Source organism: Delphinus delphis, chromosome 15, assembly GCF_949987515.2.
Source record: "Delphinus delphis chromosome 15, mDelDel1.2, whole genome shotgun sequence".
NCBI classification, from domain to species: Eukaryota; Metazoa; Chordata; class Mammalia; order Artiodactyla; family Delphinidae; genus Delphinus; species Delphinus delphis.
In genome coordinates, this window is record NC_082697.1 from 21,119,328 (window position 1) to 21,337,105 (window position 217,778).

Sequence of the window (217,778 nt, forward strand, 5' to 3'; positions counted from 1 at the left end):
GAAGTCAAACTATGTTTATTTGTAGATGACATAATCTTATATAGAGAAAATCCTAAGGAACAAACTGGAAAATTATTAGAATTAATAAATGATTTTAGCAAGGTTCCAGTATACAAGATCGATATACAAAAATCTATTGTATTTTTATACACTAGCAATGAACAAATGAAATGCAATTAGGAAAACAATTCCACTTACAATAGTATCAAAAAGAATCAAATATTTTGGAGTACACTTAACAGAAGATGTGCAAGACTTGTATACTGAAAACTACAAAACATTGTTGAAAGAAATGAAAGATCTAAATAAATGGAGAGACATTCCACGTTTATGGACCAGAAGGCTTAATATTGTTAAAATGGCAATACTCTCCAAATTGATCTAAAGATTCAGTGCAATCTCTATCTAAATTCTGGCTGGCTTTTTAAATTTTTTTTTTTGCAGAAATTGACAAGACTATCCTAAAATTCATGTGGTATTTCAAGCGACACCAAATATTAAAAACAATCTTGAGAAAGAAGAACTAAGTTGGAGGATCCACTCTTCCCAATTTCAAAACTAACTACAAATCTACAGCAATCAAGACAATGTTTGCTGGCATTAAAGACAGACATATAGATCAAGAGAATAGAATTGAGAGTCTAGAAGTAAACCCTTACATTTGTGGTCAACTGATTTTCAACAAGGATGCCAAGACTACTCAATAGGTGAAAGAAATCTTTCAGCAAATGATGCTGAGAAACTGGATATCCACATGCACACCATACCAAAAAAATCAACTCAAAATGGATCATAGATCTGAATGCAAGAGTTAAAACTATAGGGACTTCCCTGGTGGCACAGTGGTTAAGAATCTGCCTGCCAATGCAAGGGACACGGGTTTGAGCCCTGGTCCGGAAGGATCCCACATGCCACAGAACAACTAAGCCTGTGTGCCACAGCTACTGTGCCTGCATGCCACAACTACTGAAGCCCGTGCGCCTAGAGCCCATGCTCCACAACAAGAGAAGCCACTGCAGTGAGAAGTCCACGCACCACAGCAAAGAGTAGCCCCCACTCCCCACAACTAGAGAAAGCCCTCACACAGCAACAAAGATCCGACGCAGCCAAAAATAAAAAATATAAATATAAATAAATAAATATATTTATTAAAAAAACCCAAGAGTTAAAACTATAAAACTGTTAGAAGAAAATACAGGAGTAAACCTTCATGACCTTAGGTTAGGCAAAGCCTTCTTAGATACAACACCAAAAACACAAATGGCAAAAAAAAAGATAGGACTTCATCACAATTAAAAACTTTTGTGCTGCAAAAAATATCATCAAGAAAGTGAAAAGACAAGCCAAGAATGGGAGCAAATATTTACAAATCACATATATTATAGGGAATTTGTATGTAGAATATATAAATAACACTAAGAACTATATAAGTAATGAAAAGATAACAATTTAAAAATGGGCTAAGGATCTGAATGGACATTTCTCCAAAGAAGGTATACAAGTGACCAATAAGCACATGAAAAGATGTTTAACATAGTTAGTCACTAGGGAAATGTAAACCAAAACCATGACAGCCTCTAATGGCTATAATAAACAAAGAGAAAATATTAAGTGCCAGGGAGAATGTGGAGAAAATAGAAATTCAACCATTGCTAATAGGAATGTACAATAGTGAAACAACTTTGGTAAGAAGTTTGGCAGTCTGTCAAAAAATTAGAGTTACCATGTAATTCGACCATTCCACTTCTAAGTATATACCCAAGAGAAATTAAAATATACATCCACACAAAAACATGTACACAAATGTTCACAGATGCATTATTCACAATAGCTTAAAACTAGAAACAACCCAACTGTCCATCAACTGATGAATGATATATACACTGATGGAATATGATCTGGCAATAAGAAGCAATGAAATTCTGATATATGCTACAACATGGACAAACTTTGAAATCATTATGCCAAGTGAAAGAAGCCCGTCAAAAAGACCACGTACTGTATGATTCTATTTATATGAAATGTTCAGAATAGGAAAATCCATAGAGACAGAAAGTAGATTAGTAGTTGCCTAGGATGAAAAGGAGTGTAGAGAATGACTGCTAATGGGTATGGAGTTTCTTTTAGGAGGTGAAGAAAATGCTCTAATATTAGATTCTGGTGATGAATCCACAACTTTGAATATATTAAAAGCCATGAAACTGTGCACTTTAAATGATGAATTTTATGGTACATTAATTATATCTCAATAAAACTGTTTAAACAAAGATTGAATCCTTGATTCCATGATTAGAAATTTATCCTGAGGCAATCATTGTCAACAGGCTCAAAAGCATAGTTTATATCATTCAGAGTTCAGTTGCAGGAAGCAGAAACCACATTTTCTGCTTTAAACAGAAAGAGACAATACTGGAAGTTGGGTTCTTGAAAAATTATTGAAAGACCTGGTGAGTGGGCTGTGTCTCTGGGAATGACTCTCGTAAGTCATCACCGTACTGTCTACCTATGGGAGCTGCTGCCTCTACCACATCCTGGAAGCTTGGTAACTGCTGTCTTCAGAAATTTGTCACTTCAGAGAATTCTCTGGCAGTCTACTGGTTAGAACTCTGCACTTCCACTGCAGGAGACATGGCTTTGATCTCTGGCTGGGGAACGAAGAACCTGCAAGCCATGCAGCATGGCCAAAAATTCTTTAAAAATTAAAAAAAAAAAGGAATTTGTCACTTCAGCTTTAATCTAGGGATCAGATGTTGCTGTTGCCCCCATCACCATCTCTGGACACCTATGAGCTGGTGACGACACTGAGACCACAGTTGCAGAAAGTCTTAATGCCTTCACAACCAGCAGGAAACAGCCAAAGCAGAAAGAGAGTCTCCACCTTGCTTTGCCTTTAAAATCTCAAACATGTGCGTTTAATGGGTATGACTGAATTGGTCTCCAAACCCTAGCTGTAAGGGAGTCTGGGAGATGCAATCTTCACCCTTCCAGCCCCTGCAATACAGGAAGGCACATCAAAAGAAGTTGAAATGGATGTAAAATGAGCCAACCCACCATAACCAATAGCTTCAGGGATGACCACTGTTTGCAATAGTGAAAACATGGGGAAAAAAACTAAATGTGCAACAATAGGGATTTGATAAATTAGGCTTCATCTATTTGATGAAATTCTAGACAACTGAAAAATGTGTTTAGAAATACATGTTGTGATCTGAAACATGTTAGACAAAAATGAAAAAAGGCAGGTTAGTAGTACTAAATAGGCAACTTTTATGACATTAGGAACCACATCTGTCTTGTCCTCCTGGGCATCCCACTGACTGGCACATAGTTGGCACAGAGTAGGTGCTCAATAAACCTTTGTTGGATGATTAAAAGTAATTCCATTTTTAGAAGTTAAATACATATTTATATGCATTCATATATACACACATATTTAAATATGGTATAGTAAGCCTGAAAGAAATACAGCAAAATGTTAACAGTTGTTCTCTCTGGTGATAATATTTGAAGTGACTTCTGCTTTCTTCTTTTAGCTTTTCTGTATTTTACAGATTTTGAACAGTGAACATGCATTAATATCAATTAAGGAAAAAATGTAGATGTTCTGGTAAAGCCACAGAAAGAAAACATGCCTGCTTCATTTTTCTGTCTCCCACAGGGCCTGGCACAGGGGTGGGCCCAAATCTATGGGTGGTGACCAAGTGACTGCACCTCTATTTGATGCCTGAGTGACTTCTGGGTATTTCTCCAGCAGCCTGAGGGAAGAATTGGGCTTTTAGGAAAAACCTGACTCTAACACAGTATGCTTCCTTCAGCTAAAACTGGACAAGTGCCAAAGCCATGGCACTCTACCTAAGTGCTACTCTTGAGTGTTGCAGAGGCTGTGCCAGAGTGAGGTCTTATTCAAGGGTCTTAAAGGGCTAGATCAATGACTCAGTCCTGCCCTTCCCACGCACCTGTCAGGCCCTGGAGCCATTGATGCTCTGGCTTGCCAAGCCCGCATCACTGTTACCAGCTGGGCTCAGGCAGGAAAGCCCTGGGGGAAATGGAAGTGGGGTGTCTGTCCTGCTCCAGGACTGTCCCTCAGTTTTGTGAGGAGTCCATCAGAGAATGGGTTTTACCACTTTCACTTACACAGCTACTGAGGTCGTAGGTCACATTAAGAGAAGTATAGGAACCAGAATGAGAAAACTGAGAATTCAGTTGGCTCTGTGCAGCCCGGAGCCATGCTTGGGCTAATCATATAAATTATCAACCTTGTTTTCCCCATCTCACTAACAGCAACCTTCTGCCTCACACATTTTGCCAGTGGTCAGGAAACCTGGTCATGGCTGGCCTTCTTCCTCCTTGGGGCCTTAGTGAGGGTTGGCTTGGGGAGGCCCCAGAATGTTTGATAGTTAGCACCAGCCATCACTCCATTTATTATACCCATTAGCCAGATGGAAAAACTGAAGCTTCTGAGGGGAAAGGACATAGTCAGGGTCACACAAACAGAAAAGGAACATGTAAGCAGAAGCTCCCATATCCACCATGGTCTTTGAAGAATACAGGGCAGGACCAAAGAAGAGAAACAGAGAGAGAGATATGTCACAGAAGGATGGGAACTGGTCCTGTTTGGGAACAGTTTATCTCATAGGACATGCAAACATATCCCAGCCTCAGGCTCAGCTCACCTACAGCTGGGAGAAAATGCTCTGCCCCCGACCAGCTGTGGGTACCATATTTTGGCTTCAATTTGCTCATCTTTAAAATAGGGCCCAGGGGAGAGGGCAGACAGCAGAAGAAGAGCAACAATTCTGCAACCTGTGGAAGGAAAACCACATTCACAAAAAGATAGACAAAATGGAAAAGCAGAGGACTTTGTACCAGATGAAGGAACAAGATAAAACCCCAGAAAAACAACTAAATGAAGTGGAGATAGGCAACCTTCCAGAAAAAAAATTCAGAATAATGATAGTGAAGATGATACAGGACCTCAGAAAAAGAATGGAGGCAAAGATCGAGAAGATGCAAGAAATGTATAACATAGATGTAGAAGAATTAAAGAACAAAGACCTAGAAGAGTAAAAGAACAAAGAAACAGAGATGAACAATACAATAACTGAAATGAAAAATACACTAGAAGGAATCAATAGCAGAATAACTGAGGCAGAAAAACAGATAAGTGACCTGGAAGACAAAATGGTGGAATTCACTGCCGTGGAACAGAATAAAGAAAAAATAAAGAAAAAAAATGAAGACAGCCTAAGAGACCTCTGGGACAGCATTAAATGCAACAACATTCGCATTATAGGGGTCCCAGAAGGAGGAGAGAGAGAGAAAGGACCCGAGAAAATAATTGAAGAGATTATAGTCAAAAACTTCCCTAACAGGGGAAAGAAGATAGCCACCCAAGTCCAGGAAGTGCAGAGAGTCCATACAGGATAAACCGAAGGAGAAACACACTGAGACACATAGCAATCAAATTAGCAAAAATTAAAGACAAAGAAAAATTATTGAAAGCAGCAAGGGAAAAACAACAAATAACATTCAAGAGAACTCCCATAACATTAACAGCTGATTTCTCAGCAGAAACTCTACAAGCCAGAAGGGAGTGGCATGATATACTTAAAGTGATGAAAGGGAAGAACCTACAGCCAAGAGTACTCTACCCGGCAAGGATCTCATTCAGATTCGACAGAGAAATCAAAAGCTTTACAGAGAAGCAAAAGCTAAGAGAATTCAGCACCACCAAACCAGCTCTACAACAAATGCTAAAGGAACTTCTCTAAGTGGGAGACACAAGAGAAGAAAAGGACCTACAAAAACAAACCCAAAACAATTAAGAAAATGGTAATAAGAACATATATATCGATAATTACCTTAAACGTGAATGGATTAAATGCTCCAACCAAAAGACACAGGCTCGGCTTCACCGGTGGCGCAGTGGTTGAGAGTCTGCCTGCTGATGTAGGGGACACGGGTTCGTGCCCCGGTCCGGGAAGAGCCCACATGCCACGGAGCGGCTGGGCCCGTGAGCCATGGCTGCTGAGCCTGCGTGTCCGGAGCCTGTGCTCTGCAACAGGAGAGGCCACAACAGTGAGAGGCCCGCGTACCGCCAAAAACAAAAGACACAGGCTCACTGAATGGATACAAAAGCAAGACCCATATATATGCTGGCTACAAGAGACACACTTCAGACCTAGGGACACATTCAGACTGAAAATGAAGAGATGGAAAAAGATATTCCATGCAAATGGAAATCAAAAGAAAGCTAGAGTAGCAATAAAATACTCTCAGATAGCATAGACTTAAAAATAAAGAATGTTACAAGAGACAAGGGAGGACACTACATAATGATCAAGGGATCAATCCAAGAAGAATATATAACAATTATAAATATATATGCACCCAACATAGGAGCACCTCAATACATAAGACAACAGCTAATAGCGATAAAAGAGGAAATAGTAGCACAATAATAGTGGGGAACTTTAACACCTCACTTATACCAATGGACAGATCATCCAAACAGAAAAGTAATAAGGAAAGACAAGCTTTAAATGACAAATAGGCCAGATAGATTTAATTGATATTTATAGGACATTCCATCCAAAAACAGCAGATTACACTTTCTTCTCAAGTGCACACAGAACATTCTCCAGGATGGATCATATCTTGGGTCACAAATCAAGCCTCAGTAAATTTAAGAAAACTGAAATCATATCAAGCATCTATTCTGACCACAACAGTATGAGATTAGAAATCAATTACAGGGAAAAAAATGTAAAAACCACAAACACATGGAGGCTAAACAATACGTTACTGAATAACAAAGAGATGACTAAAGAAATCAAAGAGGAAATCAAAACATACCTAGAGACAAATTACAATGAAAACACGATGATCCAAAACCTATGGGATGCAGCAAAAGCAGCTGTAATAGGGAAGTTTTTAGCAATACAAGCCTACCTCAAGAAACAAGAAAAATCTCAAACAATCTAACTTTACACCTAAAGGAACTAGAGAAAGAAGAGCAAACAAAACCCAAAGTTAGAAGAAGGAAAGAGATCATAAATATCAGAGCAGAAATAAATGCAATAGAAACAAAGAAAACAATAACAAAGATCAATAAAACTAAAAGCTGGTTCTTTGAGAAGATAAACAAAATTGATAAACCATTAGGCAGACTCATCAAGAAAAAGAGGGAGAAGACTCAAATCAAGAAAATTAGAAATGAAAAAGAAGTTACAACAGACACCGCAGAGATACAAAGCATCCTAAGAGACTACCACAAGCAACTCCATGCCAAAAAATGGACAACCTGGAAGAAATGGACACATTCTTAGAAAGGTATAACCTTCCAAGGCTGAACCAGGAAGAAATAGAAAATATGAACAGACCAATCACAAGTAATGAAATTGAAACTCTGATTAAAAATCTTCCAACAAACAAAAGTCTAGGACCAGATGGCTTCACAGGTAGATTCTATCAAACATCTAGAGAAGGACTAACACCTATCCTTCTCAAACTCTTCCAAAAAATTGCAGAGGAAGGAACACTGCCAAACTCATTCTATGAGGTCACTATCACCCTGATACCAATCCAGACAAAGATACTACAAAAAAACAAAATTACGGGCCAATATCACAGATGAATATAGATGGAAAAAACCTCAACAAGATATTAGGAAACAAAATCAAACAATAGATTAAAAGGATCGGGCTTCCCTGGTGGCGCAGTGGTTGAGAGTCCGCCTGCCGATGCAGGGGACACAGGTTCGTGCGCCGGTTAGGGAAGGTCCCACATGCCGCGGAGCGGCTGGGCCCGAGAGCCATGGCCGCTGAGCCTGCGCGTCCGGAGCCTGTTCTCCGCAATGGGAGAGGCCACAGCAGTGAGAGGCCCGCGTACCGCAAAAAAAAAAAAAAAAAAAAAAAATAAAAGGATCATACACCATGATCAAGTGGGATTTATCCCAGGGATGCAAGCATTCTTCAATATACACAAATCAATCAATGTGATACACCATATGAACAAATTGAAGAAGAAAAAACATATGATCATCTCAATAGATGCAGAAAATACTTTTGACATAATTCAACACCCATTTATGATAACTCTCCAGAAAGCGGGTATAGAGGGAACCTACCTCAACATAATAAAGGCCATATACGACAAACCCACAGCAAACATCATTCTCAGTGGTGAAAAACTAAAAGCATTTCCTCTAAGATCAGGAACAAGACAAGATGTCCACTCTCGCCACTCTTATTCAACATAGTTTTGGAAGTCCTAGCCATGGCAATCAGAGAAGAAAAAGAAATAAAAGGAATACAAATTGGAAAAGAAGAAGTAAAACTGTCACTCTTTGCAGATGACATGATACTATACATAGAGAATCCTAAAGATGCCACCAGAAAACGACTAGAGCTAATCAATGAATTTGGTAAAGTTGCAGGATACAAAATTAATGCATAGAAATCTCTTGCATTCCTATACACTAATGATGAAAAATCTGAAAGAGGAATTAAGGAAACACTCCCATTTACCACTGCAACCAAAAGAATAAAATACCTAGGAATAAACCTGCCTAGGGAGACAAAAGACCTGTATGCAGAAAACTATAAGACACTGATGAAAAAAAAAAAAAAAAGACACTGATGAAAGAAATTAAAGATGATACCAACAGATGGAGATATATACCATGTTCTTGGATTGGAAGAATCAATATTGTGAAAACGACTATACTACCCAAAGCAATCTACAGATTCAATGCAATCCCTATCAAATTACCAGTGGCATTTTTCACAGAACTAGAACAAAAAATCTTACATTTTGTATGGAGACACAAAAAACCCCAAATAGCCAAAGCAGTATTGAGGGAAAAAACGGAGCTGGAGGAATCAGACTCCCTGACTTCAGACTATACTACAAAGCTACAGTAATCAAGACAGTATGGTACTGGCACAAAAACAGAAATATAGACAATGCAACAGGATAGCCCAGAGATAAACTCATGCACCTATGGTCAACTAATCTATGACTAAGGATGCAAGGATATACAATGGAGAAAAGACAGTCTCTTCAATAGGTGGTACTGGGGAAACTGGACCGTTACATGTAAAAGAATGAATTTAGAGCACTCCGTAACACCATACACAAAAATAAACTCAAAATGGATTAGAGACCTAAATGTAAGACTGGACACTATAAAACTCTTTGGGGAAAACATCGGAAGAACACTCTTTGACATAAATCACAGCAAGATCTTTTTTGATCCACCTCCTAGAGTAACGGAAATAAAAACAAATGGGACCTAATGAAACTTAAAAGCTTTTGCAAAGCAAAGGAAACTACAAACAGGACAAAAAGATAGCCCTCAGAATGGGAGAAAATATTTGCAAACAAATCAACAGGCAAAGGATTAATCTCCAAAATATATAAACAGCTCTTGCAGCTCAATATTAAAAAAACAAACAACCCAATCCAAAAATGGGCAGAAGACCTAAATAGACATTTCTCCAAAGAACACATACAGATGGCCAAGAAGCACATGAAAAGCTGCTCAACATCACTAATTATTAGAGAAATGCAAATCAAAACTACAATGAGGTATCACCTCACACCTGTTAGAATGGCCATCATCAGAAAATCTACAAACAACAAATGCTGGAGAGGGTGTGGAGAAAAGGGAACCCTCTTGCACTGTTGGTGGGAATGTAAATTGATACAGCCACTATGGAGAACAGTATGGAGATTCCTTAGAAAACTAAAAACTGAGTTACCATATAACCCAGTAATCCCACTATTGGGCATATACCCAGAGAAAACCATAATTCAAAAAGACACATGCACCCCAATGTTCATTGCAGCACTGTTTACAATAGCCAGGTCATGGAAGCAACCTAAATGCCCATTGACAGGCGAATGGATAAAGAAGATGTGGTACATATATTACAATGGAATACTACTCAGCCATAAAAAGGAACAAAATTGGGTCATTTGTAGAGATGTGGTTGGATCTAGAGACTGTCATAGAGAGTGAAGTAAGTCAGAAAGGGAAAAACAAATATCGTATATTAATGGATATATGTGGAACCTAGAAAAATGGTACAGATGAACCGGTTTGCAGGGTAGAAATTGAGACACAGATGTAGAGAACAAACGTAAGAACACCAAGGGGGGAAAGTGGTGGGGGCATGGTGGTGGTTGTGGGATGAATTGGGAGATTGGGATTGACATATACACACTAATATGTATAAAATGGATGACTAATAAGAACCTTCTGTGTAAAAATAAAATAAAAATCCAAAATTCCAAAAAATAAATAAATAAGTAAAATAGGGCCCAGGGATCATGATAATCACTCAATTCAAGCTCTAAAATTCCACGATTAATGATTACCTCATTATCTTCCCCAAACTCAGCCCTAACCACACCACTCCCCCATTTAAAAGCTTTCCCATGGCTCCCTTTGGCCTAAACTGAGCCTGGAATTCAAGGCCCTTCCATGTGGCCTGGGCCCTCCCATGCTTTTCAGCCTTAACATTCCTTCCAAGTACCCCTAAACTCCAGCCACTCTGTTTGACATCCCCTTCCCATGAATTCTCCACACTCTTCCTCACCCCTATGACTTTGCCCCAGTATGCACAGATAGGTCCCTTTGCATGAAATGCTCCTCTTTACGGTATCTGCCTGACAAACTCCTATTCATACTGCAAAACCCAGATTAAGTGTTACCTCTTCCATGAAGCCTGCCCTGATCTGCCACACGGAGAGACTCTCTCTCCCATCTGGGTTCCCTGAGGCCCCAAGCTTTCCTCCACCACAGCCTTGAACACAGTACATGGGAATGAATGTTTACAGAGTGAGTGTCTTCTAACCTGTTTCCCTCACTGACCTGAGAGTTCCTTGACAGCAGGAACTGTGTCTTATTCATGATTCACCCCATAGTAGGTGCTCAATAAATGTTCAATAAATAAAGTATCCCATAAGTAAAGTAATCACTTTAAAAAAAAAAAACCCACAGCTTTGTCTCTGATGGTTTATTGGTCTCAAGACAAAGAGAGCCCTCTCTGGGCCTCAGTGTCCTTAGCTATAAAATGACAAGGCTGAACTGGTTGGCTTCTGAGGACACGACCTTTTCTCTCCCCACAAGCTGTAATAAGCCAGAGACCGCAGTGATGCTGTCAGCTCACTTAAGAACCAAAGAGGAATTGAGACAGAAGAGAGTTAAGCAATCTCCAGGGTCTTACAGCATCTAATGTAGGGTTGGGGTTGGGGTTAGGGTTAGGGTTAGGGTTAGGGTTAGGGCCAACTCTTCACCCCTTCTTTCATTGAGTTTCCTCCAAGCTTATCACCGCCCCCCATTCAGATACAGCACACCCGTCTCGGCACCCACATTGTCACCACACCAGGGAAGAGCACCTCAGACAGAGGGAACAGCCAGTGCAAAAGCTCTTAGTTGGGTGCATGCCTGGCAAGCTGAAGGAGTGGCAGGGAGCCAGCATGACGGGAGCTGAGTGAGCAGGAAGGGAATGGAAATGGTGGATGGAAAGCGCAGGTCCCTACACACAGCGAGCGCTTAGCGAATGATGGCCATGCAGATGTTGTGGCAGCCATTTTTGGGACATGTGACCCTGGGGCAGATGTGAAGGATAGACAAGCACAAAGAACAGAGGGCAAAAGCACCAAGGCGTGAACAGGGCCCCATCACCTCGCTAGCCTGGGCCTCCATCCTCTCCTGCCTGGACTGTAACACCAGCCTCTTCTCTGCTCTCCCCACGTCCTTGCTCCCACCCCAGTGAGCAATTGGCCCCTTGACAGGGGAAAGGTATTTTGCAAAAAGCATGGGTTTCAGAGCTGGGCAGACCTGGTCCTGGGCAAGTGCATCAGTTTCCCCATCGGTAAAAGGTGCGGGAGGGGTGAGGGGTTGGCACTGAAAGGCTTTAACAAAAGCCATTGGAGGTGGCTGAGCGGCTGAGCTGGTGCTGGCTGCTTTCTGTGAACCTGGGAGGGAGGGTTAATGAAGGCCAAAGTCCTGCTGGCTTCTGGGTCCTCAGGGTACCGCAGTGAATGCCCTGTCTGAGCTCCAGCAAGGCAGTCCCAGTGGGTCTTGGAGCTGCTGGTCTGGAAAGATGCACTTTTTCCAGGGCTGCCAGATGGCAGCTGAGAAAGGGTGGGAGTCGGGGGTGGCACGTGGAAGTGGTCCATTGTGTTCAGCTGGCGGGATGTGTCAGAACACAGGGCTGGGGGACTTCCCTGGTGGTCCAGTGGTTAAGACTCTGCGCTCCGCACTCCTAATGCAGGGGGCGCGAGTTCGATCCCTGGTCAGGGAACTAAGATCCCACATGCTGTGCGCCGTGGCAAAAAACAAAACATGGGGCTGGGATCCTGGGATCCACAGGGAATGGGCAGACCAAGTGTGAAACTGCCCGACAGACCCCAGGGTCCAGCCCACCTCCAGAATTTCCATCCAGTGACAACAGGCAACCTTGCTGCTGTCTCTCAACCACACTCTTCTCATTGGAAATTGGCGGGTGGAGCCATTCATCATGCAGACAGAGAATTACCGGAGAGAATGACAACTTAGGGTCTTTGTAGGGCCAGATGGGACTGCAAACAAATCAACGAAAAGCAAGAACATGCATAAGTCTTCTTCACACAGAGCTGGCACACAGTAGGTGCACAAGATGCTAGCATCCCCTCTCACCCACACCCCAGAGCTGACTTGCAGGAACAGATGGAATTGAGGCACCTGAAGCCCTTGAAAATAATGAGTCATTAAAACAGCCAACACTTGTGTAGCTCTCGCTGTGACCTATGCTATCCCATGCAATAGCACATTTATTCTCAAGTCTGGGAGGCTGGAACTGTCATTATACCCATTATCTGGGTGAGAAAATTGAGGTGCAGAGACATGAAGTTACTTGCATGAGGTTGGGCAGCTATCGCACCCGGAAGCTCTCCATCACTCTGCCTCTGGGTTTCCTGATAAGCCTGGGTACCGCCCAGGTAGAATGGGGACCTGGGAAGAAGGTGGGTCTTCATGCAGGACTTGATCTGAGATGAGGCATCAGCCACTTCCCTCCTCCCACCTCTCCATCACCCCAGCAAGGCCAACGGCCTGACTGTTGCTTAGGAAAGGACAGGGTTAATCTAATTGGAGCCTCCAGACCATGCACAAGGTGATTCATTTTATTTTTAAAGCTTAAAAAAAAAAAAAGAACTCAACCTGTCAGGTCTTATTTAGAAACCTGAACATTCCGAAAATATTGACGAAGAGAGGGGACTGCATCCATGAGAAGATCCTCAGCGAGAGGGGTGATGCTAATCCAGTGTGACAGGGGTGTTTTTTTTCTCAGGCCAGAAAGGCAGAGAGTGCAAATTGCTCTTCTGCGGGTCAGCTAGCTGGGGTGCAAGATCAGGAAGCCATCTGGGGTGGCTGTTGTGGGGTGAGCGCTGGGCTCCGCTCCCTTACCAGCTCCATTTCCCAGGAATCGTTTATCAGACGACTCCATTTTAGTCACAGCATGTCAAAATCACAGAATCTAGAGCATCAGAAATTCATTATTGGTCCAACCTTGTCATTTCTCAAATGGGCAAACTGAGGCCAGAGAAAAGGAGTAAAGCATTTATTCTACCAACCATCAGTCAATCAACAGGTGTTAGAACCTGCATTATGAAGCTGCTCCCCTCCCACCAAGGTGACCAGGGATTTAGAAAGGCAGCTATGGCTCCCTTCATGACTTTGATTTGGATTCAAGTCTCTGCTCCGTGGTCCAGGGCAGGTTATTTAGGCTCTCTGAGCCTCGATTTCCTCCGTAAAATGAGGAAAACAACCCCTAAACCCCGTAGAGTCGTTGGGAGAATTAAATAAGAGAAATGTCCGTTCCAGTCTTTGGTTACATGAACAGGCACAGACTCAGGGCAGCTTAACAATTTCCCAAAAAATCACTTGGAAGGACATGGGAATGGCTTACAGGTATTTACACGAAATAAATGAAAATATATGTCCACACAAAGAGCTGTACCTCTATGTTTATAGTAGCTCTATCTATAACCACCCAGAACAACCCAAATGTCCTTCAGCTGGTTAATGTAGAAATAAACTGTGATGTATTCATTCAATGGAATATTTACTAGTTGGCAACACAAAGGAAGGTACGGCCAATACTTGCAACAGCTGGATGAATCTCAAATGCATTATGCTAAGTGAGAGAAGCCAAACTCAAAAGGGTGTCTATCGTATGATTCCACTCATACGGCAATCGGAAAAGACAAGAGTAGGAACAGTAATCAGTCAGTGGTTGCCGGGGACAGAGGAAGTGGGGAGAGAATTGCCAGGAAAAGGGCAGGAGGGAAATTTTGGGGGTAATGGAAATGTTCTATATCACGATTGTGATATAGTAACAGGACAGTATATGTTTGTCAGCTCATTGAACTGTACACTCAAAAAGGTGAAACGGATTGCATGTAAATTATAACTCAATAAATCTGACTTAAAAAAAAGTCAAACAAAAGTAAAAAAGCCTAGTTTCAGAAAAGACAAAAAGTGAAGTAAAAAAAAAAAAAAAAGTGAAGTAGTTTTAGGAATGAACCAGCGAACTCTAACCATCATTTAGAACTTGTGTCAGAGCCAGAAGATTCTAAGTCCCAGGAGAGCATCTGATTGGCTGAGTTTGGGTCTCAGGCCCACCTTAACTAGGGTTGGGCAGGGCCATTTGATTGACAGCCCCATCAAGGCTGTAGAAAAGGGCAGTTTACCCAGAGGCAAATGAGCTGTGTCTACAAAGAGGACTCCATCCACTGCAGAGGCCTGTAGCCTTGGGGTTTATTATCCTGGATACTGAGCTCTGCCTTTGCAGGAATGAGACTAAAACTTGCATCTTCTGTGACGATGGGACATGGTGATGGCAGACTCCCCTCAGATGTGAAAGCTGGGTTTCAGACTAATGGGGTCGAGCTGAGTGCTTCTTCAGACCTACAAACACTGGGTTCGGGCAATCTCTTGAGTGGCTCATCAAACAGGCAGGAGAAACAATGATTAGTTCAGCCACACAAGTGTTCAATTTAGCTGGACAAGCTCAGTCACTGCCCTAGACAGTCATTTATTTCCAAGAAAGAAAGTGTGTTTGATCCTTATTGACTGAGCGGAGTGTGTCAAGCAGACACAACCAATGACCTAGCCTCAGTGGGGGAGATGCAGGGTAATGCTACAGAATCCAGTGGTTCATCCCCCATGTCTTCACAGACCCAAACGGCCAGGGGGGCTTAACCGGGCCCCCATGCCAAGGCTTAACTCACCTGGCATGAAGTTCCAGCAGTATGGATTACAGGTATGGACTTCAGAGCAATCGCTCTGCCCGTTCTAAACTGTGTGACCTTGGGCTAGTCACTTCACCTCTCTGACCCTCCTTTTAACACAGTAAAAATTTTTCAAGCACTTTCTTGGATTTCACTGGGATTAAGTGCTCCAGAAGCATTTAAAGACATAAACAGGATTGTGACGTAAGCAGAAACTCAGTGTACCATTCTCAAAGTTCCGAATTTCAGATGTGGGAACACTTGTGAATTTCTCCTTTACTCATGTGCTGTGATCCTGGGTTTGGTTTTGTAAGATTGTACCAGTACTAACAAAGGGGTTTTTTTATGGGCTGATTGTGGATTTTGTTTGGTTCTTTTTTGGAGGAGGGCGGCGGGCAGATTTCCTTTCTTTTTTTTTTTCTCAGTCTATATTTTTTCTACCTTCTTTGCCAGAATATCTTTATTTTGGAGTATTTCTATTTTTATAAAAGCTCAATTCTAAATGTAAACAGGTTATTCTTTTTCTCTTGAAAAATTAATCTTTAATTACCAAAGGGATACATAAAAACACTTACCCTCTTAAAAATTTTCCACCTTCCAGGAAATACTGAAACCACCTTAAATCACCACGACCTACCCCCTAATTATGGCCCCAGTACTCCTCCCATCACCGTCAGCAATTTGGAGAGAATTTTTCCAAACCTCCTTTTGTATACTTGTTTACATATTTTACATATATTTACTTATTTGTTCTCATGGGAAATGAACAGTTTTGTGGAATCATAACCTACGTAATGTCCTACAATTTACTTTCTTTGCTCAACATTATGACTTGGAATTGTTTTCATTGTCCATACACAGAGGACTACTTCTTCTGGTTTTTAACTGCCATATAATATTCCCAGGCATGGCTTATTAATTCATCCCCCTTTGCTGGGCACTTAGGTTGTGGCCAGTTTTCACCAGAAGGAATAATGATGTAAAGACCCTCCCTTTACAGACACTTTGGACACATGTGCAAGTATTTCTCTTCGGTTTAATTTGAAAATGGGACAATATTTGCAGGGCTTTCAGAGCTTTATTCTTGTGTTTTGTTTTTTAAATCCACTTTCATTTTAAAAAACCATGTTGTTGAGATATAACTTACACCCCATAAAATTCATCCATTTATAATGTTCAATTCAATGGTGTTTAGTATATTCACATATTTGTGCAACCACCACCACAATCTAATGGTAGAACATTTTCCTCACCCTCCCAAAGAAACCCCAAGCCCATTAGCAGTCACTCTCCATCCCCCCTCCCTTCAGTCCCTGACAACCACTCCTTCACTTTCTGTCTCTGTGGAGTTGCCTGTTCTGGGCATTTCATATAAATGGAATCACAGAATATGTGGTCTTCTGAGATTGGCTTCTTTTCCTGAGCGTAATGGTTTGGAAGTTCCTCCATGTTGTAGATGCATGGCTACTTCATTTTTTTTAATTGTCAAATAACCCTTTTTTGAGTGTTTATTCTCTACCAGGCATGGTGTTAATCCTCACAAAAAGCCTGAGAAGTAGGCATGATTATTATCATACCCATTTTACAGATGAGGAAACTGGGGCTTGGAAATGCTGTGACTTAGCCAAGATCACACACAGGATAGTAAATGGCAGAGCTGGCTTTGAACCCAGGTGTGTTGAGCCCCCATACCTGTGTCCTTGCAGCTGAACTGCACTGCTGCTAAAAGAAGCAGGGAGGGAGTGAAAAGTGTCTCAGGGGCTCCGTGGGCAGAGCACAAAGTCCCTTCTACTCTTTGGATGCCTCTGGGTCACTATCATGACCGCTGATGATTGCCCCATGAGGCTGGACTATTTACCCAACTCCAGACGGCCCTAGACCTTACCAATGTCAGAGCTCCTGCACCTGCTTGTGCAGCTTTTCTGCCATCTCCCTCTCTCTTGGCACTTCCCACCTCTAGTGTTTCTTCTCTCCAGTCCTAATGTCTTAACGTCTAACCTTTAGGGGCTGTTACTTCCGTGACAGTGTTACGCCTTTGCTAGGATTGTATGCCAAGTAAGTGATAATTGGTTGTGAGTAAGGGTCTGAAGTGGGTTTTCCTATGATTAAAGCAAATCTTGCTGCCTGAAATGGTCAGGACTCCACTCCCCCAAAATCCTAAAACTCTCCATTCCCCGGAGTGTCTGGAGAGTTAAGAACTGTAACCACATAATGGTGACAACAATAATAGAATCACGTTACTCTCCTTGGGAGGGGCTTTCACGTCTTTGGGTCTCCTCCTCTGAGCCCAGTGAGCTGGGGGTGGAGGAGAGTTGTCCCTTTTTATGGGAGATTAAGACTTGAAGCCAGGGGCTTCCCTGGTGGCGCAGTGGTTGAGAGTCTGCCTGCCGATGCAGGGGACACGGGTTCATGCCCCGGTCCGGGAGGATCCCACATGCCGCGGAGCGGCTGGGCCCATAAGCCATGGCCACTGAGCCTGCGCGTCCGGAGCCTGTGCTCCGCAACGGGAGAGGCCACAACGGTGAGAGGCCCGCGTACCGCCAAAAAAAAAAGACTTGAAGCCACACAGCCAGTGAGAGGGAGAGCAGGGTTGCAGCCTAGTGCTCTCGGACCCCATGTCAACCCCTGCCACACCAACTCAACCTGGTTCCATTGTATGAGTCTCACATTTCACCCCATTCCCAGTTACAACGCAATGCCCTGTTGCCAAGTTAAATAAAAGCACCTTTCTACCTTTTCAAAATTGAGAGTAGAGGTACAGGCCAGGACTTGTTTTTCTATTGTGTTTGGAGGCCCCACCCTGACTCTGCCCTAACTTGCTGTGTGATCTGGAGAAAGCTATTTGCCCTCTCTGAGGCTCAGCAGTGAGTCTGCCTACTCCTGGGATTGTAGGAGATATGACTGGAGAGTAAGTTGGGCCCAGACCTCTCATCTCTGGTGGAGGCAACAAGAATTGAAAGATGCCCCAGCACCATGCCCTGGCTCCTGGTCCTGCCCCAGGCACCACAAATCCTGCCAACCAAGGCTCTGGGGTAACCCCCTGAGTCTGGCCCAAGCTTGAATAAGTCTCTCTCTCTCTGTCTCTCTCTCTTTCTCTCTCTCTGCCACAGGTCACTTATTCATTTAACAGACATTTATTGAGCAGCCACTAAGAGCCAGGCGGGCAGTGGGAGACAGAAAGACAGACAGACACACAGACAGACAGACAGACAGACACACACACACGCATGCACGCACGCACACATTGGTCCTTATACAACGTAGACTGTGACTGTGTCCTGCAGGTACTGGGCATGAGGGAAGGGAAATCCTGCTCTAGGAGGAGGTGGCCTTTGGAGGGGCATGAAGCCTGGGTGAAATTTTGATAGGTGACGAGGGGAGGGCATCTCTGACGGCACACCTTGAGCAAAGGCTTGGAGGTAGATAATTGCAGGGTGCATTTGGGGGCCGGTAGTGTGTCTGGTGAGGCTGGAGGATACAAATGTGGGAGATGCGATTGGAGGGTAAGCTGGGCCAGAGCTGCAGGGCCTTGAATGCCAGGCTGAAGAGCTCATACCTTGCCCCAGGGGTTTCAGAAGGAGAGGAACAAGCTCAGATCACTTCTCAGAAGACTCTCTTTGGCCATACCTCCTCTCTTTCTCACATCAGCCCCAGGAGGGCTGGGTTGTGATTCCTGCTTTTACAGAAACAGAAACTGAAGTTTCAGAGAAATGAACTAAAGTACGCATGGTCCCTAGAGCTTAAGTGGCAGAGTTGGGGCTGAGACCCTATGCTGGGGGCAGGGAGTTGGGAGGGGGGCACATTGTAAGGGTGGAGCTGAGGACACCATGGCCAGGTCAGTTTTTCCATCTGCAAAATGGACACATTGGGAGGGCCCTCCCAAGTCAGGTGCCCTGCTCTCTGCTCCCCACAGCCTGGGACACCCAGGTCCTGCCTCGGAGAGGCCACCCACCATACTCCCTCTCAAAGGGCCTAAAAGGTCATGCCTGCCCCTTGACATTTTCCCTAAGTCCCCTGTCCTAACACCCCTACTTCAGCCCCTCCCACCTCAGGGGATTCTGCTAGACGCTGCTCATTTGCCATTAGTCACCAGCTGGTAGAAAAGCTGAGACCATTTCCTTATTACGGTCCCACCCGCTACCGCCCAGCCCTCCCTCCCCTCCCAGCTCAGCCATCCAGGGCCATCTCTGGTCTGCGGGTCCGTTGTCCTTAGGGAATAGCTGAGCCCAGCCAGGGCTTGGGAGCCCAGCTAGGGCTTGGGAGCCCAGCTGCGCTGTAACCTCAGGCAGTTTCCCCAACCTCTCTGAACCTTAATCCTTTTCCTCTTCTTCCCTTCCTTCCTTCTTTCCATTCTTCCTTTTACTCTGACTCATCCCTCCCTCTCTCATGCCATAGACATTTATTGAACATCTACAGTACACCAGACACCCATGGGTCACAAGCATGGACCACTGCTCTTGGAGGCCTCACTTGCCAAGAGCTGTAAGATTAGACAGGACCCAGGCCCCTGAGACCCCATCCCTGGGTGGGCAGGAATGGGGTTGGGGGGTGTGGGATAGGACTGACCTCTGAACCCTGGAAGAGCCAGCCCAGGCTTTTGAACCAAGCCCAAGTTCCATGCCCCGACTTACTGACTGTGTGACCTCGGGCAAGTCACTTCACCCCTCTGAGCCCCAGTTTCCCCATTTAATAAATGACTAGGGCTTCCCTGGTGGCGCAGTGGTTGAGAGTCTGCCTGCCGATGCAGGGGACACGGGTTCATGCCCCGGTCCAGGAAGATCCCACATGCCGCGGAGCGGCTAGGCCCGTAAGCCATGGCCGCTGTGCCTGCGCGTCCGGAGCCTATGCTCCGCAACGGGAGAGGCCACAACAGTGAGAGGCCCGCGTACCGCAAAAAAAAAAAAAAAAAAAAAAAAATAAATAAATAAATAAATGACTAAAATCATATTGTGAGATTTAAACGGAATATCTGACTGGTAATGGGTTATTCCAAAGTTCTAAAAATTCACCTTTGCCTCCACCTCAAGGCCTGGAAATCCTTATGGAATGAAGGACTGATCCCTCGAATGGGGGAGTTCAGGCATCAATCAGTGACCCTGGGTCCAAGACTTACTTACGAGGCAGGGAGTTCTTCTAAGAAACCCCCAAATATTATAGAATATACAAATATTCTACCTTGTTTGCAACCTGCTTCACCTACGCACGTCAGAATCTCCCTTTTGTGGGGGAAGGGGAGCCTTGACTCTTGATGACATCATCATAAAAAGTTTTAGGTGGCATTTACTGAGCACTTACTATGTGTCCCCCACTGCACAGACATTATCTCTAAATCCCAGAAGTGGTGATTCTTATTGTACCTGCTTTATAGATAAGGAGATTGAGGTTTGGTCAGGTCTAGTAATTTACCCAGGATCACACAGTCAGGAATGACCTCAGCTGTGCCCTGCCCTGCACTTCCCCTGTAAGGGATGATGAAGGGTCACCTCCTGCACTGTCTGGGGACCTTGAGCTCACAACCACCCTCCCTGGGCCTCAGTTTCCCCCTCAGTAAAATGGTTTTGAATTTTTACTTGCACAGTGAGGTAAGACAAGGCAGGGTTTCCCAACCCTCCTGAGCAGATGGGAAAACTGTGGCCCAGAGTGAGGCAAGGGACCCCTGGTCACCAGGCCTGGAATCCAGGTCTTTGGGCTCAGCCTGTGGTCTGGTCTTTATCGATTGTCACTCCTAGGAAGCCAGTTCTGACTCAGACAGCCCTGGGATTGCTTAAGAGCCTGAATCACTTAGGTGGTCATAGCTCTATAGAAACAGGGAGAGGAAAGAAGAGGCGGCAGCTGGCGTGGTCAGGGACGGGTCTCGGGCTCTGTACCAAGCCCCATGCAGGGCACCAGGAACAACCTGATGGGTAAAAAGCTTCCAGTGTATTCCTGCCCTCCAGGGAGCTCCCAAGTGGGGGTCATAAAGGGAGATTAGTACCAAGTGGAGAAGAAATGTCATTTCCAAACGGAAAAGAATGGACAAAGGCAAAACCCATCCTTTCATGTGGGGCAGGTCTGACTCTTGTAGAAACGCTGAGACTGCAACCTTCCTTCTGCAGAGCCTGACCGTCTCCGGGCCTCCTGTTTCTCTTTGAGGTCCCTACTCTCAGAGCCAGGTTCTGGGACACATGGCACACATTTTTGCTCCAAAACTCAGAGGCCCCAGTTATTGAGTGATCACTATGTACTAGGTGCCCAAACTCAGTTATTATGGTTGAGTCTTACTCCAGGCCTGTGAGGGAGGAATTCTTTTCCTCATTTTGCAGAGGGGGAGACTGAGGCCTGGAGAGCCAAAATACCTGCCCATGGCTACATAGTGTGATCTCAAACCCTGGCTTCTTGACTGACGTTCACGCACACCACTCCTTCCTTTCAGCTCTCGCTAGCTGTAGGGAACAGTTTCTACAACAATCTATAAGATGGGGCAATGACAAGGTTCACCCATTGGGCAATTTTATGGGTCAGCAGGGCCCCAAACTGTTGTAAGTTTGTTCACTAAGACCTCAGGCAGGGTCCATTTGACTCAGGGACACACATCTACTAAAACAACACAGGTTTGTTCCCTGCGCTGTGTCACACAGGAATGGAAACTGGGGCCAATTTTGTAGCCTAATCCATCCATAAATATGGAACTTACTCTGGAAAAAGGGCTGGAGGAGGCTCACAGGCCCCTGCCTCTCCAAGGACCCTCCCTGTTCAGGACTTGTGGTGGCTAAGAACCATAGGAGGCTGGGGGACCAGAGGGAGAAGAATGGGTGATCCCCCCATCCCCTAGGGTGCTAGGAGTGAGAGGTCAGAGGTTGAGTCCCTGGGACGTTGGCTTTGTTTCCTTCTGGCACAGGCTGGACCTGAAGGAACATCATCAGTAGAGGGAGGGAGTGGGGGAGGGGTAAGTGGATGGATGGATGGATGGATGGATGGATGGATGGATGGATGGATGGGTGAGTAGATGGATGATTGAATGATTAGATGGATGGACGATTAGATGGATAGAGGGATGGATGAGATAGAGGGATGTCTCTGGATTTTGCGACAGAGACAGGTGTGTTGAGTCTGTCTTTGTGGGTGTGTCTGCATGTTTGTACATGAGGCCATGTCTGTCTGTGTGTCCGTCTCCCAGTATCTGCACCTTTGTGTGTCTGTAAGTGCCCCAATCTGATTTTGTGTCCACCTCTGGTGGTGTGTGGTCTGTGTGTCTATGAGCTGGGTGCATCCGGACACCTGCTTATTTGTGTGTAGTTCTTGGTGGGTACCTGTCCGTGTGTGTCTGGCTGTGGCTATGTACAGGCATGTCTCTGATTTTAATCTGATTTTCTGTCTACGTCACCGTGTCTGTGTGTCCAGGTTTATTTGTCGTATCTGTCACAGTGTGTCTGTGTCTCTGTGCGTCCACAACCCTACGTCCCTGATTGTGTGTCTGTGTCTGCTCCATGTGTATCTTTATCTGACGGTGTATGTGTCTTCTTGATCCCGGGTCTGACCTGACTGCGGGTCCATGTCTGTGTATCCAAGTATGCCTGTGTGTCCTGGTGCAATTGTGTGTCTGTATCTGTGTGTGTTTCTGTATCCAGGGGTCTCTGTTACCCAAGATCTGACTCTATGTATCCAGGTGTGTCTGGGTGTCCTGGTCTGTGTGTCCCCGTGGCTGCCGTCCCAGCCCTGCTCTGTTTCCCCAGGGGGCGCCCTTGCCCAACCTTCACTTCCTTCCTCGTCTCCTGACCCCCGGGTGCGCCCCAGCCGGCTGGTGGAGAGGAGCGTGGACCCAGACAGGACACCGCCTCCCCGCCAGGTCCCCGCCTTCCCGCAAGGCCCCGCCCCTAGCCCGCCCCTAAGCGGGCTATAAGTTCACCGTCGGTCTCAGCCTCTGCATTGCCCGTTGCTAGTGGTCTGCACTTGGAGAGTCCTGCCACGGGTCTGAAGAGCACAGCCACCACCCGACCATGGCCGAGGGTGAGTATCAGGGTCAGTGCAGTATCAGGGTCAGCGCCGCTGCGACCGCTCAGGGGCCCCGGGTCCAGCCATCCTTACCTGATCTCTGTGGTCCCACCGGTGCAGTGGGGGTCAGGACCGGGCTGGGCTCAATCCCTAAGTCCCCGATTTGGAGCGCAACAGGTGGGCTGGGCTGGGTGAGAGGTGCCGGGCTCCCAGTCCTGGCTCTGCTTGGGGCCTCAGCTTCCCCATCCCCAGGGCATAGTCATTAACCTCTGCCTTCCTGGATCAGATGAGGCAATGGAACACGAAGGCATGTTATGAACGGTAAAGTACTGTGTTAGCAGACCATTGTCACTTGTCCTCCGTCAGTTAGTGGGAGCTGGCTCCCTGCTGCATGCCAGGCGTGAAGCTGTACAGAGGGTGCTGGCCTGGGCTCAAGTACTTAGTTTTGGTTAGTCCGTGGTGGTGTGTAACCCAAGCCTGGCTGTCTCCTTGGCCTTGGGGGCCAGAGAGGAGCTCCCAGCATCCTATGGGGGAGAGGCCTGAGAGCAGACTTGCTTTCCTAGGTCCCTCCCTGCCCTCAAGTTCTGCAACCCTTGTCCTTGGCCACCGGTTGAGTCTCAGTTTCCCCTCCTGTAAAACATGGACAGTAATGCCAGTCCTCAGTACATCTGTGAAAGGACTGGAGAAGGAGCTCAATTCATTTCCTACACACACACACACACACACACACACACACACGGGCAGGGCTACCATTTCAGAGGAGGGATTTCTACGATGGGAGGTGCGCCTGTACTAATGCTGCTGGACTCAGCATCCTGGCTGACTCTTGGGTCAAGTCCATTTGGAGGTGGCCTCTGCACCACCGCAGCCCCCAGGAAGGAGGGTGGGCAGAGCGAACATGGAGAGGGACCCGGGGCGCGTGGAGCAGGAACAAGCAGGGGGAACCACCGACGTGCCCGACCTGCTGTGTGATCTCGGGCCACCTTTGTCCCTCTCTGGGATCCGGCTCCCCAACACATGCCATGGAAAGCCAGCTCAGGGCTGGGTGTGACGCGTCACCTAGGCGGCCACTTGTGCCCCATGCAGTTTCCCACCCTGTCCCCAAGAGTGGGGTTCCGTAGACCTGGGGGACTCTGGAGATGCCAATTATGATGAGCCCCCTGACCCACTGCCAGAGTGGCCACTTCCTACAGGGGTCCCGGTGGCCTGGAAGACCTCGGGTCCTTTCTCAGTGCAGAAATCCTAAGATCCTGGACCCCAGTGTTTCTGCACCTCTAGAGCTGGGCATGATTTCTGGAAATCTTTCTTCAGACAATAGAGTGAGAAAGCGCTGCATCTGCCCCAGACCAGGGACTGACCATCTCCCTAAGGTCTCCTAGGGGGACAACAGTGGCCTCTTTCTTGCTTAAGCTCTCTGGAGTTGAAGTTTCCCAAAACAGTGTTTCTTCACCCCAACAGGCCAGCAGGAAGTTCTTCCCTGTGGCTAGCGGAGGTCTCTCTTGCTGTGATTGCAGGGGCCTCAACTTCCTCCAGGTCTCCTCCTAGGCTTGAAACAACACGGGAAGTGGGCGGGGGATGGGAGGGGTGGAGGGGGTCAGGGGGATGGACAACAAATCCTGAGCTGTGAGTGAGGTTGTTACCAGTGCGGGCTCCCGAACCTACAGCCCTGGATTCAAACCCCAAAGCTTCAGCTTGTGCTTGCCGTGAGACCTGGGGCCGCGTAATGTCTCTGTCTACAAAGTGAAGGTAGTGGTAGTAGCTGTGTAGGTGGGTAGTTGTGAGGTTTAAGTGGAGATAATCCATGTCAAAGCCCTCGGCAGTTACTGGGCAATTCGCGCCTCATTTGGGGGCTATTCCATGGCGGAAGGGAGGAGACCTGCATGTATGTCCCTGTGGAAGGACCCACTTGCTGGGTGACTTTGGCAAATCCCTGCCCCTGGGCCTCAGTGGGACCACATACTCTTAAGGGCCCCATAATTCTGAGCATCTCCCTTGCCCACTCCTCTCACCCTACGGTCCCCCTAATCTTGACCTTGATTAGGTCAGATTGAACTTGCCAAGGTTTATGAGATTTGACCCCCACTCTCCCATCACCCCAGTCCCTCCCCTGGTCTTCAGCTCCCTCTGAAAATATGGGAAAAGAGAACTTTCACATATCAAACTTTTGCCCTGGGCTCGGCCCCGGGGAAAGGGTGTCCTCTGCTAGACCTCACAGCAGCCCTTTGATGCTTCAGTAAAGGAGGCACAGAGAGGGAGAGACACCTTCCCCAGGATCACACAGCGGCACAGCAGAACTGAAACTCAGGTCCAGAAGACTCCAAAACCTCTGTCATTGAAAAAAATTTATATTATGGAGAATAATGAACATACATAAAAGTAGAGAGAACAGTAGAATAAATGCCTATGTTCTCGTCACCTGGTCCCAGCTACCACCAACTTATGGCTACTGTTGCCTCCTGCCCTCACACCCCACAACCTATTATTTGGAAACAAATCCCAGGCATCACATCATTTCATCCGTAAATATTTCAATATATCTCTCCAAAGAATAAGGACTCCTTTTTAGACATAAACAAATTAAAAATTCCTTAATATCACCATTATACATCAGTATTCAAATTTCTAATTGCCTCATGCATGTAATAAATAGTTTTTAAAATCAAAATCCAAATAAGCGTCACACAGCACAGTGGGTTGTAATGTGTTTTAGGTTTCTCTTAGTCTATAGGTTATCCCTTCAACTTTTTTTTCTTGTCTTTTCTGGGTTTTTTTTTTTTTTGTAATTTATTGGTTAAAGAAACCAAATACTTTACCTATAGTTTCCCAGAGTATGAATTTTGTGGATTGCTTCCTGGTTCTGTGTTTACATCTTCCTCAGTCTTCTGTATTTTCTGGAAATCGGAAATTGAACCTAAAAGGCAAAGCCTGTGTAGTTAATCGATACCGAACACCACCCCCCTTTTTACCAAAAGAGCCCTCCAATCACAATAGACTAGCTCGTGTTCAGTAGGCATTTATTATGAGCCGAGCACCGGGCTAAATGGCTCACCACAGCCCTGTTAGGTGGGTCCTGCTGTCCCCACCTGTGGACACATGGGGAAAAGTGAGGCCCAGAAAAGCTGAGTTGCCTGAGGGTCCACGGCTGGGAGGTGCAAAGCTTCCCCACTTGCCGCAGTGCACGCAACCTGTGATTAAGAGCTGGGGAGGGAATTCCCCATCGGTCCAGTGGTTAGGACTCTGGGCTTCCACTGCAGTGGGCCCAGGTTCAATCCCTGGTCTGGGAACTAAGATCCTGCAAGCCGCGCAGCATGGCCAAAAAAAAAAAAAAGAGTCGGGGAGATTCAGGCCCAGTTAGCCCCTGGGGGACAGGGCGGGTGGGGATTGGGAAGACTGGCTCCCGGGGGGCGCCCTGAACCCCTCACGTCCAGGGAGCTCAGGGCTCACAGCTGGCTGAGGGATGGAACCACGGCTCAAGATCTGTCTCCACAGATCTTGTTCTGGAGAGATGTGACCTGGAGCTGGAGGCCAATGGCCGTGACCACCACACGGCTGACCTGTGCAGGGAGAAGCTGGTGGTGCGACGGGGCCAGCCCTTCTGGCTGACGCTGCACTTCGAGGGCCGAAACTACGAGGCCGGCGTGGACAGCCTCACCTTCTGTGCCGTGACTGGTGAGTCCCACGCCCGCACCTCCCTGTTCTGTGGTTTTGTTGTCCTCTGACAGACCATGGGACAGGTGACGCCGTTCCTCTTCACCCCCTGAGAAATTCCCAGCAGTCATAACCCATTTTACAGATGAGGGAACTGAGGCCAGAGAGTGCAGAGATGTCTCCGCAGGCCCTCAGTCTTGTAGATAAGTCTGTGCTTCTGGACGCCTGGGTTCCTGACAACCTGTTGTCACCAGGGTTGAGCGGGAGGTTTGCCGCCACACGGGTCCATCAAGGTCCTGCCTGCCTTTTCCCACATGAGAACAACTTCCCAGTTCTTATCAACAGTCACCCCCGCAAACCCACGCAACCTGATGAAGCCTCTGGGATCAGGCCCAAAGAGGGTCTGGTTGGTGGAGAGAACCCCAGCTGCTCCAGCCCTCTGAGTGGGCAGTTTTATGTTCCCCTGGTTCTTTCTCTAAGCCTTGGGAGGCTGCCTCAGGCTCAGGAGCTGGACAGACAGACCTGGGTTCTGGTGTGGACCAGACTGCCTACCCGCTGTGTGACCCTGGGCAAGTTGCTTAGCCTCTCTGAGGTAAAGCGCTCCTGGTGGAAGGTAGTTAGGTGAGAAGGGCCTGACATGAGGGAGTGCTCTGCAGATGTTAGCAGCTGTTTGCTGGTCTTGCTCCAGGGACTCCAGTGATGGATGAAGGGACATTGAGGCCCCAACCACCCCATCCCCAGATGCCCAGTGTCCAGTCTTCTTTGCTATTCCCAGGAAAGTGGCCTTAAATGTCAAATCCCTGGGTTTGGCTTCTGATGGGAACCACTCCCTTGAGGTCAGAGAGGGGCCGCCTGGCTGGGACTCTGGCCCAAGTGTGGGAAAGGTGAGCTCTAGCTCTTTCTGAGGTCTCTGAGGCCAGAGAGCAAGCAGGCTGAGGCCCGTACTACCTGGGAGGCCGTTTGATAAAGCTTATCACAGTGCCTGCAGACCGGCCACGGATATCCCCTTCATCCCTTTCCTTCCTCCCCCTTCCCTTCTGGCAGGAACACACCTACTAGCCAGGGTACCCCCCCACACACATACCCAGCATCCTTGGGGTTCTTCCAATAAATCTGAGGGGCCTCCTGCAAGTCTCTGATCTTTCCAGCCTCAGTTTCCCCCTCTGTAAAGTGGAAGGCTGAATCCATGGCAGTTAAGGGCTGGGTGTGGTGCCCTGAGAAGTGTCAGACTTGGCTTGATGAAAATCACATCTATGGTGTATGCATACTCATCCTGAATCCTTCTGTTCTGGAAGCATAACTAACACCCATTTTACAGATGAGAACTCTGAGACTCAGAAAGGTCAAGTTACTTGCCCAGGTCACACAGTAAGTTAGGGACACAGCAGGATTGAAACCCTGACCCTAGAGTTGAGGCTTTTCATTGATGTGATCTGAGAGCAGGGACATTTACTTGTTCACCACAAGTGCCTGCCGGCCTCAGTTTATTCCTCTGTGAAATGGATGGTCGATGAACTGCCAACTTGGGTATTTCCCATCTCTTTTTCCTTCTTTCACTTTCAAGGTGTCCGAATTTCTTTCTCCTTCTTCTCCATTTGTCTAGGTAGCCTGACACTAGGTCACGAGGCCCCAAGTTCAGGGTTGGGGCCACGGGGGAGGCAGGCAGCTGACCTTCTTACCCCAGCAACTAATCTCTGTTCTCCAGTCTCTGCCAACTTATCTCAAATCATAGCCAACCTGCCCTGGTAACGTCCACAGCCCCCGGGGCAGCCACAGAAGGCACTGTATCTCTGGGTGCACTCGGCCTCCCTGTCTGAGCTACCGAGACCCTCCTGTGGGCTGGGGAAGCTGAGAAACAATACCAGGAAGCGGAGCTTTCTGCCTTGAGGCCTGGCTTTGGTCAGCCCCCGACCCTGGGCCTGGCCTGGGCACCCTGCCCTAGTGTTGGAACATTCTAGCTTATGATCAGCCTGTCCTACCTCTTCAGGGAAACTGAGGCCCAGAGAGGGGAGAGAGCTGGCGAAGGTCATTCAGCAAATGGGGTGTGTGACCTGACCCCACCCATGCCCAGATGCCATGCATTTCACCCTGACAATTCGAGGCCAGACAGGCTCTGCTGTGGGGTACAGACCACAGCAGACAAGCACCACCCTTGTTAAGGAATAAAGCTCTGCTTCCCCCCAAGGCGGGCCAGGGTTGGGAAGGTGGGTCGGGTGAGAGTGAGGTCATCCTGAAGCAGTGAAAAGAAGCCTTCTGCAGCTAATAGGAGGCTTGACTCTGGAAGGTTCCCCTCATCCACCCCACCCAGGCCCTCACTGCCGTGGTCGGGGTAGTGGCCAGGACCCCTCAGGTCTCCAGGGCCATTTACCCAGGGGGGTCTCTGCGGCGCCTCTAGCCCCACAAAGAGTACCGCGTGGAACCGCAGCCAAGGAGTTTTCTAAGCCAGTTTATGTGAGCAGCAGTGGGGCCGGGGGCAGCCCGTCCGCATCCCATCCACCAGGACCCCTCAGAAGAAAAGGGTGTGTAAGTGCGTGTATGTACACGGTTTCCGCGGGACAGAGAGAAAGGGAAATGTGTTTCCTGGCCTGTCCCTGAGGGTGATGTATCAATAGTGATGGTGGCTATGGTACCTGGCCCAGGCCGTTACCATGGAGACCAGATCATTGATCATCCAAACAGAGTCTTTTCTGAGAATGAAAGGGGTGCCATTAAGAATTATGCTGGATAAACAAATGGGACCTAATGAAGCTTCCAGGCTTTTGCACAGCAAAGGAAACCATAAACAAGACCAAAAGACAACCCTCAGAATGGGAGAAAATATTTGCAAACGAAGCAACTGACAAAGGATTTATCTCCAAAATTTACAAGCAGCTCATGCAGCTCAATAACAAAAAAACAAACAACCCAATCCAAAAATGGGCAGGAGACCTAAATAGACATTTCTCCAAAGAAGATATACAGATTGTCAACAAACACATGAAAGAATGCTCAACATCACTAATCATTAGAGAAATGCAAATCAAAACTACAGTGAGGTATCACCTCACACCGGTCAGAATGGCCATCATCAAAATATCTACAAACAATAAATTCTGGAGAGGGTGTGGAGAAAAGGGAACCCTCTTGCACTGTTGGTGGGAATGTAAATTGATACAGCCATTATGGAGAACAGTATGGAGGTTCCTTAAAAAACTACAAATAGAACTACCATATGACCCAGCAATCCCACTACTGGGCATATACCCTGAGAAAACCATAATTCAAAAAGAGTCATGTACCAAAATGTTCATTGCAGCTCTATTTACAATAGCCCGGAGATGGAAACAACCTAAGTGTCCATCATCGGATGAATGGATAAAGAAGATGTGGCACATATATACAATGGAATATTACTCAGCCATAAAAAGGAATGAAATTGAGCTATTTGTAATGAGGTGAATAGACCTAGAGTCTGTCATACAGAGTGAAGTAAGTCAGAAAGGGAAGGACAAATACCGTATGCTAACACATATATATGGAATTTAAGAAAAAAATATGTCATGAAGAACCTAGGGGTAAGACAGGAATAAAGACACAGACCTACTAGAGAATGGACTTGAGGATATGGGGAGAGGGAAGGGTAAGCTGTGACAAAGCGAGAGAGAGTCATGGACATATATACACTACCAAATGTAAGGTAGATAGCTAGTGGGAAGCAGCCGCATAGCACAGGGAGATCAGCTTGGTGCTTTGTGACCTCCTGGAGGGGTAGGATAGGGAGGGTGGGAGGGAGGGAGATGCAAGAGGGAAGAGACATAGGAACATATGTATATGTATAACTGATTCACTTTGTTATAAAGCAGAAACTAACACACCATTGTAAAGCAATTATACTCCAATAAAGATGTTAAAAAAAAAAAAGAATTATGCTGGGACCACAGGCATAAAATGAAACTATCCTGGGAAAACTGGGATGTATAGTCACCCCAACTTTACCCCTTTCGGTCTCAGTTTCTGTATCTGTGAAGTGATTCAATTGAGCTAGACAATTACCGCATTCCACTCCAGTCTCAAAATCTGTTATTTGGCCTGAGAATTCTGATTTGTAATATGGTCTCTTTGGATGACGCTGGGGGTAGTTCATATTTACTGCATAATTACTATGTGCTAGTCACTACTTTAAACTCTCACTGATTCTTCTAAACAGCGTTAGAAGGTGGTAGTGACAATAATTAATAATAACTATCATGTATTGAGCACTTACTATGTGCCAGGCACCTTGCAATGTGCTTAACAAGCATCACCTTCTTTGAGCCTCACAATGACCTTATGAGGAGGTATTGCAATTGACCCCATTTTACAGGTAAGGAAACTGAGGCACAGAGAAGCTAAATAGCTTGTCCAAGGCCACAGAGCCAGTTTCAGACCTGGAGTCGAACCTTTCCAGGCGTGTAGTCTAAGCCTGTTTTCTTCTTTGATGAGAAAATCGCAGATCAGAGAGGCCTGGTGACTTAGCCCAGGTCACACAGCACTCAGGGTCTAAGTGGTGGAACCAGACCTAGGCTGGCTCTCGGGCCCCAGTGCTGCCCCACTTCTCCCCTAAATACTGGCTCTGGAAGACAGGGAGCATTTAAAGGCTTACAGCTGGCTCCTGGCACTCAGACAGGGCCCCAGAGGCCTGTGTCATGCCAGTTAGTTCATAGTTATATTTGGGCCTGGGAGTGGGTGGGGCTGGCAGGTAGCCCCTCAGTGAGCAGGGCCCCATATTGTCAGTAGTGAGGGGGGGCAGAGCTGCAGGGAGGGAGATGCAAGAATAAACAGAAAGCCTCCCGAGCAGCCGCCCAACCAGGCAGAGAAGGTTTTGTTTCTTCTCTCTGCCGCCCAAGTCCAGAAAGAGTGACCAGCACCCCTCACCCTCCCCATGACTCAGACCCGCCTACATGGGCTAGGCCCTGCCCTCCAACTGAAAAAGAGCTAGTTCAAGACAGGCTGTCACCACACTGAGCCCTGAAACCCCCCCACTAGGGAGCATCCCTTTTGGGAATGAGAGGCACCTTGTGGGCAGCCCAGGGCCTAGAGATGTGGGCTCAGATGTTAGCTTTGCTGCAGACCCCTGGGATGTTCTTGGGAGAGCCCTTCTCTCTGAGCCTCAGTTTTCCCTCCTGTACAAGGGGTCTTGGGAGAAGCAGGAAGTGCCAAGGTGCTTTGTAAAGTGTAAAAGGCTGTAGGGAGGCGAGGGGTAGTTCTGGCTCTTCGTGGCTGCCTATGGAGGTACAGAGGCAAAGCTGGAGGGGCCCTTAGGAGACAGACACCTAGGCCTGCATTGGCCAGCACCTCTGCTAGCCAAGAGCAGGCAGGCTTTCAGACAGGCCCCACTGGGGACATCAGAGGACCAAGGTCCCATTCTACTCAGAGTCTCGGCTTCTTTTTCTGAAAGTTAAAGGATTTAGGCAGGAGAGGAGGACCTTCGGAGAGTATCTTGCCTAATTCCTGTCCATGTGACAGATGGGCAAACTGAGCCCAGAGAAGAGAATGGTCTTCCCCAAAGTCACGCCAGTCCAGAGCAGTGTGACTGTGACCCTGTCCCAGGCCACACTGTCCCCTCTCCCAGGAGGAACCTCCTAGGAGACTGAGGGCGTGCTGTGCGCCTGCACGTTTTCACGTATTCCCCCAAAACCATCCTGCACATTTTGGGGTCTGATCCCCACTTTACAGATGAAGAAGCTGAGGCTCAGAGAGATGAAACCTGTCCCCAAAGTTCCCTCAATGGTTAGTGACAGAACTAGGCCTCAAACCCAGGCCCAGGGGACCCCAGACATGTGCTCTGCTCCTGCCAGCCCTGGCGCTCACCCCCCCTCACCACCCCTGGCTCACGGCCCCTGCTTTCTCCCTCTGCAGGCCCAGCCCCCAGCGAGGATGCCGGGACCAAGGCCCGCTTCGGGCTGTCCGATGCTGTGGAGGAGGGTGCCTGGGCGGCCACAGTGGTGGACCAGCAGGACAGTGCCCTCTCGCTGCAGCTCCGCACCCCAGCCAGCTCCCCCATTGGCCTGTACCGCCTCAGCCTGGAGGCCTCCACTGGCTACCAGGGCTCCAGCTTCGTGCTGGGTCACTTCACCCTGCTCTTCAATGCCTGGTGCCCAGGTGAGCTGCGCTTCATCCGCGGGGCAGGGTGTGGAGATGGGCAGGGCTGGACCCACCCATGGGAACCACTGAGGGTGGGGGGATGGGGCGGAAGAGACGTGCAGTTGAACTGAGTGAGGCCTGCTCTATACAGTTCCGTGCTCCAGCCTCCCAAAGACCTCGTGATGTCAGAACTCATTATTATTCCCATTTACAAAGGAGGAGACAGACTTGCGGAAGCAAAATGACTTGCCCCAGCCTACGTAGCTACGAAGGGATCTCACCCCGTGTCTGAGGCCCTGGCACTGTGAGCTGGGCCTGGAGGTGGCCCGGGTTCAGGAGCCCCGTTCAGGAAAGGGCTGCCCAATGGATGCCCAGGGCCGCGGCTTTACGCCTGGTTCTGTTCCGTGGGGCTCTGTTTTAAATCCCACCAGACTGGCTTGGGGAAGGGAAACAGGGAGGTGGAGGGGCGGGGTACCCAGGAGAGGTGGGCAGGAGCAGTTTGGTCACCTAAGTGCCTCCTTATGCACTCTTTCAGTGATGGCTCTCAACAATCCCCAGGGGGAGAGGTTAGCATCGTTTTACAGACGGTAAACTGAGGCTCAGAGATAAGTGGTTTTAGGCAGGTCCTTCAAGAAGCAAGTGGGCGATGCTGGACAAAACTAGAGAGTCCGGGAGAGGGCTGAGTCTATCTCGAGCAGATGGGAGGAGACAGGGGCGCGCCACAGGCCTTCCTCAGTTTCCGCATGTGACTTACAAGACAGTGGGCTCTCTTTCCTTCCTGCTGCTACGGAGCCCAGCAGGGAGAGAGGCCTTGTGGGTGGGGCCAGCTGGGAATGGGCTGTCCCTCCTCAAAGCCTGGGGCCCAGGGCAGAAATTCTGGCCTCTCCAGCATCAAGACAACCAGCTTCTTACTAGGCCACTGCTTTCTTTCTTTCTTTCTTTTTTCTCCATTTTGGGGCATTTTATTTGAACAGAAAGATTTTTAAATTTTCTCTTTTACATACTTTCGCTTTTATTTCTAATTATAACAGTAAGACATGAGAACACCCTCTCTATAAAAGCTTCAAGCACTACAGAGAGACAAGCCCCCCTTGACTCTCTTCCTTGGGAAACACCATTATTAGATGTCTTTGGGGGGGTTATCTCCTTAGATTCCAATGTATGTGCCTGGAGAAGTCACTGTATTTTTTCTTCCTTCCGGTTTTATTGAGATATAATTGACGTACAGCACTGTATAAGCTTAAGGTGTACAGCATAATGACTGTACACGATGACTTATGTACATCGTGAAATGATTATCACAAGTTTAATGAACATCCATCATCTCATATAGATACAAAATTAAATAGAAAAATTTTTTTCCTTGTGTTGAGAACTTTTAGGATTTATTCTCTTAAGAACTTTCACATGTAACATACAGCAGTGTTAATTACATTCATCATGTTGTACAAGACCTCACTGCATTATGGGTTTCCCTGTCTTTCTTAAACATAAAAGAATCTTACCATATCCATCAGCCCACAACTTGGGTTGGTTTTTTTCTCCCTCTACTGTACATCTTGAGGCTCTTTCTGCATCAGTCTGCAGACATCTGCTCATCTTTCTTAAGAGCTGGGAGTGCCCTGGATCTTGCCGGGTGGATGGTTCATTAGTCTGGCTCCCACCCACAGGCATGAGTTGATCCCCTGTGGCTTATCAGAGGGAGGAACACCCTTGATCACATGCCCTGTGGCCACACGGAATGGTTTCTCAGGACAGAAGTGGCCTTGCTGGACCCACTGTCCACTCATTTTGATTTCAGTCAATGTGAACTTACAGCTAGTTGGCAACCCTGCCCGCAGGGCAGGAACGTGGCAGTGCCCCTCCCCGACCCCAACACCGTGGGGTTTCAGAGTTCAGGGAATGGGGAGTGAGGGTCTGGGGTATGTCCCCTTCCTGTGTCCTGGCCTCCTCCCTGACAGTCAGCCAAGCAGCACAGTGACTAAAGGGACCCACATCCTAGGCCGGGAACCGGTGATGAGGAGGCAGGAAGTTGGGCTCAGTGGTGCTGGGCACACTAGGGGAGGAAACTGCTCTCCCTCTGGGGGGAGGGGGGATCTGCCCGTGACCTGGGGGCCTCCCATCCCTGAGCTCCAACATGGTTGGGGTCGGGATCTAGCGGCCCCAAGGCCTCCACCTTTACCAGCTAGAGACCTGAGCGGGGACATCATAGTCCCAGCTTCCTGGGCTGCGGTGGGGACAATTCAACATGTGCTGACACCTTCACTGGATGAGAAAGTACCGTGGGCTTTGCCTTCTTTAAATTCTTCCTCCCGTGCTGCCACTGATTTACAGCCACATAGTTTATTTATCTGAAGGCTGATGTTTATTGCAAAATCTTCAGAGCCACAGGCCAGGACGCAGAAGACACCCAGCCACTTTCACGTTTGCTTCCTCCAAGCTGTAAAGTTGCTGGTCGCTGTAGGGAGCCCAGGGGTCTGAGGGGCCGGGCAGCTTCATCCCAGGCACTGGGCATGTTTCCCCAAGCTGATTTCAGTAGGCACGCTGCCTGGGCCCGCCATACTTTTAGGGACCCATGAAAATGTGTTAATTTCTTTTAAAATCAGAAGAAACAAAATGAATGTTCAGGCCAGAGAATGTGTTTTAACATATAATATTAATATGTTCATCATTATACCAATGCAGTCATAAAATATATTTTTGTTTTTTTATTTTTTTGTGGAGGAAGGAGCCCACGGAGGCAAAAATGCCCAGAGCCGACCAAAGTCATACCATGGCTCTGGAATTCCCCTTCCCAGCCTCAATTTCTTCACTTGTGAAGTGAGGATTAGAAAGGCCAGGCTAACCTTTGCCTTCCAGTCATCTGGCCCCACCGCCCCAGGCCCTTTTCTGTCGTCACTAGCCACAGGGAACTAAGTGCCCTGCGTCTTCCAGCAGGCGCACCTCTGCTCTCTCTGGTCCTCTGCTTAGAATGTCATCCAGGCAACCTTCAGATGCCAGCGGACCCCCCAAGCTGGACAAGGACCCTCCTCCCCTGAGCTGCAGTGACACTTTCTCGGCTTTCTCTCCACCTGAATGATGCTCCTTCCTCGCACTGGCTCAGGGCTTTAGCTCGCAAAGCACCTTTCAGATCTGGGATCACATTTTACTCTTAGGGAACACAGTCAGGTGGCAGGAGAAGAAGTGACCTGCCCAGGGTCACACAGCAAAGGAGACTCAGAGCTAGGGGGTTCCTGACTCGTGGCCCAGCGAGTGTGCCTGTCCCTTGTTTTGGCATCAGTTTTCCCATCTGTAATATATTCTTGAGCCTCAGTTTTGCCATCTGTAAAATGGGGCTTCCAAGGATCCCTTCCACATGGGGCTTTTGTAGAGATTAAACAAGTTAATATATGTCATACATTTATCATGGGTCCTGGCACATGCCAAGTGTCGGATAAAAGACAGACATTGTTGTCACTGATAATACCTTATCTCACTGATATGGGATTATTAATTAATGACTAGTTTTTCTGATTAAAAGAGAGAAAGGCCTCTGAGAAACTGACCTGGCCCTGGGGAGTTGGCACCCCAGCTGCCATGTCTGTGGGGAACCTGGGCCTTGCCAGACCTCGAGTTGAGGCCCTTTCCTTTTCACCCACAGCGGACGCTGTGTACCTGGACTCAGAAGAGGAGCGGCGGGAGTACGTCCTCACCCAACAGGGCTTCATCTACCAGGGCTCAGCCAAGTTCATCAATAGAATACCTTGGAATTTTGGGCAGGTAAGGCCACACCCTGCCCCTCCCAGCCATCTTAGGCCCACCGTGTACTAGGTCCTGGGTCTGAGACAGTCAAAATCAAAGTCAGAAGTGTGAGCAGGTCTGAGTCACCCACACCATGCTGTCAAAGATTCAAGGGCCCTGAAATGGCTAGAGGCTTAGAGAGGGCCCAGGCCAAGCCTGAGGTCACACAGCAAAGGGTGGCCCTTTCCACTGTGGGAGCAGCAGCTCTGGATTCAAGGTGGAAAAGAATAGGAGGGCCTTTGAGAGTTGTGGGGCTGGCAGGTGCTCCATGAGGGAGAAGGGGAACATTCAAGGCCATATATCAAAATAATGGGCAGCACTGGAGGAAGCTTACGATATGCTAGGCATGTGCTGAGAGGGGCTTTAAACCATTATCTAGATCAGTGGTTCACAAACTCGAATATATGTCAGAATCACCTAAAAAAATGGGTTAAAACACAAGTTCCTGGGTCCCAGCCCTAGTTTCTGATACAGTAGGTCTGGGTGTGGGCTGAGATTTGCATTTTTAACAAGTTCTCAGGTGATGCTGATGCTATTGATCCAGTGATACTTTGAGAATCACTGTTGTATCAGCTAGCTACTGCTGACTAACAAACAAGTCCAAAACTTGGAGGCTTGAAAAAACAATCATTCATTATTTCTCATAAATCTATGGGCCAACCAGGACATGGCTGTCTAGGCTGAGCTGGTTGGCTCATCACTGTACCATGTGATTCCTCCTCTTTCAGCAGGCCAGCCCAGGCTGGTTCTCCAAATCAATACTCTTATTTCCTCTACTATCCAGCATCCCATAAAAATTATTGAGATATTGCTGAGAAAACTCATGAAGCAAGAACCATCACACCCCTCGCCCTTCAACCTCCTGGTGTATTAATGGGTGTTGGCCTCCTGGGGTAGGGTTCACCTTGAGATTTCTCTTAGCAGCCCCTGGATCAGGCTCCATGTTCAGGACTAGAGAGTCCTGCCCTGGGATCATAGGATGATCCCTGAGATCTGGGGCTCTGGCCTCAGTTTCCTCTTCTGAATATTGGGGATAATAATCGTAAAACTGTCTGCCTCCAAATAACTGCAGAAACCCTGTAGCCCTCTGTGGGATGTAAATGAAATGGTCATATGACTGTGATGCATAAAATACATCAAAAAATGAATTGGCTCTTATTTCCCAGGGCTCTGTATTCTCCCCTGAGAGACAGAACAAAGCTAACTCCTCCCTTTCATTTTCTGAGTTGCTGGTCTGTGTCCAGGTTGTGCGGAGCCGTGGGACATGGCCTTGCAAACTTTCGGAAGTCATCACTAGCCAGGATGATAAGACCTAAAGGAAGGAAGGGAATCAGGCAGTTCCTGAAGTAGGCAGAATTTGAGCTGAGCTTTGGAAGAGGTGGGTGCCTGGTATTCCAAGCCAAAGGAACAGCATGAGCCGAAGCTCAGAGGTGGGAAAGTTTATGTACCTAAGAAGTATGTTACAGTTTGGGGAGCACTTATATGAGAAGGGGCCCCAGGAGATGACGTGGGAGAAGTCAGCAGTGTTCAGGTTGTGAACAGCCCTGAATGTCAGGCAGATGGCAATAGGGAGCCACAAAATGAATGGTTCAAGCCAGGGAGGGCTATTCTGTGTCATGGAGGGAGACCTGCGATAAGGCCTGGTTTGGGACAAGACCACAGAGACGGGGAGCAGGGGGCAGACAGGAGAGTTCTTGAACGTGACGGATGGGTCGTCCAATGAAAGGTGACAAGGAGAGATTTTGAAAAACATAACATCTGAGTTGCAAGGATGAGAAGGTGTGCGTCACACAGAGAGAGGCAGGAAGAGCATTCCAAGCAAAGGAAATAGCAAGTACAAAGGTCCTGAGGCAGTGAGCCTGGAGCAGAATGAGTATGGGTGAGAGCGGTGAGAGATGAGGTCAAAGATGGGGTGGGACACAGATCGGTTTTTTTTTTAATTTTATTTATTTTTTATACAGCAGGTTCTTATTAGTTATCGATTTTATACACATTAGTGTATATATGTCAATCCCAATCTCCCAAGTCATCCCACCACCACCTCCCTTCCTCCGCGTCCATACGTTTGTTCTCTATGGGACACAGATCTTAATGGGCCTTGCAGGCCACAGGGAAAAGTCTAGATTTTACTCTGGGTGCAGTGGAAACAGGAGTGATGAGATTAGATTTACTTCTTTACAGTCTATACTTTGGTTCCAATCCGAACGGTGTGTGGCGATAGGATGGGGAAGGAGGGGAGGCTCATCAGCTCTGCAGGGTGAGTCAGGCTTGAGGGAAGTGAAGACGTGGTGGTGGGGGAGTGCAGTGGCTGGGCCTGAGGTGAGTCGGAGGGGAGGGAAGCTCCAGGGACGCTGGGCTTTTCACTCTGGGCTCTACTCCAAGTTCCCAGGACCCCCCAGCCTGGATGCAGTCACACCCCCTCCCCCTTTCTCACACACTCAGTCATTGTCCCACCTGACCCCCCCCTTTCCTGGGCCAGGAAAAGCTGGCACTACAGAGATGTGACAGACCCAGCCCGAGCCTCCGATCTGAGAGGTGAGACAGCAGAGGGGTCCCACAACTGCTGGACTTCAAGGCAGGCTTCCCAGAGGAGGTGACTTCTCAGCTCCCTCATCCTCCCCTTGTTTCCTCTGACACAGTTTGAAGACGGGATTCTGGACATCTGCCTGATGCTCTTGGACGTCAACCCCAAGTTCCTGAGGAACGCTGGCCGCGACTGCTCCCGCCGCAGCAGTCCAGTCTACGTGGGCCGGGTGGTGAGCGCCATGGTGAGTGAGTAGCAGGCCTGCCCCAGGGGCCCTCCCTTACTGTGATGATGGAGGCCAGGCCCCGCGCTGGGCACGGTGGGGAAACCCAGGAGATGGGTGAGTTCCAGCTAGGAGACCTTGTATTTGGAGAGACAAGGTACAAATGCGAGTAATGCCATGTGGTCCCTCAAAGCAATCCATTCATTCATTCATTCACTCACCCATCCAGCAAGCATTCGTCAAGTGCCACCCACATCCTAGGCACCGGGGAAAAGCAGGTGTAAGACATGAATGGTCTCTAACTTCATAGAGCTTCCGTTCTAGGGTGTGTGTGGGAGGAGACAGGCGGAACCACAGTATCACATGAGTGCACAGTCATAAATTACGATGCACTCGCCAAAGGGGCCAGATGTGTGACAGTGTCTGACACAGGGCCTAACCCCAGCAAGGGGCTGGGGGACCTCCCTGAGTGATGAGTCCCGAGTTGACGTAGTAACTGGGAGGATAAGAGCATCCCAGGCAGAGGGGACAGCTTGTGCAAAGGCTCCCTGAGGAGGGGCGGCTGTGGCAGGTTTGAGGAGCAAAAGGGGGGCTGGTTTGGCTGGAGCAGAGCACAAGCAGGAGGGTCGGATGCAGGTGGGCTGCAGAGAGGGCAGGGCCAGACAGTGCAGGCCTCAGGGCCACGGTCAGGAGGCTGCATTTTATTCTCGAGGTTCTGGGAGTCTGGGGGCAAATGACACAATCTGGGCAGGGGCCAGAAGGGGTCTTTGTAAAACTCAGGTCACGCCGTGTCACTCCCCTTCCACTCCACGGACAAATTCACATCTCCAGCATCACCCTCACGACCTTGACCCCTCTCTACCTCCTCCCTCCCGCTTCTCTCTCCAGCACCAACCATCTCTAACCTCCTGGTCTGTCACACCTTGGGATCTTTGCACCTGCTCTTCCTTCAACCTGGAATGCCCTTCCCTGCCTTTCACCATGTGCTGAATTCATGCCCACCCTAGTGCAGCTGTCACCCTTTCCCCAGGCTTGGTCCCTCTGATGCTCTCGCTGGTTGCAGGTCAACTGCAATGATGACCAGGGCGTGCTGCTGGGACGCTGGGACAACAACTACAGGGATGGCATCAGCCCCATGTTCTGGATCGGCAGCGTGGACATCCTGCGTCGCTGGAAGAATGACAGCTGCCAGCGTGTCAAGTATGGCCAGTGCTGGGTCTTTGCTGCTGTGGCCTGCACTGGTGAGCGGCACACGGGATGTGAGAGGGCCTGGAACTGCCCTTGGCTTCTGTGAGCCCGGGTCCCTGCAGCCTTCTCCCAGGCCTGATGTGTAACGGAGTCAGGGAGATTTGGTCAAATAAGGGGGCATCTGACCCCCGTGGTCACGGGGTTTCTGCAGGGATCCGAATGGTGGATTGGCCCAGGGACTCGAGATGGACTGCCCGGGTTGAATTCCAGCTCTGCCTCTGACCCCTGGGAGGACTTGGGCAAGAGAACTGGTGTCTCCAAGCCTGTTTCCTCATGTGTAAAATGGAGACAGCAGTCACTGACCCAAGTGCCAGGGAGCTCTTAGGACCCGGGGAGATGTCACTTAGCACAGTCACTGGTTCAAGTTAGGTGGGGTTTGGGGGTTTCCGGGGCAGCTGGGATTCCTCAGCTGGATCTTGGGGCATTTTCTCTGTGTCCATAAGTCGGCTGACCGTGATCGGATGGACGTTTGCAGTGATGGGCACCGTGACACACTTTTCTGTTCGGCCAGGCTGCCCATACCCATTACCCTCTGAATCATTACAAGCTGCTATTATTAGCTCCTCTTAGAGGAGGAAACGGAGGCTCAGAGAAGAGAAGTGGCTTGGCCAAGGTTGCACAGCTGGTGAGCGGCACAGCCAGGCTTGGAACGAGGTGGGCCCGCCCCTCTAAGGCCAGCCTCCTGGCCTTAGACTGTGATGATGAGGCCTCCCGGGACACCATCCCTGGGACAGGAGTGGAGCCTTGCTCCCTGGGCAGCGGCGACAGGTCTCCCCAAGCCTCAGGTCTGTACTCTGAAACCTGTCACATGGTGGGGCAAGGCCTGGGGTTGGGACATCAGCCCTCGCCACGGGCAGCAGAGCATCCAGACTCTACCCAAGTTAAAGGGCACAGGAACCAGGTAAGAGGTGAAGGGTCACAGCTGCTCCTTCCTTCCTCCTCCCAGTGCCCTCCTGTCTCCCGGCCAGAATCCAGGGCCATCGGGGAAGCTCTTGCTCTGGTTGATGGTGGGCACAGGGCAAAGGTCACATCCCTGTCCCTCCCCCGTCTCAGAGACTCAACCTCAATCAAAACTAAAAGTAAACCAAAGGTCCTACAGATTATATTTAGTAGGCCTTTCTGTTGCCTTTCTTTTTTTAGATGTTACTTTCTTTACCTTACCCTGAGAATATGTTACTTTTACATTTTACATAAAAAGTAACATAAAAAAATGAAGGAGGAAAAACACCCATAATTCCCTCTGTCAGGAGCACCTAGCCATCACCATTCGGGCAGGATTGGTGCCCGGGGTCTTCGTCCCTCCTCTGTGGTCTATAGTTGCCACTTGATATCCTGCCTCTTTGTCACCTATCATTCCAACACCAGTCCCTTTCCCAGTTACTCTGGGCTCTCTGTAAACTGTGCTGAGGCCCAAATGCAGGCCCTCCTCGTCCACGATGGAGTCCCAGTGCACCTGAAGCCCGGGCTAGAGAGGAGGAAACAAGGCCCAGAGAGGCGAAGGGACTGGCCTCAGGCCACACAGCCTGAAGCAGCTGGGGCTGGAACGGAAGGGCTCCTGACCTTTGTTCCCTCTTCTGCTTGCCCCGCTGTTCACTCCTCACTCTGAATCTCTGTCATTCCTTTCCTTCCTCCTTTTCTTTTTACTTCACCCACTCCTTCATCCCATTTGACAAATTAGCCTGTGCCAGGCCTGTGCTGGGCTCTGGGGATATAAAATAAGACAGCTCGCTCACTGCCCTCAGAGGACAAATTAAAGAATCCCTCACACACCTGTATATTGAGAATGGTGATGACTCGCCAGTTTTGCTATGAATGCAAATGATGGGGTAATCTACACCCGGCCGGGTGGCCTTCCTGGCCCAGGGTACAGCATATGCCAATGTCCTGGGGCTGTTGGCAGCATGGAGTGCTGGAGGAGCAGCAAGGCCAGTGTGGCTGGAGCAAAGTGTGCAGGAGGTGGTCAGGGGCCAGACCCTCCAGGGTAAGGGCCACGGTGGAGGTCTGGCCTTGACCTCGAGGGCTGTGGGGAGCCATTGAGGGTTTAGCAGAGGACCGTTAATGTCAGATTTGCATTTAGAGTCTTTTGTTATCTGTGATGTGAAAGGGAAAGAGTGGACATGGGCCAACCAGCGAGGTGGGTGCCATTGTCCGGGTGGGTGCACCCTTACCAGTGTGCAGTGCTCCCTGGGGTACAGATGGGCACGTGGAGGCCCAAGCAGAGCAGATGTGTCTAGGGCCTCAGCTCATCCCCTAAGCTCTCTCCACTGTGTCCCCCGACCCAGTGCTGCGGTGCCTCGGCGTCCCCACCCGCGTCGTGACCAACTATAACTCGGCCCACGACCAGAACAGCAACCTGCTCATCGAGTACTTCCGCAACGAGTTTGGGGAGATCCAGAGTGACAAGAGCGAGATGATCTGGTGAGGGGGGCGCTCAGTGGGAAGGATCCCCTGGAGAGGAAACTTGGGGCGATTTCTCAGAGGAGGTCACATTTGAACTGGGTTTAAAAGTTGAACAGTATTTGGACAAAAGGAAGCGGGCCTTGGAGAGGCTCCAGGACGGGGACAGCAGGAGCAAAGGCCAAGAGGAAGGAAAGTCAATGCAGGGAGCATGAAAGGGCGTCCTGGAGAACACACCGTCCGGGGTTTGCACTGCCAGGCTGGGGGTCTGGTCTTGATTCCAGAGGCTTCAGACTGGAGAGAGGTGTGCTGATGACCGGGGGGACAGATCGGAAGCAGGGGGCGGGGCTGTGGTCCAGGTGGGTGGTGGTGGGGTCTGAATCCAGGCAGAGCCTGTGAGCTGAAAAAGAAGGAAGAGTCGGGGCTTCCCTGGTGGCGCAGTGTTTGAGAGTCCGCCTGCCGATGCAGGGGACACGGGTTCGTGCCCCGGTCCGGGAAGATCCCACATGCCGCGGAGCGGCTGGGCCCTTGAGCCATGGCCGCTGAGCCTGCGCGTCCGGAGCCTGTGCTTCGCAACAGGGAGAGGCCACAGCAGTGAGAGGACCGCGTACCGCAAAAAAAAAAAAAAAAAAAAAAAAACAACAGCAGCAAAAAAAAAAAAAGAAGGAAGAGTCGAGAAATTAGGAGGTCTGGTCAGCTGGGCATGCAGAGCCACTGAGAGGGGAAAGGAGTTGGGGAGAGGGGTTGAGGACTCCCAGTGTAGTTGGGAGCACCCGACTGGGGCCCCCAGAGGAAGAGCAAAGTGTGGTGGGGGACGTTCTGGGGTCAGCTTAGGACAAGGCGAGTGTGGACAGCCCGCAGGAGGTGACCGTGAACGTTTGCATGAGAGTCCTGGTCCACGTTCTGCTTTGTTTCCCCAACAGGAACTTCCACTGCTGGGTGGAGTCGTGGATGACCAGGCCTGACTTGCAGCCGGGATACGAGGGGTGGCAGGCCCTGGACCCCACGCCCCAGGAGAAGAGCGAAGGTGGGTTGGCAGGTGTGGCCCCATTACCGAGATGAAGTAACAGAGGCTGGAGGGGACCCACCCAGCAGAGGGGCTCCTCAGCTGGAGAGGGGCAGAGCTGGGATGCTAACCCAGGTCTGGCTGACTCCAAAGAACATTGAGTGTTGGGGGACCTCACTGATATTTTATAAAACACCTCTTTTATAATTTGAAAAGTAATTCATGCACATTGTGGAAAACAGAAAATACGGAGAAGCACAGAGAAAAAAAGTCAAATAGCATCTTTGTCCTCTTCCCCCCAAGAAATTTCATTAACATTCACACACAGCTTCCAATAATTTCAAATGAATCCTTCCTCAGAATAATATTTTAAATACACACAATATAACACCTAGGGTTCAATTAGATTGCAATATAGTTATCAAAAATTTTTAAATAAATTTGTGATATAGTAATATATGCTCTATATAACAAGATTTATTAGTAGAATCAATAAGTTCCAGAATTTTGTGGTAGAGATGAATGCAATCTATATTTCCGGTTATCTGTAACAACTATAAAGAGAGATAAAAATATCTGTGGTTCTTATGAGTGACAAGTCATAAGTGCACCTAAGACTGGCTTGTGGTCTTTCACAGTCGAAGGAAGTGAAAATAATGATGTAATTTTTTCCCATCCAAGTTTATGAACTCCTGAATTCTATTTGCTGCACCTTGGGGGTTCCATGGACCCCAGGTTAAGAACTCTTCCTGCACATGGTCTTTCATCCTGGCCCTGTCACTTCTCCATATATCATTAGCATTTCTCTATCAGACAGTTTTCTGTGATTTTAATTTTAATTTAATGTCACCACATTCCATCAAATGGACGCACTGTAATATAGCTACCAAGCCTCTAGTCCTCAACATTTAAATTTGTGACCAGTTTGAGGCAGTGGTACACCACACCCAGATAAACATCTAGCTCTCTTGTTCATTTCGTTAGCACACACTCCCTGAGTCAGTGTCAGACACTGACTGCTACTCTCAGTCTCGGCAGGAAACCAGACAGACACACACCCTTGTAAAGTATTGCCTACAGTTGGCTTCCTCGTTTCCTTAAGTGCCTTGGGATACATTTCTGTTTATCAAACACATAGAAATAAGTGTTTGCCAATCCTCCTTAGGTAGGTACAAATATCCCCACGTGAAGCCAGGACTCAGAGAAGTTAAGTGGCTTCTCCAAGGTCACACAGCTAATAAGAGACTGAGCTTTGAACCCCAGAAGCTGGGTTCCAGGGTCCCCTGGAATTCTTTTTTTTTTTTTTTGTCTTGTTGCATGCCTTGTAAGATCTCAGTTTCCCAACCAGGGGTTGAACCCCAGGGCCCCGGCAGTGAAAGCGCAGAGTCCTAACCACTAGACCACCAAGGAACTCCCTCCCCTGGAATTCTTAATTCTTACCTGATGCTGCCTTCTTAGAAATGGAATCCCTGAGTCAAAGGCTATATGGTCTCTAGGTTTTCGGCTACGTGTGGTTGAATTGTGGAAGATTCTGGAGGTACCACCCTCCCCTCAGCCCAGGCTCGTCTTACCCTTCTCCTCCTCCCAACCAGGGACATACTGCTGTGGCCCGGTTCCCGTTCGTGCCATCAAGGTGGGCGACCTGAGCCCCAAGTACGACGCCCCTTTTGTCTTTGCCGAGGTCAACGCCGACGTGGTGGACTGGATCCGGCAGGATGATGGGTCCATGCACAAGTCCATCAACCACTCCCTGGTCGTGGGGCAGAAGATCAGCACAAAGAGCGTGGGCAGAGACGAGCGGGAGGACATTACCCACACCTACAAGTACCCGGAGGGTAGGGGCCCTCGGCTCATCACTGCCTTGTGGATAAGCAGCTTGTTTACCAGCCCAGAGGGCATGTGTGTGTGTGTGGTGTGGTGTGTTTTCTGGCAGCTTGCAAACAACAATGATCTGTAGGTTACTCTCCATTTCAAGAAATTCCTTAGAATCAGATGCAAACTTGACAAACACCCTGGGGGCAGGGGGACAGTGGTAAAGGATCATTCATTTAGGAAAAGAATTCTATATTCCACAAAAAGATTTCATTGGGTTTTTAAGCCTCACTTTCTTTGTTGGTTTGACTCAGTAAAACTGAAAGGGATGGCTGTTATACAAGAGAGGCTTTCATCTTCACAGAAAAATCATGATGTCCATGTTGTTTAACAGAGCTTATTAGTGGTGGGAGCTCCAACAATAGATGGTCAATTCCATGCTTTTTTTTTTAATCTTTATTTTATTTATTTGGCTGCACTGGGTCTTAGCTGCGGCATGCGTGATCTTTAGTTGTGGCATGCGGGATCTTTAGTTGCAGCATGAGGGATCTAGTTCCCCGACCAGGGATCAAAGCCGGGCCCCTTGCATTGGGAGCACGGAGTCTTACCCACTGGACCACCAGGGAGGTCCCTCCATGCTTTTTTTTTTTCCGGTACGCGGGCCTCTCACTGTTGTGGCCTCTCCCATTGTGGGGCAGAGGCTCCGGACGCACAGGCTCAGTGGGCATGGCTCACGGGCCTAGCCGCTCCGCGGCATGTGGGATCTTCCTGGACCGGGGCACGAACCCGCGTCCCCTGCATCAGCAGGCGGACTCTCAACCACTGCGCCACTAGGGAAGCCCCCTCCATGCTTTTTTATTGCAACGTATTTGTGCTGAAGAGGTTTGGAAGTCCAGAGGGGCCAGGAAGAGAAGTTCTTGGAACTCTGTAGTATTAATTGTTTTAGCATTTCACACACAGGTGGGGAAGTGGGCATGAAGGTAGATTGGAAAGGTTTAAAGAGAAATGGACCAAAAGAAACTTAATAAGATGGGCTCAATCAGACACAAAGATGAAGCTTCTTTCTGCTACTAATATTAAATCAATAGTGGGGAAAAGATGTGGTTTATTTTAAAAATTGAATTTGAGCACATCCAATGGCCAGTTCAATAGACAGATATTTTCTAAGCATCTACGGTGTGCCAAGCACAGTAGGGTTCACAGAAGTGACTAAGAAACCACAGGCTTTATCTGACCCCCGTTGACTCTCCAGGGCTGACTTGGGATTGGGTATTAAGTGGCCGTGCTCCAGTGGGAAGGGCTAAAACAGAAGGAAAAGATGCTTTCCCCGGCCTCTGAAAGGTCTAGAGCTGATGATTTGATAGAAGAAATAAATATGTACCCAACAACACTGGGGACAAAAATAAAAGGCACATGGGGAGAAGTAAATGGAATATAAAGCAGGGGGCAGTCATTCCTGCTGGAAAGCTCAACAGGTAGAGAAGGAGGGAAAGGATTTCAGGTAGAAGTGGTCCCTGTGCAAAATGCTTAGAGGTGAGAAAGTTCTCATTGTATCAGTGCCTACTAGGCACCAAACACTGTTGTAGGCATTGGGTATGACTTCAGATTAAGTAAAACACAGTCTTAGTCCTCAAGAGGCTTGAGAGTGTAAGCATATGAACAGAAAAAAAACCTGGTGGGCCAAAACACCGTGACAGGCAATAGGCAGCTATGAAACTCCAAAAGACATTGTGACTCTTTCATCCTGGGAAAGGAGGAGTCAGAGAAGGTGTCCTGGAAGAGGGGTCATTTGGGGATGGGTCTTGAGGGATGTATAGGAGCTCACTTGTGGAAAGTAAATAAAATACTCTTTCCTCCTCCTGGCACAGTAATGTAAAGAAGGGGCTCCCTCCGGGGGTGCTCTGAGTCACCAGAACTCTGAGAAGCCAGCTTGCCCTGCTCCCAGCCTCCTTCTCATTGATCCCCCTTCCAGCTGTGATGAAGCTCTCTTCCCTGTCCCCACAGGGTCCGCAGAGGAGAGGGAAGCCTTCACAAGGGCCAACCGCCAGAACAAACTGGCTGATAAAGAGGAGACAGGGGTGGCCATGAGGATCCGTGCGGGCCAGGGCATGAACAGGGGCAGCGACTTCGACGTCTTTGCCCACATCACCAACAACACTGCCGAGGACCACGCTGGCTGCCTCCTGCTCTGTGCCCGCACCGTCAGCTACAACGGGATCCTGGGACCCAAGTGTGGCACCAAGGACCTGCTCAACTTTTCCCTGGAGCCTTTCTCTGGTAAGGCCCTGTGTTCCTGGAGCAGCTGTTGACCACCCTGACGACATGCTAGGTCGTGCCCTGAGAGCTGAACGTGTGCCATCTACCTCACAGACACTCCCATTGCCCTCACTGTGGGTCAGGCCCTGTCCTCGGCACTTTATAAATAGCAACCCAGTTCCTTCTTATAACAAAAGTAGGAGGATTCTTTTATGGTCCCATTTTCCAGATGAGAAGACTGAGCACAGAGAGGTTAAGTAACTTTCCCAAGGCCACACAGGAAGTGACAGGACGGAGACTTGAACCTGTACTCGTAGCAACTATTCTATTTCATTCCATCTCATCTTCGCAGGACCCCTGACTGCTTTCCCAGACTCTCTGCTGCCCCTTCCAGCAAATTCCTTTCCTCCGTCTCCAGCAACTCACACTACAGCTGCCTCTCCCCAGAGCCCCTTTGAGAACCTCTCCTATTTCTCTGGAGGTTCTCAGGCTCAGAGAGAAGAGATTCAAGACCAGCACTACCCAGAGAACTTTCTGTGATATAAGGATGTCCTGTATCTGCGTTGTCCAGTATGGTGGCCACTAGCTCCATGTGGCTATTGTGCACTTGCAGTGTGGCTGGTGTAATTATGGGACTAAAGTTTTAATTTCACTTAAACAGCCGCATGTGGCCGGAAGCTGCCATACTGGACAGTGTGGCTCTAACAGTGATAGGAAAGGAAAAGCCCTGATCTTCTCCTCTTCCATGGCTCCAGTGCCTGGCCCGACCTCCCTGGGAGCAGATCCCCTTCCCCATTTGGGGCTGAAATGATGTCAGTAGCTCACCCAGCCCTCAACCCTGGGCAGAGCCTCTGTCGCTCTGGCTTCTTGGTCGGATGCCTGCACAGTCATCGTCCCCTTGATCCCTTTTTTCACTGCTGGCTTTGTCACCACTACTGGTTATCTCCCTAAAATTAAGCTGGAGACCCTGAGAGGGGTTGCGGCAGCCGAGGTCACTTAGGGAGGCAGCACGGAGCCCAGTCTCCTATCCCCCCCAACAGCCCATTCTCTGTTCCTGCACTTGGAGCTTGTGGGCATGGGGAGGGCAGGGGGGTCTTCGAGTTGGGAGAGGACCCGGGGTCAGCATGATCTGAGTAGAACATCAGTCAACCCTGGGGCCTCTATCTCAGGGCCACCTCAGGCACCCTGGAGCCACACGCCGGGACAGAGCAGACCCTCTGTCAGGGTCCCTGAGCAGCGGCAAACTCTAGGGGCAGAGCCACGTGGCACCAGGGCTGGGGCCCCAACACTTATGCTGCTAAAAGGCGTGTTCGGAGGCCAGACTTGGCTTTGAATCTGGCCTCTCCCACCTTCTATTATTAATATTAATTTTGGCCGCGCCATGTGGCGTGTGGGATCTCAGTTCTCTGACCAGGGATCCAACCTGTGCCCCCTGCATTGGGAGCTTGGAGTCTTAACCACTGGACCACCAGGGAAGAACCTCTCCCGCCTTCTAGATGTATAACCTTGGGGCTTGAATCACACCCATCCATCACATGGGGCATTAGCATGCCCCTCATGGGCTGCAAAGGAGATGTGTGTTCAGGAAAGATCTGGAAAGTGTATGATGGTGCCTGGACACGGCGGGGCTCTTCACTGTTCGCTGAGCAAGTGCCAACAGGTGTGGGGAGGCCGAAAAGCATCTTTCCTGAACCCTGCTGTGCCAGGCAATGGTCTCAGGGCCGGGCTCAGTGCTTCCTGAGTCACTGCCAGCCTTGCTGGTGTGCAGAGGACTCAGCTCTCATCTCCACATCCAGGCCCCGAGTCAGGGGCAGGGCTCCATCCCTACAGGTGTGTGGGGTGGTCGGGATACCGAGATCCTAGTTCCTGCAATTCTGCCCACAGGATGTGGGCTCCTGGGTATTTCTCTTCTCCATTCCAGGCCCCGGGTTCCCCATTTGTACAAAGGCTGGCTCATCTTTGAAGAGCCCTTCCAGCCCCTTTGTGTGAATGCACACGTGTCAGTTCTTCCTCACGCTCAGAATCGCTTCAAAGGGAGGAAGTGCCTTTCCTGGAATGTGTATCATCAGGTGAACTCCAGCCTGAGCCAGGGATGCCAGAACAACTTCCACCCAGGCTGCTGTTGAGTTACCCTTTGCCTCCCAGATACCCTCAGGCCCTTCGCAGCATTCTTCTGCTTCAGCCACAGCCGCCAGGGTTTCTCCCTGGGGATGTGTTCACAGCGGAGGGGTCCCTCCTGCTACGGAGACCTCTGAGGGGCACAGCCTGTCGGGAGAGGGCAGAGAAGGGCAGTGGTACTGCATGTTGCCCTCAGGTGGGGCTAGGCCAGGATGCTCTATTGAGGCTTCCAAGGCCAAAGTCAACCTGAAAGTGATTCTCCCACCCTGTGAGACCCTGAACTTTGGCTGAGTTGCGGTTATTCTTTGATGATAAGATCTGGGGGATTTCCATGTGCTAGCGGACAGGAAGCCAGGCCTAGGACAGCTGAACTGAATCTAGCTGACCCCACCCCGCCTCCTTGCTCTCTTCCTTCCTGCCACCCACCCCTTCTCTCTCTCTGGATACCCTCACCCCTCCAGGTGGGTCATGAGGAATGCAGGCAGCGTGATCTCTGTGATGATCAAAGGAATCATCTAAGGAATGAATAGACACTAACCGCAAATGTTTCCCTCTTTCAGCCAGCATCTGGCCCGAAGCCAAGGCCCCTGGCCTGTGGACAGCAGTTCTCAAAGGTCCAGCCCCACCCTGGCCTAAGCCTCCTGGAAAAGTTAACAGCTGGGGCCACCTCCTCCAGGCTCCTGGAGGACAATGGTTTCCTTCTTTCCTGTGGAGCTGGTCAGAGTTTCTACTCTGCTCCACCAGGTCCTGACCCAGGAATTTTCACTCCTTTTTCGCAGAAGCTTTGGTTTTTTTTTCCCCCCACGCCATCTGAGCAGAGGTTGGGGCAGATCCACCCCAGGAATGAGTGACTAGAGGGCTGGGCACACATTTTCCAGAGAGTGGGACGGGGAACACCAATGTGCCCAGCCAGGACCTGGACCTTGACTCATGCAGAGAGAAGGTGACCATCTGTTCGGGCCTTCACGGCCCTAGAGATGACCTCCCAACGGGTGCTTACTGGCCCGGGCACCCCAGACCCTTGCTAACCTCCCTCTTTAACAGTAAGCTCAGGTCTCAAACTCAGAGCCCTCAGCAGATGAGAATATCGGCCCGAATTGAATAAACATGACTTTGTTTGCTGGTGTTTGTTTTTACCAGCTTCCTTCTACTTATGGTAAATGAGACAGGTTTTCTGCAAATAATGATGAAAAGGTTCCCTAAGCAAAAAAGGTTAAAAAGTGTAAAGTGAGGGGACTGAAAGAAAAATTATTTACTGAGGAGTTACTCAGACATGTGAAAAATCACATGAATGGCTGGAGTTTGGGAAACGCTGGTCTAGTGCAGGGACGGAGGGGACAGATGGCAGAAAAAGAAGAAACAGCATCTCCCATCATGGCACTGGGATAGTGAGGAGAGGTTGGCTGGGCTCCATGGAGCCCCAAGACCATCCCTCCAACATTGTTGTTTGATGGGGGGAAGCCCGAGGAGCAGAAGGGATTTTTCCCAAGGTTCCCTGCGACCGAGTGAACAAGCAGGGTCTGTGGAGAATCAGTCCTGTGCCCGTTTCACTGCTCCTTCCTGCCTCCTGTAAGCTGACCCCTGGTGCCCTAAGGCTTCAGTGTTCTTGTCAGAGAAATGGGGCTGCAATCCACACTTTGCTTCTCTGCAGCGGGAGGGGTTGGCCCTGCCGGCTTTTTTCTCACCCCTATCACTTGTGTGGCTTTTGCTCTGAAATGACCTCTGGTCTTAGCTCTGCCCAGCGGGTGCCAGATGTCCCAGGGAACAGAGAGGGAACAGAGAGGGGAGGTCATCTTCCCAGGCTCACACAGTCAGACAGTGGCCAAGCAGGGCCAGCTCTCCTGATCTGAACACTTACTGGCAGAAGTGTCTCTTCATCTGTAAATGGGTACAGTTCTACCGACCTCATGGGGGGGAAATGAGGTCCTGAGAGGTGGAGTGACTTGCCCAGCATCCCCAGTCAGCGAAGGGCAGAGGCAGGATTAATGCCCAAGCCTCTCCTCCCCACTTCCTCCCTGGGAGCCTTGGAGCCAGGGCAGGTGAGGGAAAGTGCTGGGACATGCCCCTCCATTCACCAGCTGTGTGACCTCGAGTTCATTCCTTGCCCTCTCTGTGCCTTGTGGAGATGCCATAGGAGAGGTGGGGGCCACGATTCAGATGTCATGAGTGCTCTCCCCTCTCCCCTCCTGCAGAGAAGAGCATTCCCCTTCGAATCCTCTACGAAAGGTATTGTGACTACCTGACCGAGTCGAACCTCATCAAGGTGCGGGGCCTGTTCGTCGAGCCAGCTGCCAACAGCTACCTGCTGGCTGAGAGGGACATCTATCTGGAGAATCCAGAAATCAAGATCCGGGTAAGGGCTGGCTGGGTCCCTGGACAGGTCCCCACACGTGCATGCACCTCCCTCCCTGCAACCTCAAGGTCTCCGATGCCCCAGGTTCCTCAGATCCTAGGTTTATCAAAGAAAAGCATCATGAAGCAGAATTTGGGACTCACAGCCTCTAGGAATGAATCCTAAAATCCCAGAGTAGTAGGATCATGGCACTTAGGGATCTCAGACTCGTGGACCCTTAAAAGCTAAACTACTAATGCTAGATTCCCAGGTCCTCGGGCCCTGGTGGGGCAGGAAGGGATGTGTTGTTAAGGGCACAGACGCTGGAGTCCATTTATTCATCTATACAATGGGTGTTGTAAAGATTAAATGTGAGTCTACAGGAAGCACATAGAACCACATCCAGCACGTTATGAGGGCTCAGTAAAAACTGACTATTCTTATCACCAACTTCATGGTCATCATAGTGATTCACCTGGAGGAGTCACAGCCCCAGATCCCCAAATGCTGCAGTTACAAATAAATGGTAAAGAGCAGAGCAGGAGGGAGTGAGCACTGTGTGCCAGACAGTCTGCTAGGAGCTTGCACATATTAGCTCAGTTAATCCTCATGAGAACCCTGCAGTCAGGCATTTCTGTTCTATGAAGAAACCAAGGCTCAGAGAGGGTAGTAACTTTGCCAAGGTCACACAGTGAGAAAGGGTCAGAGATCAGCCTGGCTCCAAAGACTCTGATCTTTCCACCCTAGACCCTAGAATGAGGGAGGCATTTTACACATCCTGTGGGTTGCGTGGAGCCTCACTTCAGCTCCACGAAGGAGGCCTGGGCAGGTGTCATCATCTGTGTTTTCCAGATGAGGCGAGGAATGTTAGCGGCGGAGCTGGGCAGACATTGGGCCAAACTGCAGCAAAGATGGAGATGGCCCAGTTGGGACCCTGCATGCCCTTGAGGGGCTGTGGGCTGCTCTCCCTCCGTGCTGCCCCTGACATCTGCCCCATGCCTCCTCTAGATCCTGGGAGAGCCCAAGCAGAATCGCAAGCTGGTGGCTGAGGTGTCCCTGTGGAACCCGCTCACCGTGCCGCTGTCAGGCTGCACCTTCACCGTGGAGGGGGCGGGCCTGACCAAGGAGCAGAAGACCGTGGAAATGTAAGTGCTGGTCCCTCCAGCTTGGGGGCCTGGGAGCAGAGGGCAGATGCTGCGGGGGGAAGGGCACCCTCCGGCACTGAACCCAGGCCCGTAACCCCCTCTTCTCCCTTTCCACACACCTGCCTAATATTCCCCCGTGTCTACGCCCAAATACCCACACGTTAGCTGCGTTCTGTGCACATGTGTTCACAAACCTAAACAGGTACATATTCGCTAAGCACCCACCTCGGGACACCCGAGTCCCCACATGCACACAGGTGTACATGCGTGCCTGTGTGGAGTACCCTCATGGATACATATTTATATATACGTACACTTACAAGCATACACACTTCTTGTTTTTCACTTTTTCATTGTAATTTATATAGAGTAAAGCATACGAGTCACGTATGTACAGCTCAATGCATTTTCATGCATGTGGTCACGTGAGCATCCGCACTCTTACCCCCAAGCACACCATCCACTTCCATGTACACACACACACACACACACAAACACACCAGCCCCTCTACACATAGGAGGGCAGATGGCCCAGGCCTTCGGAGAGTGGTGAGCGGGACCCATTGTATTCTGTCGGCACAAAGCTATACATCCATGGAGTTTCTAGGCTAAGATCTCAGTAGTCACGTGTCATCCTGGCCTGTCCCCATTGTGGGGACCAGGCCAGGGCCCTGATCTCACCCTCTTTCTCTCTCTCTCCCAGCCCACACCCCGTGGAGGCGGGGGAGGAAGTCAAGGCGAGGGTGGACCTGCTGCCCCTGAACGCGGGCCGCCACAAGCTGGTGGTGAACTTCGAGAGCGACAGGCTGAAGGCCGTGAAGGGCTTCAGGAACGTCATTGTTAACACCTCCTAAGGGCCCCCGTGCCAGCCGAGGGCCCCCAACTTGACCCCAATCTTTATCCCAAGGTAATGAGCAAAATTTGCCCCTTATTGGGCCCCAGACCCCAGGGCACGGTGGACTGCCTATGGGGCCTCTTTGGAATCAAATGTACTTCCGGCCCATATGGTCCCCCTGAGCCTGGCTCCCCACCTCCCTCACCTGTGAGGAATGTTTTGTGCCTCCACAGTAGGAGCCCTGATCTTGGCTGACTGGGCCTGGGGGGTGGGCCGGGGAGGAGGGACTCCAGCCTCCCTTCCCAGCCCAGATGCCATTTGGAAAGCCACTGACCACCTGCCATATTGTTTGATCAACTCCAGAGCCCCTTCCCTGGGAGCAGGCGAAAAACAGTGTGCCCAGTGACCAGATCAAGGAACTCAGCTCCCTGGGGTGTCCTGAACCCCTTCCCCAGATTGTGCCCAGGCCCCAGGGGCCGTTGGCAGAGCCTGAGCAGGTGCAGATCGAGAGGGTCCCAGGAATAGTCCAGACCCAAGCTCCCCCCACATCCCGGCAGCCCTGGCCCAACAGTACCCCCGCACGCCGCAATTGTGAGGCACCTACTAAGTGCTTCCTGGGCTCACACGGCCACCAACCTATTTAATTGCCATGGAAAACTGCAGAGTGGGAGCCACTTTCTCAGTGAGGAGACTGCAGCTTGGAGAAGGGAGGTGGCCCGCCCTGCACCGCTGGATAGTTGCAAGGCTGCTTAATATGAAGGTGCAGGAATGGAGCCAGGCCTTCTGACTCTGAGTCCAGGGCCCCGTTCACCACACCAGCCCTGACCTGACTGTCAGAGAGGCCATCTGGGGCCTGATCAAAAAGGATCCAGTTCGGATGAGGAGGTGGGGAGGAAATTGGAGGGGTTAGAGCCCTGGGTTTGAGCCCCAAGTCTGGCCAGCCACTGCCTTCCCCTCTGTGGGCCTCAGTCTGCTCATCGGTCACAGAGTGGTTGAACCAGCTCATCTCCAAGGCCCCTTCAGCTCTGCACTTCTGGTGCCTTATATGACTCAGCCTTGCCAATGACATTGAGTCTTACTCCCTGGCTTCACAGAGCCTTAGGTCACAGGCCAGGATGTTTTGGAGAATGAGACCATGACCATGACCACCCTCCTGCCCCCAGCCCTGTCTGAGTCCCCCACCTGTGCCCAGGCATCTTCCTTCAGAGCCCAGTTCTAGGGGAAAAGAGCCCCGGAGGCCCCTGACCTACCCATGACCCCACCCACCACAATGTGTAGACTTCACAGGAGCCTTAGTTGCCTGTGCTGGTCACTCACCAACAAGGCTGGCATCTCAGCCAACCCCTCTTTGAAGAGCCAGGGCCCTAGAACACAGCCTTTGCCCCTGACTAAGCTCGGGGACCCCACAAGTTGCCATCTCTGACTTTACCACTCATTCTCTCCATGTGACTGGGCCTCCCTCAGCCTGGAAGAGGGAAGTGGGGAGAATTCTGTATCTGGAGTGGGGTCAAAGACTCCAGAGTCCCCCAAATCCCAGAGAGGGATTTGGGGAAAGTCACGCTGATGCACTTAGAACTTTCTGCTTTGCACAGGAAGAAGCACTTGAGCCGAAATATAAATGTTCTATTCTGTATACATATTGCTTGATTTCTCTATGGTTTTATAAATACTTCTGGGTTCCAAGCAAGCAGTAGATGTGCTTTTGAGCCACAAAGAGCAAGTACTGAAATAAAAGAGTTTATTTTTCACATTCAAACCAGGTCTGGTCTGTTCGCTGCATGCTTTTGAGGAGAGTGGGTGGGTGAGCTCACTTAACATCTGGACCAGCCACTTCCTGCCTAAGAGCCTTTCCCTAGCCTCAGCGCCGCCCTCAGATCTAAACTTTATTGGCATTCAATGCTCTACAACTGTCCAGCTCCACCTCCAGCCTCTTCTCCAAACAAACCATGTTCAGACCAGAATGAACTGCCTGTATCTCTTCTAACATCCTGTGTACTTGTCAACCTCTTAGCTTGGAGTGCCCCTCTTTTTCCTTACCCAGCTTGTGAACTCCTATTCATCTTATAATGCTTAACACTAAAGTCATCCCTTCTGTGAAGCCTACCCAGATTTCTTCTCAGAACCCTGGAACATGGACAACTCAAACATTTATCACAGTGACTTTTAGTTCCATGTTGATATACCTGTCCCGCTCCCCATCCTGTCTGAAGTCCCAAGGGCAGAGACCAAGAATCTCTTAAACAGACACTAATAAATGCTGGATCAATGTGTTTCAACTCAGCTCCCATAAGACCAGTACTGTCCAGTAGAAATATAACGTGAGCCACAAATGCAAGCCATATATGTAATTTAAATTTTCTAGTGGCCATATTAAAAAGAGAAAAAGAAACAGGTAAAATACATTTTAATAATGCATTTAATTTAAACTAATATGTCTGAAATATTGTATTGCAACACATAATCAACATAAAAATTATGAGTGAGATATTTTACATTCTTAATTTTCATACAAAGTCTTTTAATGTGGTGTGTATTTTACACTGACAGCCTGTTTCAATTCGAACTAGCTGCATGTCAAGTGCTCCATGGCTGCAGGTGGCTACTGGCTACTACATTGTGTTACCAAGCAAGGGCTCGTATGCCTGCCACACAGAAAGCCAAACTCTGACAGTGGGTGTTTGCAGCAAAGTAAGGTTTTATTTGCAGGGCGCCAAGCAAGGAGAATGGGCAGCTCATGCTCAAAAGACCTGAACACCCCGATGGCTTTCAGGGGAAAGACAGTGTGAGGGGATATGGTCTCAGGATGCGTGATCAGCTTGTGGACCTTCTTCTGATTGGCTGGTGGTGAGGTAACAGGTGATGTTTCAGGAATCTCAACCTTCTGGTTCCAACCAGTCTGGGGTACGTGCTTGTGGTCAGCATGTAGCCACCATCCTCCACCTGGGCGGGGCAGGGGTTCTTAGTTTCTACAGAGCAACTCAAAGATATGCATCAGATTGTTATCTATATCCTTTCAGGAGGAACTGGGAGCCCTGTGACTCTATGGTCTTCATCATTAACTGCTTGAATCTGCTCTTTGGAACTCAGGGAAGGCCTAGGAGACTAAAGCCTTTTTTTTTTACAAACAAGAAACAGGGGACACAGAGGGACTTTTGTACCTGGGAAGACCCCACAAGGTCCTGCTTGGTTTCAATCCCCTCTTTTCGTTGATACTCTTCAATCCTTAGGGGAACAGGGGTGGCACAAGAATGTGAATAAAGTTTTGGACAGAGAAAGATGAATCATAAACTCAGCAGGGGAACTCAGTTTCAGGGGACTCAGTTTCAATTGAATGGTTCCAAGTCTAGACTGATTCCAGGAGCGTGGGGATTTGGTCATTCATCTCATTCCCCACCAACGAAGCACTAATCAATGTTTGTTGATTAAATAGATGATGGAAGACAGTCTCTGCCTTCAGGGAACCCATGTTGAAACATCTGACATGCACGCAAAAAATAAATCAAACTCAAAGTGTGACATCACATTTTCGGGGTGCTAAATCCTTCTGTTCCTTAAAAACTACACCTGGGTCTGGCCTTGATGGCCTGAGCATTTTATCAATTAGTGACCAGCAAGAAAATAGAAAACACTCGGCTATTTCAGGTGGAGAGGGAGTTTACAAGGGAAACTGACTCCAAAAACATCTGAGATGCTGGAAGAGCAGAGGGAGAAGGAGTGGTACCCGGAAATAGGGAAGCAGCTGCCACCCAGGATGCGCAGGAGCCCAGGAGCCGGTCCCCGCCACCCAGCTGCTGGAGGCACTGTCACTCCAGCTCTGGAACCAACAGAGCTGCCGAATCTACAAATCCTGCCGAAGTCAGCCCTGGTAGGAGCCAGAGGCAGGCTGGTATCTCTCATCCTCCTGCCTTCTCCCCACTGGCAGATCCTCACCAGAAATAGCTAGCGAGGGGCTCTGGCAAATATATTTCCAGGCTTCCAGCCCCTGAAAAACAGAGATGGCGAGGCAAGGTCTTGGGGGCATGGAGTTGAGTAGCCGATACCTATGGCTGCTCCCTTTGTAAGAACACCCTTCCAATCATCTCCACCTAAGGAGCTCAGCTTTCAAAACCCTGCTCCAGGGAGACCTGCTCTGTGAAGCCTTCCTGGACTGCAGCCGACTGCTTCAAGCTCTGTTCCCCTTGGCATATGGTAGAGAGCCCTTTACAACGCTCAGGTTAGCCTGGCTTAGGACCAGCTGCTGATGTGCCTGGCCCATGCTCTGGAGCACCCCAGGAGCAGAGTCAGGGCACACCTCACACAAGGGGGTCACCAAGTGGACGCGGTACTGCCGACTCTAGCTCCCAGGCCTGACTGCCTCGCCTCCTAAAGAGAGACAGGGCTGCCCCGGCCAGGTCTGCCAATGCTGGACAGATTGGGGGGCCCCTCCTGACCACCCCCTAGGCCTGCCCCACCCCTGAGAGCTCACTAGCCAGGAACCCAGGAAGGAGGAAGGTTTTGCTGGTCACGTGGGCCCATTAGAGACAGGGGAAAAGAGCCTGAGCTCCTTCTGCACAAACCAGAGGCAAGGGTTGAGTCTGGGGCCCTACACAACAGTGCTGGGCACAGCTCCGCGGCAGCTCAGAGCTACTGGGCCCACACCAAAAGCTCGGCTCATAGCCCAGGTGGCAGGGGCCTGGATTCTGGAGCCAAACAGACCTGGGATCAAATCCTGGCTCTGCCACGGGTTCACAATGTGGCTTCAGGCAGGTTCTCAACCTCTCTGTGCCTCTGCTTCCTCATCTGTCGAATGGGGATGATTTGGTGTCTACTTGCATGACTGGTGTGTAAGTTCAATATAACAGTGTCCATAAAATATTCAGCTGGCTCCTGGCACATTCTAACCATAACAGCCAACTTTCCTCCAGGTCAGCAACATTTATATGCACTGAGTTCTTCACTTCTGAAACAATCCTATCCAGTTTTTCCCCCCATTTTACAGCTGGTAAGGTGCAGAGTGGGGAGACTTGAACCCAGGCAGCCTGCCTTCCCCAGGGCATGGGCTAGCCTAGAGGAGGCCCGATTTCTACTGGAACCCTCCCTTCCCACCAAGTGCTAGGGTGCACGGGACACAGGCCTCCAAAAAAGCCCCCGTGGAATGGAGGTCTGATCCGGTCTATCTTTCCACCCCCAAAAGTCCCTCTCCTTTCCAGCTGCTCTTGTTTACCTGGGATGCCTGCCAGCTCCGCCCCTTGGTCTCAAGTCAAACCCAGAATAACAGAACTTTGACAGAGTCCAAGAGGAGAGGCTTAAGTGGGAGGGCCAGGTAGGGGCCTCCTAGAGGCACATGTGCCTTGGGGCCAGGACTAGGTCATCACATACACTTTCCCAGCCTCCCCACTTCCCTCCCGGACAGGCCTGAGAACACACACAGAGACGCACACCCACGAGACCGTGAAGCCCTGTGTCTTTTTTTTTTTTTTTTTTTTTTTTAACATCTTTATTGGGGTATAATTACTTTACAATGGTGTGTTAGTTTCTGCTTTATAACAAAGTGAATCAGTTATACATATACATATGTTCCCATATCTCTTCCCTCTTGCGTCTCCCTCAAGCCCTGTGTCTTGTTTCAAGATGCAAAGTCCGAAGTGTTCCATTAAAAGCAGAAGGAATGACAAAAAAGGTGGTGCATACAGCCTTGAGAACGCAGGAACTCTAACAACCTGAAGTTGAGCAAGAGAGGCAGACATGAAAGACCACGATCCACATAATTCCACTCGGACAAAGTTCATGAACTCATCTGTGGTGTTAGAAGTTGGGGTCGTGTTTTCCATGGCAGGGGAAAGACTGGACAGAAGCACGAGGGGGCTTTTGGGGCACTGGGATGGCTTTGATTTTTTTCCATCTGGGTGCTAGGTAAACAAGTACATTCAGCCTGTGAAAATGTGTCAAGTTCAGAAAACATAGTACTTGAAGTTTCTAAAATTAAGTCCAAAGTGGGGTGGAGACTTGATCCACAGACCCTGGCCACTGGGAGTAACAAGTCTTCCATCAGCAGCCCCCAAGGTCTGAGAAAGCCAGAGCTAAAAGGCTCATAAACATAGTTACCATATGACCCAGCACTTCCATTCCTAGGTATAAACCCAAGAGAACTGAGAACATATAACCACACAAAAAGTTGTATGTAAATGTTCATAGCAGCATTATTGATAATAGCCAAAAAGTGGAAACAAACCAAATGTCCATTTGGTTTGGATAAATGGATAAATAAATGGATAACGAATGGATAAATAAATGAATTTATCCACGAATGGATAAATAAAATGTGGCATATCCATACAATGGAATATTATTTGGCAAGAAAAAGGAACCATGTACTTATACATGCTCCACCATAGATGGACCTTGAAAACATTATAATCAGTGAAAAGAAGCCCGTCACAAAAGACCACATTTGTATGAGTTCATTTATATGAAATGTCCGGAAGAGGCAAATGTATGGAGATTCAAAGTAGATTAGTGACTGTCTGGGGCTGGGGGGCTGGAGGGACTGGGAGGGGGTGACAGCTAAAAAGCATGGGGTTACTTTCTGGGGTAATGAAAATGTTCTAAAATTAATCGTAATGATAGATGCACAATTTTATACTAAAAGCCATTGAATCATACACTTTAAAAGGGTAAGTTGCAAGGTATATGTACTATATCTCAATAAAGCTGTTTAAAAATAAATAATGAACAGGGGGGAAAAAGGAGAAGGCTGAGCCCCAGAATCTGACTTGATTCAGATTCAGGAGGTCTGCCTGGGTGTGCTGGTGACCTTGGGTAAAACTCTTCCCTTCTCTGGGCCTTAGTTGGCCCTGCTGCCACAGGGGAGAGGAGAGAGTAGCAGCAGAGGAGTGCTGAAACACCACTGATGTGGGCATCATATCCATGACCACATAGGCTCCTGGCCCAGCCTGTGGAGTCTGGGGGTCCCCCAGGGCTAGTAAACCCCTAATCGTTCATGAGATCTTTGCACTCTGGTCACAAGCGCAACGTTTCCTCAATAGCCTTTAAAAATGGGAGAAGAGATGCTTTTCCAAACATTGCTTTCAGCCACTGCTCCATGTCAAGGATACCAGAGGCGCAGTGGAAATCCCAGTTTCTCTCTAGGCCCTTAGTCAGTTCCCAACTCCACGTCAGCTCATTCCAAAGTCATCTGGAGTAAACATACAGAGAGACCAAGGAGAAATGCCAGCCAGACCTGGTGAGACAGGGATCTGCCTTCACTTGGTAAGTGAAGCCCATTTACAGATGGGGAAACAGGCACAGATGGGGCAGGGGCGGGTCCATGGTCCCAGATCCAAGGCTGAACCCAAGGACTTTCTCTTTCCACTTGTCTTGAACAAGCCTAAGAGCCTACTGTGTGCTCAGCCTGAGGTGCTCTCCAGAAGGGATGAGAGAGGGCCTCCGACCAAGTGTGGGCAGCCCCTCCCCAGGAGTCCTGGGCCTGTGTCCCATCTCCCCTCTCTCTCTTGCTGTGTGACTCTGAGGAAGCCACTTTCCCTCTCCAGGCCTTTGTCGCACTGGAGCTCCCAATTACTGCCCTGTCACCCAACCCAGGGATGTGATTATGATGGGAACAGGCCTTATAAACTGTAAAGGGCTGTAGAGATGGAAGCCAACAGGAACTCCAGCCGTGAATGAGAAAGGCAAGATCAAGGCGAGCGACTGAGGCTCATGTATTTAACCAGTAGTAGCTATGGGGTCAGCAGAGGTGGCTGCTGCCTGAAGGGAAAGGATGAGGTGGCCTGGACCGGGGTGTGGCTGTCTTGGAGTCATCGGAATGGATTTGAGGTACACAGAGGAGATCCATTCGTTCAACAACATCTTTTTTTGCCCCAGCTGTGGACCAGGTGCTGCATTAGGCCCTGGGGATACAGTGGTCACCATGGCAGGCCTGTCCTACAGAGTATTCAAGCAGATCACCAGTGTGAAGTGAGATGTGTCAGAAAAAAAGACTAAGGCTCAGGATAATGGGGCCGTCAGCACAATCGTAAGAGCAAGGGTGCCACGCAGCCTTTTAAATGCATCACATGCGTGAACTTGCTGGGTCCTCATAACACCCTGTGAGGCGGGAGCTAGTATTACCCTCTCCACTCTGTGGGCGAGGAAACTGAGGCCCAGAGGGGTTACGTGACATGTCCAAGATCACACAGCTAGAAAACAAGGAAGCTAGGATGCCAACCAGGCAGGCTGGGTTCACAGCAACTGCTCCTAACCTCCTGCTCTGTTGTCATCTGTCTTGTGATGTGGACTTACAAAACAAGAGGGTCTTCGACAAGGAGGTCAGGGAAAGCCTTCTGAGAAGGTGATGTGGAAGCTGAAACCCTAGGGAGGAGGAGCCAGCCCAGGGAAGGGTTGGGGGCAGGTTCGGGGTGGGGGAGGTGGGGGCAGAGGCCATTTCCCAGAAAGCTGATGCTCTAGGTTCTGGGACCCTCACTTGTGTGGGGCCTTGTTCACACAAAGATCACAGGCAGCTGTGGAGTACTGCAGGCAGGGAGGGGAGCCAGATTGCTATCAGGAAGCATTTCAATGTAAGCATTTCTGGGAAATAGCTTGAAAAATGCCCAGAAGAAGGCAATCTGAAACTAGCAACTCTCCAGCAATTTATTATGATTTCTTTTCACATTCTTCATAAATAATCACGTTTGTACTCAATTTTATATTTGTAATTTTATCTTATATTCTTTTTATTAAAGGTGGTCCCCCCGCCCCAAATTAAAACTAAATTCATGATGTGATACCACAGCCTTCTCACCAGAATGGTTAAAATGCAAAGCAAAAGAAAAAAAAAATTTGAATTGTTGGTGAAAATATGGAACAATAAGAACTTTCCTATGTGACTGTGAGGGGAATGTAAATAGTTATGACCAGTTTGGAAAACTATTTGCCATATCTTCTAAATGTACAATCATTTATCTTTATGAGGCAGCAATTCCACTCATGGATGTTTACCCAACAGAAATGAGCCCATATATTTTCTGAAAGACATGTGCAAGAATGTTCCTAGCAGTCTTTTTTTTTTTTCTTCATAATACCCCAAAGCTGAAAACAGCCTAAAAGTCCTACACTAGCAGAACAGATATATAAATTGGTATAGTCATTCAAAGTGACACTACAAGAAAGAATGAGAAAAAAATAAATGACACCTACATGCAACAACTTAGTTGAATCTCACAAGCATGTTAAGGAAAGATGCCAGATGCACGGTACACTGAATGATTTTATTCATGTGAAGTTCAACCCCAGGCAAACTCATCTATGATGTGAGAAGTCAGACAGTGGTTGCCTTTAGGGAATGGTTAGTAACTGGAAAGGGGCATCAGGGAGGCATCTGGGGTGTTGATGCTGGGCTGATTGTTGAGCTGGGGGCCGGTTTACATGGGTGTGTTCAATTTGGGGGAATTCATCCAGCCATATGCTTATGACGTATGTTTTTCTATATGCATGTTGTACTTTAATGAATGCTTCCCTCTCCAATGGTATAAGCTTCAAGCCCCTTGAAACCTTGACTTGACCTTGAGACCAGAGAAGGGTTTGGTATTACCATGCAGTGGTTCCCACTGGACGGTTGTGAGCAGGAGGTGATATGATCTCCCTGATGCTTTAGGAAGCTCCCTCCAGCCACCCCAGGGAGGGAGTGATAATGCCAGGGTAGCAGAGGGGAGGCTTGGGAGGGGCTGCAGAGATGCCCAGTGAGGGAGGAAGGGCAGAGAATTCTTCCTGGGCGGGACCTCAAAGGCAAGACAGGGGCGGAGGAGGTGGAGGTGGCTGGGAGGATATTTTGGGCAAAGACAGGGAGACTGAAATAGAACAGGGGCAGCCAGTGTGGGGGGCTGAGGAGGAGAGGGAGGGCTGGTCTTGATCATTCCAGAATGAGCTTCCTTGCCCCCTGCCCGGCCAGGCTCAAGCTCCAGCCCTGCCCAAGCCTGGTACACCCAGCTCCACATGGAAGCCAACTCTCTGTCAGCCAACTCCCCCTTCATTCCTTCCCAGGCCTGGTCAGCTCTGCTCATGGAAACTCTGAACGGCCCACAGCCGCTCTTGGCAGTCACCCAGATGCTCACAGCGCTGCCAGTTTGTCTCTCCTCAGTCATGACTGGTTTTTTTCCCCCTCTTCCCTGTTTTATTGACTCAAACCTTCGTGATGGTGTCCTTGGGGCAGATCTGAAGCTCGATGATGTTGTATCTTGTATCATTGAGGCACCTGGTGGTCCTGGTGAAGTGGGTAGTACTAACCCATTTCACAGATGAGGAAAGTGAGGTCTGACGAGGTGAAGTGACTTGGGGCCAAGATCACCCACTCAATCAGGGGCAGAGCTAGATTTTAACAATAAAAGAACAATAACAGTTGCTGTGTATTGGCACTGAGGGGAGCCAGATGCTGTGCCGAGCACTGTGCAGGCATTTGCCCATTCGGTCCCCACAATGACCCAGGGGAAGAAGCTGCAATTATTATTATCACCCCTTAACAAAAAGCCTTAAGTACATGTGCAGAAAAGTCCACAAATCATAAACTGGACCCAGCCATGAAACCAGCATCCAGGTTAAAAAATAGAACAACTGACACACCACTAAAAGCACAAGTGATAAAAGAGAAGATTGATAAATTGGACTTTATAAACATTTAAAACTTTTGTTTCAAAGGATACCATCCAGAAGTGAAAAGGCAACACACAGGATGGGGAAGATATTTGAAATCATCTATCTGATAAGAGTCTAGTACCCAGAATATATAGAGAACTCTTACAACTCATTAATAAAAAGTCAAATAACCACATTTTAAAATAGGGAAAGGACTTGGAGACATTTCTCCAAAAAAGATATACAGATGCTAATAAACAAAAGAAAAGATGTTCAACATTATTAGACATTAAGAAATGAAGGTTAAAACCAAAAAGAGATGCCACTTCAGAGCAACCAGATGGCTATAATCAGTAAACAGATAATAAGTGTGGGCGAGGATGTGGAGAAGTTGGCACACTCATACACTGCTGCTGGAAACATAAAATGGTGCAGCTGCTTTGGAAAGCTGTTTGATGGTTCCTCAAAAGGTTAAACACAGAGTTACCATTTCATTCAATTCCATTCCTAGTGGAATTAAAGAAAAAAACCATATGTCCACCCAAAAAGCTGAACATGAATACTCATAGCAGCATTATTCATAGTAGCTTAAAAGTAGAAACAACCCCCGCACCCCCACACACAAAGTAGAAACAACCTAAATGTCCACCAACTCATGAGTGGGTAAATAAAATGTGGTATATCCATACAATGGAATATTATCCAGCAGTAAAAAGGAATAGAGTACTGATACATGCTACAACATGATGAAACCTGAAAACACTACCTTAAATGAAAAGACCACATATTCTATGATTCCATTCTATATGACACGTCCAGAATAGACAAACAGACAGAAAATAGATGAGTGGTTGCCTAGAGTCACGGGATGGGGAAGGGTGGGGTCAAGAGGATAGGGAGTGACTGCTAATATTTTCTTCTGGGGATGATGAAAATTGTTATAAAATTATATTATGATGTTGGTTGCACAACTCAAATATACTTAGAACTACTGAATTGTACACTTTAAATAGATGAACTTTATGGTATGTAAATTATATCTCAATAAATTATATCTCAATAATTATATCTTTTTAAAAATAAAAAGATACTCCATGCCTTTTTTCATGCAATACCTGGATTGCCCCTACCTTCTCCTTGCTATCTGAATGCCCTCAAAATAGCTGACTGCTAAGGCCCAACTCAAATGTCATTACAAAGATTTCCTTGATCCATTCCCATCAGAAGTAATCTCTTTCTCCTCTGAATTGCCACATTAACTTACATCATTCACTCAGAGATAATTTACAAGGCACCATCATGTGTCTGGCACTTATTACATTTCACATGATTATTTAAGTCCTCATTTCATCTCTGCTACTACACTGTAACCTTTTGGAGGGAGGAGATTGTATCTTGTTCCCTTCTGTGTACTCAGAACCCGCCAAGTGACTGGCACACAAAAGGCATTCAAGAAAGGTATACAGATTTCATTCTACATTTCCTTTTTCTCATATCAGCTTCCTCCCAGGACACAGCTTCTCAATGGCAGGTTCCAGGCCTGATGCATCATTGTATCCCCCATAGAAACTGCCTAGCACTTAGTAGGTTTTTTTTGTTGAGTAAACACAAAATGATTAAATGATGAATGTGGCTTTAATTTCCATCGTAACTGTCGGCCAAAGTTTTTGAAAGGAGGTGAGACTTACATCCAGGTGTGGAGGATGGGTAGGGACAAGTGAGGATTTGCAATCCAGATAGGGAACAGCAAGAAGGAAGGACTACGATCTTGCAAATATCTGCATGGTACAGGAAAGCACAAATGGTGCCTAGAACAATTAAAAGAGAACCAAACAGAACTTCTAGAAATGAAAACTATTAATAACTGAAACTTAATACTCAATGATTGAGCTTGATAGCAGATTAGACAGAACTGAAGAGAGAATTAGAGAAGCAGAAGATAAATGATCCAGAATATACCACAGAGAAATAGACAGATGTAAAACATGAAAGAGAATTGGGAAGGCATTGAAGACAGGGCGAGAAAGTCTAAAATATGTTTATTAAGAGTTTCAGAAGGATGTAAGAGAGAAGAGGCAGACACAATAATTGAAGAGATAATGACTGAGAACTTTCCAAAACTGATGAGAGCTAATCCACAAATTCAAGAATCCCAACAAACCCCCAGCTAAATAATAAGAATAAATCCATGTCTAAATACATGACAGAAAAGCTGAAGAACATTAAACACAAAGAGAAGAATCTAAGGAGCATCTAGAGAATACAATAAATTACCTTCAAAAGAATGACAGGTGATGCTGACTTCTAAATAGCAGCAATGGAAGCCAGGTAATGGTGAAATGCTATCTTTGATGGGCCAAAAGAAAACAGCTACCCAAATAAAATTCTATACCCACCAAAATGTACTTCAAGAACAAAGTTTAAATAAAGACATTTTCAGACAAACAAAATCAGAACTTTCTGCTCATAGAACCTCATTAAATTCTAAAGGATATACTCTGTGTAAAAGGAATATTAACCCTGATGGAAGGCTTGAGATAAAAGTAGAAATGAAGAGCAAAGAAACTGATAAATACATCTGCAGGTCTATCTGAACATTAACTATATATAAACAATAATATTAATGTCCAGTAGAATTTCTTTCTCTCTTTAGTATTTGATAGAATTATAATACATGAAAACTACGGCATATATGTCAAAGTAGCATTGCAGTGGCTGGGAAAAGATAAAAGGTACTGATTATATAAATTTAAATATTCATGTTGTAATTTCAAGGACAACATTTAAAAAACAGAAAAGATGTATAATCTCCAAGCTGGTCGAGAAGGGAAATAGAATTAAAAAATAATCAATTCAGAATAGCCAAAAAGAATAGAAAAAAAACATAGAAAGGGTGAGATGAAAAGAAAACACAAAATAAGCGAGTGGATTTACACCCATATACATCAATAATTATATTAAATATCAAAAGACTAAATGCTTCAGTTAAAATATAAAGATCGTTGTATAGCTTGGATTTGAAAAATACAACTATACGTGGTTTACAAGCAGCATACAGGAAACATAAGGATATATAAAGACTGAAAGTAAAAGGATGTAATAAAATATAGCTTACAAAAGAATGGTGGTGTGACTATATTAACATAAAATAAAAGAGACTTTATCATTAAAAGTATTACTAGAGATAAGAAGGCTGTTGTATAATGGTAAATGTTTTAATTTATAAGAATATATAACTATCTTAATTTTATATACACCTAATGACATAGTTTCAAAACAAAAATTGATAGAATGATAATTCAATACATCTCTCTCAGTATTTGACAGAACATGGAGACAAGTCAGTATGGATATAAAAGATGTATTTATCAGATAGGGATAGGTTATGCCTCAGTAACAAAAAACTCCGAAGTCTCAGTGGCTTGGTTCAACAAAGGTTTATTTGTCAGTCACACAAAGTCCAGTGAAGTCAGGCAATTCTCAGGACAGTTCTCCTCCAAGGAGTGACCCAGAGATCCAGTCTGCTCTCATCACATGCCTCTGCCATCTCACTCTGTAGTTCCCACAGATGCTTCTAAAGAAGAGAAAGTGTGGAGGAAGCACACTGGCTCTTAATTGCCTTGGCTCAGAAGTTACACATATCATTTTCATTCACATCTCTTTAGCTAGAACTGGTCACACATTCTCTCCCATCTCTAAGTATACTGAGAAGTGCAGTCTGCCTATGTCTCCAGAAAAGAGAGGAAACCCAGGCCGGAGTGGGAACCTATAGTCTCTACTCAGAGGATTTGAACAAAACAGTGAAAAAACTTGACCTAACAGACATACATAGATAACTCTGTGTCCAACACCTTATTTTCAGACACATAAAACAATTTACAAAATTTGACTATAACCTGGGCTATAAAGCCAGTCTCACCAAATTTCAAAGAACCAAAATCATATAGAGCATATTAGCTAACCAGCTATTTCTTATAACTAAGGTATAAATCAATAATAAGAGATAATTAGAAATTTCCATATGCTAGGAAAATTTTAAATACACTTCTAAATAATCTATGGGTTAAAGAAGAACTGATAAAGGAAGCTAAAAAATATTTTGAATGAACTGATAGCAAATTAATTCATATAAAGATTTGTGAGTGTAGGTAAATCAGTACATAGAGGGAAATTTATAGTCTTAGATACATATGTCAGAGAAGAAAAGAAGCTGAAAATTGATAAAATAAACATCGACTCCAAGAAGTTGTAAAAAGAATGTCAAGGCATGGGACTTCCCTGGTAGTGCAATGGTTGGGAATCTGCCTGCCAATGCAGGGGACACGGGTTCGATCCCTGGTCTGGGAAGATCCCACGTGCCACAGAGCAACTAAGCCCATGCACCACAACTCCTAAGCCTGTGCTCTAGAGCCCACGAGGCACAACTACTAAAGCCCCCACAGCTAGAGCCCGTGCTCCACAATGGGCAAAGCCACCATAATGAGAAGCCCGCGAGCTGCAATGAAGAGTAGCCCCCCACTTGCTCCAACTAGAGAAAAGCCTGCGCGCAGCAATTAAGACAGAACGCAGCCAAAAAAAAAAGGAATGTCAAGACAAATTCAATAAATGTAGGAAGAAGTAAATAATAAAGGCATGAACAGAAAATAATAAAATAAGAAAGCAAAGATTAAAACAGAGCCAAAAGACAGTTCTTTGAAAAGGTAGTAAAATTGATAGACCCCTGAAGGAAACTGGTCTAGAGAAAAACAGAACTGGCACCAAGAAAACAATATTAGGAATAAAAAGTGGGACATCACTACAGAGGCTGCCAGCATTAAAGAAAAATGAGGGTATTCTGAACAACTTTGAGTCAATACATTTGAAAGTTTAAATGAAACGGACAACCTGGAAAGGTGTAATATACCAATTTTGACTCAAGACAAAATAGAAAACCTAGAGAGTCCTCTAATAATTAAGAACACTGAAAATCCCTTTCATTAAGAAAACTTTAAGTCTAGATGGTTTCACTGGCCAGTTCTATCCAACATTCAAAGAAGAAACAATTTTAGCTTCTAGAGAACAGAGAAACAGTAAATAATCCCCAATTCATTTATGAGAGTAACATAACCTGCCTACCAAAACAGCAAAAGGATACAGCAAGAAAAGAAAGTTACAGGCCAACTTTACTCATAAATATAAATGAAAACTCCTTAATAAAGTGTTAGCCACATAAATCACTATATAAAAGGATACCACAAAAGTGGGCTAATCCCAGGAAAACAAGGTTGATTTAACAATAGAAAATCTATTCATACAATTCAGCACATAAACTGATTAAAGGACAAAAACTACACGCAGAGAACCATTTGATAAAAAATTTATATTTAGTCATGATTTTAAAACTAAAAAAAATGACAATCTACAACATTATGAACAGAAGGGAATTACCATAACTTGATAAAGATTATGTCTGTGGCTACCATAATTAATGGTAAAATATTGCAAGCTTTTCCTTTTGAGATCAGGACGTCAAGGATGCCCACTGCACCCATTTTATTCAACATTTTACTGGCAGTCTTATCCAGTGCAGTGAGGCGAGAAAAAGAAATAAAAGATGTAAGAGTTGGAAAAGAAATAAAAGTCATCTTTCAAAGGTGCTATAATTAGTATATATAGAGAAACCCCAAATGATCTACAACTATGTTATCTAAATTAACAAGAAAATTTAGCATTTTTATTGGATTCAAAATAAACATATTAAAAATATGTTTCCATATAATCACCCACTGAATTATTGAAAGAAGCTACTGGGGGGAAGATCTGCACTTGGGGGACAAGAAGGTCTTCTGAACGTTCAGAGATAAACCTGTCGGAACAGGCTACCCTGTGTGTGAGTGAGCTTCCCGTCACTGGAAGGGTTCAAGCAGGGACAGGATGGCCTGTGTCCAGGGGTGTTGGAGAAAGAAACTGGGCTCAGAGTGAGAGGCTGGTTCTCCCCAGGCTGGACCTCAGCTCTTCTCACACTTGTCCCTGGGAGGCAGCCTCTCTCCTTTCTTCTGGTTCCTCTCAGAATCAACTTAATCCTTCGGTAAAGTGGGTAAAATAAACCAGGATTTATGGCTCCAGAACATGTTGTAACAATCCCTAATCTTATCGCTGTCCACTTCCTTCTCCTAGGCTTTCCTTTCAGAGAAAACCCACAACGGCATTTCTCTTGCCCTGTCTCCTGCCCCCGCCCCCGGCCCCACCAGACTTATCTACCAAGTTCAAGTTCTGTGGCAAACGGAACAGCTCCCCCGATGGCTGTAGGTGCCGGTCTAGGGGCTTCTCCACAAGCACAAACTTGAGTGGGTTCACCCTGTTCAAAGCCTTCAAAGTCTCCCCGCTGCCTAGAGTCATGGTTTTTTTCCAACAACAGACCCCTTTGATAAAGGCAAATCTTTCCTTGCAAATAGCACCCCACTGAGTATTTACTCGGTTCCCAGCACCGTGCTAAGGCTTTACGGGCTTGATTCATGGAATCCCCCATGAGTCCCCATGAGGTAGGACCTATTATTAGCTCCCCAGGTCACTAAGTGGGGACTTGGGACTGGGACTTTCTCAGTTCAGGCCACACACTCTGAAACACCATGCCATCTGGTTTGGTTTGGTTTGGTTTGGTTTTTGTAACTGTTTTTCCAGTGAAATTTAACATAGTCCCTTAAAGGCACAACACAAAGGCACAACACGGAACAGTGCAGCTGCTTTCACTGGAGCAGGGATGGAGGGCCTGGACTTCTCAGCTTTGCCACCTTATCCCCCAAAGCAGCTCCCCCATACCACCCAGCCACCATCCATAATCCTCACCAGAGGGGCCCAGGAGGTAGAGCACATAAGCATGCAGACCTGGGTCAGTCCTGTGCTCTCTAGCTACCTGACCTTGAGCCTTGGTTTTCTCACCTGCAAAATGGGGCTAATAGGCCTTCCTACTTTCGTAGGGTTATTGTGAGGATTAAACGAGATGGTGAATGTAAGGGTTCATCATCCAGAAGGTGCTGCATACATGTTGTCTGCGATTATTGGTGGTCTCTGTGGATTGGGGTAGCCCCTCGGCACCTCCCTCTGGACTCTCAACATGGCAAACCGGGGGCCATGAGCTCTGGAAGATGCCGCAACCCAGGTTCACGTCACCTGTTGAAAATTCATCCTCTGGTCATAGCACTTTGCCGGGCCCACTGTGCCTTTACCTGATTGGTCGCTGTCTGTCTCCCCCCAAGACTCTAAGTGCCATGAGGACAGGGATTGTTTCTGGTTTTGCTAGCTGCATCCATAGTGCCTATCACCAGGGGGTGCTTAAGAAACACCTGTTGAATTAAAAAAAAATTAAAGTCCTTGGGAAGATGATAAAACTATAACTCTGAAACATAATTTGTTAGAATCACAGAACTCCAGGGCTCAAAGGGGGCTCAGAAACCAGCCAGACAATTTCCTCAGAGGAAACTGAAACACAGGGACAGAGAAGGACTTCCCGGGATGCAGAGTGAGTGAGAACAGGACAAGAAGCCAGGCCTCTGTGTGACCCCCTCACCTGCCATTTCCCATCTGTCATAAGCCCCACTTACCTTCACCATTGGCACTTGACGAATGCTAACTGATCACCTCCATCAGCCCTAAGATCTTGGCACAAAAACTCCAGAAGCTGCTGGCAAAGCCTCCTTTCCGGTAAATTCTTTTCTTAGCTCTGGAACTACTGGTTCCAAAGATGCACAACCGGTTCTGAAAATAGCCATTTCACCCCAAATTAAGAACAAGCCCTGTTTTTGAGGATTCTCAATTTGGGGTTCCTCTCAGGCAGAGTTCTAGACCATCTGAGTTGGCAGGGACCTGAGATATTCTGGGCCAATTCCAGAAGGGGAAACCGAGGCCAGAGAAGGACAGAGACTTTCCCAAGGTCACACAGGGAATCAGTGACAGGGCTGGGACGAGAACCTGGGCTCTCCACTCTCTGGCCAGTGCTCCTGTCTCTACAGCAGGCTGTAAGTAGTCGGACTGGATTAACTTGAAGGTACTTGCAGGCTCTGATCTGAGGCTAATAGAGTCTTCTTTGAACAGGGGTGTGGTCTTCTTCAGACTGTGGTCAGCTGTGCAAACTCCTGTCACAGGTCCTCAGCACAGAGTAACTTTCTACGTGCAAAAATGACAATATGGCATTCCAAAACAAATTGGCATTCCAAGGACAAACTGATATTCCAAAAAAACAAAATTCCAAACTGGTATTCAAATTAGTTGCCAACATTAAAAAACTATTTTTACATGCAAATCCAGGATTCCACATTCTCTTAGAAAAATCAGACAATCTGGTAATACTGATCTTCCCTTCCGGCGTGCGACACTTGGCTGAACTACACAGCGGTTGTCACACATTTGCCTGTCCACAGCTGGCCAAATTGCCTCCTTCCTATTGCCTCCCCAGGTCCTGAAGGCATCTGAGTTTGCAGCCCCTGTTCTATTGAGATTTGCGAATCCCCTCTGTAACTATTCCCCAGATAAGGGGTCACGTAGGCACTGTTTGTTGCCTCCAGGGAGTTTGCTTCCAGTCTGTTCCATGGTTGGCCACGTAGATGGTGGTGGGGAGAGAGAGCTTGATTTGAACCATGGCCGATCTGAATTCATGTATAACAGGTCATGCTGTAATGTACTTCCAAAGCCTAATGAACTTTAATTACCTCAGAACCAGGACTGAACATGCTTGTTTTGGTTGAGGCAGATAAGAAGGCCCCTCTTGGAAATGACTTCATAGACTGTCAAGCCATTGAAATGAAATCCAGATGCCATTGCATTCTGGGCAAACTAGGGGTCAAGTCTGGATGGCCCTTTGGAAGTTTTGAAGGCAACCAGTGCCGATATCAAGAGGGTCTGGAGGTCTGTCTTCAGGTTCTTGAGCAATGACAGCACTCAGATAAATAATGCCTTTCTATGACCTTGCCAGGGGCTGTCACCACCAACCCGTGTTTCATAATCCATGGAGGTGGGGGAGGTTTAGAGTAAAGACAGGCCGCTGAGCAATCCATCAGGAGGTGGCCCAGGAAATCTGGGCAGACACTCTTAGAGAGTTCTTGGCAAGCTTCAAATTTTGGAACTTTAAAAGCAATGGCTTCGTTCCTACCACACGTATCAGCAGTCAAATCTCAAAGCCAACAGCAATATTAGAGTCCAGGAGTATTCGATATGGGAGAGCCCTTGTATGTTTCATCTCGTCTAACTCTCTACCTTAATTGAGAAGTACCCTACAGCACCCCGGACAAGAAGGGTCAGCCAGCCTTGGTGGGGCAATGTCTTCCTGATAGTGGGTCAGAAGCTGTCCCCACTGAAACGTCCAACTCCTGTCCCCACTTTTATCCTCAAAATAAGAACCATTTTTATGCCTGCCTTTATCTATGTACATTGAGCACCACCATACTTGCCCTCTCATCTGCAGGCTAAACTGTTCCAAGTCATCCTTCCTGGGAGGCCTTGATTTTGAGGCCTAGCTACTGTCCTGCAATTGGCCAGTGCCCCTTTTCAGCATCTTTTCACAACAGCTGTGACTTTAAAAGGACACAGTTCTTGCTCTATGGCCTCCAGAGAAGAACGGCTGAGTCCAGCTGTACCACATCCCAGGCTCACATGCCCAGTTTGCACTGATTGTTCCATAACAGTAAACAGCTTTTAGTTATTTAACAAACACTCATGTAGCTCAGCTTACTTTAGCAATATTCATTAAATCCCCATAACCCTCGGAGTTACGAGTCTATTATTGTCATCCCTGGTGTACAGATGATGAAACCAAGACACAGGGGAGTAAAGTCACTCGGCCAAAGTACCAGTTAAGTGGGGAGGCTGGGGGGCTTCCCTGGTGGCGCAGTGGCTAAGAATCCACCTGCCAATGCAGGCGACACGGGTTCGAGCCCTGATCTAGGAAGATCCCACATGCCGAGGAGCAACTAAGCCGGTGCACGCCACAACTACTGAGCCTGTGCTCTAGAGCCCACGACCCACAACTACAGAGCCCGCACGCCTCGAGCCCGTGCTCCACAACGAGAAGCCACCGCAATGAGAAGCCTGCGCACCGCAACGAAGAGTGGCCCCCACTCGCCGCAACTAGAGAAAGCCCTCGCGCAGCAATGAAGACCCAACGCAGCCATAAATAAAATAAAATAGAATACAATTTAAAAAGTGGGGAGACTGGGACTCAAACTCAGATCATTGGAGTCTGGAGCTGGTGCCCGTAACCTCCCTGTGCTGCCTCTCTGTGCAGTTGTTCATGTTAAGCACAGCGATGAAGATCTCTAGGGAGATCTGGAAATACTTTGTCTCCTGGGTAAGTCAGCCTCAACCTGAGATGTGAAGTGACTTGCCTTAAGTCACTCCATTCTGCAGTGATGGAGTTGGGACTTCACCTGGGTTCCAAGTTCAGGGCTCTTTGCTCTAGCCTAGAGCATGCCGAGTGGACTCATCAGATTTAATTGAAGGGGAATCCTCCAGGGGAGCAACATCACAAAGATCCTACCCAGGGAAGTGAAATGCATTCTAACCTGGCTTTGAGCCCACATGCATATCTAACAGTCCACAATTACCCAGTGGGTTCCCGGTCCAGGGAGACAAAAACTAATTAACCTAAGCATCTGATATTTTGAAAGTGCACGTTAGGAAATACATGGAGACCTCATTAATTCATACCCCAATAATTCAGCAGTCATCATGGTCTCTTGTTGGGCTGAAGTACATATTACATTAACCCAGAGATGGGCAGACTTTTGTAAAGGGTCAGATAGTAAATATGTTGGGAAATGTGGTCATACACAGCCTGTTGACTCCTGCACAGCTGCATGAACGTGTTCCTGGGGCCTGAAACATTTCCTAACAGGAAGGTAAGGAGCCCTCACAGCTAGTGCTGGGCATATCACCTTGTTTGCAAATATCTTTCCCCTGTTAACAGGTTTGATGTATATGTCTTTGTTCTGCTTAAGTGGCATCTGGCCAACCCCACTGCTTATATCTGTTCCTGGGGAGAGGGAACAGGGTCCTCCTCCTGCAGCACAATGAAGGGCACATGCAGACCATCTTCCTGTGTCAGCTGCAGGACAGGACCCGCTGACCATGGGGAACCAGTGCTATTAAAGCAGGTCTTGCTTTCTTCTGTGAGTAAAGCATCATTCCATCTAGTGCCTATGTGAGCTGTGTCTTACTTGGTGACTCCGACACCTGAAACCATGCACCTTAAATTTCTTACTATCTCTGCCTTTTAATTGAGGTATTTAGACATTTAATGTGATTATTGATATGATCAGATTTTAGCATATCACCTTGCTATTTGTTTTCTACATGTCTCATCTATTCTTTGCTTCATTTTTTCCTTTTTCTGCCTTCTTCTGGAATATTTGAAAATAATTTTTATGATTTCATTGCATCTCCTCTGTTCACTTATTAGCTACAGCTGTTTGTTATTTTCATGGTTGTTTTAGACTTTGCAGTGTATATTTTTACCTTATCACATTCTACTCTCAAGTGACATTATAACACATCACGAATACTATAAGATCCTTATAATAATACTTCCATTTCTCCCTCTTCTGACTTTATGCTTTTGTTGTCATATATTTTGCTTTCTTGTATGTTATAAAACTCGAAGTACATTATTATTTTTGTTTAAACAATTATCTTTCTTTTAAGATTTTCTTTTTGATGTGTAATATTTTTAAAGACTATTGAAATTGTTACAATATTGCTTCTGTTTTATGTTTTGGTTTTTTGGCCACAAGGCATGTGGGATCTTAGCTCCCTGACCAGGGATTGAACCCACACCCATGCATTGGAAGGCGAACTCTTAACCACTTGACCACCAGGGAAGTCCCTCGATTATCTTTTAAAGACATTTAAATTATAAGAAAAAAAATTATATACTTCCCCATGGAGTTATTTTCAGTGCTCTCCATTCCTTTGTGTAGATCCAGATTTCTATCTTGGTATCATTCTTCTTCAGATACCATTTCTTATTGTTCAGGTCTACTGGTGATGAATTATTTCAGCTTTTGTTGCTTTGAAAACATTTTTCTTTCATTTCCATTTTTTTCTCTCTTTTTAAAAATTAAAGTAAAATTGACTTACAATATTAAATTAGTTTCAGGGATCAAAACAATATTAAATTAGTTTCAGGGGTACAATATAGTGATTCAATATTTTTATACATTACAAAGTGATCACGAGAAGTCTAGTTAACATCTGTCACCATACAAAGTTATTCCAATATTATATTCCCCATGCTAAACATTACATCCCATGACTTATTTTATAATTGGAAGTTTATATCTCTTAATCTCCCTCACCTATTTCATTCCACACTATCCCCTCTGGCAACCACCAGTTTGACCTCTGTATCTATGAGTCTGTTTCTGTTTTGTTTGTTCAGTTTGTTTTTTAGATTCCACGTATAGTGAAATCATATGGTATTTGTCTTTCTCTGACTTATTTCACTTAGCATAATACCCTCTAGGTCCACCCATGTTGTCACAAATGGCAAGATTTCATTCGTTTTTATAGCTGAGTAATATTCCATTGTGTATATATACACCACATCTTCTTTATCCATTCATCTGTTGATGGGCATTTCGGTTGCTTCCATATCTTGGCTATTGTAAATAATGCTGCAATGAACATAGGGGCACATGTTTCTTTTAGAATTAGTGTTTTTGTTTTCTTCACAAAAATACCCAGAAGTGGAACTGCTGGATCATATGGCAGTTCTATTTTTAATTTTTTAAAGACTCTCCATACTGTTTTCCACAGCAGCTGTACCAATTTACATCCCCACCAACAGTGCACGAGGGTTCCCTTTTTCTCCACATCCTCACCAGTACTTGTTATTTCTTGTATTTTTGCTGATAGCCATTCTGACAGGTATGAGGTAACATCTCATCGTGGTTTGATTTGCATTTTCCTGATGATTAGTGATGTTGAGCATCTTTTCATGTGTCTGTTGGCCACCTGTCTTTGGAAAAAAAGATCTATTCAGGTTCTCTGCTCTTTATTTTCCTCTGCCCATTTAAAAAAAAAATAGGGTTGTTTTTTTGATGAGTTATATATTTTGGGTATTAACCTCTTTTTGCCAAATTGTTCACACACACCTTCTCCCACTCAGGTTTTTGAAAAATTTCCTGATTTAACAATCCATTGCTTGTTTAGTAGCATATTGTTTAGCCTCCATGTGTTTGTGTTTTATGTAGTTTCTTTTTTCCTTGTATTTTATTTCTCATCTCATACCATCATGGTCAACAAAGATGCTTGATATGATTTCAATCTTCTTAAATTTATTGAGACTTGTTTTGTGGTCCAGGACGTGATCTATCCTGAAGAATGTTCTATGTGCACTTGAAAAGAATGTGTACTTTGCTGCTTCTGGATAAAATGTTCTATAAGATATCTACTAAATTAATCTGGTCTAATGTGTTGGTCAAGGCCAGTGTTTTCTTACTGATTTTCTATCTGGGTGATCTGTCCATTGATGTAAGTGGGGTGTTAAAAGTCCCCTACTATTATTGTGTTACTATAAATTTCTCCCTTTATAGTCATTATCTGCCATATGTATTTAGGTGCTCCTCTGTTGGGTGAATATATATTTTAAATTGTTATATCCTTTTGTTGGATTGATCCCTTTATCATTATGTAATGTCCTTCCTTGTCTCTTGTTACAGTCTTTGTTTTGAAGTCTATTTTATCTAATCATTGCTACCCCAGCTTTCTTTTAGTTTCCATTTGAATGGAATTCATTTTACCATCCCCTCACTTTCAGTCTGTGTGTGTCTTTAGATCTAAAGTGAGTCTTTGTAGGCAGCATATACATGGGTCTTGTTTTTTTATCCATTCAGCCACTCTGTCTTTCATGGAGCACTTAGTCCATTTACATTTAAAGTAATTATTGATAGGTATGTACTTATTACCGTTTTGTTTGTTTTACGGTTGTTTTTGTAGTTCCTTTTTTCTTCTTTTGTTGTCTTCCCTTGTGATTTGATGACTATCTTTAGTGTTGTGTTTGAATTCCTTTCTCTTTTTTTGGTGTGTGTATTATAGATTTTTGGTTTGTGGTTACCATGAGACTCATATATAACTATGTAAATATGATTATTTTAAGTTGATGATCTCTTAAGTTCAACACATTCTAACAACCAAGCATTTTTATTCCTCCTATCCATATTTAATGTTTTTGACATCATATTTTACATCTTTATGTTTTCTTTATCCCTTATTTATTGTGGATATAGATGATTTTATTACTTTTGACTTTTAACCTTCCTGCTAGCTTTATAAGTGATTGATCTACTATCTTTACTATATGTTTGCCTTTACCAATAAGATTTTTCCTTTTATAATTTTCATATATCTAGTTGTAGTCTTTTCTGCCTAGAGAAGTCCCTTTAACATTTCTTGTAAAGCTAGTGCTGAACTATTTTAGCTTTTGCTTAACTGTGAAACTTTTAAAAAATATTTATTTATTTTCTTTATTTTTTTGGCTGCATCAGGTCTTAGTTGCAGCACTTTCATTTTGGCATGCAGTCTCTTCGCTGCAGCGCTCAGGCTTCTAAATGTGGCGCGCGGGCTTCGCTCTAGTTGTGGCGTGTGGTTTTCTCTCTCTAGTTGTGGCGTGCAGACTCCAGGGCACATGGGCTCTGTAGTTGTAGCTCACGGGCTCCACAGAGTGTGGTCTCTGTAGTTTGCAGCACATGCGCTCTCTCATTGAGGTGCGTGAGCTCAACAGTTGTGGTGCGTGGGCTTAGTTGCCCTGTGGCGTGTGGGATCTTAGTTCCCCAACCAGGGATCAAACCCACGTCCCTTGCATTGGAAGGCATATTCTTTACCACTGGACCACCAGGGAAGTCCCTGTGAAACTCCTGATCTCTCTTTCAAATCTAAATAATCGTCTTGCTGGGTAGAGTATTCTTGGTTGTAGGTTTTTTCCTTTCATCACTTTAAATTTATCATGCTATTCCCTTTTGACCTGCAAAGTTTCTGACGAAAAGTCAGTTGATAGTCTAATGGGAGTTCCCTTCTATGTAACTGGTTGCTTTTCTCTTGCTGCTTTTAAGATTCTCTCTTTATCTTTTTTTGCCAGTTTAATTATAATGTGTCTTGGTGTGGACCTTTTTGGGCTCATCTAGTTGGGACTTTCTGTGCTTCCTGGACCTAGATGTCTGTTACCTCTCCTAGGTTACAAAAATTTTCAGCTATTATCTCTTCAAATAGCAACCCCCCCTTCTCCTTCTGGGTCCCCTGTAACGGAAATGTTAATATGCTTGATGTTGACCCAGAAGTCTCTTAAACTACCTTCATTGTTTCAAATTATGTTTTTCTTTGTTCTGTTCAGCTTGGGTAATTTCACTGTGTCTTCCAGTTCACTGCTCTGTATCATCTAATCTACTGTTGCTTCCTTCTAGTGTATTTTTAAATTTCAGTTATTGTATTCTTCAGCCCTATTTAGTTCTTTATATTTTCGCCCTCTTCATTAATCTTCTCACATGTTCATTCATTCTTCTCCTGAGTTTGCTGAGTGTTGTTATGATCATTACTTTGAACTCTTTAGGGCGTAGACTGATTATCTCCACTTCACTTAGTTCTTCTGGAGTTTTGTCTTGCTCCTTCGTCTGGAACATATTCCTATGTCTTCTCATTTTGCCTGTGTTTATTTCTGTATATTAGATAGGTTGGTTATGTTTCCTTATCTTAAAGAAGCGGCCTTATGTAGATGTCCTATGGGGCCCAGCATCACACTACCCTCTGGTCACGAGAGCTGTATGCTCTAGGGGTGTCCCCTATGTGGGTGGCATGGGCCCTTTTGTTGTAACAGGGCCTACTACTATGGGTGTGCTAGTAAGGGGGTGCTGGGCCCTGGTCTGGTTGGCTGCCAGGCCTTGCCTTGTGCAGTGGTGGGCTGGGTTGGGTCCTGGGGCAGCTGACTGCTTGGTCTGGGGGGTCCTGGGACTGGTGCTGGTCTGCTGGCAGGTGGGTAAAACCCTGGCACTAATGGGTCAGAGAGAAGACTGCAAAGTGATGCTTGCCACCACCAGTGTCCTCATGGTAGAACAAGCTGCCCCAGATGGCTGCCTCCAGTGTCTGTGTCCCCAAGGAGAATCCCAATTGCCTCCTGCCTTTCCAGGAGGCTCTCTAAAGTTAGCATGAGGGTCTGATCCAGGATCCTTTCAAATTACTGCCTCTGCACGGGGACCTGGAATATGTCAGATTTTGTGAGTGCCATTTAAGAGCAAACTCTCTATTTCCCACAGCTCTCCAGCTCTCCTGTATGCAAGCCTGCTGGCCTTCAAAGTCAATGTTCTAGGGCTTATCTTCTCAGTGCAGGACCCCTAGGCTGGGTAGCCTGATGTGGGGCTCAGATATCTCACTCCTTGGGAAGAACCTCTGCAATTGTGATTATGCTCTCAACTGTGTGTCACCTACCTGGGTGTGTGGGTCCTGGATTTACTGTATCTTCACCTCTCCTACCCACCTTGTTGTAGTTCTTTATGTCGTTAGTTGTGGAAAATCTTTTCTGCTAGCCTCCAAGTTGTTCTCATAGATAGTTGCTCTCTAAACAGTTATAATTTTGGCATGCCTGTGGGAGGAGGTGAGTTCAGGGTCTTCCTACTCTGCCATCTTGGCCACACCCCCACCCATTTTTTAAGGACATTTTTGCTAAATACAGAATTCTACATTTCCCCCCCCCCTTTCAACACTTTAAAGGTGTCATGCCATTCCTTTCTGGTTTGCATAGTTTATGATGAGAAGTCTGCTGCTACTCTGATCTTTGTTCCTTGGTATATGTTTCTTCTTATTCATTATCAGTGGTTTAGCAATTTCACTATGATGTGTCTTAGGATGTTAAGTTTTTTTCATGTTTGTTCTTCTTGAGGACTACTGAGTTTCTTGGACCTATGCCCCTTTAACATTTTTATCATATTTGGGGAATGGCCATTATTTCTTCAAATATGTTTTCTGTCTCTTTCTCTCTTTCCTCTCCTTCTGGTATGTATTTCTGACAGTTGGTATTGTTTCACAGGCTACTCTTTTCATTCCCTTTCCAGTATTTTCTCTTTGTGCTTCATTTTGAATAATATCTATTTCTGTGCCTTTAACTTCACTGATCTTTTCTTCTGCAGGGTCTAATTTCTTCTGCTGTTAATCCCATTCAGTTTATTTTAATTTCAGATAGTCTATGTATCATCTCCAAAAATTTGATTTGGATTTTTAAAAAATACATTCTATGTCTTTCCTCATTATGTTCATGTTTTCCTTTATATCTCCTTGAGCATTTATAATGTTAATAATATCTGTTTAAAATCTTTGTCAGCTAATTCTATCATCTGTGTTGTTTTGGATCTGTTGAATTATTTTTCTCCTGGTTCTGATCATATTTTTCTGCTACTCTGGTGATTTTTTTTTGTGCCAAATATAATAAACTTTACATTGTTGAGTGTTGGGTTTTGTTGTATTTCTTTAAACAGTGCTGGACTTCGTTCTGCCAAGCAGTTACTTGCAGATCAGTTTGAGGATTAATACTGAGCTTGTTTTATGGCAGGCTAAAAGCAACCTTTACTCTAGGACTACTTTAGCCCCACCACAAAGGCATGACCTTTTCAGGATTCTATCCAACACTGTGTATTACAATGTCTCTTCTCTGGCTAGCAGAAACTTCAACTATTCCCAGATCTCTGTGAGCCCTGGGAATTACTGCTTTCTGTTTTTTCTTTCTCTGGTGGCATGGAGTTTCGTCCCACATATGTCCTGATCAGAACTTACCTAAGGGTCAAGGGAGCCCTCTGTGGATCTTCTGAGCTCTGCCTCTATGAAGCTACCTTCTCTCTGTTATTTCTCCATGTAAATTTTAGATGCCTCAGCTTTCCTGAACTCTGACCCCTGTCTCCCAGTTCAGTGATACAGTGGGCGTCTGGTTCCCCATCTCTGTGAAGACTGGAAAAACCTAAATGAGTAAGATGGGCAACTCCCCTCTTCCTGTGTGTTTTCCTTCTCTCAGGGAGTCACAGCCCTGAGATGTCCCAATGCTTCCTGATGTCCAATGTCTGAAAACGTTTGTCTCATATATTTTGTCTGCTTTTCTAGTTGTTTATGGCGGAAGGCAGTTCCCACAGCACTTAATCCTTCATGGGTGGAACTGAAAATCTCTATCCTAGTTGTTTTCACCATTGGTTTATACTTTAAAATATCATTTAACTAATAGATGGTGACTTCATTAAAAGTTGTTAGAGACAATTTAAGAAAATTGTGTTGGGAGTTAGTTCATGAATATTTTTGAGTTTCACAATTCTACCAGGAAGTTAGGCTCTGTCAAGATTTTATGAAAAGTTGAACTAGGAAAAGATCTTCAAGGTTAACTCGAATTGATCAAGACACAACCCATTACTTAACCTTTAAATTCACTTTTTAAAGTGTTCAAGATTTTGACAAGGGTGCCAAGACCACTCAAGGGGAAAAAATAATCTCTTCAACAAATGGTACTGGGTGAGATAACTGAATATCCATAAGCAAGAATGAAGTTGAACTCTTACCTCACACTGTACACAAAAACTAACTAAAAAATGCACCAATGACCTAAATATAAGAGCTGAAAGTGTAAAATCCTAGAAGAAAACATAGGAGTAAACTTTCATGACCTTGGATCTGCAGTGTTTACTTAGATATAACACCAAAAGCACAAACAGCACAAGAAAAAATAGATCATAGACTTCATCAAAATTTAAAACTTATATACATCAAAGGACACTATCAAGAGAGTGAAAAGACACCTGCAAGATAGGAGAAAATATCTGCAAACCATGTATCTGGTAACAGTCTAGTATCCAAAATATATAAAGAACTCTTACAACTCAACAACAGAGACAACCCAATTCAAAAATGGGCAAAGGACCTGAATAGACATTTCTCCAAAGATATACAAAGAACATTAAGCACATGAAAAGAAGCACAATGTCATTAGGAAAATGCAAATCAAGCCCACAATGAGAGAGCACTTCAATACCCACTAGGATAGCTATTGTTATGGGTTGAATTGTGTCCCCTCCCCTGCAAAATATGTTGAAGTACTAACCCCTGGTATCTGAGACTTTGACCTTATTGGGAAATAAGGACTTTATAGATGTAATCAAGTTAAGATGAGGTGATTAAGGTGGGCCTCAATCTAATATGACTGGTTTACTTATAAAAGGGGGAAATTCGGACAAAGGCACAGAGGGAAGATGGCCATGTGAAGATGGAGTCAGAGATTAGAGTCATGCTACCACAAGCCAAGGAATGCCTGGGGCTACCAGAAACTGGAGGAGGCAAGGAAGGATCCTCCCCTAGTGACCTGGAGGGAGCATGGCCCTGTGAACACCTTGATTTTGGATTTCTAGCCTCCAGAACTGTGAGACAATGAATTTGCTGTTTTAAGCTACCCAGTTTGTGGTACTTTCTTATGGAGCCCTAGGACACCAACACAGCTATAATTTTAGAAATGGAAAATAACAAGTGTTGGCAAATGTGATGGTTAATTTTATGTGGCTGGGCCACGGTGCCCCTATATTTGGTTGAACATTATTTTGGATGTTTCTGTGGTGTTTTTAGGATGAGATTAACATTTAAATGGATGGACTTTTGAGAAAATCAGATTACCTTCCACAATATGAGTAACCCATCAAAGGTCTTAATAAAACAAAGACTGACATCTCCCCTTGAGCAAGAAAGAATTATGCCGGCAGACTGTCTTTGGACTAAAACTGCACCTATTTCTTGGGTCTCCAGGTGCTGGCCTACCCTGCAGATTTTGGACTTACTAAGCCTCCACAACTGTGTGAGCAAATTCCTTAAAATAAATCCCTATCTATCTACCTACCTATATCAATATCCTATTGATTCTATTTCTCTGGAAAATCCTAACACAGCAAAGATGTGGAGAAATTGGAACCCTCATCCATTGCTGATGGAAATGTAAATGGTGCAGCCATTGTGGAAAATCATTTGGTGGTTCCTCAATTAGTTAAACACAGAGTTATCATATGACCCAGGATTTCCACTCCAAGGTATATATCTAAAAGAATTGAAAACAGGTGTTCAAACAAAAATTTGTACAAGAATATTCATAGCAACACTATTGACAATAGAAGATAAAAACAACTCAAATGTCCATCAACTGACTGATAAATATTGATGGATATCCATACAATGGAATATTGTTCAACCATTAAAAAAATAAAATTCTGATACATGCTATAACATGAATGAATGTTGACAACACTATGGTGAGTGGACAAAGTCAGATGCAAAGATCACACGTTGTAAAATTCCATTTATATTAAATATCCAGAATAGGCAATTTCATAAAGACAAAAAGCAAATTAGTGGTTGCCAGGGTGTTGGGAGTAGGAGTGACTGCTTAATGACTATGGGGTTGCCTTTTGAGGGGATGAAGATATTCTAAAACTAGGTTGTGATGGTTGCACAACATCGTGAATGTATTAAATACCAATGAATCATACACTTTTAAAATGGCTAAAATGGTTAATTTATATTGCGCATTTTACTACAATTTTAAAAGGTGTTCAAATATACAGAGAAGGATAATTCTTGAACTTACTAATTAAGAAACAAATTGAAGATGTGGAAACGGAACTTTTTAAGTTAACAAAAATAAAACAACAAATCAAGAATTAAAGGTTGGGCTTCCCTGGTGGTGCAGGGGTTAGGAATCCGCCTGCCAATGCAGGGGACATGGGTTCGAGCCCTGGTCCGGGAAGATCCCACATGCCACAGAGCAACTAAGCCTGTGTGCCACAACTACTAAGCCTGTGCTCTAGAGCCCGCGAGCCACAACTACTGAGCCCGTGTGCCACAACTACTGAAGCCTGCACGCCTAGAGCCCGTGCACCACAAAAAGAGAAGCCATCGCAATGAGAAGCCTGAGCACCACAACAAAGAGTAGCACCCGCTCACCGCAACTAGAGAAAGCCCGTGCGCATCAATGAAGACCCAACGCAGCCAAAAATAAAATAAATAAAATTTAAAAATTAAAAAAAAAAAAAGAATTAAAGGTCATAAAATATGTGTAACCATTGCGATAAACAAGTAGTCTTGTGGAACTACAATCACAAAGCAAGTTTTGTCTCCTACCATCTCCTGAAATCCAACTTGTGGGACTAGCGTATCCCTTAGTTCTAGAAGAAAATCAGGCCTTGACAACTTCTCTAGTCAATCTTACATCATCATCATCATATCATCCTGTAGTCACACTTAAGATGCAAAACAGTCTCAGTTCAGAAGTTTAAACGTCCAATTCCATTATAATAAAAATGGCTTATCATTTGAAGTTGAGGCCTTCTCTGGGCCTGCTGCAGACCATAAGCCAGCATCAGGGAAGTGAGGCCTTCTTTGTGTATTAAGGCTTCTGACCCTCCTGGGGTAGGGCTGTGGGAGTGAGGAAATGAAGGCAAAGCAAGAAAACAGCCTTAGTTGAGGCTTTGTGCTGACTGGGCACTGACTTGGCAAGAGTTTAACTGTCTTTCTCATGTGGGCTCCTCCAACGCTCCTCAGGGTGGCTCATCCGTCCTCTCCTCTCTCCCTGTCATGCCATCTTCATGCCCCAGGGAGCCCTCAAGGGTGACGACTTCCCCATGACTCTGCTTTTTGATCCTTCATCAGCACCGCGAGTTGGAAGTTCATCTCCTGGAGTAAACCCTCGGCTCTTGCTCAGGCTCTGAGATGACTGCGTGCCAGTTCTATTGCACGCAGCCCACATCTGGTGCTTGGGAGGCAGAGACACATCCCTGGCCCAACAAGCTCTGGGAGTGGAGGCTGCACCCACCTCTGCCACCTCTCCTTTGCTCCATCATCAAAGCACCCAGCCAGCCACTGGTATCTCATCCTTTAGATTTTTCCAGGCCAGGGTCTGTACAGTCTATCAGATTGTCACCCTACAGGGGATGCACATATTAAGCTCCAGTGAGGCCCTTTTCCCTAGCCTTGAGGTGAGCACAACTGGCACCCATTACTCTTGCTGAGGAGACTCCAAACACACAAATGGCTCTCTTCAAAGAAATCCCCACCAAAAATTCTCCTTCTTCAACTCTTTTTTTTTTTTTTTTTTTGTGGTACGCGGGCCTCTCACTGCTGTGGCCTCTCTCGTTGCGGAGCACAGGCTCTGGACGCGCAGGCTCAGCGGCCATGGCTCACAGGCCTAGCCGCTCCGCGGCATGTGGGATCTTCCCGGACCGGGGCACGAACCCATGTCCCCTGCACCAGCAGGCGGACTCTCAACCACTGCGCCACCAGGGAAGCACTCCTTCTTCAACTCTTAACTCTTCTTTTATATCCTTGATGTGGGTGAGGGAGTTTAAGATGACTACAGGTTTTCGACCACCTCCATTATAAATACAGCATATGGTATACTTATGTGGTATCTATTGCTGCCTTGCAAAAAACATCTATTTTAACCTCTTGTTGCATGTGCATTTAAATAACTACAATCATCTGAATATAGTAACAGCTACTATTGAGCCCCTACTTTGTCCCAGACATGGTACTAGGTCCTTTTTACAAACATCTCATTTAAAGTTATTAACAGGTATGCTTATAACTACCTTATCGATTTCACGAGTTCATACAGATAACTGGCATTTAAAAATCTACAGAGTGAGGTATTATTAATAAGATTCTCAATAGGAAGAAATATTCTGAAAGCCTAGTCACAGAACTTTAGATCTGGAAAGGACTTCATAGGTTAGTCAACCACACTCATTTCCTTTAAGAAGCAGCTGAGGTCCTGAAAGGCTGAGGGACTTGCCGAAGGTCATCACAGTGAGAGGAGATCAGAAGATGGGGGTTATCATTTGCTACAGCTGCCTCTTATTTTAAAAAGTATTAGGTAAATTCTAATGCATACTGCTAATTTTAAGATTTATCAAACCAGGGGTAGAAGTGAATTCTTAATGTAAAATAACTGTCTCAGAGTCTTAAAAAATTGAACAAACTGGGCTTCCAACACTAGGTAAAGCTGTGCGAATCCTAATATACTGTACAGGAGAATAAAGGATTCTTAATTGAATCTGTGCCTCAGAGTGGAAAAATGATTTTTAAATGGAAAATCCCACAGAGGTGGCGATGAGAAATGAGTTTAGCTAGATGAATGATCTTAAGAGAAAGCAAGAGAGCAAACCAGGTTGGAGGGTGGCTTTTTCTTAAAGATCTCAAATAAACCAAGCGCAGACTGTTTGTCCCCAGACAGTGAGCTACTGTGCTTACTCTCATCTTCCTAGTCTTGGCACTGTCTCGTGTTTTGATCCTCACAGGCTCCAAGATTTCATGTAAACTTTTTAAAAAATAAGCGTTTACAGCACGATGATGATATTATTACTCTATCTATCAAATACTATGGAGAACCCAGAAAATGCCATCCAGCATTCTCAGACTTCAGTCCTGCATTCTCCTGCAAGACAACAATCATATGCTTTAGGGCTGGCAGGTGTCCAGAAACAATTTAGTCCAATACACTTCAAAGATAAGAAAACTGAGGCCCAGAGAGGAAAGCACCTTGCCTAGGAAGGTCACACTGTTAATGGCTCTAATCACAGAGGTTAAGCATTTTGACAGATTCATGAACTCTTGGGTAGTTAGTTCCATCCTCAGCTCTGAGGACCTCAGAGTCACATTTTGTAGCCTGAAGTGCTAATTAAACCAGAGGAATTATGGACTTACTATTTATAGGCAGGAGTGAAGACATTAACTAGGCCATGAAACCTGGGGACACAGAAGGAGATCTTGTCTCCTGAGATTCACATATTACATTCAACCTTTATATTTTAAGACAGAACTTGGTTAATGCATAGCCTCAACTTTCCAAATCTGATCTTCATCTTGGGTTGCATTTAGCCTTGAAGGACCAGGGCGACAGCAGTTTTTTTGCGTCATGAGATAAACGGGATAAACTGGTAACTGTACTTCTTTTGGTAAATGCTGCCCTCACCCAGTAAGAAAGGTTAAAATCATCCTTCTAAACATATCAATTGCTTCAAAGGAAAGTATTTCAAACCATTTTTTGTTATTTTGAGTTTTAACCAGTAATAGTCAATATGCTCTCACCGAATTTAAAAGTGAAAAGAAACCTACAAAAAATGTTTTTAAAAGACATATCACTTGGGTTTGCAATTATCTCATGTTTATTTTACTGTTCAGAGTGGTTTTCACTGTACTGCCAAAATCAAATCTCTCTTACGAGGCCTAGTGGTACGAACAGAAGTGCTGAAATCAAAGAACCTGCAAGTTTTAATCTGTCGGAGACCGTGTGGTACTAGGCAAAGAGTCATTTAACCTCTCTCCATCAATCCCACTTCTGTACAATGAAGATAAAACTATGAAGGTATCTCTCCTGTGTACTGTGTGAATTGGCTAATTAAAGCTAATTAACCCCCTGGAAAGAACCAAAAAATACTATCTAAGTGCTGAGTATTTATGGGCTACTAAACAGTCACAAAAACTCCTAAGAGACAAGACTCTGCAGAGACAGCACAATCTCTATTGATGATTACTAATTACCCACTGATTACAAACAAAGCTTTGGGTGCTCCCTAACAGGGGAGGGAAAAGAAACATTACACAATGTCATTCAACAACACCATCTTTATTCAAAAATATATATCTATGAGACATTTCAGAATATACTGCTACCGCCAATGGCAGCCTATACTTCTAAATAAAGTCCTAAATTAATATACAAATTTAAGCTTTAAAAATACTCTTTAAGAAAAAAAACAGAACAAAAAACAAGGGAAGATTGAAGACTTTCTGAGAATGAAGACCTGAAGGAAAGGTCCTAGAGGCCAATGGATGCCCTAAGTATAGGAGAACACAGAACAAAATCCACCCACCCCGCCCTGCCGGACCACCTCACACATACAAGGAGAAAGGTTCATTTAAATTAAACAAATGAAGTAGAGAATTAAGAGTTAAAAAACAAAACAGAACTAACTTCCTTACAGGAAGTCCACTAGTAACAGGTGTTAAGAGGCCAACACATTCATTTACATAACTGCTAAAGTTTCATTTCTTGCTCTTGCTGTAATAATTATGCACCAGTTTCTAGTCAAAGACTCAATCAGATAAAACACAGCAGTGGGCAAAATCCATTATGTTATAATATTTTCATCTAGCTGATGACAGCAGATATCTACTACACCTTTTTGGCTGGTTTGTGGCTGGTAAGACTTTGCTTCCTTGGTGAAAGAAAGCACAGAGTTTGTGCAAGATGGGTCTGTTCAGAAGCAAGCTCATCTGCGGGACTAAAGCAGCACACCACGCGGGGAGGGGGCTTATATGCAGAAACAGCAAAGACTGGAATTTATTCTGCAATTTTAGTAAAAGTCATTTACTGCCCTATGGCCTCTGGGAGAAAAGCTTTATATATAGACTCATTAATTTAATGATGACAGGACAACAGGCAGTGTCAATATGCAAACAACACACAGACCGTATTCAATCTGAAAAATAGCTTAAATGCTACTAGGTTCTACACAGAGTTAAACTGCACACCTGCTATGACTTTTTATCATTTTCACTTCACGGCAGAGTTAAACTGCACACCTGCTATGACTTTTTATCATTTTCACTTCACGGCAGGCAGGAAAGCTTCTTGAAGGGAAGCCTGTTACACTTTTAAAAACAGACGTTATGTTCTAACACGCTGAACATGTAAAATTACATGTAATTGGCTTGTTGGTAATCCTGAAAAGAGCAACTCAAAATAATGGAGATTCTGAAGCCCCCTCCACTGAATTCCTTTTTATATAGCTTTTGGATTTCAGCCTCTGGGCTATAATTCCTGTTACACTATTTGGGCAAATTGTTTTCTGCCCTTTCCAATGTCAAAAATAAGCCTGCCAAATTAGCATGATTTACAGTCAGCAGGCCTAACCTTTACTAAAAGCAAGGTAATAATCCTCCCTAACTACATTATATAGTCATAATGTCAGCTGGCATGATAATGGAATTAAGACCCCCAATTAATATCCCTCACTTTCCCCCTTCCCGAGATGAGCTATTCAGTAACATCTGACACAAAGTACTCCTCCTCCTAGGGGCACAAGGACACGTGCAGTGGTGTGAAGTGAAGGACAGACAAGCATGCACAGAGTGTCATATTTGCAGGGGAGATTTTCAAGTTTAGTCACCATGCTGTGGACACGTGCCCACGCAGTGAATTAAATGTTAGTGTGTGCCCGACTCCCCAAAAGAAAGGGTCAAAGCAACACCCACGCAGAGCCCGGACTCCCAGAATGCCTTTAGCTTTGGAGGCCCACAGTGCCATTTCTAACAACCGCCTTCACAACCAACTGGGGCAAAGATCATGTTTCGAGGAACGCGCTCTCTGACAGTGGGTGGCACCCTTGATAAGTGCAGCCTGGGAAGGTTGTTGGATAGGAACCTAAAGCAAATAACTTATGTTTAATTCATGCTTGTGATCTGTTAGTCGTTCTCTGAACTATGACTTGATGTCCCAGATCAGCTTTATTGCTAGATCCTCTAGTCTGCTCACACACGCACCTAACCTTTGACTAGGCATTGCTAGAAGTCACAGTAAGGGAGGATCCGAGATTTGGCAAACTCTGTACGGCAAAGTTGCTCAACAGCCGTGCCTCCAACCTCTGGGGTGGATGGCGGCCAGGAAAGCCAACTACTCCAGAAGTGAGTCCCTCAGCAGAAGTTCAAGTGAACTTGAACAAGCCCAACTCAGAAAGGAGAAGCTGCTTTCATGACACAATGCTGTCGGGAGAGACAAGATTCTTCTACACATGATTTTCATAACTTCTTGGGTGTAAAGAGAGAGCTAAGAATGGAAAACCAACAGGGGCGTGGAAACATGAAGTGAGTCTGTATGCTTTCCAAATATAAATCTAAACTGGATTCCATTCGCCACTGTCCTCAATTGTGCTCAACAGGAGAGGCTGGAGAGGAGAATCAGACCCTGCGGTTCTTTCTTGAGGCTGGGGGGGCTGAGCAGAAAGAGGGATAGAACCAGGGGCTACTAGGTTATTTCCAACCATGACTTGCCCTCTTCTTTCTGCTGGTACAGATGGGAGTCTGGGGCATGACACCTGCCTTAGTCAGTTGAAAACAGGTCACCAGCAGAGGGCAGGGGGGCCAAGCCCCCTGTGACGTTGGGCAGCAACGAGAGGTCTGGCAAGCTCTGAATATGGGACTTGAGTTCCTTGCGGACCTGGGTTACCCGAGCAAGCTTCTGTTTATATTCCTAAGGAGACAAAGAGAACACAATGCAGTTAAGTCTGTGTGTGCTGATGGTCAGGTTTAAAGAGGAGATACAGATACTCTCACCTTCTTGCTCTGTGTGCTCCTCACCAGAGAGCCCCTCCCCCATTCAGCTAAACATTCATTCAAACTCTCAAAAGGCAAAACTTTAAATAAAAAAAGGAAAGCTCAAGAGCTCAATACTGGCAACAGTGAATGAAATGGTATTCAGCTAAGCACTTGAGATTTGGAAGTAAAAAGTGATGTTCTGTATTTGCGGTGTCTTTGGTTCTTATCTATTTCAGAATACTTTATAAAATAAAATAAAGCCTAAGCTTTAAAATCATTTTGAAAACTCCACCTAGACATGGCTAGAAAAACCACTATAAAGCTGTATTTTGTGTGTTAAACTTAGATTAACCCAGAGTTATTATCTTCGTAGACAAGGACTACAGAAGCTTAAAATTCCCACTGCCACTGCCTGTGTCCAGGACTTCCTTGTTCCACACCTGAGAAGTGCAGCAAGGCCCAGCTGACGCCTTCTAGTAGACTCCCCTGAACAGACTTATCTTCCAGAAGCCCAGCTTTCAAGTCACTCCTCTGAGAAAGGGAAGCATAACACGGCACTATCTCCATGACTGCTCCCAGCAGCAAGGTCTTCTTACAACTTCCCAACGCCCCATGCATATGCCAGAGCTTGCACAGGCCGTTTGTTCAGATTCCCCTCAAGCCTGAAGGGATCTCTTTCTTCTCCTGGTCCTGGCAAAGTCCTGACTCCACTCCTTCGCCTACTTGCTGAGTCCCACTCCTCTAGAAAAATCTTTCCTCCTTATCCAAGACGTTGGTCCCCATCTCCACTGGCCTTCCTGTGCACTGCGCCCCTAACAGACTGCTCTTAGGTACTCTCTCCATACATACAAGACTTCTATGTTCCCCTAAAATATGACTCCCCTGATGACAGGAACTGAATATACTATTTTCTTTCCTCAGCTCCCAGCTAAAAGGTCTTCTTGGTAAATCTGTATGGAGTAACAACTCTGGGCCATGTGAGATCTGTGGTTTACAACCCCTTTGGGGCTTGACTTTTTCCCTCTAACTGTGTCACCCTCCTTGGTGTTTCTGCAAAGATAAGGAGGTTCCTGAGACTGGGCCCTTGGTGACTAAAGCGTCTCCTGCAGGAAGGTAACAGAAAGCACTGGGCTAAGATGCAAAGCCCTGGGTTTAATTCTGGCTCTTTTAGTTTCTGTGTGACTGTGGATGTGTTCCCTCCTTTCCTTCATCCTTCTTTATCTGAAAACTGAAGGAACTGAACCACCCGTAAGGTTTTTCTTCAAGTTCCACATTCCTTCATGCCAGACACCTGAGAGGCAAAGGGTTTGAGGGCATAAGCTTAAGCGCTCCTAGGAAGAGTGGTAAGACAGGAAAAAGGTTAAATGAAGAACACTTACTTTGAGTTGTAAAGACAAATTCCAAGCAAGGAGTGGAAGAGGGGAATGGGGAAATGGGCAGGGAGGCTCCACCCCTACATGACTGGTGGCGGTCAGCCTTCCACCTGAAATGAGAGCTGCTCACACAAGTCATCAAACGAACAGACAAGTGACAGGTTAAGAAAGTAAGCTCTCCTGGCACCCCATGTTTTACCTTCATAGACTTAATACAACTAAAATAATGACTTACGTTAATTATTGATAGTGACTCCTCCATCAAACTAGTAAGCGTCGGGAGGCTAGGACCAGACCTATATGCTTCACCCAGCATCCACCATGCCCAGCAGTGCCCTGTAAACAGTAGGTGTCTACACAGCTGCCCAATGAATTAACAATATATAAAAGATAATATCATGCACAAGCACACCACATAAAGTAATCACCTTTCATTCTTGAAACTGAAAACTACTTTCAAATCTGAGGACCTAAAACGTGAAGGTTCTCTGTCCTTCCCTCCACAAACAGTTTTCTTCTTTGGTTTCACAGACTTCACAGGAAATTAATAGAGAAGACCAATTCTCTATTACTGGACATGGATTCATTTATTTAACTTCTCCTGAATTCTAGGTACAAAAAAGGTAAAATAGTTACTGAATAGTTACCCCTTGCTCCCTGCCCAAATCCTCTGACCAAAGCTGACAAATGAAAGCCACCTCAACTCAGAGCCATCCAGTCTTGGTAGCTACAGAGCACTTCAGTTGAAGGAATTCCTCAAGAACAGTTTGAAAATCACCAAGTCTCTAGTGAGCTGACCTGAGATCAGAATCCAAGGGTCCTCACTCTTGGGTAATCCTTAGACTAATTTAATTTAGCAAGTCCACCTGAAGTCAAAAGGAAAGGTGGCTGGGACTTCCCTGGTGGTCCAGTGGGAAGACTCTTGCACTCCCAATGCAGGAGGCCGGGGTTTGATCCCTGGTTGGGGAACTAGATCCCGCATGCATGCCGCAACTAAGAAGTCCACATGCTGCAACGAAGACCTGGTGCAGCCTAAATAAATAAATAATAAATAAATAAATTTTTTTTAAAGAAGAAAGGTGATTGATCTGATAACACCCCCACACTACCTTAAGTTCAAATAACTCTCTTCAAAGGCAATCTTAAAAAAAAAAATCCCATTTATTCCTGTTTAGGAGAGTGGAGAGGTATCTCATCATGCTTAGGCTGCAATTATATTCTAGATATCACCACAGAAACTTCATTTTAATAAAAGGAAATATGTTCCATATTAAAGTCCTCTCTTCAGGCCACTCTGAAAGTGGATGGATCATGCCCATACCTCCTTGTGCCATGGGCATTTCTTCTCATTCTCTTCCCATAGGGATTTCTATTTTAAGAGCAGTTGCATGAGCCTAGGAGGAGGGCATCACGAGAGAAAGGATGAAAGTGGGATTCACTGAAAAGGATTAAAAAACACAGAGTTGCAAGACACAAGGTTAATATATAAAAGTCAATTGCTTTCCTATATATACCAGCGATGAACTAGTGGAATTTGAAATTAAAACCCAATACCTTTATATTAGCCCCAAAACAATGAAATACTTAAGTATAAATCTAACAAAATATGTATAAGATCTATAGGAGGAAAATTACAAAATTCTGATGACTGAACACAGAAGTAAATAAATGGAGGATATTCCATGTTCAGGGATAGGAATATTCAATTCTATTAGGATGTCTGTTCTTCCCAACTTGATCTACAGATCCAAGGCAATCCCAACAAAACCACAGCAAGTTATTTTGTAGATACAGACAAACTAATTCTAAAGTTTATATGGCGAGGCAAAAGATTCTGAAGAGCCAACACAATGTTAAAAAAGAAGAACAAAGTTAGAAACTACCTGACTCTAAGACTTACTTTAAGCTATGGTAATCCAGACAACGCCAATACTGGCAAAAGAATACACAAACAGATCAATGCAACAGAATACAGAGCCCAGAAATAGACCCATATAATCAACTGATCTTTGACAAAGGAGCAAAGGCAATACAGTGGAGAAAAGATAGTATTTTCAACAACTGGACAACCACATGCAAAAAACCAGATTTACACACAAATCTTACATCCTTTACAAAAATTAACTCAAAATGAATCAGAGACCTAAAGGTAAAACACAAAACTATAAAACTCCTAGAAGATAACACAGAAGAAAATCTAAATGGTCTTTGGTTTGGTGATGGCTTTTTACATATGACACCAATGGCATGATCCATGAAAGAACTGACAAGCTGGACTTCATTAAAATGAAAAATTTCAACCCTGCAATAGACTGTCAAGAGAATGAAAAGACAAGCCAGAGACTGGGAGAAAATGTTTGTGAAAGACATCACACGTGATCAGGGACATGCAAATTAAAACACTGTTGAGGGGCTTCCCTGGTGGTGCAGTGGTTGAGAGACCGCCTGCCGATGCAGGGGACACGGGTTTGTGCCCCGGTCTGGGAGGATCCCACATGCCGCGGAGCAGCTGGGCCCGTGAGCCACGGCCACTGAGCCTGCGCATCCGGAGCCTGTGCTCCGCAACGGGAGAGGCCACAGCAGTGAGAGGCCCGTGTACCGCAAAAACAAAAACAAAAACAAAAAAACACTGTTGAGATACCACCCCACACCTATTAGAATAGCCAAAGCACAGAACACCGACAACACCACACGTTGGTTAGGATGTGGAGCAAGAGGAACTCTCAAATACATTGCTGGTGGGAATGCAAAATGGTACAGCCACTTTGGAAGACAATTTGGTGGCTTCTTACAAAACTAAACATACTCCTACCATATGATCCAGCAATCATGCTTGTTGGTGTTTACCCAAAGGAGATGAATATCTATGCCCACACAAATACCTGCACGCGAATGTTCATAACAGCCTTATTCCTAACTTCTAAAAGCTGGAATCAACCAAGATGTCCTTAAGTAGGTGAATGGGTAAATAAACTTTGGTACATCCAAACAACAGCATATTATCCAGCACTAAAAAGAAACGAGCTATCAAGCCATGAAAAGACATGGAGAAACCTTAAATGCATATCATTTAGTGAAAGAAGCCAATCTGAAAAGGCTAACTATAATCCAACTATATGACATTCTGGAAAAGGCAAAATCATGGAGACAAAGGTTGGAGGGAAGTAGGGAGGGATGAACAGGTGGAGCAGAGATGATTTTTAGGGTAGTGAAAATACTGTAATGATACATTATACATTTGTCCAAACCCACAGAATGTACAACACCAATGTGAACCCTAATGTAAACTACTGACTTTAGGTGATTATAGTGTGTCAGTGTAGGTTCATCAACAGTAACAAATGTACCACACCTGGAGAATGTTGATAGTTGGGAGACTATACATATTTGGGGATAGGGAGTATGTGGGAAATCTTTGTACCTTCGTCTTAATTTTGCTGTGAACCTAAAACTGTTCTAAAAAATAGCCTTCGAAAAAAGTGACCAATGCGACAAGAGGTTAAAATGTATCAGCAAGAGTGACTAGATATATATTCTAAATATCTAAATACAGGTAAAGACTGCTTTTAAACCTGTTAAAACAGGGACTTCCTCGGTGGTCCCTGTGAAGAATCTGCCAGTCAGGTCACGGCACTCCCTTGACAGCTAGCTGCCTTTCCAGTTATTCTCTTAGGTTCTGGATGGGCAGAGGAAACAGACCTCAGGAGAATCCAAGAAGCTTTTTTCTCAAACTATTAGCCTGCCTTCTGACAACTGTGGTCCACAAGCTCTGCTGCTACAAGGTTCCAAACCATGCCCTCAGCAACTCCTGTGCTCAGCAGAAATCCAGGCTTCCTTTCATGATACCATGAAAACCAACTTCAAAGTGATGAGACCTATTCAAGTTCTGTTGACTCATTTAAGTGTGCTGCATCCCACAGTCTCTTTAGCACACCAAGTACCATTCAGACAAATGATGTGGCAAGGTGGTCACATGCTCCTTGCTTAAAATACCTTACACTTGTAACAGAGGACTTAGCCTTTAATCTAAGGCTCATGCTCCCCTGCCTGGTACAGGAATTCGAGAGATCAAGCCCTGTACCATTTACACCAGCAGATGACGCCGCTGCACCGCTCCCGCTCATCAGTCTTCTCTCCCTGCCAGCTAATTCACCTCACCCACACTTCACACGGCTCTTTTTCGTACTCTTATCTTCAGACACTTGCCTCTTCCTCCACTACCTACCTTAAGCAGGAAAAGACAAGGCAAACCCAGGCAGCTGTTGCTTTTCCTTCCCTGCTCATGAATAATTTATACTGGGGTGGTGGCAGAGGTGATGGGTTGAGCTGAATCCTCCATTCTGCTACAGGCACCTACTGCAGCAAACCCCACACCACCCTAGAGAGGCCATGGGGAGCCATGAAACAGGCAGGAGTTCCACCAGATTTGCTGCTACGGCTGCCCTGTTTCAGGATCCTTGAGGAGAGGAGGTGGAGGGGAAAGCAGGCACCTGTGAGGAATTGCCTGGGTTTATCTGACTGCCAAGAAATGTTCAAAACATAGAAGGTAAAGGCCCAACACGTAGTTCTAAGATAATGCCGAGGATTTATGGTCCTGACAAAGCTCTGGAATCTTGCCTCATAGACTCTTCAAACCAGAGGGAGAAAATGTGTCCAACATCCCCCTGCTGACTTTGTGGGAACACAGTCCAGCATGGAGTACGAAGACAACTGGCTGAAGGAAGCAAGGCTGACACATTCTTTGCCTTTCTTGGTTACAGCGGTAAGCCAAATCTGACACGCTGCAGATGAGCTTGGGGATAAGATGGTTAGAAATGACAGGGTCCGACATCACAGTGACCTTTAGACAGGAATTTCACTTTCAAAACAAACAAAATTAGAAGCATACCCTCTAGCAACTCATGTAAATGTAATCACTGATCAAAATGTAAACACTGTCAAACCTACTTTCTTCTTGCTAAGAAGTATTTACATAAGAAATATTATGTTAGAAATAACACCACAGGCAGGGGCTTGATTTGATAAGATTTCCAGTAACAAGACTCATGTGTTCCTTTATCTTGCCCTGTTGTGCTATAGGACATACGGTATATAAAAATCACCCACTGCTTGGCTACTCCCAATTAAGAATCATAAAGGGTTATTACGCATGAAGAAGTTTATGAAGGGCCCTGTTCAGAGAACGGCTTCAGAGTCAAAGAACGGCTTCATTGCATGAAGGGTAAAGAGAGCCAGGAAGAAAGGGGAAGCTGATCCTCGCCCTAACATTACTTAACGTGCCCACTCAGCCCCCTCGTCCTGCCAGGAGGCTCACCTCTTGCCACTAAGGCTCACAGGATCTACATGTAGAAGTCACAGCTTCTACTTAAACCCCAATTAGTTAATTAATTTCTCTTTCTTTCATTCATTTTTCTTAAGGGAAAATACAACCTATAGATCCTTGGACTGAAAATCAGAATGCTGTTTTTAATTTTCCTTCAAGGATCTACACGGGAACGCTGAAAACCCATCACTGACTTGCACCTCTCTCTCACCCAGCTCCATGCTCCATATGACTTAGTGGCAGCGGAGACATCGCAAAATGACACATTCTGGGATGTCACAGCAGGGCTGGAGCTGCTGAGTAAGATGCAAGATACAGGGAAAAGAGGAAGTCGTGGCTCCGATCCCAGTATTCAGGGCCTTGCGGCTCCATTACTAAAATAAGTAATAAAGGCATTGTTGAGGCTCAGAGTGGGCTGCCCCAAAATATGCCACCGTGGCATATTGATTATTTTGAATTGAAGCTGCCTAAGAAGCCGCTTATATAAGGAAGAAAAAAAAAGACTCTGACCCTCCTCTGTCTCCCTGAAAAGCAGGAAATAAATCTCTCATGTGAAAGGTTCACTCTGCATCTGGAGGTAGAAGGAAACATTTACTGTCAGAGACAAGGAGTTCAGAGCCAAGAAGCCTATATAAACAAACCTTGTTACTTTACTTCTTTAATTTACTACCCCAAGCTTAAACTCTGTTTAGAGTCTTTTCTAATTCAGCACCCAAAGCCTAAGTTTTTTTGTGCTGTCAATTCCTCACAAATTTATTGTTTGTCTAAAAAGTATAAAAGCTGCCTTCTCTGGCTACTTCTTAGGTCCCATTTTTATGAGATTTCCATGCACATGATTAAAATTTGTTTCTTTTTCTCCTCTTAATCTGCCTTCTGTCAATTTTATTCTTAGTCCAGCCACAAAAGCTCAAGAGGGGCAGAGGAAGAAATCCCTCACCCCCACCCGCTTCCAACAGAACACACAAAGTACTTCCCAGAAGGGAAAATGACAAAATGACCACAATTAGGAGTATTCTCAGAGCAATCCAACCAGCCACTGGAGGGATCAACTGGGAACAGCCTTCTTAAACCTGAAATCGTACCACAAAGTGTTTTCAGGGTATTTCCTTCTCCCCAGAGGACCCTCTACACAAAAGGTTTAAGGGAGCTTCTACTATCACAAGAAAAACCCCCTTATGATAGGGAATTGCAAAAGCAAGGGAAGAAGAATGAAAAGTCACTGTATACACATAACTAAACTAATAAAAATGAAACTAACAAAAATAAAATCAATTTTAGGACTGGGCAAATTTTCAAACCTTAACATAACCATAAAGCTAAAATTTACAATTTAACAGATGTCCATAAAAGTGCTCTAAAAAGAGACATTTAAAAATGACCTGGGTCCTTCAAAAATGCTTACACCATTTACGCAATGGACCCCTCATACAAAACCAGATAAAACCAAAATACTAATGTACAGGAAGAATTATTTATAATTAATTCTTTTTTAAAAAGTTAACCTTCAAAAATGCAAGTTTTATGCAAGTAAAGCCCCCACAAACTGACTTCCTTAATGACTATTTTAATAAAGACCCAGGTTATTGCTGTGCAAGCATCGAAGGTGCCAACTTTTCACCTGTTTCTCCTTTTGAGCCTAATACTGGGGGAGTCAAGCATTCCTAGAAGGCAGATAAGAAGCAAAGGGTAGAAAGGAAAAGGATATTTTTCACAAAAAATAATTTTAAGCAATGTTTACTATAATTTTAAGTGCTATATGGTCTGCCTGAAGCAGGCTAGCCTGTAGGTTACTGCACAGTATTTGGATACAGCTCTCTCTATAAGCAATAAAAAAACATCAATTCCTTCCCATTAGCGAAAAAAGGAAGAAAATGCACTTCCTAGCTCCTCCAAAAGACTGAAGGTATATCACCCTCCCACTGGAGGGAGGTAGGTCTCTGTGGTAGAACAGAAAAAACTCAGAGTCAGAAAATCCAAGGTTCAGATCCTACTCTACCTCTTGTCTGTGGTATGACATGTGACTTTACCTTGCTGGGCTTAGCATCCTCCTAAGATGGGAATGGAAATAATGCCTATATCCTGGGGTGATGGTGAGTTCTGAATGAGACCAAGCACTTGTTAAACTGTTCAATGTCAATGAGCAGATCTGAGAGGGGAAAAGAACAATCACCCTTCCCATGTTTATTATTTTATAATATTTAATCTTCCTGATTTATATGTTAAAGATGTACAGAATTGAAGAAAAAGAGAATTATTAATGGGATACAAAATCCTTCCTCCCACAAACCATTTGAGTATGACCTGAAAATTTAGCACATTTACTAGAAGCTGGCTTGAGAAAATGAAAAGGCCCATGACCTCCAAGACGAGGGGAAAAAAGTCACAGAATTTTTAATTAGGTGGCACCATAGTCCAACCCTATCAATCTAAAAGCTGAGTGAGAAAAAGAATTTGTCTCAGGAGTAAAGCCTAGATCTCGCAGGAACGTCCTCAACCAGAAGGAGTCCCCGTTGAAGATATCCTCTGACCGCACCTGGAGATAAACCGAACTGCAACCGTAAGTGCCACCTGAGGTCAGACGCTGAGCCAAGCATCAGGATTAGGGTTGGGGATGAAAGAATGACAATACAGCCAGGATTTTATGATCTGGTCAGAGAATCACCAAATAATCCCTAAAGAGAATGACAAACTATGTGGTGCTCTAAAGGAAAATGATGGGGAGCTACGACAGTATATATGGGGGGTGGCAGCGGGGAGAGACCTGGCTTTATGGGGTGGAGATGGGGTTTCCGGGAAATACTGTTTGACTTAGGATATAAACGATGAATGGGGATCAACCAGGTAAGGGTAACCAGTGGGAAGTAAAGGAGGGAGAGTGTTCTATGCAGAGGGAACAGCACATATGAAGCCAGAGACAAAAGAAGGTCAGCACAGACAAAATGCAATGGAACACGGCAAGAGATATGGCTGATGAGGTCAGCAGGGGCCAAGTCCCGGGGTGGGGTAGGGGGACGGCCACATGCGAGGATTTGGGCCTATATTCTAGGAGCAATGGGAAGCCATTTAAATGTTTGAGCAGAGAATGACATGCCCAGAGCTGCATGCTGAAAACATCACAGGGTGCCATGCAAAGAATGGATCACAGGGCATAAGAACAAATGCAGATGGATCAGTAACCAGGCTACTGCAGGCGACCAGGTGAGACACAGTGACAGCCTGAACTAAGGTGGTGGAGGTGGACACAGAGATGAAGAGAAGGGGGACAAATTCAAGAAAACCTGAGGAGACAAAGATCACAATGGCTTGGTGACTACTCCAATGTGGAAGACAGGCGACGGGAGGTTGTTTGGCAGAGGTGCAGCAGAGGAGCTGAGGGAGAGACTGGGACATGAGAAGGGTGAAATGACTGGCGTGGGAGGTGGGAAAAATAGGGGGAGAAACACTGGATGAGGTCCAGTGTCTGGTTTTGATGAATGGCAATGCTCTTCTCCAAGAGAGGGGAAGGGCAGGAAAGGAAAGGTTGGAAGGGAAGAGATGGTGTGTTTTGACCATATTAAGTAAGAAGTATCTGTGGAAATAAGATAAATGGGTCTTAAGTACAAGGAAGTGTCTAGGTAAAGATTTAGATTTAAGCCATCAGCACAAAGGTGGTAGCTGAAGCCACTTTATGTCACTCAAGGAAAAGGTCTGGAATAAGAAAAAAGCTAAAGGAAAACCCATATTTACAGGGCAAGGATGGAGAAAAGCTGATTAAAGGACAAAAGTCCTAGAACCAGCAGAAGGTGGGATACAGAAACCAGAGAAGGAAAACACATAAAAATTATTAAACAGTATAAAATGCTATAGAGAGGGCCAAAAAGAGAAAAGGAGATGAGAGACAGAGACTGAAAAGTATCTTTTGCCTTTTGAGATTAGACCACTGGTGGAAGATTCTAAAGACAGTAATGGAGATACGCCTGCTAAACTGCAATGGGGTAAGCAGAGGCAGCAAGGAGAAACACGAAGTTACAAAGGCATAGTGGTAGTGGTGCAGGGGTGTGCTTGTGTGAATGTGATTTAAAAAAATATTAGAGAGGCAAAGTATGCTACACGTGCTGAGAAGGACGCTTTCAGCCAGCCTACTGGAGAGTTCTTCCACAGAAAGGAAAATAACTTGGCCCTAAAGATCCTGTGAGATAAAGAAAGGCGAACACTAACAACTTAGGTTAGACAAGTATTGGAACCTGTTTGCCCCAGGTGAGGGTAAAATTATTATTTTATAAATGAAAAACCACACCAAAGACAAGAGGCTGCAAAGACCACTGGCCTCAGTAGAGAAAGTCAGAAAGAGCCTGGAATGGGCACTTTAGGTCCTCATCACTAAATCCTAACTGGGGCAAACAGTATCTTTCTGGGAATAACTCCCAGTGAGTTTATGTCCCACGGAGCAGAAACACTATGGGCAAAATAAAAGGACTCGGAAAAGCACCAAATACATCATACCAGACATCATGAAGAAAAAGTGGGCTGTGTCTATATATAATCACTATCCAAACCCCAATAATGCTTAAAAGGCTGCTGGCAAATTTTTGCTGAGTTGAAATTCGCAAAGTTACTCTGCTTAAAATTCTCAAAGTACCTAACGACCGGAAGAAGCAAGAGAGTGGTCCCCACTTTTTCCTAAAGATGCTGAAAGAAGCTGAATAAGGAAGAGAACAAATAAGGAGGCTGGCAGAGTCATAATGACATTTGGCTGGTACCATCACTTCTTTACATGAAGCAGGCTGTAGGCACCTCAGGGACTTTGTAAAGGTTTCAGGTTGACATTATAAGCATGCACATTTTTGCCCTAATCATGGAAAAAGACTCTTTCTGACCTTATTTCAGGCCCTACATTTTATAAGGAAAAACAAAGTCAGAGATATAACTTAGAAGATTGCAGAGTATGCCACAATCCAATTTTACTTTCTTCAAAAATCACAACTTGAAGTGGGAGTAGAAGGCCCACCTTAACAGGAGTAGGAACATTCATAAAGACTAAAATAGATCTTCGCTCAAAATAACATGTACCCATTGGGTCAAACAGACACCTAGACACAAGAGCTCAAATTTCTGTAATCTGAACTCTGCTCTCAAAGTTATGATCACTCGGGCTTCCCTGGTGGCACAGTGGTTGAGAGTCCGCCTGCCGATGCAGGGGACACGGGTTCGTGCCCCAGTCCGGGAAGATCCCACATGCCACGGAGCGGCTGGGCCCGTGAGCCATGGCCGCTGAGCCTGCGCGTCCGGAGCCTGTGCTCCGCAGCGGGAGAGGCCACAACAGTGAGAGGCCCGCATACCGCAAAAAACAAAAAACAAAACAAAAAAAGCTATGCTCACTCAAGTCAATACTATAATAAGAATTGCTATTTTCCCACATCTGTTTCAAATGTAAACAGATAAAACCTAGAAGAGAGCCCTATTTGTCTGATTAAACTATTCAATGTTCATTCCTTCATAAAACGAAGATTAATCCTTAACTTGTGGATATATATACACATATTAAAGATACATATCTTCTATCTGTCTGTCTATAAAGCTCAATAAAGTTCTAGACTGCCTAAGATGCTTTGAAAAAGATCAAGAACGCTTAAGACAGAAATGCCTACTGGTGGCAAACACTTTGAAATGCATATGACCTCCAGGGTACTTAGAGACAAGCAGACATCTGCACACATACAGAATCAATTTTTAGAAATTTATAGGAAGGAAATAATCCAGACTAAAAGTTAGTCCAAAGTGGGGGGCGGGGGGAGAAAAAAGAAACAGTACAATAAAAATAATCATTGAATATCCAACCACAGATATTCAAGCATCCATTTAAAATGTTTATAAAGTTTTTGTCAATAAGGGAAAATGATCACATAAAAGTTTTAAAAAGCATGACATTATGATTATTTTAATTTTAAAATAGGAGGAAAAAAATAAAAGAAATATACTAAAAGTAGTTATCTCTGGGTCGTGAGATTACAATTTTTTTCTTTATACTTAATTTTTCTACGTTTCCTATGATGTGCTTCTTTTATAATCAGAAAAAAAGAAAAGAGAAAAAACTGAATATTAGTTGAATAAGAATGGATGTTTTCAGACAAGCAGTGACATGGGGCCCAGAGGCTGTTTTGACTCAATATGTATATGCACTTTATAAATAAATATGAAAAATTAGTGCTACATACACCAGCTAAAACTCAGTGGAGCTGTTTCAGGAAGGAGGAGGATTAATCAAAAGTTGAACTATAAATACAAAAACAACACTGTGGCTAAAAGTATGGAATTCCAGGGACTTCCCTGGTGGTTCAATGGTTAAAACTTCCCCTTCCAATGCAGGGGGTGCAGGTTTGATCCCTGGTCAGGGAGCTAAGATCCCACATGCCTCGCGGCAAAAAAACCCAAAACATAAAAACAGAAGCAATATTGTAACAAATTCAATAAAGACTTTAAAATTGGTCCACACCAAAAGAAATTCTTTAAAAAAAAAAAGTATGGAATTCCAGCTGGGAGAGCTTTGAAATCACATCACTTTTTTCAGTGTAAAGTCTCAAATGTCAGTGAACCATGCCCTTAGGTCACCAAGTAAGTGAAGTACATTATATGGGGCATTTTCCCCCCTGGAGTGACAAGAGATTAATATAGAAAGAACACACACACACACCTAAGCACACACACCGACAGATAAAAGTTCCAGCTGCAAATCTGGCCTGAGCTATAATCAGCACCTAAAATGAATGGAAGGAATCCAAGGACTAAACACTGCCTCCAAACTCCAAATTACTCACAGAAGCACACAACTCAAGAAAAGTCCCCACCTACTGGAGGGAAACCTATTTTAAAAAAAAAAAAAAAAAGGGTCCTACATCAAAGGGATGAAAAAGCAGTAAGCACGCCAAGGCCTGCTGTGTGGGGAAGGACACGAGTACAAACCCCCCGATCACTTGACCCATGTGAGCAGACTGACCTGCCTCAATGACTATTCTACAGCCCGTGGTGCTGACAGCACTGCTGGTCTAGGGAGGAAAGAATGACATGCTGAGGAAGGGCAGTGACTACTGCTTAGCAGGGGACCAGGCAGGGCCTCTCAGTTCCCAGGGGAACACAGTAGATGATCACTGGAGTCAGGTTTCAGGAGACTGGGGCTCTGGTCCTCACTGACTTCCTCTGTGACCTTGAACTGCTCATATAAATGCTGATCTTTGTCTTCTCATCTAAAGTGAGGATTAGGGAATTCCCTGGTGGTCCAGTGGTTAGGACTGCGAGCTTCCACTGCAGGGGGCACAGGTTCAATCCCTGGTCAGGGAACTAAGATTCTGCATGCCATGCAGTGTGGCCAGAATTTTTTTAAAAACCAAAAAAACAAACAAAAAACCCCTCCGATTATAAAATGAGGATTAGATCACCTGCTCCCATCTGCCCTCACTATAATGGACGATGAGATACTGGCTTTCATCACCACGGGGAAAGGGGAGAATTTACTCCAAAGCTGACAAAAAAGGAGCTCTCTATCTCCACCTACTGCCTATCCCATTACAGGAATGAACACTTCTAACCACCTGCTCCCTGCAGGGAGGTGGGGGATGCTGCCAAAAACAACAGACGGCCAGCAGTTTGGTTTAGCGCCCCTCAGCTACAGTCAAAGACTTGCTCAAGTCTGTTATAACCAAATTACAAGCAGATACATGAAGAATCACAAGACAGCGCTGGATTCCGGGCTGTCTCCCCCTTCCCAGCCGTGTTGCCTGAAGTAGAAAGCTGTGCTCCCAAGTATTCATCACAGCTGAGGGGGAGGAGCCACGCTGGGGAAAGAACAGCAGGCCCAAGTTCCATGAACTAGTTCTCCCTTCCTCGCAGAGCAAGAGCATGCACAGTTATAGCAGAGGGTACTCGGAACGTTTGTGGCAAAATGGGCTCTCTCAAATTCAGAAAGGTTTTTTCGAGGGCCACTTTAGAATGCTTTCATGCAACCATTTTAATCCCCCTACATAAGATGTCATGTCTCTGAAACAAGATTCTTGGGATTGCTGAAATGATCAACTCTGGCTACTCTTCTGTGTAGAGTGTCTTTCTGCTGTGACCTGACCTTATGAAATAAATAAACTAATTTTAAAAATCCACAATAAACAAACACAAACTCAATAAAAATCACAAGATGTCTGCTTTGAATTGTATTCCTGGTCTGGGCTAACTCTGGGTCTGAGTTTCTTTACCAATTCAGAAGCTGGACTATACAATCTCTAAGGTTCTGTCCAGCTCAGTAATCCTGTTAACGACCTTACCTAGACATCCAGGCCTTTACTTTGCAGAGTGAAGCTGGCTGTCACTGACCATGCCCTGGTGACTTTGTTGAGCGCACACGCATACATACGCGTGCCTTCTAGAGGTGTGTAAGACACTGCCTACTGAAAGGAGGCGCACGCTGTCTTCTACTGTGGTCCCTGATACCGAGGGCACCTAAACAGGGCCTTTGTAATATCAAATGCATCAGTAAGTGATAATCTAGCATCTCTTTTAAAATCTTGCAGCAGAAATTAAAGCACACCTAAATAATTGGGAAGACATCTCATGTTTATGGATTAGAAGGCTTAAGATTGTTAAAATGGCAATAGTGCCGAAAGCAATCTCCAGATTCAATACAATTCCTATTAAAACTCCAACAGCCTTTCTTGTAGAAATGGAAAAGCTGATCCTCAAATTCACACAGAATTGCAACAGGCCCCAAATAGCCAAACAATATTGAAAAACAACAACAAAGTTGAGGACTCACATTCTCTGATCTTAAAACTTACTATGAAGCTACAGTGATCAAAATAGTTGTGATACCAGCATAGGACAGACACACAGATCAGTGGAATAGAACAGACAGTCCAGAAATAAACCCATACATCTATGGCCAACTGATTTTTTACAAAAGTGCCAAGTATTCAGTGGGGGACAACAAATGGTGCTGGGGCAACTAGATATCTATATGCAGACAATGAAGTTGCACGCACGTCCCCCTGCCCCACCTCACGTCATACCAAAATTAACTCAATGACCCAAATGTAAAAGCTAAAACTACAAAACTCCTAGAAGAAAACACAGGAGTAAATCTTCATGATCCGGGATTTGCCAACAGATTCTTAAATGTGATACCAAAACACAAGCAACACAAGAAAAAACACAGTAGAACTCACCAAAATTAAAAACTTACTACATCCAAGGGCATTATGAAGAAATGAAAAGACAACTTATAAAATGGGAGAAAATATCTGCAAAGCATTTATCTGGTAAGAGTTTAATATCCAGAACATACAAAGAACTCTTACAATTCAAGAACAAACAACCCAATTCAAAAATGGGCACAGGTCTTGAATAAACACTGCTCAAAAAAATGATACACAGGGCTTCCCTGGTGGCGCAGTGGTTGAGAGTCCACCTGCCGATGCAGGGGACGCGGGTTCGTGCCTCGGTTCAGGAAGGTCCCACATGCCGTGGAGAGGCTGGGCCCGTGAGCCATGGCCGCTAAGCCTGTGCGTCCGGAGCCTGTGCTCTGCAATGGGAAGGGCCACAACAGTGAGAGGCCCGCGTACCGCAAAAAAAAAAAAAAAAAAAAAAGATAAACAAATGGCCAACAAGCACATGCTAAGATGCTCATCCCCGTTAGTCGTCAGGGAAATGCAAGTCAAAACCACAAGATATCGCTTCACATCCACTAGGATGGCTAGAATTTAAAAAGGACAGACAGTTATCACGTGCTGAGGAGGATGTGGAGAAACTGGAACCCTCCTCATACACTGCTAATGGGAATGTAAAATGGTACAGCTGCTATGGGAAACAGTTTTGGTGGTTCCTCAAAAAGTTAAACATAGCATTCACCTTATGACCCAGCAATTCTATTCCTAGTTATACATATACCCAAGAGAAATAAAACGTATGTCCCCACAAAAACTTGTACACAACTGTTTACAGCACCATTATTCATAATGGCCAAAATGCAGAAACAATCCAACTGTCCATCAACAAATTAATGGGTAGACATTTTTTCATATCTATACAATGGACAATTCAGCCATAAAGAGAAATGAAGTACTGATACATGCTACAACGTGGATGAACCTAAAAAACATGTTAAGCGAAAGAAGCCAGACACAATTATATGAAATATCCAGCACTGGCAAATCCATGGGGATAGAAAGCAGGCTGGCAGTTGCAAGGGGCTGGGAGGAGGGAGCGCATAGGGAATGACTCGTTAATGGGTACAGGGTTTTCTTTTGGTATGACGGAATGTGAAATGTTTTGGAACTTGATATAGGTGGTGGTTGCATAATACTATGAATGTACTGAACGCCACTGAAATGCATACACTTTTTTTTTTTTTTTTTTTTTTGCGGTACGTGGGCCTCTCACTGTTGTGGCCTCTCCCGTTGCGGAGCACAGGCTCCGGACACGCAGGCCCAGCGGCCATGGCTCACGGGCCTAGCCACTCCGCGGCATGTGAGATCTTCGTGGACCGGGGCACGAACCCGTATTCCCTGCATCGGCAGGCGGACTCTCAACCACTGCGCCACCAGGGAAGCCCATGAAATGCATACACTTTAAAATGGTTATTACTTTTATGTTCTATACATTTCACCTCAATTAAAAAAAAATCTGCAGATAGGAACACATCTCCCCAGAGCTCTTCCCTGTGTGGCATATAGTCTGTGTGTGTACCAAGTGGCATGTATATCACAGAACTGTCTCCTCTCAGTTCTAGAGCACTGCTAGTCAAACACCACGATGTAAAAGAAACCAACTGATGTGTTAAGGTGGTAAAATTTTGGGTACCTTCCCCCTTTTGATTTTTTTTCTTCAATGCTTGTACAAATAGATTTCCTTCTCTCTCTCTGCTTTTCACATGCCCTGATCAGTCAGACGGAACATACCACATCATACTTTCTCCAAACAAGACGGGAACTTTGTCTGTCCTACTCTATGGCTTGTAAGCTTCTAGCAGTCACTTGGGGTAATGGTCACCTCTGTCACCCAGAAACAAACCTTCCTTTTGCTCCAAGAACTGAAGTTTAGAGGCTTTTCTGGTACCTTTGGCCTTTTCCTTTTTGAATTCACCTTCTTCTGTATCCTCCACATTCCTTATCCTCACTTCGGGGCTGCTGTTTGTGCTTCCTTCTACATGCCTTCTTTCCCATTTCTGTGTTTCCTCATGTTCATGACAAATATTAAGCAACTCTCCTTCTAACCCTGCCTGGAGTTTAAGGCCAATGTCTACCATAACACCCAAAAGGAAAAGCAGAAATAAAAGAAAAGGTAAAAAAAAAATCATCTCAAAATGAATCATGATTCTACTTCAAGGAAAAAAAAAGAAAAGCAACACAAAGGAGGAAACCCCCAGTTTCCATCAAATACTCACCTTTCTTTACTGATATATTCTTTACAACCAAGAATTAATTTTTTAATTCAACCTAGAAAATCCTCTTCTTTATGAAATAAGGTTTCATCAGGTGATAAATTTCACTCACAGAACAAATATTTACTGAGGAACAATTATGTTCCTGACGCTGTAAGAGCAGCCAAAGAGCACATACTCGAATGAACTTTGGAAGACCTGCTGAAGGCAGTATGTTGTTCAAAAACTGCCCGTGCATTTTATAAATCTCTTAAATTTTAAATAAACTTCGGATCAAATTAATGTTAAACATTAACATATTCATTTTTCCTTGGTCTATTTTAACTTAGACACAGTGAGTTAGGACAGTTCCCTTACTTAGAACATGTCTCACATTCTACTTTAACTCCCTTTTCGCTGTTTTTCTCACACTAGAGTGGAAGCTCATTGACGGGAGAGCGTACATCATGCTCCTCTCCGATTACCTCCTGCCTGGCATGGGCTTTGTTGACTTCATGGCTGAGTAAGCAGCCCTTGAAAGAGTATGGAGCCTAATTCCCACAGGAGGGCTCCGGCACCCCGCTTCCATACCTTCTGTCTTTGCCTCCTTTCATAAATCTGTCTGCTCCAGCCTGGCTGTTCTCCATTTATAAATATACTTCCCTTCTTCAACTGCTACTTCCTTTTAAGAAAAGGCTTTAGTGCCTGCGAGGAAGTTTGGACTTAACCTTAAACCACAATCACAATTGCCAGTTGTCTCCTTGATCTATATTATATACAATCCCTCAGTTTGGTTTTATGTTCACCGATGCTGTTTACTCAAGAATATGATTTCCTTGAGGGCAGAAACACAATCTCTCTGTGAGCCATAACTCTGTCTTCTACATCCCAGGGTCTGAATCATCCTAGGCTCTGAATCATTATATTCCCTATCCCAAACTTTAGAAGCCACTGAGAAATCTAACATAAAATTCTCAAGTGAAAGAATAAAAAGGTATGATTATTACGTAAGGAAGATATAAACTTGAAGGAAAAAAAAAACCTTACGTGTTAACAAATTAGAACTTTGGGAAGAAAAGACCCTCAAGCAAATAATTACATTTCTAGAGTTCTAAGAATTCCATATTCTACACCGACAGCAATGAAAAGATTAAAAAATAAAAGCAGGGCTTCCCTGGTGGCGCAGTGGTTGAGAGTCCACCTGCCGATGCAGGGGACATGGGTTCGTGCCCCGGTCCGGGAAGATCCCACATGTTGCAGAGCGGCTGGGCCCATGAGCCATGGCCGCTGAGCCTGCGCGCCCGGAGCCTGTGCTCCGCAATGGGAGAGGCCACAACAGTGAGAGGCCCGCGTACCGCAAAAACAAAACAAAACAAAACAAAAGAAAAAAATAAAAGCAGACTTCATCATGTGGCAGTTTTAAAACAAGTATTGGCAGTATTAAAAAAAAAAATGTTGAAAAGGTAGGTAACTTTATTTACTGTCCTCATCAGTAAGAGACTTTTGGAAGATTTATAAGAATTCATAGTAATAATGCATCTTTCAAGTGGCACATACTTAGCAAGTTTTATCATCACTGTAAGGATATAATGGAATTAAGACCAGTCTATTATGGGATATGAGAGAAAAATCTCAGATTCTAGGGAGTAAACTGTTCATATTTTTAGCAAACATGGATAAAGAAAGAACTAAAACCATCTTTCAACATCTTATGTTATACCTAGTAGTTTGTTTTTTTAAATGTAGCAAATTTAGCTCCACTTTTATGATGAATAGTTTTGCTCATGTGGCTGAGAGACATGGTTTGGAATAAGAACTGGCAGTTCAGAATCTGTACTTTCCAGTGGTGGGACATACCTGTTCTGATTCTTAAAGCAATGGAATTCCAATGCCCAGATGAGTAAAGAAATTTGGGCTGGAAAGCAACAAAACACACTCAAATCTCTGATCCGTCTCTCTGCCTTAATGACCTCTTGTGGCATCTAGCAAACCACTGGTTCTACAGAAACCAGAATGATCCCCCAAGAAATATAGGGAGGAAAGTGCAACTATGAGGAAGGGAGACGTACAAAGAGTTAATTCACGCTACCAACCCAATCTCCTTCTCAAAGACTCTGTCCTCTATGGTAGCGTGCCATGTTCCACCCAACAGCAGCTGCTCATGATAATCAATGTCTGACAGATCAGAGAAAGCCCTTAATGTGTTGCCAAGGGGCAGTTCAACAGATGGCATGGTGACTTACAACCAGAATCATTAATTACACTCTCTTATTAGTCCCAGGGCACAGCGCTGAAAATGCTTCCTCAGTGAAAGATGAGCATTTCAGATAAATGACCGTCTGGTACTGCCTGTCAAACTCCCTTTAGGATTTCTGGTCAGTGTTGATTTCTAAATCTAAGCCATACTATTTTTATAGCCGTTTCCCATCTTCCACTTTCAAGCTGGCTAGGAATATGAAATTTCCACCACTACTACCCATCACAGCTCCTGTAGTCATTGCAGGTAACAACATGGTAAACAGCGTCCATCCTTCGTTTCCCCGCACAAGTCAGGTGACTGTGTTGAAAGGCAAACACAACCATGTCAGCCACAGGGCTAGCTCACTTTTCCCTCCCTCTGTGCCAGAGAATGTGTTTCTTTAAGTACAGGGCTGGGGGAGGGGGACCATCCCCTCCCTCCCCAATCTACTCTGTTTCTTGTAGTAAGCGACTGATTCTCCAACTCAAAACTGTCTTCCCTTCCCAAACCACTGGCTGCAACTCTTCTCCACGTCTCTTTGAGAAAAAGAAGGGCAGACACTCCTGAAAAGGAAGCGTAGCAGCTGGAAGCAAGCCAAAGTTCCCAAATGTCCACACTGCCGGTTCAGTTATCTCAAAGGACTGAGGATAAGCCACCATGTATTTAATTAAGAAGCCAGACAAACGCAAACTAGAGAAACTAGTTCTGAAGGCCCTCCCCAAGGGCACTCAGACAATGTCAGCTCAGGGTAGAAATTAGTTCCTTCTCAACAGTACGAGAACTGGGCTCCATAAACATCACTATGTTTACGTGGAATTTTAGAACAGACTGCAGACAGAGCTTAGAGGCACACTACTTATTGGCCTCAGCAAGGATACAAGTTGGAAATAAATCTCAGTATAACCCAAAAGAAAAAAATTTCAACTATTTCCCAAATATTACCAAACAAACATTCTTTGGTTTTGCTGAATGCCTATTCTTCCTGTACCTCAATATACGTTTTGGGCTTTTTTTGGCTGCGTTGGACCTTTGTTGCTGAGTACGGGCTTTCTCTAGTTGTGGCGAGCGGGGGCTACTCTTCGTTGCGGTGCGTGGGCTTCTCATTGCGGTGGCTTCCCTTGTCGCAGAGCACCTGCTCTTACGTGCGCAAGCTTCGGTAGTTGTGGCTCGCGGGCTCTAGAGTACAGGCTCAGTAGTTTTGGAGCACAGGCTTAGTTGCTCTGCGGCATGTGGTATCTTTCTGGACCAGGGCTCGAACCCGTGTCCCCTGCACTGGCAGGCAGATTCTTAACCACTGCACCACCGGGGAAGCCCTACAGTTGTGTTTTTTTAATATGAGTTCAAACTAAAGCAACAGTAGTACCCTAAATGCTGTTATTTAAGGCTTCATTGTTTGTTTTCTGCATTTCCATTTGTTCTTTCCTGGACATATAAAAACATGACTTTGATTTTTAACTAGGTTCAGATAATTACAATATCTGATAAGGAGCAGCTAAGCCCGTGTGCCACAACTACTGAGCCTGCGCTCTAGAGCCCGTGAGCCACAACTACTGAAGCCCGCGTGCCTAAAGCCTGTGCTCCACAACAAGAGAAGCCACCGCAATGAGAAGTCCGCGCACTACAATGAAGAGTGGCCCCCACTCGCCGCCAACTAGAGAAAGCCAGCGCGCAGCAGTGAAGATGCAACGCAGTCAAAAATAAATAAATTAATTAATTAAAAAAAAAATCTGATGGACGTTCTCATCTCATGAATTTTTTTAAAAAGAAAAAAAAACGTGTTATTTAAGGCATAATAAAAACCTCCTAATGTGGGTTGCAGGAAGGGAAACTTGGGAAGTTTGGATCTGCCTTGCAATGTACTCACTTCTAGTTTTTTCTCCTTTTCTGACAAAACATCTTTCTGGTTCTGGGTGTACTCCACCAACATCCGAGCCAGCTGGCGTCGGTCTTCCAGTTCTGCCGCCAGGCGCCCGTTATATTCGGCTAGTAACAGACATGCTTCATCTACTGTTTTTGAAAGACGTTCAGCTGCCTCTTTGTCTAAGTACAAATGAGACCAAAAAAAAAAGAGAGACAATATACAATGACACAGGCATAATTGCAAACATTTCTGGGGGAGGTTAGTTTCTCCCCTAACATTGAAGTCCAAGAACAGGCCAGAACCTGTAGACAAACAATGGACTGGCTGACAGAGAAATCCAAAGGTACTCACTCCTGTCAACAAGATGGGACATTTCTGAATTACCTGAAGTGAGGCAATTGTACAAAGAGGGGAATCTGGTAAATGATTTCTAAATGCTTCTACCAAAAAATGAATAAATATAAATATCTATAGCAACAAAAGCTCTACAAATAAACAGAAAGAGATATTTAAGGTCATTTGTGAAACAATATTTCCCTGCCTCTGAGAATTTCAAAGGTGCTTTCATTCATATTATTTCATTAAATATTCTTTGCATATCCCTCTGAAATACAAAAGCAAGCACTCATTTCTTGGGTGTGGAAACTAAGACTTAACAAAAGTGACAGGTTCAGTAGCAGGTTCTTTGCTGAGGAGCTGAGACTCAAAACCACATCTATAAAATGGACCTATAGGATTCTACTTCTTAAACTATGTAAGCCTTAAACCTTTTCTTCTATTTAACAAAATATAGGGTCTGATAAGAAGCTTTCAAATGAGACCCACGCTGAGAAATACTTTATATAAATACACAAAAATAAAAGATACAGAAGTTTCATAAAACAATACTTTCCTTAGTGTGTGCAGGGTGTTCTATCTTCTAACCCATAAAAAAAAAAAAAAAATGTTGGTCATTATCTACCAGACTGATTTCAGGTCCAATTAATGGGTTGCAACTCATTGTTTGGGGAAAAAACTGTGCGGAAGAATCAAAGAAAGGGTATCCTTGGAAAGAAGGGGTGAACAAGGCTCAACATTAGGAAATAAGAAAAGACAAAGGACTATTTGTATTTCAAAGAAGTGATGTAATTAATTACGTGTGGTTATGGTGAGATTAAAATTTTTAAGCAGGTATACCTCATTTTAAAAAGGCCTTAAAGGATCGAGAGAGATCGGTGCTTTGAAACAAAGCACTAGAGACTCCAGTAGTTCCATGGGACAAACTCAAAGTGAGTTACACAGTGATACAGATCCAGTGCTTCCTATGAATACAGGTCGACAAGATGAGAGACCTCAGCACTGTCATACGTTAACCGGGATTTAAGAATTCCAACACAGTTTCTCTGGCAAACAGTCTGCCTGACTTTTAGATGCCTTCTCTACGTGAATACTGGAAGATGGACTGTTGAGGGATTCCAAATTAGGCCTGATGTCAAAGATCAGGTACTTCTATGCTCCTTGGGGGCAGGGAAACAACAGGATGTTCTTGGTGGAGGAGCACTGAGCCAAAGAGAACACAAAGGAAAGAGACATCGTCAGCCGTGGAGGGTGGAGCAGACGGGACACTTACTCTTCTAGACTGGCGGTGCGGCCTGGGACTGAGCTGCTGGGGGGCTGCTTTAGCTTTGTCACTGCTTAGCTATTGTTTGTAATGGTTAATTCATTAAAATGTGTAAGTGCCTGTGGCAGAAAATGGCAAGGAAAACACTAATTTTTGAGATTAAAATAAATAAACAAAACCAATTCTTTTACACTCCAAGAAGTGTACAAAGGAAATAATTCATTCACACAAATAATTACAAACCAGAAAAAGAAGCTGCAATAGTTTTATGAGCTATAGAAGAATATGCAGCCAAAACGTAGCAGTGAGATGCTCACTTCGAAGAACTTACCTGTGGCTGTCCTCACATGCTCTGTCTACCCTCCCAGCCACACAGACGAGGGCTGTGTCCTCTTTTGGCCAGCCCTTCACTTGCGCGTGGGCATCCCACCCCCTCCTGCTTACTCCAAGACTCAAGTTTCTGGGTCTGTCCCCTGCGTTTCCCCATGCCTCATCAACTTCTCTCCCTCCGGAAGCACCCCACCAGCACACACACACACGCTGCTCTATCTTCTGTGTGTCACTCTCTAGCTATTGCTCCACATCCCTGATCCTCTTAAAGCAGAACTTCTCAAGAGAGCTGTCTATCCTCCTGGTACCCACCTCCTCCCCTACTGCTGTCACTAAACTCACTCCAATCAAATTTTACACTCCAAATCTTCCAATTAGCCTCACGAACATGTGGGCTCCTATTGTGTGTCCAACACTGTTCTAGGCTCTGAGTCAAAAGGTAACACAAAGGACAAAAACCCTCTGCCTGCAAATTTACAATCTCAGGGAGGAAGAGAAATAAGTAATACACTATAGTTTAGTTATTTACCAGCTGAAGATAAGAACTCTACAGAAAAATAAGGCAAAGGAGGAAAAATGGGGCATTCAGAGGGAGGAAGGCAATTTTAAATAAGGTAGCCAGGGACTTCCCTGGTGGCGCAGTGGTTAAGAATCCGCCTGCCACGTGGGTTCGTGCCCCGGTCCAGGAAGATCCCACATGCTGCGGAGCGGCTGGGCCCGTGAGCCATGGCCGCTGAGCCTGTGTGTCTGGAGCCTGTGCTCCGCGGCGGGAGAGGCCACAACGGTGAGAGGCCCACGTACCACAAAAAAAAAAAAAAAAAAAGAATCCGCCTGCCAATGCAGGGGACACGGGTTCGACCCCTGGTCCGGGACGATCCCACATGCCACGGAGCAACTAAGCCCGGGCACGGCAACTACTGAGCCTGAGCTCTAGAGCCTGTGAGCCACAACTACTGAAGCCCGTACACTGCAACTACTGAACCCACCCACTGCAACTACTGAAGCCCGTGTGCTCTAGGGCTCATGTGCCACAAATACTGAGCCCTCATGCTGCAACTACTGAAGACTGCGCGCCTAGAGCCTGAGCTCCGCAACAAGAGAAGCCACTGCAACAGAAGCCCGCACACTACAACGAAGAGTAGCCCCAACTTGCTGCAACTAGAGAAAGCCTGTGCACAGCAACAAAGACCCAATGCAGCCAAAGGAAAAAAAAAGAAAAAAGGTAGCCAGGGTAGGCTTCACTGAGGTGATACAGAAACCAAGGGCTGGAGGTAGTGAGAGAACAAGCCATGTGACTATCTGGGGAAGATCATTCCAGGCAGAGGAAACAGCCAAGTACAAAGGCCTTTGGAGGGGAAAGTGCCTAGCAAGGAACCCATATGACTAGAGTGTTCTGAGCAGAGGGGGGACATGATCCAACTTCCATTTTAGCAGATCACTCTGGTTACTATGTTGATGACAGAAAGATGACTGGGGGACAAGCAGGCAGCAGGGAGAGCAGATAGGAGGGTACTGTGATAATTCTAGTGAAGGTGGTGACTTGCACCAGGTGGCAGCAGCGGAGATGGTAACAAGGTGTCAGATACAAGTTGTAGCCCAGATCAACAGGAATTATGAGGGGGTCATCTACTGAGATGGAAAAGACCGTGAGAGAAATTTTGGAGGGAAGATGAGAAGTTTGGTTTCGGACAGGTCAAATCTGAAATGTCTTTCGAGCTATCCAAATAGTAACACTGAGCAGGAGGCTGGATATATGGGTCTCAAATTCAAGGGACAGGTCAACACTAGAGATATAAATTAGGGGATCATTAACAGAAAAATTGTTATTTAAAGTCATCGAACAGAATGAGAGGAACTGTCAGTGAAACTAACTAGGAAAGAGGGCTAATTACTCAAAATTAAGAGGTGAAGGAGAAGGGGAGAAACCAGCAAAGGAGACTGAAAAGACACAATCAGAGAGAGGGGAGGAATGCTAGGAGAATATGCAGTCCCAGCTTCCTCCTGCTGCTCTAACATATCACCACAAACCTGGTGGCTTAAAACAACATAAATGGATTGTCTTAATATTCATTATCATGGCCCCTTCCTCCATCTTCAAAATGCATCTCTCTAACTTCTGCTTCCACAGTCACAGCTCCTCTGACTCTTGCCCTCCTACCTCCCTCTTATAAGGACCGGGCCCACTTGACTAAGCCAGGATAATCTCTCCACCTCAAGATCCTTAACTCAGTCACATCCACAAAGTCCCTTTTCCTATATAAGATAATATATTCACAGGTTCTGAGGATTAGGACATGGACATTTTGGCGGATCATTATTCTGTCTACCACACCAAGTGAGAAAGTACTTTCAGGAAGAAGAAATGATCAACTGGGCCAAATGTTACTGAGATCAAGTTAAGATTGGGCAAAAAATTCACCACTGAATTTCAGCAATATGGAAGTCACCAGCAACACTAATAAGAGCAGAGTCAGTGATGTGGAACCAAAAGAAAACGGGCAGGCGGGCGGGGTACAGGGCACGGATGGAGACAGGTGAGCACTGGCGATCTATATTAGAATGTTTTGCTATAAAGAACAGAGAAATGAGATGGTAGCTGGAGGAAGATATGGGTCAAGAAAAAAATTTTTCCCAAATGGGGAAAAAATACACGTTTTTATGCTATGGAGAATGATCCAGTAAAGGGGAAAAAAAAACTGGATATGCAGGAGAAAAGGGGAGAATTGTTGGAGCAGTGTTCTTGAGTAGGTGAGAAGGAATAGGTCTAACAGGCAGAGGGGCTGCTTTAGAAAACAGCATGCTCATCCACAGAAATAGGAAGAGAAGTGAGCCAGTGTTTATTTGTTTTGCCCAGCCACATTCAGTTGTGAACGGTGACCGCCAGGAGCTGGGGTGGGGGAAATGAGTTGTTATTTAATGGTATAGAGCTTCAGTTCTGCAAGATGAAGAGAGTTCTTGAAATTGGTTGCACAACGTGAATGTACTTAACACTTCTGAGTGGCACACTTAAGAATGGTTAAGACGGTGAATTTTGTTAGATGTAGTTCACCATAATTAAAAATCAAAATAAATAAATAATTTTTAAAAGCCATATAAATCCTTTAAGTCAGTGAAAACAAATGAAATTATATACACTGCTAGTTTTATATTAATTTGCTTCCAATTTTGCAGATTGTGATTCTGACAGTAAGAATAAATGAGGTGGTCCTTATAACAACAACAAAGTTGGATTTAACCAGGAGAAAAGTTGGGGTTTTGCCACGAGACTAGAGTGAAGGGAAAAAAGAGCAAAAGGGACTGAGGGTGTGTGTGAGAGAGTGATTATAAAGACTCTAAGTGTAACAACTCCAAGCTGAGTAATGAAGAAAACGAGGCCATAAGGGGAGTAAAGGCTGGGAAAAGGTGGAAAGATTGACAGACTGTGGCATCAACAGGCTGTTAAATCCAGTGGGTTTAATTGTTGGGGTGAGGGATGGTGGCAGTAGAGAGAGCAAGCCCAAGAGGCCTCCGTGTCGTCTTCTCCAACTAAGCACACTCCTGCCTGAAGGTCTTGCTGGGTACCGCTCCCTCCACCTGGGGGGCACTGCCTTCCCTTAGGTCTCCTCACAGCTTGCTTCTTCATGGGGCGGGGGGGGGGCTCTGATCAAAGCCCATCTCATCAGGAAGACCTCCCTGGGCACTTTTGGAACAGCGCCTCCACCCCCACACCTCTGGCTTTCCTTTCCTTTGGGGCACTTAACCTGTGATGGGATGTGGGTGCGGCCCCTAGAGCAGATGCCACATGGGGTGCCTCAAATGTCTGTTGAGTGAAGGAGTATTTCATGAGTAACCTTGATTTCCTTTAAATGGATATGGAGGAAATGAGTGAAGCAGCCAAGGTAAGGGACTGGAAGGAGAAAATGGTGGCCCTCGGACGAGAGTGGAACAAAAGGTTCGAGCTTTTGTAACGGGAAGAACACAGGCTCTGCAGCCTAGGCTGGCAGAAGCACCTGGCGCAGAGCATACTCTACATGAGTTCGCACTTCACTCCTTCCTCTCAACAGCCCACGCATAACGCGGGAAAATGCCAACTGCCCCTCCCTGTTTAATTGGGGGTGATCATCAAGAGGGCAAAATGACATGACTAACAATACAAACCTGGAGTTCTTGGCACTGAAGGCACTATCACCTATGGGGTATGTCAGTGGACAATGTAGAAGTCACAGCACTGAATCACAATTTTTTTTTTTTGGAAAGGGTCATGAGTTTAATGCCTTCCCCCCGTCTGCCCCCCGCACACATAATTTGCACTGTGGTTTCAAAAGACCTTACTTGTACTGAGTACCACAGGCTGTAGCATGCTAGCATTTCTGAAATAATTCCTAGAGTCACTATTCAAGCTCGGACTATTCCAGCAGCTTCTTTGTTCAGCATGTGAGTTATGTTTGCAAATCCCAAGATGACAGAGAACCCAACACCATGTGGAAGGTCTGTATTTGCAGACATAAGCATGTCCTGGGGTTTGATGCATTGGAGATATGTCTCTCTCCCCTCATCTTTCACCCAAACTACCTTCTCACCTGTTATTTTTTCCAAAAGAGAAACATCTTGCACTTCCTGGGGTAAAGAAGCAATTTTCTGTCGGACAGTAGCATCCCCTGATGCAGCATTTTCCAGGTCCTGCAAAGCTTTGATTAGTTCCTCAGTCTGTACAATGAAAACACAAACAACACTATCCATTAAGACATATGGGGATATGGGGTGTAAAGAAACTTAGCTGGAGTTAAACAAGGTGGAGGCAAATTCTAAATATGATCATCCCTGACGTTTAAAAAAATCATTGCTCTTATCCCAGAGTGTATACTGAAGTCAATGATACAAATTCTAAGAGAATGTACATAATTTTTCTAAGTCCATGGTAGAACACAAAAGAAATTCTACATAACTGTGAAAAAGAATTTTTTTAAAGAACATGTTTTTGGCAACTTAAGAAAATGGAGTCTGGTTCATACTGTTTAGTTTCAAAGGATGCATGATCGCTGGTACAGTATGGCCTCCAGTTTAGAATAAAAGTATACATGTCAAATGCTTAGCAATTTGTGTGTTGACTGATTAAATGAAATGACACTACCAACTTCAATTCTTTCTTGAATTTGCACTACAAAATGAATATCACAAAGATGACATTTTTGATTTGGGCAGTCACTCCCAAAATTAACTGTGTCAAGCTCATTAGTTACAAACAAAGAGGGAAGAAAAGCAAGAAGAGCAAACCAAGAATGCATCTTCTGTAAATACCAGAAAGGGTTTTTTTTAATTGTCAGGAAACACACAGTGCTGACAGGTTAGCTAGTCCATAATGACCCTAAGGCTACCATGTAGATGGTAGTCAGGTTATCCTGAAAGTTGGTAATTCAGGCTGTTCTCTTGAAAGTTTTTAAATGCAAAGATATATGGCCTAACACTGCTTTCATTTGACCCCCCGGACTAATTCAACATTTTAACGTAACACAGATCAGACATGCTTCCTATTTACACAAGCCTTAAACACTCCCACGTGTAATAAAATAAAGCTGTTTTAGGCAAAATGAGAGGCAGTGCAACTCAGTGAAAAGAGCATGGGCTCTGCAGTCAGTCAGACCCAGATTCAATTAGAACACTGGGTAAGTTACTTAATCTGTCTCCTTGAGCCTCACTTCCTTTGACTGTAAATGAATAACTACATAAACAAACAGCTAAAACCAACCACACAGAGTTCATGAACTAACTTACACAAAGGGTCAAACAATGCAGATACACGGCTAAAAACTCAATAAGTGCTAGCTCCCTGTTTTAATATTTAAATAGGTTATAGTGTAGTAAATTTGCTACTGCTACACAGACTGTCCTTAGAAACTAATATGTTGTTTACTTATAAGAAACAGCCATGCTATTGGAGACAAGCGATGGTAGAGGACTTTTGAATGCCTTTGTAACATTACCCCTTTACAAAAGTCTATTTTTTTAAAGAATAGTTTCAATTTCTAGGAGTGAAAAAACCCAAATCCAAGTACTCTTACAAGTCCATCCCAGATTCAGGGCGTGCAGAGACAAAATCAAGCCTGCTGTCTGGCAAGCTTCATTAGGTGGATCTTGCACCCAGTGCCAAGAGCTGCCCTCTGGTGATTCCATACTATTGGTCACTGGCGCCACCCTGTGGCCAGAATCTTCAACTAGCGGTCACTTCAAGCCACTCTGCCCTACTCTCTGGGGGTCAAGACATACCAAGAGGGGTCCTGCAGAAGGATCTTGGGGAGAGTAGCTTCCAGGGTAGTCGTCATCCTCCTCCTCTTGTATTTGCTGAAAAGTTCGCTTTAGAGATTTCTTCTCCTCTGTTGCTAGAGGAAAGAAAAAAGTGACAAATTTGCATCACCACAGCCTGTACAGGTAAGAGTCAAATGCTATGCACAATGGGTTGCAAGTAAGAAAGGGTAGAAGGGGTGTACACTTCCAGAGATGGCTTAACATTAACCTTTAAGCCACTTATTTTCAATTGGTGGTCATTCTCTACATTACTGAAAAGAGTCAAAATGGCCTGAGTCTGTCATCTCAGATTGACTCACTGGAAAAATACTACTGAAAAAAAGCATCTAAAAGTGAAATTTACCAAACTAACACATTTCATTAAAAACGTCATTATCTTAAAAAAAAAAAAAAAGTTAATAGGAGAAGTAAAAAGGTAAGAAACCTCATCAGAAAATGTAACGTGTAATGAAGCAAGCTGTTGTGTGCAAGGGTCTGTAGGGAATATACCGTGTACAAAATGAGATACTTTACGCTTTCCAGGGTCACTTCAGAAAATAAGTAGTAGAGAGACCCAGCAATAAAATTGTGTCAAAAGCTCTAAAAACAAACATCCTTTAAACTATCCCTTTAAGAACAAAACAAACCTAGTTATACCTTAAAATTTAAAATAACCATTCCTGAGCATTATGACATATTACTGAGAGAAATTACATAAGTCACCATTTTAAAATTAACCACTTCTGAGGCTAGCAGGTTACATTTTTTTATTATCCGTACCACGTGCTTTTAAATTGTTACGACAGATGTGTTAACTCCAAAATCATTCCTTTTGCATTAAATTGGACAATACAAAATAAATGCCAAACAACTGAGGGACATAAATCTAAATGAGAAATTCAGGTTTGGAAAGTAAAGAAACTATTGGATGCCTGACATGTGCCAGGCACTGCAATAGCTTCTTTACATTTGATCCCTCCAACAATTCTAAGATGTACAATAGTATCTCCACTTTAGAGATGAGAAAATGAAGACCCAGAGAGGCTAAATAACTCATGTAATGGTATGATTTCAAAATCTGCGCTCTTTCCACTGAATTCAACTTACTTAGCATCACACAATTTCCCCCTCATCTGTCAAATGAGGGTCACCATGCACCTGCCTCAGAACTCTGTGAGATATAAACAGAATCATGTACACTTCCTGCTTGATTCAACATTTTCTTCTGGAACCCAGGATGTAGTTCCTGTTCTCTACCTTACATATTAACTGACCAGGCTATGTTTGACGTGAAAGTCAAGTCAATATTGTGGATTTTATTTTTTCTTAATGTTTTTGTTTGTTCTACTAACGAAGAGAAACAGCAGCATTTGCATTACCGGCAGTCCTGTCTTTGCACTGTTCTATTATGCACAGATTTATTACCACAGTTTGGTTAAATGACACTATTCCCCCAACAACAGAGTTCAAATTTCAGTTACCATGGCATATTTACTCTGTGTAATTGCATAAACAACAAATCCTCGCTGCTAACTTTAGTCCACAAATCATCACATAAATAATAGAAATGCATCATGATTAGTGACTGCATCACTTCTCCCAAGGTCAGTAATTGGTTACTGCACCTCCGTTATTCAGTTCACACACAGACAACAAAGTGTTTAGTTGTGTTGTTAGTCTCCCAGTGGCAAAATCCACGTGACATTTTATAAAAATAAATAATCAAAACAGGGAACTGACTGACAAAGATGAAAGAGCAGCAAAGAAACTAAGACGAAAGTTAACGCTGGAAATGAAGTTTGCGTGGAACACAAATGGGGCTGTAGAAGAAACAGCTGGCTGTGGGGATGCCGGCACTGCCGTGCTCTTCTGGAGACGCTGGATTCGCAGCCAGAGGAATTTAGTGAAGGTCAACTCATCAACATAACTGAAGAATGTGGCTGTGATGAAAAGGATGACAATGTCCCAGAGGAAGTGATGCTGACAAAAAACTTCACTTTAAAGGAACTCTGATACACTTCACAACACTGAAAGCACAAAGGATAGAATGTTGGAAGCTGATCCACATTTAGGAAGGAGTATGACAAAGATGGAAAAGATGCAACAAGCTTTGTTCAAACCGCTCTTAGTAAGTTTGTTACAGAGAAATAAACACTTTAACTCACAGTGTTTCTAATTTATGTTACAGCGTGCTAAATAAGTCTTAATTTTACTATTTTTTTGTTTTCCTATACAATTGTAATCAACAGTGAGTTTTTAATTCTTTGATAAAAAATTTTAAGTCACAGAATAATTGTAATTTTTCCCATTGATTATTAAGATCACTCTGTACGGTTTCAGCTTGAATGGTCATTTTTACAGTCCTGCACTCCTATGCAAAGCAAGGATGGCTGTTATTTTTCAAACAGAAAATCTATAGGGATATAATCTGCATATAAAATATCTAACAGTACTTTGCACACAGTGGCTGCCTAATTAATGTGTAGTGTGTGGTATGACTTGTGTAAACATTTAGCCATTACAGCATCAAAGTGGCCATGTTTGATGAGTAGCCACTAGAGAATGTAAGCATAAGAGCAAAAAAAAAAAATTTACAGTATTGTTCTGTTCACTTCCAAACACCTAGAAGAATGCTCAATAAATAATTGTTAAACACTAAAGAAGGTAGAAAAAAATATAAAACTTGAATCCTTCAGTTTTCCAACTCTCATCCAGAAATTATTGTATATAAAAACCACACATCACTGAACATCTCAGGACACTCAGAATCACTGAATTTTGGCACTGGAAGGCCTTAGGCAGACCTATGTATTTGCTTTCCCCACTGCTCCCCACCTCATTTTTCTTGAGAATATCAAGGCCCACCGGCTGTGGTGTGTCCAAAGCCAGAGAGCTCATTAGTCTAAGTCTGGGTCCTACAGCAAAAAGCTTCTGTCTCCTAATCTGGAGTTCTTTTTACCACTTCATGCTGCCACTCACTTCTAGCAATGCAAAACCAAAATCAAACTGATGACAATTTTAGGGCCATTTCTGTCCTTCGCCATCCTGATGGAAGAGGGTATAACAGGAGGTAACCGTTATCATCCTACTTTTCCAGTTCTCTCGTATCTCCACTAGAGGACCTACTGGAAATAAATTATTCATCATTTCCCCCACAAGGCTCCTTTCCTGAGCTAACTACTACCATTATGAACACTGCCACTGGCCCCATCTTCCAGGTACAATGCCTTGGAGAACAGTGGAATCTTTCCCAAAGTCCCAACTTCTGGCAGATTCCACAATTGTGAGGAATTCTTCCTTACATCCTCTTTCTGCTCCTTCCCAAAGCCTCTTATCAGCCACCTGTCCTTTCGCAAGCCTTGTCCAGACGGCTGTCCTATCTGGGCTCTCTGCCTCTTCTAGTCACTCTTGCAACTTAGACTACACCATCTTCCTAGAGCTGAGCTCTCACCCCATCATGCCTCTACTCAAAACCCTGAAAAGGCCACCTAAGTTCAAAGTCTCCTTGGTGATGGTAACGGCAGAACCACATTGAGCACTCCCTTCAGACTGTCATCCTCTCCCTCCAGCCCCCACAGCATCGGGGCCTCTCTTTGAAAGCGCTGGGCCCTTGCCACTTTCGAGGCAACTGGCAGGCACAGGCCTTACCTCTCTGATCGAAACAGCAAGTGTCTTATTCCTTTACATCGCTATTATACCCAGGAAAGTGTCAACACACCTGAGTCTGAAACTTCTTGAAGGCAGAGGAAGCATAGCGACTGCAAGGTCCTAGTGCTGTGCCGGAAATGACTATCCCTGCTTCCCTTTACACAAACCAGACTCTCCCCTGCTCATGTGTACAGAATTAGCAGCGAGAAGGCCCAGAATTCTCAATCAAGTCGGACAACCATTAAAATGACCCGGGAAATCTGCCAGTCCTGTTCCTGTGTCTGAACTTCACATCAGGTACCTTCCACTATCAATTCGGCTCTGACCACAGGTGTTACACTCACTCCTTTTTTCACTTCCTCAACCACTCTGTTTATAGGCAGGGCAAACACTACAGGGACCGAAAACCTTCTGTCCTTATTGCACACCTTCTGTTCTATCCTTCAACACATCCCTGTGTCTTCACTGGGCCTTGTACTAGCTAACCTTCAAGTAATCTGGTTACCTAAGGGTTTATGGTATGCCTCTTAGAGACCTGTGATAGAATTTCAGACACTATGGCAGACTGTGAAACTAATTTTAAGGCAAAAAGTTAGCCTGAAGGATCCCAAATCACATTACAAAATGCAGTCATCTACCCGTAAAGCTGGATCTTCTAAATAATCCACTTGAAATTTCTAGGATTGAAAAAAGAAAATAAGGAAACTCCCCCCACAGATTTTATATTACTTTTTTTTATAACATCTTTATTGGAGTATAATTGCTTTACAATGGTGTGTTAGTTTCTGCTTTATAACAAAATGAATCAGCCATACATATACATATATCCCCATATCCCCTCCCTCTTGTTTCTCCCTCCCACCCTCCTTATCCCACCCCTCTAGGTGGTCACAAAGCACCGAGCTGATCTCCCTGTGCTGTGCAGCTGCTTCCCACTAGCTATCTATTTTACATTTGGTAGTATATATAAGTCCACGCCACTCTCTCACTTCGTCCTAGCTTACCCTCCCCCTTCCCTGTGTCCTCAAGTCCATTCTCTATGTCTGCGTCTTTATTCCTGTCCTGCCCCTAGGTTCTTCAAAAATTTTTTTTTTTTAAGATTCCATATATATGTGTTAGCATACGGTATTTGTTTTTCTCCTCCTGACTTATTTCACTCTGTATAAGTCTCTAGGTCCATCCACCTCACTACAAATAACTCAGTTTCGGGCTTCCCTAGTGGCGCAGTGGTTGAGAGACTGCCTGCCAATGCAGGGGACACGGGTTCGAGCCCTGGTCTGGGAAGACCCCACATGCCGCAGAGAAACTAGGCCCGTGAGCCACAATTACTGAGCCTGCGCGTCTGGAGCCTGTGCTCTGCAACAAGAGAGGCCGAGACAGTGAGAGGCCCGCGCACCACGATGAAGAGTGGCCCCTGCTTGCTGCAGCTAGAGAAAGCCTTAGCACAGAAACGAAGACACAACACAGTCAAAAATAAATAAATTAATTTAAAAAAAAAAAAGAAAATCTTAAAAAAAACAACAACAACTCAGTTTCATTTCTTTTTATGGCTGAGTAATATTCCATTGTATATATGTGCCACATCTTCTTTTATCCATTCATCTGTTGATGGACACTTAGGTGCTTCCATGTCCTGGCTATTGTCAACAGAGCTGCAAGGAACATTGTGGTACATGACTCTTTTTGAATTATGGCTTTCTCAGGGTATATGCCCAGGAGTGGGATTGCTGGGTCGTATGGTAGTTCTATTTTTAGTTTTTTAAGGAACCTCCACACTGTTCTCCATAGTGGCTGTATCAATTTACATTCCCACCAACAGTGCAAGAGGGTTCCCTTTTCTCCACACCCTCTCCAGCATTTATTGTTTGTAGATTTTTTGATGATGGCCATTCTGACCGGTGTGAGGTGATACCGCATTGTAGTTTTGATCTGCATTTCTCTAATGATTAGTGATGTTGAGCATCTTTTCATGTGTTTGTTGGCAATCTGTATATCTTCTTTGGAGAAATGTCTGTTTAGGTCTTCTGCCCATTTTTGGATTGGGTTGTTTGTTTTTTTGATATTGAGCTGCTTGTAAATTTTGGAGATTAATCCTTTTATCAGTTGCTTCATTTGCAAATATTTTCTCCCATTCTGAGGTTGTCTTTTCATCTTGTTTATGTTTTCCTTTGCTGTGCAAAAGCTTTTAAGTTTCATTAGGTCCCATTTGTTTACTTTTGTTTTTATTCCCATTTCTATATTACTTTTATAATGAAAAAAGAATCAGGAAATACTGTTTCCAAGAGCTCCCTCATTCTTTGTCCCCTCCCTGCAAAATAAGGGAGTTTTCTTTAAAAAGCACATTTACCTTTACTTGTAGAGAGAAAAAGATATGCAACAAAGGGCTGACACTTGAGGCACAGTTCTGAAAGCACTCTACCCATATCATCTCACTGAACTGAATGGCCAGGTCCAGACCTGAACCTGGTAAGCTGAGCCTAGAGCTTGTGCTCTTAACCACCATGCTCGCCAGCCTTGCACAAAATCTGGGGGACTGAACATACTAACATGACTCCTCCTACTTTTGCTATTGGTTTGTATTTAGAAACTCAGAATATTAGATATTAGAACTGGGAGGGGGTACCAAATAGAAGTCATATGATCACATTAATAACATCTTACCTTCATTATCTCAAGTAATCCTCACACAACCCTATGAGGTATTATTACTAGCCATAATAATAGCCATACTGTACAGTGAGAACCTGAGGCTCAGAGAGGTCAAATGCCATGCCCAAGGTCACACAGCTTGGAAATGACAGAGCTGGGATTCATACTCTGGAAGTCTGATTTCAAACCGTTGCTCTGAATAGCTAAACTAACTATACTAAGGTCCAGGAAAGTTGTGTGACCTACTCATGAATTCATACCCTCATTCAAGTCTACTGAATCCATGTGCTTTCCAGGAAAAATTATGGTGTGAAGAACATAGGCTTTTAAGTTATATAGACCTGGGTTTGAATTCTCTACTTATCAATTATATCTACTTGGACAAAATTACTGTACCCTTGCGAGTCTTAATATCTTCATCTGAAATACGAAAATAATACCTAGTACATAGAGTAGTTGTAAGGATCTAAAATAAATTAACATGAAAAGCAGCCAGCAGAGGGGCTGGTGCTGAATAGGTGCTCAATAAATGCTATTTCCTTTGTATCTACCTTTCCTTTCTAAAGCCTGCAACTATAGGATACCGTGTGATTTACGTGGGACTGAAGTAAATAATGAAGTTCCACTCAGTCAAGCAACAGCATGAGTATTCCCAAGAATACAGAGACAACTTTAGAATCACTGGGTCTTGTACCTGGGATTGAAAAAACAAAGAAAAAACCCCACAGATTTTAAATTACAGGTACACAAACTCAAGAAAACTCCAGTTCTAAAACAAAATTCCTAAACTCACACATTCTCCAACATTAGAAATGTCAGCTCCACAGGAAATTTTTTATTCCAAAAGTAAACTCTGTAAAGTTGTCTGAAGACAAAGAATTAGCCTTGAATTAAGGTTGTAATATAAAAGGACTATTTAAATTTGGAAATAAGCTTCTGGAAAACTCATCAATATTTTGAAAGGATTGTGTAAAATATTCTGATAACTCAGGTCCAAAAAAGACAGTGAGAAGACAGAGTGAGTTAGTTGAGACAAACACATTGGAACCTTTTGATATGTGTTTTCATCTTTACAAACTAGAGAAAGAGAAATTATCTTTATATCAGCATTATCCTCTACATAAGAGGAATACTGCCTCTATTGCTGTTAATGTCTAGACACTCAAAAAAAAAAAAATCAGAAACCCAATGGAGCTATTTTCAAATCTAGCACTGCCACAAATCCCCCAATTTGTCTGACTGCTCCCTGAGTGCAAAACTATTTCTCACTCCTCTCCTGCTCTTTCCTATACTGTCTAGCATAGCTGTTTACTCAAAGCATATGTTTGGCAAATGCTCGTTTAATTGAAATTCAACACTTAGCTTCAAACATCATCTTTCAGAGCTCTCCTACTTGCCCAAAGGTGTTTTTAAAAAATCAGCACTGTTTACCAATGGACTTCAAGTCAGAGGAGAGAAAAGAATGCTGGATAATTCCCCAACACTGTGTAGAATACTTCCAAAGGACACAACACGAACACTGCCAGAATCCAATCCAATCCCAAAATTGTTTTCTATCAATTCCAAGTAAAACAGCAATGACCTGCAGACTGAAAGCACTTATGTCATTCTTAGAAAGCCTCTAACCTCTAGTTTCACAGGAAAGTTACTCCACCTTAAAACGCATATAAACTCAGACCTGGAAGAGATCATGAAAGGTATACAATAAAAAGAGTTGCTGAATGAATGATATTATCACATATGCTAATTGTGGTTAAGTTCTATTGCAGAGGCATGTACAAAGTCCCAGAGGAAGATAGAGGAAATTGGTTACATGTGCCCAAACAAGCTAGCAAAGATGTCAGAATGTGAGTAGCATTCTTAAAGAATAAGTTCACCACACAAAAGGGGCAGAAGGACATTTTAGGCAGAGGTAACAGCAGATGCAAAGGAAGGGGTACCAACAGAGCATCCAGAGGGGAAATTGCTAGGTATGGCCAAAGAATATGGTATATGTGAGAAAATGGGAGAAGAATCTGGAAAAGTAGAGTAGTTCACATTATAAAGGGTCCTAAATACTATGTTGGTATTTGGACTTGATCCTCCAGGCAATGAGCATGTGTACAGTCAGATCAGATCTGTAGCTTAGAAACATGTCATGCCAGCTAGAATTAAGCCACAACTAACTGGAAGCCAAAGAATCAAATAACGTTTGATCTTACTCCTCTTTAAAAGAAAAAAATAACATAGCTTTTAAGAAGGACTTGGTAAAATTCACACACATACATGAACACACTACCTCAGAATATTCTGGGTTCAATAAGGACCAAAACCAATTTTAGACAGCAGCTGACAACCATCAAAAGTATGTCCCCAAACCACATCAATATTTAATGAAACCAAGTTCCATAAGGGCTGAAGGACTTGTCCAAGATCCTATAACAGTTAGCGGCAAGGCTCGGACAAAATCTTAGCCCAGGGTACTTCCTAGTTCGCTATAACTCTGAACAATTTTGTTGTTCCTTTCCCTTGTGCAAGGAAAGTCTCTGAAAGGCATAAGCGTGCCAAGGAGAATACAGATCAAAAGGTAGGATATGAGATGATGAATAGCATGAATACTAGAACCAGGCTTACACACTGCAAGCACTACATAAATTCTCACCATCGTTTATGATCATCTCTCTCTGAAGAATCATATAATCGCTGGTGGTTCACAGCAACCCCCACTGCAGCTTTTCATATGTGATTCGAAAGTAGGCAAAGACCAAGAGCTGTAAACATGTGGTGATGTTTCTACCTTTGGGGGGAGGGCTCTTGGAGTCCTCCATAGACAGCTTCAGCTGCTGTATGAACTCGCCGCCATACACACTTCTTTCTTGCCAGATGTTCAGCAATCTTTCTAAAGGTTTTTTACAGCCTTCATCTGCCTCTCTGCCCAGAAAAGACGAAAAGATATATATAAGCTTAAGATTTTTTGCTTTTAATTAGGACAGATTTACTTTAAAAAAAAAAAAACAACCAACAACTGACTAAATGATTTACATATTTAAAAACAGAAGGAAGAGTAAGGTACATACTGTACTTAATGGATATTCAAAACTTGACCAGAAACTACATTCTTCCTGTGGTGTGTAGGGAAGAGAGAGGGATTATGTTACAGAATTAATCTGTGTCTTTTATCCTCTTTGAAAGATGGGGTAAATAGGGCAAAAAGCCAAAGGCTGATATTTACTGACAGAGAATTATCAAAAATCAATCATATCAATTGTGACGGCTTGCTTTTCACAAGGCATTAACTGAAATCTAGTGCCAGACATGCTGCTGGAAATTAAAGCGGGCCAAAATGTTTAAGGACAGGAAAAAAATGATTAAAACCAAATGTTTAAAGTGGGGAAGAAATTCATAATAACTCATCAATGCTAACACACCATCACCTCTAATATGTATAAATACAATCATACACACATACATGTCAAGACTCTCAACTTTAAACTACTTCATAATTATTTTAATTCCAGGCTAGGTCTGTATTCCAGATTCATACAAAGATGTCTAGCAGATAATCTTAGAACACACCGAGCATAGTACAGTCCTTTGTAATTTATATCTGAATGAAAGAAGCTAGTTTTTTTCCTGACGTATTACTCTCTTAAAACATATCACTCTCTTATTTTTCAGTGAGATGACCATAACTCGCACTCAGGGTGAAGCAGTTGTTTACCATAAAGTGTCAGATGGCAAGTGGAAGCATGCGGAAGATTTTCCGAAAGGAAAACAAATTCCCTCACCATGTACTGTGTTACTATGAATTGTTCTGTTCTGTGAGACTGTCTAGATGTCAATGACCTTACACTGAGGAACTATAAACAAGAAGGGTTACCCTGACACCTTAGTATCTAAGTCAATATCTTTAGTAGGAACCTCAAGAAGAAACCATATAAAATTCAACTCAGATGGAATTTCACCCACCCCCAGCCCTAACAGCACTTTTCTAAAACTTATATTAACACTCAAGATGAGCTGAGTTTTCGGCCTAAGCTGGTCAGATTATATTACTTATGAATTATTAGCAGCAAATTTCACTAAATTGGGGGTTAAAGTACTAACTAAATCAGGATACATACAAACTAATTATTAATTATTGGTAAAGCTTTTTTTTTTTAAGTCAGAGGTCAGGGTGAGGGGGAAAAGGGGGAAAATATTTCCACTGATATTTATAAAACTTAAAGATATGACCTTGATATTTATAATAAAAACATCTCTACTCCATCTTCAAAATATATCTAGAAACAAATTACTTCTCACCTCTTTCTCTGCTCTCAGCCTGATCCAAGCCACTATCATCTCTTGTCTGATTACTGCAACAGCCTCATGACTAGTCTCCCTGCTTCCACCCTGTCCTCCAACCATCTATTCTCAAGTTTTAAAAATCCATCCTAACTGTTGTGTTAAGGTAGATCATGTTGCTCCTTTGCTAAAAACTTCCAATGGTTCTTCCTGGTCTCCCTCAGAATAAAAGTGAAAGTCCTAATGAAGCCTACAACAAAGCCCTTCTCAGCCCAGCCCATTATTTCTCTGACCTCACCTATCCTCACTCTCCCCTCCCTCCTCAACAGCTCCCTGGCCCTCCTGCCATTAAAGTGTAGGACCTTTGCACTTAGCTTGGAACCAAGGCTCAGGCCAGGCAAGGCTCCTTTGCTCTCCTCCTTCAGGTGCGTATACTCACACAGCACCTTTTCAGTGAATCCTCTCATCTCCTGACTTAAAATTACACTCCCTACTCCTACTTAATTTTTCTCCACACAATTTATCTTCTGATGTGCTATATATACGGTTTCCCTGTTGTTTAGACTCTCTTTCCATTTGAATGGGATTTCCACAAGGGCAGGGATTTGTCTTTTTCCCCCACTGCTATATGCCCCAGAACAAGAACAGTAAATATTTAATTGCAATGTTTTTTCCGAAAAATGTTAGAAAGGTTTCAGTAGGCCATACAATTAGTTAACTTTCAACGACCATTTTACCACATCAAGGTCATTCATGTCAGACATCAATTAAGCATTCATCTGCGCATTAAGGTTTCTGAAATACTGTGCTTGGAATACAAAGAACAAGGCCTAGGTCCTGACCTCTAGATTCTTGACCCAGCAGCCCCTCACCTCTCCACACCCTACCTGAGGCTTCATGTTCTAGCAACACTCAACGGTAAGTATTTTCTACTCAGCACTTGCTGCCACTGTTACGTGTGCCTATGCTCATGCTTTCTCCTCTCGCTTGAATGGAATCCCCAAAACAGAACAAGGTGAAGAGCAAAAGGTTCTGAGTAATTCTGGTGGCTGAAGTACTATATGGGGTGGGGTGGGGGGGTGGAAACAGCAGAAGAATCTGGAGGGATACAGTGGAATTAGATTATAGAGGACCTTAAATTCCATACTAAACATGTGGCCTTTATCCTGAAGGCAATGGGAAGTCCCTAATGTGATGAAATGCAGGCTTTAGAAAAATAAAGTCATTATAACTACTGTAACAAAATCACAACTAATCAGAACTTAACTGGTCGGTACTTTTAACATAAAATCTGTTCTCTGCAAATTCTCTTAAAAGAGAAACTAATCATGAAAACAAATTCTTATCAAGGATTTAGTTGAAAGGGTTGGGAGGGGCACAACACCCATCCAACCACCATCCACCATTCCTGGGGCTATTTGGGGCTTGATTAAGACTGATAGTCTTAATCAGCTGCAGTCACACTACTGTATAGTGGATAATGATGCTCAAACCTGTTGTAACCAAAAGATTTTCAAAAGGCCTTCACCACTAAAGGCTACAGCCAAAAGGGTGCTCTACTTTAATTAGTGAACATAATTAACCATGATAGGTTAATTCTTTGAGCACTACAGTAAATCAAAGTTTTGCCAACTAAGGTCTAAAGATATAAACACAACAGTCAAGAAATCTTTTTACTGATGTGGTTTTGCCCTAAGTAGCTCCAATGAAGTGGAAGTCACTTTAGCACCTGAAATTGGATACAACCAAAGCAAAAGAGTCATTTTATGACACAAGGAGCTATCTTTTCAAGTTGTATTAACTCCATTCTAACTTGAGAAATCTTTAAGTGAAAAAACACAAAAAATCTTTGCCACTTATCAATGAATAAACTGAAAGATGATAAATAAGTACATATGTAACTTATTTTGCAGAACACAACTTAGTATCTTAATTCTAAATATTTATAAATTCAACCACTGAAAACGTGATCTAAAAAGTGAAAAGTATGTGTTATACACACGTAGGACTACTGCTTGAAGTGTCAGCTGGATACCAAAGGGCTTGCCAAGCCAGCATGGGGGCCTTTTCTTCCTCTGCAGCTCTAATGGCACTGCCTTGGTACACCCGCTATAATTTGTGTACTTCTCTCTTATCCCATGCACAGTAGGCCTATGGCAGGCCTACTCAGGGCATAAATTCTTTCTAAGTATCCTCAGCACTTCCAACAGCACCTCATGTAAAGGTAGAGCAGAGACAGTCCTTTGCAATTGTGTAGAAAAGAGTTAACATAGCAGGCCTGAGACTGCTGCCCTTAGCAGGCCTGCTCACGAGGTTGGCCCTTGACTGGCATCTCGGAACCTGGATTTCAGAAGTGCTCCTATCATTTCCTAACTGATAAGGGTGGTTTACTGTGCTTAAACTGTTTATACAAACAGTATGGTTTATGCTGAACACCTGCTTTCCTTCTGGGAGCCTAGAATTTTGGCAGAGTGCCTGTGACCAACCCTAACAAAATCCCTAGGTACTACATCTCTAATGGGCTTCTCAGGTAGAAAACACTTCACATTTGTTGCCACAGTTCAAAGGGGGAGGAATTAAGTGTGTCTTATGTGACTCCACTATGAAAGGACTCGTGGAAGCTTATGCCTCGTCTCCTCTGGACTTCATCCCTTGCACCTTTTCCCTTCTGCTAATTTTGCTCTATATCCTTTCACTGTAATAAATCATAGCCAGGAACACAACTATACCCAACTCCTGTGAGTCCTCCTAGCAAGTCACCGGACCTGGAAGTGGTCTTGGGGGCCCACGACTGTTATAACAGGAAATAAATATGTATATGGTGATAATTCCAAATTTATGTCTCCAGAAATCAATTTCCTACTGAGCTTCAAGACTGTTTCATCCATCTGCCTATATGGCATCACCCTTTGGAATATCTATTAGCCATCTCAAACTTAACATGGCCAAAACAAAACTCTTGATTTCCTCTACCATATCTTTACCTCAAACTCCACCTCGGTAAACAGCACCATCAGCCATCCACATACTCACGTCAAAAACCTAGAAATAATCTTTGATTTCTCTTTTCCCTCACTACCAAGCTCCCACTAATCCTATCAGTTTTACATGGGGTGGGGCACAAATCTACCCATGAAGTAAACAAAGTAAACATTCAACAAGTGGAAGCTATTATCTCCTCAATGTTCCTGAATCCTAGCCAATGTCATCTCTAGCCTACACTAGAGCAACACCCTCTACCTCATGTCCCTGCCTCTCCCTTGGCCTTTATAATCCATTCTCCACCCCAGGATGGAGGGATCTTTGAACAAGGCATTTGGAATATATCATTCCCCTGCTTAAAACTCCTCACTGACATCCCATCAGAACAAAATCCTAACTCTCTCCCAAGGCTTACAAGACATGTGTGACTGTCACCTTCCTGCCTCTCTGATCTCACCTGGATATGACTTCCCCTCTGTTCCTTGTGTTCTAACCACAATGGCCTTCATTCTGATCCTCTTAACATGCCAAGATTATTTGTACCTTAGGTTCTTTTTAATAGCTATTCCTATTTTGCATGATTACCTCAAATGTCACTTCCTTAGAGAGGCCTTCCTTCACCACACTAGAAGAGATCCCACTCAAGAACGTCATTCTATTTTATTATGTCCATATTATCACTCTCTGAAAGTATCTTACTCATTTTGTCCTTGCCTGCCTTGTTCACTGCTTGCCCCCCTAGTGTCTGGATCAGTACTTTGCACAAAGGCACCTAAATACATCTTGAAGGAAAGATTAAGTGCACAACTATCTCCCAACTGAGAAGAAAACAAGAAGGCATTTGTATGGAAAATAAGTTTAAAGTCTGGTTACTTAAACTGCTATTCAAATTAAAACCACCCCATGAGCTTGGCAGCTTTCTCTGACTTGAGAGGTTTGTTGTTTCTTTCCTAGGGGGTAGGAGGTTTGAGGGAGGAGGTAGGAAATTATCATAAAGAGATTCCTAATCTATTTTAGTCAATATTAATGGGTCCACTATCTTTGTTCATCAATTGGCCACAGAAAAACTGTACAGAGAGCACTTTTTACTGTTGATAAGGTGCATCAGGACTGAAGTGGTGTGGCTGGACTTTCTATTCTAATAATGGGGGTGGGGAGGGAGCTTAGAGACATGGGGACCTTGAATATAATATCTGAACAGGACCTTAAAAGAACTAGAAGAATGCAAAAAAGAAAGGTAATAGAGCTATCTATTTTTATTTAAAAGGATCAGGTGTATTTTCCCCATAAAGCCACAGAATTTGCCAAGACATTTTTACAATGCCTCCTAGCTAGGTTTTAAGATGATAACCAAGTAGAAAAATTTTTAATCCTGGTATTGCTCATCCCCCCTCTCCCATCCGCTTTTCTACTTCCACTTTTCTGATTTGGGAGCAGCTTATGATTACTGTTAAATTTTTAAGGAAAAATGTTATGTTTACTATCCCTATAGGGAATTACTTTAGTCAATTTCTTATACCCTAAATTTATTGACTTATTCAACAACTACTTACTGAATCCCTACTCTGTGCCAGGACAGACCACCATTCACATCAAGACTATCTAAATGGTGTTCCCGAAGGTACAAAACCCAGTAGCTCTGTGCCAGATACTCTATTGGGTGTCTGGAATACAGGAAAGAACAAAAAAGAAACAGTCTTTCTCTTCATATAGTTTATCATATAGTATACTCCCATGAATGGGCAAAGACTGTGGATTGAGCATTGTTGTTTTACTTTAGCCTCACAACTCTAATGAGACAGGTGGTGACATTCCCTTTTAACTAACATGGAAATGTGGGCTCAAAAAGCTACATAACACATCCAAGGCCACTCAGTGTTGGAGGCAGAGCTACAGCCAACGTCTAGGAAACTGAACTGACTCTCCTCAAAACAGGAAAATGCCTGTCTCCAATTTCAGAGGGCTACTCTAGTAGTCTGTTCTAAGCTTATTCTCTGTTATGACAACTCAGTATTTTTTCAAGTCCCCAAACATTCTGCTTTTTCAGTATCCATGTTCAAAAAAAAAAAAAAAAAAAAAGCCAGTTGACTAACAAAAATCTTTTATCCATCTCTACAAAGCTAGATGTCATTTCTTTAAAATCTTTTGGAGTTCTCATTTCACTCCTTCAAACTTTCCAAATCTTTCACAGAATGCCAGACTTACTTTCACACTTAAGGTCTTTCACATACACTCTAGACCTTAGAATAATTTTCGTTTAACCCACTAGTCTCCTTCTCACCCTTCCCAGTTTCCTTTGGCAAAGATGTTTTGTTTGATTTGCTTACCTATTAATATTCTAGTGAAAAATAGTTTTTCTTTGCTCCTCCTAGGCAACTAACTTATATCTACAAAAAACAGTTTGTTTTTAAATAAATAAAAGTGATTTGTAAAACTTTTAATTAAATGTATAGTTTCCGTGATATCAGCTATAAGTATGCTCTACCCAGCCCCGTCCTCTGTCACAAAACACAATAGTGGCACACACTTAATATGACAGAGCCAGAGCAAATATCTACTTTCCACACTAATAATTACTATCTTTGCAGGTACAGTAATGACTACTATTTTTAGTAAGTTAGACATGTAGAAGTAAGTAAAAACAAAGGCACAGCAACTAATTTCTTGCCATTAAGGCTTTGTTACTGGAAAGTTCCCTTGTACTATTTAGCTTTGTTTTTTGACCATAAACTAATGAGACAACTCAGCCAAACCAAGGAAAGTACCACATTCAAGAAGTGAATTCAATAGTGAATACATCTAGGAGAAAAGATGTGCTTCAAGTGCTAGACTGAGTCCCTTCAACGCATCAAAATATTTACTTGTCTGAGATAGTTCTCAAGGGTTCAGGCAAAATACAGAACCACAATTTGGCCTCTGCAACTCTCTATAAAGTACCTCTCTTTAAAGTATGAAGTTGTCAAGTTACAAAGGCTATCACACACAAAAAAGAAAGAACAAAAAGGAAAAGGTAATGCATTCAAAAACAAAACGTAACAAAAAACCCGAAAACATACCTGGCAACGTGAGAAAAAGCATCCACAAGGACAGATTCAAATTCTCTAGTGAATTCAGGTCCTTTCCTTTTACTGTTTTGAATGACATCATTGGCTAAGTACAGAAAAGTAAGCTTTCTATTTGATTTGGCTGGAAAAAAAGAAAAGATAATTTAGCTTACACCAAGGAAATTCTCAATCCACCATTCTTCTGCCCTAAGCTACTCCTAAAGAACACTAAGACAAGCATTATCTACTTGAGGTCAAGACTGCTATGTTTGAAAAAACAATTTAAGGGACTCCTGGAGGTGTCTAGTAAAACAGGATTGAGAATACAATTTTGAAAAAACTAAAAAACAAGAATACGCCATTTTAATTGATTGTGGTGATAGTTGCATAACTGCAAAATACTAAAAACCACTGAATTGTATATTCTAAAAGAGTGATTTGTGTGGAATGTGAATTATAGTTCAATAAAATTGTTTTTCAAAAAAAAAAGAATATGGCATCTTAATTTCTGTGTTATTTTAGTCAGGGTAATTAATTGGCAGTAAAAATTAAGATAATCCAAAGAAAATTCCTAAAGGATAAGCAGTCAGTATTCTCCAGTCAATTCCTAAAGGATAAGCTGTCAATACATCTCCAGAAGACATGTTAAAACCAAGATTTTCATTTATTATATTGCAAAAATGAGCATTTCTTACTCACTGTTAATTATCAAATACCACAGAATGAAAGACTGAGTTAAGTTTCAGTTTTAAAAGATACTTGTAATTTATGCTCCTAGACCAAGAATTTCTCTTTGAACATTCCAATAACCATAATCAGTCAATGTTATCAACTCTACAATCCAGAGGAATCTCTAGATGCACCAATGGATATTTATCTCAAAATTCAAATATACATTATTGCTACATGATCACTGAAAGTTTACACACGTCTGAAATCCGGATATGCAAAATTATGGCTCCTATAAAAAATATAATTCTTCTTTCTTATACCTACTAAATGTAGTATTTCCTATTACTCTATATGGTAGCATGCATTAAACCATAAAAACTTCACGCAATATGTCTGAGTTACAGTTGCTTGGGGGAACATTACTGAATTTCCTGGCTTCTATGCACATAACTTTTCAATCGTAAAGTTACATCACTACCATTTTTGGTCCCAGTTTTCTTTTAAAAGAAATAAATAATAACACAATCAGATAGTTCAAAACATTAAGTTTTCTCCAATGCCAAAGTGCCCAAAAGACTCAAGCAAGCCCTATGTCAACCTTTACACCTGAATTACTAGTCCTTACTCCACTGCTCTCAGAAACCATTTCTGTTTCTTTTGAAATGCACACAGCATGTATAAATTCTGACACAGCAAGCTCAAGATCTGACATTTTAAAATGTGGCTACAGGAGAATAACTTAAGTTAAAAACAAGATTTTTAAAGCATGTTATAGTTGAAACTGATGACTTAAAGTGCTCATAAAATTAAATATGGATATCCTGAAATGTATTAACCTGATAATAACCTAGTTTAGATGGCCAACAGATGAGAATATTGAAAACCTGGAGCTATCTTTAACTGTTCTAATTATTATTCGAAAACAGAACAAAAGTGTCAATAGCTTCAATATCCCACTGTTGCTACAAAGGTATGATTACGGCAAAAAGCTTTTTTTTTTTTTTTAAAGCAAACCTTGTTCTAGGATGTTGCAGCAAGTTAAACTACCAAGTTTATAACGCCATGAAAGTTAGATTTAAAAGTAAAAGAGGGCTTCCCTGGTGACGCAGTGGTTGAGAATCCGCCTGCCAATGCAGGGGACACAGGTTGGAAGCCTGATCCAGGAAGATCCCAGATGCCGCGGAGCAACTAAGCCCGTGCACCACGACTACTGAGCATGCGCTCTAGAGCCCGCGAGCCACAACTACTGAAGCCCACACATCTAGAGCCTGTGCTCCGCAACAAGGGAAGCCACCACAGTAAGAAGCACGTGCACCGCAACGAAGAGTAGTCCCCACTCACCACAACTAGAGAAAAGCCCGCACGCAGCAACAAAGACCCAAAGCAGCCAAAGATAAATAAATAAATATTAAAAAAAAAAAAGTAAAACAGAACTTCTACAAAGCAAATCGGACTAATATACTTTATGTTAAAAAACCCAGAATCCATATTGTAAAATGTCAATTTGGCCATTCAAGACCTGAAACATTTTGCAGTATTACAAATGTGATAGCTAAGATAGCCAAGGTTTTCACTATCTACAATGCCAATTAATTCTCATCACCGTCAAACTTAGCAATGGGAATTTAGGATAAAACTTTCCCTCCACATCCAGCATCCTGAATAATCAACATGAGCACCATGTGTGTAAAGGTAACATAACAAAACCCTAAAGGGAATTCCCTGGAGGTCCAGTGGTTAGGACTCCTCGCTCTCACTTCCGAGGGCCCGGGGTTCGATCCCTGGTCGGGGAACTAAGATTCCACAAGCCTCGCAGTGCGGCCAAAACAAACAAACAACAACAAAAACCCACAAAGCCCTAGAGCACCTGAACACACAAGGTCATAATACACATGACACACACAACCCTCTACTCCAGCCCTGGGTGGTAACTCACTTGTTCAAATGTCTTTCCAATATGTCAGTATGGATTCTTTCACTCCCTACCGAGGCCCATTCCAAACTGGTTGAAATAGTTATTGAGCAAAGTTTAAATTACTGGCTGACCAAAATTTTTCACTTGTTTGGCTGGTTTTGACATCTAGAGAAAGTAATTTTTTTTTTAAAAAAAGGCCTATTTACCTGCACTACTAAAGGTAGTAGGAGTGCAAACGTAAGGTACAAAAGCACTACTAAAAAATGTTCATCTTAGGGTATTTTACACCAAACTGCTCCAAAAAGAAAGGGAGAAGTTCTACCTAGAACAGAGCCCAAAGGGATAAATTAAGGATTATTCCTAGGGAATGGAAAGAAAATAACACATCATGAATAGAAGTAGTACTTAAGCAGGAAAAAGAAAACTTTTAAAGTCTCATAAATATTTGGAGGCAAAACAGAGATGGTTTGTGAAATGTCTTAAGGAAATGACTTGGCTATAGATAGAAATGTCCATTTTTAAAGATTCAGGGTGGGCTAGAACCTAAAGGGCTAGTCAATTCTAACATTAGGGCACAAAATCTTTTTCCACTTCAGTGCCGGGGCATTTTCAATTCATGAAGGAAGGCTGGGTATTAGGAAACTGTACACTGATGCTTGGAAGAGCATCCTGTAGTTCTGCACTGTCCAGTATGATAGCCACTAGCCACAGGTGGCTACTGAACACCTAATTTGTAGCTAACAAAACTCAGGAACTAAATTTTCAATTGTATTTATTTGAAAGTTTACTTCCTTAGTCACACATTTCAAGTGCTCATGGCAAGAGGCTACCTTGTTGCAGAGCAGATATAAAACATTTCTCTCATCACAGAAACCTCTAGACAGTGCCGCTTGGATCCTTTACTCAGCCATGAAAATGATGTCAAGAGACCACAATTTAACACCTGAACTATTTTTTAACTCTGTTAACAGGCACCATGCTAAATGTTGTGTACATTACGGACAACTAGAAGAGCTAGTTTCTCCCTCAAAACATAATCCAGTGAAAGAGACATAACTAGTAAGAATGAAATAAATGCAGATTAATTCTAATAAATAAAAGCACTACGGGTTTGGTTGGAGTAAGATGATCACCTTCACTTATTAAGTGCACTGATGCACCGGGCACCTGAAAACAAGTTTCGGCGTCTCAGAGCTCTGGGCTAATGTCCCAACTATACACTCATGAACAAAGCACTTCATCTCTTCATATCTGTATCTTCTCATCTATAAAATGGGGATAATAATGCTGACCTACTTACAACTTAAGGTTTCATCATATGAGATTAGGGTTAAAGGAGCTTCATAAACGAAAGTACTCTTTATTTTCTGTATCTCAAATAGGGTGAGGTGGGGAATCAAGATGGCTTCACAGAAGTGACATCTGAGGTGGATTTTGACGTGCCTCTGAGATCCTACCAGATAGGATCCTGTAGAAAGCAATTCGAATTTTTCCGCCACATCTCAGATGACAGAAATGGTATCTGAATGGCACAGTGGGGTACATGAATGGGGCTCTGGGAGGCCCAGGATCTATCCGCCAACTACCCTGAGGGCTGAGGGGACCCCCATCTCAGTACAGCAGTGATATTTGGGGGGCGGGGGGTCTCTGCCAGAGGACTAGAACTGGGTCTCCTGAAAGAATCCTGGATTTTGGTGTCTGCCAGTCTGATGTAGTCTGAGCCTCACTGGTTCTAAGGCCTTGAAAATACCACTTAGCCACTTCAGTTTCCTCATCTGTAAAACAGAGTGACATCCTGACCTCACAGATAGCAGAGAACACATGTAGAGTTACTTCCTATGCTATAAAGGGCCTACCACATACAGGCTGTCCAAAACAGCGCTAAGCTTCATTTGCTCAGCTTTCTGCTATGAAGCTCACTGGGGTATCAGATAGCTGTGTAGGTGCCCATCTTTCCCCAGCAGACTGTAAGCAATTCGAGGCAAAGAACATGCCCCACACTGAGTAATCAGTATCCCACCTCACCATTATTTATCCAGTGCCTACACTCTGCCTGACACCATGCTAGATGTTCATGTGGATTATCCTGTTTACTCTTCACCCCAAGTTGTTTGAGCCTCCGTTTTTTTCTCATCTGCTGAGCTCCTACTTCACAGAACTCTGAGACCGTAAAAAATGACAATGTATGTAATGATATCAGTACTGCACTTGGCACAGAACAAAGGCACAGTAAATATCAGTTATCATTATCTCTATTTTACAGATCAGGAAACTGAGGCAAAGAGAGGTGAAGCTGCGGGGGCTCAGTAAATGGCAAAGTCAGGCTCCAGAGGCGCTTGGCCTCTGGAGCCAACATGCTATTAAGCTCCCAACCCAGTGCCTGGCACACAACAGGCTGAGCTCAATCAATGGCTGCCAGATGCTGAGCAGGGCCTAGAACCAAGGAGAGCTGCATGAGAAGAGGAACCTGAGAGGCAAGGTCTAGGTGGTGCGGCCCCTTGACTTCTCTGCAAGGGCAGTGACCGTACCCACTTCCCAGGGCAGTGCTGAGGACTAAGTGCGAGGATATATATAAGGTCCTAGCACAGTGACTGGCACAGAATAAAGGCTCTGGAAGTGGCAGTTACCCTTGTCCTCTTTTGACAGATGAGAAAACAGAGGGTTAGAGAGAAGAAACTTGCCCGATATCACTCAGCTAGCAAGTGACTGAGCCAAGGGCTCGATCTAGGTAATCTTACTCCGAATGCCCAGCAACTGCCTGGCACACAACAGGCTAAGGCCTGTACCCTCCACCAGGCGCTCAACGCTGCCGAGAGAATAATGGTCACAAGTGTCAGGAGGAGCCGGAGAGGAAAGCGGCTGGGTTAACTGGGAGTCCTGAGCCCCGGTCGGTGGAACCTCAGACAAGTACCTTAAACCTTCCCAGGCCTCGGTTTCCTTCTCCGAGAAATGGGGATAACACTGTCTCCAACCTCAGAAGCGCAATCAATCACAGGCCCAGGCCTGGAAAACCAGGCTCAGCTAAGAAGCTAGAGGGGCCTCGGGACGGGGTGCGGGAGAGGGCTACCCGGGAGGAGGACCCATGGGGGTAGAAGGAGTGTTTACCTTTGCGGAGCTCGCGGTGCCACACCGAGACGATGGGTCCCGCGTGCTTGCGGTGGTGGATGAGCCACAGGGAGAGGGTCTGCACGCTCTGCTGAGAGTTGCTCAGCTCTGAGAGCTTCTTCTCCAGCGCCGACTCGGAGAAGGAGGACATGGTGGCGGCGGTGAGGCCCGGCAGGGATCGGCCTGGGCCGCCCAGTGCGGCGGGGAGAGCGATGGCACGAGGCCGGAACCTCACCTGGCGGCCTGCGGGACTCTTTATGACTGACAGACGGCCGGGGTGCCAGGAGGGGGAGGGGATGGGTCTCCGCAGTAACAGCCGCCCGCGCCGCCGCCACAAGATGGCCACCGACCTCTCACCCCGCCGCGAGAGCAGGGTCAAAGGGCAAGGGCCGGAGTGGCGGGGCACCGGGGGGGGGTGTCAGAGTGTAGTAAAACACCCCTCCCGTGGCGAATGCCTCTTTGAATCTCGCTCGGAGCACTCCGAAAGCGACAGACAGGGAAAAGGGCGCACTTCGGCGGCCTCCGGAAGGCGCTTTGACCGCTCGCGCCCGCACGCCGGCGCAGTGAGTGTCACCGGAACCCTTTCTCCCGCTCCCGCAGAACCTTTCTGGCGCGGTGCGGCGCGCGAGTTACGCGTCACTTCCGGCGCGGCAGAGGAGGTGCGAGAGTGAGGGAAAGGCTGGAAGACGAGGTAAGGGAGAGTGGCGCGAAACGGAGGGAGACAGCAACCGCGAGCCCTTAGAAGGGGATCCTGAGGGGATGCTGAGGCAGAGAGATCATGACCTGGGAATGGAACGGGACCTTTCTCCCTCACCTGGCAGGCCCCAGCAGCACTCTTCCTCTGTACGTGTCCTGCTCTCTGGCCGCCCCCCACAAAAAGCTTTTTTTGGTTCTGCCAAGCCACCCACATGCACTTTTCACGCCTCCACGCCTTGGCTCTTGCTGTTCTTTTTCCAAAGGTGACGCCCCCCCTTCTCACGCGGTGGGCTCCCACTAGGCCTCCAGGACCACCTTTAGTGGCCAGTTCCGATGTTTAGTCTGTGACAGGACCGCCGTCAAACACACCCTTGTGCTCCCGGCTCAGTTGGTTGTTGTATTCAGGGAATTACAGGCTGCCTTCTGGGGGTTCATTTGACTATTGCTCAAATTTAAGTAATACATGTTAACTTTGTGGGGGACTGGGGTAAGGAAGTCAGTGGGTTCGTTGACCTCCTTTAAGAAACTCTATTTGAGACTCTATCCTTTAACTGTTTTTAAAAAGTTTTAAATTCCAATTATCACATCAGCAGAGAAATTTGTTCTTCTAACTGCTGTGGGGTGGTGGTAGGGAGTTAGGTTATTGTAGACATAGTAGAATTTTTAAATGTCCTGATCATAGTGGAACTGACCAGTTGTGGGCAGGTTCCAGTTAGGAGGCACTGTACTAGTTGATGCCTGTTTTTGTTCATACTGCACTGTTCTTTGCTTAGGTGCTTTTACTCCTCCTTCAGAATGGAATCATCATAATCAGAGCCAACATAACGAGCTGCTGCTATGGGCTAGACACTGTGTTTTCACATAGTGACTCGTTTAATACAACAAAGCTATGCAATAGGTATTATGTTATTCCCATTTGGCAAATGAGGCTGAGGGAGCTTGGGTGACCTACCCAAGATCACATAACTAAGGTTAGAGGGAAGGGACTCTACTTTATCTGTCTTTTTTACCCCAGCACCTTATTCGTAGCTGACTGAGTGAATTAATATAAAATAAGTGAATAGCTTAAAATCACTGTCAATATCTAGTCATGATTATAACCTAGGGCCTTTGAGTCCAAATCTAGGCCATCTTTCTGTATTAAGTAACAGTGTCATATACTGAGCACTTTTATACCAAGTCACTGTGTATTAAGCACATTATGAACATTCTTTTATTTAATCCTTACAACAGTCCTGTGGGGTATGGGTTATTATCAGTATTTGACAAATGAGAAAACATTAAACATGGGTGAGTAATCAATGTCACTTGGACACAAGAAATGACAGAACCAGGAATCAAATCAAGGTTATCTTATCCCAAATTCTTCACTCCCGAGCCAGTGGTTGATTTATTCATTCAGCCGATAATTTTTGAGAACCTATGTCTGAAGCACTATTCTAGGCAAACAGACAGAATCCATGTCCTGGGAAGCTTACCTTCTGCAGGGGAAGATAAACATGTGTGTAAAATGAGCCCGAAAGTTATAAATGCCTTGAATAAAAATAAAGGGAGGTATGAGGAATGCACGTATGGGCGGATAGGCGTGCATTAGTGAGGTCAGAGAACGCCTCACTGATATGGTGACATTTGATCACAGCCTTCATAGCATAGCCTTATGCTATGTGGTGAATGTTCCAGGCAGAGGGAAAACCAAGTGCAGAGTCCTGAGGTCAGACCATTATTGGCATTTTCAAGGACCAGCAAAGAGGACAGCTCAAGTGATGTGAACCAGAAGGCTAGAAATGAGCTTAGAAAAGTTGCCAGGGACCATATCGTGTGGGGGACTATAGGCAATAGTAAGGACTTTGGATATTCCTCGGAATGAAACAAGAGTCCATTGGACCATTTTGAGCAAAAGAGGAGCATGTGGCTATTAAGTAGAAAATAGACAGTAAGGGTGCAAAGGTAGGAGCAGGAGGACTATGCTGTTGTGATAACTCAGGTGAAAGGAAGACTCAGACCAGGGTGGAGGTTGTGAGAAAGGGTCAGATTCTGGGGATATTTTAGAGGAAGAGATCACAGGATTAACTGACAGCATAGGTATGAGGTATAAAAGAAGCAAGAGCTTATATGGCCCTAAGGGTTTTAGCCTAAGCAACCATAAGAATGGAGTTTGCATGTATGTACTGAACTGTGGGAAGAGCTGGTTTGGGTAGTAAGAGCAGGAGTTTAGATTTGTATATGTCTAATTGGAAATGCCTGTCCAAGTAGAGGTATCTCATAGGCAATTGGGTTTATGGGTCTGGAGCTCAAGGGAGAGATCTGAGGTAGAGCTATAAATGTGGGAGTCATAGGGGGAACAGGTATAGAAAGAAAAGAGGCCCAGTGACTAAGTCCTAGGACACTTCAACATTTAGAGGTCAGAAAGATGAGGATGATATAATCATGTGATTTATCTTCTTTAGCCTGTTAATATTAATAACAGTGATTGATTTTCAAATATTGAGCCAGCCTTACATCCCTGAAATTTAGTCCTACTTTGTCATGGTGTGTAATTCTTTTTGCATACTGCTAAATTATATTTCCTCATATTTTGTTTGGGATTTTGGCATCTATATTCATGAGGGAAATTGGTCTGCCGTTTTAAAATTTTTTTATATTATCTTTATTGAGTTTTGGTATCAGGGTAATACTAGCTTCATAAAATGGATTGGAAAGTGTTTCTTCTTCTTCCATTTCTAGAACATTGTGTAGAACTGGTGTTAATTTTCTTTAAATGCTTGGTAGAAATCTGCAGTGAAACCATCTGGGCCTGAAGGCTTCTTCTTTCTTTTTTCTTTGATTTTGGGAGTCTTTAAATAATAAATTCAGTTTCCTTATAAGGCTGTTCAGTAATCTATTTCAGCTTGTGTGAATTGTGGTAGTTTGTATTTTTTGAGAAATTTGCCATTTCATCTGTCAAATTTATGTGTATAAAATTATTTGTAGTATTCCTGTATTATCCTTCAATATCTGCAGTCTGTAGGACTGGTATTGGTAATTCCTCTCTCTCTCCCTCCTTCCCTCTCTCCCTCCCTCCCTCCTTCCCTCCCTCCCTCCCTCCTTCCCTCTCTCCCCCTCTCTCTCCCTCTCTCTCTCCCTCTCCCTCCCCCCACCCCCATCAGTCTAGTTAGAAGCCAATTTTATTGATCTCTGTAAACCATTTCTTTGGTTCATTGATTTTCTCTATTTTTTGTTTTAAACTTCAATTCCTGCTCTGATTTTTATTATTTCTTCCTTCTGCTTGCTTTGGATTTATTTTGCTTTACTTTATTTTATTTTATTTGTCTTTTTCTAGGTTCTTGCTGTGGGAGTTTAGATTATTGATATTCATTTAAGAGCTTTCCTCTTTTCTAATATATATATATATATTTAATACTATAAATTTCCCTTTCAGCATGGCTGTACCTACGTCTTACAAATTTTGATTTGTTGAACTTTTATTTTCACTCATTTCCATGTATTTTGTAAAAATTTCCCGTGACATTTCCTCCTTGGTCCATGAATTATTTAGAAATGTGTTGCTTAATTTCCAGGTGTGTGAAGATTTTCCTGTTCTCTCTCTATTCGTAATTTCTAGTTTGATTCAATCGTGGTTAGGGAACACACTGTATGATTTTAGTTCTTTTAAATTTGTTGAGGTTTATTCTGTGGTCCAGGATATGGTCTATCTTGGTGTGTGTTCTGTGGATACTTGAAAAGAATGTATATCCTACTGTCAATAGTATTCTGTAAATGTCAATTATGTAAATGTTGGTTGGTGTAGTTGCGCTCTTGTGTTATAATTGCTATTCTATCAGTTGTTGAGAGAGGAATGTTGAAGTCACCACCTATACTTGTGGTGACCACCTATACTTTTCCTTTCAGTTTTATCCATTTTTGCTTCACACATTTTGCATCTCTGTTTTGTGCATACACACTTAAGATTACTATGTCTTCTTCATAGATTTACGCTTTAATCATTATATAATGTCCTTCTTTGTCTCTGGTAATTTTTTTGCTCTGAAGTCCACTTTATCTGATATTAATATAGCTAGTCTTGCTTTCCTTTGATTAATGTTTATATGATAATATCTTTTTCCATCTTTTTACTTTCAACCTGACTATATCATTATGTTTGAAGTGAGTTTCTTGTAAACAGCATGTAGTTAAGTCATATTTTTTAACCAATTCTGACAGTCATTTTTTATTGGTGTATTTAGACATTTTATATTTAATATAATTATTGATATGTTAGAGGTTAAGTCTGAAATTTAATTCTTTTGTTTTCTGTTTGTTCTGTTTTTTTGTTTCTCCATTTTCTTTTTTTCTCCAGACTTCCTTTACTTGAACATTTTTTAGAATTCCATTCAATTTATCTATAGTGTTTCTGAGTGTATCTCTTTGTATAACCATTTTAGTGGTTCTTCTAGGTATCATATTATGTGTATATAACTTACTTTTGACAGGTCTAGTGAAGTATATGTACCTTACTTCCTTTATGTCTCTTTACCCTTTCCTGTTTATATTTGTCTGAAATATTTCCTCTAGATACATTTAGAACCACATTAGTCAGTGTTATAATTTTTGCTTTAACTATCAGACACAATTTAGAAAATTTAAAAATAAGAAAAACCTATTGTATTTATACATATTTTTATTTACCATGTTCTTTCTTCCTCTTTGATGTTCCAAGATTCTTTTTTTTTTTTTTTTTTAACATTTCCTTTCTGTTTAGAGAATTTCCTTTAGCCATTCTTGTAGAGTAGGCCTGCTGGTGACAAATTCTCTTAGTTTTCCTTCATCTGAGGATATCTTTCCAGTTCATTCCTCTTTTTTTTTTTTCCTGATGGACATTTTTGCTGGGTATAGGATTCTGTGTTGACAGTTCTTTTTTTTTTTTTGAGCACCTGAAAATTATTGTGTTGCTTCCTTCTGGCCTACATGGCTTCTGAGGAAAAATCCAGTGTCATTCAAATAGTTTTTCCCGTATCGGCAAGGTATCATTTTTCTCTGGCTGCTTTCAAGATTTTTTGTCATTTGTTTTCACAACTTTTAATTTTAATTATAATTGGTACAAATTTCTTTGGGGTAATCCTGTTTAGAGTTCACTCAGCTTCTTGAGTATATAGATTTATCTCTCTTGCCAAATTTGGGGAGCTTTCAGTGCTTTGAGTACTTTTTCAACCCTGCCCTTTTTCTTCTCTCATTCTGGGATGCTTAAATCATTTGTTATAGTCCCATAGGTCCCTGAGCCTCTTTTCAGTCTGTTTTCTCTTTGTTGTTCAGATTGAGTAATTTCTCTTATTCTGTCTTCCATGTTACAGATTCTTTCCTTTGTCCCCTCCATTCTCCTGTTGAGCCCATCTGCTGAGCTTTTTATTTGTTATTGAATTTTTCAGTTCTAAAATTTGTTTCTTCTTTGTATCTTCTATTTCTTTCCTGAGGTTTTCTGTTCTTTTGTTTTAAACAAGTTCATAATCGCTTATTGAAGCATTTTCATCACAGCTGCTTTAATAACTTTGTCAGGTAATTCTAATGTCTCTGTCATCTTAGTGTTAACGTATATTGATTGATTTTTCTTTTTTTATTCATTTGGAGATCTTCCTGGTTCTTGGGTATGGTGAATGATTTTTGACTGGACATTTTTGTATTATGTTCTAAGATTCTGGACCTTATAGAAGTCTTCTTTTTAGTTGGCTTCCTCTGAAACCACTCTGGCAGGATAAGGCAGGGGTGGGGGGACCAACCTTGTTACTTCCAAGTGTAGGTAGAAGTCCAGATTCCTCACTCAGCCTCCTTTGACACCCATGAGGGAGGGCTCCTAATTACTGTTAGGTAGAAGTGGGAGTCCTGTCTCCCCACTCCTACTTAGCCTTCTTTTTCTTTGTTCCCCCCATCTTTATTGAGATACAACATTGTAAAAGTTTAAGATGTACAATGTAACGATTTGATACACATATCAGTGTATGTATATTGAGAATGATTACCACAATAAGGTTAGTTAACACCTCCATCACCTCACAAAATTACCCTTTTCTGTGTGTGGTAAGAACATTTGAGATCTACTCTACTCTTTTAGCAACTTCATGGATCATCAGACTGACCTTGCAAACTTTTATAATAGATTCCCAAAACATACCTGTTCCACCCCACCCCCAACATAGATTCTGATTCAGTAGATCTGGTGTGAGGCCCAGGAATCTGTACTTACATTGTTTCCCCTTGGTTCTGATAAACAGTTGGGTTGGAAACCTCTGGTGTAGTGAAAAGAATGCGTACAGCCTTTGGAGTCACACAGGCTTGACGTGAATCCCACTGCTTGCTGTGTAACCTTGGGCATCACTTAATCTGTCTGAACCTTGTGTACTCAGCTTGTAGACAAGGAATTTATTTATGTACATTGCCTAGCATATGGTGGGTTTTTTCAACAAATATTAATTCTCTTCTTTCTAGTCAAGAACTTGTGTTGGCAATTCTTTTATTTAAACTCCTATTTCTGGGATCTAAACCCAGTCTTTCTACCATGTGCTAGTTAATTCAAAGTTAGAAGTTTTAGAGATCATCTTATCCACCAAGTTTATTTTATGTTGAAGAAACTAAAATTCATGGAAACCACAGATCAGGTACTGTCAGAGCCAGGACTATCACCCAGATTGTCAGATTCCTGTTCTCATACTTATTCTGTCTGGAAACACCCTAAAAATGGGCTGGCATACAGTCAAAATCTAGAACTATGATTGCCTCCTGAGAGTGAATCTAGTAAGATCCTCCTGTAATGGATGAGATCAACTACCTGTAGGAATAACTCACCCCAGGAGAAGAAGAGGATGGTGGGTTTTTCCCAGACTCCAGTTCACACATATCTGATATAAAAGATCCACCAAAGAGAGCCAGACCTTGGTCTATGGTGATTGATTCAACAAGCATTTATTGAATGCCTGCTCTTTGCTGGAAGCAATAAACAAAACTGTCAACTATTACTGCCCTCATAGAGCTTATATTTTAGTGGGAAGAGAGAGACAATAAACAAATAGGTGGATAACTTGGTTTGACAGATGGTACTAAATGCTATGGAGGAAAATTTCAAAGACAGGGGAAGGAGATTGGGAGTGCAGGGCAGGAGAGGAGTGAGGATGGGTTGCAGTTTTAAATTGGGGTGATCAGAGAAGGCCTCCCTCAGAATTCACATTTGAGTAAAGCCCTGAAAGATGAGAGAGCAAGCCGTGAGGATATATCGTGGAACAGCAAGTTACAAAGGCCCCGAGCAGGTGGTTTCATCAGAACATCACCCCTGTGTGAGGCATGGCTCACTTGCCATGATGGTGTCTCCCTCTCGTCTCTGCCTTTATTAGGGACTACAACTTTTCTGCTTTCTGGCCTTTGCTTGTGAGGTATTGTTCCTTGAACAGCCTTCCCATGCAGCCCCAAGTGTGTAGTCCCCCCACCCCAATATAAATCCTCCTCCCTCCATGAAGCCTTCCCTTTTGGTGTTCATTCTTTTTCTAAGTTCCTTTTGTACTTCTTGGGTTTTTCCTCCCTTTTTCACTTTTTAACTATATGATACAATAAGTACCTTGTGGTCTAGCGTCTTATCTTTTAAGTGTCTGTAAAGTATAGCACCTACAGATTGTCCCGTTTGTCTGCACCACCTGGATGCCATGGCCCAGGGATCTTACACAGCCCATTCCTGTGAAAAGGCAGAAAGAGATGGGAAGGAGGGGAAGAAGCTGCCAGGGGAATGGGTTCACTCAAGCACTCCGATTGCAGCTCTCTTCCCCCACCTCCCCAGTGACTGCTTTCTATGACCGCGGAAGGGGTTCACTGAACTCAGAAAGGGTTAGAGTCAAGAACTGGTTTATATAGTCACTGTCTGTCACAGTTGAACTCTGGGTTGTTTTCTCTGCTCACCCTGAGAATCAGCTTGTTCTGAAAGCCTCATCCCAGTATCACTTTCTGGGCCAGAATACGCCAGTTGCTGTCAGTTATATAAACATCAAACTTTGCAGTGCCACTTTAATCAGTGTTGCATTTTATCGGAATAGAATCTAGGACTCCTATGCTTCTAAATCTCTGAGCAGTTCCTTCTGTAATCAACATATTGTCACACAGGTGTGATTTCATGACCATCCCATAAAGGTATATGATTGCCTTTTATAGTCATGCCATACTAGCAATTTGTTATACTCTCTTCCTTACAGAAAGCTGGTTTATGTATTTCTGAGCCCGTAACCCATTCTTTTGAAGATCTCCAATTGTGGTAAGTCTTCATCTGTATAGTATCCCATTGGGAGAATATACTACAGTTTATCCATTCTACTATAGATGTGCATTTGGGTAGTTTCTTTGTGGGGACAGTTGTGGATAGTGTATTCCAGAACACATCTATTGGTAAATTTATGTATGCATTTCTGTTAGGTACATACCAAAGAACGTGATTACTAGATCATAGAGAGCGTATGTATGTTTACCTTTAGCCTAAGGATTTTCCAAAGTAGTTGTATCAATTACACTCTTACCAGCATTGAATGAGAGTTTTGGTTGTTTTACATCCTTGCCAACGCCTAGTATTTTCTCTTCCTTTTTCTTTTTTTCCCCTTTTTTTTCAGCTTAGCCCTTCTGGTGGGTGTGTAATGGTATTTTGTTGTAGTTTTATATTGGATTTTCCGGAGCAGTGATGTTAATGTCTTTTCATGTGTTTATTGGCCATTTGGATATCCTCTATTGTGGTATGCTTGTTCAACTTCTTTTCCATGTTTCTGTTGGATTGTCTTTTTCTTAATGATTTATAGAAAATCTTTTATATTAACTTCAATGTAGTCCAATTTATCATTTTTTTTTATGGTTAGCTCTTTTCTGTGTCCTGTTTAAGAAATCTTTGGCTACTCCAAGATTACAAAGACGTTCTTTGTTTTCTTCAGAAAGCTTTGTTATTTGACATTCCATGTTTAAATCTAGTATGAGATGTAATCAAGACCTATATATTTTTTCATGTGGATAGCCAGGTGGCACAGTACCTTTAATTGAAAAGACCATTCTTTCCCAGTTGATTTCAGTGTCAACTTTGTCAGGTATGTGAGTCTATATATGGAGTCTCTGTTGTATATATGGGGACTATTTCTGGACTCTATTCAGTTCCACTAATCTGTTTGTCTTTCTTTTTGCCCTTTAATTATTGTATCTTTACAGTAAATCTTGAAATCAGATAGTGTAAAACTTCACCACCAAAATTTACCAATTTAATTCCTCTTCTTCAAGATTGTCTTTGCTATTCTAGGTTGTTTGCATTCCCATATCAATTTTAGAGTCGTCTTATAACTTTCTATAAAAATGCTGCTGGGGTTTTGATTGGGATTATGTTGATTCTATACCAGCGGTTCTTATCCAGGGCGATTTTTGCCCTACACAGGACATTTGGCAGTATCTGGAGACGTTTTTGGTTGGTACTCTTGGGGGAGTGCTACTGGCATGTTGGGGACAGAGGCCAAAGATGCTGCTAAATATCTGACAATGCACAGAACAGCTCTCCACCAACAAATTATCCAGCCCAAAATGTCAGTAGTGCCACTGTTGAGAAACTCTGAATTCATGTAATCAGTGTTTCAATTGGGCTTCTGTCCACCATCTTATTAAGTATTTGTTTTCTGTTTGACCCACCAGTTTTGCTTCCCTTTTTCTCATTTTTCACCTTTTGGATCAATCAGAAGTACTAATTATCCCATTTTTACTACTGTCTGAACTTTTATAGCTCTTTTGGAGTTTGCCCTATAGATTTCAACATGCATTCTTGACAATCTAATACAGATTTTTTTTATCACTTCCTGATACTGCTAGACTCTTAATACACTTAACTCCTTTTATACTATCCATGCACCTTTTGTGCATTATTGTCTTGCATTTTACCTTCAGTTGTGAAAGAGTTTTATAGGGTGTAAAATTCAAGGTTGGCAGTTACTTTCCTTTCACACTTCAAAGATGTCATTCTGTTGTTTTCTGGATTTCATCATTTCTTTAGAGAAGTTGCCTGTCACTTCTGTTGCTGCATTACTTTTAAGATTTTTCTCCATACTTTTGGTTTTTCAGCAGTTTGACTATGATGTGTCTGTGTGTGTTTCTCTTTGTATTGTCAACTTGGGCTTTGCTGAGCTTCTTGAATCTGTGGGTTGATCTCTTTCATTTGTTTGGACATTTCTCAGCCATTTGTCCCCCAGCAGCGGCCTTCTCTCAGAAGTCATGTATTTTGAGATCCCTGAAGACTACGGTTTTGCATATAGGACTCCAGTCCTATATGACCACATTAAAAGCGTCGTGGTTTCTTTTTCCTCAGTGACAGCCCTCAGCCTGGGCCTCTTCGTAATCCTGAGCCATGTCCGGGATCAGCAAATGGAAAACAAACAAACAAAAAAACCCAACTATTGATTGTTGACTCACTGTGAACTTTCATCCTTCACTAGAGTATTAGTTCATCTGGTCTTTGTTGCTTCTGCAACTATTTGATGCTTTAAGAAACGCTTTTTATAATTTATCTGGTTTCTCTAGTTGTCACCAGGAGTATTGGCCTGCCATACCCTACTGTATCCTACTTGAAAGGAGAATCTGTACAGATGTTTCTGACTGCTTATCATATACCAGATGCCCTTGTAGGTTCTAGGTGTAGGATTGCCCAGTCTAAAGTAGGTAAAACAGGCATATACAAAATAATTCAGCATGCTAAATACTGTAATAGCAGTGTGTACAGTGGTAGGAGAAAGGAGGAGAATATGAAATAGCACTACCTGTTTAGGAAATTGCAAGTTTTATAATTTCACATGGTTGCAGTTTCAAGTTCAAGGGGTGAAGCAGTGCGAAATGAGGTTGGTGAGACAGGCAGGGGCCTGATGGTGCAGGGCCCTGTATGCCATGGTAGAAAGGTGTCTGTACTTTAGGCAGGCTACAAAGAGCAGGTGAAGGATTTTAAACATGGAAAAGAGTGATCCAGATTTTTGTTTTAAAAAAATTACTTACATGTCAGTGTGAAATATGGATTCAAGAAGGGCAAGCACACAGGGCAAGGGTGGCCAGAGAAGAAACCATTACGGTCAGTCCAATATCAAATAGATGATTATCATCCTCAACAGCTTTGAAAGATGTTGAAGGGGTAGAACTGATGAAATTTAGGGAACAGTGGAATTAAGAGGGAGGTGAAAGAAAGCAGAGAGGCTAAGGCGTCTAGCCCAGGTGAGGACCATAAATCACAAAGGGAATACAGAAGAAAGCGGATAAGTTCAGTTTGGCACAGGTTGTGTTCTCACCTCACTTGCTGTATTACAGTTTTTGTCATATAATCTGAGAACATAGTTCAGGGGACCCCAGGTTATTGTCTTGAAACTCCTGAGATAAATAAGAGAGATGCAGAGCCCCCGGCCATCGCCTTCACCCCAGCTTTAACCAGACCCTCTGATTTTATCTGTTTTACGTGCTGGGCTTCCACTTAAACGTTTTATTTGAAGAAAGTTTTCCATGCTAAAAGAAAAAAAAGTTACTCAGCAACGTTTCCTTCTTCATTCATCTTCCCATTTTAGGTCTGTTTCGAGTCACTTCTTGTTTGAATGGAGTCCTCTGGTAGGACATGTGGTGCTACCCTCTCTGAATCCTCACATGTGGCTCTTCACCCTGACAGCTGAATATCTTTGCTGTAAGTAGGGTTTGGGGGCCACAATCCTTTATTTGCAGTCAGTAGATGCTCTTCCACTGTCTTCTATTGCAAATGAGAAGTCCAAAGCCGGTCTTTTTCCTTTGTAAGTTATTTGTTGTTTCTTCCTGAAGACATATGTGATTTTCTTTTCCGTTTATCTTTTAGTGTACAGGAATTTTACCACAATTTGACTACGTGTGTATCCTTCAGTCTTTTCAATCTCCAGATAAATACTTTTGCAGCTCAGAGAAATGTTTCAGTTATTTATTTGTTTTAGCTCCTCCATCTGTTCCTTTTTTTCCTTCCAGAATTCCCAGCTATTTATATGTGGGTTCTCCCAGATCTGTGCTCCAAGTCTCACATTTTCCATCTCTTTGTATTTTTGCTCAGAGTTTTAAGATAGCTCTACTTGATCTTCCCAGCCACTAATTGGATCTCAGCAATTAACCGCCTTTTTTTTTTAATCAATTGAGCTTTTTTAGTGTGGAAAGACATGTTTTTAAATTCTAAGAAATATCTTTTGTCTTGTAATTGAATTTCCTTATTGGTCTTAATTATTTTTCATATTCTTGTCTGTCTCCTTTAGCATTTCTGTTAAACTAAGGTTCACCACCTCAAGGGTGCTATATTTGCATTTCCTGCTCCTGACTGTTGGGTCCCATTAAGTGGTTACTTCCTTTGCTTCTGTTGTTCTAAATACTAGTACCTTGGGCAAGGGGTGGCACAGTAGCCTCGGGGTCATCAGTGTGTGAGCTGGTGCTGATAGGGTGTCAGTAGTCCCTGGCCCAGCTTTCTGGCCTCCACACCTGGCATTTTGCTAGTCTGGAATAGGGAAAATTTGAGCTTCTTCCCTTCCCTGGCTTCTTGAGGGTCACAGACCAGGAGATATCCCCCCAACGAACCTCACAGAACAACATTGCCTTTCCTCTCATGGAGTTCTGTGGACCAGACTCTGTCCCGGCTATGAGAGCCTGATTGTTGCCCTGGAGCCCTCTCCTGACCCATGGAGGATATCCAGCACCAGCTCTCTCTCTGGGCTGAGCAGGTCTTGCCCACACCCACCAGGCACCACTTGCCTGCCAGCACTACTGGGGACAGCGAGAAGCAGCGGACACTTTCTTGTCATCATCTGTTCAGAAGCCCCCAGCAAATAGAGCTGAGACAGAGAGAGAGAGAGAAGGAGACACCACCAGACTAGGTGATCTCTAAGCCTCCATCCGGTACCAGCGTTTTACAGTTGTGCATGTTTAATGGTCTCCAGCTTCAACTCAGTCCTCAGTACCCTTGGGCCATACTTTTGTGTCTTCCCAGCATGCTCTGCTTCCCCAAAGGGAATATTTGAGAATTTTATTTCTCTCCTCAAGCCCTCTGTTTACCCGCCTTCTTATTCGCTATCAGTCCATGACTTTGCATTTCCCCTCACAGAGAAAAGAGCCTCTTCTCTGTGAGGGGAAATGCAAAGTCATGGGCTGATAGCCCATGTGTAAAGTCACACAGCTCCTTCACTTACCTATAAACCTGTCTCCTTTCACTGCCTGCCTGCCATCCACCTCTCCATCCTGCTCAAATCTCTCTTCTCCCATGGTCTCTGTGATAGTGTGCGCTCCTGGTTTTCCCATTTCTCTGGCCACTCCCTTTCATTTTGTTTTGCTTTCAGTCTCACCCAGCTCTGAGTCTTCTCCTGTATTACTGGCTGCCAGGGGGTCTTTTCAATGCATAAAGTTGTTCCTATCACCTCTGCTTGAAATCTCTCCATGACAAGAACAGGCAAAATTAGTCCAGGCTGATAAAAGTCAGAGTAATGGTTACCTCTGGGCAGGGGAAATAGGAATTGATTGCAAAGGGGCATGAGGGAGCCCTCCAGGGTGCTGGAAATATTATATATCTTATTTTGGGTAGTGGTTCTGTGAGTCTCTGCGTACATTAAAATTCACTGAGCTGCTATGTTAAGACTAGTGCCTTTCGCTCTATGTATATTATACCTCAAGTTAAAAAAGACAAAACCTTCAGTGGTTCTCCATCACTATCACAGGTTAAAATCCATACTCCTTAGCATAGCCCACAGGTTCCAATTCACTCCTCCCTGGAGTCTTGGCTCAAGCATCTTCCTCCTGTGAAACCCACCCTGGCTTTCTGAGTGTTATGACGCATACGTCTTCTATACTCACGTAGGACCACAAGCACAGGCCTAGCCTAATTCTTAAGAGACTGTGTTGTAACTGTACATCTGCTTCCCTCCCTGGACTGGGAGCTCCCTAAGACTAGGAACCGGCTCTTTTCCGTTCCATTGCTCCCCTAGCACTGTGTGGAGTGACTGGTACATAAGCCCCCACTGAATGTCTGTTGAATGAATGAGTGCAAGTTCACTTTGTATTTTCTTTGAGCTTGGCCTTCTTTACTGAAAAATCTCCTCCCTCCAGCCTGCAGGGTGTTTGCTCAGTGAGAGGAAGCCTGTTGCACAATGGCGGTTTTTGATACTCCAGAGGAGGCCTTTGGCGTCTTGCGTCCCATCTGTGTTCAGCTCACAAAGACCCAGACAGTGGAGAATGTGGAGTGTCTGCAGGCACAGTTACAAGTCGTGAGTGACTCTGCCCTTCAGGAACTTCAGCAGTACATCCTCTTCCCTTTGCGATTTACCCTGAAGACCCCGGGCCCCAAAAGAGAGCACTTGATCCAGAGTGTGGTGGAATGCATCACCCTTGTCCTCTCTTCAACGTGTGTGAAGGAACAAGAACTTCTCCAGGAACTCTTTTCAGAACTCTCTGCTTGCCTGTATTCACCCAACTCTCAGAAACCTGCAGCTGTGTCAGAGGAGTTGAAATTGGCTGTGATCCAGGGCCTCAGTGCATTAATGCACTCGGCTTATGGGGACATCATTCTGACTATTTATGAGCCCTCCATTCTGCCTCGTTTAGGATTTGCTGTATCTTTATTGTTAGGCCTAGCAGAACAGGAGAAATCAAAACAAATTAAAATGGCTGCCTTAAAATGTTTACAGGTTCTACTCTTTCAATGTGAGTGTCAAGACCATCCAAGGTCCTTGGATGAACTTGAGCAAAAGCAGCTGGGGGATTTGTTTGCTTCTTTTTTACCTGGCCTCTCAACTACATTGACCAGGATCATCACAGGAGACTTTAAACAAGGGCACAGCATTGTCGTGTCTTCCCTAAAGGTCTTTTACAAGACAGTGAGCTTCATTATGGCTGATGAACAGCTCAGAAGAGTCTCAGAGGTCCGAGAAAAGCCTGCCGTGGAGCACAGAGTAGCGGAGCTGTTGGTTCACAGGGAAGCCAATTGGGTAAAAAATACCGGCGACAGGTTGACTGTCCTTATTAAAAAGATAACTGAGTGCGTTTCAGTTCACCCACACTGGAAGGTGAGGCTGGAAGTGATAGACTTTGTCGAGGCCCTTCTCTTGAAGTGCAGTCAGTCACTGGTCGAATCGGCTGGTCCCCTTCTGAAGGCTCTGGTGAGTCTGGTAAATGATGAGAGTCCTGACGTCCAAGCCCAATGCAATAAAATTCTGAGACGTTTTGCAGATGAGAAAGTCGTGGTGGGCAGCAGAGCCTTTGCTGACATCTTGTCAGAAAACCTGCACTCCCTTGCCACGTCCCTTCCCCGCCTGATGAACTCCCAAGACGATCAGGGCAGATTGTCTACTCTCTCCTTGTTACTCGGGTACCTGAAACTCTTGGGCCCCAAAGTGAACTTTGTCCTCAACTCTGTGGCCCATCTCCAGCGCCTTTCCAAAGCGCTTATCCAAGTTCTGGAATTAGATGTGGCCGACGTCAAAATCGTTGAAGAGCGGCATTGGAACTCTGAGCATCTGAGCACTTCTCCAGAGACTTCCGCCTCCCGGCCGTGGGCTCAAATGCAGAGGAGATATTTTCGCTTCTTCAATGATGAGAGGGTTTTCCTGCTCTTGAGGCAGGTTTGTCAGCTTCTTGGTTTCTATGGGAACCTCTACTTGCTCGTGGATCCCTTTATGGAACTGTACCACGAGTCTGTGGTTTACCGGAAGCAGGCCGCCATGATCCTAAATGAACTGGTTGTAGGGGCTGCTGGGTTAGGGGTAGAGAATGTTCATGAAAAACACATTAAAACAAACCCAGAGGAACTGAGGGAGATCGTGACATCAATACTTGAAGAATACACAAGCCAAGAAAACTGGTATTTGGTCACTTGCCTGGAAGCTGAAGAGGTGGGAGAGGAGCTGACGATGATGCAGTCAGGCATTCAGGCCCTCACTTCTGGTGCACACACCTGCCAGGCTACCTCTTCTCCCACCTTCTCAAAGCCAAGTCCCACGATCTGCTCCATGAACAGCAACATCTGGCAAATATGCATCCAGTTGGAAGGGATTGGCCACTTTGCACACGCACTAGGGAAAGACTTCCGTTTGCTCTTGATGTCAGCCCTCTATCCAGTCCTGGAGAAAGCTGGAGACCAAACCTTGCTTATCAGTCAGGCGGCCATCAGTACCATGATGGACATTTGCCAGGCTTGTGGCTACGACTCCCTGCAGCAGCTGATCAATCAGAATTCAGACTATTTGGTAAATGGGATCTCTTTAAATCTGCGTCATCTATCTCTCCACCCGCATACCCCGAAGGTCTTGGAAGTCATGCTACAGAACTCAGATGCTAGCCTGCTCCCTTTGGTGGCAGATGTGGTTCAAGATGTCTTGGCTACCCTGGACCAATTTTATGATAAGAGAACAACTTCCTTTGTCAGTGTACTGCATGCCCTGCTGACAGCATTAGGTACATTGAGAGCCCTTTTTTAATGCTGATTGGAGGGAAGGACTAGTATCCTTGTTCATCTAACTGTTTTTTTCTTTGGTTGGGGTTATGCTATGGAGGACGTTATTTGACTAGGTATCTGTCTGGTCCCACATGTTACGGTAGAGTTCCATTGCTTATGTTTTTATACTTTTAATAATCTCTACCATCTATTGAACCCCTGCTCTGTCCCAGGGACATAAACCCTGCAGACTAAATGTAAACATTATTTTGCAGGTAAGGAAAACTAAGGCTCAGTGAGCTCCTACTTAGCCAAGGTCACACAATAAGGAGGAAAGTCAGGATTTATGACAATTTTGTTCTTTTCAATATACCAGACTGATTCTGACAATATTTAGAGTTAGCAGTGTCTATGCTAATGGAGAACAGGGCTAACTTAAATTATTCAGTCCACAGATAATCTAGAACAGTACTGTCCAATAGACCTTTCTGTGATGATGGAACTGTTCTATATCTGTTCTGTCCAATATAATAACTACACGTGGCTAGTGCAGCTGAGGAACTGAATTTTTTATTTTTATTTAAATAGCCACATGTAGCTAGCTAGTGACTACCATGATGGACAGAGCAGGTCTAGAAACTTTCTTTTAACCTTTTAATTGTATGAGGTGGTTTGAATTTCTCTACTTCCCTTTCACCCTGTTGGGTGTCTGTTGGAGGTGTTAACCCACCATTAAAATGGCAAAGTTTTGGACTATAAGAAAGAGAATCCCTTCACTGGATAGTCAATCTTCGAATGAAAAAAAAAAAAAAATATATATATATATATATATATATATATATATATATATATATATATATATATATGAGCTATATACATGAGTTCCTTTTATCCAAAGAGCATACCTCCAGTATTTATTTCAGTACTTCTAATAGCCGCCAAAGTAGGTGGAAAGGTCACTGACCTCATTTTGTCAGCTGAAAAAGCTAAGACCATGTAAGAAAGTTTCTCAAGGAAGGTGACTGAACAGGGACAGTTCTCTGCCCTGTAGCTGATACCACTTCCAGTGTTCATTCATTCATTCATGAACGTTCACATGCAGTGTACATATTCTTTTATTCATTCAGTAAAGCTTACCTGCAATATGTTAGACACTGTGCTAAGTAATCAGGATTCAGCAGTGAAGAAGATGAATAAACTCAAGGAGCTTTCCTGCTACTGCAGGAGGGCAACAGGACAGTAGCAGAGTGGTCAGGGGACTTGATCATGGCACTTCCTTTCTGAGGAAACGGCATTAGAGCTGAGACCTGAAGGCTGAGAAGGGCCCATCAGTACATATGGAGCTGTCACATCATTTTTATGTTTTTTAAGAACATTCAGGCAAAGGGAACAGCAGGTGCAAAGGCCTGGAGGGAAGAAAGGGCTTGGGGTCTTTGGAGAATGGAGAAGAGATCATTGTGGAGACAGTGACACAAGATGAAATTGGAAGGCTGGGTGAGGATGAATCCCACGGGGCCTTGTAGACCAAGGGAAGGAGTGGGGGTTGTATTTTGCAACCACTCGGAAGCCTGTGTGCTGGACTAGTCACGGGGATGGCAGTGGTGACCAAGAAGAACATGGAAACGCTCCTAAGACTGGCTTACTGCTTATAGATTTTAGACTATGAGTGGCTTCCATGGCCCAAATATACCCCAGGCTTCCATCCTTAGTGTTTTGAGGAACTCTACTACATGTCAGTTTGAGTTTTAAAATATATATTAACAAAAGGCCTATTAAATATATCCTCTCAGGAGATATCTCCATTTGGGCCATGAAAATTGAATTGCCTTGGATTGCCAGTGTCTTTGGTCATCTCTGAAGAGGAATCCTGTGTAGCACCTTTTCTCTAAATTGCAGAGAGGAAAATGAGGATGGTTAAGCTTGACTTGAGAGCATCCTAGGAAAACCAGCAAAAGTGGGGATAGCTTTTCTGAAAGTTTTGAAATAACCCAGCGCACACTTGCATTTTGAATGGTAAGCAGTCCTGGGGAGAGGATCGGTCTCACACAAATCAAAGTAGCACTGCCTGCTGGCATTTCCTCTTGTCATTCGAATTGTCTAACTGATGGTCACTTTTTTAAGATGGGAGTGGAAGTGTGGTCTCAGAGAACTTCCAGAAGGTTTTAAAAGAACCCACTATATCTTTTAGGAAATTGAGTTACCACATACACAGTGTTTCACAGGCATTGACTAAAAAAGCATTAGGTTCCACAGTGAAGGCAAGAACCATCAGTTAAATTACTCCTTAGCACCACCTGCTGATCCAGTGATTATTCATAACAACAAAAAAGTTGGGTAGCTTTGAAAATGAGAAAGCATCCATACCACATACCTCAGCATTCGGAGACTGTGCCACATCCACACATGCAAGGCCGTGTTTTTCTGGACACACAATGTTCTATTGTGTGGCTGCACCATAATTTAAGCAGCCCTTTCTTGGTGGACATTTTGGTTGTTTCCAGTCTTTTGCCCCCTCCACCCCCAAAATGCTGTAGTGTACTCTCTGTAGGTCATTTTGGACATGTCTGAGTATACCAGTAGAGTATATTCCTAAGACAGTTGCTGGCTTAGAGGGTATTACATTTAAATCTGTGATAGATAAAGAGTTTCAAATTGCTCCGTGAAGAGGTTGCACCAGTTTAAACTCCCATCAGCAATGTAAGAGAGCGCCAATTTTGCCACCCCGTCACCCACACTGTATGTTACCTAGCTTTTTGATCTTTGCTAATCCAGTAGGAGAAAAAGTGCACCTTATTACAATTTAATTTGCATTAAGAGTGGTCGAGCTGCTTTGCCTTAAATCTAGAAAATAATCTTTGCAGCATGTCTACTTTTAGCAGTGTAAATGCTGGGCCCTGGCTTTAACCCATTGGGAATGCAGTCCCTCCGAGTACATTAAGGACAGATTTATGCCTGGGCACTGAAGAAATGGCATAATCGATCCCTTCACGTAGGAATCTCCAGGTACTGGACCAAACGCTCTCATATCCAGCATTTGCTCTCTGCTGCTCCCAGTGGCCTGGCCCTGGCGTAGCCCATCTGCTGTTGCTGTGGCTCTGTGCAGATGCTCCTTGATAGAAAAGAGATTAGCAGGTGCTAAAGGTCATCAGAGACTTCTCCCCTGCTGTCTGCAAAAGGAGGGCAAAAATTCAGGCCATAGAGTTTTCTTGTTGATTCATTCTTTAAGTATTAAGAGCCTTTTTTGAAATGAAGCCCTGGGGGACCCCAGTATACAAAAAGAGTTCAAATTAGAGCAGGGCTGGTAAAAGAAGAAATAGAAACTCTGTTCCCACCCTTTAACCTGCTGTCTCTAGGTGCCCTCCCTGTTGTGACCCTGAGACATTTCTGCAGAGCCCTAGGGCTCCTCAAGACACAGTTTGAAAACCACTGGTTCTGTAATGTTTAAGGCTTATTCTGCAGTGACACATCAGAAGTATTGGAGCATCACTAAAAAAGGAAAAGCTTTGGAGAGAAAATGCCAGCCTTCTGAAGTATTTTATATCAGATATCTGTGTGAGACTGTGTCCGTTCTCAAGGCTCTGCAGAGCCTTTCTTCCGCTAATGAGCAGTGTATCCTGCACTCAGAATTTTGTCACTGGTAGCTTTCCTCCAGTCTAGCATATTTATTCATTCAGCATATATTTTGAGCACCCACTCCATGCTGGGCATATTGGCTTTCCAGTGGTGATCAATGGAACACAGTGTCTAATGGGAGATTCAGACACTAAACAATACATACAGAGTAAATACAGTAATTACAAATTGTGATGAGTTGAAAGAAAAGAACATGGTGCTGTATAAGACAGCGTATAAAAGACCTAAGTTAGATTGGCAGGGCTGGGTTGGGGGGGCACGGGGGTCAAGGAATGGCTTTACTAGGTAATGTATATTTGTATTGAAACATGAAAAGTGAGTTGGAATTAACCAGATGTTACAAAGGAGGTTAAAGTATTCCAGATAGTAAGAACAGCATGTGCAAAGGTTCTAAGGCAGGAGGATACCTGGCGCATTGGGCAGCCGGGAGTGGTTAGAAGAGGAGGTTGGAGAGACAGGTAGGGACTGGCTCCTGTGGGCACCATGCAGGCCATGGCAGAGAGCTTATTTTACTTAGAAAGTACTAATGCCTGTTGTCAATGACCAAGGTGATCATTATAACACTTTATTTATAGCCCAGTGGTTCCCAGACGCAGGTCATCTCGGGCAACTCCAAGAGCAAAGTGTAGGGGAAGAGGGAAGTCATTTGAGCCAAAGACCAGCAAGTCCTGAGAAAGGACTTGAGAATACCACAACAGCCGAAGACATTGAACAGTTTGTGCTGAACTACCTCAAGGAAAAGGATGTAGCAGATGGAAATGTCTCGGGTTTTGATAATGAAGAAGGTAACTATTATTTATTTTGGCCTCAGCTGTTTTTTACTTTTGGAAGCAGATTATTGTAAAAACAATGAAACATCATGATAGAAAGTTTGGAAATAAGAAAGGTCACAAATAACCCCCGCCATGCTAACGTAAGCATTCTCTTTGTGTGTAGTTGTTTTCCATCCTTTTCTACTGCAAACCTGTTTTTGTTTGGTTGCAGCCACAGTTTAAATGCATTATACCCTTTTTGCATTTAGTTATATAATAAGGAACTCTTCATGTTGCTATGGAGTTTTCATAATTAATGTTTTAATAGCTGCCACTAAGTATACATTCCCCTGTGGGAAGTTTAGGTTGCTTCTAGCTTTTCACTCTAATAAACAGTGCTGCAGTGCATGATTCTATATGCACGTGACCTTTTCCTTCTTTTTGCATATTTCTGTATAAATCTCAGAAGTGGGATTTCTAGGTCAGGGATATGAACATCATGTTATGCTTGCCAAATTGTCTTTCAGAAAGGTTGTGGCAATTTACACCTTCTCTTCTGCAGTTCAGGATTAATACTGGTTTCACCACAAGCTTGCCAACATTGACTATTACCAGTTTTACTTCTTGCTAAATTAAAATGGTTCTTGTTATTTTATTTTGCATTTCTTTGATTGCTAGAAAGGTTGAACATCTTTCTATATGCATCTTTCCTAACAATTTTTTCTTATGTCCATTATCTTTTCACATGCTTTGTCCATTTATTTTATTTATTGGTAGGAGTAGATTCCAGTGTTTTTCTTACCAATTTATACGATAAAGGAGAAGGGAGTTCAGGCTAGTTGAAGCTCTGGCCTATTGTTTTATTCACAAGCTCAATCTGGAGCTTCAGGTCACGGAAGGATTAATAAATGATTAGAATCTCCTCTGCAAATATAAAATGCCAAGTCATAATGAGCTTGGTGGTCTCAGAACTATCCTAAATCAAACTGAGTCCCAAATTAGTTTGTTAGGTTGGAATAGAGCAGATTTCTTTTTCTTTTTTTTTTTTTTTGGCACTCTACTCTGAGACTCTGATGAACTGAAGCCAATACCTCCAGGATAACAGGAAATACCTCCAGGATAACAGGAAATAGTAGTTCAATGCAACTAACTGCAACAAATTCTTTCTAAATAGCAGGGAAGCATCACAAGGCCCACATAATGATTTATGCAGAGTTGAGTTGTTATTCTCCCCAAGAACAGAATTTTCTAATCAGAAATCTATCAGGCTTTTTCTTCTCAGTTTTGTCTCTTGAGCCAACCCAATCCTTCTCATAAACTGCACCCCTTGCTCAAGCCTAGAAACCGTGAAGAAGAGGCATCTTGATCCCTCATAATCCAGATTTGCCATTCTTGTTTGAAATTCTAGCATTGTCACTGAATCAATTCTTTCATGATTAGGATCTTCTGGTTCTAGCTGATGTTGGCTAGGAGCAGATTGAATGAATCAAATCTTTCTTCCGGTAGCAAAATCCACATCCCTCAGATAACATTTCGCAGTAGGTGAATTTCAAACAACAAATCCTCCTCTAGAAAGAAAAGCACAGCCTTATCATTCTTATAATTATCGTTCATCAAGTACACACCACACACTTGGCATTGTAAGGAATGTTTGGATTGATGTTGGTTTGACATGGGTTTTTTGTTTTAACCACAGTAAGAGCACCTTATATATCTGACGTCCCTTCCTCCAAGAAATCCAAGCATTCTACAAATGCATTTTCATTTATCTTTTCAGCATCTGTTAGAGACAGGTGTGGACTCTACTGTAAGGTTCTGTTTTTCCAGCAGAGGAAACTGAAATGGCAGAAAGTTAGGGGAGCAATGCTTAGCTCAGTGTAAATGAGCACAGCTGGTATTGAGGGTGTGGGGAGACTGGAGGCTATAAGCAGATAGAGGATAACCTTCAGGGGAGGAATTTTGGCCAGGGTTTCATGCAACTCTCAAGTCTTTTTGTTGTTTTAATTTACAAACTTAACACCTATCTCATGCAATGCAACACTCCAGGCAATGAGAAAAATGATAATAGCTGGTGACATGCATCTCATTTAACTCTCTCAGCAAGCAGATGAGGTATACATGCTTTATCCCTTTTTTTCAAATGAGGTGACATGGGATGAGAGGAGTTGCTAATAGGATGTGGAGGCAAGACTTTAGTCCTCTGACCAAACCCCATCCCTGTATATTGCACCAGGCTGCCCTGGTGTTGTCCCTCATACCAAGATGTGTAAGGCTTCATCTTGGCCCTCAGAAGATCTTACAGGCTGGTAGAGAAGACAGACATGTACCCCCTTTAGTCAAAAGATGAACCAAAAGGAAAGGAAAGAGAGTAAAGGGCCAGAGGCCAGCCAGGGAACTGCCAGCCTCGGGGCTCCAAATTAGAATCTTGCCCTCTTATGTTTTTATTTTAAATATTTATTAATGGCAACTTAGAAAAAACTAAGGATATAGGGAAAAAATAAAAATCATCCATTAACTCATGACCCCGTCTCTGTTAATATTTTGAACTTCCTCCTATCTTTATATAAAACTTTATATAATAGTGCTCACATTGTATATGCAATTTCGTATCCTGCTTTTCTCTTTTTAACACAATGTTATTTCATAAGCATTTTCCCTTGTCATTAAAGCCCTTGGTAAATGCAAAATTTCAGGCCCTCATAATGTGCCATTCATTGTATGGATATAGCATGGTTTATATAACCGTACCCCCTTGAGTGGACATGGAAGGTTTTCCCCCAGTTTTTAGCTGTTACAGGTAATGCTTTGGTGAATATCTTGACTCGTAGCTTGACCCAAATTTTACATGGTTTCCTTGGGATCAGTTCCTAGACATTTTCCCTTGTAAGTCTTACTCCTTATCTGAAGTTGGGAGATCAAGTTGGGGTGGGGCATCTCTCGTAAAACACTGCCCCCAGTTATGCTCTTTTTCCAGAGGAGCAGTCAGACCCTCCCGAAGTGGATGAAAATGACACTGATCCCAGTGTGCAGCCACCACTGCCAGTGCAGATCCAAATAGCCACGGACGTGATGGAGCGCTGCATCCACTTGATGTCAGACAAAAATCTGAAAATCCGCTTGAAGGTCAGTGTGCGGCCCTTTCCCTGCATTCACAGAGCTGCGGGACTGAGGTTTGGTCTATTGGCAATGACTACATGGATGAGCAAGGAGCCCGCCCTTATCTCCCAGTGCATGTGCAGTGGCCAAGAGAAGGCATCAGGAGGAATTTATCTGTGGGATGCCAGTCTTACGTCTTTCTGTATCAGCCCAGAGGCCAAAAGGGATCCGAGTCCCCTTGGTAGAATTAAAAACCACAAAGTTTTGGAGCGTTATTGCATCTCCAAGGGGGCAAAAGTCATATGATTTGGAAAGGATATCACTTTCTGAGCTGACTTAATGTGGGACACAGGTTTAAATATTTTGAAGTGGTCATTCGTCCAAGCCTGACGCTAGCCCGTGTCTCTGTTTCTGTTTCCATTTTCATCCTAGGCCTGGCACCAACACTTTTCTTAATCTTACATCCTTGTTTGCTAGCAGTTTCCCAAGCAGCCTCCCCATCAGCAAAGACTTAAACTATACAGTAGTGACTCCGATAACAGGACAGTGGGGCGGGGTGGGCATGGGGGACCCAGCTTTCAGAATCACCTGGGGGCAGATCTTATACCCAAAGGAAAGCACAGCCTGACCCATTCCTCCCTAGCCCCAAACAGGAGTGAGAAACAGCCGCCTCCATGCATTACTGATAGTGATGAGAGCACTTTGCCCTGGTCATGGGTGGGGGCTGGGAAACCCTGACCCACAGATTACCTCACTCAGCATCTGGGTTTTGCGGAATTTGTTTAGTCTTCCCAGAGATACTTCTTAGCATTGTCGGGTTTTCCACTCAGGAGGCACTCTTTAGGAGCCTTTTGTTGGTGGTGTCTGGTTGACACATCAGTAAAGTGTCTTCCCTCTTCTGGAGGCTTTGTAGCAGCGTATATACACTGTAGCTATTGAGAGCATCAACACTGGAGTCAGATCTGCATACCCGGGTTCCAGCCCTGGCTCGGCCCTTCACTAGCCGTGCCACCTGGAGTAAGTCAGTTCACCTTTTTGAGCATCAACTTCTTTATCTGTAAAATGAAAATGATGGTACCTACCTCACTGGGTCATTGACTATAAATATAAAACAGTTAGCATCAGACATGGCATATACACTCATTCACTTATTCACTAAATGCTTATTGAGGACTGCTATAGGTCAGGCAGAGGGTATATAGAAGGAAACTAAGCAGACATGATCCCTGTCTTCATGGAACTTCCTGTCTCTCGAGGGGAAAGGGGTAATACACAAATACATATACGTGGAGGAAATGCTATGAAGGTAATAAGAAGGTTCTATGATAGAAAATTCACCCATGTAGTAAACACATTTTGGGAACCTACTCTACCAAATCCTGTTGAATAAGAGGGAGCTACGTTCTGATTGAGACCAGTTGTCGGGTGATAATGTTTAAGTTGAGACTTAAAGGCTGAGAAGGAGCCAGCCCTGCAGGGGCAAACGGAGGGGGAAGAACATTCCAGGCAGAAGGGGAATGATTCACTGAAGTATGATGTAACTTGCCCAGTTAGTGACAGAACTCAAATCCAAAGCCAGTCAGTGATACCAAAGCCATTTCCACTGTACTACTCTGCTCTCCTGAGGTTTCTCTTATTCCCCTGCCTAACTATTCAGCCCTCAAGGGCAGGGCCTGTTTTGTTCTTTGTTTCTGTTCCAGTTTCCGTGTGACCAGCACACAGTAGTCATCCAGTAAGGGTTTACTGCAGACCTTACTCTGTCTTCCTGACTCAGACGTGTACCTTCCCCTGCTCTGGAAAGGGTGGCCCATATGTGCAGGAGGGAAGCCTGCACTTGGTTATCGTGGCGACCACTGCCTGTGACACTGAGCAGGTCGTCTGTCTTCAGTGAGCTTTGAGACATGAGAGATCAGGAAACATATTCTCAGGGAAGATAAAAACCCCAATTTACATCTAGTCTACCCCAGACCTTTCTTCTGAGATTGACCTGTGTCCCAGCTGCCTACTTGACCTCTCCATTTAGAGGTAACAGAACTTGATCTCACCCACCCTCCCGGTTTCCTCCTTCTCCTTTGTTCCTGTCTCATTAAGCTGCACCTGCATCTATTCAGTTGCTAAGCCTGAACCCAAGCAGCTCTTTTTGATTCCTCTCGTCATCTCCCCAAGAGTGAGTCCTTCAGCAATTTAAGCCATATCATCTCCAAAACAGATCTCAAACCCTTCACTTCTCTGCCTCAGCCACGACCATGTAGCCGCGTAACTCCCCGCCTCCCATGTGGACGTGCGCCATGGCTCCCTCAAGGGCCTCCTCACTTCTCACTCCCACTTCAAGTCCCTTCTCCACTCAGCAGCCAGAGTGACTTTTTAAAAACAGGAATTGTATCACAGCACGTGCCTGAACATTTCCACGGCTCCCCACCACATTCAGTACAAAATTAAAGTCTTAATGTGACGTCATCGAGGTCCAGTCCCATCCTACCCCTCCTCTGTCACGCTTCACGCTGCCCTGCTTTAGTTTTCTAAGCATTGCAAGCTCTCCCTCCTCTGGGTCTTCCTCGTTACTGTTTCCAGTATGCCTCCTTATAGAAGTTACTTCCTCAGAGAAGCCCTCCCAACAGTTTGTATTGTATAGATCCCCCCCCCTTTAGTGTCTTGCATTTCCCCCTTGACTTTCCTTCCTTGTACTTGTCACAATTAGTAGTCATTCATCCCGTTATTTCGGTGTTATCTGAAGTCTTTCCCCAGTTGACCATAAGCCAAGGAAAGGAAATGTAAGTATTTTGTCCCTGTGTGCCCCCCACCCAGTACCTAGCCAGTGCTTGGCATGTAGTCAGGACTCGTAAAGATTTCCTTGACTCATGAGTTTCTAAGTTTTACTCTTTTAAAATGGTGACTTGATCCCAGGTATTTGGTTTCAAGCCTTGACTATCTGCCGAAATACTGTCCTCTTTTCTTGCAGGTTTTAGATGTGCTGGATCTGTGTGTGGTTGTTCTGCAGTCCCACAAGAACCAGCTCCTTCCCTTGGCTCATCGGGCCTGGCCCTCGCTCGTGCACCGACTCACAAATGATGACCCCCTGGCAGTGCTCAGAGCCTTCAAGGTACTGCACTATTGCCCTACCGCCATCAGTCATGGGGATGGAGGGAAGTGAGCACAGAGCTCAGTGGTGTCTTTTGGGGGTAGTTCTCTTTTTATCCAATTGTGACCTACTATACCTTGAAGAAAGTATAGGCAAATAAGAAAAGCACAAAGAAGAAAATAAAGTCAGTTTCCTTTTGAATTTGAAGCAGAGAGAACTAGTAGATGAAAAGGGCCACCGGTATTCATTGAGCACCTCCTCTGTGCCGGGCGACATGCTTGGCACTTCACACATGAGCTCATCTCCGTACAACAACCTTATAAGGAAGATACTGGTATCCCCATTTTTGACAGAGGAGGAAACAAGCCCAGAAAGTTAAGGAACTTTCTCAAGATCACACAGCTAGGAAGTGATAGTACCTGAATCTGAGTTCATGCCCATGTTCTGTGCACGGCACAAGAGTCAAGATGAAGACTGACTAGGTTCTAGCAATGGGCATCCTCTGTCCAGCTGAGTGACTCTGGACAAAGCCCATGACCACCTATCCCACCTTTCTCATAGTTGTTGTCGTCAAGGATAAAGTGGGACCATTTAGTGAAATGCTTTGAAAAGTTAAAAGCCCTCTGTGTATGTAAGGTATTATTCTCCCTGACTTAGTTTGGCTTATATTAGCACACATATTTTGGTTTATTTATTTATATCCTTCCTTGTTCTGAAAAGCACTTAAGGCAAGTTACAGAGATACATTTACCATAGCAAGCTAACATCAATTAGAAGTGGGTGAGCAAGGTGAGGCAAAGAAAAAAGATGCGTAGGGTATAGAATGAAGCCAGGAATGCAGCTAATATACTTGGCTAAAGTATTTTGTTTCTGTAAGATTCTTCAGCATATACTGGACCAAAATGTAAGCTTACATTTAAAACATATAAAAAAATCGTTAATATTTTTTTCCAAACCAAAATACACAAAATGACACATACACGCACACGCACATGTGGGTGGGGGGGGGAGAGGGAAGGAGGGAGGTTGGGGAGAGGAGAAGGAGGGAGGTCTTGCTAAGTCACTCAGATGTGCCGTTTTCCTTTATGAAAATTAATAGTTTATCTGAAATGACAGCAAATATAGAAAAATGAAAAAATATAAAGATACGTGCACTGTAACTGAGGCTGCTTTTCCACTCCCAGACCCATTAGTGACCCTTGAGGTCCGTAAGGCCTTGTGCAGTCTTGCTGAGGGCCCTGAAATATGTGCCTTGTTCTCTACAAAGTTGGTAAATGTTCTCTGTCCTGGATATGCCTTGCTTACCAATTTTTTTGGTTTATTTATTTATTTAACTTATTTATTTTTGGCTGTGTTGGGTCTTCATTGCTGTGTGCGGGCTTTCTCTAGTTGCAGCGAGCAGGAGCTACTCACTGCGGTGGCTTCTATTGTTGAGCAGCACAGGCTCTAGGCACGTGGGCTTCAGTAGTTGTAGCACACAGACTCAGTAGTTGTGGCACACAGGCTCTAGAGCGCCAGCTCGGTAGTTGTGGCACACGGGCTTAGTCACTCTGTGGCATGTGGGATCTTCCCGGACCAGGGATTGAAGCCGTGTCCCCTGCATTGGCAGGCGGATTCTTAACCACCACGCCACCAGTGAAGTCCCTTGCTTACCAATTTTTAAAGAAATTCTTATTATCCTGTATACTCAGTCTTGTGCAGTGGGGCAAAACGTTTCAATATGTTCTGCTTGAGAAGGTTTAAAACAAGACATGCAAAGAGACTGCCTGTCGTGAAAGATGGAATGAGGGTGATGTACATAAGAGATTGTGCCATGGAACAGAAGGAACTCTGACTCGGCTCGGATCACTGGGGACCCTGTCCTGACCCAGCCAAGGACCTCAGCCAGCCACTGCCCTTTTCGATGCCTGTACGTGGCAGCAGCTGAGCTGGACCTCAGCTACTGGGCCTGTTTATGTTTGTTCAGCTAGCTAGAGTTAAAAGCACAAGTCTTTCCTCAAGGGATGTTAGGGAGATTCGAGAGATGATCTATGTGAACTGCTTTAAGCTCTTTTTTTTTTTTTTTTAACAAAAAAGGAAGGGAAATCCAGGTATTAACCATACTATTTATCCAACCCAAGATTCCTTTGAATTATTCTCCATGTAATCTGTATTTATGGATAGAAGCAGCCATGCCTCGGGAGCAGAGACCTCCAAATTCATAACTGTCAGAATCACAAACCGTGGGCAAGGAATTAACAGCAATAATTCTATTTTTCTTTTTTAAGCAGAGACCTAGATGAAATTGAATTAGCAAACATTCTTTTAGTGCTCTCGCTGCCTTGGCAACGTTCAGTCACTGGGTTGGGGTCTGTTTCCACAGGTTTTGCGTACCCTGGGAGGCAAGTGTGGCGATTTTCTAAGGAACCGGTTCTGCAAAGATGTCCTGCCAAAGCTGGCTGGCTCTTTAGTCAGCCAGGCTCCCATCAGTGCCAGGGCTGGACCAGTTTACTTCCACACGCTGGCCTTCAAGTTGCAGCTGGCCGTCTTGCAGGGCCTGGGCCCCCTCTGTGAGAGACTGGACCTAGGTAGGTACCAGCCAGTCTCACCTGGGCACACACACTGTACACTGTCTCACCCCCATCCTTGCCCTCCTCACTCAGCCATGCTCCTGTCATCTCCTGTCCTGTGCACATCCTTCCATCTCACTTTGGCCTCATTTATCCATTTACCTTGCTGTGTTTTTTGACTTGGGATGGAGTACAGAGCCCACAGCATCTTGCCTAGCTGTGCCAGTTTCATCAGACAGCAGTTGGTGCCTGCTCATCCCCACTGAAGCCTGAGGGCCAACGCTTGTTTTGTTTTTCCTCTCTGCAGGTGAGGGTGACCTGAATAAAGTAGCTGATGCCTGCTTGATTTACCTCAGTGCCAAACAGCCCGTGAAATTACAAGAGGCTGCCAGGAGGTACGTCTGCTTGATCACCCGCATCTCTTTACGTTTGTCCTAAATTATAGATGATTTGCTAATGGGGAGCAGAGTTGAGGCATCTCTGTTCTTTTCTCTTCTCTCTCTTCTTGCCTGGTTAAGATGATTTCTTTAACTGTGCCAACATCTAGAGATGGTATTTTTACTAGACACATTTCTCTTTGAAAGTAACCTTTTCAGCTGCTGCAGCATCAGCAACAATTCCAAAGGGGCAAAAAGCAGAAAGGTGGTGTCTTGTAGGGGACAAAGCACTCTCCTGGTCAGAGGGTGATCGGCTTCTAGGCCCTACTCTTCTGGTGACCAGGTGACCCTGGCACCTCTCTCTCAGCTTCCTCATCCACAAGGTGAAAGCATTGGATTATTGATCTAGCAAACCTTGGCTCCACAGAGCATCTTAATGGGTGTCAGGTGCCGTGAACCCTCACAAATTGTATGCAGAATTGTGTGTGTGCAAGCAGACATGTACGTATCTGTTTCTAGACAGATTCCACATCATTCATCCGATTATAATAGGAGTCTGTGAACCAAGAAACGTTCAAAACCACTGGACTAATGATTTAAAGGGCCTTTTCAACTCTGAAATTATGTGATTCTAATTTCTAAGAGTTTTGCTTATTAGAGAGTAGCTGTACCACCTCTAACAGGAGAAGCTATGTCTGGTTCCTAGAGTCCTAAAGGCTATTTATCAAAAGCTAAAACTCTGAGCACAGGAGCATTCCCCAGACTTGAGACCCAAAATGTACCCTGACCCCCTTTCCCCAGCTCTCCTTCTAGCCAGGATCAGCCTGTGCCCTGGAACTGCCAGCCCTGGACATCTGCAGCTGGGGTGAAAGCCGGCCTGTCTGGCCTGGCACTGCCTGCCGCTCTGGGCACTGCAGCTCCACCTCCCCGGGCAAAGAAACAGTCCTTCCCACTTCATCAGCTTCTGGAAATGTGTCCCTGATCTTCCTTGGTGCGGTAGGCGTCATCTTACTCCCTGAAGGGCTGAAAGGCTGCTCTGTCTGTGAAATGAGGAAAGCCAACTTGCTCCCTTATAAGCCTTGCACTCTCTTGGAGCGATGGAAATATCTCTTTGAATTGACTTATTATCCTTTGCAGTTTTCTGCTCTTGATTTCCCCAGTTCCGTTTTTTCTTTCTGTCCCTTTCCTGTCACATCCCCTAGGCCCAGAATCCATCATGGTTTCTCAAGCACAGGGGTGCATCCCAAAGAGCTTCTTGTCCCCGGACATTCTTATTCCTTAAAGAACCAACTTAGGATGAAAATAGTCCTCCTCCGGGCAGTGTTCCTGAAGCTAATTGTGCTATGACTTAAAGTACAACTCACAAACATGATGAATCCATCTTGAAGCAAATTCTTCTGGGTGCCTGTTACAGCCAAGAGTCCCAAAGATCTGGTTTTCTCATTCCCTGTCCCATTCTACTCTTCCTACACCCGCCCCATACCCATCCTTCAAGTTTAGACCCATCAAACAAGCTTATATTCACAATTCATTATCTTTTCATTTCTAATTTTCCTTATTTGCTACTGAAAGCAGTTAAACCCGAATTGGACCTTACTGACTCTTGAGTTGGAATTCCAGGTGCCTTGCGGGGAGGAGATTGCAGCCAGAGGCCTGACTGCAGCACCTCTTTGTTCCACTTGAGGTTGAGTCAGATGACCTCCCTCTGACGGGCGGGGCAGGGAGGAAGTGCAAAGTTGACTGCTTTACGTACATATCATCTGCAAACTTATTTTGAAGTCAGGGAAAAAAATATCTGTGTTGTCCTTGATCAGGAGCTGACTTGGCATCTTGATTCAGAAATTAATAAGCTCTCTAAATAGGAGAAGCCGTCTGGGACAATAGGAAATCTGGTCTCTTTGTGAGTCTCATTACAGAGCGAAGAGAGGGAGATGGGTGGGCCAATTAGTATGAAAACAGTCAGACCTCCGGGAACTAATGAGGTCCCTGAGTGAGACAGAGTTCCCAGCTCAGCAGGTGGCCGCACATCCATCCGGTTGTTTGTCCTGAATTCTTCTCTTTCCATCACACCCCACATCCATTCCAGAAGTGAAGCCTGTCTACCTAACTTGCAAAATCTCTCTTCAAACTGCTTCTCTTCACCTCCAAGCTGCCAGGGCAGGCCAGGTCACCCTCATCTCTTACCTGATCCCCTGCAGGAGCCTCCACCCCAGCCCCCCGCTTTCACACATGCCCTTCAGTGTTCCCCACACAGCTGTCAGTGACACCTCCACCCACTCAGGGGAGAAGAGAACGCTGTGTGTTCTTTGCCAGGGCCCAAGGGGGAGATCTGTAGCCAGAGGGTTACAAAAACTCAAGCTTCAGCTCCGTATTCAAAAGAACTAGTGAAAGCCAGAGCCACCCAGAGACGCCCCAGTTCCCTCAGAAGTAGTGACTTTCCGACACTGGGCAGCTGACCGGCTGGCTTTGGATCAGGCGGGGCTGGTGAGGAAACCTGTGAGGGCAGGTGGCTGCTCTGAGGCCTCCTGCATTCTCAGAGAGGTGGATGAGCAGCTGTGTCTGTAGGTGTGGCAGGTGGCGGTGGGGACCTCTGCAGAGCAGCCTCCCTCACGTTGGAATGGAGGCGAACTCGCAGCTCCGTGAAAGTTCCTCTTTGTGTGCATTACAGTTGGATTTTTCCTTCCTCCTGTTTGCTTCTCCTGGCTCCAAAGAATGACCAAGCCTGTGTTTGCTTTTTTAATTTGTCGTATTAAATAGAGCCTTTGTGGCAGGCTTTTACATCCAGGCTGTAAACTCTAGAAATGGAAATTGATCAGGGGGTGGTTGATACAACCAAGGCTGTAAATGCTAAGAACGGAGAAGCCATTCCAGTTTAATGCTTTTATCTAGCAAATGTGCCTTGTAAGGAGGGACATAAATCTTGCAACTTGGTTGGGTGGGGGGCAGTTGGGGGGCGGGGGTAAGAGCAGGGTGTAACCTTGCCATTTGTTACCACCAGGTGTCACTGTGAACTGGCCATGCAAGAAAAAATACCGACTCCCCCAGAGTCCACCTAGTTAAATGACTTCAGTGGCTAACAAATGAGAAAACCATATTTGGGGTATGGGAAGAGGGGTCAGCATATCATGAGCTGTAAATAAGGCCGAGTCCCTGAGAATAAGCACTGGATTACAAAATAACAGGTTATATCAGCCACGCCTGCATCTCAACCTTGGCAGACTTAACTGATATAAATTCTCCAGTGGCCCTAGAAGCCTCTGAGATACCTCCCAGCATGCAGTGGGCCTCCACAGTTCTGTGCCTTCCTGGCCACGGAGCTCTTCCTTCCTGCATATGAAAGGAATTTGAGATGAGAGCACATTCCCCAAATTTCTGTTTTTTTCCTTCCAACCAGTACATGCTCTCAGCCTGGTTCAACTCAACTCCATTAAAACCACACTCCTTGGGCCTCTCTCTGAGCAGCCTCTGAGGCTCCCTTTCTTGTGCATAAATCAGTCAGTCTTCCACCCTGGGGCTAAACGGAACAAAACTAGGAAATATCTATTTTTTAAAAGTTGAAGTCCATACCCAACAATGCTCTTAGGCCACGTGGTTTCCACCTGTCAACCCCAGAACCCAGGTGGGGACGCAGGGTGCCAGCAAGTAGTGACCAGCCTGTTGCACCTCCTGGTTGTACAGGTGCTGGGTGCTGTGGTTCCTGATGTGTGTGGTGGGGAAGGGAGAGGGCCCTCCCATCTTCCTCGCTTAGCCATTGTATGTACGGGCAAAGGGCACCAGCCTTGGAGGTGGACAAACCTAGGTTCACATCTTACTGGCTCTGTGACCTTGAGCAAATGACTTCATTTCCTTGCACCTCATTTCCTTCCTCTGTAAACTGGGTTTGGTGATAACACCTTCCTCCAGAACCATCATGCGGATGAATAGCATTAATATGTAAGAGAGTACGCTCGGCGTTCATTCATTCTGCTGATTGGCTGAGGAGCTGCTGTGTGCCCGGCACTGTTGTAGGCACTGAAAAGAGAAGGGAGCAGGAGAGAGGAGGCCTCTGCCCTCATGGTGCTTACGTTCTGGAGTTTTATTTATGTGTGTATACACACCCTTATGGGAGATATATAAATTTGCCAAATATATAATGTGTTGTGTATATGTTACATGTACACGTATACACTTGGGCATGGAATTTCTTGTTGGAAGCCTGCTTCATCTTGACTGAAATCTAAACTGGGGTTTTCATCTCAGAAGGATCTCTTTCATGTTAATTGTTCTACCTCCTCCTACCGCCTTTTGCATGAGAAGCCAGGACCAAGAGTTTGAAGGTTCATTTACTGACGGACTTCCCCGCTTTCTTTCTAGCAGTAGGATCCCAGCCCATCAAAAATGCAGCCGCTGCCTTCAAACCCTGGAGGAAGTCAGACTGGCAGAGGCTCTTTCATTTCATCCCCGTCAGAGCCCCAACTCCTCTCACACGTGGGCCTATTATATTTGGATGGATCAGGAGCCACAGAGGTGATCCAGTAGTTCAGCTGAGCTTGAAATTAGTAGCTCATCCCCTTAAATGGTGTGGGCAGTTTGTTTGAGCTTGGGCTGCAAAGCCGTTTCCTATGGAAATGAGGGCACTCCTAATGTTTTCCCTTTTGACATTCGATTAATAGTTGACAAATCCAGACCCAAATAGTTAGCTTTCCCATTATCCATCTTTTGACAGGCATTGCTGCTTTTCTCTTCAAGGCTCATTGTTCTAAAAATACACTCAGATCTGAAGCTGTTCACTGTGCATATATAGGCATGATTTCCTGGTGTCAAAGATAAGAGACATCTGCCATGCAGATTACAGACAAAGTGGGTTGCTGAGTTTCAGATCTGAAGGCAGGGACCTCTGTGCTACTAAAATCAAATGCAGCCAGCCCTTCCCCTGCTTCCTTGGTGTTGTCATGTGATTGATAATCTGCCAGGGTCATCCATTTCACCACCCAGTTGGAAAGCCGAGTGTGGGGCGTACATGCACTTGTATATGCCATACTGGGTCAGGAACCACGATGCTCTTGGCGGGAGATCGAGCCTGGTAGGTGGACCACGTGCACAAAGTAGATTTCAAATATCAGAAGCCTTGGCCGACCACAGGGTGGTCATTTCATCCCTTTGCAGGGGAGGCAGGAGTGAATGTTGATGATCTCAGCACCAAGTAAAGTAGCCAAGGACATGGCCTCAATTGTCTTATTATATGTGTATTTATTTAAAAGATGCTTTAGAGTCTCTTATTAGCCACGTACTGTGTTGAGAGTTCTAAGCTGAAGATCAAGGTAGAGTTGGCCTCACATCGCTGTTCAGTAGTGGTATACCCTTGGGCAAATTAATTTCCTTCTCGAAGTCTCAATTTCCTCATCTATAAGACTAGAATAAGCATATCTATTTTTTCCACCTAATAAAATTATCACAAAGATTCAGTAAAGTCATGTATATTAGTCTTTAGCACAAAATGTCAGCCCAGAGTTAAAAAGTCAATCAATAATACTTGTTATCAGTATTTAAACTTCCTCCTCATTCCAAAAAAGACCTAAAGCATCTTATAAACTTAAGTGTATGCAGCAAGGTAAATAAGAAGTGAAGACATTTTTTAAGGGAAAAATAATAAGAGGGAGAACAAGGTGAAGCCAGGGTTGAGGTTAATATATAAAATGCAGGCTTTGAACTCTTCACCTCCGCTAGAGATGAGCCTGCAGCGTGGCTCTGGGCCTCCTAACAGACAAGGCAAAGAGGGAAACGCATCTGCTGCACAAATTCCAGTCATCACTGAAATAAGAAAAGAAAGCTTTTAGAAGGAAGCACAGCTCTGGAATTCCCTTGGTGCTGAACCCTGAGAAAATTTCCCCATGGGCTATGTTAGAAGAACGCTAGGTACCATTGTGACTGATTATTCCTAATGTCCTTGCAGTAAATACAGAAGTACATTTCCTAGAGCTGTTTCTGATGACTCCATCAGTGGAGGCTGCTGGCTTAGTGCCAGAGCGTGGGTTACAGGAAAACAGTTTGGGGGTGGTGGGCAGGGGGGCGCAAAACAGGTAGGTTGCCACGAAGATGTCTTTATCTGCAAGGGTGTGAATCTTCCAGGGAGGACCAGGAAACGCTGCATGCGGCCTGAGAGTGCAGACGGCCGGGGCCACTTTGAAATCTGCGCCCAGCAGCGTTGTCATCATGGGATCTAGGCCGAAGGTGGGGCCTGGAGCGGGGAGAGCTGGCCAGATGGAAAGGGCTGCTTTTAGATTCTGCCCCAGTGGGATTTAAACCCTTCTTGGTTCTGGCTTATTTTTGAATTGTCAGTAACAGATTGGGCCTCTCAGTGCCATATCTTTTTAAATATGCACAAAGCAATGGAGTCATTCCACAGCATCTATGGTACTTTGTCTTGTGGTACTTCAGGGACTCGATTATCATTGTAAGCTTCCACTGGTGTTTATGGTTTTAAATCCTGTCCCCGTTGCATTTAAATATTTTTAATATCGGCCTCTGTGTGAGTGTGTGGGTTGGCGATCGATAGATGAATGACTGTGAACAGGTAAATAGAGTTAAGTCGAATGAGTATGTATAGCTGCAGAGGTAATTGGTAGTATTTATTTGGAGAGTAAATTGTTGCTTCAAGTCATAATCCTCCATTTCCAACATTTAGAAACAAAAAACGACCCGCGTGCAGGGGAAGATAGCTAAATTGAATAGCAAGAAAGGACAGGCTTGAAATACTGGTTAACGGATGAACCGAGACCCATTAGAGTAAATTACTGAGTATGGAAGCATTGCCCCATTGCTTGCTGGCTCGGACACGTCGACACCCTGAGCATCCGTTTATTTAAAAGGAAACACACAACCTCATTTGTAGCATCATCATGTACGGAGTCACGGGAGAAGAGATGGCCACAGAAAAAAAGAGTGTGAAGGCTGTTCTGCCAGAAGGGGAATAACAGGGAAGCCAAAATAACTTTGCAGGTGTGCCTGCTTTCCAACAAGTGAGTTTACCCTCCGATTGCGTTTAGTCGTGCCCACGTAGAGATAGCCTGTATCGTGTCCCTAAGGAGACACCCTGAATAACTTCTTCAGATGCCCCGAAATAAATAAATAAATAAATAAACATCACAAAGCCGCAAGTCCTTTACCACCGGCATTTACGCAGACAGCTCATGAGAGCATTTTATAAACCCAGAAAGAGACAAGGAGCAGCAGATCCCTCAAGCAAGTAATTGACAGAGAAAGAATAGCCTGTCACCCAGGAGAGCTGGGAGCTCTGAATTTCAGTTAAGTTTATTTAGCTTTGCTGGGCCTCGATTGGCTAGAGGTTTTCTAGAGCTCCCCTTGAGCAGGTGTTGTCTAACCCAAGATGGTGAGGACGTACTCTGTAATATTTGCATCTTCAACAGAGGGGTGTCCTTTTGCTGCATTTGGGGTGAAAGGGCCCATGATCCAGCCCCTATGCTTGAGAACTGCTGGGAGTGTTGGAGCTGGAAGGGGGTTAGAACTGATCTGATTGATGTACAGAGAAGTGACTTGCCATGTCCCCACCTCAGGAATCCTTCCCCGGCTCTGGCCCACCTGTGACTTGAGCCTGGCCCTCTTTACATTGTATCATGGGCTTCTGTGGTCAGTCTGTCCTCCCCACCAGACAGGGAGCGCTGAGGCCAGAGCCTTTGTCCATCCGTCTTTGTGTCCCACGCACCTGACGCAGTGCCTGAGCTGGACCAGGTGCTAGTAAACATTTGGTGAACCACGCAGAGAGGGAACCAGACCCGGCCAGCCAGATTCTAGCAGCACATTTCCCAACTCCCCAGGCGACATCACCCCCAGCTTTGTCACTCGGAGCACCTGATATTGATCATAAAGGAATGAGTCCCTTCTGTTGGTTTGGTGTCTGGAGTTTATTAGGTACTTACTGATACCCGTCAATTGTAGATAGGGCTGAAGTGCAGGGAAATGGCTGCCTGCATGAAGTGAAATTCAATAAAACCGCATTTTAAGTGAAAAATCAGTATAAACACCAGGCTTCTTTGCCATGGAAACAGAGGTTGCTTAGAAACTGCCTAACAGCGAGTTCTAAATTTTTTAAAGTCAAGTTATCATTTAAGCTACAGGACCCTACAGGTTATTGAGAGATAATCACTCGCCTCAGGACACTCGGAGGCAGGAGGCACAGCTGAGTGGCTCCCGAAACTCTGGGGACCAGATAATCTCTTGATAACTGGGCTCCTTGGAGCCACTGATTCGGGCCTGGGGGAAAGAGAAAGAAATTTTTGTTCAGGAGTTAAATGGTGTACATATATTTTTTTAAAGTGTTTCTCTTTGGGTTTGAAAAAAGATGGAGTCAGCCACTTGGCATGTTCAACAGCCATCTCGGCCATGTCTCAAGATGTGTTAGGAACATTTTCCAGGCAGTTACTCCTATCACTTCAAAGCAGAGGTCTCCTCTTTGTCTTTTGTCTTTTGATTATGCAAAAGGATGCTTTCGAGGTCTTCAGCCTTCTTCCCTTCATTGTCTGGGAGCCCCTCTCGCCAGCTCAGAAAGGGCAGGAACTGGTCCCAGGACAAAGCAATACTGGAGTTTGGGGGAAAACTGGGCGGCTGAGTACTCAGACAAGACCTCCTGGGTCTCAGGCTCAGCTCCCAGGGCCTCAAAGTGAACAGGGGTCCAGGTTCAGAATTTGTCAGTGTTTAGAGTTCAGCGGGTTGCATGCCTTTTGCCAAGCAAGAGCACAGCTATGCCTGCCAGCCACCTGGTTGCATGGCACGGCATTTGCTCCCGACCTCAGGCATGCAGAGGGCAAAGAATATTACATTCGTTTCTTCCTGAAAGTAATGGACAAAATTACAACCCCAGTGGCTGAGAATTGGGACCCCTATCAAGTCAGTATGAAGGAAATTATGACGGAAACAAAAGACAAATGTTCTGCCCTTTACAGAGCATCTGAGAATTTTCCATGGTATGGCAGTGCTGCCAGGGTTGGTAGTGATAATTATTCCTTAGACACACACACACTCTCTGGAAGGAACAGTGTTTTCATTATACACTTCAGAGTGTTTTCCTGCACCTCATCTCCTGAGAGCCTCAGAACAAACCTGTGAGGAGGGTCGGGTAGGTGTGATTATTTTCCTTTGGAGAAGGAGGAAACAGGTTCACAAAGGCAAAATAATTTGCTCCCGGCCGCAGAGGTGGAGAAGAAACTTGCGTTGCCACCTGCAATTCTGGGGATTCTACCTCTTTAAGAGCTCAGAAGTGAGACCCAAAATAATTTGTCCAAGAGTATGGCTCTAGCTTACTAAAAGAAGATGAACGTTGCACACGATTTTTCCTTTGCCTCCCTGTTGGCATTTTATTTAGGGATCTCGAAGGGCAAAGAGAGTGGCTTCCTGCCTTTTCCTTTCCTGCCAACGAGTACAACACCCGCATTTAGTAAGTTAAAAAGGAGACCAAAAATGAACACTGCGACGTTTCCATGCCGTGTAAGTCAGAGCAGAGCTGTGACTGAACTGGGCCACGGCACCACTTTGCTGGGTGTCGCCCAGATCAAAATACTCCTTGAAGCTGAGGGTGTGCCCATGCTGCAGCTTGTTCCAGTTCTTGAAGGGGAAAAAAAAAAAATCAAATGAAACCATTTGCATTTTAACAGTCTTTGGCACCAGGGAAAACTGTCAACTGTGTCACATGTAAATAGAAATCTGCTTCCCATTTTTGGTGCATTTTTTTCATAATTTCCCGTGCCACTCTAATTATCAAAGATATTTTTGTTTTTAAACAAAAATTGTCTCCCACGCAGGCCCCATCTCCTTTCTGCGGTGAAGTGGAAACGATGAATTAGAATATTCCAATCACTTCTCCAGCAACCACCGCTGAGGTTATAAATTCAAGATTATCCTAAGTAAAGAAAACTTAAATTGTTCGGGCACAAAACAGGCCAGAAAGTGTGTCAAAGTGCCCCCTCCACCTGTCTCCCTTGCCTCCTTAGCATATGTCTGTTAAACCCAAGGAAGAAAGCAGAAGTGGCTTCACCGGGGCTTCCCTGGTGGCGCAGTGGTTGAGAGTCCGCCTGCCGATGCAGGGGACACAGGTTCGTGTCCCGGTCTGGGAAGATCCCACATGCTGCGGAGCGGCTGGGCCCGTGAGCCATGGCCGCTGAGCCTGCGTGTCCGGAGCCTGTGCTCCACAACGGGAGAGGCCACGACAGTGAGAGGCCCGCGTACCGGGAAAAAAAAAAAAAAAAATTGGTTTCACCAAAGTAAAACCCAAATCCCCTGACGGCATAGGCTTTTTAGATTAACGAAATTAAAAACAGAATTTAGCTCTGTTCAGCAAGCATTTACATTCCTGTCTGATGCCCAGCAGTACGGGAGAGGCTCCTAGGAATGGTCATCAAAAATAAAATGTGATCCATCAAATAGATTCTATCCGCTGTTAGTTGGTAGACAGGGATCGCATGTGGGAGGCCCTGTGTAGGGCTGGATCTGTGTTTTCTCGTTTAAACCCCAGCAGAACCCTGGGTGAAGTACATCTCCAGTTTTAGAAATGAGGAAACTGAGACGGAGGCAAGCCATACAGCTAGTGACATCTGCGGTAACGTGACTCCTGTTAGTAACATCCTTGGTTCTTCCTTGGTAGTGAGCAGTTGACCTCTCCTTTAGATCATTTTACAGAATATAACTTACTTCAAAGAGGGATGCCATCTGAAATCATTAGTGTGCAGCATAATAAGTCCCTTATTAAACATGAAACCTGTTCAATCAAGTATTGGTTGAATGCTAACCATGTGCCGTGCTAAGTGCCTGAGATACAGCAGTGAACCAAACAGACATGGTCCCTGCCCTCAGGGGCTTGTGCTGTGAGGAAGGGAGATGGGAGATGGTCAATAAACAGGCAATTGATAAATGCTGGGGAGGGTGTCCTGAGAGAGAGAAATAAGGGGCAACCACCTAGGTGACATGGTCAGGAAGGCCACCCTCTCTGCACGGGTGATACGTGAGCTGAGATGGGCAGGGTGGCTGAGAGAGAGCCGCCCAGCTAGGGGAGGGCCTCATCCTTCCCGAGATTGAAAAGCCAGACTCCGAATCGCTGAGTCAGCCAGGCATAGGAAGTCTACACTTGGATTACCCGGCACAGTGGCCTGGGTATCGTTCAGAAATGGGATGTGAGCAGATACGAGGCAAAGGGTTGTGACCCCACGGTTCAGACCAAGATAAAGAACCTCACCCGTGGTGGGTGTCTGGTGCTGCGTGGCCCCGGCCCTTCAGCTGTGTTCATGTCGTGTATAGGGCACCAGTGCTCTGCCTCTGCTAAAGGTCCCAGAGCCAGGCTCAGCTGATCCTGCCATGGGAGAATAACTGCATCTGATCCCTCTATGGGATCCAGACCACGGAGAATCCATGGCTCTCAGGGGCCAGAAATGGGCCAACTACTGAGTTCAGCAGCGTGCTGGAGGGTCAGAGATAAGGACCTGAGACTCAGGAGTTGAGGGTTTGCCCAGGCTCCCCAAGCAGGAGAGGGAGTCCCTACACTGGGGCTGGTCCTGTGAGCGAAGTGGACTCTGTAATAAGGGGTGGGCCCTATCCATTTTATTCCTTCTGAGAACTGTTTTATAGCCCAGCATTTAACCGGTTTCTTTGCCAAGAGCTTGTTTGATGTCAATATTGTTCTGCTCAGACTAACTACTTTCCTTTTCTCTATGTCAACGGATATGAAGCTCTTTACCTCTCTTTCTGTTAGGCTTTGGGACCGTCCTAATGGCCCTGTATTAGGCACGAAAGTGGGCTTTGTTCTGCTGTGCAGAGTGATGCGATTATCATTGTTTTCTCCAAGAGCCCGCTAAGCAGCCTCTGGGGTGGAGGACCAGCAGCCCTCCCTCGTGCCCTCACTCCCTTCTCCACCTCTCCACAGCCTTTTCCTCCACCTGATGAAGGCAGACCCCGACTCCACCTGGCTCCTCCTGAACGAGCTTTACTGCCCACAGGAGTTCACACCTCCCCACCCCAGCCTGCACCCGGTGCAGCTACGGGGGGCCACTGGGCAGCAGAACCCGTACACAGCCAACGTTCTCCGCCTGCTCCAGGAGCTGCAGTGACCCCGCCCCACCCCCGAGTCAGGCAGGCGCCCGAGGAGGTCCCCAGCGGAGCTTGCCGAGGATGTGGGCCCACCCCACCCTGGCCGAGGGCGGTGGCGTCGGCCTCAGAGAAGACTGCCAAGGTGGATTAGACAGCCAATCGATTTATAAATTGATCGATCACACTGCTTAGAAATTGGATTGAAGGAAAGCAGCTGACTGTTACTTCTCTTTCATACCTGGTATTTTCAAATGACATTGTCTGGCAGCTCTAAGGGCTTAACTCCTTAGCTTACCATCTCTGCGGCCCTAGCTGCCTCTCAAGCCGCCCCACGCACCCACCCACACCCAAGAGCTTGAGGATACATGGGGCGGAGGCCTGTACTACCCATCATGTATGACCTCGGCCGCCTGAGGACCACGTGGAAGTATCACACATTGGAGAGTTTTCAGATCACCGGCCTGCAGCATGGACTCACACACCTCCCCCTCTTCAAGGAAGGAGATAAGAACCTACCTGTTCTTTGGAAGAAAATGAAATAAAGGCACTTCTTGGATGAAAAGTACAATCAAGAACTCACGTTGAAGTTTGTTATTTAAATTGGGTTATTTTTTAAAAATGAGTTTATGGGGAATTCCCTGGTGGTCCAGTGGTTAAGACTGTGCGCTGTCACTGCTGAGAGCCTGGGTCTGATCCCCGGTCAGGGAACTAAGATGCCACATGCCGCAAGGGAAGGCCAAAAAAAAAAAAAAGAAAAAAACTGAGTCTATGTTCATGAATGGATAATACAAAGTCATGGTATAAAATCCAAGCAGTACAAAATAATGAAAACTCAGTCTCCCCATCCTCATTCCCCAGACATCTAGTTTCCCTCTCCAAAGGCAAATAGTCATGCCAGTTTTTTTGGATACCTTTTAAGTATTTTTTAACTTTCCATCAGGGATAATGGTACTCTGAAGCCCCATGTGCCCATAACCCAGCTGCACCCAGTCACCAGCACGTGGCCAGCCCTGCTTCATCCTGCACCTTCCCAGTTACCTCCACACCACACCTGGCCCCTGGATTATTTTTAAGCAAACTCCAGATGTCATATCTAGACTTCTTTTTTTTTTAAAACAAATGTACAGCCAGCATAGCATTATCACACCTAAAACATTTAACAACGGTCCTGTGTGTTTGAATCAGGATGCAAATAAGGTGTGTACATTGCCATTATCGGTATGTCCCTTAATAAATCTGTTTTAATTTATAGATTCTCCCTCCACCTCTCTTTTCTTTTCCTGGGAAGTTTTTTGTTGAGGAAACAAGGTCATTTATTCTGCAGCATTTCCCACAGTCTGGCTTTACTGATTGCATCCCCGTGGGGGGTCATTTCATGGGCTGCTCCTGTCACCTGTGTTTCCTGTAAATGAGGAAGCAGAACAAGAGGCTTGATCGGGTTTGGTTTTTTTGTTTTTGCTTTTTGGCTGCACTCTGCCGTGGGTGGTATTATTTACTTCCATCAGGAGGTACATGATGTCTGATCTCTTCTTGTGAAGTTGGCAGCCATTGGTGAGCCTCACCTGGACCCTCTCGTTCATTAGGGATTACAGAGCAGCGCTGTTCCAGCTCCGCCATGCCGGCTTGCTTGTAGCTAGAGCCTTGGTCCCTTCATCAACCACGTGGTAACCTTGAGGGAGTTTGTGTAGAAAAGGCAGGATAAACACTTGATTTTTCTAGCTGGGAGATTTAAAACCCACAGATTATGTAAATTCAGGTACTCAGCCACATGCACACACTCACCCATGCTGAAAGATGCACATTCGAGAATGATGAATGCTTCCTCCCCAGATGCATGGTGAGGCACTATGTACATAATTCCTCCAGTGACATAGATAATCCCCAAGCTCTAAAAAAGCAAAACAAAACAAGATGGTTGGCATGGGGACTTATTGGAGCAAGGGTCCCCAGCCAGTTCCAGAGAGGCCCCACTCCTTTCCTTTTAGGACCTTCCCTGCAAGGGCAATGAGATGTCCAGCTGGCTTCTGGTCTGGCTCTGTCAGTGAGTCATCACCACCCACCTTTGGCCTTCAGTTCTCCCACCTGTAAAGTGGAGGGAATGGGCCACAGAGAGAGTTCTTAAGCTTTGAGGATTCTGCGCTCTTCCAGGAATCAGATGAGATCTGAGGACCCAGTCCCCCGAAACATTCCTCCTCCCCTGTCACTCCCAGGAGGGCGCTGCATCCTCCAAGCCTACAGTCACGCACCATCTCCACCTCTCGCTGGGTCTGCTTAGCTGACCTCCCAAAATTCTGGGTACAATTTCAGAGACTTCACTTCTGACCCCAGAGGAACTCCCAAGTTAAGAAGTCCTGAGAGAGAACCACTTAACTCTCTTCCAGTTTTAAAATTCTGGGATGATTTCCTTTGAGAAATGCCCTCTAATTGAGGGGATTGTAGAAGGATTCACAGAGCATTGTTCCTAATTCCACTGGGGACACAAAGTGATAGACTAATTCAATCTCTAGGTCCTGACAAATGAAAAAACAGGTCAGAGAGGTGGCGTGACTTGTCGAGCATGACCTAGCTCCCAGGGAGATTAAAGCAGCCTGCCTTCCTTCCCCAGGTCCCTAGGTGTGGCAGGCCGTGATGGTGTGCTGAGAAGTGTGGGGGGGAACATGCACACCCACCCTGTGCTGTAACAAAACTCTCGCTCTGGGGAAGCCCTCCAGGAGATCATCTGCGTGGGAGGACTTGCCGTGATGTTCCAAAAACCCACCTCTTCCTCAAAGAGTTAAGACATCCCGAGTCGCTCTCAGATTACTGCAGGCAGATTGTTGCACTTGATTAAAAAACAAAAAACAAAAACTAATTAGAGTGCCTCGCCGGTTATTATTATATTCAGGCAACTTTAATTTTGAAGCTGTCCAGCTGACTCAATCTAGTCTTTGTTAACGAAGGCTTTGCAAAGTGATCGTTTCCCCTGTTAAAACTTGCTGGTGTAGTGAGGGTTTCTTCTCTCATTCCGGGTGCACCCTGAGTACTCTGAGTATCAGTGTGGCTGGAGATGGGTGGGGAAGGGATTAATCGGCAGATACTGAAAGGCTTTGCATTTCAGGTTGAGATGTTTGAGGTCTGATCTGCAGAGGCTCCTGGAGGATTCAGGGAGGTGTAGAGCTGGATCCAAGGGATCCCGAGAAGAGCTGGATGTGGCCCTCAGGGGGCACCATACTGTGGAGAGAACATGGATGTAGAGTTCATCAGAGCTGGGGTTGATTTCTGACTCTGCCTCTTAGTAACTGCGTGACCTCGGTGAGTCACTTCACTTCATTTTCCCATCTCTAAAATGGAGCTGCTGCCTCCCCCTCTTTTGACGGCTGCTTCAGGGGGAATAAGTGCTGTAGTGTTTATGGTGTTTAGCTAGTGCCCAGGGCTCGACAACATGCTTTCCTTCCCCCTATCCCCACCCCATTGCTCGTGGCTTTGTTAGGGATGCAATACCGACTCTTCCAAGACAATTATAGCTGAGGAAATAGATGGTTATGTCTCAGAACGAGCTACCCAGGAACTACAGAGGACCACAGCGGGGGTGGGGGGCTGGGGCGTGGACAAAATTCTGGTAAGAGGGCTTCCCTGGTGGCGCAGTGGTTAAGAATCCGCCTGCCAATGCAGGGGACACGGGTTTGAGCCCTGGTCCGGGAAGATCCCACATGCCCTGGAGCAACTAAGCCCATGTGCCACAGCTACTGAGCCTGTGCTCTAGAACCTGTGAGCCACAACTACTGAGCGCACATGCCACAACTACTGGAACCCGCACGCCTAGAGTCTGTGCTCCACAACAAGAGAACCCACCGCAATGAGAAGCCCGTGCACGGCAACGAGAGTAGCCCGCGCTCACTGCAACCAGAGAAAAGCCTGCGCGCAGCAATGAAGACTCAGCGCAGCCAAAAATAAAATTAAATAAATAAGCTAAAAAAGATAATAAAAAAAGATCCTGGCAAGACAAGCAGACTCTTTGGCAGGCAGAGAGGATAAAGGGCATTCCAGACAAGGTAATAACATGCCCAAATGCATCGGCCATACCTGCCAGTATCTGTACTCATCATAACTCCTTCCCTTGCAGCTGACAGGAGACCCAACTCAAACTGGCTTGAGTTGAAAGAAATGTCTGGGCTCGCACGACCAGCCAGCCCAGCTGGCTCCAGGTCCCACAGCCAGTCAGTCTGTCTTTTGATTCTGCTTCCCCCAGTGTTGCCTTCCTTCTCCAGCAGCCTCTTTCTGTAAAGTGTCAAAGATGGCCACCAGTAGTTCCAGACTTATGTTCTTTCTGCTGAACAAAGTTAGGAGAGTGTGCACGTCCCTCTGACTTGAGCTCCAGCTCAAGTCCTGGGACTTGCTCTCCTGAGCTCAGCCCCTCCGTCGCCCCGCCCCAAACCAAACCAAGCATTGTGCATTCAAGCAGGTGTCGGCAAACTTTCTCTGTAAAGGGCCAGATGGCAAATATTTTAGGTTTTGTGGGCATAGGTTCTCTATGGCATCTTCTTTGATTTTTTTTTTTTTACAATCTTTTACAGATGTAAAAATTATTAGCTCAGGAGTCTTTCAAAAGAGGCTGGGGAGGGCTTCCCTGGTGGCGCAGTGGTTGAGAGTCTGCCTGCTGATGCAGGGGACACGGGTTCGTGCCCCGGTCCAGGAAGATCCCACATGCCTCGGCGCGGCTGGGCCTGTGAGCCATGGTCGCTGAGCCCGTGCGTCCGGAGCCTGTGCTCCGCAACGGGAGAGGCCACAACAGTGAGAGGCCCGCGTACCGCAAAAGAAAAAAAAAAAAGAGGCTGGGGGCCTTTTTTTTTTTTTTTTTTTTTGGCCCTGGGACCTTAGTTTGCCAAGCCCAGATCTACATTCTCATGAGCAGGCCTGGAGGCAGGTGTCAGGTCAGCTCACCCAAACCATATGGAGAGGGAACTGGGGTGCGGTGCTTTCCCCCAAAAGGAAGCCCTGCATTCGGTTACCAGGAGAAGTGTTGCAGGGTGCAGAGGGGCCAAAATGACAGGCATTCACCACCCCATATTTGTGGCGAGTGACAAGGGTGGCTTGGTGGTCTAGGGATGGTGGGTGTGAGAAGGTTGTGGTCACTGAGGCCACATGTACGAAGGGCCTTGACTGTCAACCTGGGGTTCCCAGACTTAAGAGATCAAGAGGGGAGGTCTTGGACGGTTCTTGAACGGGTGAGTAATGCACTGAAAGCGTTTGCAGAATATGCATCTCGTGGCAACGTACAGGAGAAATTGGAAGGGAGAGAGCCTGGTGATGAAATTGTGTTTCTGAAAGTCCCAGGATGAGAAAATGTACCTCTTCCATCAACCCCAAACTGTTTGACACGCCATAGTTCATGGGCAACTTGAGGCACATAAATATGTGCTTTAAAGTTTAAAAGTAAGAAGTGAGATGAATGGAACCTCTGATGAGGCTTCCTCCAGCTCATTCGGAAGAGTTGAGAAGCCCAGAAATGATTTTCTGCAGCTCCAGCTCTGATGAACAGGGCAGGGTTCCTCTCCCTTTGTGTGACTTACCCCAGCCTCTGTGTCGGGCTTGACTGGAAGCAAAGTGCCCATGTTGCCTTTCCTCCAGAGTAAGGAAGAGAGGCCAAATTTCAGAAAATAATTCTGAGTGATGGCTGCCTCTGTCGAAGCACTGATTGCTTTATAAATGGCATTCTTCCCTCTGCCCCCCTGCCTCCACCACCCCCAATAAAGTTTGGAGGCAGCGACTTTTCAAATTACACTTGAAAAGCAGCCTGATTTCCCAGAGGAATCACCTCCTAGATTAGGAGCTGTTCTACCTTTTCTGACACTTCTACCCAGAGTACAAAACCCACCTGCTAAGGGCTGGGAGGGAGTGGTGCCCACCACCCTTCAAAGCCTCAGGCACAAGCCATTTATGAAAACGTCTCTCTCTGTAGCCATCTCCCAGCATCTGGGGCTGCCCACTTTTGCAGCAGGAAAGGGTTAAAAAGCACTGATGAATGGCTGCCTCCACCACCCCCTTCCGTTTTCCCTCCTTATATAATTTTCCATTCTTTTCGCACAACGGTTCCTGGGTCCCAACCTGCTCTCTCAGTCAGTACCCTCACGTCCTCAGCTTCCTCCCACACAGGCAGGCTCTGAAGTAAGGAAAACTCCTTTCAGAATCTCTGAGGCTGTTTCCAAGGGAAAAGATGCTGGGGGGTAGGGTGGGGGTGGAGATAAGGAGAAGTAACAGAGAAGAGTCAGAAGTTTCTTCAAGAAATAAAACATGGGACTTCCCTGGCGGTCCAGTGGTTAAGACTCCACGCTTCCACCGCAGGGGGCACGGGTTCGATCCGGGGTCAGGGAACTAAGATCCCACATGCCTTACGGCACAGCCAAAAAATAATAATAATAAAATAACAAGAAATAAAACATGTTACATTCCCCAAGGCAGAGGTGTGCAGTGGACCCAGACCTTGGTGCACCCCACCTCCCGTCCACCCCATTTTCACATCCTTTCTTACCGCATGGACCCCACCTGGTGCTCTCACACATTCCACCCTGGGCACTGCTCCATCCCCTAGAAGAGGACGGAGAGGCCAGAAATGGGAATCTAACTGTGCCACAGTTCACAGGTGACCTTGGGCAGTCCCTCCTCCTCCCCAGGGTCTCAGTTTCCCTGTCTGCTAGGATTTAAAACTGTTGGTCTCCAAAATTGCACCATCTCTTAAACTGTGATTGGATAATAAAGTGTTGGCAAGTACTGGGGGAAACAGGTATGTAAGTTGGTACAAGCTCCCTGGAGGTCAGTTTGGCCATATCTCCTAAATTTAAATGTCCACACCTTTTGACCAGCAATTCTGCCTCTAAGAATTTAATACTCACACGTGCACAAAGGAGTACATGCACAGGCAAGTCACTGCAAGGTTGTTCCTGATTTATAGAAACTCACAAATACTAAATGCCCAGTATGTATCAGGCATTATGCCTAATGCTTTACATGAGTATCTCAAGAGACTGGAAGCAAAAGATAGGAAGTAACCTAATCATAGGACTTAAACATCCATCCAGAAGAGACTGAAACACCCTCTTGCTCCCCTCCAAAAGAGAAATTCTAGTGAACAATACTGAACAAATGGTACATCAAAAGTCATGAAATGTTAACTATTTCCTAAAAGTAAATATGGAATTAAAAAGAAAGCAGGAGTATGGGTTGGGGAGGGAGGGAGGGATGGACCGGTTAAATGAACTATGGTCCATCCATATAATAAAATGAATAAACCAACAATGGCTATCAGAATTTTAAATGCACGTACTCTTTGACTCAGCAGTCCCGCTTTTAGGAATTTCCTTGTCCACATGCAAAGATGAGGGACAAAGAGTTCATCGAAGCAGTGTTTGCATTAATCAAAGTTTGGAAACAACCTAGAAGTCCATCCAGAGAGTCTTGGCTAAATAAGTGTCTTACTAACGTGTAATGTGCCAAGTAGCCTTTAAAAAGAAAGAGCTGGTTCTCTGTGTATATCTCCAAGATATATTATTAAAGAAGAAGGCAAGCAGAACACTTACACTATTTATGAGGGACAGGGGTACTTTATGTGTGGAATTTTCTTAAAGAACACTCAAGTGGCAGCCTCTAGGAAGGGTAGCAGGATTAGTGATGAGAAATCTTTTCACATTGTACCCTTTATACTCTTCACTTTTTTTTTGGCCATGCCACATGGCTTGTGGGATCTTAGCTCCCCAACCAGGGATCAAACCCGGGCCCTCAGCAGTGAAAGCACTGAGTCCCAACCACTGGACCACCAGGGAATTCCCTTTACTCTTCACATTTTTAAATCATATATATGTGTAACTTATTCACTCACAAAAATGTTATTATTAAAATATAAGACGTTTGTGAGTCTATAATTCTATAGTAAACTCACATTTTGGTGATAGGAGTGTAACATCATCTGGGCTCCCTCTCCTGTGCTGTGCATTTCTCAAGGGGAACCAGGCTGGGGGGAGAGGAGGTACTGCTTAAGCCAAATAAGAAAAGGGATCTTAGAGAGGATCCCTTCAGGGGATGGGTTGTGTGCTGTACAGACAGCCAACCCACAGCCCCTGTATGAATGCAGAAAAACCATCTCCCATCCGTGCCCCAGCTCACCTGAGCCCTCAGAACCCCAAGAGAAGCAGGGCGAGCCTCAGAGGCTCTCCTGACTGCCCAGACAGAATTTAGGACTCACACTCATTGCTCTCAGGGCATTGCACGGTGCCCTCTGCCCCAGCCCCCAGTGAGGCTCTGTCCAGCTTGCAGCCTTTTCCCTCGTGGAGGGGTTGCATTCATGACTGCACCTTCAGCACCTTGGACAGGGCTGTGGCTTGTGCCTTCCTCTCGTTGTTAGAATGCCAGCTGCCCAGTGACGGGCCCAAAGGCACCAAATAAAGGACAAAGATAGGATTCAAACTTGAGGCTGCCAACATCAAATGATGAGTTACGTGATCAGTTACACCAGGTTTATGCAACAGAATTCAAAATCTTCAGGTTGGAAACTTCAATTCCGTTCAACAAGCATTTTCCGAGGCTTTTTATGTGCCAGGCCCAGAGACAAAAAGACATAAATTCTGTCCCCTAGGAGCCAGGCTCAGAGGAGAGCTAAACAAAACCATCATCATGAGAAGGCAGCAATAAAGTTTGGATTGGGAGGAGGTTGGGAGCAGCAGTTAAGAGCATGGCCTCTGGACACAGACAGCCTGGGTTTGACTTCTGACACTGCTGCCTTGGGCAAGTCTCTTCATTGCTCCGAGCTTTGACAAAATGGGAATAAAAATAATACCTCCCTGAGAGCATGGTGAGAATAAAGTGCTAGACCCAGGGCCTAGCCCCTGGGCAGTGCTCTGTTGGAGTTGGTCACGATGATGACGATGATACCTTAGAGGTATGAGTGGCAGCCCAGAGGTAGAACTGAAAGGAAACTGGGAGGCTTCATGGAAGAGAGGCTGTCCAAACTGGCTTTGCAGTATTTGCCCCCCAGACGCAAAGGGAAGGATCCCCTCTGGGAAGAGGGAACAGCACGTATGGTGTTTGGCTCATGTGAATGGGAGGTGGGAACAGTAAACAATAAGGCTGAACAAAAGGATGAAACTTCGGGAAGGGAGGCTGATCTGTTTGATACCCAAAGGCAGACACAACTCTACTACCAGTGGGCACTCAGTAGGCGCCTGAGGAATGGGTTGGTAGCATTGCACCAGGGAAGTTGTTGTCTGGGGCTTTTCTGCAGGGCTCTGACTGGATGGAGGGCTGAGCTCGCCCTTGCCAGGCTACCCCCAAGCCCTCCTCTCCACCGTTCCTGAGGCCTGTTGTGAGGGCAGAACAGTCCTCTGTGGGGTGAAGTGCACGAGCTCTGAAGGCAGCCTGCCTTGGCCATTGATGCACTTTCCAGCCCTGTGACCTCTGACACGTCAGTTTCCTCATCTGTAAGATGGGGGTTAATAATAGTAGCTCAGCCTGTAGAATTTTGGTGAGGACTCTGTGATTTAATGCAGGAAAAGCAGCACTGAGGCTAGTATGTAGTTAATGCCGGGACCCAGGTAGATGTTCCATTTCTACAGAGCATCAGGTCCTTGGGAACAGGAGGATGAGTAAGACCCAGGACCAACAGACACACCTGATGAAGAACAGACTGGGGAGAGCCCAGTATGCCTCGAGGCAGAGGCGTCTTCCTGGAGGAGACAGCCCAGCGTGGGGAGGAGAAAAGTCCAGTGCCAGTGCCTCTGCTCTGCAAGCCTCAGTTTTCACATCTGCAAATGCAGCTAATAATGGATTTGCTGTGCGAACTAAATGAGCTAATGCAAGGCCAGGGTGAGCACATCATGGCCTGTGAGCCTCTAAGCTGGGCTGCTTAGGAGGAGAGAGGAGCCTGGTTGTTAACTAGAAGGGAAGAGTTCAGGACAATCGGGTAGCTATGTTCTCAAAATAGACCCTCTACCGGCCATCAGGGAGGATAACACCAAGGTGTGAGCTGACACTCCTGGCGCCACAGCTCCCTCTAATCTTCACAATTAGCCATGAGATACAATGTGCCCGTTGTACAGGGGCAGAAACTGAGCTCAGAGGGCTGAAGAAGCAGGTTCCTAAGGTCCCACTGTGAAGGAGGACTCAAGTCCTCTCCCAGGGTAATTACAACTTGCTAGCACCTGCTTTCCTGACTTCTGTGAAGTCTATACAAAGTCGGGGGGTGCGGGGGGTGGGGTGCGGCCCTAGAATTTACACTCCAGTGTGGGAGGCCAGACTTCCCTGAGAAACGTTTTCATTTACTAATGGATTTAATGAGTGCAGAACTTCCTGTTTTAAACAAACAAGTGATTAGCATTGACTACAGAAGTGAGAACAGATCCTAATGAATTGCTAATTAGCTTCTTCCTCTTCCTGGGGTCTTAAGCTAGTAAATTCTCTCTGGATACTGGGAGTCCTAGTAATTTGGACTGGAATTCAATCATTCATTTACTCATTTTTCATTCATTCACCCCACATATATTTCTTGAGGACCTACTATGTGTCACTGGGGATAAGACAAGCAAGATCCCTTCGTTACAGTCTGACTGGAAGACAGTGGTAATCAACTAACCTCGTGAATATATAATGACGCACTTATAGGACAGGGAGCTGGGATGGTGTGCAACAGGACTTGTTCTTGTCCTGGGGTGGGGGTGGGGTGTCCCTCAGAGAAGGCTACCTAGAGAAAGGGACATTTGAGCCAAGATCTGAAGAATAAGTAGGACTTGACTAGATGAAAAGGGATGGGAAAGAGTAGAAGAGTGCTTCAGGCGTTCCCAGAACAGCATATGCAAAGGTCCTGTGGTGGGAGGGAGCAGGGTGAGTCTGAGGAAAAGGAAGAGGCCAGCATGATGAGAGATACGCAAGGAGTGTGTGTGTGTGTGTGTGTGTGTGTGTGTGTGTGTGTGTGTGAGAGAGAGAGAGAGAGAGAGAGAGAGAGAGAGAGAGAGAGATGAGGCTGGGGGTTAAGGATGTTGGTCTTCTCCAGGTGCCCAGCCCATATCCTTCAAGTCTTACCGTCTCAGTCTGCTCCAGCCAACTTCCAGCTGCCCCATGTTTACATCTCTTTGCCTGAGGACTTCCCACAGGTAAGGAAGGCTTTCTATCTCCATACTTAGCGGACCAGAAGTCTTAGCAAATTAACACCCTGGCAGCAGCCTTGAACCAACGACTAGTAGAAGTTAATGTATCAAAACCACAGCTCCCCAAGCCCTTGGGGTGACTTTGAGGTACGTGCCGTGCACTGGCTCCCAGAGCTCCCTGGTAGGACGGAGCCCCACTTGCTCACAGTGGATGCTTGCCTGACCACTCACACTTTCCCTGTCTCATTTCCTCACTCCCCTTCTGGTACTTTCTGGAATCACCTCCCCAGAAAACTACTTGCCATTAAACCTTTGTCCCAGCATCTGCTTCTGGAGGAACCCATACTAAAACATCCTTTAAACAAGACACAGATACGTTTCCAGCCCCCACTGCACCCTTTCCTGGACACCTTCCTCTCTCTCATTTGCTTCCCTCACAGAGTGTGGGGCCCATGGACCATGGTGGCCCAGCTTGGGTCTGCCTGGCACAGTGTAGTTCAGACCCATCACCTGCCTCTTTCTTAGTACTCTGCCTCTATAATTCAACCTGAGATGTCTCTCCTCTGGGGCAGCACTGTCCAATAGAACTTTCTTCAGGGATGGAAGTGTGTTATGTCTGCGCTATCCATTATGGTGGCCACTAGCCACAGGTGTCTACTAAGCACTTGAAATGTGGCTGGTACAACTAGGGAACTGAATATTTTATTTTATTAGTTTAGATTGAGATAAATACATGGGGCTAATGGCTACTGTATTGGACACACAGCTCTGGGATATACCCTACCCTCTGTAGGCTGCTTAGTTTCCTGGACACCCAGCCTGATGGACCGTGGGAAGGGCAGCTGAGTAGACCCAGCTCTCTGCACCCAGCTCAGCCATTGGGCCCATCAGAGCTTCCTCAGGTAGGTCACCAGAAGGCAGACACTTGGGTCCCAGGGTGGTCAACAATGTGGGCCTGTCTACAGATTCCATTATTAACTCCCCCTTCTCTGAATGCACCATCCTTCAACTGCTCCCTGTAGCTGGATCAGAAAACCTGGAGGGAGAAGCCACGGTGGGTGGTCTGGTGGCAGGGGGTGAGGCCTGGAATTGCTGACTGAGACACCTCCTTACCCACTAGGGTGGCATCCTTTTGTGTAGTGAATCAAAAAGTTCTCCCTGGGGCTTCCCTGGTGGCACAGTGGTTGAGAGTCCGCCTGCCAATGCAGGGGACACGGGTTCGTGCCCCGGTCCGGGAAGATCCCACATGCCGTGGAGCGGCTGGACCCGTGAGCCATGGCCGCTGAGCCTGCGCATCCGGAACCTGTGCTCCACAACGGGAGAGGCCACAACAGTGAGAAGCCCGCGTTCCGCAAAAAAAAAAAAAAGTTCTCCCTGGAGTTGAGGAATAAACATATTTTTCGACTAATACTGTATATTGAACTAGTGCCTAGCATTCAGGACAAAGGCAGGCTCAGGGTAGGCCCTGCTAGAAGTCATCAGTACATAACCTCCTCTTCTCCTAAGTAAAAGAACCGCTATTTATCTTGGCACACAGCTGGTCAGAGTAAAGGTCACACTTTCCCATCTCCCTTGCCATGTGGCCATGTGGCTTAAGTTCTGGCTCATGATAGATAAGCAGAAATGATCTTCAACTTCAAGCAAGTATCCTTAAAGAGAGGGTGTATGCCCTTCTCTCCCTTTTCCTCCTTCCTCCTGGCTGCAATGCAGACGCAGCACTGGGAGTACAGTGATCATCTTGGGCTTTGAAGAGAAGCCTGGCTAAAGGGATGGTAGATCTCATAGAAATGGGGTAGAAATGCCGACTAGTTCAAAACAACGGTCTTGTGAAATTTAGGGAAGGAGAAAACAGGGCTCCAAAAAACTTCCTTTGCTCAAATAGGATGCAGTAGGTCCAAACTTTGACCCAAACTTTAAAAGCTGTTAATGTCTGTCAGGGACAAATCTTTATTCATTGATTCATTTGTTGAGTGCATGCCATGAGCCAAGACCTGTGCAAGGCATTGTGGACTCAGCAGTACACAGGACACTAAAAGTTAGTGCCCTCACAGAGCCTTCATTACCATTCCTGACTTTATAGCTCAGTGTACTTTCTAAGTGTTTTTACAGTCACCTTCAGTGAATATGGCATTGAGCTCATACTTTTACAATAACCTGCTCCTCAACCAGAATCTCATACATTGCAGATAGGAATGCAAAATGGTGTAGCCACTTTGAAAAACAGTTTGGAAGTTTCTTATAAAGTTAAACATACATTTACCATACTGCCCAGAAATCCCACTCTTAGATATTTACCCAAGAGAAATGAAAACGTGTCCACACAAAGATTTGTGTATGAATGTTCATGGCAAAGTTATACATAATAGCCCCAACTAGAAACAACTCCAATGTCCATCAATAGAAGGATGGATAAACAAATTGTGATATACCCATACAACAGAATACTACTCAACTGTAAAAATGAATGAAGAACTGGTATACACAACATGGATAAATCTCGAAATCACTACACTTGGTGAGAGAAGCCAACCACAAAAGAGTATATACTGTCTGATTCAATTTATATGAAATTCTAGGAAAGGCAAAACTAATCTATAAACGTAGATCACTGGTTACCTGGGGCTGGGGTTTGGGGAAGGGGATTGATAGCAAAGGGGTACAGAGGAAGTTTGGGGGTTGATGAAAGTGTTCTTTTCTTGATTGTAATGTGATTATATGACTGTATATGTTTATAACATAATGGTGATTGTATGACTGTATCAAGTTATACACTTTAAATGGATGCTTTTATTGTGTATTAATCATATATACCTCAATAAAAATGATGTAGGAAAATTTAACCACACCATCCATGAATTAGGAAAAATAACCTCCGTTTATACACTGCAACAATAGATAAATTTTTTTTCCATCAGAAAAATTTAATACATCTTTATTGAAGTATAATTACTTCACAACACTGTGTTAGTTTCTGTTGGACAAGAAAGCAAATCAGCCATATGCATACACATGTCCCCATATCCCCTCCCTCTTGAGCCTCCTTCCCACCCTCCCTATCCCACCCCTCTAGGCGGTCACAAAGCACCGAGCCAATCTCCCTGCTATGCTGCTGCTTCCCACTAGTCAACTATTTTACATTCGGTAGCGTATGTATGTCAATGCTACTCTCCCTTCACCCCAGCTTCGCCCTCCCACCCCAGGTCCTCAAGTCCATTTTCTGTCTATCTCTTTTTTTTTTTAGCTTGAAATATTTTTATTCAATAATTTTTCAAGTATTTTTTAAAATTTATGTCTATCTCTTTATTCCTGCCCTGCAACTAAGTTCATCAGTACCATTTTTTTTTTTTTTTAGATTCCATATATATGTGTTAGCATAGGGTATTTGTTTTTCTCTTTCTGACTTACTTCACTCTATGACAGACTCTAGGTCCATCCACCTCACTACAAATAACTCAATTTCGTTTCTTTTTATGGCTGAGTAATACTCCATTGTATATATGTGCCACATCTTCTTTATCCATTCATCTGTCGATGGACACTTAGGTTGGTTCCATGTCCTGGCTATTGTAAATAGTGCTGCAATTAACATTGTGGTACATGTCTCTTTTTGAATTATGGTTTTCTCAGGGCATATGCACAGTAGTGGGATTGCTGGGTCATATAGTAGTTCTATTTTTAGTTTTTTAAGGAACCTCCATACTGTTTTCCATAGTGGCTGTATCAATTTATATTCCCACCAACAGTGCAAGAGGGTTCCCTTTTCTCCACATCCTCTCCAGCATTTGTTGTTTGTAGATTTTCTGATGATGCCGATTCTAACTGGTGTGAGGTGATACCTCATTGTAGTTTTGATTTGCATTTCTCTAATAATTAGTGATGTTGACCATCTTTTCATGTGCCTCTTGGCTATCTGTATGTCTTCCTTTGTGAAATGTCTATTTAGGTCGTCCGCCCATTTTTTAACTGGATTTTTTGTTTTTTTATATTGAGCTCCATAAGCTGTTTGTATATTTTGGAGATTAATCCTTTGTCTGTTGTTTCATTTGCAGTTATTTTCTTCCATTCTGAGGGTTGTCTTTTTTATGGTTTCCTTTGCTGTGTAAAAGCTTTTTTTTTTTTTAAGTCCCATTTGTTTATTTTTCTTTTTATTTCCGTTACTCTAGGAGGTGGGTCAAAAAAGATCTTGCTGTGGTTTATGTCAAAGAGTGTTTTTCCTATGTTTTCCTCTAAGAGTTTTATAGTGTCTGGTCTTAATTTAAGTCTTTAATCCATTTGGAGTTTATTTTTGTGTATGGTGTTAGGTAGTGTTCTAATTTCATTCTTTTACATGTAGCTGTCCAGTTTTCCCAGCACCACTTATTGAAGAGGCTGTCTTTTCTCCATTGTATGTTCTTGCCTCCTTTGTCATAAATTAGGTGCCCATATGTGTGTGGGTTTATCTCTGGGCATTCTATCTCGTACCATTGATCTATATTTCTGTTTTTGTGCCAGTACCGTACTGTCTTGATTACTGCAGCTTTGTGGTATAGTTTGAAGTCGGGGAGCCTGATTCCTTCAACTCCATTTTTCTTTCTCAAGATTGCTTTGGCTATTTGGGATCTTTTGCGTTTCCATACGAATTGTAAAAAATTTTTTTCTAATTCTGTGAAGAATGCCATTGGTAGTTTGATAGGGATTGCATTGAATCTGTAGATTGTTTTGAGCAGTATAGTCATTTTTCACAATATTGATTCTTCCAATCCAAGAACATGGTATTTTCTCCATCTGTTTCTGTCATCTTTGATTTCTTTCATCAGTGTTTTATAGTTTTCTGAGTACAAGTCTTTCACCTCCTTAGGCAGGTTTATTCCTAGGTATTTTATTCTTTTTGTTGCAATGGTAAATGGGAGTGTTTCCTTAATTTCTCTTTCTGATTTTTCATTGTTGGTGTATAGGAATGCCAGAGATTTCTGTGCATTAATTTTGTATCCTGCAACCTTACCAAATTCATTGATTAATTCTAGTAGTTTTCTGGTAGCATCTTCAGGATTTTCTATGTATAGTATCATGTCATAGGCAAACAGCGACAGTTTTACTTCTTCTTTTCCAATTTTTATTCCTTTTATTTCTCTTTCTTCTCTGATTGCCGTGGCTAGGACTTCCAAAACTGTTTTGAATAAGAGTGGTGAGAGTGGACATCCTTGGCTTGTTCCTGATCTTAGAGGAAATGCTTTCAGTTTTTCACCATTGAGTATGATGCTTGCTGTGGGTTTGTCATGTATGGCCATTATTATGTTGAGGTAGGTTCCCTCTATGCCCATTTTCTGGAGAGTTTTTATCATAAATGGGTGTTGAATTTTGTCAAAAGCTTTTTCTGCATCTATTGAGATGATCATATGGTTTTTATTCCTTAATTTGTTAATGTGGTGTATCACATTGATTGATTTGCATATATTGAAGAATCCTTGTATCCCTGGGATAAATCCCACTTGGTCATGGTGTATGATCCTTTTAAGGTGCTGTTGGATTCTGTTTGCTAGTATTTTGTTCAGGATTTTTGCATCTATGTTCATCGGTGATACTGGTCTATAATTTTCCTTTTTTATGATACCTTTTTCTGGTTTTGGTATCAGGGTGATGGTGACTTCGTAGAATGAATTTAGGAGTGTTTCTCCCTCTGCAATTTTTTGGAAGAGTTTGAGAAGGATTGGTACTAGCTCTTCTCTAAATGTTTGATAGAATTTGCCTGTGAAACCATCTGGTCCTGGACTTTCGTTTGTTGGACGATTTTTAATTACGGTTTCAATTTCATTACTTGTGATAGGTCTGTTTATATTTTCTAATTCTTCCTGGTTCAGTCTTGGAAAACTGTACCTTTCCAAGAATTTGTCCATTTCTTCATGGTTGTCCATTTTATTGGCATATAGTTGTTTGTAGTAATCTCTTATAATCCTTTGTATTTCTGCGGTGTCAGTTGTGATTTCTCCTTTTTCATTTCTAATTTTATTGATTTGCGTCCTTTTTTTCTTGATGAGTCTGGCTAAGGGTTTATCATTTTTGTTTATCTTCTCAAAGGACCAGCTTTTAGTTTTACTGATCTTTGCTATTGTTTTGTTTGTTTCTATTTCATTTATTTCTGCTCTGATCTTTATGATTTCTTTCCTCCTACTGACTTTGGGTTTTCTTTGTTCTTCTTTCTCTAGTTGTTTTAAGTGTAGGGTTAGATTGTTTATTTGAGATTTTTCTTGTTTCTTGAGGTGAGATTGTATTGCTATAAACTTCCCTCTTAGAACTGCTTTTGCTGTGTCCCATAGGTTTGGAGTTATCATTGTCTTTTTTTTTCTATGTTTTTTTTTATTACTTCTTTGATTTCTTCAGTGATCTCTTGATTATTTAGTAGCTCACTGTTTAGCCTCCATGTATTTGTGTTTTTTTCCTGTAATTGATTTCCAGTCTCATAGTGTTGTGGTCAGAAAAGATGCTTGATACGATTTCAATTTTCTTAAATTTTCTGAGGCTTGATTCGTGACCCAAGATGTGATCTATCCTGGTGAATGTTCCTTGCGCACTTGAGAAGAAAGTGTATTCTGCCACTTTTGGGTGGAATGTTCTATGAATATCAATTAGATCTATCTGGTCTATTGTGTCATTTAAAGTTTGTGTTTCCTTATTTATTTTCTGTTTGGATGATCTGTCCATTGGTGTAAGTGGGGTGTTAAAGTCCCCTACTATTATTGTGTTACTGTCGATTTCTCCTTTCATGGTTGTTAGCATTTGCCTTATGTATTGAGGTGCTCCTATGTTGGGTACATAAATATTTATAATTGTTATATCTTCTTCTTGGGTTGATCCTTTGATCATTATGTAGTGTCCCTCCTTCTCTTGTAACAGTCTTTATTTTAAAGTCTATTTTATCTGATACAAGTACTGCTACTCCAGCTTTCTTTTGATTTCCATTTGCGTGGAATATCTTTTTCCATCCCTTCACTTTCAGTCTGTATGTGTCCCTAGGTCTGAAGTGGGTCTCTTGTAGCCAGCATATATATGGGTCTTGTTTTTGTATCTATTCAGCCAGTCTGTGTCTTTTGGTTGGGGCATTAAATCCATTTACGTTCAAGGTTATTATCGATATGTATGTTCCTATTACTATTTTCTTAATTGTTTTGGGTTTGTTTTTGTGGGTCTTTTTCTTCTCTTGTGTGTCCCGCTTAGAGAAGTTTCTTTAGCATTTGTTGTAAAGCTGATTTGGTGGTGCTGAATTCTCTTAGCTTTTGCTTGTCTGAAAAGCTTTTGCTTCTCCATTGAATCTGAATGAGATCCTTGCTGGGTAGAGTAATCTTGGTTGTAGGTTTTTCTCTTTCATCACTTTAATTATATCCTGCCACTCCCTTCTGGCCTGCAGAGTTTCCACTGAAAGATCAGCTGATAACCTTATGGGAATTCCTTTGTATGTTATTTTTTGTTTTTCCCTTGCTGCTTTTAATATTTTTTCTTTGAATTTAATTTTTGTTAGTTTGATTAATATGTGTCTTGGTGTGTTTTTCCTAGGGTTTATCATTTATGGGAGTCTCTGTGCTTCCTGGAATTGGGTGACTATTTCTTTTCCCATGTTAGGGAAGTTTTCAACTATAACCTCTTCAAATAATTTCTCAGACCATTTCTTTTTGTCTTCTTCTTCTGGGACCCCTATAATTCGAATGTTGGTGCATTTATTGTTGTCCTAGAGGTCTCTGAGATTGTCTTCAATTCTTTTCATTCTTTTTTCTTTATGCTGCTCCTCAGCAGTTATTTCCACCATTTTGTCTTCCAGCTCATTTATTTGTTCTTCTTCCTCAGTTGATTCCTTCTAGTGTATTTTTCATTTCAGTTATTATGTTGCTCTTCTCTGTTTGTTTGTTCTTTAGTTCTTCTGATCTTTGTTAAACATTTCTTGTATTTTCTCAATCCATGTCTCCATTCTATTTCCGAGATTCTGGATCATCTTTACTATCATTACTCTGAGTTCTTTTTCAGGTAGATTGCCTATTTCCTCTTCATTTATTTGGTCATGTAGGTTTTTACCTTGCTCTTTCATCTGTGACATATTTTTTTGCTGTCTCATTTTTTTTTTTTTTAATGAGTGGGATTGTGTTCCTGTCTTACTGGTTGTTTGGCCTGAGGTTTCCAACTCTGGAGTTTGTAGGCTATTGGGTAGAGCTGGGTCTTGGTGCTGAGATGAGGAACTCCGTGAGACCTCACTCCGATGAATATTGCCTGGGGTCTGAGGTTCTCTGTTAGTCCAATGGTTTGGACTCAGATCTCCCACCACAGGAGCTCCAGCCTGACCCCAGCCTCGTGAACCAAGATCCTGCAAGCCACCCAAGTCAAAATAAAATAAAATAAAATAAAAATAGCAAAGTAAAAAATAAAATTAGACTAGGAAACTAACAGATATGTTAGGAAGGTTATAAAAATAAAAATATTGATGAATCAACAACTGGAAGGTACAACAGTACCACAATAGTAAAAAAGAGGAGGAGGGGGAAAAAAAGGCGGGGGGAAGTGGAGGTCAAGAAGTGGAGGTCTAGCATCAGCCTCTTGCTTGAAACCATAACTTAGGTAACAGGGAGGAGCAGATGCAGGTCTAGCAATTGGGACCTGAGCTATGCCACCTTGACTCATTAACTGCATCTGTGACATCTCTGATAGCACCCAAAACTGGGAATCCTGAGCTGCCAATAGGAAGAACAGTTTGGGACTAGGGTCCTGAGGATTTAGACAAGTGCCAAGAAAGAAAATGGACAGAAAGATTCCTGTTCAAAATAAGCTTGCAAACCAAAATTCTAAAGCACTTGAAGTAAACTGACAGAGAGATGGCCAACAAACTCAACTCTTAACAGATGAATTTGCTCATGATAAGTGCAAATAATAGAGCAATCTGAAAATTCCATTACAGGTTTAGGATCCTAACAAAGGTAAAGGAATGAACAACTTGTAAAAAGAAAAAAAAAATTTATGAAACAAAGACAAACAGATTTGACTGTTGCTGTGAAAAAGAAACAATTAGAAATCCTAAAATTGAAAAGTATCATTATTGAAGTGAATTCAAATGGAATAAATTCTAAATAAAACACAGTTGAAGAGACAATTAATGAATTGAAAGATATTCCTGAGTAATTCACCCAGCACAGAGAGATAAAGAAATGGAAGATATGAAAGAGCAGTTAAGACATAGTGAGCATATGGGAAGAGTCCAACATATGTGTAATAGGAATTCCAGAAGGATAGAATAAAGGATGTAATGGAGACACAATATTTAAGAGAGGGTGACTGAGAATATTTCAGAATCAAAATGAAAGTCCTCAGATGAAAAACACATACCGTGTGCAAAATATTGATAGAATGGTTAAAAATAAATCTCGGGAATTCCCTGGTGGTCCAGTGGGTTAGGGCTTGATGCTTTCACTCCTGGGGCCTGGGTTCGATCCCTGGTTGGGGAACTAAGATCCTGCAAGCCACGCATTGTGGCCAAAAAAATAAAATTTAAAATAAATAAATTAATAAAATCTCAACCAGAAACATTGTAATGGTAGAGTAGAATATCAAAGATAAAGAGAAAAACCTTAAGATTTACAGAGAATAAAGACAAATTGCCTACAAAGGAAAGGAAATCCAGTTGAGCTGACAGCAGATTTCTCATCAACAGCAATGGATGACAGAGACAGAGAAATAATATGTTGATCATGCAGAGGGTAAAATATGATCAGCCTACCTCAATACACAGCTAGATGGACACTGAAAAAGGAAATCAAATTACAGGTATTTTCAGACTTTCATAGATTAAGAGAGTTTACCACCTATACCTCATTGAAAGGATTACTAAAGCAAGTACTTCAGCAAAAGGGAAAGTGAAAGAAGGAAGACAGTAAGTACAGAAATTAGTCGAATATATTGATGGATCTAAATAATTTCTGATAATATGAACATTAGTTTCTGTGATAAACAGTGGAACTAAGATTCTAGACAATAACAAGAACGATGGGAGGGGGGCAATTCAGTTGGCAGTTACATGGTGTTAGAGGGATTGTCTTGTTAAGAGGAAAATAGATACTGAAAAACTTTATACTGTTAGGAAAATATATACTTAAGTATGTTAAAAATTAAAATGAAAACCCTAAAAGAAATGTGATACACAGCTTTTAAATCAGTGAGGAGGAAAAAGGATGGGGGTGCCAAAGAATGCTATCCATCAAAAGTCAAAAAAGAAGAAAAAAATTAAAGTAACCATATGTGCTCCCCCCCCACAAAAAAAAATCTCATGATAATAGAAAACACACACAAACTAAGATGGTAGAAAATAAGTCCAAATAAATCAGTGATCACAAGAAATGTAAGTGGATTAAACCTACCTATTAAAGTCAGAGGCTATAAGATAAGATTTTAAAAAATCAAAATTCAGCATAAGCTGTGTGTAAGAGATATACCTAAGACAATGACACAGAAATGATGAAAATAGAAAAAGATATACCAGGCAAATACTAACCAAAGAAAACTCATCTAACGATGTTACTGTTGGGCAAAGCAGAATATAATACAAAACGGACTACTAGGGATAAACAGAGTCATGATATTTATGATGAAACCAAGAATCCCATCAAGAAGGTGAAAACTCATGAACCTAAAGCTTTTCCTAGATTTCAAGGGAGTCCTTTGGCCACTACACTTATTCAAGGATTGATCGTTCGTTAAACTGAATCTTCAGACAGGCCTAAGTCCCGTAATGTAATAAAGGGTGAGGCATGAGCACAAAGGGAGATTAAAAAATAAGGTTGTCTACTAAATTATTAACTATAAAGCTCTGGGCTAAATCAACATAACAGCAACTAGAACAATGAAGGCCCAGCACATCCTAAATAACTTGTGGTACATTTGCATATTAAATTGGAACATTTATGTAGCTGTAGCCTAGAAAATGGCCTTTATTAAAATGTGCCCACAGTTAACACTTTCAGAGACTAAACTCTTGGCTCTAAATGCAACTCAGCAAACTTAACCTCCTTCTCTTTAGGGCAGCAGTGAGGGCAGTGAAAGGGCTGAGTTGTGGGTGAAGGAGGTACTCAAGAAACCTGGGGCATTTGAAAAAAATCTCATTAGATGACCTTGTAAACAAGAAAGAGAAGTGAGCTAGATGAGGCACAATTAGGTAAATTTGTCTTGGGCCCCAAAGGGCAGCTGATTAATTGATGCTGTTAAGACGGAGGAGAGTTCTTAATTGTAGAGTTCTATAACCCAGGCTCGAATCCTGGGTCCTTCACTTATTTACCTGGGAATTGTTTTTCTTTATTTCTCTGGGCATCAGCCTCCCCCAAAGAAATCGCTGCGCATTTCAAGGGTTGTCATGAGAATTAAATGTGATAATTCCTTAAAGCACTTGGCACACAATAGGCACTCAACAAAAACAGGGAGAGAGTTTGGGAGCCAGATGTGTGATACAGGTTTCAGAGTCTTGGTGACATAGGGTTCAACAGCATGAAAAGGCAGTTTGTAATTTGGGCTGCAGTAATAAGAGCATGCTATTGGTATTGAGGGAGGTAATAGTTCTGCTCTGCTTAGCACTAGCAAGACCCCCGCCTTGAGTAGTGGTTTCATTTTTGAAAGCCATGTTTTTAAACGGACCTAGACCAGTGGTTCTCAAACTGTGGTCCCCAAGTGCAGCAGCAGCAGCAGCATCTGGGAATTTGTTAGAAAATGCAAATTATTGGGATCCACTCCAGCCCCACTGAATCTGAAACTCCAGGAGTGGGACCCTAGAAATTTGTGTTTTAACAACCTAATGCTGGGGCTTCCCTGGTGGCGCAGTGGTTAAGAATCCGCCTGCCAATGCAGGGGACACGGGTTCAAGCCCTGGTCCGGGAAGATCCCACATGCCACGGAGCAACTAAGCCCACGCGCCACAACTACTGAGCCTGCGCTCTAGAGCCCGTGAGCCACAACTACTGAGCCCACCTGCCACAACTACTGAAGCTCACGTGCCTAGAGCCTGTGCTCCGCAACAAGAGAAGCCACCACAATGAGAAACCCACACACCGCAACGAAGAGTAGCCCCTGCTCTCCGCAACTAGAGAAAGACCGCGTGCAGCAACAAAGACCCAACGCAGCCAAAAATAAATTTAAAAATAAAATAAATAAATGTATTTAAAAAAACCTATGCTAACAAACATTAGCATGATTCTGATGCATGCTCAAGTTTGAGAACCAGTGATCTGGATAGACATGTGTTAGTGGTAGAAAAAGGTCTCAAAACCATCTCACATGAGTCCAGTTGAAGGACCTGAAGATGTTCAGCCTTGAGGAAAGAAGATCTGACCAATCATAAGACTCAGATGGAACAAGGAGCTGACTTCTTTTCCATGTCACCCCACTAATTGTTAGGACCAAGTGTGGAAAACATGGGGGAACAAAAATAGCATGGTGGATTAGAGAAAGTGCTCTTGTCTGCAAGTAAAAGAAAACTGACCTAACGGCCTAAGTCTTAAGGAATTTATTGATTGATAACAGGAGTCTAGAAGTAGGGAGGTTCCTATCTGGCTAATTCACCAGATCAACCACATCCTCAAAAACCCAGGCTTCTCCCATCAGTGTTTTCTGCATCTCAAGTGGATCAGCTGCTCTTCACATGGCTGCCCAATGGTGGAAGAAATTCCCAGCTCACATGCTCAGACACTAAGAAGCAGAGGAAGAAAGGATGACTTCCTCGTGTCTCCTCTTAAGAAACCTTTCCCAAGAGGGACTCCACTCTCCCTCCAGCAGATGTCCCATTGCGTCTCATTGTGAATGTGACACACTAGGTCACATGATACTTCCTAAGTAGTCTCCAGCTCGGATAATGGAATTGCCAGTATTGGCTTAGACCAGGGTTTATTCACCTTTTCTGTGCCATGGGCCCCTTTGGCAGTCTGGTGAAACCTAGGGACCCCTTCCCAGAATACTCTATTTAACTGCATAGAATAAAATGACCGGATTACAAAAGAAACCAACTATATCAAAAAATATATTTTTTAAGCGATATAGGAATAAACTTGCTTCTTTATTAGTGCACTAAATAACAAAATCTAGCGGCAGATCTAATAACAACCATAATTTTTAAGTAGTGATAAAGGTAAACAATGTTCTAAGATACCTGTAATAACTGTTTTGTGATATGAAAATATTTGTGATTTCCATTGGTGACAAAGTCACAAGTTACTGCTAATGATACTGCGGTTTGTTGCTTACATTCGTAATAGAAGGAAATGATAAATTTCAGCTGGAGTTTAATGAAAAGAAAGACATAGTTTTTTTTTCTCTTTTTTCCCAATGCAAGATTGTGAATCCCGTGCATTCCATCCACAGACCCTTGGTAGGGGTGGTCTGTGGACTTCATTAAAAGCCCATAGCTTAGTTTAATTGAGATTCACACACTGAGTCTGGGAGTGGGCAGGTCTTTACTGAGACAAGTGGCTTCAAAGGAGTGTGGATATCTAACCTAAATCAGGATTAACTCAAGCAAAAAAAGAAGTAAGAGTGTGAAGAGGGTGGGAGAGTAGGGTAGAGGAGGAGTGGGGTGAACTTGACTCCAGGGTCTGCTCTGTGTAGGGTCAGCAAGGGCTTCCTTCAGAGGGAGAACACTTCTCATCACTGGAGGAAGAGACCTTGTCAAGGGGACTCAGACATACTAGGATTCCTGCCAACCTTGGCATCTTACATACCGCCCCCCCACCCCCGTTTTATTTACTTTTGTTTCTTGGTTGGTTTTCTTTAAACATCTGTATGCATTTCAAGGTACAGATATAAAACTTGCCTTTTACAAATATTCAGCCTACTGGAATATATCCCTTCTATCCCACTCCTTAGAAGTGACCACAGCTCTCAGCTTAATGGATGTCTTTTCAGACTACTATGGATGTCTTTTCAGACTACTATGTCTTTTCAGACTACTATGCACATGTGATATCCCACCAGCTTACAAATTTTCTTGTGTTAGCAATGCAGAGTCCTAGGCCCTGCCCTCCCCCATGCTGGTGAATGAGAACAGCCTCAGTGTGCTAGATGCTGAGTTCACAGTGTCCCCTTCAATTCCCCAAAGACACTTGAGGTTCAGGGAGGGGAGGTGGCCCTCACACCACATAACTCAGAAGTGGCAGAGCTGAGATTTGAACCCATGTCTATCAGACCCCAAAGTCCATTCTCTAAATGCCATACCTGTTGGTTTTCAGAGCTGTACCTGATGGTCCAGTCATTTTTTCCCTTTTTTTTTTTTTAAGGAGTGGGGTGGGCATATTCCTGGAACCTGGCTTGGATGGTGCCAACTTGAAATGGGCATCCACATTGAAGTGTTTGGGTGTCTCATCAATAAGACTTGAGTCTCCTAAATCATTCACACGAGACTCCAGATGTATATTCAAAAGGCAGCATTGGAAACATGAGAATGTTCACATTAAAGCTAAAAAGCAAGGCAAAGATGTCCTCTATGAGTTCCGTAATTTAACATTATCTTGGAGGAACTGGCCAATGCTGTTAGACGAGAGAAGAAAAAATAAAGCTTATATAGATCAGAAAGAAATAAGAAAGATAATCTTACTTGGGGAGATAAGTAATCAGATGAAAAACTATTATAAACAATAAAAATTCAATAAGGTGGCTGGATACAAAAGTTAAAATGCAGAAACTAATAGCACTCATGTTTATGCCAGCTGCATCTAGTTAGAAGACACACAGAAGAAAAGATTACATCACAATAGCAGCAACACAAGTGTTTTGGAATTAATTTTTTAAAATGCAAAGTCTGTAGGAAGGAAACATCTAAATGCTCTCTTCTCCCTCAACATCTTATTATAAAAATTTTAAAACATACATAAAAGTTTAAATAATTATACGGAGAACACCCATATACCCACCACCTAGATTCTCCAAATAACATCTTTTGTATTTCACATGTATTACACATATCAGTCCATATATAATCCTTCTGTTCATTCAAAAATCTGTTATTTTTTAAGTGCTCTTTTTAGAAGCACACAAAATAAGTCTCAGACAAAATGAGAGGGCATTACCAGGGAGGGGAGTGTTGAGATACAATAGGAAGGCATTGTCATAAAATGCAAGTTCTGGCTATGTTAATTTATGAGTTTTACTGATCCCAACTACAATAACAATCAAATTCTTTTTAACTAGAGAAGTTGATTCTAAAGTTCACATGGAAAAGCAAAGAAGAATCCAGGCAAGTTCTAGAAACAAAAATTAAACAGAAAGGGAAGTAGAAAACAGCCTTAGAATACGCTAAAATATGTTATAAAGCCATAACAATTGAAACAGTATAGTACTGACCCGTGAATTGGGGAGGGGGGGTAGAAAAGAAAGTTGAGAAGTGGTCCATATATATGTGGGAGTTTGCAATATGATAATGATGACATTTCAAATCAGTGGAGGAAAAATAGTGTTGAGATAAGCAATAGCTATCTAGAAAAAAATAAAATGGGAACCTTATCTCATACTTTGAAGCAATTTAAATCCATGAAGAGTAAAATTTACATTTATAGAAATGAAACATAATACGGAAATGATAAAATAAGAGATTAATAGATATAAAGTACTTAACAATTTTTTTAAATTTACCTGGGAGAAAAAAATAAACACCAAAAACAAAGCCAAATGACGAAGAAAAGACTGAGAAAAATATTTCAATTCATCTCACAAAGAGCTCCTATAAATCAGTAAGATGACAACCAGCAAACCAATAGAAAAATGGGCAAAGATTATGAGCTGTCAGTTCACAGAAAAGGGAGTACAAATAGTTCTTTTTCTTGTTTTGTTTTGTTTATTTATTTAGGCTGCGTTGGGTCTTTGTTGCTGCATGTGGGCTTTCTCTAGTTGCAGCGAGCGGGGGCTACTCTTCATTTTGCAGTGCACGGGCTTCTCACTGTGGTGGCTTCTCTTGTTGTGGAGCTCGGGCTCTAGGCATACGGGCTTCAGTAGTTGTGGTGTGCAGGCTTCAGTAGTTGTGGCTCGCAGGCTCTAGAGCACAGGCTCAGTAGTTGTGGTGCACGGGCTTAGTTGCTCCGTGGCATATGGGATCTTCCCGGATCAGGGTTCAAACCCGTGTCCCCTGCATTGGCAGACGGATGCTTGACCACTGCGCCACCAGGGAAGTCCCCAAATAGTTCTTAAATAAGCAAAACGATGCTCACTTTCACTCATAAGAAAAGTGCAAATTGAAACCACCGTGAGATCCCATTTTAGCCAACAGTTTGACCAGGATCAAAACATGAGAGTGGGGGAATCAGGAAACAGGTTGCTCTCTCACAAACACAGCTTGCAGGAGTGTAAGTTGGTCCAACTTTTGTGGAGATCAATTTCGCAATATTTACCAAAATTAAAAATGCACAAACTCTTTGACTCAGCAATTCTAACTTCTAAATATTTATCCTACAGACATATTTGCACATGTACGCGCAGATTTATACTCTAGGAAATTCACAATAAACATTGTTTATGATAGCACAAGATTGAAAACAACCTCAGTGTTCATCACTAGGGGACTGGCTACGTAAATCATGGTTCATCCATATAACGGGCTATTCTACAGCCAATAAACATGTGGAACCATCGCCAAGGTAGATTGTTAGGTGGAAAAAGCAAGATGCAGAACTGTGTATATCACACTATCATCTGGTATTTAAACACATACAAACACACACACACACACACACACACACACTATAACGGGAAGGAGAGTTAAGAACTTCCTAATGGTAATTGCCTCCTGGAAGAACTGGGAAATGGTGGATGGGTGGGAACAGAATGTAATTCTCTTTTGAACTTTTAACATTAACTTATTCGAAAAAAAATTTTTTTTAAGATAGTCAAGGTTGCTTGAGAAGAGCAATTTGATAGAATATCTGGTGCTAGCAATTCCATGTTTAAGGATTTCCCACACACTCTGAAATACCCCAAGAGTGCCACGCTGTTCATAGAGCCATACTCAGATAATCATTACCTGTAATAGCAAATCATTAGAAATAACTTAGATGTCCATCAGGAGGCAAGTGGGGAGGGTAATTGTGGTGCATCCTCTGCTGAAATGCTCTCCAGTTAGCAGCAAAAAATGAGATAGGTCTATATGTGGCGTGTGGTTAAGTGAAGCAAACACCCACTTTTATAAAAAAGTATGATTTTTTTTAAGTTATCTGTGTCTTTTTCTTTAAAGAATCATATAGTACAATATTTCTCCAACTATACTGCACTGGCCACCTCCATCAGAATCCAGTTGGACATATAGATTCCTGGGCTCCACTTTAGAATTACTGGGTCAGAATCTTTGGGGATAGAGCCCCAAACCTGGGCTGCTCACAAGCTGCCATGACTCAGATGGCCCCAGGATTAGGTGATGTGTGGGCCCCACGAGGGCAGTGGGCCTCACCCATTTCCAGGGATCCTGATGGGGCTCCTGAGTTCCTTCCCCCTCTCCCTGGACCAGGCCTCCGTTATCCCCTGCCCCAAGCTGGCTTCTTACTGAACTGCTGGGATGATTCTGCACGGTCCCTGCCCTTCTGGTTAGCTAATCATAAGCTAGCGCTTACTAGCAGCTCGGAGCACAGTCAGTCCTGCCCTGTGCTGGGAGGGTCCAGCCCCTGGGTTGAAACTTGCTTGACCCTCTCTCACCTTCTGAAATGGGGCGTCCCTGCCTCACATTCTGAATCCTAGGATGAAGGATCAAGAATAGGGGGTGGGGGCTTCCCTGGTGGCGCAGTGGTAGAGAGTCCGCCTGCCGATGCAGGAGACACGGGTTCGTGCCTCGGTCTGGGAAGATCCCACATGCCGCGGAGCGGCTGGGCCCGTGAGCCATGGCCACTGAGCCTGCACGTCCGGAGCCTGTGCTCCGCAGCAGGAGAGGCCACAACAGTGAGAGGCCCACGTACCGCAAAAAAAAAAAAAAAAAAAAAAAAAAAAAAGAATAGGGGGTGGGGCAGATGGGACTTCCCTGGTGGTCCAGTGGTTAAGACTCCATGCTCCCAGTGCAGGGGCCCTGGGTTCAGTCCCTGGTCAGGGAACTAGATCCCACATGCCGCAACTAAAGATCCCACATGTCACAACGAAGATCCCGCGTGAGACCCGGTGCAGCCAAATAAATAAATAAATATTAATTAAAAAAGAATGAGGGGGCAGAGACCTGATCCTTGCTGTCAGTTTCCCCCATTCTCACCCAGCAGGGGATGGAAAGGGAGGTTCTGGGGTAGAGTTGAAAGGGGAGCCCTGTGAGGGTCCACACCTGAGGGCAGCTGGGCAGGCAGCGTGGGTAGGGTTTGGGTCAGAATTCAGGGCCTTGAAGACCAAAGGAGCTGGGGGGCTGGAGTCACTCAGAAGCATGAGAACTGCCAGGGGCACTAGCTGCAGATGTGGTTGCGTGTGGGTATGAAGGCCAAGAGGAGGCCTGCACATCTGAATTTAGAAAAACACCTCCCCTGGGTTATTCTTATACTGGGGGACAACTAACCTGGGGGTGTGAGGGGGGTTTTCTGAGCTTTCAGGGCAGGGCCTGGGGACCCCCTTTAAGAACTTCCCTCTCCCAGGTCTCCTGTTTCTCTGCTGCCCCCTGGCCCCACCCGCCAGGCTGCCACCTCCAGCTCTGCTCTGAGATCAGCACACCTTGGCTTTGGCTTCCACATAAAAATCACAGCAATATTAATAGCGGCCAGAATTTTCCAAGTGCCTCCCATGTGCCTGCTGTGGGCACGTGGGCA

General features: G+C 44.4%; 3 protein-coding genes across 14 annotated transcripts; 2 read left to right on the plus strand and 1 right to left on the minus strand.

Moving 5' to 3' along the window:
- Positions 1-23,181: 23,181 nt before the first annotated feature.
- TGM2 (transglutaminase 2) lies at positions 23,182-56,434 on the plus strand. The gene is made up of 13 exons (XM_060030794.1): positions 23,182-23,271; positions 26,746-26,925; positions 32,782-33,024; positions 36,647-36,765; positions 39,426-39,554; positions 40,597-40,774; positions 43,064-43,199; positions 44,102-44,205; positions 45,777-46,019; positions 48,001-48,273; positions 52,563-52,723; positions 53,711-53,847; positions 54,551-56,434. Exons 1-13 carry the CDS (start codon positions 23,262-23,264, stop codon positions 54,699-54,701), a joined length of 2,064 nt encoding a protein of 687 aa, XP_059886777.1. The 5' UTR covers positions 23,182-23,261; the 3' UTR covers positions 54,702-56,434.
- A 12,268-nt stretch (positions 56,435-68,702) lies between these two features.
- On the minus strand, positions 68,703-145,832 carry RPRD1B (regulation of nuclear pre-mRNA domain containing 1B). 6 transcript variants are annotated; one of them, XR_009522088.1, is made up of 10 exons: positions 145,266-145,828; positions 139,586-139,715; positions 132,058-132,191; positions 122,967-123,079; positions 121,283-121,409; positions 114,797-114,972; positions 92,405-92,555; positions 78,133-78,265; positions 77,186-77,358; positions 72,591-72,606 (listed from the first exon to the last, which is right to left on the minus strand). XR_009522088.1 is itself a non-coding variant. In XM_060030806.1 (8 exons), exons 1-7 carry the CDS (start codon positions 145,414-145,416, stop codon positions 72,523-72,525), a joined length of 915 nt encoding a protein of 304 aa, XP_059886789.1. In that variant the 5' UTR covers positions 145,417-145,832; the 3' UTR covers positions 68,703-68,858; positions 72,490-72,522. The 6 variants fall into 6 exon arrangements, 5 of the variants coding, with proteins under 5 accessions (XP_059886789.1, XP_059886786.1, XP_059886788.1 ...); XM_060030806.1 differs by lacking the exons at positions 77,186-77,358; positions 78,133-78,265; positions 92,405-92,555 and adding an exon at positions 68,703-68,858 and having other exon boundaries at positions 72,490-72,606; positions 145,266-145,832; XM_060030803.1 differs by lacking the exons at positions 72,591-72,606; positions 77,186-77,358; positions 78,133-78,265 and adding an exon at positions 68,703-68,858 and having other exon boundaries at positions 145,266-145,827.
- Positions 145,833-145,843: 11 nt separating this feature from the next.
- Positions 145,844-191,340, plus strand: TTI1 (TELO2 interacting protein 1). Of its 7 annotated transcripts, none has more exons than XM_060030801.1 (10): positions 145,844-145,956; positions 154,163-154,221; positions 157,523-157,635; positions 160,056-162,398; positions 166,587-166,796; positions 169,738-169,886; positions 172,819-172,959; positions 175,301-175,505; positions 175,795-175,882; positions 191,031-191,340. In XM_060030801.1, the coding sequence occupies exons 4-10, from the start codon at positions 160,097-160,099 to the stop codon at positions 191,164-191,166; spliced, it is 3,231 nt and encodes a 1,076-aa protein (XP_059886784.1). In that variant the 5' UTR covers positions 145,844-145,956; positions 154,163-154,221; positions 157,523-157,635; positions 160,056-160,096; the 3' UTR covers positions 191,167-191,340. The 7 variants fall into 7 exon arrangements, with proteins under 7 accessions (XP_059886784.1, XP_059886785.1, XP_059886783.1 ...); XM_060030795.1 differs by lacking the exon at positions 191,031-191,340 and adding an exon at positions 187,770-189,080 and having other exon boundaries at positions 145,848-145,956; XM_060030796.1 differs by lacking the exons at positions 145,844-145,956; positions 191,031-191,340 and adding exons at positions 146,043-146,108; positions 187,770-189,080.
- The last annotated feature ends 26,438 nt before the right edge of the window (positions 191,341-217,778 follow it).

Excerpts from the sequence above, each read along its gene's own strand:
- TGM2 (XM_060030794.1), top strand. Across the intron at positions 26,926-32,781 it reads CACCTTCTGTGCCGTGACTG|GCCCAGCCCCCAGCGAGGAT; the intron begins GTGAGTCCCACG and ends CTCCCTCTGCAG. Across the intron at positions 43,200-44,101 it reads GACAAGAGCGAGATGATCTG|GAACTTCCACTGCTGGGTGG; the intron begins GTGAGGGGGGCG and ends TTTCCCCAACAG.
- RPRD1B (XM_060030803.1), bottom strand. The coding sequence starts at position 145,416 with ATGTCCTCCTTCTCCGAGTCGGCGCTGGAGAAGAAGCTCTCAGAGCTG. Across the intron at positions 114,973-121,282 it reads TCTTTTGGAAAAAATAACAG|ACAAAGAGGCAGCTGAACGT; the intron begins GTGAGAAGGTAG and ends ATTTGTACTTAG. Across the intron at positions 92,556-114,796 it reads AAAAGGAGAAAAAACTAGAA|GAATATAAACAGAAGCTTGC; the intron begins GTGAGTACATTG and ends TTGTCTCCTTAG.
- TTI1 (XM_060030800.1), top strand. The coding sequence starts at position 160,097 with ATGGCGGTTTTTGATACTCCAGAGGAGGCCTTTGGCGTCTTGCGTCCC. Across the intron at positions 169,887-172,818 it reads ATCTGAAAATCCGCTTGAAG|GTTTTAGATGTGCTGGATCT; the intron begins GTCAGTGTGCGG and ends CTTTTCTTGCAG. Across the intron at positions 175,506-175,794 it reads CTGTGAGAGACTGGACCTAG|GTGAGGGTGACCTGAATAAA; the intron begins GTAGGTACCAGC and ends TCCTCTCTGCAG.